The following is a 255,696-nucleotide window of genomic DNA, read 5'->3' as shown; positions in this document are numbered from 1 at the left end:
GTTTACTGTTGACTGTTTTCTCCACAGGTTGCAACTGGGAAAATAAGATTATGTTTGAGCTTATTTTGTGTGTCTATGAGTGAGAGAAGAGAGAGAGAGAGAGAGAGAGAGAGAGAGAGAGAGAGAGAGAGAGAGAGAGAGAGAGAGAGAGAGAGAGAGAGAGAGAGAGAGAGAGAGAGACAGACAGACAGACAGACAGACAGACACAGACACAGACACAGACACAGACACAGACACAGACGACAGACAGACAGACAGACAGACAGACAGACAGACAGACAGACAAAAACAAAGAATGTTTGGAATGCTGCTTACATTTGATTCACTGAAACAACACAGAAGCATGTAAAAAAAGTTACTTATTAATGGGTTAAACATAAAAAGTCACTATTTTTTTAAAATAAGGGATTATTTTTAGACATTTATTTTTTCCAAGAAAACCTGCTGTGTGGGAGGAAAAACCATTTGTTCAATATATAGAAAATGAAATCTTAGTTATTATGCATGTATTGGGTTGGACTTTCTTTTGTTATAATCATCAGGAAGAAAAGTGTTAATGGATATTCTAGCCCTTATCAGCATCTAGCCAACCTTGCCTGAAAAAAAAACCTAAGCAAGCATGGACTTGGTTAGTACTTGGATGGGGAACCATGAAGAAATACCGTGTTTCCCTGGAAATAAGACCCAACCAGAAAATAAGCTCTAGCATGATTTTTTCGGGATGCTTGTAATATAAGCCCCACTCTAAAAATAAGTCCCAGTTAAGATCATCAGCCAGAGGAGTGCATTAGCACCACATTTCTCCAAAAATAAGACCTACTGTAACTGGAAAATAAGCCCTAATGTACCTTTTGGAGTAAAATTAATATAAGACACAGACTTATTTTCAGGGAAACACAGTACTAAGGCTGAAGGCTAAATGGGAACATTGAAGACAAAATTTAGAAGATAAGTGCATGTTGCCTGTGTGCTGTTACCCACACTCCCCCCCCCCCAAAAAAACCTACAGACCTGTGCATGAATCACTGAGAAATTGAGTGCAGTTCACAGAGCCTTTCCTTATTTCAGGTGACATTCTGTTTCACAAACCTTTATAGTAAACCTTTACCAAAAATATGCCAGAAGCATAAATCACTTTTTGACAATCCCTGAATCTCCACCTTAAGATCCTTCTACTAGCTCACCCTATTCCAGGCGGTCCTCAAATTGCGACTACAATTGAGCCCAAAATTTGTGTTGCTAAATGAGACAATTTTGCCCCATTTTATGACCTTTCTTACCACATTTGTTACGTGAATCACTGTAGTTGTTAACAACATGCATGTTAAGTGAATCTGGCTTCCCCATTGACTTGGCTTGTCAGAAAGTCATAAAAGGCAATCCCATCACCCTGGGATACTGCAACCGTCATAAATATGAGTCAGTTGCCAAGCAACAGAATTTTGCTCACGTGACCATGGGGATCTTGCAATGGTCATAAGTGTAAAAAATGGTCATAAGTTACTTTTTTTCAGTGCTGTGGTAACTTCAAATGGACTGTTGTAAGTCAAGGACTACCTATATTTCATGGAAGAGAAATTAGACAAAAAACCTAAAACTCATAATAATGTAGAATTGAGGGTAGAGGATAAAATAACTGTAAAACTATATTCACTTTTAGTACCCACACACACACACACAAAGCTCAAAAAGCATAAGAAAAATTAGGAACTGAACATCTCCTACAATCTGATGTTTGTTTGTTTAAAATATTTAATCTAAATATTCTACATATTTATATAGCCACCATCTTATATCCAACTTTGGGGGTTCCCAATATATGCTCCCCAATTTTATGTCCTTATAACATAGAGATGCAGTAGGGTCTATGTTTTCCTTTACTGTTTTGATCCTGCCTTTTTAATGTTTCTTTTCACTCCATAGAAACATGATCTGATCCTTTCCTCCCTGTCAATCATTTTCCTCTCACGTTTCCTGGTCTGATATAAATGTTCAGGAATCCCTTTCTTCTTCTCAGTTCAGTCTTCCTGCCTGTTCACAGCTCTTTTTATATCCCCTCCCTTCAGCCAAATATCTATTTTGTCTCTTTCTAATCCACCTTACCTTTTTACGTTAACTTGCTATCTCTTAGGCCTCAGGCTCTACGTTTGCATTTCTAATATATTTTTCATGTCTTTTACATACTTCACTTGAATACCAGCAATAGATGCTGATTTTTTTTTTTTTATTGCTGGTGAAAATCCCAGAATTATTGCTTTCGCTTTTGCCCTTCTGCTTAGCACTGGAATTAATTAATAACATCTTACAAGAAATGCACAAGGTCTTGCAAGCAACAAAATATGAGAAATTATTAGTAGAGATGAAGGGAAGAACCTAATCTTTTTAAGTATATATCAGGAGTATGTAATCTTTGAACTTCCTCCATGGCTTTCTTCCTATTTACCAATGAAAACCATGTGGCTCAGTAAGAAGCAAATCTAACACACACACACAGAGACACACAGACACACACACACACACACACAAACAGGCTAAATGTAACTCCCTGCATCTTATTTGCATCTAAAACCTCTCCAGAGTAGGCAATATTCTTGAAGTCATTTTATGCATGTTGGGATATTTAAGAGGCAAAACAGGTATTTAAATCTTGAAAAATCCCCTAAAGATAGCTATTTTATGGGTGATTTATGGAGAAAAATGGATCTTTCATGTAACCTGCCCAAAATTTTAAAAAGCGTTAAAATATTAAGCCCAACTGATTCTATGTTACTGAAGATCTTAGCCATTTAGCTAGAAACTAATTAGTTCTTTTAACTAATGTTCAGTGATCAGCCTTTCCATTTTTCTCTCATCAATGTGTTTATGGCTTTCAGTGGTACTTTCAGTAAACTCTCTTTGGTTCTCATATACATCCAGGGGTGAGCTGCTACGAGTTCGCCTGGGTTCGGGAGAACCCATAGCTAACGTTATGGCTGGTTTGGAGAACCTCCAAATCCCACCCCTGGCTGACCCTGCCCACCGCACCCTGGCCCTCCCAGGAGTCTCCACCCGACCCATTTTGGATGCAAGGTAAGTGCAGGGCCCACCTGGAGGCATCAGGGTGGGGTAAAAACAGGCCTTCCAGAAAGTTCAGAGGGCCTCCGGAGCTCAGGAGAGGCAGTTTTTGCCTTCCCAGAGGCTTGAGGAAAGCCTTTGGAGCCTGGGGAAGGTGAAAATCCCACCCCCACGGCTATGGTGCAGGAGGTGACATGGCCACACCCACCATGGCCACACCCACCCAGCAACCGGGCAGAGAACACGTTACTGAAATTTTTGAAGCCCACCCCTGTATACATCACCAATTAGATTAACGACTAAATGATTCTCTGTGTTCTTATATAAGATGTTAGACTACAAATGTAAGATATCTCTTCTTTTTTTTGCATTGCCTTTTGCCCTAAGGTGTTTTTTTCTCCCTGCACTGTTGATCATGTTTTTCTGAAAGTGTATTCTTGTCATGTCTTCTCCCACCAGGTCTCTGCTAAAAGCAAGTCACAAAAAGATCACCTAATGTTTCTGAATATGTTATTTTGCTGAAATATTTAGGCAATATTTCTAATTTAACTTCTCTTATGTTTTAATGTAATTTCTCCTTGTTATGCAATTTCATATTGCATTTTCCTATTATAAATATTATTTGATTCACTCAGTCACCTTATGAGGAGATTGGCATGCAGTTCTGATCGGCGGGTAAATGTAACTGAAATAACTAGAATTCACAACAATTTATTATCTCTGCATCAAAGTTCTCAAATATATTTTTCAGTTGGAATGTGTTTCTTTTTTATTAATGAGGAAAATATTCATGTTTTGTACATCATATAAATATGATGAATAAATTTTTAAAACCCTGTATTTCTTGCTCTTACATTTATTGAAATAATGTAATAATCTCATTGTAAAAAGAAGATCAAGAAGTCCACTCTCTAATTTAGTGGCAGCCTAATATAGTGCTGTGAAGACATGGGCTGTATCATCACTATTGGAACTATTGATTCATTAGTTAAATAAAATTTAGAATGCCATGTTGAGAAGATAGTCACAAGATATTTAGCATTAGAAGAAATAGTCCCTAAATATTATATACAATCAAGAAATGCAAAATTCACTTCTGTGTTTTTGAACATTTCAATATCAGATACGTTTGTGTTGGATTCATTAAAAAAAAAACTTTCCAATTGCAGTGAGAAGGTTGCATCCTGAAAAAGCACCTTTGGGACAACTATGACCTGGATGACTGAGAATCTCTACAGACATTTAGCTATACAATTTGGGATGAACACCCTTTGAATGGTGAGGAAGTAGAAATGGAGGAAAAAATGCAGACTATGGGAGCACTATTCAGGTGACCCCGAGGACACAGATAAACCTCCAAGTCCTTCAATGTTCCTCTAAAAGGGAGCAAATGACCAGCTGTCTGCAAGGAATATAAATCCTTCCATTTCCCACTATCCTGTCAGACCTGAAGCAGCTTCTTGGATGAGAAGCGAAATGTCTTCAAAGGAAAAACAAGAAAGTCCACTTGCCTCCTAAAAAAGCACCTTTGGGACAACCATGACCTGAATGACTAAGAATCTCTACAGACTTTTGTTTCAGAATAGGTTTCATGTCTCCCCACATACATGTTATGCTCAAGGATGTTGTTCCACCATGACAAAAAGTGAAGTATTTTTGCATGTTTGGGCATGCATTGACAGGAGCAGAAGCAGCTTCTAAAATACAAGCTTCATAATTGCCTGTGCTATTGTTGTGCATGGAAATTAGGGGGATCTGTGTCAAAGATTTAATGGAAAAAGACAGCAAAATGGAGGATATGCAGAAAGCAAATTTGTTGGTTCTATGTAGTTACTCTGAAAGCAGGCAGTTCCAAGTATAGAGTACAAAAAAAGAATAAAAAGCAGATTTTTTTTCACGCAAAGACATATTCAAAATTGAGAGTGATGGAGTTGAAAGGATAAACATGTACTAGGAGAATTATGTCAATAAGAACACAGTGATATCAGGTAAAGCTTTGAAGGTGGGAGCAATGAAACTGTTAGGACCAGTAGTCTGGAAACCAGCACTGTCATTTAAAGAGGAGTGATGCATGCAAGGCAGCGAAAGAAATTGTTGTTACTTGTCAGACCAGGTAGTTATGAAAAGACCAAGTGAGACAACGGAAGATATCAGAGAGCATTGTAGGAAATTTATATGAGTCACATCACTGCTCACTGTAAATCAGCACTAACTAACTTGAAAAACAGTAGTCCTAATTGGAAAAATGTATAACAATATATATATATAATTTACATCATCTTGTTGGCCTTTTATTAATTTATCACCAAAACCTTGGTTGGTTCTCCCCCTCCCCAAAATTGGGATGGGGGAGAATCAACATTCCCACCAGTGGTGAGTTCCTAACCGTTTTACTACCAGTTCGCTGAGAGGGCATTTTGTGTGCGCACTGCTCCCTTCGCTCATTCATGCGTCCATCGTGCATTGCTGAGCATGCACAATTGACTGAAAACTGTTCTGCATGTGTAGAAACATGCTGGTGACGGCAAAAGAGACCAGGGAACTGGTTCAGGGGCATGGCAGGCCTGGGTTGCTGCCAGTTCCAGCGACACAGGCTGCCATACCACTACCAGTTTGGCTGAACCGACCACTGATTCCCACCAAAGCCTTCTGACAGTGAAAATTCACTACCTTCCTAAAAATGTCCAACAAAATATCAGCAAGTAAAAAGTGTTTTATTGTGAGAGTTGGGTTTTAGCCCAATGCTCACAATAAATAACAAAAAGATGTGACTCCTGCAGATCACATACAATAAAGGACATAATGAAGCGAGACATGTGTTACTGAATCTTTTGTCATATTGGCAAAGATACAGAGATTTTCCACACAAAGAATGTTATGTATCTTCCCTTCCATTAACGTAGAAGATAAAGTATTAAACCTAGGTAACATAAGTGCTCCTCTATATGTAGCAGAAGTAATCCTATAAAGACAGCTAGGAACACAGAAGGGCCATTAAAGAAGTCCTTGAGATAACGATGAAATTTTAGCCCTGTCATTCTATATATTCAAATCAAGGATTCTCTGATTAACTGCGGCATCGCTTTATCAATTCCAAGGGACTTTAGAAGCTGCAGGAAGAAAATTGCTGGGTATGATTTTTTTTCAAGAAGAAATGGACTAAAGTCAGTGGTTCATCTCAGAATATGACTCACCCAATATTTCAAGTGGCAGGTTTTCATTTGGACTGCTAAAGAAGGGCGTTTAAGTTTTGACTATAGAAGGGCACTCAGCATGAAATGGGAGAGTCAAAATAAGGTTCTGTTGAATTTAGACTGAATTTCAAAATATTAATAAGCACAAAACTGGATACTCAACAACAATAAGATTAGCATCTTAGTACTAAAGACTTTTAATAGCCACAGAGAGTGATGCATTCCTAGTGCACCTAGCAATAATTAATTAATTGTGGGGTCTAATAATTGTGCCGGAGTCTTTCAGATCTCTTGAATTTGATATGACCTGGAAGTAGAAGACTGAAAATAGATAACGAAATGTTTAAAAGTTTTTACTTGCTCTCTAGAAAAACTGTTAATTTCCACACTTTATGGCAATGTATCTCGATGAAACAGCTTTGTTTTAGAATAGTTTATTTCCAAGCCCTCAATTTGGTAACATTTGGCTAATATCAAAAGCCTACAATGGAAGCCAATTTGAATCACAGAAAAAATAGCAGGGTCATCAACATGAAGGAGTCCCAAAGATGCTTTTTGAAGAGGCAAGTGGACTTTCTGGTTTTTCTTTGAAGATGTTTCACTTCTCATCCAATAAATTTCTTCTTCAACATGAAGGTATAGTACATAGAAATTATTACATTATTTAGCAAGGAAGGATGATTTGAAGATGACCAGTGCAACTTTTAACATAAAAAAATAAATTAAAAAAGAGCCAGGAATAACTCTTGCTTGATTTGCTTTTGTTCAGAGATCAACATTATTAGGATGCCACTGCATTTCAGCTTCATGAAGCATTATAATTTAGCTGCAAAATCTTATAATCAGTAGAGGACGGGATTAATTTTTATCAAATTTGCTCACAAAGGATCAACCTAAAAGCCACATTTAGATTGGCAAAGATGACACAACATGTTCCTCAAAAATGACTAGAGTATTTTTCAACCAGATGATGTTGGGAAATGCCTTGATTAGAAATGAAGAAGCGTATTCTATACTGTCTTATTCTATGATTGAAATATCTTATTGACTCTGCTAAGCTATCAGTTTTGTATAGTATACAAAATGGTGTCTAGCTTGCTTACAGTCAGAGTTCTTCATTCATTAGTGACTCTTTCCATGACTGACCTGTTACTACTTCAGAGATCCTTAAGATGATTTTCCAAATAAAAAATGATGAAGTTGCAGGTGGTGATATTTCAACTGAGCTTTTGAAAATCTAACACCTAATGGTAATATTCTGTCCTGGCTTCTTTAATCACCATCACTGATAATCTATACGTATGCCAAACAAATAGAATTGTTCCATTGCCATCTCAATTTCCAAATAGAAGATAAAAGGTTACTTACTGCTCTAGCCTATTGAGTGTAATAAGCAGTCTACTTTGGTCCTTCTCATGACTTTTTGCCACTACATCTTCTTTTTTGTACATCAGTAGTCCCCAACATTTCCAGCTTTGCAGATTGGCAGTGGCAATGGTGGTAAGGGGAGGGAATAGTTTCATGCACGCGGCTTGCACAAATGGAGCTTCTAATGTTTGTTTGCATGATCTAGTTCCCAATGGGCTGCAGACCAGTTGGGGACCATAAACCAGTTACTATTTTTAAAACAAAAACAAAAAAAACACCTTGTGCTTCTTACATCATGGCTGCCAGATAAGTTAGCTTATAAATCATGTTTATTAGGCCTGTGTGAACCTATATTTGTTTCAACCAAAGCTTTGATGAAGTGTCCCTTTGATGGAGTTCCACAAACCAAACTAGCACGAATGTAGACCATTTCTGAGGTGTCTCAAGCAAATGGATCAACTGCTTGATGAGCATTTGATGGTCTTCTGCTTCTCCATGCACATGTGCAGAAGACATTCCCACATGAAACAGCCTGCCATTTCAGAGAAATAATTTTTCAAGAATTGAAAAAGACTCATGCAAAATTCCTGACTTTTCGGCATCAAGTTATCATTTTCAAATTGATTGCTCCAGGAGCTAGAGTCAGGAACTTTGTGAAGTAAAGTGTCATCATTTTACATAGCCCTGTTATCTACATATGTGACATTTTGACTTACAATTCAAGAAGAAAGGTAGTCAGATAATAACTTTGGATAATCAGTACCAAGCTCAAAAGAGTCAAAGGACTGGTGGTGCAGTGGTTAGCATGCAGTACTCTGGAGGCTACTTCTGCTGGCTGCCAGCTGTCTGCAACTTGCCAGTTCGAATTTCACCAGGCTCAAGATTGACTCAGCCTTCCATCCTTCTGAGGTGGGTAAAATGAGGACCCAAATTGTTGGGGGCAATATGCTGTCTCTGTAAAACTGCTTAGAAAGGGCTGTAAAGCACTTAAACTCTAAGTGCTATTGCTATTATGTTAACAGGGGAGTGGGAATCTTACAGAAAATTTAGACAAGAAGTATTCAACTCTACTCATCATGTTGCAGCAGATTGAGGTTTGCAATCTACTTACAAAAGACCAGGACTCGAGACCACGAAGGTGCGAGAGAAACAGGTTTATTTGATGCATCGAGTTCAGCATGTTCACACACCAAAATCTGAACTGCCTGGGCTCTGCCCAGGATGCTACTTTTATGCCATGTTCCACACTGTGCATTCTCAAGGCGTTTCCATACACGAGACAAGCGCGACAAGCATGAAGTTCATTTTGGAATGTTAGCTGTTTCACCTCTGTTCTATCTCTCACCCACGCCTGGCTTCCTGTGCCCCTCCTTTACAGGGTCTTGCCGCACTGTTAAGCACTATTTTTAATACTTATGAGGAAGTTGGAGAGAAAGTTCACTCAAGCTAAAAGTCAAAGTTGGAACTCCAGGGCACTAGAATGAAAAGCCAAGCTAATATAAGTTTATAAGGTCCATTCTATTAAGACCACCTAACCTGGCCAGCCACTGGTGTGTTTACCTGTGCACCCCCTCCTGCATCAATCAAAAGAAAAACAGGAGAAAAGAAAAAAGAATTGAAATGGGCAATTAAAAGAGGAAAGGTGATAGACAATGGCTGGCTGGCTCTGATTTAACAATGGAGAGATAAAATATTTAATTTTAGCATTACAGAAAAACAATAGGCAGAAATGGCAGAGCAATCTAGTGCACTCCATCACAAGATACACTAAGGAACTGACATATATCAGAAACATAGTTCTCTTATATGATGAATGAGAAATGAGAAGGCTGAGCCTTTATAGTAAATGAACTCAGCCAGTTTTAAGTTTCCTAAAGAGTTATACAACCACACAATAACAAGAATAAATGGATTGAATGGAGGAATTACTGATTGAAGGACAAGTGATGCGGGAACCTCAGAATGCAGTATTTTATATTACTGAACATCTGATTTTGGAAAGCGGTTGTGGTATAACAGAAACAGCTGAAAAGCAAGTTCTTTCTCCAGATAAATGGAGCTGAGGTTCACTGTTGAAGAAAGAGCATGAACACTTATGTACTAATTTGAGACAAAAAGATTTGAGAAGTACAAATTGTCTGTGAAAACTGGGAATCAAATTTGTGGCACTACAACTGTGCCAATAATCTTCAGGCTGCTTTTTTCAGCTCAGCTATATTATTTGAAACTTTTCGGTTTGATCTGATCATTTCATTGTCTTGTACTTCAAATTCCTCACAAGCTTGTCGTTTAAATTATTTACAGCTTTCCAATGTTCCTAAGACAGGCAATACCTAACAAAATCTTCTCTTTTTTTACTGTTTCATGCTCTACATCAAATGTCACAAATTCTTTAAATGCTAGAAAAATACTTTTGTTCTTTCAGTACTTTGCTTGCATACTAGCTATTAGTGGACTCACATTAAATTCCATCATCCATATAAATAATTTACAATACTATCAAAGTAATATCTATTGCCCTTTTCCCCAAATTCACTGCTTTGACTAGACCCCAAACGGCATGTCATTCAAGTTCTCCAATGCACATCTATCAACAGATGAACTTAGAAGATTTATGCTGTAAATATTTGATAAGACTAGCATAAAATTAAGAATTAAATGGTAAATAGCAATGAAATATTTTCATCTGTACTGTAACCAATTTGTATTAACTTTTAATTGTAGCTGAATGATTGGTTCCATAACAGAGGTGTATTCCTTCTGGTAGGGTACGGTACGCCAGGAAAGGTAGTGAAAATCTGTTGTACCAGATAGGATTGGTAGCAATGGTGGCCTGGCCATGCCCCCATACCAGCAAAAGAAAGAAACAGTCAAGGAAGGAAGAGGAGCAGAGGCCTCAGCTGCTGGAAGAAGCGCCCGGGCTTTGTTCTCTTTGAGAGCCACCTAGCTTGCCGTGGGGAGAAATCAGGGGGAGAGAGGGAGGAGAAAGCCGAGCTTCTGCTAGGGATGGCCTTCTTCTCCCTCTGTCCTCCTGATTTCTCCCCGGGCACGCTCACGGAGGAAGGAGGCAGGGATGCTAGCTGGCGCTCACTTCCCTTAACGCTCGCCACTGCTGGCTGCAGCCCCACATGCACTGCTTAGCTGGGTAGCTGGCTGGGAAAGTGGTGAGGGGGCAAGCGCCAGGCAGCATCCCTGCCTCCTTCCTCCAATAGCCATGGCAAGGCGGCCTCAGGTGCTATCCAGGGACAGCCCCTCAGAGGCATCGCTTCTTGGCCCGAAACAACGTGACGGCGAGGAAAGTGTCTCTGGTGGCTGCAGCAGCAGCAGAAGTGGCGGCAGGGGCTGAAACACAATCCTGGGCATTCAGTTCTGGCTCTCCCTTCCCCGAGCATGTACTGTTGCTTCTGGCACCACTTTTGGTGAATCTGGCTTGGTGGTGAGCTTTTGCCAATGCTGAGATCATCACTGGCAGCCACTCCTTGCCATTGCCGGGCGGCTGCAGGTGAAGAGTGACAAGGGGTTTTGCCAGTGTGAGAGAAATACTTCAAAGTCAGTGGATGTGGTGTGTGGCTAGTGTGCCTTGTTCCGAATTTCCCCAGGTGCAAAATGCTTTAAAAATAAAGTTTTAGTTTTTTGGGGGGGTTGTGTAAAGAGTTAGGGGTGCAAGGATCTTGTAACTTGACAGCATTAAGACGTGCACACTTCAAATGCCAGAGTTCCACAGCCAACATGATTGGAGGAGGAATTCTGGGAGTTGAAGTCCACAAGTCTTAAACCTATCAAGTTTGAACACCCCTGGGTTTTTTTCTAAAGGGTTAGGGGTGCAAGGGTCTTTGTACTTGACAGCTTTAAGATTTACATACTTCAAATACCACAGTTCTCAGCCAACATTTTGATTGCTAAGCAAGAGCATTGTTGAGTGAGTTTCACCACATTTTTACAAGTTGGTCACGCCCACTCGGTCACATGACCACCAAGCCACACCCACAAAATAAGCCATGCCAATAGAATAGGTAGTAAAAAAATTGAAACCCATCCCTGGTCCATAAGATAGGTCTGCAACCTCTTCTCTCAGAAACTCCCTGAGTTTGTATACCTGGGCCCAACACCTGCGCCTTGTGTTAGCATCTTAATGCTGCCATCACTTCCTCTTCCAAGGAGCACCTCAGCTGGTGTTCTCTTCCTGTTTTATGAGATCCGTGCTCACAATTTTTGTTCCCTTTCTGATGGTTACATCTGATGACTGCATCCCAGGGTAGGAAAAGGGTTAGGAAGCAGGTCTTTTCTCTGAATGGATTGGAAAGCTTGCAACAAAGGAACCATTCCCTACTCTGACTCTCCACTCCTCTCCTTCCTCCTTCCATAAGTAGCAGAAACAATGGAAAAGAGGAAAGAAGTAAGTCTTCTTGCTGTCAGTTCTCCAAATGCCAAAACTTTCCTCAATGGTCGGTTTTCTGTATTGAAGAGTCCTGTTTCCACGGTACAACTGCTTATCTCATAATTAGATGTAGTGTCCAGCAGGGCACCAGCACATAACTAGGCACTTGTTTTCAACCCCTCTCAAATGGCTTGGGCACTATGAGAAAATTGGTCAATAGGACTTCAATATTTTAATTATACATCAAATGGCACACCACTACACCATTGGAAATATATTTAAAATGTTCCCCAAATCAGGGGGGGATTGCTAGTTATAGCACACTAATTCTTCCAACTACCCATATTATATATTTCTGCTTATATATCCTAATTCATATTTTTTTATTTCACATTCATTATTCATTCCCCCTGTACCACATGAAAGAAAAGCATTGTGTGATAAGGAGAGGAATGGTTATATATTATTTATACTTGGCAGAATTGCCAGGTTGTCACAAAGCTACCTGTATATTACTAACAGTTACCAATACCAGCTTACCTGCTTATCTATCTATCTATCTATCTATCTATCTATCTATCTATCCATCCATCCATCCATCCATCCATCCATCCATCCATCCATCCATCCATTCATCTATCCTTCTGTTACTAAAGTGATGCTGATTTTATTGGTTATATGTCTTCTAAACAGTAATAGAGAAATAGGGGATAATGCTCAGCAGCTATTAGCCCTGATAGTGAAATGGATGTTCCAGAATCAGAGGCAATTGACTCCTAAATACCATCTCGTATAAAGTAAGAGATACTGCTGTATCCTCTTTTTATAACCTTCTAAATAATATCTGGCTAGACCCTATTAAAAAGAGAATGCAGGGCTAAATGAACCCTCAGCTTGATCCAGGAGGGCTTTTTAAAATTATTTATGCTGCTGTCAAAGCACACGCAGTTTCCATTTGCTAAATTACCTTATCTAACAGGACAAAACTGACATAATTATTGATTACTTCAGGAGCTGCAGTAAGAACTAAGACTTTACTGCAAAGAATATGTTTTTAAAACATCAGTGGATACAGATTCTTCCACAACTGAATAGTATAGTTAAGTATATTTCAATTTTTATTTAGTTAACAGATTCATACACCTACCCTTGCAACCAATGGAATTGTGAGTGGCTAACAAAGTTAAAGTCATAATGCAATTATGTAATCCAATTACTCAGACAAAGGGTCTAATTGCTAACTTCAGGGGTCATAACAGCCTAGCTGTAATGGCATGTGGAATGATCTTGAGAGACAGGAGGGAAAGCCACAGACAGGAGAACTAGCAGGTAAAAAATCTCTCTACCCACAGAAGGAGGGAAGGCATTTGAAATATTTCAAAAGGGACCCTCCCTTTTTTGCAGACAGTAAAAAGAAAGGAAGGGAGAAATAGTTCTAGTCCTGTAAGATCCTCTTAATGTATTGTAATCAAGATAGAACTAGTATAGGGGTGTCAAACTTAAGGCCCGGGGCTATTTCCGGCCCTCGGGGTGCTTAGATCTGGCCCACGGGGCTGCCCTGAAAACAGTGAAGGACCGGCCCGCGGTGCCTCTGGCAGCAAAAATGGAGCTGGGAGGGTGGGTGCTGGCAGATGGCTGCAGGAGGCGTTGCAACTGATAATAGGGCCCTGCATATGGCCCCCCCTCAGCTCCATTTTTGCTGGCAGGCTGCAGGATGCCATTGTGCCTGAAAATGGAGCTCAGGAGCCCATTTTCACTGGCAAAGCACTTGGGCAACCACAGGCACCCCCGACACAAGTGATGTCAAGATGGCCATCCCCAACCTGGCCACCCCCACCCCACCCCCATTGATGCAACCCTCAATGAAATCGAGTTTGACACCTCTGAACTAGTACTCCTGTTTATGTGTCTTAACTGAACTACCTTATAGGGCTAATACTTCTTAAAAGGTTCATCCATATAGTTTGTGTAAAATGTCTGCATTGATTTACAGCACTGTTTCACACCGTTAGCAACTTTAAGATGTATTCCCCAGTTTGCTGATTGGGGGGGATTACGGGAGTCGAAGTGCACACATCTTAAAGTTGTCAAGGTTGAAAAACACTGATTTAGAATCTCTGTACACTATTTGGCAACTATACTAATTGCTGTGAATAATGCTGCTAGTCTATATGAGGAAGACTGTAACACCTCTGCAATTAGAGTGGAGGATTAACATTGTCTCTTAGTCATATTTCATATCCTTCCTGTGAAACCTTTTGAGAATGTTTTCACACATTTTAATTCAGTCTAAGCAATTACATGCCATTCAAAGTAACAATTATTCTTACATTTCTCCCCTTTATATTCCTCAGTTCTGACTAGAAAACTTTAGACTGAAAGTTTCTTACAGCAGGAATTTGTCTTTTGTCTTGCAGCTCAGGTGAGTTTTAAACACATGTCTGGATGAAGACAGCTAATTCCTATTTCGGGATCTCAGTCATTCATCTTAAATTAAATACCTCACCAAACTGAAAAATATGTCTTCTGATAGATATTCCCTTCTATTTTAGTTATAAGATCATGCTGGATGCCGTAACTTTACCCTATTTGTTGATGTGTCCCTTACTACAATTTCTTTTTTTTTTAAATAAAATTTTTATTTTCAGACAAACATAAACACACAGCACATATAACATAAAAGCCTCTTCAACTACACAGAGTGTGTCAATTGGTTACAAGGTCTTTCTGTGCCCTTTCCATAGTCATCACTTGATTTTTATCAAAATTCACATATTGACAATCAAGATATCTTTATATACATTGTTAGTATACTTCCTCCTATTCTAAGTCATTCTATCATTTTAGCATTGATAACATTCTCTAATAATTTTCAATTCCATGTTTTTTCCCATTACTAGTATCATCAATCTATTATACATGTATACAAATTGTTATAATTATTAAACATCCATTAAGCTTAGCTATTATTACGTCCTTTCAACATAAGGCACATTAAATTTGAAGTAACTTTATATTATAACATTTTATTACATCATCCTGAAATCATCCAATGATATTACATCTTTATATTCTATTCTATATAGAATTGTTTATCTTTTATAAAAAGGCTTTTCAACATCATCTTCATGAACCTCACTTACAGTTTATATAAAATTTCATATTATCAATCTAGTATATGTAAATGCTTTGTTATCATTATTAATCTTTTATTTGATTATAGCAGTGATGTGTGGTGAGGATTACGGTTGGTGAGGCAAGAGCGTGGCAGCAGCGAGAACATCCCTGTTGCTACCGCACTCCCCCGCCTCGTTCCCCCGCCTCCTTCTCTTTTCTTCAACTCCTGCCAACTCCCTGCTTCCCCGCGTCTCCATCTGCATATGAATCGTGCTCGCATGAAGCGATCCCGCTGCTGACAAAGCCATAAAGAAGCCGGAAAACAGCCACCTCCATTCAGGGATCAGCCAGTTGCAGGAAAGACCCCCCCCATGCCCCCTCCCCATGAAACCCACTCAGGGCGCCCTCGGTGCCAATCAAGAGCCATCCCAATTAATTCCCCTTCACCTCCATAGCCCATTAAAGCCTCGGCTGGGCTGGCATTTCCCCCTGGGACGTCGCTCTCCACTTGGCAATGCCATCCTTTATTTTAAAAAAAAATAAGTGAAAAGAGGAAAACCGGTTGGAAGTGGGAGGTTTTTTTGGGGGGGGTTGGGAGGCAGAGAAGGGCGCCTCAAAAAGAAAAGCAGAGGTTGAATCATGCCGTGGCTGGCAGGGGCCCGATTCTTTGTTAGCGGCCATTAATGAAATGGCTTGCGGGGAGGGAACACCCGCAGCGGATGGGGACAGAGGAGGTGGGGGCAAGGCAGCAGCTGGCAAAGAAAGGGGAGAGGAGGAGGAGGAAAGGGAGAGGGGAGCAGGAGGGGGCTCCCAGTGGGGGGGAGAGGGCTGCCTCTCTCTTCTCAAACAAACTCTCTCTCAAATTGAGAGAGAGTTTGTTTGACTGAAGTGAAGAAACATACACACACAAACAAACAAATTACTCACAATAAAAAATTACAAATTAAATTACAATAATTTTGAATTCCCCTCCTCCCTCTGTCCGACCCACATACCTTTGTGTCACAGAGGATTTCAACTCTCCTCTTGTCTGCCCGCCATGATGAAAATGTAAAAAAATGTAAAAATAAAAAGGCAATTTAGGCAAGAGTTGCTGCTGCCAGATAGGAGGCAGACAACCAGGTGCCTCCTTTGCATAAGGAATTTTTCGCCTTCTAACCCTTGCTTAACTCTGAGCAAGGGTTAAAAGGCGGAAAATTCCCTATGCAAAGGAGGCCCATAGTTCTCTCGCCTCCCCCTGCAGTTAGCACTAAGCAGACTCAGAGTCATCCACTGTGACTCTGGAGTCTGGCAGCAACTACCTTAGCCTTTTTCCTTTTAATTTTTCTTTTCTTTTCCTCATGACACTGGTGAGCTCTGCCTCCCCTGCCTCCCCTGACTGCACATCCCTGGACTATAGCTATTATTACGTTGTACATAGCACTCAAAGTTTAACTATATTTAACTAAAATTTATTGTGACATCATTCTATCATTTTAGCATTGATAACATTCTGTAATAATTTTCAATTCCATGTTTTTTTCCATTATTAGTATCATCAATCTAATATACTTGTATAAAAATTGATATAATTATTAAACATCCATTAAGCCTAGCTATTATTACATCTTTTCAACATAAGGCATATTAAATTTAAAGTAAATTTATATTTTGACATTTTATTACATCATCCTGAAATCATCCAATGATATTACATCTTTATATTCTATTCTATATAAAATTGTTTATCTTTTATAAAAAGGCTTTTCAACATCATCTCCATAATCCTTACTTACAGTATTGTATAAAATTTCATATTATTAATCTAGTACTATATAAATGCTTTGTTATCATTATTAATCATTTATTTGGCTATAGCTATTATTATTATGTTGTACATAGCACTCAAAATTTAACTACATTTAACTAACATTTATTGTGACATTTCATTTCATCATCCTGTATCCTTCCAAAGATAGTGTAGTCCAATATCTCTTGCCATTTGTAAAGTCTGTATTGTAAGTGTTTTCTTGATAAGTCTTATGTGGACTTCTCTTAAGAAGTTGTTGTCCATTGCATGTCTTATAAGAATTTGAAACCCTTTATCTGCTCTTTTTATCAGATTGACTTTTGTTATCATTAGTGCTTCTGCCAAGATTACTCTCATTATTTCTGCCAAATTTTCTCTCCTTTCTTCATCTATTTTCTGACATCTAAAATAAAGTTCCAGTTCATCGATTTCTCCTTTCTGTATTTCACACTTGTCATTTCCCTCCACTCTCAGTTTTCTGTCAGTGTCAACAATTTTCTTATCACTTTCATATGTCTCTGTTATTTTTTCAGCTCTGTCCTCAAACTTCATCACTGTCCCCGTACTTTCTGTATTTTGATCTATAATTTAAAGTCTCTTTTCAATTTTCTCTGTAATTATTAAAACTTTTTGAATTTCTAAGAAAATTATTTGCAAAGTTAATGCCTTTTCTTCTTCACGTTGTGCCATTTTCCAGGTTATAAACACTGCCAAAATATCTGAGACTTTTTAGGTCAAACAAATTCAGTAAAGTTTTTCAAATCAAAGCTTTCTCTTTCCTTCAAAGGAACACCTGTATAAACAAAAGGCTCAGTTTTCCACTGAGCCTTTCAGTAAACAAAGCTTATAGCTTTCAGATATTGCCAAGTCTCTAGCCACTAGATGGCAGTGTTACCTCTTTTCCATCTGTTTCTGCCTCTCTCTGTAAACACCAAGTTCCGAGAGAGGTAAAAAAAAGTTTAAAAATTACGCTCCATCCAAGTCTTACGAGAGAAGACGCTATTAATCCACGAATACACAAAATAGAAAAAGTATAGAGGAAAAAGGAAAAAAAGAGACCAGTCCATCTTAAAGGTAAGAGGCATTTGTAAAAAGTCCATCCATAGAAAACAAAGTTAAGGTAGAAAAGATAACACGATAGTCTTAGACCAGGGTTAATTCGCCACTTATTTTCTTCTGCAATTTTATTTTAAATTCCAATTTGGGGGGGGGGTCCCTTCTCTAATAATTAAAAAAAATTCTCACCATTTTGACACCACTCCTGTACTGCTTCTGTTTCAGACGCTTGTCCCCACCTTCTGCAGCCATTTTGGCTGCTTCTCTTGTAGCTGGCAAAAAGAGCTTTCTCCTGGATCAATCATGGGCTTTGCAATGTCCCTGAGATCAGCAGGACATGCTCTTCTCTATCACTATTCCTTCAGAACAATTTAGGTCCCAAAGGACCGTCCAGGAACAGAGATATCGACAGCAATCTTGGAGCTCCAAGATTGCATGTTCTGTCATTGCGACAGCAAGACACCCCCCCCTTACTACAATTTCTTGATTCTCAATTGCCAGAATAGTTTATGAACTATATTAACATTCTTAAATAAAATTACAACTATGTATTTAAAAACAGAAACAAGCATTGATTGATATCTATTCAGGGAGGAAGGAGACCATTTGCAGCAGTTCTGAGGTTCATTTGCCTGTTTCTCTTACCTATTATAAGATAAATGTTTTTAGACATGACTCTTGGTTCCACAGGAGTAGTTTCTACAGTAGCTGTTTTTTTTAATTGGTTGCATCATGTTAATCCCAATTCTTATTAGAGACTTATATGCCACTCAGAGACAGAAGATTGGAGCAGCCTATAAATTAAGGAAGGGAGGAAGGAAGGGAGGGAGGGAGGAAGGAAGGAAGGAAGTTAAGCAAGCAAGCAACTGTCATTGCACATATATTAATGTGTTTAGAAATGGGTATACCAGTCAGTTCCTCAAGTATTTAGGACCGGGAAACAGTCATTGTTCAATATTTGAGCACCTGTTTTGCATGTAGTAGATCCCAGCTTAAAATTTTCATTGTTTCCATGTAGGGCTAGTAAAGACTTTTTCCTGAAATCATAGGAAGCACTGTTCTCTGTGGAGATAATAGCTAGTTAGATTGAGGTTGGCAATTTTCTGGCAGCTGAAGACTTATTTGTAGGAAGGATTATTATTATTTTAAACATACAGTATACAAGCCCTTACACTATATATAAGGTGTTATGATTTTCTAATACTCCATTATAGCTACTTCAACCCTATGGTTATACTTTTTAATCAAGATGAAAGAAATGAGGGCTGGAAGAAATATGACAGGAGTTTTAAGATGCTTTTGTTTGCAGAGTAAAACTAGATCAGTCAAAAGAAGGTAGTCTGAGAATTACTTTGCTGTACCTGTTCACAGAATTTACATGGTGGTTTTTTTAAAAGTGCAATATTTTTAAGCTAATGGAATATATGATACAAAAATCGCCCAATAATCCATAGAGCCTTTCAAAATAGAAATGGTACAACAGAAACCCCACTGACATAAGTAAAGGTGGAAAATCCATTGCTTCCAATCTCATCGGATAATAGCAAATTCTAAATGGGAATGCAGTCAATCACTAGCAGATAAAGATATCCCCTTAGGCAGCAGGCTTCCTTAATAAAGCACCATTGCAATTGAAACAAATTCATATCTTGACACATTCTACCATTAGAACTTCTGGTCCTCTGCTAAAGCTCAATTCTGTATGCTTGTGAAGAGAATTTTTTAAAAGGCCTAGCTATAAGAACCCAGAGTATTTTGAAGATTTCTTGGATACATCAAAACTTCTGGTATGAAAAGAGAAAGTTGTTTCCTGAGCCAAACAGGAAAGATTGTGCATATGCATGTGTGTCTATCTCTTTCTGTCTTCTTTAAGATGTGTAAAACACATGAAAGAAACTGAAGCTGGGGGCGATGGATGCAATAGCTTCAGGAAAAGAATATGGATGGTGTGCATTACAATTTCATAAACCAGGTTAACCCCGCAGGGATGAGAGAATCAAAACGAGCATATTCTGAATAAATATGATATGGAAATCATGTCATGATCAAGGCAGTGTAAATTTATCTTCGATGCCACCACATGGTTGGGTGTGAGACATCATCAGGAAAACCTTCCAAGCTCATAATAGAAGAGATTGGCAAGGCTCTTGACCTCAGAAACATGTGGCTTTCTCCAGAGAAGCCAAGGCGTGACATTTCCATTTATCCACATGTTGTTTTGAATACATCATTTCCAGATCCACAGGGGGGAAAAGCTAGATTTACTGTGTATCTCCCTAATTCCCTTAAGTATGTCACTTTTCTAAGAACAAGATATATGGTAGTGATTACAGATTTTTATTGAGATAGATCCCAATTCAGCAATCTGAAAGCAAATGATTTAGGTTGGACTTTCAATAATCTCTTTACTTGATCTGGGATTATATACACATTTTTTAAATTCAACATTTCATGCAACTCACAAACGAGCCATAAATTAGCAAAGAGATATAATGTGCTTTTTAAGACCACATCTTCCATCATTTACAGTAATCGTGGATCCTTCTGTGGGAATGCTAAACTTTGTCTTAGATAACTGGTTTAATCTATCTTAAAAAGACATTTGGATATTGTTATGTATTGTAGATGGTGGGGCAGCAATTCCTATATATGCAATCAGGTATGTTGTACTACATTAAATTTGCTTCTTATTATTATAGTCAGGCTTCTCATTTTCAAAAGTTAGGTAGCAGACAAGATAGTACTTAGTCCTGGGATTTTGACTGTTGAATATATTCCAGTGATGATAGGAAAATATTTTGCTTTAAAATAAGAATCTATCAAAATTCACCTTTTTCAAAATAATAGAATTGAACGTTAGATTGAAGAGATGTTATACAACTAACCAGAGCAGGTAAAAATTAAGAACAGTTTTGGATAGTAGACCAAAGAATATAAGTGAATTATACATTCTCTGCCTGCTCCTTTTATAATTTTTTTAAAAAAAACCAAAACAGATTGAACTAAATGACAAAGAAAAGAAGGCAAATTTAAATCCAGTTCTCTGGTAAAATGAGAGATTCAATTCCTGTAGACCAATAAGACATACATTTGGATAATGTATAGTGAAGGGTGTTCAGTGTGCTAGAGCTGCAATATACTATATGCCTAGAAATTTTGGACTCCGCATGGAAACAATGATATTATAGGGCACCAACTTTAACTTCTAGATTCATTGAAGGACTCTGTGTGAGCAGAATAAGAGCTGTTTCAAAACTTAATCTTAATGGCCATTTAGAATCTGGGATATAAACTCAATGGAACCTAAATGGAGAATCCAGTTTCACTTATGGTTGCCTTAATTATGAATATGTAGTTGTTCCAACAGCTGTATTTTTACATGCATTCGAGCAATTGGAAGTATGTTATTAAAATTCTATTTTCAGAGAGCTTGTAATAGACAACAAGAGAAGGATTTTAAGATGCTTCTTTGAGGGCTTCTAAGGAACATCTAACCAGTCACATTTGGAAATGGGATACTTTTGTGTATGTGTGAGAGTATGTGTGATCATGCACCTTTTAGTCAGGGTTTACTCCTTATGATTGTCTGAATGGGTCTCTGCAGTTTCTTTGGTAACATTTTGGAAGTGGTTTGCCATTACCACTTCTTAATGGTAGTGCTTCTTAAAGCTGGAAAGAATGACTAAGGCAGAACTAGAAATCATGTTCTCCCAATTCCTACCTCGTTGCCTTAACCACTACTCAAAACTGACTGTCTCTGGAAATGGGATGTTTGGATTCCCAGAACTTGTTTAATTGGCTGCCTGTATATAACATAAGCTTGGTTCATTACCTTTGGAGGCTTGAGGGGGGGGGAGGTGATAGCTTAGTGTTTTGGGCAAAGGCAACTTGTTTGTTTATTTATGATTCAAATTACTGGTTGAAAATAAGTTAGTTCAGCAACCATCTTAATTGTCTGCCACAATTAGTTCCTCCCCATTGGGCTACAATTCTACTATCTTGGCTCCTTTCTGGTGTTGGGATTCAAAAAAATTTGCTAGTGCTTTTGTGGGCATGGCTTGGTAGATGTGGCATGGCTTGGAGGGCATGGCAGGAGAAGGATACTGTAAAATATTCATTCCCTCCTCACTCCAGGGGAAAGTTACTGCAAAATCCCCATTCCCTCCCCATCAGCTGGGACTTGGGAGACAGAGAATAGATGGGGTTGAGGCCAGTTGGAGGTGGTATTTACTAGTTCTCCGAACTACCCAAAATTTCCGCTACCGGTTCTCCAGAACTGGTCAGAACCTGCTGAATATCACCTCTGGGCTACAATTCTAACATCAGCCCCATTTAATTCAGTCATTTATTTTTTTATTCATTTTTCACATTCTTGAACTGCCAATCTCCCTCCTTTAAAGGAAATGGCTTCTGGGGAGGGGGAGGCTTTTATGTAAAATATAAAACTGTTTTATAGAAAAAGTAGGAAATAAATTTTACATAGGTAAAGGGGTTTTCTCTAAACTAGTGTTTCTCAACCTTGGCCCCTTAAAGAGGTGTGGACTTTAACTCACATGCTGATTGGAGAATTCTGCAAGTTGAAGTCCACACCTCTTAAAGGAGCCAAGGTTGAGGAACACTGCTCTAAACATATCACTAAGGAAACATAAAATATAGTGTGTGTGTGAAATGTATATTTTTCCTCTCTAAATATTACAATTTTGAATGTTACTTTGCATTTTAAATCCCCTGACGTCTGTTCTGACAAGAAATAAAGGACGTGTTCAGTTATTTCATTTTTGTCAGTGGCTTTTTACTTATTGTTACTTATTGTACTTAATGTACTTTTTGATACATTTTCTAACTGTTGTGATTTATTTCTGGCTGTGTCAATTTGATGCATATTTATGCTAACTGTATCTTTATCTCATATATGCCATTTTACATAAACATATTTCCCTTGATTATTAGATTAACATTTGCTCCTAGGAAATAGTATAATATGCCAATAGTCAATCTTTGATGTGTTTTCTCTCTACAGTTTGTTATGAATGTTGAGAAAAAGAATCAAATATTTATCTATGAGTTGCTTTGTACTTTATACCACAATCTTTGCTTTAAATATTTTAAGTGTTGCTTTTAAATATTTTGCTTTAAATATGTAAAATATGATACCAGAGACTTACAAATGCCAGGGATTAATGAATATTCATATGTAAAACCTTAGGTGTCCACATTCAACAATGAATTAATGATGCAGGGATTGCAGGTTGATGTCTGCGATGGCCCCATTTTTAAATGTATTTTACTGATCTCCATTTGGTATAGGCTTCTAATCATATTACAAAATTTGAAAGCTCATGGGTGAATGTACAAAGCTGGTTGGTAAATCGGCCAAACATTATTCTCAGCTATAGTCACAGTGTGGTAAGTAACAAATGACTAACATTGAACGACGTGTTTTTGGATCATATAAGGAAACAGAAGTGTCTAATTTTATTAGAAATGAAATGTCTACCTCTTTTAGAGTTATGTGGTCAATGATAAAAATCCAGCAATTTCAGTTCTGCCGTTTTAGAGTTTTAATAGGAAGAGATTTTGTACCGACATAGGGAATGGCCTTGAAGAATAGCAGGAAGAACTGCTACCAAGGTAACAGTCAGATAAACAAGTTCTTCAGAAAAAAAACTTGAGAAAATATATCAGACAAGCCCGAATATGAATGTAGGCCAATATGGGCAAACAAATGGTTAAAAAAACACCGCCTCTCCACTCTAGAAGAGTTTAAATTGCCAGGACCACATATACCATGCTTCCCCAAAAATAAGATCTAACTAGAAAATAAGACCTAGCCTGATTTTTAGCATGTTCCTCGTATTAGTCCTATCCCCAAAATAAGCCCTAGTGAAGATTGTCATCACTAGGGGAGGAATGGGTGTGGCCAGCACATGAGGTGGCAAGCACACAAGTGTAGACAGTGTACAGCAACAGCCAAAGTCCGTGCAGCACAGGTGAGTCCCAGCTCTGAGGCCACTGGTTGGGACCTCCAAGCAGAGGCACTGGGGTAGGAGGGAGGGAGGTGATTCTGATGTGCAGCAGCAGCAAGCAAAGGCATTGGGGGAGGGTAGGCAATCTTGGCATAATATGTGGCCTTCTGCACTGTCACAACCACAGGCAAGTTGAGAGATGGTGGGATGGATTGACACCCAATTGCCTCCATTAAATCTGGTGTCAATCCATCCCACTGTCTCTCGGTTTGCCCATGGCTGTGACGGCACAGAAGCCCGCATGGTGCATCAGGGTTGTCTTCCTCCCATGCAACTGCCTGCTGCCAGTGCTGCTGCACACAAGGATCACCTGCACTACTCCCCCATGCCTCTGCCTGCTGCTGGTGCCACTGCATATAAGAATCACGTTCCTTCATTAAATTGGGTGTCAATACATCCCACCATCTCTCGGCTTGCATGTGTTGCCCATGTGTTGCCTGGAAATAATCCTAATGTGTATTTTGGACCCCCAAAAAGTATAGGTCTGGGTCTTATTTTCAGGGAAACATGAGTACTAGGGGTCTACAGGATAAATCATGTAAGGGAACTGGGTATGTTTAGCCCAACAAAGAAAAGAATTAGGGTTGATATGGTAACTGTCTTTCAGTACATGAAGGGATGCTACAGAGAGGATAGGATCAATTTATTCTCCAAAGCTCCTGAGGGTAGGACAAGAAGTGAAGTTCTACACTTTAAAGCATTTGAAAGCATTTCCTTCTGCTAAGGCTACTGGCATATCAACAGTATCATAGCAGAACATAATTAGTGCCACAGTATGATTCAAAGAGAGAGACACAATTATAGCATACCACATTATCTTCTGTACCCTGTCATAACACTGTGTAGAGTATTAATAGAGTCAATATTTTCTCCCCAACCAGCCATTGTTCTTCAAGGAATTGTAGATAAGGCAGGCTCGAAAAATCAGGGCTCACCTTAGAAAATCCAACCCATTGACGAGGTCCATTTTATTCTCCGAATTCATAGTAACATAAACCCAAAGTGGATTTTCCCCCAATGAGAATCTCCCATGTATTTTACCAGGAAATGTAGATAATGCAGGTTTGAAAAGAATCCATTGCCGTAGCTCAGTTTTCAGAGCATATGGATGCTTAGTGGGACCCTGACATTACAAACCGGTCTAATCTATATTTCCTTTTAAAATACATGGAAAAATCCCATTGGGGGGGGATTGAGTTAGGATTAGGTAAACATGAATTTGGATAGCGAAATGGACATCACCAATGATTCTCAGTGCATGGGTATGCTTAGAAGGGTGGTGACATGTCCATCCTGCTTTATATATACATTGCATGGGAAAATCCAATTGGGAGAAAAACCCAATTACGGTTAAAGTTAGGTCATCATGCAGTCAGAGTTAAAGTTAGGGTTAGGTCGCTATGAATTCAGATAGCAAACTCACCAAAGAACTTGCAGTGCATGGGTATGATTAGGAGGGCACTAACTTTTCAAGCTACACCTCATAGTAAAATACCTGGGAAAATACCATTGGTGGAAAAACCATCTAGGGTTAGGGATAGGGCAACATTCATTCAGAGAGCAAAATGGTCATCGCTAACAGATTCAGAGCACAGGGTTATACTTAGGAAGAGGCTGACTATTCGAGCCTCCTTTATATATGTTTCCTCTTAAAATACATGGGAAAATCCCACTGAAGGAAAATCTACTTAGGGTTAGGGTTGGTCACCATGCAGTTGGATAAAAATGGACATTTTTGCAGTGTATAGTGTATGCAGTGCTTAGGAGGACACTGACTTTTCCAGCCTGCCTTATCCACGTTTCCTGGTAAAATACATGGGAAAATCCCATTGGGTGAAAATCCTTTTAGGGTTAGGTCCAGTGGTGGAATTCAAATAATTTAACAACCAGTTGTTTGCTCTAATGATATCTTCCAACAACCAGATCACCAAACTGCTCAGAAAGTTAACAACCGGTTCTCCCGAAGAGGTGCGAACTGGCTGACTCACACCACTGGTTAGGTCACCATGCAGTCAGAGAGCAAAATGGACATCACCAATGGTTTTGCAGTGCATGGGTATGCTTTTGGGGGCACTGACTTTTCGAGCCGGACTTACCTGTGTTTCTGGGTAAAATACATGTGAAAATCCCATTGAGGGAACATCCACTTAGGATTAGGGTTTCCATGTATTTTACCAGTAAATGTAGATAAGTCAGGCTCAAAAAATCAGTGTCCTTCAAAGTATACCCATGGACTCCAAATCCATTGGTGATGTCAATTTTGCTATGTGAGGACAGTCAATTTTTCCCCAATAGGATTTTCATGTATTTTACCAGAAATGCAGATACGGCAAGGTCAAAAAGTCAGTGCCTTCCTAAGTATAGCTATGCAGACCAATTCTATTGGTGATGACAATTTTTCTATCTGACTCCATGGTGACCTAACCTTAACTGGATTTTTTCCCAATGGGATGTTTCCATGTATTTTACCAGGAAATGTAGATAAGGCAAGATCAAAAAGTCAGTGCCTCCCTAAGGATACCTATGCATGCTGATTGCATTGGCAATTTTGCTCTCCAAATTCATGGTGACCTGACCCAAACCCTACTGACTACATTGTGACCTAACTCTAAGTTGATTTTTGACTCATGGGATTTTCCGAGGTATTTTACCAGGAAACATAGATAAGGCTGGCTCGAAAAGTTATTCTAAGCATATCCATGCATTCTGAATCCATTGGAGATTTCCTTTTTGCTATATGACAGCATGGTGACCTAAGCCTAACCCTTAGTAGTTCCCCCCCCCCCAATGGAATTTTCCCATGCATTTTATCTGGAAACATAAATAAGGCAGGCTCAAAAAGTCAGCACTCTCTGAAGCGTACTCATAAGCTGTCAATCCATTGGCTATGTCCATTTTTTTTCTGAAATCATTGCAACCTAACTGTACTCAAAGGTGGATTTGCCTCCCAAATGGTATTTTGCCATGTATTTTATCACAAATTGTAGATAAGGCAGGCTCGAAAAGTCAGCACCCTCTTAAGAACACCCATGCTCTTCGAATCCATTGGCGATGTCAATTTTTCTATCCGCCTGCAGTTACCTAACACTAAAACTATTTATATTCTCCTCATATTGCTTTTTCCCATTTATTTTACAAGGAAATAGAGATAAGGCTGGCTCAAAAAGTTAGCCCCCTCCTAAGTATATCGATGTGGTCCAAATCCTATTTCATTGGTGATGTCCATTTTTGTATCTGAATTCATAGTGACCTAACCCTAGCCCTATCCAACTAAATAGTGAACTAACCCTAACCCTAACTGAGTTTTCATCCAATGAGATTTTCTCATATATTTTACCTAGAAAATTAGATAAGCCAGGCTCGAAAAGTCAGCACCCTCTTAAGCATACTCATGTACTCTGAATCCTTTGGCAATGTCCATTTTGCTCTCTAAATGAGAGTTGACTTGCCGACTGTGTCTTATCTATGTATCCTTGTAAAATGCATGGGAAAATCCCATTGGGGGAATATATTATGGTTAGGTTGTGGGTACCATGAATTTGGAAAATTCTATCGACAGATGATTTGGAGCGCATAGGAATGCTTAGGAGGATGCTGTCTTTTCGTCCCTGGCTTATCTCTATTTCTTGGTAAAATACATGGGAAAATCCATAGTGGGAAAATCCACTTAGGGTTGATTTTAGGTCACCATGAATTTGGAGAGCAAAATGGATATCACCAATGGATTTGGAGCACCTGGATGTTCTTAGGGAGGACCTGACTTTTAAGTCTGCCATCTATATTTCCTGGTGAAGTACATTGGAAAAACCTTCGATCCCTAAATACCACCCCCACTCAGCTTCTTGCTACAAGAAATTTTATCCTTGATTACTCAATGGATTGTAGGTTCTGTCCTCTGGCTTTTATCAATATTCATAATAATGTTTGATTCATTTTGCCACTCCTTGCCTCCCTCTCTTGATTAAAATAGTTTTGGTGTCTATCCTAGAAGAAAATCCCATGCATACTATCTTAATTAATCCAGAATGACCATTATTCTGTAGCTCTAAACTCGCAAATATCTATCAGGAACAGAACCATACTTCACCAAGATATATTTTATGTGGATAGTTATTTAGTCACATTAGTGCTTTCTAATGTTGATGTGCCACATAAATTCACTTTATTCTTTGAGGTCTTCCCTGCTGGTATTTCCTATTCTTAACAAGAATATCTGTAACTTTATTGCTTAGCAAGTTCTGCTATGAAGAGAGCTATTTTCTCTCATAAATAATAGCAGCCTAAAGACAGCTGAATCAATTCAAAACACTTTTGAGGAAATTTGTGGGGAATTCAAAGGTACAAGAATTGTGAGGATAGAAGTATAAATTAATTTGTTCAGTAATTGATGTGTCACTTATAAATGTGTTTTATTGGTCTATTCTTCCTGTGTTTTATTCATCTGAGTTTCACAACAAGCTCTTTGTTTAAATGGCATATTAATGTATGGATCTATTTCAATCCTGATCTGGAAAATACTTGAACCACAAAGAACATACATAGGTCCCTCAGATATCCATCCTTTTCTCTCTCTCAACCTTTCTGAATTGAAGTGTATCCAAAGCAGTGGTGGGATTCAGCCAGTTCACACCAGTTCAGGAGAACCGGTTGTTAACTTTTTGAGCGGTTTGATGAACTGGTTGTTGGAGAAATCATTAGTGCAGAGAACTGGTTGTTAAATTATTTGAATCCCACCACTGATACAAAGACTCATTTAACTGTTTCATTACAGTCTGGAGATTATGTAATTAAGCACACCTGCATAATCATGTGATTGTGGGTCTAGGGAACAGATAAAATCACCAGCCAATCAGCATTTGCCTTTCCCACAACAGTTGGGCACAGTGAGTGGTCAGCCATTTAATGTTGGTTTACTTACTAGTAATTTAATAAAAATGTATCCCTTCCTCAGGTCCATGTCTAAATAAATAACCCTTTCTTTATATAAAAAGAGAGAATAGAAATGCTAGCATTCCTCTGAGTTTCTGTATACCCATTGGGGCATCTTCCATTGCTTTCCAAGCACACCATATTTTCATGGCGAGAATATTGACTTTAAACTCTTTCCTAATCATGCGGGTACTTGGAAAGCAAATATGAACCAAAGGTTTTCTCCAATGATGGCATAGAGAAGCCTCAGAAGAACCAAACAGCAATACATTGACTTGAAATAACATTATACTATTCTAGATACATTATATATAGTGCGTAGGTCTATTTCAGAAGGCTCACATTTTCAAGAACTTGGTTATAACTTTACGTTATCAACAGGGGGTTCATCTCACCTCATTAACACAACCGCACTTTTCCCTGGAAGGCCTCATAAAAGCTGACTGGAAAGAAAAAAAGCCTGCTAAATCTGATGGTATTTACACAGTCCCTTCTGCTGCTTTCTTGCCAGTTGCTATTTATAGCATTTTTCTTATAAAAATAGTATAGTCTTGTGTTCTTAATATACACTAAAGGATTTCTTGAGAAATGAGGAATATTTAATTTTCATTAAAGAATGGAAACTGTATGTGTTCTCTCTTTCACTCTCCTCCCCTCTCTTTCTCCCTCCCTCTCTCCCTTTCCTTCCCTCTGTCTCCCTCTCCCCCTCTCCATCTCTCCCTCCCTCCCTCCCTCCTCCACCATGGAGACTTTGAAAAAATGTTGAATTTCATCTCTCAGCATCCCACACCCTTGCCCATGCTTAATAGCTCAGTTTCTTGAGATTTGTACATCTGAAAGTTCTCAAATCGCACAGATTTTATTATCTAATATCTCTCTTTCTCGTTCTTGGTTATAGTTCCATCTAATCCAAACAAATCAAATAAAGTAAAATATATATTTTGAAGATCTGAGATAAATAAAAATCCCTGCTACTAATTTTGCTAGTCCTTGATACAAAATCTGATATTTTTCCCATTATTATGTAGTATCAGTACTCAAGGTGCAATAGATAACAAGAACATCACAGAACATTTGAATGATTTATCTTCAAAACACTTAATTTGTACTATATATATATATATACTAGGATACAACAAACCGCATGCCTGTTGTTCAATAACCTACACTAAAATGTTCTCACATTTAAAATGTGGCACAAACTAGAAAAGCTGTGAAATTCAAGTGCAGAGTAAGACAGCTGGTCTGCTACTTTGGCAATTGAATAATGGCAGCTAAATGCATGCTTCTTTCTTTTTCAGTGTATCACTATATAAATATGTAGTTTCACTCCTTTCATGGGACAATAAGGATCTCATTTCTGATTATTAACATCAACAAATAAAAGACCATAAAAAATAAAGCACTTCTACTTACTGTAGTTCTTTCATAAATTACGGATTAATGATTAAAACTGGTATGTACATATTGCAGTCCTGTACACGGGTGTAATTTTGGACTGATACAGCAAGATACAATGTTCTGAATGCGGAATTATGATTTCATAATGACTTGAGAGAATCTTCAAGCTCACATATTCACCCAAATTTTTCCAGTAAGAAGAAGCAATGAACAGTATCTTCTTCTGTTTCTAAACAAATCATAGCTCTTTTGATTTGATCAGCTCTTCGCTGATGATGTAAAACTATTCAACACCACTAACAATGCTACCACCCTTCAAAAAGACCTTGACTAGGTGTCAGATTGGTCAAACAAGTGGCAACTTCAAATTTCAACCAACAAATGCTCTGTCTTACACATTGGTAAAAAAAAATCAGAACATAAAATACAAGCTAGATGGACATGATCTTGTAGATGACCAGCACTCTGTCAAGGAACTTGGAGTACCCATTTCTAAAGATCTAAATGCCAGAGCCCACAGTAACAACATTGCCAAAAAGGTATTAAGAGTTGCTAACCTAATCTTGCGTAGCTTCTTCTCTGGTAATATTGTATTACTAACTAGAGCATACAAAACATTTGCTAGACCAATTTTCGAATGCAGCTCATCTGTCTGTAACCCACACTGCATATCAGACATTAATACAATGGAGAGAGTCCAACGATATTTCACAAGAAGAATCCATTCCTCCATTCCTCTACCTGCAATAAAATACTTTATGTCACCAGACTTGAAATTTTGGGCTTTGACAATTTAAAACTACGCCTTCAGTCTGACCTAAGTGTAGTACATAAAATTATCTGCTACAATTTCCTACCAGTCAATGACTACTTCAGTTTCCACCGCAACAATACACGAGCAAACTTAAGGTAAACTGCTCCAAACTCGATTGCAGAAAATATGACTTCAGCAACAGAGTGGTCAATACCTGGAATGCACTACGTGGCTCTGTGGTTTCTTCCCCTAACCCCCAAAATTTAACCTTCAACTGTTTACTGTTGACTTCACTCCATTCCTAAGAGGTCTGTAAGAGGCGTGCATAAGCACACCAACGTGCCTACTGTCTCTGTCCTAATGTCCCTTTTTATTTGTATTCTTTTCATATATTCAAAATCATGTTTATACTTTTATCTGTTATATATATATAAATTCCCAAAGCCCCATTGGTTTTATTTATTTATTTTGTCAAGCATATATATACATGATTCACAGTAAGGGTAGTATAGATCTATACTAGTCTCCCTTTATTTATTTATCAGCACAAATATAACACAAACATATCAAAGGCAACAGTAAAAATATTGGGTTTCTGTCGTGATGGACTCTTGTGACGAGCCGATTGACAGATAATGGAAGCAGTTAGCTTCCTCCCATAATTGGGGCATACCAGAGGTTGTGACTTTAAATATATACCTTTCTCCCTGGCTCTGCTGATAACGGAGGACAGCCTGTGGCTTAGGGTGAACATCTCTGCCTAATATGCAATACAGCCCAGGTTCGATTCCCAGTAAGGGTATGGCTAGCTGATGAGAGCTAAATAGCTTGAAATAGATCTATGCTAGTCTCCCTTTATTTATTTATCAGCACAAATATAACACAAACATATCAAAGGCAACAGTAAAAATATTGGGTTTCTGTCGTGATGGACTCTTGTGACGAGCCGATTGACAGATAATGGAAGCTTCCTCCCATAATTGGGGCATACCAGGGGTTGTGACTTTATATATATATATATATATATATATATATATATATATATATATATATATATATATATATATATATATATATATATATATATATATATATATATATATATATATATATATATATATATATATATATATATATATATATATATATATATGTTATATTTATGCTGATAAATAAATAAAGGGAGACTAGTATAGATCTATTTCAAGCTATTTAGCTCTCATCAGCTAGCCATACCCAAGTTTGGGAATCGAACCTGTGCTCCATTGCCTCCCAGGCAGGGAGTTAACCATTTGAGCTACAGAGAACGACTCCTTTATCAGCCAGCCAGGGTGGGAGGTATATACTTAAAGTCACAACCCCTGGTATGCCCAAGTATGGGAGGAAGGTCACACTTCCACTCTCTGTCATTAGGCTCGTCACAAGAGACCATCCAGACAGAAACCCAATATTTTTTACTGTTGCCTTTTTTGTTACATTTGTTATATTTATGCTGATAAATAAATAAAGGGAGACTAGTATAGATCTATTTCAAGCTATTTAGCTCTCATCAGCTAGCCATACCCAAGTTTGGGAATCGAACCTGTGCTCCATTGCCTCCCAGGCAGGGAGTTAACCATTTGAGCTACAGAGAACGACTCCTTTATCAGCCAGCCAGGGTGGGAGGTATATACTTAAAGTCACAACCCCTGGTATGCCCAAGTATGGGAGGAAGGTCACACTTCCACTCTCTGTCATTAGGCTCGTCACAAGAGACCATCCAGACAGAAACCCAATATTTTTTACTGTTGCCTTTTTTGTTACATTTGTTATATTTATGCTGATAAATAAATAAAGGGAGACTAGTATAGATCTATTTCAAGCTATTTAGGGGTTGTGACTTTAAGTATGTGTTTTTTTTTAATTTGTGCTGATAAATAAATAAAGGGAGACTAGTATAGATCTATTTCAAGCTATTTGGCTAGCTGATGAGAGCTAAATAGCTTGAAATAGATCTATACTAGTCTCCCTTTATTTATTTATCAGCACAAATTAAACACACACACACACACACACACACACACACACACACACACACACACACACATATATATACTTAAAGTCACAACCCCTGGTATGCCCAAGTATGGGAGTATTAGCTCTCATCAGCTAGCCAAATAGCTTGAAATAGATCTATACTAGTCTCCCTTTATTTATTTATCAGCACAAATTAAAAAAAAACACAAATATAACAAAGGCAACAGTAAAAATATTGGGTTTCTGTCGTGATGGACTCTTGTGATGAGCCGATTGACAGATGATGGAAGCAGTTAGCTTCCTCCCATAATTGGGGCTTACCAGGGGTTGTAAAAATCATATATATATATATGTATGTATGTATGTATGTATGTATGTGTGTATGTGTGTATGTGTGTATGTGTATGTGTATGTGTATATATGTATATATGTATATATGTATATATGTATATATGTATATATGTATATATGTATATATGTATATATGTATATATGTATATATGTATATATGTATATATGTATATATGTATATATGTATATATGTATATATGTATATATGTATATATGTATATATGTATATATGTATATATGTATATATGTATATATGTATATATGTATATATGTATATATGTATATATGTATATATGTATATATGTATATATGTATATATGTATATATGTATATATGTATATATGTATATATGTATATATGTATATATGTATATATGTATATATGTATATATGTATATATGTATATATGTATATTCATATTCCCAAGCTATCATTAGGAAGAAAAGATTATATTCAAAACACAGTTCCCAATGCGGCGTCTCCTGTAGAAACAAATGATAACTCCTTGAATCTTCTTTGATCTTCCCCTTGAGACTCACTATGTCTCATTTTCATAGTGGGAAACCATAGCTTCCTGGGTAATATCTGAACTGAGTCAGTAGTAGACTAGAGATTAATAAAGAGATCAGAAGTTTCAAGGCTCAGAAAAAAAACTTGAATAATTTACTTACCAGAAGCCTGTTGAAGACCACACTGGCAGTAGATCAACCAAAGGATTTTGTCAAAGTGCTGTCTATAGAAAGCAGAAACAGCCGCTCACTACAAAGTGAAGACACCTGACTACTGTTTTTTATTGATCAAAACCATCAAACACTTTTCTGGTCTGCTAATTAAGAACAAGTTCATCCTTTTTAGAAAACTGAGTACTGATGACTGTCACTAGCAGGCTCCAGACGAGAAACATAATCTCACAAACCTTTAAAGTTGGTTTGGGGAATCAGTGGTTCTTTAGATGTTATGGAATCACAATTCCTGCATGCATAATAATAATAATAGTGCAAAATAAGGACAGTCTGCGAATTGGAAACTTCTTAGCCAAAATTCTGTTTCTGCGATGAACTCTGGATAGTCTTAGGGAAGTCCACATATCTCATTTAAACATCTGCAATATTGGGAATATGACAATATTCTAATTAATGTTACTGGGATAATGCATATTGCCTAACTATTATTTGTTTTAGCTTAGCTTTAACCTAGCCTGGTGCTCTTCAGTTGTGTTAAATTACAACCCCCATAAACCATAGGTGCCTAGCATTAGGCTAAGGAAGACCAGAATTAAAAAAAATGACTAGCAGAAACATTTGGGATTTCAAGACTATAGTATGACTGCATTGACAAAATGAGAGTCATGCGTTGCTTTATGCAGATGCTTTGATATATCAGCTTCTCATTTAAAAAATAAACAAAAATAAAATCAGGTGAAGTGGTGTTAGCCCTGCCAGATAGACTAAACTAAGAAATCAATGCCCTTAGGTCAGATCTACTTTTATTGTAAAAGTCAAGGGTGTCAAACTCATGTCATCACGGCAGTGTCACATGACATATCAGGACTTTGCCCCCACCCTCGCTAAACTGGGCATGGCCAGCATGTGACGTATCCGGCCCACGGGCTAGGAGTTTGACAGCCCTGAGCTACAGTATTATAACCTTGCCCACCTAAATGTGTTTCCCATCTTCCTCACTTTGTCCCAAATATGGGAGGGAGCATACTGCATATCCATACACATATATGCACACACACATATGATAGATAGATAGATAGATAGATAGATAGATAGATAGATAGATAGATAGATAGATAGATAGATAGATAGATAGATAGACAGACAGACAGACAGACAGACAGACAGACAGACAGACAGACAGACAGACAGACAGACAGACAGACAGACAGACAGACAGACAGACATATATCATAGTCCATTTTTAATACATATTGGGGAAAAAGTCTTGAGAATTAACAAGATTGATACAGTGACACTGTATGATACAGAATCTACTTGTTCTGCTCCAGATAACAGAAAGCCTCCTTCCAAAAGGTAACAAAGAAAACTGGTCATGGAGAGGATGTGTAGCATCCCAAACAATACTGTGGACCCTGGTCCAGCATCGCTTATATGCTGTGTTTTGGATAGAAGGAAGTGAACCTCCACTAATCTTTTCTGCCATCCTTATCACTCTGTACAGCCTTCCTGTTCAAAGCAGTAATGCTTTCAAACCACACAGTAATACAACACAACAGGATGCTTTCAATTGTCCCTCTATAGAAAGTGGCAAGAATAGGAGAAGGAAGATGTGCTCTTTTCATGTGATGCAGAAAATGCAGATGCTACTGTGCCTGCTTCACCAGTGTCTCATTTTTGAATGACCAAGCTAAGCTGCTTCATTAAATTAGTGACGGTTTATAGTTTATCTATTGATAGTGGCCTTTAAGATTTTTAATTTTTGCAGCCTAGATCTGGTAGTCCTAATTAGTTTCATTAATTTAAATGAGCTAAACCCACCACAGTTTATCAGGCGACCTAGGTATCTGTAACAAACCTAGAATAACAATAAAATGACAATACTCGCCATTCAGGCAAATCAAAACATTACTGTAACACACATTTTACTGCATCATAGAATCACAGTGTTAGAATAGAATAGAATAGAATAGAATTTTTTATTGTCATTGTACATATATACACAGTATATCTAGAAGACATCTAAACAATTTTTTTCTTAGTATAGCATATATTATTATAAAAAAAGATAGAACTGATCTTGGGGATATTGAATTAAGAAGGAAGGAAGGAAGGAAGGAAGGAAGGAAGGAAGGAAGGAAGGAAGGAAGGAAGGAAGGAAGGAAGGAAGGAAGGACAGAGTTTCAGAAATGATTACACACTTCTAAGAAAGGAAAATAACCTGGCCTTGATTTTGTTTAGTATAACGTGGAACAGAAAAAAACTTGGATAGGCTTTCAAGATTCTATTATTCTATTTTACTACAATAAAGACCATTTCTAAAATCCTTGCTGTGATGCTTCTTGACCTGACAACCTTGAAGGATTGACAATTAGACCATTCCTGACAAATGATTATCAGTCTCTGGGGAACTGAAGATGATAGGGGGCATCCTCGGCTGGCATTTATCCTAGCCACCTGCCCTCTAAAACAACAGAGACTAAAGCCGCACCATGTGAAGCCCTCAAATATTTGCAACATTTAAGAAAACTGAAATGCTATTATTCTTCATGGAGTCAACATCTGAAACTAAGCCAACATCATTTCTATATCAAAAAATTAAAGAATTTCATTACCCAAACAATATTTTTATTTTTGAAAAGGCAATTTTATCTATAAATAAAAAAACTGTTGAATATATTCTTCTTTGGCACATATTTAATAATATTCTAAAATGTTAGAGATTGTTCTTTGTCAATGTTGATAAAATGGTTTGAAGTTTGATGTTCTGTCATCTATCTATCATCTATCTATCATCTATCTATCATCTATCTATCAATCTATCTATCTATCTAATTTTCCCTTTTTTGTTTTTTGTGTGTGTTTTGCTAAGTTGGATGTTGGTTTTTGTTGATTTTCTTATATTCCTCGTTTTGTTTTGTTTTTCTGCTTTGTACTTCTTTCTGTAAAATATATGAAATAAATAAATACCCCTCAGATATTTGAAGACTGCTATTATATCTCTCCATAGCTAACTGTAGATTAAACATACCCAGATTCTTTAACTGTTCCTCATAGTGCTTCATTTTCAGAACATTTTGATAACCCTTCCTACTCACTTCAGTTTTTCAATGTCCTTTTTTGCAATTTGATTTTGATTTGATTTGATTTGATTATATTTATATGCCGCCCTTTTCCCCTGAAGGGGACTCAGCAATAACTAGTCACAGTATTATCAGTGTGGTAATTACAGTAACACTAGTTTCTCTGGTTTTAATTAAATGCACCCCAGCTCATGTTTTACTTGTGATTTGTGAGCATAACCAGATTTCTTTCTACTGCTAAGTTAGGTGTTCCCATCTATATTTATGTCTTTTATTTTTTTTCCCATCAAGATGCTGAACTTTGTATTTCCCCTCTTCAATTCCCTCTTATTCACTTCAGCCCAGTTCTCAAGCTTGTCTAGAAATTTCACCCTCCTTTAAAATGCCACCATCACCACTACCACCACCATCTTAGTTACCTCTTCCAAGCCATTTATAAAAATACTAGCTGACAACCTGGCATTGCCCAGGTATTTATTTATTCCAATCCTGTATTAGATAGGAAAAGGAATGAATTCTATGCATTGCGTCATATCAAAGTAATTTTATTTACAGGCGTTTAGAATAATCAAAGCCTTATTGAAAATGTCCGGACCAAACAAAATTTCTAATGTTGGATTTTGTCCCTTACCAGAGGGAGCCCCCTTGTGGAGTACTGTGAAGCTGTTACCATGGCAACTCCACTGCAATAGAAGCCATTTAAGCACAACAGGCTGTATCTTAACAGAAATTACACCCCAAGGGTATTAAGGGTGTCTTACACCCCCCCCCCCACACACACAGTATTTTTTCCCCAGAGTGTAAGTCATCTGTGTACCAAGTTTGGTTGAAATGGCTCAAGGCGTTCCAGAGTTATGCCTGAACATATACACACACGAGCATACATACAAACATGGCCATTTATAGGTAGGTAGGTAGGTAGGTAGGTAGGTAGAGATAGATAGATAGATAGATAGATAGATAGATAGATAGATAGATAGATAGATAGATAGATAGATAGATAGATAGATAGATAGATAGAATGGCAGAAGACATAGGATAGAGATTTAAGGAACTCCATATGATATTTGATGCTTGATAATCAAATAGAACCATTAACCATTGGGGGCATAGTCATTTAGCCAAATGTGATTCCACTCAGCAATCTAGATCCCATTTCACCTTTTATTATGGAGAATATAGTAAGAAAGATTCTGCCAAACATTTCTTGAGGTGCAGGTAAATATTGTATATCCATGGTGTCCTTAGATACCTGTGTCCCAATATATAGTGCAAGTACATACATTTTGTTTTTTGCAATATGATATTATAACACACTTTTTTTTGCCCTTCTACCATGGACAATTTAGGTGTGTAATCTGGTACAGTCACTTTGACATTGAAAGAAGCTATCAATGCTAATGGAAATATATCTCATAATTATTAGTCATTCAGAAAATGCCTTTTATCACTTTTCAAAATGTAATCACATTCTATGACAAACTTAGTTTTGGGAGAGAAAGAACAGTATACCCTACCATGACTTGTAAATAGCACAACATCCTTCAGTACATTTTAAGGCATAATAAAGTATGCCATGAAATTTGAAAACTAATGCAGGACAGAAAGATATTACATTTCTTTGTGGTGTTCCCCTGGAAATAGAGGCAGATAATTAGTCTACTGAGAATCAGATGTAATGAAGGAAGAGGATATATAACAACAAGCTATAATGACAGCAGTAATTGTGTAACAGGAACTCTATTCTGCTTTTCTCTGTATTATTGTGACTTCTTGATCCATCAAAAACACAGTATCCAGTACTGTAACTATTTATATCTTATTATTTCTAAAGTCCTTGTAGGCTTATATAGGCAAACTTGGTTTATTAAAATCATTCATCCTCACTTCTCTGGGGAAAGTTTCCAATTTGTTGGAGACTTTGTTAATTTTTATATCATTATTTTGAAAAGTTGGGAAGATATAGCAGCATGAAACCATTTCAAGTTGAAAACTATTTTAAAGATTAGACTGAGGAAAAGAAGGAAAAATTACTATTGTGCAAACTATCAGAAATTCCAAGACTGCAGTCCAAAAGAATAGCCCACATGACTGCTAAACATCCAGGAAGGCAGTGAAATGATGCCAACAAGTGACTTGACACAGCTGTGATATGCAGCTAGAATCCTTGGAAGTCTTCTTTATGGTCAACCCACCTCAACTTCTCTCTGCTCCTAAGATGTGCCCTAAGAATTCAGCATGTGAAATTCATTTTTTTAAAAAATAGGGACACTCAATTCTGGACTTCCCTTTTGATGATGGAAACCTTGATGAAATTAAATCATGCACAGATATGCCCTGTTACCAAATATAATCTGTGGCTTTATATATGTGGGGAAAATAATTCAGTGAGACCTGCCTCTTTATAAATCTGAATAAGATTGCTCTGTCACCTGGTATTCCTTGAAAGGTTCATGGGAATAAATAAATTTAAAGAAATCATTGCAAAACTCTTATTTCCTCTATAAAATGAGCTCTAATATAATCCAACTATCTGTGAGTAATCCATTCATATATCTCCTCAGAACAACTTGGTTCACATAATTGACCAGGTATACAATTAGTCAGGATGAAGTAGCTCTCTGTGGAAAAATCAGACAGGGATCAAAGAAGATAATATAGCTTTCGAGCATTTTCTTGTGTGCCAATAAAACAAATGCTTTGTACCTCTAACCTAATTTATTGCCCTTTGGCATGGTATTGGATTTTGGGTAATTAATACTGTAATGAAATCTCTCTCCTGATTTCTCAGAAGTCTTCTCACCCTTGTGAAAAAAACCCTGTTTAATCACCTTATCCTCGGAGTGCTTTAAAAGTTCATGAGTATATTTTTACTGTGTGTAGAGTAGTTTATTGTGAACATCCGAGAATGCTGTAGCCATCTCTATCATTTTCAAGCCTCTCTGGTTGCTCCTATTCTTTGATCAAACACAAACTTATTAAAGGATCATAAATCATACCATAAAAAACATAAAATCTTATAATTGGAAAGTACCACTTACTCTATCAAATCCAACCTGATGCATAGTCCACAGGAACCCAAAATTTAACATCTCACATAGATGGCTGCTGAGATTTGAAGGTGAATCTGTTGAAGCAGCTGAATCCATTTCTTTCCATGAAAGGAAAGTTGCCATTTCTGTGTTTCCATTGGTCAAATGAAATTTGTTCCAATATGAGGATTCCTTCATTATAAGGGCCAAGATGGTGCAGTGGTTAGAGTGCAATACTGCAGGCTACTCTGCTGATCACTGCCAGTTTTGCAGATCGAATCTCACCAGGTTCAAGGTTGACTCAGCCTTCCATCCTTCTGAGGTGAGTAAAATAAGGACCCAGATTGTCAGGGACAATATGCTGAGTCTGTAAACTGCTTAGAGAGCACTGTAAAGCATTGTGAAGTGGCATATAAGTCTAAGTGCTATTGCTATAGCTTTTCTCAGCATTTAATTGTATGAACTATCAATGGGCCCTTCTGGTTCCTGTCATTCCTTCTCTCTAAATCTATCTATTCCCTCTCCCCATACTTTATGGCAGGCTGCCATCAAAGCGAAGCAGGGATGAAGCAGTGTAAAGGCAGATCTGACAGCCAAGCAGTTTCATCGCTATTTGTTGGCCATGTAGACTGGATCTTAAGATGTCTTGTTAGAGTCAAGGCAGGTGCCAGTGTTTCTCAGGTCACAAATGGCCAACCTTCCATCTATAGCACCATTACATGCTGTGCTATGTAATGATTAATTCAAAAGAATCCACCAGTTTAAATCCCTGAAGACATAAAATTCACCTTTTATAACTAAAGTCTTTTGCTCGCAATACAGATCTTAAGCAAATAAACTATCTCTTTAAATCTTCTGCCAACAGGGCCTTAACGTCAGGCAATTTGATATTTCCTACCATATCCAGGCTGGAAATACTCCCATTATCTACTGAGATTTGGAAAGCCATAAGTTTACTACTGCTGGCCTAAACCACGTGGGGTTTTACTGGTTAAAAAAAGGTTTACTTTGGTTATCACCGCAATGAAATAAAGTATTTCAAGATAATCAAAAGCACATACTTCCCCCCCCCCCAAAAAAAGTTCCATGAGTTCATTCCTTCACCTATAACCCAACTTCAACTACCACTTTTACCTACAACTCAAGTTACCTACAGAATTGTATTTGCTTCATCACATCAGCCCCAGGGGTGGGCTGCTACAGGTTTGCCAAGGTTTGGGAGAACCCATAGCTAACCATATGGCTGGTTTGGAGTACTTCCAAATTCCACCCCTGACCGGCCCTGCCCACCCAACCCTGCCCCTCCAACTTCACCCCATCCCTCTCAGGAGACTCCCACGTGGCCTGTTTTGGATGTGAGGTAAGTGCAGGGCCCATGTGGAGGCTCAGGGAGGAGGGGAAACAGGGCTCCTGGAAGTTCCAGAAGGACAGAAATGGGCTTTTTCACCCTCCCAGAGGTTTGAGGAAAGCTCCTGGAGCCTGAGGGAGGCAAAAACTCCCCACCATCACCATAGTGCAGGAGGCTGACTAGGCCACACCCAACATGGCCACGCCCACCCAGCAACCAGGTAGATAATTCATTTGTGAAATTTTTGAAGCCCATCCCTGATCAATCCATCCCTCTCAGTCCAACAGGAAAGGTATGTTACATACTCTGTCAGTTAAAAAATTCTGACTGCTGGGGTCCAGGAAGACACATTCCTCCCCTATCCTTTGGAACATTCTTCCTCCAGCGTGAGATGGGTCTCCATACTCCTGGCCAGTGAGATGGGCCTCTATACACCTGGCCTTTTGAAAAATATCTAAAGTCATGGCTCTACATCTCACTTAAGGCTCACAAAAGGGCATACACCGTAGGGATGGTTCAAGCCTTGAAGACCTCCCCCACCTTTTAATTAACAATTAATGTTGAATTTTAACTAGCCTTGTCACTGTGTTAAATTTCTATATTGTTTTTGTTTCTAATATTTTATTGTACATTACTCAGAGATCCTCTCTGAGGAAGATGGGTGGTTTCTAAATTTGATAAAATAAATAAATAAACTTTATAACTCCTTCCATGTGGATTCCTATTTTTGGCTAGCAATAATTAACAATAATTCAGAACAAAAGCCAAACCTTGAGTCATATAATTCTAGGAGTTTTAATACAGTTAAAATATATTAGTACCAAATTAATTTTTAAAGCTCTCAATATGGAAAATGACCTCTTGGCGAAGAACTAACACTTGAAAGGTATTTAAGTCAAGATAACTACAAAAGTAGCCATTCTGCTTCATATGACGTCCTTTTCCCCCTAACCAAGACTTAGAAAATTCTCACATGAGAACAAAACCACCTTATGGAAAACTGGGTAGCATATGAATGGCTTCACACTCTCTGTAGGCTCTAAATGATAATTCATTAGACACACTTTTGGATAACCTTCTACAGCGATTGTTCATCATTTGTACAAATTTGCCTCATTGCAATTTTTATTTCCTCCCAACTTCTGCTTTTAGCCTTTGGATCTCGTATGCATTTGGAAAATTAAAGGCTGTTTTATGACTCTCTTTCTATTCCGTTGCTTCCCTATGGCAACTACAGAATTTCATTTGATTGCAAAAAAAAGGGGGGGGGAGAACAGAACCAGATTAAAAAGACACAAAATAAAAATTCTCTTTGAACCAGTGTGATGCAGTTAACTGCTTAATCCCCCGAACCCTTCAATTTATACTTTACACATTTTCTTTTTCTTCTTGAACAAGAGAGTTTTACATTCATTATCTCTTTACAGGCAGCTGTCCAGTATCACGCTCTCTCTCAGATTGCCTACAGTTTGGTTCTGAGACACTGGAAATTGGGAAAGTTAGTAGACTTTGCAAAAGAGAGAAAGACAGGATTTTTTTTTCTTCTATTTAATTAATACTGCAGCGTGGATATCAGTTGTTTAAATTTATTCTTATTTAATTGATTCTGCCCCCCCTCCCCCCGTTCTGGCAAACATTCCCAAAAGCTAACGAAATGTATAAAGGAAACAAAAACAAAAAGAATTAAAGAATTTAAAAGATCAATAAAATAGATTATCTTTAATAAAGATGTACAGTAATGTTAAGTGGGGAACTGACCTTCCCCTACTGATAAATGTGAAATACTGTAACTTTTTTCTCTCTTCTTCGCTGTCTTGTTTCCATCATACTGTTATATATGCAAATGTTCCCTGTTACCAGCTCTCTGATTGGCTGGTCATTTGACAGTTGCTTGACAGTTGCAGGGACGTTTTGAATCGCTGTCATCTCGCAATAAACATCTTACTCTCTGATTCCATGGCTCCTGCGTCTTTCCCTCAAAACACATATTTAAAACATACTACAGCTGCTTGCTGATTGGTTTTAATAATGTATGGCGTTTCTCAGTCATCTGGGTCATGGTTGTCCCAAAGGTCCTTTTTCAAAGGCAACTGAACCTGTGGTGGGATTCAATTTTTTTTACTACTAGTTCTGTGGGTGTTGCTTGGTGGGCTTGGCATGGCGGGAATGGCAGGGGAAGGAGACTGTAAAATCTTCCTTCCCTCCCCACTCCAGGGGAAGGTTACTGTAAAATCCACATTTCCTCCCAATCAGCTGGGATTTGGGAGGCAGAGAATACAATGGGGCAGAGCCAGTCAGAGGTGCTATTTATACTGCTTCTCCGAACTACTCAAAATGTCTGCTACCAGTTCTCCAGGACTGGTCAGAACCTGATGAATACCACATTTGAACTGAACTTTCTTTCGTTTTCCTTGAAGATGTTTCGCTTATCATCCAAGAAGCTGGATGTCAGAATTTCAGTCAGAACTGGAGAAGCTTCTTTGATGTTAAGTTAAATGTCTTCAAGGAAAAACAAAGAAATCTAGTTGCCTTTTGAAAAAGCACCTTTGGAGCTTAGTTTGAATCAAATTCCTCAGGAAGAGTTTAGGCACTAATGTTGTGAAAGAGAGGAGAACAGGAAAGGGAAATGGCAGAACCTCAAAATGTTGTTCAATGTCACCATTTATTCTTTTGTAGCCTTACATAACTTGTTTGAGAGCAATATAGTACTTGAGTAATGCAAGGAGACTTTAATAACTATGAAATTATTTTTCCACCCTCTTTGACTTCCTTGACCTGTCTGTAGTTCCTAAAGTCACTTTGAATTAGATTTTGCCTGCTTCTCACCTTGCTATGATATACTATTGGAAGACTGTGTTGAAATATTATATATTCATTCATTCATTTATTCAATCCATATACTGTCCATCTCAGCTGCTGGTGGTGACTTACAATCATTAAAACCAATAAAAACTTTAAACTAATAAATAATAATAATAATAAATTCAGCTTCAAAGATGGGAAGCGTTAGGTAAGCTCCCCTTTGGGAGAGTGAGTACGTTCAGCGAAGCATTGTGAGAGTTGTGTTGGAGAACACACAAACCAGCATACAGAGACACTGTAGTTTAAATAGGCTTTTACTTTCGTGGAAATAGAGGTATCAGAGGCCATCAAACAGTCCAAGTCATACATGGTTAAGACATCAGTCATCAATGTCTTTCAATTAAGGGATAATCCAAATAACATAATCCTGTATCATATAATCAGTTCAGTACTCAAAGTTTGCTAACAGTTGCAAAACTTTAAATAGTTCACGGCACTCAGACCAGATCAGCCCAACATCTAACAAACAGAGAGAGCTAAGAGTCATTCTGGCTCCCTCTTATGGCCAATTGAGGAAAACAGCAACCAATCACATTTTACAGTATGATTTAAAGAAACAGGTACAACATTGTTACATGATTTATATATTGCCAACTCAACTGTTAGAATTATATTCCTAACAGGAAGGAAGGGCGCAAGATGCACATGTGGGTGAGGTGATGTCTTATGCAGTCAATTATATCTGTCCTGAATCAGACAGAGATGATCTGGGAGAGGCCCATGGCTGCCATAGTGCCCATGAACTTCTGGTACACTTCCAAGAACAAACCCAAGGATGGCAGATTAAAGCTCCCAAGGACCATACGCCTGGGGAACTTCACTGTGAAGCCTGAGATGGCCAGCAGCAGCTTAGGCAGATAGGTTGCTACATAGCAGGGAGGCTTGTAGAGGAGCAATTGATCCCATGGCAGGGACAGGGTCTCACAAAAATATTTCTAAACTAAATAATAAAATTATAACATAACATTAAAATATTCATAAAGATATCCTTCCTCCTCCACATGTGGTTAGCTTGAAGAGAAACATGCCAAGTTTTGCAGACTCACTGTCTGTTTTTCTATGGCTTTATAAATTCCCCAAATTCTAGAACACCCAAGATCAATAATTTTGTGTCTTATGACACCATTTAATGACAAGCATCCATGTATACAACAGTGATCTTCGTACTGAAGAAACCTTCACAAATTATTTATGTATTCATTGATTTCTCTGTAACTCAAACACTACCTGTGCCGAGTTTGAGGCCAGTGCTTTCAGTAGTGACATCTTGTACACATAAACACTTGTCGCTAAACCACAGTATAGGTACTATGATGAGTTTATCAGTCTTTATAAAGGTCTAAATACACCCTATAAAAGCTTCAGAAACATTCAGTTTTGGATTCAGGTCAATTCCGATGAACCCTGGTTTGATTTTTACAACTTCTAAATCTTTGCAACTGAATCCAATTCTGGATTCAGTTGCACACAGCCAATGATATCCTATCATATAATTGTCAATATAATATTCTTTTTTTAAAAAAAGAATTATCCATTAATTTTGTTTTTATGATCTCAGGGATTACAAGTCTGTTCACTAGGCTATATTTTAAAGATCAACATCAGTGTAAAACAATGCTTTTTCTCTAATAGAATTAGCACATAGAATAATGAACATATGGCATGATTGCAGCTTTTAAAGGACTGTTCAGTGCATGGTGAGAAAGGACTGGTATGCATACCAAAATAGTCAGAAAACTGTTAAGGATCATAACACTTTACAATAATTTCAGAGTTTGTGTGATACTTCCCATTTTATTGCATGAATCTGATCTCTCTGCCTTCAGCAGGAAAGGTTTTACCCAAAACTATGTAGAAGTAATATTCCAATATAAGAGAGCACCAAGCTCAAGCCTCAGAGATCTCAGCACCAAGTTCCAAAAGCACCAATAAAACCAATAACAATTTTAAACTAATAAATAATGACATTAAATTAAACTTAAAATTGACAAAGGTGGGAAGGAGGGGTGCAACCCTAAGGACTCCACAGAAGTCTATATATTCTATATTAGCTGATAGCCCGGCATTGCCTGGATATTTATAAATGTCAAAGTGTTTTTCTCACAGGGAGCCATTGAGAAGGGCCTTTCTTCCCCCTGCCTACTCCCATGCCCATCATCCCTGCCCTCTCCCTTCCCACTCCCATGTGTTCCTCTTTCCGCCTTGTCTACGATCCTGGCATTTTGCCCCAAATCCATCAGGTGCTTCCCCATTGGTCCACTGGAGGACGAATGTCATAGTTGGCTTTCAAGAAGAAGCTGCAAAGGAATTCACATCACAAACAATTGCCATTTTAGGATGCCACACTTGCTCTCTTTAATAGCCTAGGCTCTCCCTTCTCCCTCTCCTGACATCACAAATAATTGCTACTCTAGGATGTTGTACTCACTCTCCTTAATGGCCAGGTGTTCCAGAATTTTGCTGGAACACACAGTCACAAACACCCCAGGGGTGTCTCCCCTCCTCTGTATTTGTTTCAAGAGGTTAAGTAAGCTGTGTACCAAGTTTGGTTGAAATTGCTCAAGGCGCTCCAGAGTTATGCTGAAACATAGATACATAGATACATAGATACATAGATACATAGATACATAGATACATAGATACATAGATACATACATACATACATACATACATACATACATACATACATACATACATATATACAGTGTATGTGTGTGTGTATATATGTATATATGTATATATGTATATGTATATGTGTGTGTATGTATGTATGTATGTATGTATGTATGTATGTATATGTATGTATGTGTATGTATGTGTATATATATATATATATATATATATATATATATATATACACATACATATTATATATGTATGTATGTATGTGTATGTATGTGTATATATATATATATACACACTTTATTTATCAGCACAAACACCACACATACACACACACACACACACACACACACACACACACACACACATATATATATATAATATTATATATATATATATCTATTAGATTATATTATATATATATAATAAAAATATAAGAATGACAATGACCAAATCAGAGTATAATGATGGTACAGTTGTTATTATTCCCCGCTGTCTATATGCCAGATTTAAGACATGGCTACTTATATACCTGTAGGAATGTGTTATTCTTTTCTATGTAAGTGCTGTTTTCTTTCATTATTGAAGAAAATGCAGAATGATTTCTTTGTATCTCAAGAATGAGATGAATGAAGTTATGGGAGTACAAAAAGAGCAGTTGTTCTTTACAATGCTACAAAAAATTACCTAATTTCCAAAGAGTTACTAGAAGATGTATGAGAGCCAAATCACATCATCAAATGCAGAATTCATGACAACTAAAATAGCAGAATGGAAGACAATGAACCATATATCAGGCAACAAAGGGATATAGTATGTCAGAGAGGATTTTATTCCCTGGACCATTCGTCCTTCAAAAGCTTCTTTTTGAACTTGTTTCCTTGAAACATTGGAAGAATATGTCTGGAATGTCAAATTAGATTGATAAGAGACTAAGAAATATGACTTGAAGAACAATAATGAGGGAAGGTTGAGTTAATCCCCTTCTTAGCTAATCAGCTTCTTATATCCAGCTGTTATTAACTGTAAGCTGATGCAGAGTCATTTAGATTTCTGTTACTATATTAGCTCTTTGCAGCATTGGATTGGAAGATAAAAAAACCCTTTGGAATTGTGCAAATATAGAATTAACTTTCTAATACTAACTCTCAGGTGTGTGAGCCACTAAAACATAAGATCCTCAATCCACTTTAAAAATGGCACTACATCTGCATTTTTGGCAAATTTGGTGCAGGAAATAGTTTTGAATTTTTAAGTTGGGAATAAAAATCCAGTGAGGTTTTAACAGGTTTAATGCAGGCTTCTGGTATTTAGTTTGTTAAGGGGTGGTAAAGTGGCAATTTATAACTATACAGTCGTCTCTCCATAGTCCCATGTTTCAATTAAATCTTAAGAAAATTATTTGCATAATCAGAAAAGAAATGAATTCTTCCATAGAGGATGGCCGGGTGGTGATGGGGGAAGCAATGACAGCAGGAGGTTTGAAAAATAATGCAGAGACACCTAAAAAGAAAAGGCAATAAAACAGCACCCTCTGTCACTTTGCAAGAGTCAAGTAAGCTCAAGAACTAGCAACAAAAGAAATTCTAAAGAAAAAAAAAGTACCTTTAGATAAGGACTGAGGAGTTGAATATCACCAAGCACCAATTTATGAAATGTCTCAGGAATTGTGGTAGGATCTTGATTAATGGTATCAAATTTCCCTAAAAAATCCAAAAGAATCACCCCTGTCCCATTTCTCTTTTGGAAGCCATAAATCATAACAATTAAAATATTTGAGCTGATCACACTGTCATCTAAGTTAGAAAGGAAAGCTTGGAAATTTATTTTACTAATGTTTGCCGCTGCAAGGTTAATACTTAAATCACATGAGCCATCGCACCATTTGGGTTCCTTTTTCTGTGAGATGTTTGCTTTTACTTTTGCCTTTGCTTATCCTGCTGAAGGAAAAGCAGAGAGGGACAGACACAATTCCGATATAATTCATTCCTGATGTTCCATTCCATTACTGATAAAGACATTGGAGCAGGGGTGGGCTTCAAAAATTTCAGTAACGGGTTCTCTGCCTAGTTGCTGGGTGGGCGTGGCCATGGTGGGCATGGCCTAGTTGGTCTCCTGCACCATAGCAGGGGGGGGGGGCTTTTCATCTTCCCCAGGCTCCAGAGGCTTTCCTCAAGCCTCTGGGAGGGTGAAAACTGCCTCCCCCAGACTCCAGAGGCCCTCCAGAGGCTGGAAACAGGCCCATTTCTCGCCTTCTGGAACTTCCATTTCCCCCCTCCCTGGGCCTACACACAGGCCCTGCACTTACCTTGCATCCAAAATGGGCCACATGGAGACTCTTGAGCAGGGTGGGTGGGGCCAGCCAGGAGGGGATTTGGAGATTCTTTGAACCAGCTATAACATTAGCTAAAGGTTCTCTCAGAACCTGGGAGCAGCCCACCCCTGTATTGGAAGAATTCCAGATGCTATGCTTCCCCTACCTAGTTTATTCAAAATAAAGAATACTTTGAACAAAGAATGGTTTGTGATAAACAAATGGACATATCTATGTTGTCTTCTTAGCAGCAATATGGAAATGATTTATGATTGCTTCTGAGATGGGATTTTTTTTCTTTAAATTCCCAAATACTGCCACCAATATTGATTTGGTTTTAATTAATTACGTTTGTTCATAATCATCCTAATGTTTTGCAGGGAAATAAATAAAAGGGCTTGAGACATTTGGAAAATATCTGGGCCATTAATGCTTAAAATTTTGTGGTTTAGATCCCCTTTATCAAATGCATGGAAGCAAGAGTCACCAATCATTTGGGGTTGACTGACCTCAGGCTCCAATATCTGAAATGTTTGGAATATATTCTAGGCACTTTGGAAGAATACATTAATATATTCATTTTTTGCCATTTTGGAAGCTTTATTGTTCTGCTTTTCTAATGTAGTTAATCTTTCTCTTTGTCTCTTTTTTTCAATTTTATAAAGTTGAATATCCCCAGAAAAGGGGCTTGATTAGATGTGAATAAACTCTGAGTTTTATAAATATACATATTGTTAATCTTAAAGGTACTGGAGAGGTGAACTATGCCCTCTCAACTTAAAAAGGAGAAGTCTGTGCAATCCATGACATTAGCTCCACTTGAAGGATGCTGTGAACATGTTATTCAGATCTCTTTAATAGCACAGTATGTGAGAGCCACCACCTTTCTTATTGCTAGAAATTGAATTGAACTTCAGAACTGAAAAGTATTATGTAAGGAGCCCAGACAGAATCTTACACTTAAAGCTGTAAAAGAGCAGAACTATAAACACATGATTAAAATGTTTTATGTTGAAGAATATGCAGGGAAAAAAATCTCATGCTCCCAATTTCCAGCATTCAAAGAGCTCATGTTTGTCTCTGAATATTATATATAATTTGGCACAAGCATGAGGGAAATAGTATTGTGTTCTTTATTATCCTTGCCTATACTAGAGATGGGGCTTGTGTTTTTACAGATATTAAATTGTGATTGTATGTCCCAACAAGCATGATAATGGTTACATCTATGGAGCAGCAACATCTGCAGGGTCATAATTTAGTGGCATTTGTAGCAGAGATGTTTATCTATTTATTTATCAAATGTATATGCCATCTTTTACACAAATGCAACTCTGAGCAGTGTACAGTAAAACCAACAAGTAAACTATTCTCCAAAACCCATTAAAACAATTAGACATAAATAGAAGTAAGAGTATCACAGAATTCATCAGAATCCTAAGCAATGCCTACCAATGAAGTCATTAATTTGAACATTATTGGTGTGGTGTGGATGTTATTCAGGGGTGGGTTGTTGTTGGTTTTGCTACTGGTTCGCAGCCTTCATGCATCAGGTATGTATGCTTGCTTTGCTCGCATGCGCGCATGCACTGTTCAATGTAAATTGTTCTTCACACATGTGTAGAATAATTTACAGTGAACTGCGCATGCGCAGTCACTAAAATCCAAAATGGTGGCAGCCCAGCAGTGGAGAGGGTACTGGTTCATGGGCATGGCAGGCCTGGGTTGCTGTCAGTTCTGCAATCCAGGCCTGAATTCCACTACCGGTTTGGCCAAACTGGGCTGAACGGGGAACAACCCACCTCTGATTATATCCATATAATCTTATATCGCAGTTTATGCTGATCTACCAACTGCATACATTCCATCTTTCGACCTCAGACGGGCTGCTCAGGTCCCTTCCCAGTGTCTAGAGGTTGTGCAGATCTGAGTGGGAAGGAACTAACTGCAGCTCAATCCTACCAGGATGCAGTGACTGCAGATATTATGGGTCTCTGGACCTAGGAATTTTCTGTCTATTATAGGATGGAATAACATTTTCTCATTCAAGGATCATGTATAACCCAAGGTCCTTTTGGACCCAGTGCTCTTACTTGAAGAGTAGGTGGCAATTGTGATTAAGTGGGTCTTTGCATAGGTCCATCTGGTGTACCTGTTTTGCTATTTCTTGGATTAGACAGCCCCTCAGACTCATTCCCTAGTCACCTGAAGCTTTGATTATTGCAATATGGTCTACATGGAATTGGCTTTGAAAATCACTCAGAAGATTCAAATGGTTCAAGATGCTAAGAAGCGCACTCTTTAGAATGCCCATGTGATTGCTTCATGAACTGTACTGGTTGCCAGTATGCTTCTGAATACAATTTATGGTGCTGGTCATCGCCTATACAGCCCCACATGGCATAGGGACAGATTATTTAAGGGATTATCTCATCTTCTCCTTTCAATATGATGCCTCCTGGAGTCCAAGAAATATGGCTTCCAGCCTTTTAGCATTCCATAAGGCTTTGAAGACTTAGTTAGTTAGTTAGTTAGTTAGTTTATTTTATTGCCATTGCACATGGTACAACGAAATTAAATGCCATCTTCATTCTACCCACTGCAGAAGGAACCTCTTCCGCTTGTTTCCAGCTAATACGGTCCTGAGCTTTCTTTTGCCAATTGAGCCCACGATACTTGCTGATGTCATAGATCCATCTTGCTTTAGGTCTCTTTCATGGACACTTTTTATCAAGTGGGATCCATTCTATGACTTCTTTGGTTCACCTGCCATCAGTTCTTCTTGCTATGTGACCAGCCCATTTCCATTTCAATTCTTGATAATATCATATACTTTCATTTGTTCTCTAATCCATGTGCAGGTCTTTCTATCTTTTTCTTGTGATGCCGAGTGTGTATCTTTCCATGGCTCTTTGCACCACTTGTAGCTTTTGTATCGATTGTGAGATTAGAAGCAGGGGAAATGTTTGGCTTAAAAATAAACCTAAAAAAGAGTCAGGATATGTTTAATAAATTCACTAAGGAAAGAAAAAATATTATATATGAAGAGGAACTAGATGTAGTAGACCATTACATATACTTTGGTCAATGGATTTCAATGGAACAGCATGTTAAATGTGGTTGGCAGGCATTCAGCAAGCTAATATGTTTATAATCACGTTTAATCAGTAATGTTATACTATTTATTATGGAGTTTATAATCCGTATTGAGAAGTGAGATGAGCCTATAAACTGCCAAATTCTGAGACTTTTTACCTGATTTAAGGATCAAAATGATCTTAGATTGTTTCTGGGATTTGGGTAAAGTTTCCCCTTGTGAAATATGTTGCATAAAAGCAAAAATTCAGGAATTAAGTGCTCTTTAAATTATTTATAAAATTCCCCTAATAATCCATCAGGGCTAGGAGATTTTCAGTTTTGAATACCATTAAAGACTTCAATCATTTCTAAAACAGAAAATGGATGTTCTTGAATTTTATATAATCTGAAGCCAATTTTGGGAATGTTAATCTACTAAAATATTGATTTATATTTATTTTTGAAAAAAAACCCAATTTTTAAAATATACCTTTAGTTTGACCACAATTTGATTCTCACTATTTTTAATTTAATAACATGTGTATCTATAGCTTCTTTGCCAGGATTCTAGAATGCTTTATTATCATGTTCATAATATCTTTGCTTGGCAAAAAAATATTCGGAGAGTAGATCTATCCACATCATCCAACTCTCCTTTTATTTAGCAGCTGTTTATAAATACTCTCTAATCCAGTTCTATTATAATTTTCAAATAAAACATTAGTTTTAAATAAAGCTTACTTGTCTTTGTGCTGATATTTTTAATCATAATGATTTATACACTCTCCTCTTAATACCTTCATAGCATCCCAACGTAATCTTATTGATGTTTCATTTGTATGATACTCTTGAAAAAAGTTTTTTCAAAGTTTGAATTAGTCTTTGCTTTGCTACTAAATTTTATACTATTACCAATTATACCAATTACCAATTATAAGTGAATGCTTTCTTAAATCACATGAGATTTAAATCATTTAACATAATTAAATCTTTTTCTTCTTAATAGAATCTTCCAGACCTCTAACATTTAAAGAAATAATTTTACATTGTTCTCCTATCATCCACGTTTTTAGAATGTCTCTATTTAATTTCTCTATGTAGTTAAGATAATCTTACAACTGAAAAGTTATTAAAAGCTTATTACTTACAAAATCTATAAAAAAAGTTGCCTGATATTATGGAAAGCGTGTATAAAATTAATATTTTTCCGCTGTCTTAATACACCCTCAGAAAATCACCTTTGTCCCTCCCTTCCTCCCATCCCCCACCTATGCAATTCCTCCATGTCCAGCCTCCTTCCCCATCTATCCAGTGGTGGGATTTAGCCAGTTTACACCTATTCAGGAGAACCAATTGTTAACTTTTTAAGCAGTTCGGAGAATGAGTTGTTGGAAGAAATCTCATTCCCATACAGCTTGTTTTTCACTCATTTCTGCCTTCCCCAGCCCCCAGGAGCACTCTATAAGCCTCCTAGAGGCTATGCACCATCATTTTGGTGAAGGAGGTGGGGTTTTGGGAGGCAAAAAATGCTGTATTAAGTGTATAAGATGCACCCAGATTTTCAGCCTCTTTTGAGGGAAAAAGGTGAATCTTATACTCTGAAAAATACAGTAAATATATTTTTTCAAAGAAAAAATACATCTTGAGTTGAGTGGAGTTGTAATTTAAAAAAGGAAACCTGAAAGGCATCACATTTTCTATCACAACTGTTCCCATTTATTATGACCCACAGAGACATATCTGTTTTACTAAGCCTTCTGTGCAAGAGAGTTGAAGGTATCAGATGGAACTATGTAAAAGTAACTGTTCCCCCATACTTGTCATGCTTTAGTTCTGCAAGTGTTTGACTCTAAAATGAATAAAAGCTGGGTGAATGCCAATTAACCAAGGTGAATAGATTCTATTTGCTCCTGAGCATGAATTCATACCCTGAAGGGTAATGCATCTGGAGGCTGGATTATTCATATTCATATTTTAACATTCAAACTTCTTTCCCTCATTGAGCTTAACTCAGTTAATCAGTATTGATTTCAGAAATGTTAAGCATGACTGACTTTATTCCAGTTAAGTTCTTACACACTGAGGAGGAATCAGGTTTTTGCATTTGGTGGAATAGGAAACACAATTTTTTCCTCTGTACCACAGGAGAGAATTAAATGTGCACACTCTATTATTATTATTTTCAGTTTTAATTTGGGGGGGGGGATTTTTACCAAAATACAAACATAAAACTTTCTTCTTTCTGAATGCTCGTATAGACATTGATAAAATACTTCAGAGAACACAGTCTTGATGTAATCATATCTATGAGTGATTGCTTTTTCTGCTGAGTTTTACTGATGTACACACATGCTTGTTCATTGGCAGAATGCCACAAGAAAAGCATCAGGACTAATAACTGAAAAGCAGGCCTGTTTTATCTCCATCTCAAGTTGCTTCAGTCATATTTCTGAGGATGATCAGCAAGTCAAGATTGAACAAATAGCATTTCTTCATTTATCAGAAGAATAGACCAAGTAGAGGCAGGTGATAGAATAATTAAATATACTATAAAATAGTAATAAACCTTTATGTAAAATATTCATAAAATATGATATTAAAACATATAAAAGGAGCATAAAATATTTAAAGCATAGTAAATGAATCATATAAAATGATTAATAAAATGATTGATGAAATGAAGCAATTGCAACACAATTAACTAAAATGTTTAAATTAAAATAAATGATAAATCAGAAACTAATCAAAGTATCATCAGTGGCACAAGGCATATTAAATCTAATAGGAAAATAATACATAAAATTTTAAATTTTGCTAGTCCTACTTAAGAATCCTATTCATTATTTTAAAAATAATAATAATAAAAGGACATATTTCCATTCCAATTGAAGGCTGGATATCTTTAATGTGGCTAGATCAGTCTGCATAGACTCTACCGTATTCTAGGAAGGTCCAATTCACATGGGGCAGAAGAGAAGACGCAATGAAGGTGCAATGAAAGAGGGAATAGTTCTCAAAGAAGCACCACAGCACCATACTCAAGTTCTCTGGTAGCAATTAGGGCAACGATGGAGTTGCTGAATGGAGTTATGGGTCTTTGCAAAGGGGTAAGGAATTAGAGTTAAGCAGAGAAATAAGAAAGGCATGCAAACCCTGCTTGCCAGCTGTACATCACAAAATCTGTGTGTTGTGGTGACTCAGTGGCTAAGATGCTGAGTTTGTCGATCAGAAAGGCCGGCAGTTTGGCAATTCGAATCCCTAGCACCACGTAATGGAGTGAGCACCCGTTACTTGTCCCAGCTTCTGCCAACCTAGCAGTTCAAAAGCATGCTAAAAATGCAAGTAGAAAAATAGGGACCACCTTTGGTGGGAAGGTAACAACAATCCGTGCGCCTTCAGCATTTAGTCGTGCTGGCCACATGGACCATGGAGACGTCTTCAGACAGTGCTGGCTCTTCGGCTTTGAAACGGAGATGAGCACCGCCCCCTAGAGTCAGGAACAACTAGCACATATGTGTGAGGGGGAACCTGTCCTAAAAGATCATTTTTCAGAACCCACATCCAGAGCTTGGAGAGGATATATAGCTAAGTTAAGGCAGACTTGGAATTAGGAAGTGGTGCAATGAGTAGAGGGTTTAAAGTCTCCGTAGAATCTGCACACTGTTAGTTCTTTTCCAACTTTACCAAGCTGAAATATCACAATACATGAGTGTTTCTTCCTCTTGTCTTGTATGTCACTGTGTTGCAAGCCTTAATATCTCACTCCTGCATGTCTGGTATTGTTCTGGCTTATTGAGTTCAGCAATGTGTAAAAATATTTGTTCTCTATACTATTCGGGTTTATTTATTTACCAGTTTTGTTTACCCAGGATGGAGAGATTATTCTATACAAAAATGTACATAACACATGTGGCCCTCCCGAAGCCATTAATCCAGCCCACACAGGACCACGAGGCTTCCCCCCTCCCCGCATCACCCTGCCCTCCCTTTGACCAACCGCAGGACTTACTTTTGCAAGCTCCACAGGCTGGAACTGAAAGGTAAGTCCAACAATTTTGGCCTGCAGACACATTTTGGAGGTGGTGGAGGTGAAAAACAGGGCGCACAGACACCCCAGGAGGCAAAAAAATGGGCCGTTTTTGCCTGATTTTGGTCTGCAGCGGGAGAGAAATACAGAAAGAGAGAGAGGAGAGAGAGAGAGGAGGGAGGGAGGGAGAGAGGGAGGGAGGCAGAGAGATATATCTCAAGCTCCTTGGGGCTGAGAAGAATTGATGCAAACTGAATTTCCTGGACTACTAGACTCCTAAACAACTGAAAAAATGATCTAGTAAAAAGAAAAGGCAACCAAAAGAGCAACATGCAAACAAAACCAAATAAAACAACCTCAGGAGCAAAACAAATTTCAGTTTAATTTGTGTGCATTGTTCAATGGACTGTTTAATTGGTCACTCCCACCTAGTCACATGATCTAATCATGCCCACCCAGTCACATGACCACCTAGACACACCCAGCCAGCTGGTCCATCCCCCTAATAGTCTAAGGGACTGTGAATTGGCCCCTTGTCTAAACAGTTTGAGAACCCCTGATTTACAGAAACTCGTAGCAAATCAGTTGTGGACCATTCTAGGTATTGGAGTTCGTTGATATCTCCTGACAAATGGGCTCAGGAATCAGGACTGTAGGCTGGGCACTGAGGGTGAGCAATACAGGACTACTGGGAGAAAAGTGGTTTACCAATTGCAAATAAATGAAGACTGGGGCTGGGGGGTGGGGAAGAATAATGATCTGTTATTACAAATCAAATCCACAAGAAGAGGATATCTGAAATGAATGCACCAGTTCGGGGGGCAAGGGGGAACCATCCAGACTCAAAAATAACAGAACAGAGACTAGCAGACCAGCTGTGATTTATAATACATTAAAAAAAAAAGGAATTCACAGAAGTTGAACTTGAAGAACTGCAAAGATATACCTAAGGCAAAGAATTTGAAGCCTTGCCAGAAATAGCTTAGATTGTAGAAGGAAACCAGAGGGAGTTGGTAGTAAAAATAATGAAAAATAATGACAACGAATCATGCCTTCAACCATACAGTGATGTTGACAGACTCTATTTACCGAGCAAAATAGGTGGGCGTGGAATGTTGCAACTACACCAGATATTTGAGGAAGAAAAAAAGGGCATTGGAATAATATCTGGAGGAGAATGAGGAAGATACACTGAAGCTAGTATGCCATGAAGGGAATATTGAGACCAAACTGCCTACAAATGAAGACTACAAAAGAGATACAGCAAGCCAAATTATTATGTGGTACATAACAAGAATAACAACAAAAAACAGCAGGGGAAGCAGATAATAACAAGACCTGGCAGTGGCTAAGAGCAGGAAAGTTGAAGAAAGAGTCAGAGGGGCTAATTATGGCTGCGCAAGACCAAGCCTTAAAAACAAATGCATACAAAGCCAGTATTGAGAAGACAGCAACTGAGCAAATGCTGCCTCTGCAAAGAAACTGAAATAACAGTGGACCACCTTGTTAGCTGCTACACCAAGATTCACAGACTGATTTACAAACAATGGCATGGCAAACAGCAGCAATGGTACATTGGAATGTCTGTAAGAAGCACCACTTTCCTTCAAGCAAGAACTGGTGAGGACCACAAAATAGCCAAAATGACATGAAAATGAAGAAGCTAAATGCTCTGGGCTTTGAAAATTCAAACAAAGAACAATGTGCCACATAGCACCCTAGATTTAACAATATTGATAAGAAAGACAAAAGAAAAGTCTGGATAGTAGCCATTGCAGTAGCTGGAGACAAGCAGAGTAAGGAGGGGGAAAAGAACTGGAGGAAATGACAAAATGCAATGACCTGAAAATAGTACAACTGTTAAAAAAAAGAAAGCAAGGATAAAACCAGTAGCAATAGGCACCATGGGTGCAATCCCAAAACATCTGGCGAACGACTTGAACATCATCACTATTGACAAAATCACCCTCAGCTTTATTTGGAAGAGCAAATATCCTGCCACTATACTTCCAACAGCACCAAACAATGGCATCTCCCTATCCGAGGGAGAGTGAGACTTGGATACAAATGAGATCAGAAGATTTGAAAGCAATGTCGTTTTGGATGGCAAGATGGGTGTCATATAAATTTAAATAGCACTTAAATAGATTTCTATACTGCTTCACAGTGCTTTATAGCTCTCTCTAAGCAGTGTACAGAGTCAGCCTATTGCTCCCAACAATCTGGGTTCTCATTTTACTGACCTCGGAAGGACGGAAGGCTGAGTCAACCTTGAGCCTGGTGAGATTCAAACAGCCAAATTGCCGGCAGCCGGCAGTCAGCAGAAGTATCTACAATACTGCGTTCTAACCACTGTACCACCCCAGCTCTTAAAGTTATAAAACATAATTGTGTACTGATCTACCATGCTATCAATATGAAATTACAGTATGTTATCATGATTTTTCACAATTCTGTGACCTTCAGTTAAAATAACAAATGAGGATCTAATGTTAAAACTTAAAAGTAAAGGTAAAGTTTCCCCTCGCACATATATGCTAGTCATTTCTGACTCTAGGGGGTGGTGCTCATCTCCGTTTCAAAGCTGAAGAGCTAGCGCTGTCCAAAGACATCTCCGTGGTCATTTGCCCTGCATGACTAAACGCCGAAGGCCCATGGGGAACGCTGTTACCTGTCCCTCCTTGGTTGAAGTGGTACTGAAATAGTCTTCATTCTTTAATGGTATGCATTTTGGACAAGGAGAAGGAAATGGATGTGGATGGTGAAGAGTCTGATCATCTCACCAAGTATATAGTAAGACAAGATGCCAAGGTCTTTGTAATCTTCTATCTCTATCTATATGTTATACAATGGAAATTTTGCTTGGAAATTATCAGCTGAGTGATGGCTGCTATCTCAATGGTAGCGGGGAAGATCAAAGATAAATGACAGAAAGCAAAGAAGAAGCAGTTACACACTGTATTTGCATACTCTATGGTCTTCTGCCTTTAGATATAATTCAAAATAAAGATTAAATAATACATAAAAATAAATTTGTGATGTATAACATTTGATACTCACAACATAATTTATTTAACATATACATATCCAACCATATAACATTTGGGAAAGCTAACTTAAGAATTATTTCTCTATGAATTTTTTTTCCTAGAAATTCATCATGTATATGATTAGCAAAACTTTCTTTACCAAATCCCCTTTTCCATATGTATATGATTATTTCAGAAGGGCATTCCTTGATCGTTACATCTGATTTCATCACCTGGTAGTCCCAAACTTGTTTACTATATATGAAACTAGAGAAAGATAAATTATTCAGCATTCATGGCTAATGTTTGAAATTGGCCAGTGGGGGTTCTTCATCCTGAATTTGTGATGTCTTGCATTATGCTCTACTGCAAACATATTAGATTATAACGGGACAAGGGTCCTATAGGGTGCAAATCCTCACCATGGCACAGTATATCAGTGCCTTGCCTAATTGCTATTCTCAGAAGAATGAACCCATTAATAAGCTAAGTTGAAATCAGATCTGCATGCTAATTAGGGAGCTGCCTCAGAGGATATTAATTAGGGGTGACCCTTTGAGGGCAACATCTATTTTTCTTCTGTATGTCCCTTTTAAGACGTGCTCACAATGAAAGCAGGATACGAAGAGCAGAGGATCAAAAAGAAAGGAACAGAGAATGGAAAGAGAGAGGGGGAAAGAGAGAACATTGCAATACTGAGCGTGTGTCTTTGAAGTTTTCAGAGAAAGATGTTTACACTGAGATTATGGAACAGGTTTTCTATTGGTTTCTCCACAGAGGCAGAGTATATTTTTTCTGCTTCTGCTGCAAAGACTCCCCTTGAATGATTTACCCACTTTCATATTGAAAAAGAATTGTGGAAAATTCTCCAAAATGCTTCACCTTTCTTTCAGAAATTTTAAAATTTACAATCAGGAAAGAAGATAAATAAGTAAAAGGAAGAGAGTGTATGTGTGAGAGAAATTATAAAAAGTGTTTGGAAAAGCCTAAAGCCTAGAAAACCTTATTCTCTATTAATGAGAAAAGAACATTTTTCTGTAAGCAGAGAACTGGATCCTGGTTACAACTAAAGTGAAGAGAGGGAGAGAGAAAGGGGGAGAGAGAGAGAGAGAGGGAGAGAGAGAGAAAGAGAGGGGGAGGGAGGGAGGGAGGGAGAAGGGAGACTGAAAGATCTCTTTGCTCATTGGCAGAAGTTACATTTGATTTCATTCAGGCCCACCCTTGGCACCATCACTGAGTATCATTGTTTAGGATGGCCTAGATGGGACAGTGGTATCCAATGTTCAAATTCCCATCCTATCATATTTTTTTTCTAAAGAAGTCAAAAATCAGCATTTTCCCATTGGAAGGATTCTGGCAATCAATTTCAAAATCTTATTTCAAATCCAGATGGACATTACTACTACTAGGTCAGTCCTGCAAACTAAAAGGAAGGTCCTCTTTTCTCTCCTATCTCCATTTCTTCTTTTCTTTTTCCTGTGCTTTTTCTCTTTCTCTTTCCCTTTCTTCCCCCCTCCCTCTCCCCTCTTTCCTGGTTTCCCTTCTTTGATCAAAATGAAATTACCGATTCACAGTATCCAAGCTTGGTCATTTAGGTACCATGGTTTTTTTAAAAAAAACCTTGCCTGATATCAACGGCTGCTTGATTTACAGAATCAGCATTTATAATCCTTTGATACTTTCATTTGCTAGGTTGAGGTGAGCATATGCCTGAGAAGCCTCCACTAACCTGTCCTGTCAAGCACCAGAATTTTTATCAGCTCTTAGCTGAATATTCTGAATTTCTGGGAAGCTTAGAGGTTTTTTGCGGCTCTTGTGCTTTGAAACGGAGATGAGCACCACCCCCTAGAGCAATGGGCCTCAACCTTCCTAATGCTGCGACCCTTTAATACAGTTCCTGATGTTAAAGCAGACGTAAAGTGAGATTTGGACATTAAGTGTGAAACCTACTGGGTCAGGCTGGACAGCCTCTTAGAGCCCCTTTACTTCTATATTAAAAGCCACATAGACAGAGTTGGAACTTGCAAAAGAAACAGGAAGCCAGTGCCTAACCACAAGATGTCTCTATGTCAAAAGTTTATGTCGAAAGCCTATGTCAAAAGTCCAAGGTTCAATTAAAGTTCGTTAATGACACGTACTCCATAAACAAAAGGAGAAGTAAGACCCCATCTCCTTATAAGGCTTTCTCCTCAAGATAACCACTAAGAAATGTGTTAAGTATTTCCGTGTTGCAATGCTTTTGAGAATGTATAAGAATGTGTGCTTCAATAATGAAGGTTGTTCAGAACTTGCAATGCTAAGCCATTTGCTAAATGCTAAATGCTAAACCTTTCCGAACCTGGCTGCCAAATAAACTTTTCTCGTATCCTGAGAAGTCTAAAGCCTGTTATGTTGTGGTGACCCCCAACCATAAAATTATTTTATGTTTTCCGTATTTTTTTCAAAAATATGTGTTTTCTGATGGTCTTAGGCAACCCCTGTGAAAGGGTCATTCAACCCCCAAAGGGATCCCGACCCACAGGTTGAGAACCACTGCCCTAGAGTCAGGAATGACTAGCAAAACTTTACCTTTACCTATGGTGAAGGGTTGACCAAGATTTCATCTGGTGGAGACTGACAAAGATCCTCAGGAATGTATTGGCAATATCAATTTGAAAAATTAGCTGGCAGATAATATCTGATCTGCTGAGGCACCAAGTTCTCCAGAAGTTGCCAAAACAGTTTGAACTACTGGGTCCTCTTTTTACCCACCTCTGAAGGATGGAAGGCTGAGTCAACTTTGAGCCTGGTGAGATTTGAACTGCCAAATTGCAGGCAGCTGGCAGTCAGCAGAATTACCCTGCAGTACTGCACTCAAACACTGCACCACCGCAGCTCCTATATAAGGAAGATATTCCAAGAGTTTGTGAAAGAAGATTTAGAAAAAACATCTAAAGGAAAGGATCAGACTGGTTGGAAGCTGCAAGTAGCTGTAAGCAAGTAACACAACAGCTTCTAAATGGAAACAAAAACAAAAACCAATTCCAGCAAAGGACTTCATCCTCCCTGAGCTCTTTTTTTTTCTATAACAAAGCAAACAATGAAAATGACTTTATTGTTTCAATAGGAGAAAAGGAGACAACCAATGTGCTGTGCAGAAGAAAATGTCCTTGGAGTTAAAAGCACTTTGCAGATTGCTAAGTGTTACTGTAAGAGCCTGAAGAAGAATGTTGAAGAAGAAGGAAGTGGCAAGAAGAAATGAACTCTGTAGAAATGATTAACCTACTTACGCATTAATATAATCCTGTTTACTAAAGAACCTGAAGATCATTGTGTGTGGGAGTAAATATGAGCCTTGTTTACATACACTGCCACAAAGATCATCATCATCTGTGTGTAAATAACTTCAGCTACCACTGAACAAATCTGGTACCCTTATTTAATATAATATGCACATAGGTGCACCCATATACGTGCCTCTGAATGAGGAGATAGTTAAAACTGGGCTAAAAGAAAACAAGCTGTATTATTGTCTATTAATAACAACGCCTGTCAAGGGGTGTGCAAAAGTGCACCAATGTGCCTATCTAACAAGTCCATTTATTCATATCCATTTCATGTATTCATAATCTTGCATATACTTATATCTATTATCCTATACATGCTTGTCAAAACAAATAAAAGAAAGATAGCAAGTAAATGAAGAGAGATCTCCATTAAACTACAAAACTCATCAAGATACCCAACAAACCAATTGCAATGTAATAATGATAGCATTGAAGAGTAATGAAAAGGCCATTTTCATCTTTTGTTTGGGAATGAAGAAACAATCTAGAAAGAGTGTGGCATAATCAAATATGATGTTTTAGGAGACCACATCCAGAATTTGCCCATTTTAGAACATGAACATTCCATAGGCCAAACCTTAAAATGAGGTTATTTAGTTTTATTTATCAACTTTGTAAGGCTGCCCATCTATTCAACAAAGCTCTGGGTGGCAAATATGCCATACAAACATCAGCAATAATAAAACCAAGCAAATGAACAAAAACCTTGGATAAGGCTGTCTCATTAAAAACACTTACACCATGCATCCACACTGGTATTCCCAAACTAAGAGCCTGGTCTCAGTGCCTAGAGGAAGAATCTGGTCTTCTTCCTCTGTAAAGTTGGGGTTATCCACATCTATTGGGGAAGGCTGCTCCATAAAGCAGATGCCATGACCCAAAAAAGCCAGCATCCTATAAGGTGACATTTTTTCATTGAGGGGACCTGGAGCATGCCTACGCTGCCAGATTTGGTGGAACGGGTAGAAACCATTGGGTATATGCAGTCCTACAAGTAACCTGGCTCCAGGCCATGCAGAGTTCTAAAGGTGACAACCAGAACTTTAAATTGCACCTGGAAGTCTACTGGGCTGTCAATGTAGCTCACTGGAAGTCAAAGCAGCTCACGCACACCATACTAGTATTATGTGACTATATCGTGGTGTATCCCATACTGCATGTCCCAACACATTCTAAACCAGCTGAAATTTCTGAAGCTTTTCAAAGGCAGCCCAGAGGTAGTATTCAGCAGGTTCTGACCAGTTCTGGAGAACTGGTAGTGGAACTTTTGAGTGGTTCGGAGAACCAATAAATACCACCTCTGACTGGCCCCACTCCCCCATCTATTCTCTGCCTCCCAAGTCCCAGCTGATCTGGAGGAAATGGGGATTTTGCAATAATCTTCTCCTGGAGTGGGGAGGGAATGAGATTTTACAGTATCCTTCCTCTGCCACACCCACCAAGCCACACCCACCAAGTCATGACATGGCCACCAAGCCACGCCCACCGAACCAGTAGTAAAAAAAATTGAATCCCACCGCTGGTGCAGCCCATATAGAACACATTGCAATCGTTTCATTGGGAACTGTGGAGAACTTCAAGGGAGTGATCTGTCCATGATAAGAGACAGGTAACAATTTTTCGCAAACACAAAATTATTACTGGCACAAGATAAAAAGTGGAGCCAACACATAATTCCCACAGTGAGTTGGGCCATCAGTAAGGTGGAGAAGTCCTTGGTTTCCATGATGCCTGTGTCACTTCTGCCCCTGTATCACGGGAGATCAGATCTTCCAGCATGAAATATTCCAGCTAGGGATTCCATCACCTACATGGTCACAGAGTCAGTTGAGTCAGGAAAGTTGCTGTTTAACAGGGAGAATGGTACATAAACATCAGTACCAACTGATCTTTACATTCAAACTTCATAAATATGGTGGGGCCATGACATCCACCTTTCAGTGGGACATTGCCCCAGGAGGCCTCCAGAGTCTTCTGGATAATGGCTGCTCTCCCACCTCTATTCTAGAATCTCTGCTGATGCCACATCTGATCCCCAGCCAAGTATATTTCAGAGAGGAGAGCAATACCTTTTAATCCCAACTAACTAAGTCTCAGTGATGCATGCCAACTTAGCCTGCTCATCCATAGTTATATCACGGATGAAAGAACCTTATTATAGATTGACCTGGCAGTCAGTAATAACAGAGCAAGACTCTCATATATTGCTTTACCCTCCACAACTTTCCCCATTCTCTCCCCCCAAGGAGAGAATGGCCCTGATTCCCTCCTAATATCTTTCCCCCAAACCTATCTAACACCAACATTTCCAGTCCCACCAGTCCAAACAGAGATCTTCTACAAATCTTCCCCATCAAAGCCATGACCCATAAAATGATGCATAAATTTGGATAATATTCTGTCCACATATTAAATTACTTCATTTGGGCAAAGGCTAAATATGCCATTTACCCTTAATCTATATTGAACTATATATCTAATAAAACAGTTATAGAACCATTTCATTGAATATAAAACATTTTCATGAGAAATAATCTATCAATTGAATTTAAGCCATATTTTAAAAAGGGAAATAAAGTTTTACATAATCATTAAAAACTAGCTTTTATTTTTTTTAGATAGCCATTCTAATTTCTCTACCTACATTTATATTAAACTTCTTATTGGCTCTTTCTCACAAGAAGTATAGAAAATTCTAACTTGGCTCCTAGCTTCTCCAGGTAATGCAGGAACAAATTCTGACAGCGATCTAAATTAGGATACCTGAGCTACAGAGATTGTTCACAGCAAGCCAGGGTTCTGTCAGGCTGTGATCCAAGCTTTCCCTCCCATTCTGCTTGAGAAAACCAATTGCCAGCTTGTCTGGTTAGAGCAGGAGGAAGATCTGACAGCACCCCGGCTTTGTAAACGCAAGCCATAAGGCTTGCATATGCAAGAGTTAAAGACTTGCTCAGAACTTGCTCCAGAGTGAGCATGGATGAGCCGTTTTCTGGCTTGTCCAAGCAAAGTGGAGAGAATTCTGACAGAAATGGGTTCTCAAGTTATTTGGCGAATGAACACAGACCTGGAGCCCTGCAAGACAATGCTCTGGGCTTTGATCTCTGCTTTGATTGGACAAGCTGACAGATGGCTTGTCGAGAATGAACAGGAACATGTTTTGATAAGGTTTCTGCTTCGTGGGTGCACAACGCTCTCCCAATTGCAACTCCCTTCAAATTTGCTAACAATCCCAGGAGGCTCATGATCTCTGCTTGAGAATCTCAGTCTTAAAAGATGTTGAAAGTGTGACAGTAGGTGGAAAGCATTTAAAGCTTTAAAACTTAAGCTAGTAATGTGGAGTGTGTCCAAAATCAAACATCCAAGGTGTCAGGGTGCCAAATAACATCCAAAATTAAATCAGACTCCAAGGCAAAGTATTGCTCTAAGTTCCAATTTTTTTAAGAGAGCCATGTTGGCACATCTGGGAAAACCTGAATCTGAGCTTCCTGGGTTTTCCTCACCCAGTTGAAAGTTCATGATCTTGGCCCCACACCCACAAGTCTATCACATGGTTCAGTCTTCCACTGCCATGCTAGCAGTTCCACCCATCCAGTTCCGGTCAGGTGCAGAGCTGTAGAGACAAAGGAGGACCTTGGATTCTAGAAAGGAATTTTATTTTGACAACATCACATTCTACTCCTTACTATTCCCCCTCCCAATTCCTCACTAATGTAACAGCATAGTAGAATAGAATATTAGTGTGGCAGGCCAAAGATCCCAAAAGGAACTGGCTGCAGGCTTGACACAAGGGTCTTGGCCAGTTCCACTATGAGTCCCTCCCACTGAATTACTGTTGCTGCTTGGTGCTTATTTTACAATACAGTAGTAAAGTACATATACAATATTTGCCCTTACATATGTCCCACAGCATTGTAGCATTTGGTTCTCACTGCTGCCTTGTTACTACTATTGGCTGCCTTAGTACACACTGGCATGTGCTTCCCAAGATCTCCCTATTTAGACATTTTGGGGTGAAGTCTATAATAAAACATTTCCTGCAATAATTCAAGCTGCTGACAGCAGTTCATGGACTAGTGTAAAATACCCGAGGGAGTACTTGCAGAAAGACATATCTAAGGAACAGCTTTACAACAGACACTCCTGGATCAGTAAAAAGGGATCTGTTGAATGAATCACTTCCTTTCTAATCCCAAAGGTGCTTTTTCAAGAGGCAACTGGACTTTCTGATTTTTCGTTGAAGACATTTCTGTTCTCACCCCAGAAGCTTCTTCAGCTCTGGCTGGATGGTGGGGAATGGGAGGATTTATATTTGCCTTCTTTTAGAGAGTCACTGAGGCCACCTGGAGGTTTATCTCTGTCATTAGGGTCACTGGAGTAGTGCAAATGGGTGTTGAGCCTTCTTGGAACTATTGAAACTGTTGCCTCAACAACTCTCTAAAAGAATGCAAATGACCAGCTATCTGCGAGGAGTATTAAATCCTCCCTTTCCCCACCATCCAGCCAGAGCTGAAGAAGCTTCTTGGGTGAGAAACGAAACTTCTTCAAAGAAAAACAAGATAGTCCAGTTGCCTCTTGAAAAAGCACCTTTGAGACCACCATGACCTGGATGACTGAGAATCTCCATAGATTTCCTTTCTAGTATATTTTCTACTTTGAGAAGGCAAGTTATATACCTTTGTACAATACAAAAACTGGTGTAACAATATTAATGTTGTAAGTTGCAATCACATAGCCCACGGGATGCTACAACTGTTTTAAATACGTGTGACTATGAGGATGTTGCCACAGTTGTAAGTGTGAGGACCTGTCATAAGCCACTTTTTTCAGCCCTGTTGTAACTTTGAATGGTTGCTAAAAATGGTTGTAAATTGAGTACTACGTATACCTCCAATCCAAAGACTGGGCACCAGCCTACCATTGTTTTCTAAGAAAGTTTAGGAAAAGATTCTGAGGCCTAGAGGCATTCTGGATAAGAAAAATGCTACCTTCTCCTGGAATGGAAAGCCCTCCAGACAATCACTCCTACACTGATGATCCTGTATATAGATTATTACAATATGTTATAATATGAGCTGAACTTGGGGACAACATGAAAATTTCAGCTGGTCCCCAATACATTGGCACAGGCATTAATGTTAATACTTCTGACTCAAACTATGCTTATTGCTAGTTAGCTTCTTATGCAATTTAAGGCATTGGATATGACCTATAACTGTTATGGCGAACCTCTGTCATTCATGCCACAGGTGGCATGCAGAGCCCTCTCTGCGGGCACACAAGCTGTCACCCCAGCTCAGCTCCACCATGCATGTGCGTGTGCCTCCTGCCAGCCAACTGGTTTTTGGGTCTCTGACACGCATGTGAGGGTGGGGCGCATGTGGGAGACACATGCACATGTGCAGGGGGATTGAACATGCACTGCATTATAGGTGCATGTACGGGGGTGCTTTCGGCATGCAGCTATGAAAAGGCTAGCCATCACTGACCTATGAGGGCTTTCATAAGGAATAGCACCAGTTCTCTGAGGAGCCAGCTCTCTCCAGTATTCTCTGCCCATCCTATTGGATCAGACTGAGCTGACATGCTTCCAGGCCTATCAATCAACAATGCCATCAGTGACACCTCAAGAGATGTGTATTGCTTGCCCCCTATCCTCCTTCAAAAAGGTCTCACATGGCTTTTATCCCAGGCCCTTCAGTTATGGTGGAGGCTACGTTGCTCATATGATTTTTCTCTACTGAATTGAATGGCTGCCTCTTCCAGAGATCTTTTGTTTCTTCTCTGCTTCATTTGTGGTTCTGGAATTGCAAACTAACAAGCAGTTTTGGTTTGCAATATGCAAGCTTCCGCTTTAAAAATAAATACAAATTTTTTGATGCTTGGTATATTTTGGGACTCCACAAATATAGCTTTAATGAGGATTTTGGAGGGATCAAGAAACAAGTCCTTGCTTAATGCAGGGACTTGCAATATAGATGCAACCATTGTTCCTGAAAGATGATAGCCCAGTCAGTCTTTAAGCCATAGGTTTCCCAGCTTTGAAATAAATTATTCCACTGTAAAAGATATTTTTACCTGTAGTACTGGAGAGAGATGGTTCCTCCGAGAACTGGTGTTATCCTACATGGAACACTTTATCCATCATATCCCATATCTTGAATTGCACAAGAAGCTAACTGGTAACCAGCATAGTTTGTGACTGCTCTATTTCAATTTGCACTGTTGCATGTGTGCCCTACTAACTGATCTTGAATACCTCATATCATTGTTTCCAAATTTATGAATGTTGATTAGAATCCAGACTAGTTCTGTAAGCTTGGAAGAATTAAAATGTCAATCATGGAATTTTGTCTGTATTAGTAACAGATGTGTGGGAAAGCCTAATCCATGTTAAGTGAACTTCAGTCAGTGCTTGGATCAATTGTTTCCCATATGGCTTAGAGAAGATAGTTCATTTCCTTTGTTTTCTTTTCCAACTATTGATACTAGTGAAGCACTGTCTTCACAGGTAACAGAACTATATTTTATTCAGAAGAATAATAGGCAGCCGGCCTTATATTATCAAACAATCAGAACAGCTTAATAACTAATTTGTATAAAACAGAAAACAAAATCTAATAGCTTAAGACAGAAACCATGTTAGTCTGTAACTGATTAACCCTCTGAACCAGTGGTGGGATTCAAATATTTTTACTACTGGTGGGTGTGGCTTGATGGGCATGGTGTGGCTTGGTGGGAATGGCAGGGGAAGGATACTGTAAAATCTCACCCTACTCCAGGGGAAGGTTACTGCAAAATCCACATTCCCTCTCTATCAGCTGGGACTCAGGAGACAGAGAATAGATGGGAGGGCAGTCAGAGGTGGCATTTACTTGTTCTTTGAACTACTCAAAATTTCCCCTACTGGTTCTCCAGAACTGGTCAAAACCTGAATACCACCTCTGCTCTGCACCTCTTAGCTAGCTTGTGTATAGGGAGAACAAATTGTTGACATTTACAATGATAGCAACCTACAACTACAGGAAATCTTTCCCTTACAACTGTAATTGAGCCCATTATTATGGTCATCGTAAGTTGAGCCATCAGGTGACTTGATTCAAAGTTGTAATCATTGTTGTGATGGTCGTTAAGTGAATGCAGCAGTCATTAAGCAAATCCATTTTACCCAATTGGTATTTTTACTGGAAGCTGGAAGAAAATGCCTGAAAATAGCAAAATAACCCACATGGATCACAATCAGAACCCTGCAAATGGCCTTAAAAGTGAACCAGTGACCAAGCACCCAAAATGTGATCACCTGACCAGAGATGTGTGCAGCCCTCATAACTCCAAAATTGGTTATAAGAAGCTCTGGAAAGGTTTGGCATAACTTTGAATAGCCATTAAGCAACCAGTCATAAGTTGAGGACTATCTGCATGAGCTGCTCAGAAAAGGTATGCCTGGTGTCTATTATGGTTGTTTCAATATATTTAGAATACATTATTATTATTATTATTATTATTATGCTTGGTTGTACAGTCAGCCAGATGTTTAGACTAGATTTGGCGTTAGGTCAACCAGTGAGTCCTCTCCATGGACCTGGGGGTGGGACAGTCAGCTGCTGTTCTTTGATGGTGTTAAAAGTATCATCTCAAGACGTAAACAGCATCCTAGTAAAGCTTCCTCTGGCAAGTTTGCTGATGATTTTGTCAACGCCAACAGTATTTAAGTGGTGTTCCAGATGTTTTGGAATTGTACCCAATATGCCTATTACTACTGGTATACTATCTTTGTTTTCTTTTGCAATTGTTCTTTTACTTCTATTTGCAGTTCTTTGTATTTTGCAATTTTCTCCTGTTCTTTTTCTTCTTTTCTGCTGTCTCCAGGTATTGCAATGTCCACAATAGACACTCCTTTTTTTTTGTCTTTCTTATCAACAAATGTTAAGTCCGGCATATTGTGTGGCAGATGCTTGTCTGTTTGAATTTTCAAGACCCAAAGCATTTCAGCTTCTTTATTTCTTGTATATTTGGGATCCCACTCATTCTTGCTGTATTTCTTCCAGATATGCCAATGTACCATTGTTGCTATTTTGTCATGCCCTTCCTTATAATGTGTGCAATCTTCTTGCAGCAACTAAATAGCTTTATTATTTCTTACATATATAATTAACTCAGGACAGTGAACATGCCTAATACTCCTATCTTCCCCACATCAGCAATCCTGTGAGGTAAGTTGGGATAGCAATAGCAGTTAGACTTATATACCGCTTCATAGGGCTTTCTGCCCTCTCTAAGCGGTTTACAGAGTCAGCATATTGCCCCCAACAATCCGGGTCCTCATTTTACCCACCTCGGAAGGATGGAAGGCTGAGTCAACCCTGAGCCGGTGAGATTTGAGCAGCCGAACTGCAGAACTGCAGTCAGCTGAAGTAGCCTGCAGTGCTGCATTTAACCACTGCGCCACCTCGGCTCCTACAAGGATGGAGACAGTGACTGGTCCAAAGTTATCCAGTCAGCTTTCAGGTATAAGGGAGGTCAAGAACTTATAGGGCCCTCATTCTAGGCCAGCACTTTAATCTACTCATCACCTATTGTATTTATAGGTAAAGGTACCCTTGCACATATGTGCTATTTGTTACCAACTCTAGGAGGCGGTGCTCATCTCTGTTTCAAAGCCGAAGAGCCAGTGCTGTCCAAAGACGTCTCCATGGTCATGTGCCCGGCATGACTAAACGCTGAAGGTGCGTGGAACGCTGTTACCTTCCCACCAAAGGTGGTTACTATTTCTTTTCTACTTGTATTTTTACATGCTTTCAAACTGCTAGGTTGGCAGAAGTTGGGACAAGTAACAGGAGCTCACTGTGTTACCCGGCGCTAGGGATTCGAACTGCCAAACTGCTGACCTTTCTGATCAATAAGCTCAGCATCTTAGTCACTGAGCCACCGTGTCCCTCTCTTAAATTGTATAAACTGTATTTATACTCTTGGTCATAAGAATGGGGAATCAGTCATTATGTAGATCTATCTTTTCTTAAATTATGCAACTGATCTTGAGCAATCCCTACCACCAAGACAGTGGTGGGATATGAACGGTAAGCCCTGGTACAGGCGTACCGGTGCCTGCTGGGAGCACCAGGTACCGTTCTGGTACAGTGCTCCAGAGGGCCCGCCCACTCGCCTGACCTTCTTAACCTGTATTTGAGCCGATCGTGGCTTTCGCGCATGCACACTGAGTATACAGCACCTGCACAACAGTCCGCTGAGCAGCTGGAGCATTGTGTGGGGGGGAGTACACATGTGCCTACTGCACGCATGCACGTGGTGAACACCCAGCCCCGTTGCAGCGTACCGGTTGCAACGGGATCCGGAACCCACCACTGCACCAACACCAGTTTTTCTTTCTATCTTTGCCTTAATTCCATGGCTACACAAATAGTCCTTAATGTATGACTGCCATACAATCTAACCCAAAATTTCTGTTGCTAAGTGAGAGAAATATTAAGTGAGTTTTGACCACATTTGTTAAGTGAATCACTGTAGTTGTTAAATTAGTAACATGGTTGTTAAGTGAATCTGACTTCCCCATTGACTTTGCTGGTCAGAAGGTCACAAAAGGTGATCACATGACCATGGGACACAGCAACCATGATAAATGTTTCCAAAGCCTCTGAATGTTGATCACGTGACCAGGGAGATGCTGCAACAGACATAACTGTGAAAACTGGTCATGTCACTTTTTTCAGTGCTGTTGTAACTTTGAGTAACAAACTGCTGTGAAGTTGAGGGCTACCTGTCATTAACACAAGAGTTCAGCAAAGAAATTTGCAAACTGAAAGATCAACTTAAAATATAGGTTTATGTGCACCATCACTAACTTAACGTCAGTTTGAACAATACAAATTACCTATATTACCTATGCTGCCAATTACCTCCAATAGACCGATCAGATCCCACAGATTAGGCCTCCTCCGAATTCCATCCGCCGGCCAATGCCGACTGGCGACTACCCGGAGGAGAGCCTTCTCTGTGGCTGCTCCAACCCTCTGGAACGAGCTCCCCATGGAGATTCGAACCCTCACCACCCTCCAGGCCTTCCGCAAAGCCCTTAAAACCTGGCTGTTCCGACAGGCCTGGGGCTAAAGAGCTTTTGCCCCCCTTCTCGAATGGTATGGTTGTTGTGTGTTTTTAAATTTTGTATTGTTATGTTCGTCTTTTTATCCCCCTGTCTGTACCCCCTTCCCTGACTGAATTGTGAGCCGCCCTGAGTCCCCTTCGGGGAAAAGGGCGGCATATAAATGTAATAAATCCAATCCAATCCAATCCAATTTTTCCTGTCCGAAGGATGGGAAAGAACACTTCTTTACAGAGGAAGAGGATTCCTATTTTCACTGTCTTATCGCTGTGGAGGTCACTATGCAACCTTTTCATCCTGTGTCATTTAGAAGAAATCTCCTTTGAGGTTGAGTCAGTTCCCCTCCCCGCACCACGATATATACTGAAGGGAAATAGAGGCTCTTCCCAGTTCCCATAACTCCAAAATTACATCAGCTAACCTACTGTATGTGTAATGTGATCCATGCACTCAGCACTTTTTGTCAGGAAAAAAGAATAAATATTTCCAGCAAATGCTCTTAGCAAGGGTTTGTTTGCCAAGTGATGTTACCTACTGACTTGCTTACCAGAACACATCTTTGTCTTTATAAGTCGGAAAGCCTTGAATATTAGTTTTGCAATATTTCACCCATCTGAAGATCAGTTTGGCTGCACGTGATGGTTATTTTTTTCTCTGGGCATGTGGGAATGGAAAATGCCTATTCATTGCAAACACACTACATGAATTGCCTTATAATTTGCTTTTAAAAAGGGGTGCATTTTCCCCCCCGTTCCTCCTCTCTTACCTCCAGCACAATGAAAGAGGTGGAAATGCGAGAGGTATGCTTCTTAATTTACCCACCCAAATAATTAACGTTTGTTCATAATTAGCTTGAAATAGGACTAGAGCTTTTTACTATTCAGAAAATTCTTCAGTCTGGGTCCACAATTGAATGTCAAGTCGGTAAATGTAATGGAAATATGTATATGTATGAAAGTTTTCTCACTGCCAATGCTCATGCTGTATATATATGCATATGTTTAATAATTTCATGAGTGCAGTATTGGATTTTTCTAATTGCATGATAATTTTCCTATTTTAAAATGCCATAAAAAGGCTGTGGCTGGTACTGTTTGATTTAAATCAACCTGACTGATGGTGAAAGCCACCTTTTCAGTTTGAAATTCATCCCTAGGAAAGCTATAGACTCATAGCACAACAATTTTGGGAAAGGGGTGACAGGTTTTGGGGTACCTTTGGTTTTTATAGAGGCTCAAAACACCCATTTTAACCATTGGTTAAACAAAAGAAAAAGGGAGGAGGTCATTGGAAAACCAAAAAATCCGGATTTTTGCAAGTGGTATATTCTGGAAATAATCTGGAGGCTGAAAATGAGTGTTGGGAAATTGCATGTGAGTTATAGATTGTCCATCCTGACTCAGATTAAGACTGGGGTTTGTTCAGTTGGATGTATTATACCATATAGAGAAAGCAAATTCACTTTATAGGAAAACAAATTCTAGTTAAATACTTTGTGGTAGGATAGAAATGTGAAAAGTAATTAAATAAAGTATCTAAATGGTACAGGATATTTAGTAGTGGAATCAGTTATTTTCATGGTAGTTACACTTTCTTGCATGTTTCTAAGCAGAAATTAAATAGCTGTCTATCAGGGACACTTTCATGTGGATGACACAATGACCTTTCTACATTTATGTTTCTATAATTCTTTGACTCCTCCCCCTCCCATTTACTATATAATATCAAACTGTCGGTATGGGTGATCCAGAAATTATTCTTTCCTTCCATTATGTTTTATTAATCAGTAACATTGTCACACAACCATATTGTATATAATCAGAAAAATCACTGCTATTCATTAGTAGTAGAATACATGCTTCCAAGGAAAAATCCCGCAGAGTCCCATATATTTCTAAGAATCATTGCAATATCCCACCTCAATATAAGCCACCTTCCTTCATTCCTATTTCAATTTGCTATGCCCTATTTTAGTAGCATCTCATGTTTTTGATCCAGTGCAAATACTAGAAATTTTGCTTCAGAAGGTATTGGCAAGGATAAATGATGCCATTTAAATGATGCCATTTAATTTTTGCAAAGCCAAAATGTAAGGTTGGGATATGGTGATAATACTCCTACTCTTAATTATTTCAGCAACAGGTATTTTGTATCACACAATGAATACTTAAGCGAAGTGCTTAGAAAGGTACTGAGATCATAAAGTGCCTTGCTTTGATATCTGCATTAGCAAAGTTAAGAAATGAAAGCAATTGAATGAACTTTGCTTGAGGGCAAAGTCAGTTTCAAGTAATTATCCCAGTCTAATCCTGTCATTTAAATTTATTTCAGACCCAGCTTTAATTGGGAGAAAACAACTGTTTATGGCAATGACAAAAGTCAGTATCTAGTCTGTGCAGTGGGCGGAGAGCTTTGTGGGCAGAAAAAGAAGGAAAAAAAGGTAACTTGGTATATAAAAAATGAGACCTAACTTCTGAATTGATGGAGCTAGTTCCCAAAGAGTGAAGCATGGGTCATCAAGTAGTCAATTTAAAAACATTTGGTAGATTGTGCCTCTTTCATCATTAAAAGAAAAATCAGCCATAAGGCAGGATTAATAGGTATATTGCTACAAAACTGTATGTGTGTATAGATGGGTGTGTGTGCAGAGGTGGTATTCAGCCAGTTCTGACAGGTTCTGGAGAACTGGCAGCAGAAATTTTGAGTAGTTCGGAGAACCGGCAAATAGGCTGGCCACGCCCACACTGCCTTCCAGCTGAATTTCTTTTGTTGCACTGAACAGGAGAAAGGAGCTAGAAAGCAGGTTAATGAGGTGGGGTGGGAATGGGGATTTTGGAGTATTATTTGTATTTTATTGGTCTTGTATGCCGCCCACTCCCGAAAGATTCCGGGCGGCTTCCAATAAACAAGGGAAGGGGATAAATAGACAAACAACAATTTAAAATACACAACATTCATAGTTACTGTGGGGCTGGCTATTTCAACAGCCCCCCAGCCTGCCGGAGCAGCCAGATCTTAGTGGCTTTGCGGAAGGCCGGGAGAGTAGTAAGGGTCCGGATCTCCACGGGGAGCTCATTCCAGAGGGCTGGAGCTGCAACAGAGAAGGCTCTCCCCCGGGAAATCGCCAGCCGACATTGGCTGGCAGATGGAATCCGGAGGAGGCCTAGTCTGTGCGATCTGATCGGTCTATGGGAGGTAATTGGCAGGAGGCGGTCTCTCAGGTACCCAGGTCCGATGCCATGTACATTTTACATTTACATTTACATTTATTAAGATTTATAGGCCGCCCTTTTCCCTGAGGGGACTCAGGGCGGCTTACAATCACAAGGGAAGGGGGTGCAGTATCAAAAGACAAAACAAAATGTGAACAAAGAAAAAAAATAAAACACAACTTTCGTTCAGCAATCAACACTCGGGCGGGTAACTTGAAAACCTATCCCCAGGCCTGCTGGGAGAGCCAGATCTTGAGGGCTGCGCGGAAGGTCTGGATGGTGGTGAGGGTACGAATCTCAACGGGGAGATCGTTCCACAGGGTCGGAGCTGCAACAGAAAAGGCTCTCCTCCGTGTAGTCGCCAGTCGACATTGACTGGCAGATGGAATTCGGAGGAGGCCCAGTCTGTGCGATCTAGTTGGTCGAAGGGAGGTAATCGGCAGGAGGCGGTCTCTCAAGTACCCAGATCCACTACCATGGAGTGCTTTAAAGGTGGTCATCAGTACCCTGAAGCGCACCTGGAGACCGACAGGTAGCCAGTGCAGCTCGCGGAGGATGGGTGTAACGTGGGCGAACCGCGGTGCACCCACTATCACTCGCGCGGCTGCATTCTGGATTAACTGTAGTCGCCGGATGCACTTCAAGGGCAACCCCATGTAGAGCCCATTGCAGTATTCCAGCCTAGAGATCACAAGGGCTCGAGTGACTGTTGCGAGAGCCTCCCGATCTAGGTAGGGCCGCAACTGGCGGACCAGGCGGACCTGGGCAAATGCCCCCCTGGTCACAGCTGACAGCTGGTAATCAAAAGTCAGCTGTGGGTCCAGGAGGACTCCTAAGTTGTGGACCCTATCTGAGGGGTATAAAATTTGACCCCCCAGCCTAAGTGTTGGTACATTAGCCAAATTGTTGGGAGGGAAACACAACAGCCACTCGGTCTTGTCCGGGTTGAGTACCAGTTTGTTAGCGCTCATCCAGTTCTTAACGGCCTCAAGACCCTGGTTCATCACGTCCACCGCTTCATTGAGTTGGCACGGGGCGGACAGATAGTTGCGTATCGTCCGCATATTGGTGGTATTTTATCCCGTGCCTCCGAATGATCTCGCCCAGCGGTTTCATGTATATGTTAAATAGTAGGGGGGATAAGACCGAACCCTGGGGCACCCCACATGTTAGGGGCCTCAGGGACGATCTCTGCCCCCCGACCAACACCGACTGCGACCTGTCCGAGAGGTAGGAGGAGAACCACTGCAGAACAGTGCCTCCCACTCCCACCTCCCGCAGTCGTCGCAGAAGGATACCATGGTCGATGGTATCGAAAGCCGCTGAGAGGTCAAGGAGAACCAGGATGGACGCATAGCCTCCATCTCTGGCCCTCCAGAGATCATCGGTCAATGCGACCAAAGCGGTTTCTGTGCTGTAGGGCTTTATAAGTAGTGACTAGTAGTGACTAGTAGTGACTAGCATCTTGAAGCGAGTCCGGAGACTAATGTGTAGCCAGTGCAGCTCGCAGAGGATAGGTGTAACGTGGGTGTACCTGAGTATCCTTCCTCTGCCACACCATGCCCACAAAGCCACGCCCACAGAACTGGTAGTAAAACAATTTGAATCTCACCAGTGTGTGTGTGTACACAAACTCCACACACACAAACATAGTCTGGAACAGTAGGTCTGAAGGCTTTGAAAAGGATATTCAGATTCCATAATATGTCTCTACCTACAAAAATTAGAATCATCCAGACAATAGTGTTCCTTGTGACATTATATAGTTGGCCTTTCAAGAAGCAGGATAAAAGAAATATTGACCATTTTGAAATTTAGCATTGGTGAAGATTCTTGAATATACCATGGTTAGCATATGACACAAGCAAATGGATACTGAATAAATTAACTTAAGAGTTCTCAGTCAAGGCTTAATATTTCAACTACATTATGGGAAGAAGAGCCCATAATGCTGCGGAAAATGAAGAGGATAACCAGTAGCAAGGTGGAAAGATCTGATGGCAACAGTAATGAATACACTATTAGACTTAAAAGGCCACGTTGAGGATAGATTATCATGGGAAGAGTCTATGTCATTATTAAGAGTCAATGCCAACTTGATGGAATTTAATTAAGCAATGTAATAGAAAAGGAAATCTAATTCCTAATTTATACCTCATCATTCCCTTTATCTCTTCATACGTCTATAATCTTTATACATCTATCTGCAAATTAAAGGACATGAAAATCCAAGAGAGGTACCTATGGGAGAAAGATAGAAGCCATTTGCCTGACTTGTCTTCCCCCCTTATGTCTCTCCCTTTGGTTTTTTATTATGAGATACAGATGTTGCAATGGAGAAAAGAAAAAAAGAAAATTAAATAAACATTTAGTCTCTGAATGCCTCACTTAAGAACTGGGGGTGGAAGCAAGAGACAGCATTCAAATCTTCCCCCAACACAACAATCTATATAGCAAGCATATCTTGTGCACCTATTTGAGCCATATCTTGTGCACCTATTTGAGCCAAGGTGGCGCAGTGGTTAAATGCAGCACTGCAGGCTGACTGCTAGATCAGCAGTTCAGCAGTTCAAATCTCACCGGCTCAGGGTTGACTCAGCCTTCCATCCTTCCGAGGTGGGTAAAATGAGGACCCAGATTGTTGTTGGGGGCAATATGCTGACTCTGTAAACCGCTTAGAGAGGCCTGAAAGGCCTATGAAGCGGTATATAAGTCTACTGTTATTGCTATTATTATTATTATTGCTATTGCTATTTGACCCTAAAAACTATCAGAAGCTTCTAAATTCCTTCAGGTACATGTCATTCCAAGCCTTCTTCAATAAAGGAACCGGCCTTTTTTTTTTTTTTTTTGTTCAATCATGTCTGATTCTTAAAGTATGCCTGGACAAATCCCTGCAATTTTCTTAGCAAGGATTTTTTTTTCCCGGAAATGGTTAGCCATTACCTCTTTCCTAGGAGGGAAGGAGAGTGACCAGTCACTAGACCAGTGATGGCTAACCTTTTCCCAACAAAGTGCACACGTGTGAATGTGCGCATGCACGCCCAAACTCCCAAAATGTAATACACATGTGTGGCCCTGTGCATGCACCCCGCCCCCACATGCACATGCATCCCCCACATCCACCCCGCCCATGCATGTTCGGCAGAGACCTGAAGACCAGCTGGCTACAGTACTGCCTAAAACAGTACTACAAGGCAGTCTTCTGCTTTCTAGTCTGATGCTTTAACCTCCATATCAACTGCCTCTCACCTTATTCATATCTCAAACCAATTCCGTTGTTAAGAGCTTGCACTCCCAATGTATTAATATACAAAGCAATTAGGTGTATGAGATGAATCATGCATTATCCCCGTTTCCACTTAAACACATGTTGTAAATGCCTGCATCAAATGGTGGACAGATTTAAAAGGGACATAGACAACTTCATAGCAGTGTTTTGCAAAATGCCACTGGAAAACAACAATTTTAAGATTATTGCCCCTATGCTCCCACCTCTCAAAGGCATCTCGCTGGTAATCCTGAGGAGCAGGACACTTTACTAAGTAGACTGTTGGACATTCTTATGATTTTGAAACTTGTCTGGAGCTAAACCATGCCAAGGTGGCTTCAGTTTTGTCCTAAAATTGTAGAAGTGAAATTGGATACACACGTTTGGTCTGTTCTAGACAACATGACATCATTGTGCTTTGTGGCTCATCCTTCCTAAATCATGAATATCTCTTGGCTTTCACCAAGCTTGAGCTAAACAAACCTTCTTATATATCGCCCAGCATTATCTCTGAAATACATTCACCTTGATATACCTGCCGAGATTTTGGTTTTCATGGCATTTCATAAACAACAGCACCCCCTAGTGTATTGTTGTTTGAGTACGTGTGCCATTATAGACTTGTGGGTCATAATGTTGACCAAGCAGTATCTCAAGGACATGACTTAGAAAACTCTGATTGCAGGAAAAGCTTCCGTATTTTTATTTGTAGGAAAATCTGAGAACCGAAAGCTTAGCACTTTTACAGTTGAGGGGGAAATTGTTTACTACTGTCAACACGTCCCTTCCTTTGGAGCTTCCCACAGTAATAAGTGTTTTGAAAGTTTTAATTTAAATTAGGTTTACAAGTAGCTAAATAAATGGGGAAATGAGATGCATATGCTGCATGTTAAGGGATCACAGACACGCAGCTTGATGGACTGGGATTTGAACTGTAGCCATGTCCCCAAAATTAAATTCAAAAGGCTGCTTTCAGACTCTGGTTGCAATTTACATCTGGTCGCTTAAGAGCATGACTGAACATCTCATGGTGAGAGTGACCTCTAGCGGGAATATCTAATATTTCTGTCCTTCATTTTAAATCAGAGAGCAAGGAAAAAATGACTTGCAAACTATGGAACATTTATCATCTATAACCCTGAGTCTGCTAGCTAGCACCAGCAGGCTTGCTATAGGAGCATGGAATTAGGACAAAGGCATGTGCTCAGTGACCATAAAAGAAAGCAGTGACCAGCAGAGTTTAAGGCATAATTTATGTCTGGGAGAACAAGCTATTGAATGTTATTCACACTTGGGAGGATGAAACCTTCCCAGCATAAGAAAATCATTTCCAACCCGTGTTCTAACAGATGTTCTGGTTTCCTAGTAGAGATGTGCTATGGGATACATTCGCAACTCATCACCTCCCATCATGGCTGGAGAGATCATTTGGTTCTGGTCTCATTTAATGGCTCTTTTTATTTTATTAGTTCCGACAGCAACAATTCCATATTGCTTTAATCCACTCAAGACTCCTGCACACATACGACTTGTTCTGGGCAGCCATGTTTTCTTTTATCTTAAAACTTCAACCTGCAGTTCCACTAGCACACAAAAGAGCTTGGTCCAGCGTTTCCAATAATTTCACATCACTTTTATATTGGAGGGATTAAAAGCCATAGTTTTTCAATGTCACCTTGCAATGCTTTGCATAAAACCTATTTGAAGCAAAATGCCCCCTCAAAAGTTCTGACAGGCCTTATCTCTACATTCAGGCTGGATTTAACTATAACACTAAATCCTAACGTGGACTATTAGTTTAATGAATTATACTAATTGTGGTTTAAAAAGAGTTTGAGAGTTTACTATGGCTTGTTCAATAAACCATGTTTTCTGCTCTGCAGTCTCAGGCATGAATAAATCTAAACAGAACTCTGTCTTCCATATATTTATCAGGAAAAAAGAAACAAAGACAATAAATATCATTTCCTTCCTCTATTTCTGTCCTTTTTTTTTTCTCAGAGAAATCAAAGAAATTTACTAGTAAGATAAGAGAATTCTCAACTTCTTATTTACTATATCTTTTAAAATGTTCAGCTCCCCTACCCACCAGCAGTTTCCATGAGAGATTTGGGAAGAATGTTTACCTACATTTTCAGAGGGAAAAAGGAGGAATAAAAAAAAACCCTCTCTGACACCATTACATGCATCCTGCACTCTCCCAAAAGCTTTTGGGGAAAGGAGGGAGGGACACCAGGAGTCCTGCCAACCAGGGTGGGATCCTACCAGTTTAACAACCGGTTTTCTGAGTGCGTGCTTTGCACGTGGGCACAATTTACATAAAACTCACCTTCTACATTACTGCAGGCGAGGAAAACAGCTGAGGCGCAGCAATTCACTCTGCCACACCGATCAGCTGGGATACGGAAAAGGAAATATAGGTGAGTATAGCGGGCGGGCGAGCCCACTTCAAAGTTGGAGCAAACTGGTTCGCTCCCAGCTGATAGTCAGAGCTACCGGTTCACCCAAACCGGTCTGAACCAGTAGAATCGTACCCCTGCTGCCATCCCAGAATATTTTTTCTTGGTTCTGAATTCATTCATAAGGTCCTTCTCTTAAATCCAATAAAGCCCAAAATGGGATGAAAAGTGGATTACCTTTAAAGGAAATGCTACATTCACCCTTCAAAGGATGACTTCTTTGTATACACTCTAATGGACAAAATCCATAGGAGCTTGCAGCATGGGCTTTTTCCAGCATTGCTCCTATCAAAAGCTCCCTCTCTGCAAGGGGAACATAAATAGAAATTATTCTTGAGTCATATTGAGGAATATGTCACCAGGGTAGACTGGAAATTGTCTTACAGCATCCTTCTTTCCTCTGTCTTCCTTAAAGGAGCTGTTTGCTCTGATCTTATTCAGTCAGGCTTACTTTCCTGATGGCATGGGAGCTGTGATAAAATTATTCATCTTTTTAAGCTGCCTCATCTTAAAGCCAGTCTCTGGATTGGTGTTTGTCAACTTTAGCAACTTTAAGATATGTGGAATCCAACTCCCAGAATTCCTCAGGCTTTTAATCCAAAAGTGTAAATGCGCATCAGTTATCTTTCTTTCTTTGCAAGATTTAGCAAGGCATAACCAATCAATTGACAGAGACAATTCTGCAGTTCTGGGGGTTTCCAGCAGATGTCAGTCCACCAGTGTTTGAACAAAAAGAACTTATTGACTGTATCCAGAGGGCAAATCTCAATGACACCTTGTGGTTTTAAGGACACAGAAATATTTCCCAATGAATCAAAGAATGTCCACTACATACAAAGAGGCATGCTGAATATGGGAATTTGATAGGAGGAAACTGTTCATTTATCATGACTACAGAACTGTGTTAGGTAACTAAGACAAATAAATGGTTCTTGTTCACAAGCAAATTCTTAGCCAATTTTTTTTAGTTGTAAGGCTGTTTCTTTCCAGCTGTGTGTGAACTTACTTTTCAAACCAAATCAACAATGTAGAATGTGATTTTAGTTCTATAACCAAATCAAAAGTGTAGCAAACCCTAAACAGAAATATCCCCCAACTTTCCAGCTCCACGGACTAGCAGCTGTAGCAGTGGCAGTGATGGTGGTGTTGATGGGCACAATCTAACTCCTGCATGCACAAATGAAGTTTGTATACTTGTATATCACTTGTGCAGCCTGGTTCCTAATGGACCACAGACTGGGATGAGTCTGTGGCCTGGGGTTGAGGATTCTACTATGGAGTTCATATATTATGTCTATCTATAACTTAATGTTAAATATGTCTGAGGTAGTATCTTAATATCCAGCATTAATTTACAACAAATGAAATCAAAGAAAAAGTGTAGGCACTGTTCCACTATTGAATGATAAATTCATCTGAATGTTCTTCCCCAGAGCATGAAGCCAACTCCTTGTCCTGACAAAAAACCCTTTTATTAATTGACTGTGAATTCTGCCCATTCACATCCAGCAAAGTCTTTCACAGGAGGATTTACAGTCACAGACTTTATCTGGCTTGCAGCTGCCAGGCTGATATCTGCAAAACCTGGCAAGAAATCTTGGAGGGTCATGAACCAATTAATTGAACTAATTGTCTCCTGAAAACTCCACTCCCCTTTTGCTCCTCTTCCTCTGTGAGGGGCCATTCATCATCCCCCTGTGCCCTTACTCTCAAGTCGATCCCTGTTCTTTAGCTGTTCCCTTCGTCTGGCAACTGTGCATACGCACACTGGAAACAGGCTCGTTGTTCGTCTGCCTCACTGATGTCTGACTCTGAAGGCAGCTGATAACTGGCATGCGGTTTTGCCCCCCTCTGCCTCTAACATAGCGCCCTCATCAGAGCCTTCCTTGAACTCCAGGATTGGCCCATATTCCTCCCCAACCTCCTCACTGTCCGAATTTGCTGCCAATTTCGCAGGCGCTGTTGGGCCACAACACCAAATTGCTTCTACATTTTAGTTCAATGGCCCTATATGCTAATTAAATGCATGGAGGAAACATTTAGATAATAGACAACTGATCATTACTTTCTTTTATGTTTTCCAAAATGTTTGAAAATTCTTATCATACTGTATCTTAGGTTCAGTCAACCTGGCTTGGTTTTCAACAAATCTATTCTTCCTCTACGATGAAAATGTTCATTGTTGTTACTTGTGCACCTTTAGAATTGTATATATTCTTGAGATGCTCTGTATTCTTGAGTTTACAAATCCCACTTTTTTCCTTGTGCCAATGCAACATCTCAGAATTTTTCGTTAGCAGATGAGCTGTTCTAGGGTGTGGCACATCAAGTGAAGCTTATCATGCCTGGAGATAATGACTAAATGTATGTTCTGCTTTGACAATACATATTCCTAGACCAGGGGTCAAACTGGCAGCCCACAGGCCGGATGCATCACGCACAGCCCACACCCACCCCAGCTTCGCGAAGGGAAAAAAATGACATGATATGTCACATGATGGCAATGTGACGTGATGAGTTTGACACCCATGTCCTAGGTCAGTGTGATCGGGGAAACCCATTGAGAAAACAATGGACTATGGGATGAAAAAAAAAACCAATCAAGTTTCAGCTTTGATAAGATTTTTTTAATGACCATCATTTGCTTGGGATTGCTTATATTAAACTGATAAAGAAATTCATTCAATAAGATTTGTCATAACTCCACAAAGAGAGCAATTACCTTGACATACAAGTAGTCTTTGTTTAACAACTACAGTGTTGAACAAGAGGTACTTACAACTAGTCCTCAAAGTTCCAGATATCCCAGCATCCCCACAATAATGTGATTGCAATCTGGGTGCTTAGCAACTGGCTTTCATTTACAATGGTTGCAGCTGTCAGAGTCATGTGATCACCATTTAAAATCTTCTTGCTGGCTTCCTTCAGGAAAAATCAATGGGGAAGCCAGCAGACAAAGGTCACAAATCACTCCGGGAGAGCTCCCACTTCCCCTTGCCTGGCAGCAGTGACCTCTGGCCCTGCTGGGCTCCCACTGCTACCCATACATCCCACCCAGCCGCCGCCACTTACCTGCTTGCCAGCCTACTTGCAAATCCCTGGGACTTCCTTAATAACCTGAAATCCTCACTTTAAGGACAGCAATGGGGAATGTCAGGATTGCCATCTCTAAACAAAACAGTCACATTATGTCACTTTGCTGCCATATGACTTGGCGATGTCCATTCCAATCCCCATTACAATTGTTACACCAGACAATCTGTATAAGCTATGTAGTGATAGCATGGACAAAATGTCTCTCTCTCTCTCTCTCTCTCTCTCTCTCTCTCTCTCTCTCTCTCTCTCTCTCTCTCTCTCTCTCTCTCTCTCTCTCTCTCTCTCTCTCTCTCTCACTCACTTACACACACACACAGGCACACACACACAGAATAATTGGCAACCTGACCTGAAGAACTTGGGATCTGGATTTCTGTAAATAATTGTCCAAGGTATTCTTAAAGAATATTTGATACTTTTCAGGATTCCGGCTTATTCTCTGTCTCTTCAGAGACTGGGTATAGAAAGAATTGCTGGAAACGGCAGGTAAATACATCTCAGATAAATATGCAGTGAAATTTCCTAGCAGAAAGTGATGCTTGTCAGTGGAATAGACAGCCTCAGGAAATGAACTCAGCTTCACTTGAGACATTTAAATCACCGTGTTATTGCATTCTGCATTTAGGTTCTATGCAGAACAAGGAATCATTTCCCACTCAGAATTTTATGACTATGTCAATTTGTGAGTTCAAAGAAAACAGGATTAAGCAACTACTTAGGTAGAACCTATCCTGTCTTCCACCTGCATGCATGCCAAAGTTGTATGATGCACATAAGCACAAAGACTTTTTCACATCTATCCATAAACTCCTAAATGTGGGTTGATTTAAACGTTTGATAGTGACTGGCTGAAGTTGAAGATCTTTTTAAAATATAGTTCCAAGTCACAGATTAGATATACCATCTGCTCTACCAAGGCTCCTTTTGCCTTGGAGACTCAGCTGGGAATAAGAGGTCTTTTGTCTACATTATTTCACCTGCGATTTGCTTCCCTCCCCTTTCCTTTCCAAGGGGAAAGCAATTCAGGGAGAGAATGCTATTGTGCCAGCAAGGTGGGCAGGAATGCATTCACGTTTTTCAAAAACCAGATTTAAGTGATGCTAAATTTGGGGCAAGTCCCTTGGACTGCAAGGCAAATAAACTGGTCAGTCCTAGAGATCAACCCTGACTGCTCTTTAGAAGGCCAGATCCTGAAGATGAAACTCAAATACTTTGGCCACCTAATGAGAAGGAAGGGCTCACCTGAGAAGAGCCTAATGCTGGGAAAGATTGGGGGCAAAAGAAGGGGACAGCAGAGAATGGGGTGGCTGGATGGAATCACTGAAGCAGTCGGTGTGAGCTTAAATGGGGATGATAGAGGACAGGAAGGCCTGGAGGAACATTGTCCATGGGGTCACGATGGATCGGACATGACTTCGCGACTAACAACAAATTTGGGGCTTCCAAGTGGTGACACTTCCACTAGTGTCCTACAAATGTTCAATAGCATTACCTTAAATGAACCACTTTGCCTTACAGATCTCTTTCTATGGTTGGGATTGCTGTGTGTTATCATCAGCAACAGGAAAACGGTTTACCTTGGCTGTCCTGGGATTGGGGGTGGGGGATAGGTTTAAAGGCTCTGCTATTTTACTACACAGAGAAGTGATGATGATGACCACGAGTCATAGGACTAAAATCTTTCTTCATCCCAGGACTCATTTGTATCCCTGTTAGAATTAGAAATGGAGAATCAATTACCTTATCTTCAGGGACTGTAAGGAGATCGTATCTTCCAATAACCCTGTTCAAAATCGGTGTCCACATTGTGACATTCAACAAAAAAAACCAAACAATTATGTTCTGCAAATAGAGTGAAAACTTAGGAAAAATGAATGGTTTTTATCCTGATTCCTTATGGAAAACAAACATTCTACATAAATATTTCTACTCCCTTCCTTAACAGATCATACTGTTTTAATTCCAATTATGTACTGGGAAATCAGTATGCTCTTCCGAGTTGGCACACTGGAGTGAAAATAAAGTAATTGGAAGCTCCACAAGGTTGGTACACTGTGATTGCCAACAAATTGTGCTTACCCAATCGCAGTGCTGAAAGTATTATTTAAATTTAACAGTGGGGACATTTATTCTACCTGTTTAGAGGTTCAATTCTGCTTTATAAAAGTTCTATGTTCACATTCAAATTTGCATTCAGTTTGCATTTCCTGGACAGTGGTCCATCAGCTGTTCCATAATGCAATTAGCAACAAGGGGCTAATTTTACATAAACATTACTTCAGTCCATTTCTTAGTTGTATATAAAAATTGCTTCAGCCCAATTTTAATCTTAATTTAAGCCTCTGAGGAAACAACAAGATAGTCTCTTTTCAATGCAACTTGTATTCTCCCCCTTTTTCTAATTCCATGAAAAAAATCCAATTTTTCACCACCACCACCCAAAAAATATTTTTTATCAGACGTTCTGTATAGGGTTGTTTTTACTCATACCAGTTCAAATCTGGGATTCACATAACTAAGGAATACCCAGACTGCAAGTAATTCTTTTGTGTAAAGATAAATGCATAAATGTCCATACAAAAGATGTGAAAACACTATGGGACAACAACACTCCCCCCAACCCCAGCTGCCTGATTTCATCTTGATTGTAATAGCTTATAGCACTGGTTACAAAATTCAACTTCCTGACAATGGTGCGTAAATGTGCTGCATTTGAAAAAAGAGCAATATGATGATAGCTTTTCGATGCTCTAAATATCTGCTCCTTTTTGGTGGCTTTCCATTTCTACTTGTCCTTGTGACTGACAATAATTCTTTGGCAGGTTCTGGCAGAGTATCCCCCCCCCCTAATTTCAAATTTGATTCTTTTAATCAAAGATGGTCTAGCTGGAAGCTAGGGCTTCGTGTTACACAAAGTATGCATTTTAAAACAGATGTAGAATTATTAGGATGATGATATGTGGCCTACACAGTGCCACATGGAGTGGGATAAAGATACAAAGCGAGAAGGATCGTGTAACATAGGTGGGCGGGTCGAGGATTTTTATTTAGTTTGTGGTGTCAGGACTGTGGTTCTTTAAAAAAAACTTAACTATTTTAGAACTTAAATTACAGTTTTCTTGTTTCCCTCTCAGAATGGGAAAGCGCAGTGCCCATTTTCAGCAACTGTGGTCAGAGAAAGGCCTTGCAAACAAAGGCTGATATGATCCTTGTACCTTAAGTATTTTTATATATATATTAAAATGTATACACACAACACACACACACACACATATACATACACACACATACATAACATAGAAAAGCAAATAAATAACCAAATTCAGACACAACCATTTCCTCTTTTATATGAATAAAAGTTTTATTGTTTTTTAGACAATTAGAAAGAAGAAAGAAAGAGGAGAGTGAACAGTAGAACCAGGAAGAGCTTTCTGAGCACTAGTTATAGGCTGCTGTAAGCAGCATCTCTTGAAAATGCCTCTTGTGTTTCCTGTTGTTAGAAAAGCGGAGAGGGAGAAACCGTGTTTAGGGGGGAAAGGGGGGGGTGTTGCGCACTACCTTAAAAAAAAAAAGCCATTCTTCTTTCTTCTAAGCTATCCCCACTCCAGCAATGCCATCACGCAACTTCCAAATAATAAAAAAGGAGAAACCGGCAGTGAATAGGGGAGGAGAGATACTGCTCCCTAGGAAACATGTATAAGTACAGCAGCCATCTGTCTTCCTGGTGTGCTCTGAGGCTGACGGAGGCAAATCCATTAGCAGTATTTTGGGGTGGGTGGAGGAGAAGGAAAGTAAGAGGGAAGGAGAGGTGTTTTTTTTTTAAAACAAGCAAAAAAAGGCACGGCTAAGCTTTAAACCTAATTCAACCTAGAGGACTCTCTTCGTGATGGCATCTTATAGATGGTATATATGGCCTATGCAGAGAGCTCTCCCTAATGGCCTTAACGCCCATTTGGAAAGGGGGTGGGGGGAAGTGAAATTAGAGTTGAAGCAGAATGGGAGGTGAAAGAGCAGTTGAGATTCTCTAGGAACCTCATTTCCAGTGCAGTTTGGAAGGGAGCCAGTGGAAGAAGGCCTACCTAATTCCAGGCTTTGATCAGAAGGATATATTTTGTCAGTGCAGAGAAGGAAATCCTGTTAGGAACTCCCAAAGGAAGTTTATTTAAGACCAGTGTGTCAGTGATCAATGAGGCAGGTGCGGACAGCGGGACTCAAGAGACGCGTCCCTGGCTGTGCCTCCTCGAGGTATTCAGAAATGTATTCCCTTCCCACCTGATCCCAAGCTCCGTGTGAAACATGGAGGACTTTCTTTCCTTCCGAATTCTCCGTTGTTGTTAGTCAATTAAGGCTAATGAAATTACAAGAGTGACAAATGTCACCATGGGGCTACTATTTAGAGCAGACCACACGTCAACAAAAGAGAAAGGAGGGGCAATGTAGCCACAATCCATCTTTCTGCTGCTCTTAGATTTCTTGCTTTATTCCTCCCTCTATTCCTTTTTTCCTTCCCTCCCTAATATAATAAGTCCAAGATATCCTGTAGAGGAAGGGCTAAAATGAATGCTTTGAATGTGTGAATGGTCAAACTTATCAACCTGACCATGCAGGCCAGCCCCACACAGCCATATATGGGGACATGCCATGCAGATGCCAAAAGCTTTGGAAATCTAGCTCTTTTGAGAAATGCCAGCCACACATCCTAGAAAATACACAGCCAGTTCGGTTAAGCAACGGAGGCTTTAGCTTTCAACCCCACACCATGCCCTCCCCAAATCCCTCCTTTCAACAACAGCCAAACAACAGCAACAACAGCAGCAGCAGGCCAATCAGATGCCAAGCAGCCCTTCAGGGAACAAGGCCAAAATGACCAGAGTTGCCATGGAAGTGGCAAGGGATGTGAGAAGCATCCAGAAAACTAGTGCAAGGGGAGAGAAAAATTCAATTTGGAGAATGACAGGAAGCAGGAGAAGGGAGGAAGATAGAAATAAAGAACTCCTGAAAACTAATTAAATAAAATATAACTCTCAAGTCAATTGCCCTCCCTCCCACTTCTTTTGCCCCAGCTTATTTTTTTCCCCTCTGCTTTTTTACTCTGAGATCAGTAGTCACAGGCAGAATGTCACCAGTTCCTCCTCAACATCATCTGTTTCGAGCCAAGCAGCAATGGGCTAACCCCAGGGCAGCTGAGCTGCTCTACTGACCTCTGGACTTCATAAATTCCATAATAGAAATGTCGTATAGCAGACCTTAGAAAGCAAGTATGGTCTCCTTCCCTTGATGCCTGAAATGGCCTCCTTTTGATCTTGGCACATACAGCCATAGCTGAGGAGCCCCTGAGATCATGAGGATGGGGTAATAAAGGAGGGATCATCACATCAGTTGGGTTCAGTTGACTGGGGTAAGGGAAGAACACAGATCTTCCCCACCATCTGAGGGAGGAAGAGGAGAGTCTCTTATTGGGCCCATCTTCACTCCCACTTACTGTAACAAATTCGCAGAACCCACAACCCTTTTTTTACACCAAAGAACCCGCTCGGCTCTGTGCTGGTACCATTACAGGCACAGCACCTATCCTCTCCAGCGTCGCTTGGCTTACGGCGTAGGACCATGTGTGTTGGGGCCGTGGCTTCCGACTCACAGATCCATTACTCCTGGCCATCTCCTGTGGAGATGGAGCTGTATTGGTTGTCACTACCAATGTCTTCGGTGGAGGAGGTGCTGGGTGGCCTCCATTAGCATATATAGAACGGGCATTGGTGCTTCCAGAACGAGAGAAGGCCTGCCGTGCATCATTGTTGAGGTGAGTGAAGGAGTCTGTAGCATGGTTGGCTTTGGGGTCATTCCAGTATCGGCTGTTGTAAGTATTGGAGGAGGTGAGAGTGTCATTTTCAGATGAGGAAGCATCACCGTGGAAGGCTTTTGTGGACGAAGAACATTTGGGTGGCAAATCATCCTCCCTAAGAAAAAGAAAGACATAGCTACAATTCCCTTCACACCATTTCCTCAATATCCACCCTTTTCTAAGAAAACAAGAACACTTCCTCGCTTACTGACAAGCACACATGAAATAATTAACACTGAACAGCAACAACAACAACAACACCCAATCAGTTCACTTCACATCTTAATTCCTGCTCAAATATACAAGCACGGACACCACAAATTTAAGTTTTCTAATTTTTCGTGCCATATCATGGTTTCATTCTGTCAAGGTTGATATGCAGTGATAATGGACAAAAAGGCAGAAATTAGCCATGGTTACTATTTTTTATGTTACTGCCATTAACTAGAATTAAAAGGAATTATTTTCTCTTGAGGAATGTATTGCTTGTTTTGACTGTCATGACTAATTAACAAACTATACTTCTCTTACCAGGAATATTGCATGTAACCCTCTTGCTAACTTGTCAGAAAAGATGATGGATGAGACTTGCACTGCACTTATGCCTACTCCATTAATAACTGGCACTGCATCACCACACCATTACTAGCATTATAGGAATTAGGAATGAGAACCTTGTATGCTAACATCTAATTTGGATTCATTACACTCAATTGAGAAGTTACTGTAATGTCTTTCTCTTGAAACCTGGAGACAATTTTGCTTGGAAGAAAGGGAAGAAATTTGGAAGGGCAGACAAAGTATTTTCCAAGGCCAAACCTTATCTCATTGGGAATCTCCTCCTCCTCTTCCTCCTTGTGTTTGTTTTTCCAATAAAAGAGTGTAACAGCCACCAAGACAATGCAGACAATAAGCACAACTGCCCCTGTTGCTGCAGCTCCGGCAATCAGACCAATATTCCGAGGATTAGCTGTGTGGGACATGGAACACATGCAAAATCTGAGTAGAAAGAACACATGAGCATGTTCAAAGAACCACAGCAGGCAGCAGGAAAGACCAGCTGTATTCCTAAGAGTAACCAAAAATTACTTACAAAAAAGCATCCATGAATGAAAAGTTCAGTGTAAGAAATCTGGCGCAGGATGAGTATGTGCTGGAAGTTGTCTTACATATTCTTGTAACTTGCGATATAACACTAGAGGTTATTAACATCTTCCCAACCTTTTGTCACACTAGAAATGTTTCCATATGCACATTTTGGAGTGGATTCTGGCATTTATCCAAACAAGAGAGCTTTTAGCAAAGTGAAATTATTCCATGCAATCTGCACATAGCCAAAACAGCTTTAAACCCATTATGAATGTCTGAAGTCCTGGGACAAGGTGATATGGCAAATTATTAATTATACAGAGAATCTAACGTAGGATTGCTGTGTCTATGTGTTTGTGTGAATTTTATTTTTTGCTCTCTTTTTTTAGAAAAGCAAACAACTTCACAAGCTTTGCTTCTTAAAGTGATAGAGAGTTAAAAAGCATAAATGCTCTGTATATCCACTCAGATAGCCTTAACTTCTTTTGTGTTCAACTGAATGACTGAATTTTGGGATACTTCCATGTATTTGACTATATTTGAGTTCAGCCATGGTAATGAGCATCCTTTCTGTTGCCAATATAGAATAGAGACAAAGTGTTATATGAACATCTTCACACCAAGGCTCTCCTTGGACTCTTATTTCTATCACAATTCTTGTTCTAACAAGTCAGATGCAATGAGGCACAGTGTGAATGAGGCTACCATAACTTCAATAGTTATTCAGTGATTACTGACAGACATCTCTCCTTCAGTTGTGATGCATTCAACAGGCATGAAAGGATCTTTCCTCTGCTGAAAACAGCCATATCTATTGACTATGACAATGCAAGTATTTATTTTGTTTCCTAGAACAAAATGTGTCAGTTTCTTTAAAACAATGCAGAAAAAAAGCATTTGATTTTGAAACAATGAAATGAGTTAAAACAGACATAGTTTTAGTAAGCTAAAATTTCCCCGAGTGCTTTTACCTTCCCCAAGGCCTCCAAAATACAGGAACGAGAATTTACACTTTCTACCGTGCTGGAGTTATAATTTAGCATCCCAATAATATTGCCTTGGTGGTACAGTTATTATGTTTCTTTTTCTAAAATAACAGCTCTAAGATGCAATTTGGACTAGAGATGTGTGCAGAAAATAGACCTTCCTTGAAAAACTAAATCACTTATAGCTATTTGTAGAAAAAAAATAAAATTGTACAAGAAAATTATCATTCAGCCACATAATAGTTCATTTGTTCTAAATGTCTGGTGCAGTGAGAGAAAACCTTTCTCTAATGCTGACCTTCCTGTAAGAAAGGTCAGAGATGATCAGAACCAGCAAGATTAGGGATGTTAAAGAAATTTCCCACAGAATTTCTGTGAATTGGTAGAATCTACAAAAATAAGCTTTGCAGTAATATAAGCAGCAGGAGCGGACAGCAGAATCCAGTAGCATCCATCACTTAGGCGAAACTGGAAAAAAACAATAACCCCAAACAAGAACTTATATTTGGGGAAGTCTATGCAAAAGAGTGCATAAATACATGTTTTTAATGAACATAAGAGACATTCGTATTAAAAATCATATTACAGAAATGTAAGTTCATATATGAGAGATACAGTACATACTAGAGAAAGTTTATTTATACATGTTACCATCAGTGTAAGATATTAGTCATTTTATAGAATGTCTGGGTCAGTGATGGCTAACCTTTTTGTTGTCACGTGCCAAAAGCACTTGCTCATGTACTCGACAGCACCCATAATGCAATACGCCACACACCCCGTACCCCGTTTTGGACCTAGTAGGCCTCTCTGCAGCCTCCTGGGAGAAAAAACGAGTTATGGGGGTGCACCATATCCCTTGCACCCCATTTTAGGCCTCTACTAGGCCTCACTTCAGCCTCCTGAGAGCAAAAACGGTCCACTGGGAGGGGGGGGGGATATGCCGCACCTCCCTACACCCCCTTTTGGGCCTAGTAGTCCTCCCTATAGCAAAAATGGGACATGGGGGGGTGCCCATCCCCTTCCCCCATGCATGCATGGTCTCCAACGCATGCATGGTTGTCTCCCGCATGTGCCCCACTCCTGTGCATGCGCGGCAGAAACCCGAAAATCAACTGGATGGCGGGAGGTGTGCGTGCATGCATAGTGGGGCTGAGCTGGGGTGATGGCTTGCGTGCCCACAGAGAAGGCTCTGAGTGCTACCTGTGGCATACGTGCCATAGGTTCACCATCACGGAAATTTAGGAAATCTATAGAATCTCAAAAATTGTAAAATGGGAAATACTTAATATTTCACACATTTACTAGACATTCTATGCAATGCCAAAAAGCAAACTGGAAAAGTATCAAATACTGCCGCTGAAATGCCATTCTAGCCTGCAACAAGTAGGTCAATATTGGACTTTTTCACATGTTTTTTTACGGTAAGAAAATCCTTTATTTTTTCATTTACTTTTGATTTTCATATATGTCTTCTCAATAAAGAGTTAGGGATAGGGTTAACTCTAATCCTAAACCTTTTCATGACTCTCTTTTCATACTTTGCCTGAATAGTTCCTATACTTCTGCATAATGCATAGGTCAGGGGGGGTCAAACTCAAGGCCTGTAGGCCGAATCCAGCCCATTGGGTTCTTAGATCTGGCTTGCGGGACTGCTCTGGAAACAGCTAAGGACCGGCCCACCGTGCCTCTGCCAGCAAAAACAAAGCTTGGGAGCCCGTTTTCACTGGCAAAGCACTCGGGCCTCCACAGGAGCCCCTGAGATGATTGGTGTTGAGCTGGCGACACTAACCCTGACTATGCCCGTGGCACAACAAAACCGCGCTCGTCAAAATAGCGGTGATAAAACCGCGTCGCTAAAGCTGCGACATCATCACCGCGACGTCATCACCGCTGCGACAACAGCGCGATGACAGAAGGGCGCTTTAAAACAGTGCGGCGGCATAAAGCCGATTTAAATTAAGGTAAGGGTTAGGATTAGGTTTAGGGGTTTGGTTTAGGGTTAGGGTTAGGTTTAGGGTTAGGGTTAGGTTTAGGGTTAGGTTTAGGGTTAGGGTTAGGGTTAGGTTAGGGTTAGGGTTAGGTTTAGGGTTAGGTTTAGGGTTAAGTTTAGGGTTAGGTTTAGGGTTAGGTTAAGGGTTAGGTTTAGGGTGCTGAGTGCTTCGGAAGGCGCGGATTTGCCCTCCGCGGTTATGTCATCGCGGTAGGGTCACCTTTTTCCTTAGCGCTTCAGACAGTGCGGATTTGCCCTCCGCACTTATGTCAGCGCGGATAAGGGCTTCGCGGTTTTGTGGGTGAACCACTATGCCCACCCTGGCTCTCTGAGGTCAAACACCACCCTGATGCTGTCTTCAATGAAAGCATATTAAAATAACAGAGATTTCATACTTCACCTAAAATCATCGTGCATTTTATAGTTTTCCTAAGCATTCTATACAATGCCAGCTTTTCACACACTGCTGGTAACATAAATAAGGTTTGATGGATTTTTTTAAGTATAAAAAAGCAATGGAAAGGATTATTACCTGAAATTCTTCAACAGTAATATAGACAGAGTTACAAAGCTGCACAGATTCCAATACAAGACAACAAGCTCTGAATACTAAATCTAACTCACGTGTAATCACTTGAACTTCAAGAGAACAGGTGCTGCTTCCAATGACATTGGATGCCATACATTGGTAACGTCCTGATGACAAAGAGCTAATATTGCGCAGAAGAAGAGTACCCTGAACTAGATCTAGACAGGAAAGACCAAAAACAAAATAAATAAAATCTTACCAATTAAAGTGCAATTTATATAAGGGAGAAGAACCATTTTACCCAAATTTTGAAAATGCAAATCCAACAAAAGTTGTTAATGTTATAATGTTATAAAAAGTTATAATGTAAGGCTCTTAAAAGACAGATTACAAAATAACCTTCAGATGAAAGCATCTTTTACAAATGAGACTAGTGTTTAAGAAGCTTATAGCGGTCATTTTCTTCTGAAAAATTGTTATTATAATTTGAAAACCTAAGACCAAAGGAACACAGTAAGAAAACCTTTTTTAAAAAGCTATCACCAATCTATCACTCTAACAAGTGATCACTCTGACAATGTTTGAATGAGTCAGCTTTTCTTCTTCTTTTTCTTGTTTTGACTTGTCTTTGCATTGTTTTTCTTTTCTTTTGTTTTTCTTCTTCCAGTATAGAAAACATTTCAGCCCGTGAAACAAGATTCACCAATGAATTTATGAAAACCAATCACAGATCACATTATGCAATACCTTTTTTCCATCTAATCAAGCCTCCCCAGCAAATACACTCTGATTCCAACTTCCAGAAAAATATCAGATTTTAGAAGGCTATTCTAAATTTTTATAATAAATATTAAGTTTTGCAAATCAATAAATACATGAATATTAAGTAAATTTTGAGGTGCAAAATAAACATATTTGTTATACTGTATGAAATATTTAGTAGGAGGAAAGTGACATAGCTTTTAAAATGCTTCAGGCAATCTGTCTCTCAATCTGGGACCGTAGGAAGTTTTAGTTAATGTTTCCAGGAAGATTATTTTCACTCCAATCCTTGCTACAACCCTCTTGATCTAATCCTGAGTTTTAAGTGCTTAGCGAAACATGCCAATCAATTTTATATGTACTATACATATAATGTACTACGAAGAAATCTTTAGAAAAAAATAATGAACCTAGGCTATTAACTTTGGTTCCTGGAAAAACAAGTTTCCCATGTAGGGAGCACTACTGACATATCAATAAGATTACCACCATTGCCATCACTGTGACGGATATTTCCCATGCTTTATTGACCCAAAGTCTATGTACACAATCAGTTCCACTATAGTAGAATAGCTATTTGTGATTTTGAGCCAAAGATACTATAATTGGAAGTAACTGTTTGCTAAGACTTTGCTAAAATCTTTTTGTGGTGGTTGTTGTGGCTACAAATCACTGAAGACACAGTCTAGCAAAAAATCAGTTTATCTTTATTTGTATTAATTTCCTATATTTGTTTTGTATATTTTTAGAGTTTTTTCCAAGGATGCTTTCTAAGATGTGATGAATCACTGCATAATCAATGAAAAAAATGCGGCATAATTTTAAAAATTAAAGCTAAAAAGAAAAACTAAATTCCAAGTGTATTGTTAAGCACTGCTGCCTTTATACTTAATAACCAATAGCCCGCAATCAATGCTACCAATGGTTGGCTAATCACCCAACTTGGTGATACAATTCTTGGTTCTCCAAGAAGCATTTAAGAGAAGCTTATGATTGCATGTTTCAACCTTCAGTCTGACTTCTGATCTATCTTTTTATATGAACATTAGCAAACGTAATCAACTTTATCTTTCCCCAAAGTATGTTTTGTTCAACAAAATATTATTTCTTTCCCATTGAAACAATATTAGTTTCAAACTGACATTTTCCCCCTTCTTTTAGTCAGAAAAAGGGGCGCAGGAAATGTTGCTGATTAATCTGACAGAAGCTGGGGATTTTGTTCAATCTGGAATGTACTCAACAGTGTTCCAAAAGAACAGACACATGGGTGTTAACATTCAAACACAGAGCCTCCAAATTCATCTGAAAGGGGTGGGGGGAGAAGACTTTGTAAAGTTATTTCGGAACTGATAGAGGAGAACAGGAGAAGCTCTGGGTAGAAATATATCTCAACTGAGTATTGGGATCAATAATCAAAATTATGTTCCTGCAATCTATTTTCCTGAACTTTCAGATAGCTCTCCTATGTTTCTGGCTTTATTTTCACTTGATTTGTTCAAAAGCTACCTATTTACAATCTACCATTACTGTTCTAAGTACAAAATCTGATAAGATTTATTCTCGGCAAAACACTTTGAAAAGTCTGTCTACTATCATTACTCACTTTTCATCAGCTGCTGAAATATAGCCATATGTCTATCTGTCTGCATCTAATAAGACTTTTGGAATAAAGTGACTATCTGCATTTTTTACTGATACATTTTTTTTAAAAAAAAGTTTTATGTTGCAAATACTTAGATCAGGGGTGTCAAACTTGCATCGTCACAGCGGTGTTGCGTGATGTATAAGGACTTTTTCCCCCTTCGCTAAACCAGCATGTGACATATCTGGCCTGGGGCAACGAGTTTGACACCCCTGACTTAGATGTTTTGAACATTCATTTTTTTAAAAAAACCAAGTACTGTACCCTTGAAACAATCAAATATAAACTAATTTAAAAGAACAATGCAATTGAATTATTACAATAATCTTTTATGACTGCTGTGAACATGATTCTTTTTGATTAAAAAAAACCTGAAACAAGCAGAAGAGCATGCATCTATTCTTTGATATTTCCATCTTGAATTCTCCTCTTTAAAGTTTTATTTTTATTTTTTAGCATTTATTTCATGTGAGGGCAGACAGCACTGCCAAAACTCTGAAATCCTTTGTGATATCACATAACCTGTTGTTATGGGGTACATGATGTTTCACAGTCACCTTAGCTATGTGAACCTGATTGCCTGGTATTACTATTCCTGTAAAATATATTACAAGGAAAAACAATTAAGGATGGTACTATTATGTTTTATAGTATATTTTATCATAATATTTGACCCATTGGATTTCTGGCCAATTTGCCAAAATAACTAGCTACCATTACTTCAAAGTAATGTGTGCTATTTTATTTCATACATAAAAATATTTAAACTAATTAGAATTCCACTAGAGGGCACCCAATGCTTTTCAGGCTTGGTTGTCTTTATCACCCAAAACAGATTTTTCCCTTCTCTTGCTTGTTACTTTTAATGAGTTTTTACATTCAGATTATCAGCATTAATTGATAATATCAGCATTAATTGACAACATTAATTGCTTGCCTGTCTTCCATAACATGCTTGGTTCAGGTGCTTTGCCGATGTAACTGAAGCAGACGTTTGGGGCAAAATGCAAAACTTACGACCACATGACAACCAAAATAAATTAAGAAAAATTAGTCAGGTGTCCAGAAAGAAAGAAAGAAAGAAAGAAAGAAAGAAAGAAGAAAGAAAGAAAGAAAGAAAGAAAGAAAGAAAGAAAGAAAGAAAGAAAGAAAGAAAGAAAGAAAGAAAGAAAGAATGGTCACCTTGGATGGATGTTGGAGGCAGCTTGGGAGCATTATCCAGCCTTTCCCACTTGTAAGTTGGCCGAGGGATGCCTTCTTCTGAATTACAACTCAGTGTGATGTCACTACCAATATTCAAAGAACCCTGAATTCTGCAGTCAGGGGCAGATGGAGGAACTGTTACAATAGAAGATGGCATGGATTATTTACAGTAATTTTTCTTTTAACATTTTTGTCATCTTTACAAATATAGACACATTTTTTTTTTAAAAGAGAGGATACAGATGCTCAAGACTGATAAGGAAGCAACACAGGGAAGGTAACTTGCTGAGACCTGCTATAGGTAGTCCTTGACTTATGACCACAAATGCTATTTTAGTCGCAAGCCATGGTGGTTATAAGTTGAGGCACCATGTGACCTGACTCAATTTTATTACCTTTTTTAAAACTGTCATTAAAGTGAACTACATGGTTGTTTATCAAATTACACATACAGTTCGAAGCCTTTTTATACAATGGATACTTTTGCCATTTTTTTGCCTGAAAATAGCAAAAAAAAATATCACCAAATGCCCAAAATGCAATCATGTAATTGTAGGGTTGGTTGGCAGTCGTAACTCTGAGAATATATCTTATGTCACTTTTTCTCAAGTACATAATAACTTTCAACCTGTTAATCTTTGGCAACTGAGCTCAGTCATAATTGTAGGCTTAATTATGGCCATTTTTATTACTGTCCACACAGGGAAGAACAACATCTGTAGTCCCTCTCAATTATCACAATAAAGATGCGATTAAAATACTTTACTTTAAAGCTAAATTTCTTTATATTGATAAGGTTATGAGATTTATTTTTACAATCAATGTAGAGAAAGATAGTACAACCAGGAATAAAGTATGTACCAAATTCTTAAAAGCACCAAATATTAATATGGTCAAGCAAGTGCTAAAAATAAACTATACAGAGTTTAAAGGTAGTTTTAACACTAGCAAAAACTTTTGAAAATGTGCCACAATAAATCAAAAGTAGAGAGAATTCTTTGCCTTCTGTAAGTGGTTCTATCATATACTTCTGGCTCCTATTAACAGTCCTCCTGTATCTTCTACTATCTAAAGCTAACTGGAATATCTCATAACCCACTTCTGTTCCACTTATACCAGAACTACAAAAGTTATCTTTTAAGGGAAAAAGTTGAAAGGGTTTTCTATCTCAATTTCCCCCATTAGAAATCAGGAAACTCGACTATTTTACAATGCATTCAGAAGGTATTCAGACCTCCTTAGTTTTGTCAATTTTGTTTACAGACATTTCTAAAATCCTGTTGTCAGTTTACAAAATTGAAAAAAGCAGCCTGAATATTTCCTGAATGCCCTGTATATTAAATATAGACATGTTGGGTAAGGATGCTATTCTGACATTCTGGTCCCTGAATGAATCCAAAGTATCCATATACACTTATATTATGCAACAAAGGATTAAGTGATACATAATACTAATATCTGATATGGTAGGTGTTGTTGGGGTGTGGGTTTTTGTAACAAAGTGTGCGTGTATATGTTTGAACTATTTCTTCCTTTCTGCAGTGTCAACAAAATTACTACACTTTCATCTAAACAAGCTATGAATTTAAAAGGCATTTTAAGAAAAACAAATTCATTTTTTTTTAAAAAAGAACAACATATTGGCAACAAATTTAAATGACAATCTGCAGGTATTGATTTTGGCAAGGAGATACCCTGTTTTCCCAAAAATAAGACCTCCCTAGATAATAAGCCCAAGTGGGCTTTTGAGCGCATGCGTTAAAATAAGCCCCCCCCTGAAAAGATTGCAACACAAAGCAGCCATGAGGTGACTACGCTCACTGCTTCCTGCACTTCAAAAATAATAAGACTTCCCCAAAAATAAGTCCAAGTGCTTATTTTTTTTGGGGGGGGGGTGTCAAAAGAAAATAAGACCCTGTCTTATTTTCGGGGAAACATGGTGGCCGATGAGTACAGATAATTGTCAATTTATGACATCAATTGAGCCCAAAATTTCTGTTGCTAAGCAAGATAATTCTTAACTGAGTTTTGCTCCATTTTACGACCTTTTTCCCCTCAGTTGTTAAAGGAATCACTGCAGTTGTTTAAAGTTAGTAAAATGATTGTTGAGTGAATCTGGCTTCACTTAACAATGAAGTGAAATGACTTTGCATGTCAGGTCACAAAAGGTGACTCTGGGACACTGCAACTGTCATAAATATGAATCGGTTGCCAAGCATATAAATTTTGATCACATGACCATGGGGGATGCTGCAATGGTCGTAAGTGAGAAAAACAGTCATAATTCACTTTTTAGTGCTGTTGTAACTTTGAATGGTCACTAAATGAATTGTTGTAAGTTGAGAATTATATGTATGGAAACCAGGCAGTTAGATGGGATACTAAGTGACTGAAGGGCCTTCCCTATTATTCAACTATTATTCAACTAAAGTGATAGCCACTCCTGAGTCATTTTGTACAACTAGTCCTCAACTTACGACCGCAACTGAGCCCCAAATTTATGTTGTTAAGTAAGAAATTTGTTAAGTGAGTTTTGCCATATTTTACGACTTTTCTGGCCACGATTGTTAAGCGAATCATTGGAGTTGTTAAATTAGCAACATGGTTGTTAAGTGAATCTGGCTTCCCCATTGACTTTGCTTGTCAGAAAGTTACAAAAAAGGATCACATGACCCCAGGACGCTTCAACTATCATAAATATGAGTCAGTTGTCAAGCGTCCGAATGTAAATCACATGACCAGGGGTATGCTGTCATGGACATTAGTGTGAAAAATGGCCATAACTCATTTTTTTCAATGCCATTGTAACTTTAAACAGTCACGAAATGAACTGCTGTAAGTCGAGGACTACCTGTATTTCTACTGCCATTCTTTTCTGCCTTTATTCTTCCAGTTACCCATCTCTGCTAATTTGTATTGCTCTGATTTGGGAGTGGGCCTTTTGTAGTAGGCAGTGATAGGTTTAACGAACTGGTTTTATTGTACTCCCTCTTCAACATCTCACCAACCAGCAGGTTAAGCATCTGCCAAGCATGAGAGCAGAAACTAGGTGTGTTGTGGCCTGTTGGACACCGGCTGCTCCAGCAGCCAAATCAGATGAGGAGGCAGCATGGGAGTCAGGGCATCAATGCAACCTGATTCCTCCGAGGGGAAAGAGGGAAAAAAGTTGTCAGAGAGACGGTTATTGATTGAACTACAGAGGATTTGTTGTGTTTAGGGAGCTGGGTCAGAACAAGGTGGACCTAAGTACAATATTCTGTTATCTCCAGTTGCTTTGTATGCCTCCTTTCCTATACTCTGTCATAATTGTAATGAAATATTTACATCCTATCCTTGTTTACTGACTACATTCTGCCCAACAACATGGCTAAGTGAAATGGTCAATAAGCACATATACACAGAGAGAGAGAGAGAATGAGAGAGAGAGGGGGGGGAGGGGGAGAGAGGGAGAGGGAGAGAGAGAAAGAGAGAGAGAGAGAGAGAGAGAGAGAGAGAGAGAGAGAGAGAGAGAGAGAGAGAGAGAGAGAGAGAGAGAGAGAGAGAGAGAGAGAGAGAGAGAGAGAGAGAGAGAGAGAGAGAAGTTTCAAAGGACACTGTCTGATACTCTCCCCACTCCATTTTTGCTCCCTCACGGGACAATGGTTAAAGAAACTATCTCTTCCTGCTTTTTTCCTCAGGCAACACTTCTCTAAAAAGTGCTTACTGTGTTAACAAGCTCAGCTCTGTGATCTTAATTAGTTTATTAGGACCCTCTGGCAGTCTTTAGGCACCTGGAATTTGCTGATAATTGCATATATTGGGCAGAAATTTTTTTTTATTAACTCATATTTGTGAATGGTCCCTAACCAAGGTAGTCACTAAATGAGGAGTGGCTTTAATGAAAACAAAAATATGCAGAGAGTTGAGTTGCTAATGGCAGTTTTGGAGCGAGACCAATTTTAATTCTAACCCCTTCCCATTGTTTTACTGTTGCATTATTTCATATATGAAATATATTTCAGATATGATTGCTTATTTCTACCCTATGACTATCATTAGGTATTGTACTTTATGATTCTTGGCGAATGTATCTTGTCTTTTTATGTACAATGAGAACATATGCACCAAAGACAAATTCCTTGTGTGTCCAATCACACTTGGCAAATAAAGAATTCTATTCTATTCATGAATGAAGCTGGGAAGAATCATAGAGTTAAAGCAAATTATAGTTATCTAGCACTCTTGTGCAAAACTGATGGACCACTGACATGCCAGCAGTTCTTGCTCCAGAAGCTTGCTTACAATTAAAATTAAAAAGAAAGTTGTACATCAGTTCACCTCCATATTTTAAATCTATCATCCATTTTACAAAGATCATACCCAAGACATTGAGCCCAATGACTCCAATATTCCGTCCTCCTCGGTCTGGTAGATTATTCACCAAACACTGGTACGTTCCCGTATCTGAGAGCTTGGTATTGTTGATGAAGATGGAGGCACTGGTGGTTGGCATTGTTTTTGCAAACCCCACTCGCCCATGAAACTGGGCTGCACCATCAATAATCTGACCACCCTGGTAAAGAATAACCTGAAAAAGACAAAACATCATATCATGCAAACTAAAAGTTAGAGCAGTGTTTCTCAACCTTGGCAACTTGAAGATGTCTGGACTTCAACTCCCAGAATTCCCCAGCCATGCGAATGCTGGCTGGGGAATTCTGGGAGTTGAAGTCCAGACATCTTCAAGTTGCCAAGGTTGAGAAATACTGGGTTAGAGTAAGAAAGTACTCATTATGCTCTGATTACAATATCTCACCTGTATAATGTGATTTAAAAATACTTCAGTGTCTAGCATAAACCTGGTTTTTGGATCCTTGTTTTACGCACTGTTTCTTTTATTTCTGGTATGGAGACGTTTTCATGCTGATTTCTTTTACTTTATTTATGGTCAAAAATCACTTTTTTTTTTACAAAAATGCATAAAGAAAATTGAATAAAATAATCAAAAAGTGCGCACACCGTTATATAGATGTAATTGGGGAAATATAAATGCAAAATCGGTGTTTGTGTACACAGCACAAAAAGATAAAAGTAGCAGCCAATCTCACAAGAAATAAACAAAATCAAACTTTTTGTAATAAAAGTACATATCATGCATAAAAATAACTTTTTATAGCTTTGTATATTAAAATAGAAATGTGTAATATCAAAAATTATAAAACTAGTCAATTCAACAAAATATTATAAGTTAGTAAAAAGGGAAAATGAAACTCCTGGCAAATTGGTCAAGCTGAAACATCCATAGGGACCACTGGATGGCAGTGGTTGGTTTCAACTTAAGAAAGTTTCTGTAAAAGTTTAAAATGGATTCCAAATCACAAAATAATTTAAAGAAAAAATTATTTACTATTGGACAGAGATAAGCATCAAATTACTGAGTTTGTATGAAGAACTAAGACAAAACTTAACCCAGAAAAATAAGTATCAAAGTTCTTGTGCCCATTCCTTCCTAGACTCATTACCTATTTCTAAAGAAATAGAATTCACTTGAAATCAGATCTTCCTTCTGATTGAATTCCATGGATTTCAATTTTTCGCCTTGAAATTCCAAACTTAAATTTGCGGTGCTAAGGAATCAGTGTTTACAAAGCAAAAAAAGTATTTCTTTTTCCTTAAGATATTGATTGATCATATGAGCCAACGTGACAGCAAGTGACCATCTACATGCATGAAGAATACAGGGCAACAATTTAAGAGTCTGCTGTTATGGGAAATACAGGCTAACATTCTCCAAAATTATATATGAAGAAGCCAGGGGTGTTTTCCGGCTTCTGTTACTGCTGGTTCACTCTGGGACACGCTTTGGGTGCGCACAAGGTTGATGTGCATTGCACGCGTGCTTGATGTGCATTGTGTGCACATGCACAGTAATAAAAAAATTAAGATGGCAGGGCCTACGGCACCGCTGACAGAACCAATTCAGGGGCGTGGCCAGCCAAGTTACTATCTACTTAGCCGCACCAGTCCGAACCGGTAGGAACCCACCTTTGGAGGAAGCTGTATAAAAGCGTAAGAAGTTTGTTAGTTTTTTAAAAAAGTTTCAATTTGATGAAAGCTTTTTTCATGAATCTAGAAACTGTTACCTAACTGAAGAAAAGAACCCTCAATGAAATGTAAGGTACTATGTTCACAAGATACCTGGTATGACACACGAGTAGAAAACAAATAGCAATAAACTTTGCGGAAATTGATTCTGAAAAGAAATTCTTATGTTTATCTGTAATAGCAGTGTGTGTTTTGGAAAAAAAAGAATAATTCAGAAAACAAACTTATTTGCTATTAATAATGGAAGTGATCCAGAGCTCTTTGCTGTAGTTAACTGAAACTTTGTAGGCATGGTGCTAATTTTTAAAAGAATGTCATCCTCTGTCTGTAGCCATTACAGTACAGGCAAAGGTTACAGAAGGCCCTGTAGTTTATACAGCAGGACTGGGATTCCTGCAGTCATCCTTTCTGTGACTTCACCACCTACCTAGTGATGTCACCTGCAGCCCTTCAGCTGCTTGAGGGAGCAAGTTGTGACTCCTGACCCTGGAAAAATTGCCCTCCCCTGCTGTAAAGGCTGCTCCAGCATGGCTTCAATGGAAACAAACAAGAAACAGGGTTTTATTTGGAATTCCTTCAGTTTCCCACCAGTAGCATGCACGATAGCACCTGCCTGAAGTTACAGACAGGAGAAAACTGGTTAGGTTTTTGGGGAAAAAAAGATATAAATAAGAATAATAATCTCCATGATTCCACATCAACTGTGGAATAAAATGAAAGGTGAATGAATCAGTAAACTGATTAAAAGTTTCAACAATAAAAAGGTAATGAAATAACTACCTAATTTTCTAGCTGTAATATTTTTTTGCTACTTATAATATGATGATCCAGTTACCATGTCAGAGGAGTAATAAATCACTCTGTATTTTTTTTCCTCACAAAGAGCTCTACTATGTACCATATGTTTGAAATCATAAGACCAGTGATCAGGCGCTGAGCTCCAAATATGGATTTCTGCAACGTTCTGTATTCCCTCAAACTGGAGAAATCATGGAGCCTGTAGATCTGCCGTAACCCTCATTTGTATGTTTTCATTTTAAAAATATCCTGAAATAAAGCCGGCAAAAAATAAAGCTAAAATAAAGACCCCCAAGATTCAGATAAAAGCTTAAGGAAATGAAAGATTGAGAATTCCTCTTATTCATCTGATATACTGTAGAGATAAGCTGTGTAGCCTTTTCCACAGTTGAAAAATTTCAGTCTGATTAGGAGAAATGTGGCAGATATAACCCTAAACAAGAAAGAAAGACAAAAAGGAGCTCATCCGTTTTTCAAATCGGACTTAGTACCTGTTCAGGTTGGTTGGCATTGGAAAGAGGCGTGACCATCCAGATGACATTAAGGTTAGTGAGTGCAGCACTAGTGGTGAAAGTACAGGGCAGGATCGCTGTCTGACCCCGAGCAACTTCAACACTCCTGGTATTCATGAAAACCTCCAAGGGGCTCACTAGACCTAAAAAAAGAGAGATCAAGATAATACATTCTATTTCCATTTTACAATTATGTACTAATATAGTAACAAATTGGATAATCAACTTTCTGTCTTCCTGGCACACACACACAAATGTTCTTCTCTTGCACTTGCAACCACCCAGCTGCCTCCTTGCCTTACCCTCCAAGACTTTCTCTACTGCCATGAGGAATCCAAAGAAACAGTAGTTAACATTTTTACCCCAGTGCACAGTAGGCAGATGGAAAATGTAAGGAAAAACAAATGACTTTGCTATATTCAATGATGGCAGACCTTTTTGTCCTTGTGCAATGCACGTGGAAGACACCCCCACGCACCCTACAAATGTGCTTGGGACCTCCCCGCGCATGCGCACACAACTCCCCTTCCCGTTTTGGACCTAGCAGGCCACCTTGAAGCCTCCAGGGCCCACAAATGGGCTGGGGCATGTCACATGTGACCTCCCCACCCCCACGCATGCATCTCCTGCATGCGCTGCAGAGACCTGAAAATTGGCTGGCCGGCGGGAGGTACGTGCACATGCGTGGTGGAGCTGAGCTGGGGCAATGACTCGCTTGCCCGCAGAGAGGACTCTGCATGCCACCTGTGGCACGCGTGCTATAGGTTCACCATCTTGGCTATATGTGTATACCTACAGGCCACCCAACCAACTGGAGCAAATAGATGAACTCTTTGCTAATCAGTTAGGTGAGGTGTGGAGGAAACAGCACTGTAGTAATGAGGAACTTTACTACCATGACATCAACTAGGAAGCAAACTCTTCAGTGAGTGGGAGATCAAACATGTTTCTTGCCGGACAACTTTATTATACAAAAGGTAGAGGAAGGAACGGACAGCTATCCTTAGTAACTGGGATGAAATGGCTGAGGGGGTAAAACTATAGAAACTTTGGGGGAGAGCAACCATGTCAGAGTTGAATTCACCATAATACAACCAAGCAACTGAACTAAGTCTGATTAGTATTTTAGGCTTAGCTTCAACAAGCTAAGAGAGAGACTAGGAAGGATTCCATGGGTAGCAATCTTAAAAGGAAAAACAGTTCAAGATGCTTGGGAAACCCTAAAAAATGAGATAATGAAGGCACAAGGAAAAATAATACTTAAGAAAGAAAAAAAAACAAGACACCAAACAAGATCAGCATGGTTGCTCTCCGACAATATGAGGAAGAAAAAGGTCAAATATAAAAAATGGAAAGAGGGATACATAATTAAAACATATCAACAAATAGCCTGAATCTGTAAGGATGGAGTCAGGAAAGCTAGGGCCCAAAGTGAGCTAAGACTGGCAAGTAATGCCAAAAATAATAATAATAAAAGTTCCTTTCAATATGTAAGGAACAAGAAGAAAGTCAACGAAATGATAGATGAGCAATATAACTAATGGGAACAAAAGGCAAAAAGGTGATGGACAGGGATAAAGCGAACTGCTTAGATTCTTCTTTGCATCTGTTTCTAAGTAAAAAGAAGAAAAAGCCCAATCTATCAAAAGCAGCAACAAGGGAGACTTAAAAGATATACAAATCAAAATAGGCAAGGAATTAGTAAGAGAATCCCTTACGAAATGCAAATCACCTGAGCCAGATGGTTTACATCCCAGGGTTCTGAAAGAGTGGGCAAACATAATCTCAGAGTCACTGAATGTAATCTTTCAAAGCTTCTGTACCACATGGGAACTACTAGAAGACTGGAAAAGATCTGATATTGTTCCTATCTACAAAAAGGAGCAAACCGGAACCCGGAAATTATAGGCCAGTCAGCTTGATATCAATATCTGGGGAAATCTTGAAAAAAATATTCAAGAGGTGAATTTGTGAGGATCTAGAAATGAACAAGGCGATTACTAGAAGCCAGTATATTTTGTTAAAAACAGATCATGTCAGACAAATCTTATTGCCTTCTAGCTAAAGTGACCAAATTAGTGGGTCAGGGAAATGCTGTGGACATAGTACGCTTGGACTTCAGTAAGGCATTTGACAAAATAGACCACAGCCTATTTCTGGATAAGGTAGAACAATATGGAACAGACAGTACCCTTACAAAACGGATTTGCAGTTGGCTGACCAACCGCACCAAGTATGTAATCCTCAATAGAGCTACATCTATTTGGAGGAAAGCATGCAGCTGGGCCCAGTACTTTCCATAAATGATCTAAAGAGCAAATAGGGGAACTCATCACATTTGCAGATGATACCTAACTGGAAGGAATTACCACTAGCACTTTAGAAGATACATTCAAGATTCGTAAGAATCTCCACAGACTTGAACATTGGGCCTATCCAATAAGATGAGAGACTTGAGAGACCGCCTACTGCCAATTACCTCCACTAGACCGATACGATCGCATAGATTAGACCTCCTCCGAATTCCATCATCCAGCCAGTGTAGACTGGCAACTACCCGGAGGAGGGCCTTCTCGGTGGCTGCTCCGACCCTCTGGAACGAACTCCCCGTGGAGATTCAGACCCTCACCACTCTCCAGTCCTTCCGCGCTGCCCTAAAGATCTGGCTGTCCCGGCTGGCCTGGGGTTAAGACCCTAACCCCACTCGAATTGTGTGACTGTTGTGTTTTTAAATGATGTAGTGTCTTTATGTTGTAAAATGTTTGTCCTTCCCCCCCCCCTTTTTGAATTGTGAGCCGCCCTGAGTCCCCCCAGGGAAAAGGGCGGCATACAAATAAAGGGAAAATGAAAAAATGAAAAAAAAATGAAAAGATGCAGTTCAATGGTGAGAAAAGTTAAGGTCCAGCATTTGGGCAGGAAAAACCAAATGCATAGGTAGAGAATAGATGGTACCTGACTCAAAAATAGTAACTGTGAGAAAGATCTAAGTGTTCTAGTGCAGTGTTTTTCAACCTTGGCAACTTGAAGATGCCTGGACTTCAACTCCCAGAATTCCCCAGCCAGCGAATGCTGGCTGGGGAATTCTGGGAGTTGAAGTCCAGGCATCTTCAAGTTGCCAAGGTTGAGAAACACTGTTCTAGTGGACCACCACAGCAATGAGCAGTGATGCAACAGTTTGCTGCTGCAGCTGCCAAAAGAGCCAATGCATCCTAGGCTGCATCTACAGAAGAATAGCATCTGGAGCACAAGAAGTGATAGTACCGCTTTATAGTGCACTATATAGCTTGGAATACTGCATTCAGTTCTGGTAACCAGAATATAAAAAAGATGCTGAGACTCTAGAAAGTGTGCAGATAAGAACAACAAAGATGATAAGGGGCCTGGAGGCTAAATAGTAAAATGAACGAGGGAGCTAGGTATGTCTAGCCTTTCAAAGATAAGGATTAGAGGTGACATGATAGCTTTCTTCCAATACCTGAGGGGCTGTCACAGAGAAGAGGGGATTGGTGTATTCTCCAAAGCAACACAGGGCAGGACAAGAAATAATGGGTGGAAGTTTGTTAAAGAGAGATCCAACCTTAAACTAAGGAGAAATTTCCTGACACTGATAACAATTAATCAATGGAATAGCTTGCCTTCTGGAGTTGTAGGTGCTTCATTGCTGGAGGTTTTCAAGAATAAACTAAATATAACAATTTGACTAGGATGATATAAATTATCCTGCCTTGAGCAGGGGACTGGACTAGAAGCTCTCCAAGTTTCTGTGTTCTGTAATGAAAGTCCTAGACCCTTACAGGGTGATAAATAGCAAAGGCACCCAAACAGCTTTTGACACATGATTTGGGAAGGAGAACGGCAGCATATGCTAGGCTAAGTTCATATGTTTATAGATTGGAATAGGATAGATTCCTATAATTAAACTAACATAGCAAATACAGATAGTAGCATGAAAAGCCAAAGTAAAGTGGGAAAAATTGACTGTTTAAAGAAGCCACACGTCAGGGGCTCAAACTCAATTTCATTGAGGGCTGTAACAGGGTTGGGTTTGATCTTGGGAGGGAGGGTGGGGTTGCCAATAGCATCTGTATTGAGGGCATCTGTGATGGCCAAGTGCTACGGCAGACCCTACCGTCCTCTCATTATAATATCTCTCTCCTTCCTTCCTTCCTTCCTTCCTTCCTTCCTTCCTTCCTTCCTTCCTTCCCTCCCTCCCTCCCTCCCTCCCTCCCTCCCTCCCTCTTCATTCTCCTTTCTTTTTCCTTCCCCTATTTCCTTCTTTTTCCTTCCTTCCTCTCTTCCCATCTTTCCTTCTTTTTCTTTGTCTTTCCTCTTTCCCTTTCTCCTTTCCTGTCCCTTCTTGCATGCTCAAATGCAAAAGCGGAAACATTTCTCCTTTTGTTTTGTTTTACTTTTAGTTTTTTTTATAGCCCTCTGCCAGTGAAAATGGAGGTCATGGGGGCTGCACATGGCATTTTCACTGCCAGAGGGCTGCAGGAGGCTGTTGTGGCCAAAAACAGAGCCCGGCAGAGGCACCGCAGGTTGGTCCTTTGCTGTTTCCAGGGCAGCCCCACGGGCCAGATCTAAGTACCCCATGGGCCGCATCCAGCCCCTGAGCCTTGAGTTTGACACCCCTGCCATATGTTATCTTACATGTGCTAATCATACGCACCATACAAGTTCCCACCTGTGAGAGATTGAGATTGTCTTAGCAACATTTTGGCGAGGTCTCATAATCTTTCCTACATATTTACATATATATTTAACGTATTCTGTCCTGCACAATGCAAAACTCTTGAAATATCTACAGTATAGTCTAAAAACCTGAAAGCCATAAATACAAAAAATAAACAAACAACAACTCTGTAACACCATAAAAACAAAAAAACAAAATGAAATTGGTAACACGCTATTATGTAACTTAGAATTGTTTACAAAAACTGCAGCTATAGAATCCTAAAGACACCCAGAACAAACATGGACCAACATGAATATTTATTCCATAAATAACTAAACAACCAACCAATAATTTGTTTGCAATGATACTGCTTTTAAGTTGCAGCTTTGGGTGTGAAAGTGAAGTTTCACATGTTTGAATGCTTTTTCCTTTAAAATAAATTCCTGCCTAAACAAAACTAGCATTTTATGGCAGATCTTCAGTTCAGAGGCTAGATAATTATTCTGTTACACAAAAAGTATATTTATTGACTTCCAAAGCAAAGCAAATGCACCTAATCACTTGTTTAATAAAGGAAAACCCATATATTCCTGCACATTAAGGGCAAATCTCAGTTGCTATGGAATGTCTGGGAGGAGGGTAGGTTTAAATGAAATCTCCATTGCAGTTAATTTCTTTCTCCTTTGGCCTTGCTCACAGTATATAGCTTGGTTTATTGGAAAAAGAATCTAAATCGTACTATACTTTATTTACACTTAGTCTGTTGCTTAGCTGTGATTTGGATATATGCAATTTCATTTGTAGAGGATTGATTTTGGCATGATTTTGCAATCCTGATGACCTTAATTAATTCTAAAGGCCTCCCTCATATCCCAAAAGAGCCTTGACTGAGGAAAACTTTTTATAATCATGTTTGCTCTTTCTCTCTCACTCTTACAGCCATAAGTAAAGCCAAGTGCTGGTTTTCCCATGATAACAGAAAGCAGTTTGGAAGGATGACCTTACCACAGTTTATGCAAGACTCTCACTCCCACCCCCTTTTTTTTAACTTTCCCTCCTGGATTTTGAAGCAGCTGAATTAGCTGTGCTCCAGCTGCAAAAGAATCATCCCACACCCAGATGTGATTAGGGTTGCATTATGAGAAAACACTCATTGGAAAATGAGATGAGAACTGGGCTGATCAAAGGCACTAAGGACAGAGCCAACTTGGAGAATGCCAGAACCAGTTTAGAGAGGGTGACTGGAGGTGAAATATGACAGGAGCTGTTTCAGAAGACAAGTGGCTGAGAACTGTGAACAGATCAAAGAGACAAAAACAGCTGTGAACACCAACAGGCACACTTGCTTATACGGCAACGGCAACACCAACAGCCGGCTAGTGCTGGTAGTAAACCTAACCCAACCCAGGAACTAAGAGATGTCAAAATGCCAGCAGAAGTTCAGGTCAAAGCATCTCAGAGTGTGATTGAAATGGGGTGATATGCATAAAAAGCAGGTAGAGCTCATTTGCGTCATCATTATCATCTTGACTTTTCTTGCCCATACTCTTAATCTAAGCCCTGAGAGGCAATAGTATACTGGATCCCAAAGCCTCATAAATGACAGTCAGCAATCAAGGGAATCTAATCTGGGATGGCTAAATGTTGGCTATAACTCAGTCTATGGAGAAAAGAAAACCATCTCTGGCATTCCATAGTTGGGAGAGTGGCTGAGGATGGAGTGCCATAAGGCCTGATAATCGTTAGCACTGTTTGGGCAATTCAACCTTGATTGTAAAAGAAAAAAGGGGAGGGGCAGGACAAGAAGTTTATAGAAAACCATCAAAAACTACAGACATGGTAAGAATCTCATGCAATAAGAGAGAGGGAGAGAAGGGGGGAGGGAGAGAGTGAGAGTGAGTGAGAGATCCAAAAGAAGCGGTTACCTTCCATTTTTTGGAAATTATTTTTGTATAATAAAACTTCACTGGCAACAGAAGGACAAAAAAGTTACTTTTGTCTATAAGATTCCCAAAAAAGAAAATCCAATTGCAAACACTTATTATCTCAATCAAGTTCATTTGATATATCTTCCCCAATCTTTCTATTACATACACAAAACATATTGAAACACGCTTCCAGTCCCACTTCTCACATATTCACATTTATTGCCCTTATATATTTATGCCCAGAAACAATTCCCTCATCATCCTTGCATTTGTATTGTAATGAAACAGAAACAATCATTTCCATGTTCTGTCCAGTGAAAGTAGTTTAAGGAAGCATGTTTAGAACAGGATCAGCAAGCTTTGTGCGACTATGACATAAGGTATGAATAGCATTTATGACTTATGGTAAGCCCCACAGATGACCTCTAGGGGCCAAAGAGCATGGTTACGTGTAGATTAAAAATATTAGTAATAATACTTGTAATAAAAATAATATCAAAACTGAATAAGACTATACTTGCTCTCAGTGGGTTGACTCTATGTTGTTTTTCCACAAAAGCATCAAATCTTGTATCATCCTGGGCACCACTTCTTTGTAAAATTCAGTCTTGGAAACAGACCAGCTTTCTGTATGCACACTCAGAATTCTACTCACTTATATTAGCAACAGGGGAGCAATTTTGTAATGAGCCAAGACGGCTAGCTGCTAACAGCCTAACCGAAGTGGAATACTTTTTGTGCAACCCTCCAGAGTTTTTGGTTTTTTTTTTACATTCTGGCCTTGATGTATTGGGAAGCAATGTTAATAAACCATGCTTTGATTCAATTTCTTCTTTGCATAGATTCATAAAACTTATACTATTTTATAGCCATTTCCTATATACAGCTTTAGTATTATATGCACGTTTTAGTTGGATTTCTCAATGGCTTTATTAAGTATGGAATTCTTGTTACAATGCCAATTTGCTGCCTGCTAGTAATTAAATGCCAATATGATTCGTTCCTTGAACAAAGACTAGAAACTCAAATATGTCTAATGCTGCTTCCTTATCATCTCCTTCCTTCCACAGTAAAACACAGGGTTAGCTTCTCACAATAACAATCAGAGCCTTGACAATTCTAGTATATCAAAGTTGCTATGCTGTTTTTCAAAGAATACAGTCTGTCATGTTTTCAGAGCATGAAGGATACCCAGGTTTCCCTTCTCTTATTCCCTTATCAAATTTAAAATATTTCTCTTTATGGGATTTCCTATTAATGTATACCCATGGTCAAACTGTCTTTGATCAATGTTTTATTTAAGACCCACGTAAACATGGGGCCCTTGTTCCTGGCTTATCTGCTGCAAGAAACCAGTAATTTATTGTAATCTACTAGTTTTGGAAAATATAGTAATTGTTTGGATCGTTTTCAGTTGTTGGCATTTTTAGAGTGCGTTTTTCATCATACTTGGAACTTGGAAATATTCCCATAGATTTTTCTAAAGTACTTATAAATGAAGCCAAAAATAAGAACAAAATAAAAGCTAATAAAAATTACTGACATTCTTTGACATATATGCTGAAATGCTATGGACTGGTTTCAGATGAATGAAGATTAAATTACTGAATTTAGTCAAATTGTTCCGACTAAAAGTTTGCGAAAAATTATGTCAGAGGCAGGATGAATTTCCACTAATCCATTCCCTCCGATTTCTGCATTAGCTTGCAAAAATTTTAAATTTACTATTAGTTTTATAGCCATCTCTAGTGTGGTACTCCCACATTGGGACCCCAGGCCAACTGGCAGAGCCAGGTCTTACGAAGACAGGAGGTTGGGGGCAGGATCTTCCAGAAGGCCAGCACTACAGTAGAGAAGCCTCTTCTTCTGGATCACACCAGTTGGAGTTCCTTGACCGACAGGATCTGCAGCAGGCCTATCCTCCAAGCATGAGTAGGGCAGGCTTGCCGTAGAGGGATGAGACAGCTCTTCAAGTTACTTGGATCCATACTATGGGGGATTTTAAAGGTGATAACCAATCCCTTGACCTGCACCTGGAAGCAAACCGGCAACCAGTGCAGTTTGTGGAGCAGCAGTGTAACATGGGCCATTGTAAGGCCCCCAAAGGCTGCTCATGCTGTACTATTCTGTACTAGTTGAAACTTCCAAATGCACTTCAGGGGTAGCCCCATGTAGAGGGCACTGCAATCATCCAGATTGCAGAGAAATAACTGGGGCTTGAGCGACTGAGCGCAGGGAATCCTGATGCAGGAAAGGCGTGCACAACTTGAAGCTGTGCAAAGGGTCTCCTAGCTGTGACGGCCATCTGCTCTTTGAGCAGGAGTCGTGAGTCCAGGACAGATTAGATTAGTTCTGACTCATCCTTTCTGATATTAACTTCTGCAGCTAGAGAAAAACAGGGCAAGTGATTTCAGTAGCAGAAATGGACCGTGTTTCTATTAAAAAATGGGACTTGAGGCAGCTTAAAAAAATAAGAATAAAATAATGTAGTGATAAATAAAGAATTAAAATTAAATTAAAAGGAATTAAAAAGACAAATAAAATGATTAAATACAAGAAAGAGAGAATGAAAACACACCTCACAGTGCAGGCAGCTTACACACCTAAACTCTTTGTAGAAAAAAAATAAAGGGTCTTGCTTGTGGCAGTACTAGTATAATAAAAGGTGGGCTGACCTAATCTCTCTTGGCAGGAACTCCTTAAGCACAAGTGCAGTTACCAAGGAGAGTTTCTATTTCGCTTGAAATGTGTCTATGAATGTGGCAGGAGAGATAGATGCTTCAATTCATCTTAAACCCGGGCAAGATTACATTCTTCTCCCATCGCCCATGTATTCCTTCAAGTTTTCATTACATTGGCATTACTATGCTATGCTACTCAACATGCTTATTTCTCATTGGGCAGGTACTTCTCCGTTAAGTATATTTAAAATGTTTTTGTTTTTTTTTGCATTTGCAAAGCTTGAGATTCCCCCAAGCCTAGTAATACTTTCCTTTCGTTTCTCGGTGACCCTATTTTCACTATATATTTTCCATTTAAAATACCTTTGTTCAGGTATTGATTTAGTACAGAAGCAAAAAAAGCTAACATAAGCATCTTTAGAACTGGGAAAGGGAATCTAACAAGACAACAGAAAATAAAGTATGCTGTTTTCTTTATGTCTCATAGTAAATGCCTACGTGCCAGGCAACATTCTAAATAAGCAGACAGACATAACTATTGTGGCCCAGAGGTTCTTAGGTATCAGCAACCACTATACTAACAATTGTATTGGCAGACACATTCATTACCCGTACATCTGTACTATTTCCCACCTGACCCTGATAGAGCTGATAGTGTTATGTCTGGGCCTGGCAGAAATAAAACAGAACTGCCAGATTATCAAAGCCCCTTTGATTCATGCTGAGCTCTGGCCTCCCTGTTGCCTTTGTGAGCAATGATAAGACAGCGTAGCTCTTCTCTCCCGCAGCAGAATGGAGTCTCTCTACTGTCGCTGGGAGGAGAGTTGGCCACTGTTCCCAGAGATAACTGAAAGTATATCTACCTTCCACTCCGTGCCAAGTTCACTGATACAGAAGAGGAGAAACTCAGTGTGTGAGGTGATAAGTACAGCTTAAAATAGTTGGAGTAATAAATTAGGTTTCTTGGAGCTTGCTCTGATCTTTTAGAAAGGTTACTTTGCTCTTTTTATTTGGTTGTTGTTGAAGGAACAATTGTTTGCTTAAATGGAATACAGTGAATGCGGATATCAGTTAGGCCATTCATGACATAGCATGTCCATTAATAAGAGGCTGTGGAAATAGTCCTGACATCTTTCTGTGCTTCCTCTTCTCATTAGCACTTGCCTACATGTATGAAAGTTTAGCATACATAAACCTTTAACTGTAGAGCCTCTGTAATTTTCTATAGCATTGTGTTTCTAAAAGATCAAAGAAGATTATTATCACATTATAGAATATGGTCTCTCAGACAAAAATAAGTGCAGTTCCAATTCAGGGGAGAAACAACAGGAGATGAAACATATAGAGGAGGAATATAGTAGGCGGGGGAAGGGAGGGAGAGACCCCATTTCCCTTAATGCTTGCCTCTCAAAATTGCTCCTATCTGGAGTTGTAAATGAATGGCAGCAACAGAACAACAAAATATGCATTTCTCACTAATGCCCAGTTAACCTCTGAAAATTTGACTTCCCCTTAAAAATGATATAAGGAAAACTAGGTAACAGAAAATGCTAACAATGTATAGTTATATTTTACTCTGTGCCATCGAGTTAGTTTTTGACTCTAGTTGGCCACATATATTATCTTAAGAGAGTCAACTTTACCATAACAAAACCCAGGGTTTAATTATATGTACAATTATTTTTGAATACATGTGTATACTCTTGCTCTTTATATCCTTTCCTTTTTGTTGCCACCTTCATTCTCTGGTTACCTGCCATCTCAATCCAAGGCAGGGAAATTGTATATTTAGGAAGATGTTGCATTCACTTTAGTGCAGAAAACCAATAAACTAATAGCTTGGCTCTGGGAAGTAGCACTTCCATAAAATCTAGAGAACTTTAGATTCCTGTAGCCCAGGATGAAAAAGAATGTTTTAAAAATAAACCCATATATCTAGAAGAAAACCAAGTATGCAAGTTTGATAAAAAATAAATTACTTGTCCAATTAATTTAAGATTTCTTGTTACAGGACCCAAGATTTCTGTTTTTGTTCTATATCCCTATCTTCTTTTCCTAATGCTTGCATTTTGAAGAACAAAATGCAATTCTGAAGTTGTTTTATACTATTAGCAAGTCTATAAATATAAAAACAAAGTGCATTGATAGGAATAAAAATAACATCTAGATTGATGTTAACTTGCATAATGCTAATCAAACCTCATTAATTTCAGTGACATACATGAATCTCTCCTCTCCACTGTATATGCCCAATTGGTTATACTATGGGAGAGTTAATGTTGTTCTTTTAATGCATCTAAAATTCAAGTCCAGGGAGTGAGCATTTTTTTTCTAAAGAGTTAAGACCTTGAGATCTCTGCACTTTCATTTGATTGCAGAGGAATTTTGTAACAACTGTACCGATAAGGCTCAGTGATTTTTTTTCATGCTTTGATGACTAAAGAAAGGCTGCTAAGTAAACCAAGGAACACTTTCCAAAATCACAGTACATTCTCTCACTGCTCCTTCTGCTTAATGAAGAATTTAGCTGTAATTCAAATGTACAATTCATGTTGCTATTTGTGATTGCAGACAATGGCAGGCCATCCAATTCTGAATTGTTAGCAAAACAAGCCAAAGTTTCTGGCTTACATGTAATGCTGAACAACAAACAAATAATCAGATTGAGTTTATCTAGAATGGGAGAGATTGAGCTAATCTTTTTCATTTTGGCCATGTAACCTACTTGGCCAAGCATATTTATTAATGACTTCTGCATGGCTAAAACCTATTATTGAATATCCCATCCCATCATTCCTCATTACCACCCATTAACTGGGAGTTTACCAACCTTGGCCCTGTTTACCCATTCTGGCTACTATATAGAATAATTTAAGAGAAAGAGAGAAAGACAAAAGACAAAACAAAAAGTTCCTCTTCAATAACTACTCAAACTGCTATTTGTTCCTCCTGTTCCGTCACTCAGATTATAAGAAGCGAGCAAAAGCACTCATTAGCAAAAGAAGCCATTTTATTTTGTTTGTTTGTTTGTATACTGCTTTTATTATTTTTACAAATAACTCAAGGCAATGAACATATCCAACATGCCTCCCACCTCTTATTTTCCCCATAACAACAACCCTATGAGGAGACTGGGCTGAGAGAGGCACATAAGTTACACAGCCACCCATGATCAAATAGAGCAGCTGCATTAAAGTCCATGTTTTATTACTACAGTTTCAAGTTCTAATACATCTTGCATATTTGTACCATAGTTTGCAATGAATGCAAACTTTCTAAGTTTAAGGCTTTATTAAAGAATGTGTTCCTAGTTGCACTCATATCAGGCTATGCAAATATTTAAAGGGCAGCACATGATATGGTGTAGCATCCAACAGGAACATTTTAAAACAGCTGTATTTGGGTACCTGGGTACCACTACTGACAAAAGATGTAATTTCTCTAAGATGTTCCCAACAGTTGATACAAGTTTCCACATGTACTCTGAATCACATTTCACCATTCAAATCTGGATCTCTGTACTTCCTTAAACTATGTGACTAATTTTTATAATAACTGCATTTTCTCTGGACAAAGATATGTTCAAAAACAAATTATCCTATTTATTTCAAAGAATTTCTTAGATGCCCTGAAAGTTTTGTAATACCAACAGAGAAATTTATACATTATGCTTTGTAACTGTATCAGAGGTGGGTTCCTTCTGGTTCGGCCGAACCGGTAGTAACTTGGCGGCCTGGGTTGCTGAAACCAGCAGCAATCCATGCCTGCCACACCCTCAAACTGGTTCTCTTGGCGGCGCCATAGGCGCCACCATCTTGTTTTTGGCTTCAACATATGCGCAGAAGCATCGTTTTAGTACTGGGCATGTGCACACAAGCATATCAAGCGCGTACTAAGTGTCCCTGACCAAACCGGCAGTAGCAGCAGCTGGAACCCACCCCTAAACTGTACGCACTCTTGATAGGCAGCTGCAACTACCATAACTATGGGACCAATGTGCCTGAATGATGCACATCTGGCATGCTTCAGAGCTTACATTGTAGCATCTATGCTTATATCTTATGGGTATTTTTTAAAAGTGTAATGGGTAATGTTTTAAAATGCTTTTGGACACAATACCTTCTCTCCAATCTATTTCTTCTAGATGCAGTTTGTACAATTTTTAGTCAGAACATCCTTTGAAAGACAGATCCAGTTCGGACAACTTGCACACTTCAAATATTGACGTTTCAATCTCCACAATGATCCAGAGTGGTCCAAATAAAACTTAAAGCTCTAGAATAATCAGAAATCTCAAACAAGCCAAATGAGGGATTCTTTTGCTACTGTAACAAGTTCTTTTTTTAATATTAAATTGTGCTGCTTAGACACATTTTGATTCCAGTTACCTTAATAGTTTAATAGCAGAACTGGGTCACTGAATACAGATGATATAATGTACTGAGTTAAATATTGGAGGGAACTGTAGATTCAGATACAGCTATGAAATTTATTTGCTAGTCCTGTCATGCTGAATGATTAAAACTTTCTTCTGCATGAGGAGAACAAAAAAAGATGACAATTCAGAAGCACAACTAGAGTAGAATTTATAGAAAACACTTAAAGCCTTCTACCCAGGTAGATATATCTATTGTGTTTGCCTTCACTGCTTTATATGTGTGTGTGTGTGTGTGTGTGTGTGTGTGTGTGTGTGTGTGTGTGTGTATTGTATTTGTGCTGATAAATAAACAAAAAGGCAATAGTAAAAATATTGGGTTTCTGTCTGGATGGTCTCTTGTGACGAGCTGATGGACAGAGAATGGAAGTAGTGAACTTCCTCCCATATTTGGGCATATATATATGCTTATTTTCATTTTTAAAAAAACACCACTTGAATAAACCTCTCACCCTCTTTTACTCAAAGTTCCCCAAATAACTGCAGGCAACTGATAACAATGGCAAGAACAATTACATCCAGCGACTGTTTCCAGCAATTTGTTTTCCTCTCAGTGCTCATTAATTTTGATTAAAGAATTTGCAAGGTGCACTTCAGCACAGCATCAGTGTCATCTTCCTTCCATTTCACAGTGTAAAGAGCTGAGGCCAGCTGTGATATATTATAATATAAGTGGAATCATCTACGCAGGGCCACATGCACGCTAAAAGTGTTTCTCTTAATGAGAACCAAACTGCCTTCCAGCGAAGCCCCAGAAAATAATTTAGAGAGGCTGCAAAATCTCAAGTTAAACCAGTGACATAAAGCACAAAGGGTAGATGTCTAATTAGCATTCCTCCCAGGGAGCTAAAGGCAGTAGTAATGCAAAACCGCTACCACTGTTATCACTTACTTTTTCCTTCACCCACCCCTGCTGCCAGTTTCTCTGTTCAGATTCATCAAGCTGAGCCAAGTCAGCAAAGATGCACTGTGTTGTGGATTGGTGCCAAGTACAGTCAGCAGCACAGCAGCCAAAGCGCAACACAGCCACAGCAGCCTGCATTCCTTTGCTAACACAGCAATGCAGATGCTCTGGGGAACTGTGAACTGCTGGTAATCTCTGCAGAAGGATGAATCTGCTTGCTCCAGAACCCAGGATCTGAGCTGGAAGCAGGGGAATTGAAACAGGTCAGGGAGACTCTGCCAAGAGGCTTGCTCCTATTTTATGTTTGCCGATCCATAAAAAATACATTAATGGCCCAGCAGCCTCGTAAATGATTTATAGTCAGATGTGTAAATTTCCTTCTCCTTGCTGAAAAATGGGGTGATAAACTGCCTAATAAAGAAAACTACTTAAGGCGAAACATGATCAATAATAGATCACGATAGAGAAGGGGGAAAAAATTCCCAAGAGGTACAATGGACAGATGGTCCATGGGGAATAGATGAGCCAATGAAGGTTTCTGTGCATGTGCATGTGCATGTGCTAAAAACAAAACAAAAAGACAATGACAAGATGGAGTGGGGAAATGGGCTAAGAAAAAACTCTGTTATCCATAGTATATAATGTGTTTAAGAGACAGCAGAAGAGATTATTACATTGTACAACTTTAGGAAAGCCACAGGTTCTGAGACTATTAAAAATGTTTAGATTACTCACAGATCCTATAAATAGCAACATTTAAATAAAAAAAAATCTATCTTCTATCTATCATCTATCTATCTATCTATCTATCTATCTATCTATCTATCTATCTATCTTCTATCTATCGGGGAGGGGCCTTTTTGTCTCAGAACAAATATATTAGGGTAATCTTTTTTGAAAACCTTTAGAGAAACTGGAGAGACACGGTGGCTCAGTGGCTAAGATGCTGAGCTTGTCGATCAGAAGGTCAGCAGTTCAGCGGTTCAAAAATTATCCTTGTGTCTAATTGTTCTGGTGTGCAGTGTTTCCATTGTCAAAAATTAACTGATCACTGTATTTGGAAATATTATAGTGCATAATTTTCCACTTTTATGTGCAATTTATAACATCATAGACTATTCTGATATGCGAACTGTGGAAATTTTCTGCCTTATGTGAATGAATATGAGTTACTTTCTTCCAAATTATTGAAACTAAATATTAATATTTAGTTCTGAAAAGTTTCAGTTCAATGTTTTATCTTTCAAAAGTATTTCAGAATTTTATTTTGTAACAAGTTTATTTTTACTTTAATTTCAATACATGCACATCTATTCAGACATAGGATCCATTCAACAGGGCGTCCTAAATTGCATGCCAGTATCTATAAAACAGTGGTTCATAAAGAGTCTCCTTAGGGGTTCAGAATATGTGTGGCAATCTCCAGAAATGGTGACAGCATCAAATGCAGTCTCAGGGTTGCCATACCTGGTGGGGAGGAACCCCTGGCTTGGAAGGTGGGTGGTGGGGTGCATACAGCGTCACGGAGCCCATCGGCAGACATCAGAGGTGGTGGGTGGCACAAGCATGACAGAGCCAACAACCAACTGACAAACAGCTGATTCTGTCAGCTGATGATCAGCTGATCATGGATGCCTGCAGGCCAGCCGACAATCAACTGATCATGGAGGCCTGCGGGTCAGCCGATGATCAGCTGATTGTGGATGCCTGCAGGCCGGCCAAAGAACAGCTGATCAGGCTGGCTGCCTGGTCAGCTGCTCCAGCGGCGGAAAGGTGGGGCTCCAGCCTTAAGTTACAATAACTTATGTTATAGTTAGATAATTTTACAGCTAAGATTAAGTGTTTTATAAGGATGCCCTTTTGATAGCTTTTTCAGCAACTTCTCTCATGTGAAACTATATTATACACAAGACTGGAAGACATAGCAAAGATAGAATATGGTAAAACAAAATGGTTTCAAATATGCAAAGCAGTGGGACAAAATTAGTATCTATAGTGCTTTTTCTTTGTCACCTGTCGAATAGATATTGACACAGGCTGAATTAGAAGATGGGTGTAATTTTAAATCTGAAAAAAGAAACATCAATAACTTGCACTATGTTATTTACATTACTCTGATGATTAAAATGCAAATAGTTGGCAAACTCCAGTAATGAAAATCAAGGAACACAGTAAAATGTGATTAAGGTTAAACATTATTTCAAATTTTATAGTACATAAAATGTAGTGGCAGCTACGCATGGCAATCCCAGCTGTAGGTGAACATTTATTCCTGTGTATCCATAATATGCATAGTCTAACTTGTTCTGTTAAGAATAAAGTATATAATGAGCTAATACTTGGCTAACGCTAACTGAAAAGTGGATTATTTATTTGTCATTTTGTCTTTGGAAAACATTTTCTTATGTTTTTCTCAGTGGTATTTCTGATAATCTACTTAGGTTAACTTGCTAAGTAATTAAGAAAAAATGAAACGGAGTAAGCTTTTATGATTCAAAATGCATGCAAAATGATGAAGAGGCATCATCCTGTTTTTAAGCAACAGCTTGAGATATGCATTTTAAAATCCCCCCCCCCCAAAAAAAAAGAAAAGGGGACATTCTGGCTGAATTGTGGTAAAATTAATTAAGCACTGATTCTTCCAAAAGCCTCCAAAGAAAGTGGCACAGAACTTGTAACCTGAATTTAACAAAACATTGCTACGGTCAAAAGAATGGGCAGTGAATCAGAGCCAAAACTAGGGACAATGAATTGGGCAAGAGAAATGCTTCAGAAGAATGGCATGAAAACAAGGCACTCTCTATGCTTTCTGAGAACAAGCCTGTTTTCTTTAATAGGGTGAAGGGATGAAACCACACTCACTTGTAGCTCATTGGTGTCATAAGACCACTAAAACAGCCAAAGCAACTATAAATATGCTTTCATGCCATTCTTTCATAATCATTGTAGGAATAGCAAAGATTTTTGACTCCTGTTGTTGAGTGCCAGTTGATGGACAACAAGGTTTCTTTATTTGAGACATTATAAATGAGGAGCAGGCCAACCTGGCATGTATTACCAAGCCCTGGCTAGCTTTGGGGAGGTTGCCCCAAAGGGTGAAATCAACTTACCTTCACCACCGGTTCGCAAATGTGAGCGTGCACACCTCCATGCATGCACAGGACCTTACCCGCATGTGCAGAGCAAAAACGGAAGGTGATGACGTCTGGGAAGGTAAGTGGAGTCTCCCGCTGCCATCGCTACTGGTTTGCCCGAACCAGATAGAACCAGCTAAATTGCACCACTGGGTTGCCCTCTTTGGAATATGCCCAGCCAGGTTTAAGGTATGGCATCAGCCAAGACCTTGGCCCCTGGGTTCTCCCCTGAGTAAATGGTAGTCATCTGGGAATCTCTGGTAGCCATTGGGGTGCTGTTCTACAAGTTGCCAGTTGTGAAACTATTCTTGAATTAGGCTCAAGGGAGCAAATGGGATTGTTGTTTTTGTAGCCTCCCTGCTGTGTGGCAACATCCCTAGCTGAGTGCTGGAAGCCATCTCAGAATTGGCAGTGGAGTTTCCCAGATTTATGGCTCTGAGAGACTTCAACTTGCTGTCTCTGGTGAGGATTTCCGAAGTGGCCTGGGAGATCTTGGCCTCCATAATGGCCATGGGCAACTCCCAGGTCATTCTTAGCTTGACTCACCCTGACTTTTTCTTATCAGAGTGGTGGCAACATGATCTTAGAGAACAGCTTTCTCCAGTTTCCATGTCATGATCAGTTCACACTGGTGACTTTGAGATTCTCTTGCACTACCCGTCCTCTGCAGGGAGGAGGCTCAACTCTTTTACTTGGTCTGTCCCCAGTGACTGATGCAACTTGGTTTCTAAGAGAACTGGGGAAAATACCTGCCAATCTGTAACACAGTCATACAGAGGTTGCCTGGCAGCAGCTGCCTGGAATAGGGAAACAGCCAGAATCTTAAACAGGATTGTGCCCATGAAGCCTTTCCTGGCCTATCACAATTATTACTCCCCATGGTTCACAGAGGGGGTGAGGGAGCTGAAAAGCATTAAAAGATGCCTAGATGCTGTAGAAAAACAAAGAATGAACTTGATTGGACAGAACGTTGCTCTTAAGGTATGCTTTGTTGCATTAAGGCCAGTGAGGCATTATCTGTTTTTAGTGAATCCCCAGAATGCTGCCCAGTGGTCCTATTTAGTGTCACCCAGAAATTCATTAGAAAGAGTGGCCTGGAGATCCATCTTCATGGCATGCAGGGGAACTTTCCAGGCTTCTGGAGGATAAAATCATTTGGATTTGATCACAGATGGATACCAACCACGGTGCAAGTCTTGTGGAGATGCCCGGAGATCAAGTTTAGCTGGAAATGGTGTGCTTCTGTTGGACTTGTGGAAGCAGACAGTGTCCCATGGAATGCAAATGCCACCCCCTGCAAATTAAATCCATGCTTTTCCCCACTGGTTAAGGACACCCAAGACGTGTATTGTGGATGAGTCCAAGTGATGGTGGATTCAACCTTGTTGGAGGGGGTGTTTTTGGCAACTTTTAGAGAGGCACTGCTGTGCTCTCTATTCAAGTAGCCATCACTAGATGTTGCCATTCTGGACAACTATCAACTCATGAAGCTTTCCCGATCTGTTTGTGAATTGCCATAGGCAGGGGGATGGGGAATTGAGCCTTGCAGCTGTATCTAGAAATTTGCACCTCAGTCAAAACAAAGCACATTCCAGCTGGCAAACGTCAAGGCCATCTCCATGGAGATCCACAATGGCTGGAGGGAGTGACTTGTATAACCGGCACAATTGCTTCCTTAGGGAATGTGAACAGATTTTAATTCTAACATTTTAATTTTTATATACTGTTTTTATATTTTGACACTTTATTATACATGGCCTAGAGGCCATCTTTGAAGAAGATGAGCTGTTCAGGTATTCAAAAAATAAATAAATAAAATAAACAACAGAAAAGTAGGTGAACAGAACCGAAGTAATAGTAAACAAAAAGATCTGGCAATTTTCTCCTAGTCAGTTCTAGTTAAGAATTCAAATTTATTGAAATCCTCTATGTGTTGCTCTTTTATTTTTTTGTCTTGTAGATGTTACTGATAGAGATACAAACAAATTGGTTTATTTTGATCACTAGAAAATTAAACCATCAGCACTGAAAAATCACAAATGCTCTTGTACACGACAGGTGTAAACTGTTACTTCAGAAATCACATGCACTTATAAGATCTCTCCATTCCCAATATGAAGTGGTATATAAGCCTAAGTGAATAAAAGAAGAAACTCAACCGATGTGTGCATTGTGCTATGTGTTTAATGCCTGCTGAAATGAATGAAAAAATTTATAATGGAAAATTTCACTGATATTCAAATACTGTATCTTAGAAAAATCTGGATTGTGATGAGTGACTATTGTGAATGAAATAAGGAAGTATGTCTGCAGCATTATTAGCAATTTCTGTCAATAGGGGAGAGGGGGCCGAGGGAGAATCATTCAAATATCAGACTGGTAGAAGATGGGTATAGACACTTTACACAAAGATGAAATAACCTCTGTCAGGAAAAAGTTCTATAGAGAAGAATCTGAAATCTCTTTTCCCAGAAAAAATATATAAAGATCAGGCAAACAAGGGCAGCAAATAATTAAAGCGCTTCTATTATAATAACATCAGCAAGAAAAAAGCGTTTTCCCCCATCTGGATATAAATATTTGCTTATACCACTTCATGCTTGAACTATCTTCTACATTCTTCTCTTTGTATTTGTGTTACAAGTGTAAATATAGAGCTTCTGCTTCAATTTCATTTATGCGCAGCCCCTGCCCAGAAACCATATTTAATGTTTATAGATGCAAGCTCTTTGGCAGACAATTTCCAGCTTAAAAGTGGCTGGAAATAAACAAACAAGCATAATGCAGACCACTTACTGCATCAAGAGAATGGTCTAAAAGTATGTACCACCAACAAGTTAACTTACGCATATAGAAGGATTAAAAATAGTTGCCATAAATTGTGGCAAAAATCCACTCAGACTACACAGAAGACTGAAATTAGGTATCAGAACTAGAAATGCTAAAATGAAACCTAGTATTTATATTTATTTTTTCCACTCTGCAGGATGCCAAAATGATTATATAGCCTGACATAAAAATTATAGTATGCAGAATTATACCTTTTAAAAGCTGAAATGAAATGTAACTTTCCCTTGAGGATGAATGTGGCAACTGCACATTGCAAAATACCACAGCAAACTGAAACTGAGAACAAAGAGCTGAAATAAATCAAAAGCAAAGAAAGCATATATAACTTTCACTACTGTCCATTTGGATTTAATCTTTCTCAAATGTCACTTTTACTGCAGCAATTTCTATTTTTACAGGAGATTAAATTGCAGTTACTAGAAATTGCATTTATGTCTGAAACTGTCAATCTTTAATTATATAATTTTGGTCTGAAATGCCATTATATTTTGACAAGGTTCCTTTGTTTGCATTAGTGATTGATTTTATTGACTGAAAGACAAGACCAAAAGATCCCAAACAAATATATGCATGTTCATGCACGCAAGGCAATAAGAACTCTATTCTAAACAATTTTGACCATTTCAATCCAAATAGTACCCAAATCTGACTCAACTGACTTAGAATTCTGAGAGTTGTGATCCAATGTGACCATGAGATTAAAGCAGATCACTGGAATTAAATACTTCAATCCAGAAAACTTTCCTTGACCCTTTAAGTTTCAGTTTCTGCATAGTGAGTTAACAAAAAGAGTGGACCAGTTTAAATGGATTAGGGAATTGTCGATAGGCAAGGAGGTACATATTTTTTTCTATCAATGTGATAGAAAGATGGATACAACAAGTCCGGAGCTTATGGGTGTTGATTAATATGACAATTATCTACCTATCCTTAAACTAAAACATTTGAACCAGTCACCAGAATGAATAAAATGCAATAGAGAGAAATTCCCTGAAGATGGGTTCCAGCAGGAGTCTGAAAGCTCAGAAGAGTAAATCTCTAGTTCTGGTGACCCAGATTCGATCTTTCACAACATTATCCCGGGACACATATATGTGCCTTGATTTGTAATAATTGTTCTCATTCAACTTAATAAAGGAAATGTTTTTCATTTAAAAAAAAAAAAGAATTGCAGATGAATTCTTAATAATACAAAGTAATGTTCTTGTACTTAGCTTAGTTCTGAAGTTACCATGTGTGAATGTGTTTTTTATTTAGTTACAATCTCATCATAAATTTGAATGACTCCTGGATTCCCACACTTGAGTTAAATCTCAGATAGGATACCAAAGAAACTTCTTCCATTAGACTTTTAATGGCATTACTAAGAATTGTGTCCTTGAAAATATTGCAGAATTTCTTCTTCCTCTGCATTGAGAAATCTTCCATCTTTTTCTCTGCCAAATTCAATGAAGTTTTGAAATATCATTTTCAGCTTAGCTTCACTGCCAATATTTCTAATCCTTTAAAGTTCAGTTTATCATTTAGGACAACTCCAGAACATTAATTTCCAGGAGAGAAAAGAAGGAAGTTTTCTCCTTCTCTTTCCTCCTTGGCAGTGGTGTATTAACCATTACCCAGACTAAGCATGTGCTTAGGGCACCAGGCCCAAAGGAGGCACCACAAAGTTGAGAAAGAATGAACTAACCAATGAAGATTTATACAGTATGTACAAAGGAGGGGCACCGAGATTTGTTAGTGCTTAGGGCACCAGTGAGCCTTAATCCGCCACTGCTCCTTGGTATTTGTCAGAAAACCATCAAAACATTTTGCTCTACTGCAACGCTAGTGATGTTTGATAGTTTGTACATCGGAGAAAGAAATGGAAATAATTTGGTCAGTGACTGTAGCACTGCTATGGTGTTTTCAAACTTTTGCATTATATTGAAAGCAGTTTGGGAATACTTTAATAGGTAAGATCGTTTTTCTTCAATAAGAGGTTTTTCTTCTGAGACAGTGAGCAAGCTATCAGGTACTTGTTGCAATGCTATGTTAGACATGCAAGTGTCTGGATAAAAATTGCTTCTGCACATGTGCAGAAGCAAAAAACAAGACGGCAGGGCCTATGGGGCTGCCGATAGAACCAGTTCAGGAGCGTGGCAAGCCGAGTTACTACCTACTTGGCCGAACCGATCCGAACCGGTAGGAACCTACTTCTGATATGTATGCTGAAGAAAGACAAGTAACTAAAGATATCCTTCTTCCTGCTTAACGTCCAAGTAATTTTGTTCCAAAATTCAAATCTCTGCCCCCTCTTCCAAATTTATGGATTCAGCTTTGCCTTTCTACACATCTAATGCCAAGAAACCTGTGATGTGTCTAAGCAGAGGAGCTTTAGAATGCTGGGCTACTGGGAAGGCACAAGCTTTGGGGAAGGTTATTAGTGGCTCATTACTCCTTCCTGGGCTAAAGCCAAGGTGCAGGAGTTTGCAAAATTACTGAACTCAGCATTTCTCTTCTGCTGGAATGACATCTACAAATAAGCTGCCCCTCTGTGCTTGATACCTGTAGCTTTCTGCAGTGAAACCAAGGAAAAAAATAACAGCCAGCTACAGCATACTAGTACATATAAAATTTCATAATGATTAATGCTAGTAAAAATAATAAGGTGTTTTTGCTATATGATGGTGAAAAGGAGAGGTAGGATGATGTTTCTTATCACCTCAGTTGCTTTTTAAGCAAGTTTTCTTTGTTCCATTTTTCCAGCACTATTAAGTGTTAATGGTTATAGATTTTTAAAAACAGTATAAAATAATTGAATGACAAAAACAGATACATCTACAAATGTTGTATTACTACTTTCCTTCCTTGCTTTTTTTTAGGAGAATGGGATAACACTGTATTCTTCTTGCCAACAGTAGCATAAAGATAGTGACATCTGTACGTCTCACTTGGAGAAAAAGAGAAATCAAGAATTTGTCCATACTTGCCGAGATTGACCAAAGAATACAAGTATAAAGGAGGAGCAAGAAGCTAGCCAAGGAGCTCAGTAGCTCATGAGGATATTAGGACACTGGACTGACAATTGGCAAGCTCTTGTTCAAGATCTGGTTGCTGCCATGGGATGGGGTAAGCTCCCGTCACAGACTTCAGCACCTGCCAACCCAGTTCAAATGTGGGTGACCTCGTGTTGATAGATGGGTACCACTTTAGTAGGCAATTTATTGGGGACATGAAAGAAACCCAGCAGGCAACAGTGATCTCACTGTTCAATCATTTCAACCCAGAAGCCCATCGGTGTTCCCAACATGAATGTTGTAGTAGGAAGTTAGCCTTTTGTACTGTGAGGTCACATCAACTTCTGTACCTATACAACTTCTGCAGGCTTGGCTTGGACTGGCTCTAAAATTGCCTACCAGTGTTTTAGCCAAATTTAATAGAGATGTAAACAAAACATTCACCAGCTTTACTTATAACACACTTATGAAGTGGTCTGGCATTATTATTGGGCCAATCTTATTTGAGTCAGTCACTCTTAGCCCAACCCACTTTTCAGGGTTGTTATTGGGAAAATAGGAGTAGGAAGGAGTATTGTGTATGTTTGCTGCCTTGAGTTAATTATTAAAGTAATAAAGGTGGAATAAAAATCTAATAAATAAAAAATAATAAGTAATTCTTATCACAACCAATTTTGTTGTATTTATTTTGTACAATGACAATAAAGACTATAATATATCACAAAAATAAGCCTGCGTTTTATTTATTCCAATCCATGAAAGGTAAATAAGGAATATCAACATGATTTATTATACTATGATTTATATGTATATTATAACTATTTGTGTTATACTTTCCTCTTAAATGCTTGTTTCACTGCCACATAAAAGTGACTAATAAAGACAATAGGTTTTATTTACCAGATTGATAATGCAATCCTATATGTGCCTATTGAAAACAGTTTGCAATAGGACTAAAAGGCTGCATAGGAAATTTAAGCAACATCTCCTATTAATTGCTGTAAGTTATTGTCTTTCAGCAGATATTCCAGTTTCAGAATATAGGTTTTGTAGCATATATTTTTGCTGGTTATCAATGAGAAAAGATGCTGGTTATCTGTAAAGCATACGAACAATATAAATCACTTTTATTAAACCTCTACTGTTTAACAGTATAACATATGCTAAGCTCTTATACTCTACAAAGTATAATAAAAAATGTTGTTCTTATTATGGTTAACTAAAGTCAGAAGACCATATGCCCATCTAGTACAGTCCCTAGACTAGAAAAGATAAAAATCTGCCCAATGTGTGAATTTGAGTTTTTATATCCTGTAGAATAATATCATGAAATTATCCCAAAAGCTTGGAAGATGTAAAAATATTTCACCACGGTAACATAAAAACTGTTTACAACAGTAAAATAATAGGCTTCAAAGTAATTCGTAAGGAAACATCTTAAAACAGCCGTTATCAGCTGGCATGAGTCACAGGTCAAACACAACAAAGAACAACAAAACAAAAATTGTGTGAGCAGTCAAAATATGGAACATAAATATGCATGCATGAAATAGAGCAGGGAAGAAATGACACAGAGATGAGCCAAAAACATGGGTATAAAAATACCAGGCAGATAATGAGGCACAAAGCCAAATGACAAGTCCTACGCCAAAATAAATTTTATTTTGTTAAAGAGACCAACAGGCCTGAGTGGATCTCTAAGTACACAACTTGTGATTCCTTTACAGCTGCCTTAAATAGAACCCACAGAAAACAAGACTTGGCTCTTGATGCTGTTACCAAAGGGGCAAGCAAGCAAGCCTAGAATTGCAGTTTAGTAACCCAGTTCTAAGAATTACCAAGTTACTATGCTTGAATTCTAAGTCACGAAAGAGACTCTGATTTTATACTACAATACATCTGTAGATTTAGAAGAGATGAGGATCTAGTTTTCTATACCATTTGCCTGAAATTCTTCAGAACTTTAAATATAAACATCCTAAATACACATTAAATTTCATTTTAGATCCAGGCTTAATATTTCACTTGTTAATTTGCCTTTAATCTTCTTGTTTCTCATTACCCACTGATTTTCATAGTTGGGAAAAGAGAATACGAAGGGCAAAGGGTAGGAACAGAAGGTAGGAATGACAGGGAAGCATAGTAAGGGCAGATAGTATTGTTGACAGCATCTGATCCGCCAGATTAATGTATTTCTAAGAAGATTAACCAAATCCCAAATGCTCTGTGACAGGTCTCTCCTGTAAGCTTCTTGCTCTATCATGTAAACAAAGGCTCCCTATTAAATATATTTCCCTGAACAAAAACCCACCACAGATAGCAGGTCAACATTTTCATCATTTCTCTATACTAATAGAAAAACCAACATGAAAAAGTCATAGAAGGCAGAAAAACACAGAGGGAGCTCCGAATATATTAAAAATCATTTTTTCATTCATTTCCTCTTTTGCTTATTTCTGCTTTAGGTCTATTTAGGTCTGTACGTCTGTGGAAAGGGAGGCCAAATGGGCACGTAAAATCAGAATCACCTTAGTAGCATCGGTAAGAAGACTGGCCCTATATGGACACAGCCATGAATGACCTCATCAGGCTTTAGTTGTACAAAACATCCTCCACAACAGCAGCTACGACCCTGTTGCAAATGAGGGGAAATACCGATAAGAAGAATCCATCAAAACTAATGAAACCTGATTCCACAAAAAATAAAGAAATCACAGCCCTGCTGAGCCTTCCAGACCCTTCAATGAACTTTTCTCTCAGAATATAATTAATTATATTGTAATTAAAATTACATTATATAAATTTTCTCTCTTTACAACAGACTTGGTTAACTAAAAAAAGGACTCAATATTAAATTTTGGCAGTCGGTGGTTCTTATTAGTAGAACTTTTTGTGCATAAATCTACTCAGATATGTTGTTGAGCATTACGGTACTCATTTTCATCCATTTAAATAGAGGTTACCAATACAGATCTCAATAACTCATGGTTTTTTTGTACCAAGTTAACATTATGAACCTGGGGCACCTATTTATTTATCTTTATAATAGCTTCATACCAACTCCTGTTCATACAAAAATATACAAATGTTTTTCCCCCAAGTGGGACTATTAAGGCTCTAGGAAAGTGACTAAGCTCAATGATATTTTCAAATCTTTAGGGAAAGGTGTACAAGTACTGATTAATGGCTGAGAATCTTTATTGATCCTAAAAAGACTTATGTAATAATACACATATGTCTTTAAGCTGCCACAAGACACTGTTGTTTTTGCTATAACTATTTCACTTATTTTTAGAACTGCAAAATTACGGTATGTATGGCTGGCTGCTATACCTTCATGTGTTTTTGTGTGTGTGTGGGAACCCACTGAAATGATGTTGATTGACAACCCAAACTCCATTCCACGGAAAATTACTTTTTTCTTTCAATGATGGGTGTCCTTTAACACTATTTTCCCAGGTAAGATCTAAAGTAGAAGTGCTCTTTGAGTATTCTATTTTTTTAAAAAAAAGTGTAGGGGAGGAGTGTTTCATTTATATGATAAAGCATGATCTAAACATGAGTTTTGAACAATAATTTACACGTTCAGAAGTCTATATTACACCAGTAGAATTTCTCTGTATATCTTTATATTGGGTTAAGAGATCAGGTTTTTTTTCATTTCATAATACTTTAAATTCTGAACAAGAATTAGTTAGAAACAAGTCTTGTGATAAATCTTATTTTGAGGAAATAGCCTCAAATGAAAACGATGCCATTCCTACCATCAGATAAATTAGATAAAGTTAACCTTTTTAAAAAATAAGGACACAGTGTTTAAAACAGCCCAAATGGAAAATCCCAAGTATATGAATTTAAAGTCAAGCTACCTGCAATGTAAAGACAAAAAAACACAAAGCAGATAATGGAAAATGCTGTTACCTTCCCACCAGAGGTGGGTCCTAATTTTTTTATTTGCATTTTTACACTGCTAGGTCAGCAGAAGCTGGGACAAGAAACAAGAGCTCACTCCGTTACGCAGTGCTAGGGATCGAACCACCAAACTTTCTGATCGACAAACTTAGTGTTTTAGCCACTGAGCTACCGCATCCCCAATATAATAATATTAATATAAGCTACTGAGCCACTCAGCCATCCAGAGCCAGGATAAGGTTTATTCTTAAGATGTGATACAAGAACAGTCAGGCTTTGTAAAGACATAACAAAGTCTTCTGTGCGCCTTTGGCGTTTAATCATGCTGGCCCCCGGACCACGGAGAGCTCTTCGGACAGCACTGGCTCTTTGTCTTTGAAACAGAGATGAGCACCGCCCCCTAGAGTCGGGGACAACTAGCACATATGTGCGAGGGGAACCTTTACCTTTACTAGACATTTACAAATATATTGTAATGATTTTGTTTTGTTGTAGAGTGTTCCTCTTTACAATGGATATCTGGAATAAAAATTTAATGTTTTCAAAGAACTCTATTAAAAATGAAATATAGGGGGGTCAGCTAAAGTATTCTACATAGAGTTAGTTAATATTTCAAAGGGCAGATTCAACAGGGAAAAGGAAATCCTGAGCTGATATTGCCCAAGCGTACAATTTTGTTATTTGGGGACAGAGAAATGCCAGACACAATGCAGATGGGTTAATACATTAAGAAGACAAAAAAGGAAATATGGATGAATTAAAGAGAAATGAATTGTTTTATTTAAAAGTATTTTAAGTTTCTGAATGTTAATTTACCATTCGATCCAGTTAAGAATAAATATAATACCCTGGATGTTGTTTAGGTTGTCTTAACTCACATTAGGCTTTTGAACATCTGACAATATTATGCATATATTTAGATTACACCATATTTCTGAAAAAAAACTCTGAAGACATGACTCTCTGAATAGACTCCTTAAATTCTTGTAAATCTCAATGAAAAAACATGGTATACTGTTCAAAACAGAACTGCAATAAACAATAGCATTAATAACAGCACATGCATCATTTATTGATGGGTTTTATTCTTATTAGTACAGGTAGTCCTCCACTTACAGTAGTTGTTTAATGACCTTTCAAAGTATAACGGCCCTGAAAAAAATGAGTTATGGCCATTTTTCACATTTATGACACCATAGTCACGTGATCAAAATTCAGATACTTGGCAGCTCATACAGTATATATGGTGGTCATGTGATCACTTTTTGCATCCTTCTGACAAGCAAAGTCAATGGGGAAGCCAGATTCATTTAACAACTGTGGCAAGAAAGGTCGTAAAATGAGATAAAATTCACTTACAAATGTCTTGCTTAACAGCCGAAATTTTAGACTCAATTGTGGTCATAAGTTGAAGACTATCTGTATCTCAACAGATTCATGAAAATTTAGTCGTTAAGTCATGGGGGGGGTTGCAATTATCTATGAACTATATTATTATAAACACCTCATCATGTTTTGTTATATTTTTTCTTTAATCAACTTATTAAGTTTCAAAGAGAAATACAATACAAAATAAAAAAATAAAAAATTGTGATAATTTTTTTAAAATATATATTTCCAGCTTTTTAGTAAATATAAATATACAGTATAATAGAACCTCTAATTCTAAATTAAAACAAAGGCACAAAAACTTCATATAAAAATGCAGATTAAACAATCAAAACAGCATTAGAATTATTTCAAAGGTGGTTTCCAAGTAGAAACAAAGCTAGTTAGGCATTTGTCTTTAATCAAAGTAGTCAGTTTTACCATCTCTGTCACTTCCATTAATTTAACAATCTACTGTTCAGTTGTTGGGAATTTGTGTTTCTTTCCACCTCTGTGAATTTTAGTCATACTTCTTTATTTATGACATGTCTTTTACTATTAAACACCATAGACTGCAACCTATTACTGAACACAATTATGGAACAATATTTGTTCTTATGAAAGCATTCATCAATAAAAGAGGAGACAAAAGATTGTTAACAAATTTCCTGTTTTTTGTGGGGTTTTTTTTGTATGATTCCCCAGCCACATTCAAAAGCAGATGGGATGGGGGAAATAGGAACAATACAGGTAGTCCTCAACTTATGACCAGTACGTTAATAGCTGTTCATAATGACAAGAGACCTTGCAAATGTACTTACAACCAGGTTTCAAAGTTGCAAAGTTTGGAGTCCTCCAGTGGTTACATGACTGTATTTTGGATGCTTGGAAACCAGCCTCCATTTGCAGCATTTCATTTACATGATTGCAATTTATATTGTTTTTGCAGAAAATAGGGAGTTTATGTCCAATTTTCAGCAAAAACACCTCATAGAAAATAATGGATTTGCTTAAAGACCATGATGTTTGCTTAAGGACTATGGATTCACTGAATGACCATGGTGATTTACTTAATGAAAATTGGGACAGTCACATAAAGATTTGCTTTACAACTATCATGACTTAGGGCCATAATAGGTAGGAGATTCATTACGGTTTTAGGTCAAGCACTGCCTGTAGTTACTCTTCTGTTCATGAAACATTCTGTTCGTGGAAAGCAAAACTAGTATTGAAGGCGTTTAATACAAAAATAGAAACTTATAATAGTTATAGGTATTTTATGTCGCTGTTTCAATGTTTTCCGATATAAAACTACCTTCCAACTCTGTTAAATGCTTGAATGCTTCTGCTAGGAATGATCTACCAATTGCCAGAAACAGAGAGAAGGGTGTTTCTTCTAATTTATGGCTCTAGCCTCTACACTGAATGTGTCAGCCCTACTTATACAGTACATGAATACACACATTAACTTCAAATGCCATTTTTCTTAATGTTTTAATTTAAAGTTATTAGTATTTGATTATCCTCACCATCACTCCCTTCTGCCACCTCTTTCATTGACAAAAAGGCTTCTTACAACTTGCAGTTGCCCTGTGGAATTCCCCATCCTGCCAAAAGTAATTTGCATTTTTCAGATCCTCTTGATAATCTCATAGCTATTAACACACCGTGAGAACAAATTATAATGGTCATAAACATCATTATTCATTTTTTAATTTTAAGACAGCTCTTAAGAAGCCTCTTGGGGCAATGCTCCCATGGGCTAGGCATTTTATAGATATTATGACCCCAAGAGAAACATTTCTACTTTCTCAGCCTGTTTGCTCATAGTAGTGCTATATATTTATCATCTACAACCAAGGCATGAAATACTATTATGTTTGCTACTGGTTCAGAACCGGGAGCGTGCGCAGCACTTCTCTGTATGCAAAGAACTTCTGCGCATGCAGAGTGCCCATAATGCCATCTGGGTGGGTGGGTGGATGCAGTCTCCCGCTGCCACTACCAATTTGTCCGAATTGGGGCAAACCAGCAGAATACCACCTCTGCTACAACCTATGAACAGAAGACCATCCTACTGAGATTCAGATTTTGTCTTTTCTTCAGCTCAGAAGTGGCTTGCATTCTGTACACATAGTCCTCAAGAAACGACAGGCCACTTAATGATCATTCAATGTTATGGCAGAGACCCCAAAACTACCTGTGATTCTGTTCCAAAGTTATGAAAGCTGCAGTGCCCCTGCAATCATTCACTCTTACAATACCCCTGTCTTCTGCCGTCCTGCTCCAATTGGATGCCACAGTACTTGGGTGTCCTCCCCATGCCAGTCATTACTTGAGCCAGTTCATTTAATGCTGTCCTGAATTTCCAACCTAATGGGCAGCCTCCCTAATGCTTGTAAATTAAGGACTACGTGTACTTTTAAACTTTCAAAAAGCCATGTATTCTTGAAGAATCAAAACATTTCATTTAAAAGAAAATTTGACCTTTTGGAAGTCAGTCCCTAGTCTTTAAAGATTACACACATGCACAAGTTGGACTATATGCTTATTGTTAGAATAAATATTTGGACTGATTAAATTATGTAAGCACACTTTTTTTTAAAAAAAATGATCAGTTATATTTCAAGAATCAGTAGACAACCTGTAGCCCCAGTCTGAAAGTTATTTCAACCTTAAAAAGATTGGCATAATTTCCAGACATTTTGAAGCAGGAAATATTTTAAAACTCAATGTAAATCATCATACTTTAAAATGTTTTCCCAGTACACATGGACACCACTTTTCCAGGGCTTTTGTGATCCCCCCAATTCAATTTGGCCAAGCTTTGTAATCAATCTTGCAAAAAGCCTGCATATATAGGTGGTCTTTGACTTACGACCAGAATTAAGGCCAGAATTCATGTTGCTAAGTGAGGAATTTGTTGTGAGTTTTGCCCCATTTTACGACTTTTCTTACCGCATGTGTTAAGTGAATCACTGCAGTTGTTAAATTAGTAACATGGCTGTTAAGTGAATCTGACTTACCCACTGACTTTGCTTGTCAGAAGGTCTCAAAAGGTGACCACATGAGCCCAGGGACTACAACCATCATAAATGTGAGTCAGTTGTCAAGCATCTGAATCTAAATCTCATCCCCAAGGGGGTGCTGCAACGATCATACATGTGAAAAATGGTCATAAGTCACTTTCTGCAGGGCTGTTATAGCTTCGAATGGTCATTAAACAAACAGTTGTAAATCATGGACTGCCTGTAGTTTTATGCCTAGTCCAATATGCTAATGATTTTCTTGTCATTGCCCCATCCCTTCCTGCTGGCTTAGATGCCTCCTTAAGGAATGACTAAGCTTCATTCAGTCTACTCATTCCTTTAAGGTAGACTGAAACAATTAGGAGTCATCAAGTCCTTAAACTCATTTTATTTAAATGCAGTCTAATTCATTATACTTTTAGTAAATATGTCTAAATAAATATTCAAAAGTGACTTATCTTTTTTTTTTTTTTTCCGTTTCTAGCTTTCATAGTGGCATGTTATCTGTTGCTTTGACAAATCTGATCTTGGAAATGTCCTTATCTTTTCATGAACTTGTCTTAGTTTGTCTTAACATTCCTAAATTCTCTAGTGTTTTCACTTCTTTGCAATCAAATGTACCCTCAGTAACCTTAATAGTTGGCATTACTGTTGGCTTATTAATACTCACCATTAACCCACCTTCTATTTTCATTTCATAGCAGACTCTAAAAGTTTTTTTATTTTGTTTTCTGCTTTGTTTCTGTTTTCAAAAAAAAATGTGTTGTCTTCATATCTCAGTTTAGTGTTTTGACCTCCAATTTTGATTCCTGTTCTCATATTTTATAGTCCTGTCATTTATATATTTGCTGAATAATTTAAACAGATATGTGGACAATAGGCATCCTTGTCTGACCCCTTTCTCTATCCTGAACCACTTTTGTTTTTCTAAATTTAGTTGTTAAAATAGCTTCTTGTTCTTTGTAAAGATTCCTTGGAAAAACAATCAAATGTTCTATTATACCCTTTATATTTAGATGCTTCACATATAAAACATGAGTTACAGAATCAAAAGTCTTGCTTTATCCAATGAAGAAAACATAAACAACCTCCTAGTATTTTAGTGCTTTATTCATTATCCATCTTAGGGACGCGGTAGCTCAGTGGCTAAGACGCTCAGCTTGTCGATCAGAAAAGTCAGCAGTTCGGTGGTTTGAATCCCAAGTGCCGTGTAACGAGTGAGGTCTCATTACTTGTCCCAGCATCTGTCAACCTAGCAGTTTGAAAGCATGTTAAAAATGTGAGTAGAAAAATAGGAACCACCTTTGGTGCGAAGGTAACAGCGTTCCGTGTGTTCTGCGTTTAGTCATGCCGGCCACATAACTATGGAGACATCTTCAGACAGCACTGGCTCTTTGGCTTTGAAATGGAGATGAGAATTGGGAACAACCAGCACATATGTGCAAGCAGAACCTTTACCTAATCCATCTTATGTCTAATCATAAGTAACTGGCTTTTCTAAAATCTACCTATTCATTTGTCATTTCACTGTATGTATCTCTATTGTTTCTTGTAAGATTTTACACCAAATTTACTTTCATGGGGAATTAGGATTAGCATTTAATGCAGGCTTTTGTATCTTCCTTCTTGGCAATGAGCATTGGCAACTTGGATAAAATGAACTAACTCTCCCCAATACTTTTCATATGGATTGTTTTCTTTAAAAATATTTTGTACATTACTTTGTAAGTAAATTAAATTGTAGTATTTTCTCCCTAATGCTAGGCTTTAACAAAAGTAAACTAAATGGTTAAACATTGCTAAAAATTAATTACTTTCACTTACCTACTATAAATATCAATTTTTGTTTATATCAGTAAATTGTTTTGCTGTTATAAAAACACTAATATTAATGTCATCAAAATTCAAAATGTATGTGGAATCATAGATGGGCATTGGATTGCAAAAAATAAATCCCTGAATCTTCTCACTTTTCCTGTACATGCAGATAAATTGTGAGTTATACTAATCTATTCCTTACTTATGTATGGACTTCTAGTGGACTTTATTCTAATACAGGGAGTTGGTAGACAGTAGTGGAAGAGTAATTGCTTCATATTACCTTAAAATTAGAATCAGAAGAAATGCATCATCAGAAACAAGATGCTAACCCAAAGTTCCAAGCAGAATTTTCGGTAAAATCTTTTTTTTAAAAAATCATTGCTAAGCAAGTTTTTTCTTTTTTCTTTTGCTTAATTGCTAAACAGTGCTAATCTCTGGAATATGCTAATACTGTAAAAATGTGTCATGTAACCTTTAATTTGACTCTCCAAACAGATTTGGAGAAAGTAGGAAAGAGATAGCATTTGGCCTCCAGATCTAATCATCTGGAACATAGGTAGGAGGAAACTAAAATTCTCCCTTAGCAATTATTTGGCAATTATTTTCAAATCTCTCCAAAGATAGCCGGCTACTTATAGACTTTCTTTTATAATTAAAATGCTTCCCCACAATGAAGACATATATAAAGACGTATGTATGTATGTATGTATGTATGTATGTATGTATGTATGTATGTATGTATGTAGTGTTTATTTATCAGCACAAATACAACACACACACACACACACACACACACACACACACACACACACACACACACACACACATATATATATATATATATATATATATATATATATATATATATATATATATATATGAATTTTGAAATAAGATTCTATAAAATATGTTGGCCCTCTTAAATTAAGAAAATATTATGAAAGCTAATAATGAAACAAAGAAAAATCTAGACAATTATATTCAGAGCATCTAAAAAAGAAAATGGTTATCTCTTCTGAAATTAACATTTTGACCTTTTCCATCTGAGCATGTGTATATGAATCCATTTCAATTTTTAATGTGTACATTGAAAAATGTAGGTTTTTCAGTTCATCTCTAATTTCCAATTTACACATTTAGAAACTTATAGTAATTCCCTCCATTGCTCACAAAATCAAGTCAAATCTGACTAGATGTTGTTACATGTTCTCATATTCCATGTCAGGCTGAATTAATTCAGAGAAAGTAAATTCTTTCAAAATAATGTTTATGCTCTCAAGCTTAGCCACTAAGCTATTAATGAGGAAAAATACAGAAAAGCAGAGCATGTATGAGTTTACCCACAGAAGAGAAACATTTTTTCCCAAAAGGTCTAAGGCAAAAAGAAATCCAAAAAAACTATTCTCTTCTAGTTGAAAATTCCTGCTGAAATTACCAGTTTGTGTTGGTATGCTAAGTGAATCAATTGTTCACTATGGGGCATTTTTTTGCCAGAAAATGGAAGTAAACCCTGTTTTCTAAAAAAAAAATGTAAATCAGTTATATGAACATGGGATGCTGCAAACAGTTGTAAATGTGGGCCAGTTGCCAAATGCCCAAAATACATGGGCAATGTACAATGACAAGCAAACATCAGAACTTCGAATCTGGGTTATCAAAATCTGTTGTAACTTCAGTCACTAAGCAAGCAGCTATAAATTGTAAGATGACTATTTATATTCCATTCAAATTACCAGTCATCAGTGTCAAACGCAAAAGCTTCTATGGGTAGCACTGGCATCTGGTCGCATGATCAATAAGCCCTCTGCTAACTTCATAGACACTAGTGAGATAGTCTGTGACCAATTAAGAAGGAGGGTTACAATATAAATCATATATCAGCTTTATAAATCATCTAAAGCCCATATACATAAAGTAACAGAAAAGGTGGCCAAAACCACAGTGATTGCAAAACCATCTATGCATACAGTGTACTGTGGGGTCCTTGGTGCTCTCTGAGCCTGGTTGTTTTCTTGCAGACATTTCACTACCAAACTAGGGAACATCATCACTGCTAATAAAGTGTGGGGTTTGTTCTCATTTTATATATTAGTGGCTTGCCCTGCCAGATGGTATGATTATTGTCTAATGTTAATCTTAGTGTTATTCTCTGATCATCTGGGTGTTGATTGCTAGTGAGGAAGTATTTTGGGCTTTTTGTTTCCTTTTTGGCTTTTTGATTGTCTCTTTTGAATATGTAGATGTTGTTTATCTCTATGTGCCCATTTAAATCTTTTGTTATTATTACCTGTTTGCATTTTAGCATTTAATAATTAAGTACCTTCACAATTTAAGAACTATTATAGCTTGTTCTCGCTTACATGCAACTGACAGATAGGACGGCAAATTATGATTTTAACATACATTTTATTTGTTATTGTTTTTTTTAATTTTATAATGTTTAACTAGATACCCCTTGACTATTTTAATTGTACTAGCCTTTCACTACAATAAACATTTGCTGTCTATGTGCCTGTTGATGGCTGAATTGTCTCAATTCCAGGCTTCATGGAATTTCTAGCTTTTTTGGACTTGCCTTAGTCTCCACCAGGGGTATCAAACTTAAGGCCCGGGACCCGGATCCAGCCTGTGGGGTGTTTAGAGGTGGCCCGCAGGCAGCCCTCCCAAGCTCTGTTTTCACTAGCAGAGGGTTGCAGGACACCATTGCAGCTGAAAGAAGAGCTCAGGCTGGCAGAGGATTGCAGGAAGCAATCATAGCTGAAAGGGAACTTGGGAGCCCATTTTCACTGGCAGAGCACTTGAGCCACTACAAGCACCACCGACACAAATGACATTGAGCTGGCCACACCCACCCTGGCCCCCCAAGGTCAAACATAAACCTGTTGTGGCCCTTAATGAAATCAAGTTTGACACCCCTGGTCTACACTGAAACCTATAAACTGCAGATACACTAAATGACAGTGAATCAGAGATAATGAAATCTTCCTCTGGTGCTGCACATCTAACTTTTGCCCTCCCAAAAAAGATTCATTTTACCGTGGTTTATCTCAAAATATACAGAGTGCAAGTTGTACCACTTCTGTGACAATGCATGACTATTGAGTTGTGATGGCACAATGGTTAGAATGCAGTACTGCAGGCTCCTTCTACTCCCTGCCAGCTGCCTGCAGTTTGGCAGTTCGACTCTCACTGCTCAAGGTTGACTCAGCCTTCCATCCTTCTGAAGTTGGTAAAATGAGGACCAAGGTTGTTGGGGGCAATGTGCTCTGTAAACCACTTAGAGAGGGCTCTAAAGCACTGTGAAGCAGTATATAAGTCTAAGTGCTATTGCTATTTTTGTTCTTAATAAAACTTTTCTGGAAAGAAAAATAGTGGTCAGTGTAGTAATAAAATATAGAAGGGTTACAGATAGAGGACAAAATTGCTTCAATTATTAATGAAATTGTATGAAGCAAATACAGCCACTGTGATGTAAACCTGACATTTAGAACCATCTCTAAAGCCAAATTAGATGCTGTGACTGTGCAAGGCTTTGGATCTCAAAGATAGGTATGCTTTGGACCACAGAAAAAAGTAGTGATTATCTTTCTTTTTTTCAAAATAATTTGAATCTTGAACAAAATACATTTTTAGAAGCAAAACTCTAAAAATAAAACTAGAGACTATCCAGGTTTTGAAATATTTTTTTAACCATTGAAGGTTGTCCTCTAAGCACAAGTCAGTATTCTTGCATTGTGCACCACACAAATGGCAATTTGGTAACTTCTTTGGTTATCCTGGAAAGAACGTCCGATGGCAATCTACAAATAAATGCCTTTATATTTTAAGCAGTCTCTTTCGTAAATCTTTCAAAAATATATTCCAACTGCTCTCTAGGATTGTCATTTTTATTGCCTTTTTAATTTTTAAAGCCTTATACAATTCTCTCTTTACATTTCATGGCAAATAATTCTTGAGAAGCAACCGTAAGGAGAAACAGTTTGGGTGATTTTGCATTGCTCTCTTTTAACCAGAGAGGATAATATAATTGATCTACTGATCTGCTCCTTATAAAAGTGTGAAACATCAGCTCTTCTTTTTTGTGTACACACACATACACAAACACACACACACACACACATGAATTATCCTAAAAATACAAGTTTCAGGTATAGTTATAAAAGAAGAGACATGGCGATCTCTGGAACTTAAAATATATTTCCCGCTTAGCTTTTTGTTAGCTTCTGCTAACATCCTCAGAGTGTAAAAACTACTATTGATGAGATATCTGCCTTTATACATCAATTTGGCCATTGTGTGCATGATGGGCCCATCCACCCACCTCCCACCTGTAATTAGCTTTGTCTTTTTTATTTCAGACATGTTAAGCGATGGATCAATTTCCTCCCCTATCGAGCACAGCCTAGGCTGTTCATCCCCAGGGAATAATGCTGAGCTGTCCAATATTGTTTTCACAGCATTCTCTCCGGCTCCCTCCCACATATCCCCGCTGTATACACATACACACAGGCATATATACAGTATATATGATTGATGTTCTATTAGATATGAAGGCTACAAATAAAACCTAAGTGGCATAAATTTTTTAAGCATTATCAGATTTTTCCAACTTTTTACCGAGACTGATATGGAACCCTTCAGGATAATAGAAACTCATGCAATTTCACCTTCAAATAATAACTGGTCAATGTTGATGGAAAATTTTTGATTGTCTGTGATCAGAATGTAATTGTATGTACGTTGTCTGCTACACTATGCACTGTACCACCAACTGTAAGACATCTTTGAAAAAAAGAGAAAGATATAAGACAAATACATTTGTCAGATAACTGCTAAGTCACTATATTATTAAAAATTGATAAGTGAATTATGAGTTATCTTCATGTTTAAATTATAATACAAGATGGGCTGATATACATTATCAGATTATAATATTTACACTGAAGGTCTGAAATGGCTTATACCAGTGTTTTTCAAATTTGACAATTAAGTTGTGTGAATTTCAACTCTCAGACTTCTCTAGGTGGCATGTTCACTCCATACATCTTAAAGTTGCCAAATTGGAAAACGCTGGTCTGTATAAGTACTTTCGGATGAGCTATGGTTTTCAACAGATAAATGAATGCATTTTATTTATCTATCCTCTTTTATAACATTCAGAAAGAGTCCCATGTTCCATAACAATTACAGAAAGTTATTAATGTGGATAATATTTGACATCTTCTCATGGGACACGATAATACTGAATTAATTCACAGTTCCATATTTCTCTCAGATCTTAGGATGGGAAGTTATTGCACTGCATATAACTATTATTAATCAGGCTTTCACTGCACTTTTTGATTCAGAATGTGCTCAGTTTACATGTAAAGGGATCTATTTATCCAGAGCCTGAAGGGTAATAGGAAACCGAAAGGCCAACACTATGTATATAGAAAAAATATATCAAGGTCATATACAGGATTTAAATCAAGATTTTGTGTTTCTTTTCCTTTAAAATACATTTCTGTGCAGATGTTTATAGCGGGAAATTCACCCTGAAATATTCAAAAAAGGATATCCCTCCCCCCTCCTTCTGGAAGTCTTTCCAAAGATTCAGTAAATTATGCAAAGGATAAACTGAATTCTAAAAGATGACCTTTCTATTCTGTCCTGGTTTCATTTTCCTATTACAGGAATATTGGTTTCCATTATGGGGTGACTCTTTGTACAGATCAAATCATAATTTTTCACATTTCATCAGGCAATTACATGTTTGTCCCAAAAGAGTTTTGATCCAACATATATTTCGGACAAAATAGTTAATGTGGATGTTTCTCCTTCCTTTGTAGCAGACTGATCATTACGAGATAACAAGAGACATAAATAATAAGCTTATCTTCTGTGAGATAGTAGAGTGGTTAGGTGATTTACCTGCAAAGGGGCCTTTGGATCGCCTGAGAAGATGGTTCTTTTTAATTTGTTGGAAATTATTTTAATACTCTGTTGGTGTGCCTAGAATACTCCAGTGTTCTTGGGCAGGTCCATTCTCCCCTCCCTCCAAACAAGTATAGACAATTTGGCCATCTTACCACATTTGCTAGTAAAGGTAAAGGTTCCCCTGCACATGTGTGCTAGTCGTTCCCAACTCTACGGGGCCGGTGCTCATCTCCATTTCTAAGCCAAAGAGTCAGCGCTGTCCAAAGATGTCTCCGTCAACATGTGGCCAGCATGACTAAACACCAAAGACGCATGGAGCACTGTTACCTTCCCACCAAAGTGGTCCCTATTTTTCTACTTGCATTTTTATGTGTTTTTGAACTGCCAGGTTGGCAGAAGATGGGACAAGTGATGGGAACTCACTCTGTTACATGGTGCTAGGGATTCAAACCACTGAACTGCCAACCTTCTGATTAACAAACTCAGCATCTTAGCCACTGAGCCCTAATATAATAATATTAATATAATAATAGTCAAATTATTAAAAAAACATCATTCAATACTTATCAGCAAAGATCTATTACCAGAAATATTAACTTACATATTTTAATCTTAATCAAAAAATTCAATTTTATAATCCAAACTCATCATTTTCTCTAAGAGACAAAACAGAATAAACCTCTCCCTACCTATAAACAAATATTTAAAGTCGCCTCATACAATCCAGGTCAAAAATAAATCCTATTAACAGTCATTAGAAGCCACAATTTATATATATATTAACCCTTATCACTTCTTTACATTTTTTTAAAAGCTTAATATTTAGTCCCATCCAATAGTGTCCCACAAGTTGATTTCTTGTCTCCTTCCTGGAACAGCTTGATCAGTTCCTCTTTGTCTCTGTTCAGAGAATATTTCCTTGGTTCCACACATTGCTTTTGTAAATCCAAAGTAAAAAGGCCTTTCAAGTCACCCTTCTGATTTATTATTTGTATGTCCCCTTTAATTATTAAAACATCAACTGGTTTCATTTGTAAATCCATTTTGACATAGTTTTCATACTTCTGCTGAAAAAGATGGGGAGTGGTTCTCTTGTTGAAGTAGCCAGCAATGTTATTAATTCTATTTGATAGTAATTTATAAGGAAGACTTAAGTCTAATATTGGAAGTGTTCATTTGGGATTCTGTTTGAATGGCATTGACATATAATCTATTAATTATTCTCTTTTAATTGTTCGCCTCCATACATTTATTTTTATTGTAATGGCTTGGGCCTAAGGTAAACAGGGGAGGGAGAACAAGTAATTCTCAGATTGCAAGAGCAACTGGAAACAGAATTTCCATCCTTAAATGATGCAGTTGCAAAGCACAATATCATCTGACCACATTGGTTAGCAATAGCAATCCTGGTAGCCCCAGTTGTCAGTGTAATCCCAGGGCCACACAGATCATTAAACAGCAAGAAATGGGTCTCCCAGGCAAGCAGTCCAATTGGTGTGCAAGGGGTGCTGCAAAGGATATATGGGTCTTGTGGGGTATGCAGAAGTCTCAGACAGTGCCATGAGCAAGTAAGAGGGAATAGGTGAGCACACGAATACTGTGAGGGGTGCTACTGGCAGCTGCTACAGTGTGCAAGTGGGCAGAAAAGCAGCACGAGGAAGGAGAACTTCCAACTTTCTGATAGCTTCCTCTTTGACTGCTTGTGGCAGGCAGCAGTGAATGTCAACAATTACAACCATGTGATTGCAGCTCATTGTGATATTATAATTGCAAGCTAGGCACCAAGCACACAGAAAATAATTTAACCGTGGAACACTGCCAGAACCCCAAAGCCTAATTGTAAGTCCTCCTAATTCAGCATTGTTGTAACTTTGAACAGTCACTGAATGAGTGAGTGGTCACAAACCTAAGAATACACCAAATGGCACTTTAAAGTGAGATGAAAAATTTACAATCTTTTTTTTTAATGAGCCAAGTTTTCAAATTTGTTTTCCAAAGCAGTTTCCAAAAGCAGAGGTCTTGCAATGGAATGTGTGGATGATCTTGGGGAAGAGATGACTGCCTAGGAAACAATCAGACAAGAGAGGAAGGAGCCCCATTGGCCTATCAGTCATAGGAAGGCATTTAGGAAGTGTGTGCCATAGTTGATGGTTAAAAGTAGTGACTGGAAGTTTGTATCTTCAAACTTGCAAACTTCTGTTAATGTAGCCTTAGAAATGAAGTAGATTTAGCTCTAGTTGTGTTTCCTGTCTGGTTTACCTGATAGGGTTGATTTGCTTATTCTGTTTCTTCTTAAAATTTCTCCAGGGATAAACAATTCTTTCTTTTGAAAGAAATAAAGAAGATAGAAAGGTGTTCTAAACGTTCTTTCAAGATATATCTAAAGACCAATTAACATTTTTTTAAAAAAATGTATACATAGTATTGGTTTTAGCATCTAAGTAAAATTAAAATCAATCTGTAAGGTGTTTCCTATTGTCAGAATAAAGATGCAAGAGCTAACCTAGCTATATTGCCTACAGAGTTGATGCACTCTTTCATTTTTCTTAGGTAAATGGCCAGCACATTTTATGATGGAGTGGGTGGTAGTGATGCATACTATTGAAACACCTATTGATCTTGTTAGTTCAATTACATATTGACTTCTGTGTGATGCTGAACAACTCTTCTAGTATAGAAAGTAATTCAAATTTACAAGCAAGTTTTTTTATAGAATATATGTTTACTGCATTTCAGCCTTTTTATCTATGTGGTTTTTCAGAAGGCACCCCGCTGCCTCCCAGCTGATCTTCTTTTGTTGTCCTGAACAGGAGAAAGGAGCTGGAAATCAGGTTAGTGGGGTGGGATGGGAATGAGGATTTTGCAATATCCTTTCCCTGCAACAGCCACAAAGTCATGCCATGGTCACAGAACCGGTAATAAAAGTCCCACCACTAAGGTGTGTGTGTATGTGTGTGTGTATACATACATACATACATACATATATGTATAGATCTATTTCAAGCTATTTAGCTCTCATCAGCTAGCCATACCCTTACTGGGATTGGAACCTGTGCTGTATTGCATCTTAGGCAGATGTGTTAACCATTAAGCCACAGAGTTCCTCTTCTTATCCTACATACATACACACATACATGCACATATACACACATACTCTGTGTGTGTGTGTGTGTGTGTGTGTGTGTAGTTTTTATACACACATGTATAAATATATAGTATATGTACAGTATATAGTATACAGTATATACACATATATATGTACTATATTCATATAATCTGGAGGCTGATAATAGACAGGCACTGTGGTATTCATAGTAGTATCAATGATGCTCAAATGCATCAAATAAAAAAAAAGTCTTGAAATGGACCAAATCATATGAGATAAAGGAAAATTTGTGTGACTTCCATTTAATCATTTGTCCTCTCATTTTGATTACTTTTTTTAACAAAAAAAGTTGGTTCTATTTATTTATTTGGTAGCCTTGAGTGAAATCATAAAATGATGAGTGCCACCAGAAACAGTTGCTAATCTACAACATATCCAGTATGGGAGCTTAAACTTGGTTTGTTCCTATCTACATTTTTCTTTAAAGTATTTTGTGCAGAAATTTATGGAGTTTATCATTTTTGGCCACCATTGAAAATATAAAATTCCTACCAGAAAATAACATCTGGCAAATGACTGGGACATCTTTTGTAAAAAGTATATTCTTCAACTATAGGAATCTTCGTTAGTTAACTCTAAGTGCTCAGTCACTTTATTTATATCAAGTTATATCACCTATAGATAAAGCAACTGTTCTGAAAAAAATACATTTAAATTTTTATATATTTAGATACACATGCTTGTCAGAGTCAGCATTTTTATATAGTCATTCCCCATTCTGTCACAAAGAAACTTCTGATCCTATGTTTGTCATGCAGTTTTTATGATTATGTATATTACATTACCCATACCAGGTAGCAAACACAGCTCCTCATTTCTCCTTGGCACTATACTTAACTGTTTAGTAGTGGCTTGGATACATATTACAGTAAAAAAAAAATCTAATTTAGAAACCAGTCCAAAACAGTGAAGATTACTGCTCGTGATTCTCAGATATTGAAGTTACCTCTATATTAAAATGCAGCTTATAAATTGGGAACTGAAATAGTATTTTGATCTTATATTGTTCCACTTTCTCATTTTAATAAGTTTCCTACTTGCTATTACATGAAATACATTTTTTTTTAAATTTTCCACATCACAGACTCATGAGCTAGCTCTGAGCTTTAAATCAAAATTATTTATTACTTTGTTTTGGGTTTTAATGCAGCTTTTGTAATACAAAATGAGAATGACAGCGGGCTTAGAGAGAGAAGTAGGAACTTCCTAGTTGCAGTGTTTTCCAAAAAAGAAATCACATTCAATACAATATATTACAATGTAATATAAAATGTACTTGTGTTGTCAATTATTTCAAAATACTAAAACCTACTAAAAAAAAACCTACCCTTCAATTCTTTTATATAGGACTACATATGGTCTTACCATATCTATAGCAGATGAGAAAGAGGATAAATATTTTCAGCTAGAGTTCTATACTTTAATCCTACCTTGTACTACTAAGAGATTATGGTACTACTATTATAAATAAACAGGGGGGGGGACTAGTCATGCTGAAACTACTGTACTGAAAAAAGGGGGGAAATTACCTTGTCTTAACTTCTGTTCTAATAGTATCGGCACCCTTTTTCTTTAACTCCAGAAAGAAGTTGGAGATTCACTTCTTACCTTATGGTCAACAAACAACCAAAGCTTCATAATACAGATTATCTACATCACTGATGCAAACTGAGTCACAACTGCCATGTCCTGCTTTGGTAGAACGAAGTGTACAATATCACTATATGGGATAGTGCCATCCAAGCTGCCAATTTGGGGGGGGGATACTCAGCAGAATTTGTGTTTCCCTTCCAGGTTTCACCAGTTCAGTTTTTTAATACAACTGCTATGTATGTGCTCTTTTTTTAGAAAGTCCTGTCCTAAAACAAGGGCTTTATATAGCCACTTCCAGTTTTAATGCTCTATGATTTAAAACAGTAGCCTCCAACCTTTTTGGCACCAGGGACCGGTTCTGTGGAGAAAGGTTTTTCCATGGACAGGAAGCGGCATGGTTTTGCGTGCTGCCTGCATTCCACAGATGTGGCTTTGATGGTTTGCACGGCTTGGTTGCTAGCATGCAACGGATGGGGGTTGGGGACCCCTGATTTAAAATATAAATTCAAGCAATTGTATCAATATGCCAAAAATTAGGGAAAAGAATGATTTCAAAAATGATTCCTAAAATACATCCCCTCCCCTCTCCAAATCATTAGTGTTAATTCACTACAATTTTGTATCCAGACTTTTCCATTGTATTACTTCATATCATCTTTGGTTTTTATATACGGGGAAAATCTTTTCTTTCTTCCGCAATTTCTATCATATTGTTAAGAGATTGAAGTTTATGGAAGCTGAAGGAAAGTTGTGAAAAAAAATCTGAATCAGAAAAGATTTTAATTCGGAACAGTGAGCATGTGGTGGTGTTAATCTGGATAGGGATTGTGTGGAAAAAAAACATGTAAGAGCACACCATGTAATTATAATTAAATGCATTTTGATATTAAATGACAAGGTTACTAGGGTAGTTTAGAGTGAGAGGGCACTTTAGATTTATTCAAGAAATGAGTAGAATCTTTTGTGTTTTGTGAAAATTATTTCATTATTCCAGTTCAATCCAAAGGTGCAAAAGAATTCTTACAAAAAGAAGGTTGAAACAGGATAGAAAAAGAAAACTTATATCTAATTCCAAATTTCTGAAAGGAAGATACCTATTGATACAATAGACAGATTTTCTGCTTTAGTGTTTTTGATCTATACAGGCATTTGAAGACTTGAAAAAATGGATTTTTCCTTTGTTTACCACAAGGTCTTGTTTCTTACAATAATTGAAAATATTTTAAAAAAAACATTTTAGAAAGAATAAAAATTCAAAAAATATTTCAGAACTATGTTAATGGCAAGACAAGCTATCATTTGTCTTAAACTTATTTTTCCTAACTTGTAGTAAACTTTTAGAAATTTTACATCCCTGCTACAAAAATTATGATAAATGCACTGCTTGGTAAAGATACACTTTTGCTAAAAAAAAAAATACAGCTAAATGTGTTTGGTAATTTTTAGTTATTAAATTTAATATTCCAAAGTCCCTTCAATTTTTTCCACCTAAAAACCATATTGTGGGATAGTATGACCTAAAATCAGAAATGATATTGTTGGACATAAATATCAATATTTTATACAGTTTATAAGGCGCTGAAGCAATTTGTAGTAGTACAACATTGTTTGCAATAATAATAATACAACTAACAGTAAACAATGATAATCCAACAATTTGCAGTGAACAAATATGTAAGGTAAAGGTTCCCCTTGCACATATGTGCTAGTTGTTCCTGACTCTAGGAGTGGCGCTCATCTCCATTTCAAACCGAAGAGCCACCACTGTCCGAAGACGTCTCCATGGTCATGTGGCCAGCATGGCTAAATATTGAAAGTGCATGGAACGCTGTTACCTTCCCACCAAAGGTGGTTCCTATTTTTCTATTTGCATTTTATGTGCTTTCAAACTGCTAGATTTGTAGAAGTAAGAACAAATATGTAAGATGCTCTAAAACAACAAACTGAGATGTAGGGACTTGCTATCCCTACAAGCATAATGACCGAGTTTCAAAACTGGAGCTAGCCTTTGAAAAGTCAGTTTTGGAATCTGCAGCAATCAGTTTGTATAAGGAGCCAGGGAATATAAAGGGTTATTTTCACTCTAAGCAACACATATTTTTCAATTAATGGTCTTGTAATTGACATTGACTTTAATTGACGGATAACAGGCTTATGATGACCGTTCCCAGCTCTGTTCCCTATCCATCTGCCCTGAGGTCAGGAACAAAGTAAATTCCATTATCTGGAACCTATTCCCCCATTTGCATCAATCTCCTTTCTGAACCACGGAGAGGTCATTGTAGACAAGAAAACTATGGAAGTGAAAATTTACATTTCGAAACAAAAGAAACAAATTACATTCCCGGACTGCTGCCACTAGAAGAACTCAACCTCTGCATAGTATAAAATTACCAGAACATTATTTAAAAGGGAATCATCTGAAGTTCTAGCAAACCTTAGAGGAGATATAAATGAGGCAACTCAGTCAGCAATCCAGTATACAACCTTGGGTGCACAGAGTAAATCCCATGGGGCTTAATTGATTTGTTTGTTGCAATTGCATACAATTACACAATAAAGCATCTTTCAAAACATTTTCTAGTACCTGATGAATTTAATGTGTGAAATTAAACTGATCTGCAAAATACCATTTCAAAAGTGTTATTCTCTCTCTTAAAAGAATATAATTCCTTGTTTTATTCTTGAAAATGTAAGAATTTATATTCTAATTCAGACTAGGCTATCTAGGCCAGCATTGCCAACATCTACTAGCAGCAATTTCAGTAAATATTCCTTCCTAAAACTACCAGAGTTCCCAAGAATTCAGTTTAGGTTTTTCTCTATTAAAATGATATCTGTATTATTCTATGATGAATAATTTTGATTTTTCCAAAAAAAACAGACATTTCTCCAACTTTATTTTTTCTTTGTTCTGAAGTCAAGTTATGTCTTTTAATTTTGGTTTTCAGGTTTTTGGCTGCAAGCTGAAACAGTAGGAATGGTTTCAGTATCAGGCAATTATTTCCTTATGATCATCATTACCTAAGCTTAGATGTACCAGGGCATGATGTAGGGAAATTATCACTTCTTCGACAAGGAGAATATTGGTAAATATTACTGTTTCTGCAGAGAATAAAAAAGAAAATTCTTATACATTCCCATAAATCACTAATAATTAATACATTAACTATGCAGATTTAATATTGTGACAATAGTTGTTTTATAGAATGGTAAGACAGAAGCTGAGAACAGCAAAATACATTTCTACTGGAATGATCTGAGCGGAATAGAAAGTCACTGAAAGATCACATCCCACAGTATCATAATCAGCAGCCACAATACTACTGATTGCAAGTTACAAGATGCTTTCTATTCCTTTCAGTTCTTTTGATCTATAAAAAGAAGATAAGCATTTCACTTTCCATAGCACTGTCATTTCCTCAAGGGTTTGATGGACATTTTCTCAAGTACTGCCCAACTTGATAAGCAGACAATATTCCAATCATGAGGATACACAGAAAAGAATTAGGGAATGCTTTGTTGATTTTCAGGATCTAAACATAGTAATAGAAAAATATTTTTTACTTCCCAGATTGCCTGTTAATGGCCCAGAATAGTTGGTAGATATTTCCCTAATAGAATTCCAATGAGAAGGAAATAGTAAAGGTACTCAGTATGTTGAATGGCATCAAATTTTCAAAAATATTTTCCTTTGCTCCTCTCACTCACACCACTGGATTATGAGAAAGGATGACATGATTGTGTACATACTGTCCTCTCTTTCTCTTTCTCTCTCAGGGAGAGAGGAAAGAGGAGGAAGAGGAGGAGAGGGAGGGGAGAGAGAGAGAATGATACATATACAGCCTTGTAAATAAAGTACATATTATTAAATTAATTCCTTTATGAATTATAACAGTTTATCTCTTGCCTTTTCTCAGGAACCCAAAGTACCATAGATATATATATACCATTCCCTCCATCAATTTCCCACCACACAATCTGTGAGGTATATGGGGCTGACTCTTTGGTATGAAGTCACCCAAATAACTTTCATGACGAAGGGGAAACTTTATTTAGCTGTCCCTGTCCGAATGTCTTAGTCCCTGTGAAATACTGAGAGCTTTCAAAAGGAAGCAAATTTTCATTCTGCCTTTTGTGGAATATGTAACCACAACTATACCATGTTTCTAAAGCACCTTAATCTATTAATGGAATTACTGCACAATTCAGTAAGGATACAGTTAATCAAGAGCATCTGCTGCATAAATCCTATTCAAGTCCATAAATATTTATGTTCCCAAATAATTTATTAATCTTTCAAAAAACAGAATTGTGACATTTTATACTGCAAAAGATATTTAATTCATGCTTTTTCATAAAAAGGAGCAAAAGGTGTTTTAGTCTTTTGTTTATACAGGTAGTTCTCGACTTACAACAGTTTTCATTTAGTCACCGTTCAAAGTTACAGCACTGAAAAATGTGACTTATGTCTGTTTTTCAGGAACTATCTTTGCAGTATCCCCATGATCATGTGATCAAAATTCAGATGCTTGGCAACTGACTCATAATTATGTTGGTTGCAGTGTTCAAAGATTATGTGATCACTTCTTGAGATCTTCTGACAAGCAAAATCAATGAGGAAGCCAGATTCGCTTAACAAAGGGGTTACTAACTTATGAACTGCAGTGATTCACTTAACTGTGGCAACAAAGGTCATAAACTGGGGGGGAAAACTCGCTTAACAAATGTCTCACTTAACAACATAAATTTTGGGCCTAATTGTGGTTATTAAGTTGAGGACTACCTGTAGTAGGATAGTGTTTTCTAAATATGGTTTTCTTGCAATTGAATGTTGAGCTACAGAATGATTTTATATTTATTAATTAATATTATTTTAGGGACCCATTTGAACTTTTTGTTGAAACCTGGATTGGAAAAGGCATTACTTATTGAATTTGCTTATAGCTAAGCAGTTGAGTTATGAGATGAAGACTTTTGTATTTGTTAATTAAGAAGAGGTAAAAGAAAGGGAAACTTGTGATGAGGTGGAAAGTCTTTCTTAGGGTTTTTTCCTTCCTGGTTTTCTTTCTCATTCATTTTCTTATCTTTTACTCTATTTGTATTTTTCTCCTTTTTTAGTTTACATTATCTTCTATTATCATAATTTAAAATTTTAATAAAACGATTAAAAAATAAAGGTGCAAAAAGTGGCTTAGGTTTACAATTTTTTCAAATAATATTTTAATAAGAAAGAAAAGCAGTCCTTAGTCCTTAGAGAATATCATAATTAAACTAATATAGCAAAAGTCTAGAAAAAACATGAAATGAACACAAAATCTATTTTAGTCTAAAATAATTTACTAAGTTCATGTCCCTTCTACTTGCATCAATAAATATTCATGCTACGTATAATCGCTATTGCAATTAAGGACATCACCAGTAATCAAGCCATTTACCAATAGATTTCTTATAACTGTTGGCTATAAAAGTTGGTCTCTTTGTATTATAGTCACAAACCATAATACTAGCAGAGCTCAGTGGCTTGAACAATGGAGTATGGCATGCATACTAAGACAAGGAAAGCACACTTAAAAATGAAACAGGAAACAAAAATAAATCTACTAAGATCTAAAGGGTTGCTAACATTAAGAATTGAGCAAAACAAAGAAGCCATGGTTCTGCTTTAATGTAGCAGTCAGGAAAACAAAAACAAAATGCATCCATTATAAATGTGCTCCATAAAAGTGCTTTTAAGGAGTTATTTTAAAGTGGTATAGCCGATACAAGTCTGTCACAGACTGGCATCTTTCATTTGAGCGGTCAAATATCTGGAAAAGAAACATATGACATTGTGATGTGACATTGTATTCAGCACTTCCATTCCTTCACTCCATTCTACTCTACCCCATTTCACTGGCGCCACTAGCAGGGGACCTAAAAAATGTAATTATTATGGGTTTCCATTGAGGTAATAGTGGTTTACAACTCAGCATTAATTTTTATTAATTACACTATGTTGATGTGATCTCTCCCTCAACATCCATAGGCATCCATAAGGAGGGATAATGATCAAATGTGCACTGTATTATTAGAATATATTCTCCACCACTTGCATATTTTCTTACATCATCATTTAGCACATTCCAAAGACCCTTCTGAATTCTGTCAAGGAAGATGCCCTCCAAATTTCTGATTATGCACACAAGGGGCACTGAAAAGCATTGTTTCCTATCTCTTCTTCTTCAAAACATGCACGGGATCAACTTGCAAAATTGCTGATTAAGACATCACATAACTATGGATCATCGCTACTCCAAAAAAATGGTCCTGAGAGTTATTCTTTGTTTGGATTTTTTCAGATTAGCTGATCTTATTTGAAAAGAAATGTCATTATATCGCTAATCATCTATCATTTATCTAATTAATTTATAGGGCACCCAATTCATTGTGACTCTCCGTGGTATCCAAGATAAAAGCAATCCAACGCAATGCAAACAAAGAGGTGGCAACCAAAAGATTATCGTACAAAATACATTAAGAAAAAAGCCAGACCTTCAAGGCCCATTTAAAGGACAGCAAAATCAGAGCAACTTGAACCTCTCAGGGATAATATTCCAGAGGACAGGTACCATGAATGTAAAGGCACTTAATAGTTCCCACCATCAATTGTCAATATATGTTTTAAAAGGGGGCTTAGAATATATACAGTGCGTAAGGCAATTATTCTAATACCAAATATTCTTATTCACCAATATGTAGATAAGGAAATAAAAGCAGATATTTTTTTTTTAAAACACTTGATTTTAAGAGCAACTAATTGTTGCTCAGTGACTGCAATATAGTTTAGTTATCATTATGTCATGCTCAAAATCCACATGTAGACAATAACAGGGACTGCTAACTTTGGGAATGAAGAACTTAAAACAATGTGGTCCTTTTAAATATTCAGAGATTGCTTATCCTGGGAAACCAACATTCCAAGTAAAAGCCTGATCCTATGGCGGTTTAACCCTCTGACCTAATGAAATAGAGAGTGTCCTAGTTGTTCTCTAGAAAAGAGCATTATCCAAGTATATAATAATTTAGGAGTACGGTGATATTGATATATTGCGAACAACTTGCTTTCTTCCCTCCCCCTCAAGTAACATCAGATCCAGAAGCAGTTGCTTTGGTTCTTAAGCACTGTTTGGGTGATGTGCAATGAAGTATGCTAAAGGTTAACAGTATGAAATTGATAGCATGTCACGTAGAAGTGGTGGTGACCAGAAAACTTTCCATGAACGGACAACTCTCTATAGATAATGTTTATCCTTCTGCATTCAATCAAGTCTCTATAGCCAGGGGACAATCCTTGAGATTATTTTACTTCTGGATGGAAGACTGCATTTTATACTCTCTTTCTGCTGCACATTTTCTGGCAGAGAAAAAAAAAACCTAACAGCAAAGCTATGATAGTGATCAAGTCATTGGAACTACCAAATTAAATTCTTCTTATGCCTACACAAGATAGTCATAGAACTATGTCCAAATGTTTCACTGAGGCACAATCTAGCAGGTTATCTAATGTGAATTTGGGATGATTTGCAATTCTGAATTTATTGTTCCAAACAATTTTGCCTTCTGAGCCATAAACCATGGATCTGTCCATTTTCAGTGATAAATGTCACTGATTTCAAGGCATGGCCTGGATGTACTGTACCAAATTTTTATCAGTTTAAAAAAAAAAATGTAAAAATGAAAATAGTCAAAAAGTAGGGGAGATAAAACGGAAAAGGAAAAAGGGAAAAAAGAAAGAAAGATGTTGACTTACGATTCTTTTTAGTGAGTAGAATAAAATAAAAACATACAATCTCAACTTCGTATTTTTATATAATAGTATATACTAGCCATTTCTATAACAACAAATCTATCTAATAAGCAAAACCCAAAGTCAAAGTTTCATTTATTTTTCCTCTTCAAATTTCAACTTCCCCTGCACCACACCATAATTTGAAAATTTGGTGTTCTCAAGCAAAATTTTGCCAGAATATTAGTCATGGTGGCGCAGTGGTTAGAATGCAATACTGCAAACTATTTCTGCTGACTGCCAGCTGCTGGCTGCCAGAAGTTTGGCAGTTTGAATCTCAATGGCTCAAGGTTGACTCAACCTTCCATCCTTCCAAGTTTGGTAAAATGAGGATTCAGATTGTTGGGGAAAATATGCTGACACTATAAACCACTAAGAGAGGGCTGTAAAGCACTATAAAGCTATATACCTCTTTACAGTGCTTTACAAGTCTAAGTGCTGTTGCTATTCCTGGATGAAATCACCAGAACTCCATACAGTAACAATCAATAAAAATAAATTGTAAAACGAATTATTTTAGAATCCTCTAAAACAATTCCTGTGACAAAGAAGTTCCCTGAGAATGAGCTACAACATGAATACCAAAGCACAGAAGACAAAACCCAATGACTGACCAAGATTGGATTCTACAACACTATCCTGGGACATTTGTGAATTATTTTAATTTGATTAGGGTAGATTTTGACATCATCAGAATTATTATCCTTTAAGCACCATGTTGCCCAAATCCCTAAAGTATGCCTCTTCATCCATTAGCCATGCTGTGCTATTACAGCAGTTTTTTTTAAAAAAAAATCCTCTCAGATCACACTCATTTACTGATGTTTCCATCAGCCCATGACCTTGCAATTCATCATCTTTTAGAATTCCCTTTTAAGTAAAATCCACAGCTTTTCTTAATTTGTATGAAAAGGTAAATTTTCCATATTTGAAAGTATTTCTATCGGATTCTGTTATCAATAAATTTTAGTTGTTGCTATAAAAAGTAGATTATCAACAGTTTTACTTTAATCACTGCATAGACATTCTCAGATGCCACCAATGGTCCTCCCTTGTTGGACTCTCTAAGCCACTGCCCAGTCTACCATTCAGCAAAAGCAGAATAACAGAACAGAAAGTCATTTTCATTGGCCTTTTAAGGCCATCTGTTCCCAGACTCTAGGGAGACTCCAAACAGCAGCAGCTGGTCAGCCATAGTGCAGGAGGGAGAGTTAGACGAAGGGTGGGGGGGGGGCTCATCTATTGCCCTACTTTATAATGCTATTTGCATCTTACTATTTTTAGCCATCTTTTCTATTGAAGAAAATGTTACATGCTTTGCAGTAATAGATTATTATTGCAAAGGGCTTCATTTATTTGTGAGAGGAAAGCAAAAATAATCAGCCATGCATTTACATCATTTTTGTCTCTGAGCTGCTAATTTTATGGGAGCGGCTGTTTAGAAAATCATATGCATCAACATTTCCTATGGCATAGCCTTTTAAAAATGCACAAATTCACCTCCTTGCAATTATTTTTTTAAATAACCCTGACTATGGAAGATTCTAGCCTGGTCTCCTACTTCTCTCCCTCCCCCCACTTAATTTATTCCTGGTCAGGACATTTTATCTTTTTTAAAAATATATTTTATTTTCAAAAAAAGGAAGCATTCAGAAACAGGTTTTCTCAGGTACAGTGTGAAGGCTCACCACGTTTCTGGGAGAAGGAGAAGTAAGCAGAACTAACCATTAGTACAACTCCCCCCCCCCAAATGCCACAATTATATAATTCCTGTAAATGTGTCAGAGGATGCCAAATAATAACCAGTGAAACCAATTAAGAATACTGGTGCCATTGAAATGGGGACAGCAGGAGTGTCCACAGGATGCTGCTGCTTTTGTCAGACTGACCAAGTGTAAGCCGTACCATGCAATATTGTGTCACACCCAGAAAAGAAATGTAACTTTTGTAAAGACATTCTTTATTCCTCACGTGGATATCACTGAGAGACAGTTTACAGATAGCCCTCAACTTGCAATCACAATTGGGACAAGAATTTCCACCGCTAAGCAAGGCAATTTTTGGAGTCATGCCTGATTTTACAATCTTTTTTGCCATGGTTGTTAAGCTAATCACTGCAGTTGTTAAGTGAATCATGCAATTGTTAAGCAAATCCTCTCATTTTTTCTGCTTATCAGCCATTAGCTGGGAAGGTTGCAAATGGCAATCACACCATCCTGGAACACTGCAACTATTGTAAAAGTATACTAGAGCCACAGTGGCACAGTGGTTAGAATAATGCAGGCTACTTCTGCTGATTGCTGGCTGCCTGTAATTTGGTAATTTGAGCGTCACCAGGTTTAAGGTTGAATCAGCCTTCCACCCTTGGTAAAATGAGGACCCAGATTGTTTGGGCTATATGCTGACTTTGTAAACCGCTTAGAGAGGGCTGTAAAGCACTGTGAAGCAGTATATAAGTCTAAATGCTATTGCTAATGCTATACTGTCTGACGAGCATCCAGATTATGACTGTGGGTATGCTGCAACGGTTGTATGTGCGGGGAACAGCCGTAGGTCACGTTTTTCAGTGCCACTGTTACTTCAAAGAGTTGTTAAACGAATGGTTTTAAATTGAGGAGTACATGCAATTCTTTCTCCAAGGGGATGTGAATCTCCAGATGATTCTTTTCCCACATATACTAAGCTATATGCACAAGCAGGAATGGACCGCCAAATAAAAATAGCCTCACTTGCCATTGTCAGAGTCAAACTGTCTTCAAAATGCTAAAGATGCAGCCTCAGTGAAAGGGGGTAATCCAATACTATTCCTCAGAATAGATACTTCCCCACTGCTGTTGGCTTTGGTAACTGGATCCTTGTGAGACTGAGGATGGAGACACCCAACCTTTCCTGTCTTTAAAAGAAGAACATCTCAAGATCTCAGCGCTCTGCCTAAGAACCAACTGCTCAAGGAACATTTTCTCTGTCATGTAATGGATGCCATAAAACTTCACAGCAGGTGTGAACCCAAGTAGTAATCAAGACCCACATTTTGACATGATATTTATATACAACTAGAAAGACTTGCAAAAGCAGGTCTGACAGAATGGGAGTAATTGAATGACCAGTTGACAAGGATAAGATACTGCAATGAAAAAGATACTGCATGGGAAAAAGTGTTACGTGTTTGTTTGTGTGTGTGTCTGTATATATAGTATTATGACATAACTTCTTGATTACAGTAGTTGGGACTGTTACTGTAGATTTACTGTAAAGCAAAGCCTGATATTTTACAAAACAATGTTAGCACATTTTGATACTAGGATAGAATTTATGGTAAATTTACAGATAACCCTGGCTGCTCTTTAGAAGGCCAGATTCTGAAGATGAAACTCAAATACTTTGGCCACTGAATGAGAAGAAAGGACTCACTGAACAGCCTAATGGTGGGAAAGATTGAGGGCAAAAGAAGAAGGGGACGACAGAGAATGAAGTAGCTAGATAGAGTCACTGAAGCAGTAGGCATGAGCTTAAATGGACTACAGGGGATGGTAGAGGACAGAAGGCCTGGAGGAACATTGTCTATGGGGTCAACAAAGGGTCGGACACAACTTCGCGACTAACAACAACAACAGATAACTTGTTGTCTGATGGTTTTAAAATGTTGTAAATGGTTATGTAATAACAGTTACGTGAGGATTTACTGAACTTGGTAACAAGATGAAACCTGAATGATTGGGATAAAATGCTATTGTTGTTTAGACAATGGGCTTCCATTGTATTCAGTTTGTATCCTAATAATTAAAACAGTTTTAATGGGAAATAAAAACACTCACAGAGAAGTTTAAAGATTGAAAGAATGCTGGAGTGAATGCACCCTTTTTTAAGAACAAGCAGCTAGATTGAACGCTGCTTCATTTTAAAATCATCCTAGGTAGACAAGTCATTTCTGGTTCAGATCAGACGAGAATAAATCACAGGGTGATTTTTGTGTAACGCTCTTGGCATGCTGTAGTCTGCTTTGGTAATTAAGTTAAAAAGCAAAACTAGACGTTAGAACTTTCTTTTTACTGGACTAAAACAACCAGATAAATCAAACTGGCCCACTTCAAGGAGTGAAAAGGAAATCTTTCAATTTTATCAACCAAAAAACCGAGGAAGCCTGGATTAATGCTACATGCATCTACTTTGCATGTAGGGTTATACTGCATGGCTACTTAAATCTGTCAAATTAGCAGCTCTGTCAAATTCCAATGCATTGTTTCTAAATCTGCAGAACAATTATATCTACCAATCAGTCACCTAGCAGAAACATTAATCAAAGTTGTATGCAATGAGAGCTTCTTGAACCTTTCAACCCATTAGAACTAACAAGCTAACAGTGCTGCTTTTTAAAAATCTGTTCATGTTGCTGACATAAGAGGTTAATAATAGCAAATAAGGGAAACTGCTTTATATCAAATCAGATGTTGCCCCAATGGCTTATTCAGTCTGGTATAGGCACTTCAGGATCTCAGGCAGAAGGATTCTCAAAGCAAAGTGGACAAGTGGAAGCTATAAACCTTCCCAGATGTGTCCCCAGAGTGTGGATAAAAAAAGTCAAGATTGTGGCTATGTTGGTACAAATGAAATTCTGCCTTTTTAAAATTGAAATATGCAAAGAAAACAGGCGGAGCATCAAATATACAAATCAGAGATATTTCATGGGAAGAGTACTCCACTCTTCTGCTCACTCCTCTGCACACAACAGAATCCCTTATGCCACCAGGCTTGAAATTTTGGGCTTGCAGAACCTGGAACTACGCCGCCCACAGTCTGACCTAAGCATAGTACACAAAGTTGTCTGCTACAACGTCCTACTGTCAACGACTACTTCAGCTTCAACCTCAATAATACGCTTGCAAACAATAGATACATACTCAAGGTAAACCGTTCCAAACCCGATTGCAGAAAATACAGCTTCAGCAACAGAGTGGTCAATGTCTGGAATGCTCTACCTGACTCTGTTGTTACATCCTCAAAACCCCCACAGCATTATCCTCAAACTGTCTACTGTGGACCTCACCCCATTCCTAAGAGGTCTGTAAGGGGGCGTGCAGAAGCGCACCAGGGTGCCTACCGTCCCTGTCCTACTGTCCCCATTTATTTGTACTCATTTCCTTTGTTCATGTCCATGTTTATACTTATATCTGTTCTCTTGTGTATGTTTGACAAACCAAATAAATGAAAATAAAAATAAATAAATGAAAATAAAATAAATAAATTATACCATCATGGTTGCCATCTTGAATTTCCTTTACCTGTCCTGGGAGGACACTTCTGAATGTGCCATTCGTAATCTGGCATTTTAACTACAACACAACACAGAAAACAGAAAATCCTTTCTCGAACAGGCCTGTAAATATGCTGTTAATATAAATACTTCCCTTCATGGTGTTGAGAACCTGAAGAACTGTGGAACAATTTACCTTCAGAAGTTGTGGGTATTCCATCACTGGAAGTTTTCAAAAAGAACATGGACAATCATTTATCTGAAATAGTATAGGATCTCCTGTTCAAACAGGGGGTTGGATTAGAAGGTCTCCCTTCCAACTCTATTGAATTCTATGTTCTAAGTCCACCAACTAGCAATGTGAGAGAAAATAAAGTACCCACTCTTAAGCAGATCACTGCCTATAAAAGATTTGATTGTGGTGTTTTAGCTCAAATTGGAACAGAAAAGTAGAACAGAAATTGTTGAATGTTAAATTAAATAAAAATACTTTAAAGTAGTGGAAAGAAGCCACAAGCTGCATGACTTTCATTCATAAGGCACTGCATCTTATTGAATTCCAGTTAATTAAAATAACAGGAAACAAGAGATTCCTTTCCAAGATAATACATTCAAAAGTAATAGACAATAGACAAGGAGATAAGTGATAATACAATCATGTTGTTAAATAGATTAATAACGATACAATGAAAGACTGACATATACATGAATTGAATAATTTAGAATATTTTGTTTTAAAATGAAGGATAAGGATAATAATGAATCTATGTACATTTGATAGAGGATTGGTGATATAATGCATAACCCTAAGTAGTGTATATTATAAAAATATCTTGTTGATAAATAATTTTAATAAGGAAGTAATCAAAAATTGGTATATATATGAAGTGAGTATTTAGAATACTTTGTTGAAAAATGAAGGAATAACATTTTTGTTTGAATGTATGATGTACAAGGACAACAATGAACATAAGCATATTCGATGGATGATTGGCGGGATTATACATAATTGAAAATAGTGATATATAAACATAAAGTTCTTTTACACTGTAAAAATATCCAGAATGAGATAAGTGATTACATAAAGGTATATTATTAAATAAATAAACAATCAAGAATGCAAGGTAATTAGTTTGTTGAAAAGAAAGAAATATCAATCGTAATTGAATATATGTTGTACAATGAGTGACGTATCTAGTATATTAGACAAAAAATCTGTGATTGTATATGTAATTGAAAATATGGATGCAAAAACGCTTCTAACCAAACGACATGCTGTATGTAATGGAGAATTTTTTTTACGTTGATTTTTATGTTTAAAAATAAAAAAAGATATTGAAAAAAAGTAATAGACAATAGATTTACAATTAGTCGCTTAGCGACCATTTGCTTTGTGGACCACCCAAAAGGTAATTACAACCAGGTTCCGGAGTTTTGATAGCTAGGCATTCCCCTCTCCCCATGATCATATGTCTGCACTTCAGGTGCTTGGCAAGTAGCTCATATTTATAGCTATGTGCAATGTCCTACAGTCATGTGACTGCAATTTAAAATGTTTTTTTACAAAACCAAGCATCTAATTGATCTAAGTAATGAAGACCCACAGGTATTTTACTTAACCACCATGGCATTTGCTGAACGATAGCAGTGGCTGCTTTATGATCATGGTATTGTATTCATTAACAACCACCACAAAAATTGGTTATAACAATGGGCAGGGGTGGGATTGAAAATTTTAGCAACCAGTTCTCTGCCCAGTTGCTGTGTGGCCATGGCAATGGGATGTGTGGCCTACTTGGCCTCCTGCACTATGGCAGATGGGATAGGTATTTTCACCCTCTCCAGGCTCTGGAGGCTTTCCTCGAGCCTCTGGGAGGGTAAAAACAGCCTCCCCGAGGCTCCAGAGGCCCTCCGGAGGACAAAAACAGGCCCGATTCTGGACTTCCTGAACTTCCAGGAAATCCATTTTTTTTCCTCCTCAGGCTCTCTGGAGGCTGAAAATGGCCTCTCCCGGGCTTCAGAGGCCAGAAATGGGCCCATTTTCAGACTTCTAGGAGGCCTGTTTTTCACTCTCCCAGAGCCTCCGTGTGGGCCTTGCACTTATTTGGCATGATGAATGGGCTTCATGGAGACTCCTGGGAGGAGTGGGGTGGGCCAGCCAGTCCTTCCAACTACTAGTTCGATGAACCAGATGTAAAATTAGCATCCGGTTTGCCTGAACCCGTCCGAACCAGCTGAATACCACCCCTGACAATGGATTTAGTCACATGGTGACCTAATTATAGCCTTCATGACTTATTATCATAACAGGCATGTTCCATTACAGTTGGAAGTCAAGAACTATCTGTAGCATTGTCCTGGAGCTCTGACTTATCAGCTTCCTACAGCTTTTTACTGATAAAGTAGTATTACATTAAAGTCTTTTTAGGTCAACCATTATCTTTAATTTTGGAGGATCTGCTAAGGACTGTACACCAATGAGTAAAAATGAAATACAATTAAATATTATTGATTAGAACCAAATTTTTAAAAACATGTGCCACTAAATTAAATACATTTAATACAATTACTCACAATATAATCAATAATTTCCTCCTCCTGTCACACTGAAGACTTTTACTTGACATAAACTTGGGGAACGTGCATATATAAGGTACATATCTAGATTCTGGTGCATATCTGTATTCTAGATTCTATCTATCTGTACAAGTCTTCTGGATCTCAGGTTTTACATTCCCATTGGTGTTACACAGTACATATAGCAAAATATCCTTTTAGTAAATCTTGAATTAAAATGATTTTTCATTAATGCATCAACCATTAATTGTTTCAATGAACAGAACTTTAGGAGAACCAATTTCATTGTATTTAAGTACAATGAAAATAAAGATTATACTTATACTTATAATACTTATACTTAAGCTATTGTTTTTATTAGCATCACAGGAAAAGGCCATTGATTTGCAATACAAATTGCTGAGAAGGCTATCCGAAACAATAGTGACTAAAGTAGCATGTTTGATATGCTCGAGACAATAGCAAAGTATTATTAATATACTAATATAACTATCATAGCAATAGCATTTATTCACCACTTCTTAGTGCTTTTGCAGCCCTCTCTAAGCGGTTTACAGAGTCAGCATATTACCCCCAACAATCTGGGTCCATATTTTACACACCTCGGAAGGATGGAAGGCTGAGTCAAGCTTATGCTAATTAAAATACTATATTTTGTATAAATGAGTCTCATATTTCATTGTTCATATTGTTCATACAAAGTCTATGTCCATAGGCAATTTACTTAAGTGGCAAGGATAGTCAAATGTTTCAATACAGGTAGTCCTCGTCTTATGACCAATTGCTTAGTGACTACCGTATTTTCACCCATATAACCCGCCCACGCAAATAACCCGCACACGCAAATAACCCGCACACGCAAATAACCCGCGGGTTTTCCGGATCGTGTAAAATATCTTCCGTATACCCCGCCCACGCATATAACCCGCGGCGAGTAAGAGAGAAGGGAAACAGCTGAGATGGGGGGGAAGAAACGGAGAAACAAGCCTGCGCAAGCTGGGGAAGAGGAAAGGAACGGAGGAGAAGGAAACAGCTGAGATCGGGGTGGGGGAAGAAAGGGAGAAACAAGCCTGCGCAAGCTGGGGAAGAGGAAAGGAACGGAGGAGAAGGAAACAGCTGAGATCGGGGTGGGGGAAGAAACGGAGAAACAAGCCTGCGCAAGCTGGGGAAGAGGAAAGGAACGGAGGAGAAGGAAACAGCTGAGATCGGGGTGGGGGAAGAAACGGAGAAACAAGCCTGCGCAAGCTGTGGAAGAGGAAAGGAACGGAGGAGAAGGAAACAGCTGAGATCGGGGTGGGGGAAGAAATGGAGAAACAAGCCTGTGCAAGCCTCCGATCGTGTAAAATATCTTCCGTATACCCCGCCCATGCATATAACCCGCAGGGGGGCGCTGTGCATGTAAAAACCGCATATAACCCGCGGGTTATATGGGTGAAAATACGGTATTTGAAGTTACAATGGACTCCCCAGGGGTATTTATGACCTGATTCCAAAGTTGTAATGGATGACTCCACCCATGATAATTAAATGTGACCCCATTTACAGTTGTTTGCAGCATCCCAGTCACATGACTATATTTTGCAATATTTTTTGTCAAAAAACAGCATTTACTTCTTGTTTTTGACAAAACTGGTCCATAGCAAACAATGACTTCACTTGATAAACACAGCATCGACTTAACAGCAATTGCAAAACATATCGTAAAAATGGATTGTTCATGTGGGTGACACACTTTATGACTATCACAACTAGGTATATATGGATTTTAAATTCAGCTTTTTTGTAAACTGCTTGTGAAATTGGTGGTACAAAAATGCAAAAGCTATTAGGAAGTGTTTCATTCAGCTCTTTGGAGATAAACTGTTTTATAAAACTAGGGTATATACCCCAAAACATTCAACTTCGATTCATCCCCATTTTCCTTGATCTCACTAGCATTCTTAGGATGAATGAATCAGACAAGCTAATCCCACTGAGATACTGCAAATACCAGATGTTTAAATTGTACTTGGAAACCTATGGAATCCAATGTAGCACTGGCATGAGTAGCTCTATCCACAAAGTTGCTGCTATATAGCCTAGCAGTATTGTTTGGCTGAAAGCAGGATGCTTCAGATGCCTACGTTGATGGATTATGCTTCAAAGGAGACCATCCACAGTACAACACAGAACAAAAACAACACAGTATACAAAAAATGCTTATTCTGCCTCCTTTGTGTCTGTTGAGTCCAGCTATTTAAGAATTGAGGAAAAGTTTCTTGCTGTTTTGTTACTAAAACTCCTATTGACATCTCATCAACATATTGGCACAGGCCCTATTAGTAACATAGACATTACCTGCCTTTTTTCTTTTTTTGAAAAACTGCAGAATCCTTCATGTGATGGGATAAAGGATATCATGTACTTGATAAAAGAAGAAAGGTTATTGTTCAAACATCCCTTAAAAAAAAACTGGGGTAGCATCAACTGCTTTATTAGCAATATAGAGCAAATGGTATCTGCAGGCAAGACCAGATGGCATTGTTCCCTGGGGTGCGAGGAAGATGACTCTGCAATTGCATCAAGGGAGTGCACTGTGGCATAAAGCCCAAGCCACAGTAATGGAGGCAGATGGTATGCCAATGGGATACCTGTATCCCCTGTGCTAACAGTCTTTCTTTAAAGGATTTTTTTTTAAAAAAATCTTACACTCAATACCTAAAGTAACCTATTTTTAGATCAGGCCTTGTTTATTCATTCTAATTTCCATTATTCTTTTCCACTTCAGTTTATTTCTTGGACATAAATATATACATATTGGTACAGAGAGAGAGAGAGAGAAGGGGAAAGAGAGAGAGGGGGAGGAGGAGAATGAGAGGGAGAGAGGGACCACTCACTGTGGTAGCACAGAAGCACAGATCACATTTCACAGTTTGATGCATGTGCTCATCCAAGTGATGAGTGAGGAGAGACATTTCTTCCTCACCCTATTTAGAAGATGGCCTTCTGGCGCCTTTCAAGAAATTCATATTTAAATAATGTTTTAATGAATTCAAAATACTACGCATGCATTATTATCAATTATTTTTACAGGAGCTATTTTCCCCACCTTGCAAACTGATGGGGAAAGCAAGAGTTTTAGTGACCTGCACAGTATAAGGCAGCAAAGTCCTGGTCACAATTAGAAATCGTACACAAAGATCATGGTGTATTTCAGTAAAAGTAAAATGGTGCAATCTGCCAAAATGGACTTGGCTGCAGCTCAGCATTAGCCTCGATGTGTGTATCATTCTCTAACTAAACAGTCACAAAAAAAAATTGTTATGTCCCCATTGTGTATATTTATATGGCAATTAAGTACAAAATGAACAGTAATAAACTGCTTTTAATTTTTTAAAAAGTATATATTAAGGAAACCTCCTTTAAAAAACTGATTGGAAAAGTATGTAAGTAAATAAATAAAATAATAAAATGTAAAATTAGCATAATAATAATACGGTACAAATAATACAAAATCATATTTTCAGATCTTGTTGATATGTGTTACAATAATCTTTATGAACAGACTGAGGTATGAATGCTTCAACCTTAGATAGACACAGAACACATGTTAGATTCATGCATGGATTAGAACACACATACTCTTGCAAAGGTATCACAATGTGGAAACAACAAAGAGATGAAATTATCATACAGTGGCAGTGAAGCAAAATAGACTGGCCTTGGGAATAAAGTAGAATGAAGTTTTAAGAATTACTCCCTACATAAGTGCAAGCTGGGCTCTTATGGGCTCTCACCGGTATTCTTAATGTCTCTAGGCTTTGACCAAGCAAAGCAAGTAGTAATCAATAGAATGAAGGACATGGAGTTCCAAGAAGAACTAAATAGGTTGTTTCTCCACAGTAGGGACAGAATTAAACAGGGAGTGTGGGAATCAGCAAGATATCTAAATGACCTGATCTTCCCAAAACAAAGAATAGCTTTCTTCAAAGCAAGATTTAACATTCTTCGTTAGCACTCTTCCGGGGCAGGTATAAAAGGACACCAATAGCAGAACAGGTTTGTATATGTGGTAAATGAGAAGTTGAAGATATCTCACATGTTCTATTACACTGTGAGATATACAGAGTTTGTAGGTCTGCATATATTCTCCCCTTATTAGAGAGATTGCCAGGAAGGGCAGACAATTTTTATGTAGGCTTTCTCCTCCAGGACACAAACCCTGCTACCACGTATGCAGTGACAAAATTCTGTGTTGCTGCAATGTCCACAAGAAAAAAAATTGGTTACAGAAGTATACTTGTCATCTTGTACCAATTACTTGGACATATCTCTAACAATTTCTGGACCATTGTATTTACTCCCATACTTATCGGCTTTTCACCCATGTAAACCAGGGAGTGACCTGAACAATTTGAGAACATGTATGTTATTATCCACTTTTAACGTCAATACTTTTTAATTATATTTTAATGTCAGTACTTTTTAATATATTGTAAAAAGTAATGTGTATTGCTGGTCTTTGACCGTAATAAAGATTTATACTATACTCCCTACATGAACTCACCTTCATCTCACTGAAAATAACTAAATGAGTACTCATCTCAACAATTATATCTATATAAGTGGGGCATGTATCATTCGGGTTTAAAGAAAATATTTATACATCATATATCATAAAAATTATGCTTTAATATTGACTTTCAAAATATGGCAAGACATTTTTCCCAGGCCAAAGATAAATATAGCAATGTGTGCTTTTGATAATAAGAAACACAATAACTATATTATTTTATATATTTAGCTGCTTTTTCCACTAATTTTATATTATTGTATTTAAAGTATTGCTAATATATTTTATTAACAGTTTATATTGTATGTAAGGATTTTAAATAAAAATGCATCCACTAATATACAAGATAAATGTTAAGGAGAATTTTCCATCGCTTGGTTTTATTAACTGATTTCTGATTCCTTTTCCAGGTGAGAAATCATTGTCTTTTAACTAGATGAACATATGAACATTTGGTTGAAATTTTGTGCCGATCTTTTTATTGGTACAATGTGATGCATTGATGCAAACATTTGTTGAATTACCTTATAGTAAGAACATTATCAAATATAAATAAACATTATCTGTAGTATCATATTGGAAACAATATGAAATTGGGTTCTTATTTCATATTAAATAATACATATTAAATAAGTTTCACTCAGGTCTTATTCCAATTTTCCTTGAACTGTGTAATAAATGAAAAATCCTCTGATCATCTATTGGCAACTTCTAATGCAGTCATATTATATGAAAACAACCTCCAAAATATATGTTTAAAATTTTCATCCCAAATTATGAATTTGAAAAAAATCTTGTCTTTTTCTAGAAATGAAGAAACAGGAAAAGGAATACTGTGGATTTCATATTTTTATAGTACCATCTCACTAATTCTCAAGACTAGTGCCTGATTGTCTCTTGCAGATCTATTGCAGTTCTTAAGCGTTTATTGAGTAATTCAAAGCATCTAAATAAGGACACTTTTGTAAAAATTTAACAGAGGATAAAGTCAAGAAATATTGTATTTGGTAAGTGGATCTCTTGCCTTAAATCTAGATCAGCCAATTAATCTACTTGCAGATATGCAAGCTAAATGCTAGAGATAATTCTTACTATTTAGCTGTTAACTGATTTCTGATTTATTTCCAAGATTAAAAAGGACAGTCCTGTTAATTAAAGTAAAATAGCTAAAATAGCTGAAATAAAATATCCTCAGGTTTTAACCTAGATTTTGATATAGCTATTTACAAAGTAGACAGCAAATTTTACATAGATCTGCCAAAACCAGGCTCAGAACTTTTATTTTAAAAAAAAAACATTTTAGCTTGGAGAGTTCAGCATGTCCTAGAAATCTATTAAAACTTTCCTAATAAAAATACAATCAGCAATATATCAGATGGAAATGCGGCCTCCTCCTCTTTGTTATGGAGGGTATGTATCAATTCTGTCATGTTTGTCGCTAGCTTTAAAAACCAATCGTAATGTTTTGGCATCATAAGAAATGTATTTAAGGGTAGCTCATAATAAAATAGAATTCAAGTGGGAGAAAATGAAATAAAAGCATATAAAAAGTAGTGAGAAAAATCTCACATCAAAAATGTAAGTATGAAAACTTGGCCCTGTAGTGTATGCCAAATAATACATAGTAACTATAAGCAATGTTCCCTCTAATTTTTTTTCAGTGTGCGAGGAAAAGTATAGTGTTTGAGAGGCACATTTTCATGCCTGAGCACCTGATGCAGATGGAGAGTAAAATTGTGATACGTTTTTCCCTCAGGAACTTGCATATTTCTTCTGTGGAACAAGAAGTGCTCCTAAAACAAAAGGCTCCTTTTATTATTATTATATTAAGATTATCATGGCATAAAATAGAAAATAAAGTTAGTAAAGAAATAGGAAAGGGAAAGAAAGGGAAAGGAGAAGGATGGAATAAAGGGGAAAAGAAAAACAAGGAAAAGGAAAGGAAGATAGAAGAAAGATAGAAAAGGAAAGGAAAGGAGTGTAGTGGAATGGTAGGGCTTAAAAATCAAGTCTCAAATCCCCTTTGGCTCAGGCAGTCCAATTCCACCTGCTTCCCTCTCTCCGCAAAGCAAAGGGATTGCAGAAAGGCTGCGAAGCCCAGAATGGAGCTTCAGACAACGCAATGCCTGAGAAACATGGGATGTGCAGAGAAATGCAGGCTACAACCAACGAATCCCATTTTCCCAGGAACCAACGAAGCCCTAGAGGACCAATGGAAATTCTTCCTTCTGCAGTGTCATCGGTCTCTGGGCAGAGTCTTCCTTGACTTCACCCACTGGAGGAGAGAGTTTGGTGCAGAGAGAGAGGAGGGAGGGGAATATTTTCAGTCTTTAAAAATAACTACGGGGCAGTTGGAAATTGCTGCACAGTGTTTTCTTGTCATGTGCACGGCCACGCAGCCGCACAGCTTAGAGGAAACATTGCCTATCAGCACTCCTTTAGTAATAAGGAACAGTAAGACCTCAGGCTCTCCCAACTCTTAATCTAGGCATACTACAATTTCATATGACAGTGATTTGTTATCTATGGTCTACATCAGGCTGGACAACTAATGGCCCCAAAGCCACATTCATTCCAGTAATGAATCTGCATCCATCTACACCATAGGATAGTGTTGACAAAATTCAGCAGCATCAACAGAGGGAAGGAGGGAGGGAGGGAAGGAAGGAGGGAGGGAGGGGAAATAGAAGAAGGTCCCTAGTTGGCAAATTGTTTTAGTTTTCACTGTTAATCCTCTTTCCATAATCCCAAACTCTTAATTCCAAAATGTACCTAATTTACCCTTGAATATTGGCAGTACTAGTCTGGACCATCTAGGACGGTTGGAAGGTTTAGTCTGGAAGCTGGAACATTTTGCTGCCTGGAGGTTTCTCATTGCTGTTCCTATCCTCAGAAAGACAGAAAAGCATTGAAAAGGGGACAATTTGCTCCTCCCAATTTCTGTAATGACATTTGCAAACTTTTAGTGATCAAAAGAAACTGCAACTCTTTAACATTTCCAGAAAAAAATGTTCATCAACTATTGAATGTTGCAGAGGATACCTATCTTACATTATTTGATAAAATTACTGTATTTCTCCGAAAAGAAGACCGGGTCTTATTTTCTTTTGACTACCCAAAAAAATGACTAGGACTTCTTTTCGGGGGTGTCTTAATTCCATGTCCCCCCCACTTACCTAACGGTGTGATGGTCGCAGCTGGCCATCCCACTATCCACAAAAGAGCTACTTCAATGGTGCCACTCAGGCTATCACCTCCAGACCAATATAAATGACAGGATTGTTGTGAGGAAAACAGGAGGGAGAAGGAATATTAGGTATGTTCACTATCTTGAGTTAGTTATAAAAAAGTAAATGAGGTACATAAATAAATTAAAAAGTGATTAAATAAAAATTAGTAAAAAATTGAAAAAATAAAAAATGAAGTGTGAGAATAGCACCTACCTTTACAGAAAAAGAAAAGAATAATAAGCTTAAGTTAATAACTTGCAAAGGAACAAAAACTACTTTCCACTCATGCATTTCACAATATGCATTTTACAGTACTTGGTGGATGCAGCATCCAGAAATCTAGTAATTAAATATAAAGAATAATAGTGGTAGAATTAAAGAGTTTGGAGGAGGGCCTGATTGACTTGAATTTGGAATGAACCCCACACCCCAGAATCTTTTTTTTTCCAGTTTCCCCTTGCAATGTATGAATTTGAAATAGAGAATAATGTTGCAAAATAAAAGGTATAATATTTCTTATTTTGTATTTAAATTATTTTTTTCAGGCTACACACATATATTTCAGTAAATTGTTGTATTTCTTGTTGATATAGTCTGAGATTATACTAATTTGTGATTTCATTTAAAATTTAATTTCAGAAATTTTCTCCATTGTGCTATGTATATCTTTCAGTACTTTAGGGTTTTTTGCATGTCCATCACATGAGGTAAAAGGTTCCTTCTGTTTCACTGCATTAGGCAGGCGTATTCTATGTATAATGCAAAGCATTTCTAGGATCAAAGATTTGCTATTTGTTAAAAGTATATGTCTAACTGATCAGATAGAATAATGAGACTCTGGATCAAGCTACATCTAAAGTAGAAAATTTGGGTGTCTACTTTCATTGATATACGGTATGCTGCATATAAATCCAGTTGAAAGTCTTACTTTTGTCATAAAAGAAGCAGAAAAATAATTATAGTCACTTTTAGTGAGCCACGCAGTGGTTAGAGTGCAGGCTACTTCTGCTGATCACCGGCTGCCTAGTTTAACAGATCGAATCTCACCATGCTCAAGGTTGACCTATCCTTCCATCCTTCTGAGTTGGATAAAATGAGGACCCAGATTGTTGAGGGCAAATGCTGACTCTGTAAACCGCATAGAGAGGGCTCTAAAGCACTGCAAAACGGTATATAAGTCTAAGTGTTATTGCTATAGTCACTTTTACTTTACAGAAAGGGTGTTATTGCAAGCACATCAGAACAAAGTCTCTAACTGTTGGGCTCCTGGAACAGGAAAAGATACCCCATGTGAAAGAATAGAGCAAAGTGTACCCACCATATCTTACAGCAGTTACACAATTCTAAAAATTGTAATTCTAAAAACTACACAGGCTTTTAAATAGCTAGTACATATACTGGGAATCTATCACTATTTGCCAGAATTAGAGAAAGAAAACAAGGGAATAGAATAATAGTATATGGGAGGGGGGATAATTAATACATTACATATACTATATGATTTCTAAAATCTGCTTAAACAAATATGTCAGATGTTTATATATTAAGTGTATAATATTATTAAATAGTAATTGCCTCTCCATAAAGTGTTCTTAACCAGCCATGAAATAAAAGGGACCATCACATTTAAACTGCAGTATTAAATGAAGCATCAAACTTTTATTCAACAATCCAAAATTCCTTATGAAACTATTTGAGAGTATAAGTACTGGACAGAGATTTTACAAGGGTTAAACATATCATATAATCCAAGAAAGAAATGCAGGCCACAATAGAGAACAGTGCAATTCAATGTTATTGATTTAATGTAGAGTGAATTGACTGACAAGGCTGCACTAGAATGAATTAGTCCCTAAGGATATTGTACAATTCAATTGCCCAAAGTTTCCCACTAGGCACAATCTAAATTGTCCACAATTTAGAAGCCAAAGAGGGAGTATAAATTTTATTGCAATGACATAAATTACCATCTCATTGCAATAAAAAAGGAAGTGTGGTTATGGAAGCAAAACTGAATCCTTTCTGGCAGTTTTGATGAGGGAACAAGATTATCCTGAAGTCAGTTGATCAAAGAATCCTCCTTAAAAACTTGAAATTTGAGGGTATCGTGACTGTTCATTAAACCTTCCCTTTCTTATCTCAGGTTTCAAGCTGTTTTCGCAATGACAGTATTCAAAAACTCAAGCCAATTCCTTTGCAATCTTATAAATCTGAGATTATTAAAACAGATCTTGGCTGCAAACAGTATCGTAAATTTTTTGGAACAATGTATGAACATAACTAAAGTTATTGGTATGTCAGCCACAATCTTAGCTAGGATTATATATGAGGTGTAGAAACAGGAATAATCAGAAGATGGCAGCAAAAAGAGATATATCTCTTTTCTGCCTTCTAATGGCAATGTAAAGGTTTGTGACATGGTTATGGTAGTCCTATCTTAATTTGCATCCATCATAATTTGATCAATTTCTTTCTGGTCTTTGACCTTAAAGTCTCTTACAATATTTATGTCCATTACTCATCGTATCAGCACATAGTATATTGTTTTCCATGAAACGTCTAATCTGCCCTCAAGCTTTTGCAAACTGTATACAATGAACATTTGCTGAGTAGTATATTTTATGGAACTTCACTTTATCAACCACATCACCATCTTCTTTCATCAACTAAGGCTCAATACTGTGAACTATAGGACTTTCTAATCCTATTTCACAGATTATCCCCTTACACATTCCTATAAATACTTTATATACTCACCACAAGCCATTAAGATAGCAGAATGTCACTGAAATGAGTAAGAATTTCACAGAGTATATGAATGCAATTTGATTGTAGTTGGTTAAACAAACAAATCAACTGTAGAGTAACTAATGAACTGAAAAAGTTAATTTATGATAATCAACTTCTGGATGACACCATAATAGGGAATACTACATATAGAGAATTTGTTGGAGAAATATTAGGAATAAATACAATAAAATATTCACCTACATTAAACTTTCATATTCATTACTGCAGACTAATAATTGTTCTGAACATCCCCAAACTATAAGTAAAACATTTATTTACATTGGTGGGGAAAAGTCACTTGAGTTATTTTGTCTGTTGTCCAGCAAATCATGTTTATCCATGAAATCATTATTTTTATTTAGGGATTGGATGGCATAAATATTTAATAAATAAGCAATAGCAAAAATTTTAGTTTTAGCTTTTCTATTCCCATCATACTGAACCTTAAATTCATTGTTAAAAGAGTTTAACCCTGAGTTCCAGTTTCCCTTTAGGCACAAAAACCAATTGGATGGCTCTCAGCCAGCCATTTTCTTTTAATTGCATCACATCATAGAGTTGTTGTAAGGAAAATAGGACGACGTATTATATACACAGTTTCCAGTTGTATAAAACAAAGACAAGGAGTACAAGTGAAACTCGAAAAATTAGAATATTGTGCAAAAGTTCATTTATTTCAGTAATGCAACTTAAAAGATTGCATTAAAACTAATATATGAGATAAGACTCATTACATACAAAGCAAGATAGTTCAAGCCATGATTTGTCATAATTGTGATGATTATGGCTTACAGCTCATGAATTTTTCACTTTTTTTCAATTTTTTGAGTTTCACCTGAAAATCTATTAAATAAATAAATCTATGTTGGAGCTAAGCTAGAGCACAGAATGTCACACTGATCTGCAGAAATCACAATCCTGGTGTAAATGTCACACTGGAAAGGTTACACATTACATGTCACAAAGCAGAAAATTACTCTTTTTGTAATTTTCACATTGAGGCATTCAAAAGCTACTGTACCTGAAATTGCCAGGAGTTCAAAACAAATTAGTATACAGTTTTCCCTGATACTGCAAGGAACAAGGTATGCTAAAGGATCCCACAGAGGATACTTTAATAAATTCAATAAAATTATATTGTTAAAAAAAGAATCAATCGAAGGTCTATATATTTTCTGAATTTTATTATATGGGTAAAAATAGAAATTCAGATATATCCAGTTGCTTATCACATTAACATGTTATCATCACCCAGCTAGCAAATTTATGAGGATATCTGCAAATTCAACAATTTAGTGGAGAAATTATTGGCATAAGATTCCCCTTAAAAAGCAGTTTAGATAGTCACAGAATGCTTCCCATTGTACTTTGATCTAGCAGCAATTATTTGCATATTTGCACTTTATTTTATGTTTTGTTAATCAGATATAAACCTAAGAATCAACTTAAAGATGCTTTTTGTTCTAAAAGATCAAACAATTGATCTCTTTGTCATGTCTCACTGTGAACACAGCCTCAAAGCTACTGATCTATTTTACATTTTTTTTTCTAATCCATTAGTTACCTTTGAGAATCTTAAAATAATGTTATAGATATATATATAGATATATGGATGATGTAGCAATATGTTCAAGCCACTATGTAACTATATATGCATGATCTTTAACCTTTCATAATCCTTGGAAGATGCCCCAGAGATCTCAAAAAATATAATCCAATAATAACTTTTAATATGACAGAAGGGGAAAGTTATTAAATTAATGACTGCAGAGTAATCATAGCAACCTCATTTGCCCCCCAGCATGACATTCAAAAGTCAGTGTCATCTCCAGTCCAGAAAAAGTTGTACAGTATATTCTTGGTCCAAACTGTATTATCTCAATATGTTCTTTTAATTTATATAATATTACATAAAAAGAGAACGTAGTTGCAAAAGAAACTAAAATAAGGATGTTAAGAAAAAAGAGATTATAGCTTCTTCTAGATTATTTCATACCTTTCTATTTTTGCAAATTATCTTTGCTTCCATTATAACTGCCATTGTACCTTCTGTTGTGCTTTTAAATTGTTTGTATTGTCTGATTGTCTTTGTCTTACTTTTTGTAATTTCCCCTCCCTTGGCTTTGTTCAGCTGCCCTGAGTCCCTTCGGGGAATAGGGCGGCCTACAAATTGAATAAACTCCAAACTCCAAACTTTTGATGTCATCATTCCATACAATATACCATATATTTTCCACTACTCATCTATCAACATCATTTCAAGAGAAAATTAAAATTTAATTACAATGGGACAGTGTTTTTTTAAAAAAATATTTTTGTTACAGAAGTATTTTCAAATTAACCCATAGTAAAAAGATTTCAGCCTTTGGCATGCATACATAGTACATTCAAATATCTCAAATATATTCTCTCTGTGTGTATGTCCTTCCCTCTCCCCCACCTTCTCTCTCCCTCTCCCTCTCTGTAGGTGTGTGTGTGGAGAGAGATGGGGAGGGAGAGAGACAGACAGACAGACAGACAGACAGACCAGACAGACGGAGACTGAGACTTACTGTCAATACTAAAGGAAATCATTATGGCTTTCTTACCAGAAATATTTCTATTCCAAGGTTAGAATGTATGATGCATGATGAAATGATCCAAACCAGGTCCTCTCTTACATCTTTTTCACCTCTCTAAAATGCCAAATTAGAATTGGATAGTAATCCAAAGCAAGAAACCACTATTTTTACATATACTATTGCAATTCTCTATATCTCAAGTTTCTATGAGATTAAACTTTTGCAATTTTTAAGGAGAACACACATCTGTCAATTAAGTCATTTGACACAAAGGCTCCATTTTTATGTATGTTTAAGGATCTGAATTTACCATGGTAACTCTGTCTTATAATTTGTTATAATACATTTATAATAATGCATTCATTATAGGAATTCCTTATTGCCTTTTTACAAGAGCTTTACATAGGAAACATATTCCCAAATAATACCAAATTGGGGAAGGGTAATTATAATAGGAAATGATCAGCAAGTAATTTAACATGCAGTAATACAAATAATACATAAACCCTACTGAATTGTTTCAGTTAAACATACACTTCTCTCCCCATCTGGATCCTTTAATAATTGCTTTCTGTTCACTGAATCTTCTAGTCATTAGGGACAAAATGTTGCATAAAGCAGAATACAGTTAATTTGCCCAAATTACACATATGTTTTAGGATTAGGTTTCTATGACAAAATGTTCTGATATGTTGACCCAGGAAGCTCTTCTCCCTTTGATACCAACAGTAACTCTCTCATATCCTCCTACTATATATCCATATATATGGATTGACATTTAAAGCAGATAAAGGGATGACATTAGTTACATTTTTCTACTAGAGATATCTCTATAGGAAGGGATTGGAGAGGTAGGAAATGCTACTGCAAGTAGGGAATGTTTTTGTTTTAAGCTACAAACAAAAGGGCCCACTTGGTAGATTTTGTTGGAATATTCTGAGCAGGTTGAACTCTAAACAGAACGTTAGAGTTCATGTGTGCACTATTTTGTTGAAGAAACACTTAAAACACCATTATAGGCATTTCTTATTTAGCTACCCTAATTGGGAGTAGCAAAATGGTACTAGACCAAAGAAGTCGCCAAGCGAAACACAAATGTGCTTACAATCTTTCAGCTTTCCTTTGTTTAACAGCCTGTGATAGTCATAAAAGGCAAGGACTGGTTGCAAAGTTACTTTTTTTAATCACTAACATAACTGTGAACAGTTGCTAAATAAACCGGTTGCTAAATGAGGACTACATCTCTTTTGTTTCTCTAAAAAATATTTAAAACACCCTTGGGAAGTTTCTCTGTACATGGTTAGCAGACCGAAATTTGGAATCCATGGAAGCCTCAGATGCCAGACAATTACTCTGAACTCAAGGAACTTCTCATTACTACATTTAATCCAGAAATTAAATATTTTAAAAATGAGGGACATGGCCAAGTTTCATGAGATTGCCAAATCTCAAAATTCACCAAGAATGTCCAAAATCTTGTAAAATGCCTGAGATTTCAGGTAGTCCTCATTTAACAACCATTCGTCCAGAAACAATTACAATAGTGATGAACAAGCAGTACTTATGACCAGTCTTGAAAGTTAAAGATATCCCAGCCTGCAGTCACAAAATTGTGATCTGGGCAGTGGGCAACCAGCTTGTACTTTTGCAACCTTCCCTGCCAGCTTCCTACAAATAAATTCAATGTGAAAGCTGACAGGGAAGGTTTCAAGTTGCTCCAGTAAGTCACTTGCACGATTCTCCACCCAGCAGTAGCCACTTCTGGCCTCACTGTGCTTGTGCCATGCTTCATGGGCTACTTGCAAACCTTCCCTGGCCCATCAGTAGCCATCCCAGCTCTACCACACCTTACTGCCTGACTGTTTCTTAGCTATCTGGCATTCACTTAAGAACCAAAAATCCCTGTTTAACAGTGGCAACTGGGAATGCCAGGTTTGCTGTCACCAAGCAACTAAATTGGTCAATGACATCATGCTTTATGATCACACTGCTTAGTGATGAAAAATTTGGTCCCAATTACTGTCATTAGCTAAGAACTACTGGATCCATAATATCCTGAGACTGAATGATCTAAATGACTTGGGAAGGGAGCATTGTAAGAAATTATACAATATCATCTAGAAAGGTTAACGTTCCCTGATCCAGAAGCTAAGAAATGCATTCTTCAGCTTCAGAGTAGTTCCCCCCACCCACTTAAAACAGTAGAGTACGTACCAGGCCTATGTTAAGCGCTGTCATACTTTCTTTCTTACCTCTATGTCATTATGCTAAGGTCTTTCTTGAATTCATAGTTTTTATGAAATTTGTTTTCACCCATGTTTTGAAATCATGATATGAGCAACTCGCCTCTCAGGGGAAAACATAGGATGAGGGAGCATTATGATATACTTTTGAGCTCAAAAGAGAAAATACATGTGAATCAAATAAATAAAAGAAACTCAATAGAGCAGGGGTGTCAAACTCAAGATCCAGCCTGTGGGATGCTTAGATTTGGCCCACAGGGCTGCCTTGGAAACAGCGAAGGACTGGCTAGTGGTGCCTCAGCCAACGGAACGGAGCTGGGGACGGCACATGTCTCTCCCAAACTCTGTTTTTGCTGGCAGAGGATTGCAGAAGGCCATCACAGCCAAAAACAGAGCTCGGAAGCCCGTTTTTACTGGCAGAGCGCTCGGGCCACCACAGATGCTCCTGACCTGAGTGACATCCGGGCCGGCCATGCCCACTCTGACCACACAATTGTTTTAAAAAGACAAACTCTTAAGATCTACAGTAATAATAAAATAAATAGGATTCATATCCTCAGTAATCTCTACAGCAATTATTTAGGAAGAGACAGCCACTGGAGATGAGTATACATTTTTTTTAATGAATAAATTTGCACAATCTATTTACTTTAAGAATAAACTACACGATGACCAATTCACTAATCAAGAGCTTCATAAAAAGTTGCAAATCAAGAATAAACTATTACGTCCTTCATGCGACTTCAAAGTCATGTTTATTATCTGCACTGTAGAAAAAAGAGGAATAAGTCTGCTTGCCAACTATCTTGTTCTAAAACTTTCCCTTCTTATTTTGCACAGCATTCAGCCAAAGTACAATCCTTGTATGAAAAGGCTCTCAGTCCCCAACATTGCCAGTTTGAGCAGAAAAGTTTGAAGATATTCTACTCAAATGTGCTTTTAACAAAGAAACTAAAAGAAACCGATAAACAGAATCCAGATCACTGGTATCTTTTTTGTATACAAGAAGGATTGAGTAAACAACTGGTCAAAAAGAAGAAAGCATTGAAAGAAAATACTTTTTTTTTCTTTTTAAGGAAATTTAAGAGAACATTTAAGTGACTAGACAAATGCAAAAAGGATTACATAAACATGAAGAAGTATGGCAGAAGCTTGTTTCTACATTTTTTTTACCAATTTTGTTCTGAAAATTACTTTGATATTGGGCACTGCACTAGACTTCACATTGACTATAAAATGTTATTTTTACAAAACTTCACTATGTACATTTTATATCACATTCATGGTTTCAAAACCTTCCATCATTCATTGAAAACTTTACCTATATAAATCTCAGTTGGATGGAATCTGTTTCCCCTCATCTGCTCAATTTTTTTATAATAAACTGACTTCTATTGCAGCAGAAGGAATTGAGAAAATCAGAAAAATTACAAATGATTTTTCATGTATAATGTACTTCGCTTGGCATTTCTCAATAAATAAATAAATAAATTCTAGATCTTATTAACATTTTTTTAAAAAAAACCTATCCCAAAAGTGAAAATTGAACTGTTCTCTCTCTAAAAAACAACGTCGCAAATTCATAATTATTTTAAAATGAACATGCTTGTGGGAATGATAGGTATTATTCCATTTAATAGACAAACTCTTTCTGCACCAACATACATATACACACCAATAACCCCACACTCTCACAAACACCATTACTTATTTATTTACAAAGGTTTTTATGATGCCTCAATCATTATGACACTAAACGGCCAAGAACCATGAAAATACAAAAATATCGTACAAGCATACAGTATCCATGCAGCTACAAAATAAGAATCTAATATCTCTAACAATATCATTAATTAATCAATCAGCACATCAATTCAGTATTTATTTTATCAAGTAGACTTAATTTGTATCATATTCATTTAATCAAAGTTGCAGATGTAAGTTTTGTTCAAGCTGAATATTTTTAAAGATACAATTGTTAAAATGTTGGGAATATGGTTAAAAACTGATAAATTAACAAATTGTTTAGAAAAAGAAAACAAAAATATTCTCTTAATTTTTAAAAGAAACCAATGTGCTGAGAATCACATATAAAACATTTGGTCATTTGCATTTGTTTTCATTTGACCAACTACTCAAACTTGATATGCTAAAGCAATAGCAATTGGGTAATTTTTGAGTGAGACTGATATTCAACAATTACAAGAGTGTGTGTTTTGGAAACAGAATTGTAACTTTAAGAAATATTAGAGACCATTTATTTGCTGAAAAAGATCCCCAACCTGGATGGACTTTCTGTTGAATTGTATAAATCTTTTTATATAATAATTTAATCATTAGAAGTCAGTAATAAAACATTTAAATCCAGTAAATTCCTTTTATCTTTTTATGAAGGTTATATAACATTGATTTTAAAACTGGGTAAATATCTAAATACTACATCATTAATTAATACAGATAGTAATTTATTAACTGCTTTGTTAGCTAGGCATTTGCAGGGAGTGTTACCATACATAATTCATCTCAGTTCAAATTTGTTAAAAGTAGAACAGCTTGAATAATTTATGTTTATTAATAGATATTTTGGCTATAACTCAAGATACATTCAATTTTTCTGCACTAATATCTTTAGATGCTGGAAAACCTTTTGAAATAGTTCAGATTAATTTTATAAAGCAAATTATTTATAAATATGGATTCCTGCTCTACAGTAAATGCATTGCAATTTACTATTTGCAACTAAAAGCAACAGTAATAACCAATCAATTAAGAACTGAAGTAAAGCAGATTATAAACAACAACTAAGACCCATGCTACTTCTATAACAAAAATTATAAAAGGCTACACTATTTTCACTGTTGGGAGAGTCCAACCGGGAATTCAAGGGCTGGAGCTCCCCAACTGCGTCCTTTTAGGGCGACTGAGTTTTTTAAACTTGCCTATAAAGGGAACAGGTGGTGTAGCTACACAAACTTTGAACTCGGTCATTGGGCAACAGGCTGGACCCATGTTTGGATTCTCTGAGCAGCACCTGGGAGAAAATTTGAATTGCGCTGACAGATTCATAGTATAAATTATGTTTACATGCTGATGACACTTTGCTAATATTGGCTAATTAACTTCATAGTCTAACTTGATACTGTTTGTCCAACAATATAGTAAATATTTGGGTTATAAAATTGTTTTGGAAAAATATAATTTACTTTCTTTGTGTGCAATAGATTTATGAATAAAAGAGGTTGGTTTATGTAATCTGTACAGATTTTTTCAGAGGGTTGAAAATAATTCATCAAAATATTTCATTCCAATATTAAAGGACACTCAAAGAATGTATCAAAAAAGCATAATTGTAGATTTTCTTTATTGGAATGAAAAAAACTTAGGGTATGTTAACCCATATGGTTTGGTCTATTATTGATTTTTTTTTATGAAGTAATACGGTAACATTTATACAAAAATTAATGGGACAGGTAGCCCTCAACCTGTACAGTTGATTTAGTAATGGTTCAAAGTTACAACTGTGCTGAAAAAAAGGGACATATGACCGTTTTCATACTTACAACACTGCAGCATCCACGTAGATCAAAATTCAGATGCTTGGCAACTGGTTCATAATTATGACAGTTGTAGTGTCCTGGGGTCATGTGATCTCCTTTTGTGACCTTCTCACCAGCAAAGTCCACTGGGAAACCAGATTCACTTAACAACCATGCCACTAAATTAACAATTACAGTGATTCACTTAACAACTGTGACAAGAAAGGCTATAAAAATGGGGCAACATTCACTTAATAAATGTTTCACTTAGCAACAGAAATGTTGGGCTCAATTGTGGTCGTAAGTAAATGACTACCTGTAATTGTTTTCTAATATGGTGAATCTTGATATTAAAGGTGCAGATTCTATTTTGAATTGAATCCCAACTTTATGGAATCTAACAATTTTGCAGAAAACCAAAATGGTAGATATGAAGGGACTCAAAAGCAAGATAAACTTATAAAGATGAGAGTAAACAAGCTAACATGTTGAAAAAGAATACTGAACTAAATATGCACATCAAATGTATGATTTTTAGGATTCATGTCATGTAAGTAGAGACATAGGCATTTACAGTTCACAAACCTCATGAATACATAAACACAGCACAGGACATAACTCATAAGCAGTTTTAAAATAAGCACACAAAAAACAAAAAATCCTATAAAGTATTTGTAGAAGATGTGCTGCCAGGCCACTTGGCAGGACTGGGAGAAAGGATGACCTTGTCCATAAAGAGAAGGAGAAGGACAGTCCTCCACATAAAGCACGTAAAATTCAGAACTTGAATTTGGCTTTTAAGTCTTGCTTTGAGAGTTGAGAGAGATTTGCTAGAATTACGCAATCTTTGAAGCAAAAGGCATTACCTGTTTCTGATGCTTAGAATGTAATAAGGGAGAAAAAATTATAATAAAATAATTAGTTTGGACTAAAAAGGACCATGTTCCAACACCTGCTCAATTGTGAAATTTGCTAGTTCATTCATATGTCAGGTTCTAACCCAACTCAGGAAACTTCTCAATTTGCATTCTGGTTTTTTGTAGCCCTTAAGTGTTTCCGCAACTGAATACCAGTCAATTTTGAAAACATTGTCATAATTATTTCAAGTATTTTGTCTTGCACATATCATTGAGGATCCTTTAAGACAATATTGACTCTTGGTGTCTGCCTAGACAAGTTCATGGGATTTTCTTGGAAACCTTCTCTCCCGCCCCCTCCCAAAAAAGCATTTGGTATTCTTGTCTTCCTAGGATTAGGAGCGTGTATATGATTGGCCCAAGAACACCCAGCTGGCTTCATATCTGACAGGATGAATTTATGGTCTCCCAGTTTCTACTCTTTAAGCATTACACCAAATTACACCCTAATAAAAATATTATTTATTTAAAAATAGCATTTAAAAATACATATTCTAAAGTATCCTGAATATAAGACAGAAAAATTGTAGTTTATTTGGCAAGAGAAAACATTCGCATTAATGTCATTTGTTATATATTAACTTCCACCGATAGAACTAAATAGCATACGATGCAGAAAAATTGTCATCTTGTTTCCCTGTCTTCTCACTTTTACTCCAAAATTCTACAGACTTCAGATTTGATCAGAATTACAAAACTGAGTTTTCAGGCAGAAGAAGTTTCCAGGATAAAACTTTCTGCCCTGAGGCTACTAATCCTGAGGCTATTAATCCAAGAGTGAAAAAAATACATATTTATAAATTTTTCAGCAGTTTCAATAAACTAGGATTCTACCTGCAAAGTAACACAGTATTTTAAATTTTACCTTGGCAAAGCAATCTCATGTCGTGAAATATTAGCAAGGTTTTACATTTATTAGTGATGCAGGATGAAAAGACAGATTATATGTAATGGGTGAGTGTGGCATAAAATAAGGTTATTACATAGGAAAAGACAACTCATATATCCTACAGTATAGGTATATTATGAATGAAGGCTTCTAGGAAAGGAATGAACCTTCAATGGATAGGAAAAGTGTGAATTGATAGTCACAATGAACAAACGGAATCCAAACCATTGTGTGGAGTCAAATTATCTCTTTGGATTAGTGTGGAAGAGCACATTTAAAAAGCTGTTGTTGCCCTATACCCTGCGAATGTGTTTATAACAGAAATATAGTACTTCATCCAGCCATATCAGGTAAAGATTGGCAAATCTAATTCAATGTGGCTCATAACCTAAAAAATACATTCATTTTTTAAAGTAATGTTGAGAAAAATAAATCTAAAAAAATTGCCAAATAATCCCCCAACTTATTAATTTTTTTCCCTCATTCAAGTTCATTCATTCATTCATTCATTCATTCATTCATTCATTCATTCACTGATTTGCTTACATTGTGTCTGTTGGAAAACAATATTCAAAATATTGTTAAAAACAAAACAAAACCATAAATACAGTGAAACATAAAAAAGATAAGAACCATAGGTGGATTGCTCCCGGTTCGGCCAAACCAGTAGTAGCAGCAGGGGGAGGCAGAAGAGTTGCGTGCAGGCAAGCAGGAGCAAACCGGTAGTAAAAAAAATTGGAAACTTATCACTGATAAGAACTGAATTATATTTATATATTTAAATTATTCTATCCTGATTTTTAAGGTAACAATCCTCTCAAAATGTTTTTCAAAGAATATAAATAAATGGCAAGAAAATATAATTTTAAAAAACTAGAATATTTCTAGGCTATTGATGCAAATGTATCTGGGGGACAGGGGAGGAAGGGACTGGGATAATCCATCTGAAATAGAGGTTGGTAATGGCTTTTAAGTATGTACATGTGAATACATAATGCATATTACAGAGGCAAACAAACAAGCTAAAAATGTGTTCCAGACACTTACCCAAAATATGTGTCAAAATATCCAGTCACTTTCTCTACAAAAACTGTGGAACAAGTAATTATTCTGATTATTTACAGGGTCAGTAGACTGGAATAACGCATGATGCTATTCCATGTGTTGTCCAGAAATAAATATCATTTTGGATTCCCCAAGAGTTTTCTATTATGCCAGTTGTTTGGCAAGTTTTGCGTAAACAATGATGAAATGAAGATATTAGCAGGATTTCAATTATTGTAAGCAGATTCTTTGGCATATAGATTTCATTTCATGAAATATAATGTAACAAGGAGGTTGAAACCCCCTGACACAACTTATTAAAAGAAGTCCCATCAAAGAGACTTGAGTAGACTTCAGTGACAGATATTAATCCACATTCTTATCAATTTCTTAACAGCATAGTTCTGCATTACCCACTGAGATTTGAACACCTGCTAAAGACATTAATTATATCACTTCATTTGTTAAGAAGCTGTTTCTAGAGAAAAGGGGAACAGATCAGTCTTCACGTCCCATTTTATCTTATTTTACTATCCTTCAGAATCAGTCTCCTTTGAAATCTAACCTAGAGCGTGCATACTGAATGCACGATTAGCACAAAGTTTGGAAGGTGAGTGGTATAGTGGTTAAAGTGCTAGGTTAGAATTCTGGGAAACTGGGAAAGTGAATTCTACTCCTTTCCTAGGCACAAAAAGTGGCTAGGTGATTATGGGCTATCACTTTCTCACAGAAACAATCCACACAAGAGGCATGTTTTGGGAAAATATAAGGAGTAAGCATTACTTATAGCACTCTTGAGTGTAGAAAAAAAAGATGGGATCTAAATCTAATGAATAAATAAATAGAATAACATTGAGTTACTTACGGTACTAATTTAGTATCACTTATTTTACAGAGAGGATAAACATACCCTGGACTAAGTTTCTTGGAAGAATACAAAATATTTTTATTTAAACTAAGAACATAAACAAGTTTTGGATAGACTAGCTTGCTATTTTAAAATATTTTATCCTACAAAAATCAAAAGCAGGAAAGCAAAACTATTAAGTTGACCTTATTCATTTATTAAACAATATTTATAACCCACCCAAACCCAAATGGATTTTGAGACAAGTACAAAAAATTCAAAAAAATACAGTAAAAACTACATGCCGATAACAAAAATCACAGTACTTAAATTCAATTATGCTAAAGGTGAACTGCCTGCTGAAACCCTACTAATTCCAAAATATTTGTACAGAGATTGATACCTGTAGCTGCAGGGAGAAATTATTCCATAAAATGGGGGCCATAACTAAGAATGCGTTTTGAAAAGGTCAAGCTACAACAGGCTCTCTCTAAATTGCCAGATCAGGTGGGCTGACTTCAATTTGTCAAGACCATGAATGATACTTCCTGCTGCTGGTAACAACTACATCTCTGAATTGGCCCTATAAGCCTAATTAGTAAGCAATGCAGCAACTCTTGAGTTTTACTATTGTCAGCTCAATAAAGTCAAGTCAGTAAACTGATACACAAGGTGTCAGGCCTGCAGTTATATACCTTTTAGGATTTTTGGCCTGCCACACTCTCTATTATTTTCCTATGCTGTTTCATTAGTGTGGTAGTTGGGAGGGGGGAATAGAAAGGAGTAGAATTGTGGAATGTGGTGTTGTCATTCTTTTCTAGAAGCCCAAGGTCATCTTTTGTATCCGCACCTCTGCATCTGACCGGAACTAGATAGGTGGAAATCCCAGCATGGCTTAAGAAGATTAGACCATGTGATGGATTTATGAGTGTGGGGATAAGATCATGAACTTTCAACTGGGTGAAATCCCAGGATGTTTTCAGAATTGGGATTTTACACAGATGTGCCAACATGTCTGTCTTATTCAATTGGAACTTTAAGGATAGCTCTGCCTTACACTCTGATTTAATTCTGCATGATATTTGGAACGCTGACACAAGGACTACTTGAACTCCACATTATTACTGGAGGATATAATGATAAATTTTTTAAATGTCTCTGCCCCCCCTTATACCATACAAAATCATGGGGAGGTTATCTGGAATTTTTCACATTTCTCTTCTTCCTAAAGCTGTTTATATTTTCTTAACTGTTCTTGCATTTCTTCTTCAAGATTATCTCTATACTCCTCTATAGCTTTGGGGAGGGAGATTTTCTTTAGCCCTTTCTGTCCCTCACCCTGGAAATATGAGGTACTAGTGCTTTTTCTAATTACTTAGCATCTTCAGGGCATTTTCAGAATGATATATGAAATTGAAAGTCTTCAAAAACTTTTACAAACTTGTTTTGCACTGCAGCAATTCACTACAATTCCTTTGGTTGCTCGCTTCATGCTGTTTTGTTGCTGCTAATTTGTTCTACCAGCCTTGGTGGATTTTTTTTTTCATTTCCAGTCATGATAAAGTAACCTTCAAATAAGGCAGCTTGACAGCACAAGTCAAAACATCAGATTTGTCTCCTCTGGTTTAATTTTAAGCCAACTTTTAACTCTTAATGGCAGCAACAAGAGACCTGCTCTGATGAGCACTCTTAATTTGAAGCATCCCTCATTCGACTCATCTCATTTTTGGCTTTCAACATTCTTATACTCCAAGAACATGAATCTTTCCAAACAGATTCAGATACGAGGATTGAAGGTCTCATATCAGTTCTTTGGAGCTCTGAAATCCGCATAGGATTGTCCCATTCCCACAGCTTGTTATCAGTATTCCACTGATGGCATTTAAGCAGTCAGTCACTGTCAGATTTTTCTGTACGCTTAACAGTTGTTTTTTCTTCACAAGACAAAATCTTGCTGTACAATTCTATAAACAAATCCATGAATTAACCTAAATTAAAACTGAGTGCCAAGTTAAAGAGAAAAAAAACTTTATAGTTATCACTTAGTCCCAGATCTGCTCTCAGTACACCTTTACTTCTTTCCTTTATTTTTAAGCATGAATAGAATAGAATAGAATCCTTTATTGGCCAAGTGCGATAGGACACACAAGGAATTGGAATTTAAATTGGAATGTAGAAATCCTGCTATTTTATTCCTAAGAAGCTGAAATATCATTCTAAAATATATTTAAAAAATCCCATTGGGTGAAGAATAATGTAGGAATGAAAGAACAATTTGCTCTCTATTGCTTTGATTGTAGCATATCATGATGATACCATAAAAGAAGAGTACAAGAAGGAAAAGAACTGCGTGTCAAAAGAGATTGGAAGAGGGATGTAGGAAAGAGGTACATGTACAAATATATAGGAATGAAAAGAAAAGGCACAGAGACTAGTGAGGAGGGAATAATGCCTAAAAGGAAAAGGCAGGCATTAGTAAACTGGCCAATATGGAAGCCAGCAAACAAGGCTTACCTTCTAGCAAGGATATGAAGGGCAAGAAGCAATAGAGCCACCAACCCAGTCTTACGGTGGACATAGGTCAGACTGTGCACCAACTGGTTCCCATTGCCAACTAGTGGATGTTTTGATGTTTGGTTAAAAAATGGTCAGGGGGAGCATAAGAGATAAACAATTTAGGCTGCAGTGTGGGATTGCCCAGGTTTTAACTGACCATAATATAAAAGCTCTGTGCCACTGTTTCTATTTGCACTTTTTAAAAATTAATGGTTTAAGATTCATATCTTTAAAAAGACTTTTACAATCACAAGAGCAATAGTATATATGCAACTTTGGAGTTCTACAAAACCCATTTATGCGGTAATTCTGCCTAACTGCAAGCAAGGTGTTCTAATTGGACTAGGAGTGAGTGAACCAATATGTAAAAAGCAGATGGCCTGTAGTTAAAGCTGATTGAGAGGAATCTATTTGCTTTAACTGCACTAAATTTGAGACTTACTTCTTCCAGCAACTTTTTTTTAATCTACACATTTACATTTCAGTGTTCTTTGTTAATTCACACAAGATTTCCCCTTTTCTCTTCATTAAATTGTAGCTAAGAGTCCCTAAAGTCGTATTCATTAAGTAGATGCTTTATGTAACTAACTCTTGTAGGAGATAAAGACTACAAATCTAGGAAAATGAAGCTATACCGCTTTTGTGACAAATTGTTACAGTGATTACTTGGCCTTTAAATGTAAAGTTCAGACCAGCAAGCAGTTTTTTGCTGGAATCTGCAAATTATTTTCACACCTTTGAAGGCCAGGGCTGCAGGTAAGGAATGTCACACTATTTCCAAGTGTTAATTAGAGACAATTATATAACCCAACTGACCTGCCCTGGCATACAAATGCCTTGATTCCCTTGACTTTTAAGGCACCAATTTTATGTCCATATTTAGGAAAGATACAAAAAAATCCATATTATGCAAAACACAGCCTTCTATCAAAACATATTCTGCTGCTCTATTGTTCGAATAAAACAAAGATAGTAATAGTTGTCAATTAATGTAACGTGTGTGTGTAAAGATTGCTAGGATCCTTCAACTGAGATTAAATTTGGCTGTTTTTAAAATCAGGTTTTACATTTTTGATATTCAAACTGAATTGCATTTTACTTTATCAAAACTGACAAAAGAATTTTTATGTATTTCCAAGGAACCAGCTTAGATTGGATAGATGGATGAATGGATGGATGAACATATAGAGACTATTTCCACTACCAATATTCATTGCAGTTGAAATTCTTTGGCGTTGGAAACTGGGTTTTTAATGAGATTTTTCATCAAGCAATATCAGTATCAAGAGAAATGGTGTCCCACCATAAGACCAGATATCACATAAAAGATTCTTGTAAACAAGAGAGGGATCTCCTACATGCTAATAATTATCTAACAATCCCCAATCACTACAGTACAATATAATAAATGGAGTACTAAAAATGCATTTATCACAAAAGGATGAAGTATAAATAGCTCTGCAGATACTGCAAAGAGTGCCAGTTCTTATGAATTTGATGAAGCATTCCCTCCATTGGGAGTGGGGATTGTTTCTATTTTTCTTCCCCACCCATTTTTGCTAGCCTGGCCGATAAGAGGAGGCTTTGATGAAATAATATCTGGGGAGTTATCTCCTATTATAAGGGGTCAGGAAATATTAGGCATTTCCTGTCTTTAGTAGACAAGACTGCCCATTTGCATGATTGTGTGCTGCCGAAGAAACCAGTAAGGGATATTTTACTCGACAGAAATACTTTCAATTGAATGTGATGAGATAATAATTATGTATTACTATTTTCTCTATTTTCATAATTTAAAATAATTGAATGGATTGTGATCTGGACAGCTGTTATGCAATAATAAACTTGTGCGCAGTTTGAAGAAATCTTCACTTCCAGGTTTCTTCCGAGGTGTGACACAGCTGATTCGCTCTGCAATCTGCTTGGATGCACGAATCAGCTGAGAAGATAAAGGTAGGAAAATAGAACGGGCAGGCGAGTGGGCCCTTCTGATCATCGGGGTGAACCGATTTTCTCCCAGCTAATCGTTGGAGCTACTGGTTCACCCAAATCAGTCCGAACCGGTAGAATCCCACCCCTGGGTTAGTTATATAGTAATTCCTGGATGGACAGAAAACTGTTATTATTCTAATGAGATAAAAAAGAAATCAATCTACAGGTAAGTTCATGTTTAAAAAGGAAGTTTCAGAGAGCTTTCTCCTCCAAAACTCTTTCTAATGTAATTCTTTAAATAAATTAGCAACTTTAGCAAAAATGTAGAAAACGTAGCTGTGATAGAAATATTCTATTTTCTGGAAGGTCTTTTCTTATTGCTGGAGCTTTAGATATTCTCAAAGAAAAATGGCTATTCTCTTCTCTCCCACAGGGGACAACCTTGGGGATTAACTAACAGTTGTTTGCTAATGACAGAAGACTATAAGGCAGACAGGATGCCAGTGCTGTTTATTACTTTGGGGAGAGAGAAAGAGTGCTATGAATAACAGGTTTCAGGCACTATACAGTGATTTGCATGTAGTCATTAGCCCCATCCTTTCATCAAGGCCAACAAATAAGTCATTCATTTAACATTCATGTTGCAAGTTAAATTGAGTAAGAATGCTAATATTTCTACATATGTGACTGAAGGTTTACACTACACTTAGCTCAGTTCAGGAATTTATGGGGAACATTTCCTGACACAGTCATTTAGAAGAAGCAGAATGCAGCTTCTTAAAATTCCCATTCTTTATCCCTATCTAGTGAATTCTAAGAGCTACCGATCATTAAACCAGAGTAAGATGACAACTATAGTGTGCAATCCATAATCATGACTATTAAGAGAATCACTGTGGACAAAAAGCAATATGCAGGCAGAATCAAATTAAAGCAGGTTGTATCATTTATTCACTTTTCTACCCAATGCCCTGTCTATAAGCAAGTTAAACTTTCAAATTTTTTCTTGGACAAGATGGTCAATTTACAAGACACCCAGAAGTCATATCCTTGGCACGTGCAAACTATCACCTGATAAAATGTCAAATGTTAGAGTTTATTTCCAATATATATATATGAGTTTAGGTTGCTCTACTGACACAAGCTGATAAATCCAATGAGAAGATTTAGGATGCTTTTTTCAATCCTGACTAGGCCAATCTAATTGCAGCATTTCACATTCACATTTCTCAGGTAATTAATACAGTAGATCCTAAATGCTGGTATTCCTGTACTAAAATCAATAGAGCCATGATGGTGAACTTATGGCACTTCTGCCAGAGGTGACATGCAGCGCCCTCTCTGATGGCATGTGCCTCCCACCAGTCAGCTGGTTTTCGGGTCTCTACCATGCATGCATGAGGGGGGGACAGGGAGTCAAGCACACATGTGTGGGGAAAGGGGGGCTCACATTGCATTTTGGGGGTGAGGCACCAGTGGGGGAGGGGGTCACACACGCTTTGGGCACGGATCAGAAAAGGTTAGCCATCACTGCCATAGAGTTTATGGAGTGTTTCCAAAGGCTGAAATGTAAAGATATACGTAACTACAATATAGTGCAGATCTAATAGTGTTTCCAACTGGTCATAATGGCAAGATTGTCATAAAATCAAATCAACAATCAAGAAAGAGTGGAAAAATATTTATCAGATCTTCTATGGCTTCATAAATTGAGCCTAAGGCAACTTTCTTGCAGAAATTCATTAGCCCCAAACAGCACCCAGGTTCTTTTCCATTGTGGATAATTTTTGCAATCAGAAACACTTACATTTGTTTTGAGATTCATGTTTTTTCAAGTTCTTGTACAATTACCCATATGGCAAAGGTCCTGGTATCTGAAGGACCACTTGTTTCCAATTGTTTCTGTCTTCCCAGAACTTTCCAGGAGAGTCAGCGCATCCCCAGGTCCCCTTTATTAAGCGCTGTCAATTTGTGTGACCAAAAGGTGCTACAGCCTCCACCGTCTGGAACAACATCCTTCCACAAATAAGGATGCCATCCTCTCTCTTTCCTAGGGTTCTAAAAAGATTTGAACGTGGTTTTGGTCCCAGAACTAAGGAAGTATTATTGTTTGTCAAGGACTATTTTCTTGTTTGACTTTGTTGCCTGTATTTCAGCCTGGGTTGTCCATTTGTTTTAAAGGGGGGGGGGTTCTAATTTTATAGGCCAACCAGTAGTCTGTTGGAGTTGGGCAGCTTATAGATTTAATAATAGCAATAAAAAATGTAGCTCCTTCTTGGCTTGATTTATAAGAGCCTTCAAAGTTTTTGTCTTGTCAATGATATCTGAGATTACTACGTTTCCCCCCGCTTTTTACAGCGAATTTCCCTGCCCTTAAGGTGGTAATAAGCTCTTTGTTAATAAACATCTTGGATTTGGCTGGTTTCAACAACTAACAGCTGTGTCCCATATTCCATATTTAGCAAATCTGGTGGCAAAGGCAATGGTGCAGCAGTTATAAGAGCTTAGATGAAGCAGATTATCTTGGTCCTTTTCAGTTTGGATTCTGCCCTGGACTTGGCATGAAAACAGCCTTGGTTGCTCTGATGGATGATATTTAGCAGAATAGAGAGGAATGCAACTCTGGTGATACTCTTTGCTTTTGATACTAATGGCACTGATACCCTGTGGTGCTTGAGCAAACCAGGGTTTGTATTCTCTCCTATTTTTCTGGTTGAAAGTGATACACTATATTCCACTTAACCCCTGTGAATCATTCTATGGGTGCCTCTAATATTCTATTTTCTATTCTATGCTCTTTATTGGGAATTATTGGGAATATGTTGATGATGATGCTTTCCAGAAAATTTCTGAATATCTTGATGCGTCTCAGTTTTTTCAAGAAGGACAAGCTGGATGTGAGAGATCTGCAACTGAAACTCAGAACAAGGTGAAATTGTTTTTAATATATTAATAATTATGAGTATTCTCTTCTTCAATTCTTAAGGATGGATATCAATGTCAGATCTTTCAATTCAGAAGCACATCTTCCAAGACAATCTGTTCTTAATGATAAAGTTCCAGAAATTAGTGACAGCCTATAAGCAGCTATGAAAATATATTCTTAATATACAGTCAAAGTTCTTGGTTTTAAATCCCAAATCTCAGGGCTAGTTGTAACATGTTATCAGATGATTTCCCCTTTTTCCACATGCTGTGTTTCCTTTTCTCTCACACACATACGTGCTTAATACAGGTGAGCCTCAACCTACGACCACAATTGAGCCCAAAATTTATGTTGCTAAGTGAGAAATATGTTGAGTGAGTTTTGCTCTATTTTACAACTTTTCTTGCCACATTTGTTAAGTGAATCACTGCAGTTGTTAAATTAATAAAATGGTTGTTAAGTGAATCTGACTTCTCCATTGACTTTGCTTGTCAGACCACAAAATGGGATCACATGACCCCAGCACACTGCAACCGTCATAAATGTGAGTCAGTTGTCAAGCATTCAAATGTAAACCATATAATCAGAGGAATACTGCAGTGGACATAAGTATGAAACACGACAGTCATAAGTCACTTTTTTCAGTGACATTGCAACTTTAAACGATCACTAAGTGAACTGTTGTAAGTCGAGGACCTGTATCTTTCCTTCAGGAACATAATTTAGAGGTATATGTTATATTCGCAGGAACCAAACAGTCCAATGATTTCTTTCTTGGTGCTCACCAAACTCTTCTTCCACTTTTTGGAAAAGTTTCTTCACACAACAGGAAGTTCCAAAACAAAGTCCTTGATTCACGACCAGTCATTTAGCGACCATTCAAAGTTACAATGGACAACCTCACCACTACCCGGTATTTATTACTTGGTTCCAAAGTTCTGAAAGCTGTCTTTCAACTCACGGGTCAGGTGACTGCATTTTGAGCACTTCACAACTGGCCTAAACTTATGGCCATCTGCAACGTCTCACTATTAAGTGACCACAAGTTATGTTTTTGCTGGAGTTTATTTCCTGTTTCCAGAAAAAGCACCCCATAGCGAACAATGAGTTTGCTTTATGTCTACGGCGTTTAATTTATGATTACAGTGTTTCCTTTACGACGATGACATTTGCTTTACGACCACAAAAAAAGGCATAAAATCAAGTCTCGTTCTGGGTGGCTTGTTTTATGACTATCATGACTTATAACTATAAGTGGCAGGTACCACTATGGTCACAAATCAAGAACTACCTGTATAGCCTCAGAATTTTGCACAGACCTCATAGGATGTCTTGGAAAATAAAAATGGCAAGTGATTGCATCCACTATTATGTTTGGGTTTTTTATGATTTTTATTGAAACTTTTTTAAAAAAAGATAAAAAGTGATACTAATTAAATATAAAATAAGGAAGAAAAAAACAGAATCCAAAAAAGTGCAAGAAAAGAAAAAAAGAATGAAAAATTGAAAGAAAAAAGATAAAGAAATAGCTTCTACCATTCTTTACAGCAGTTATAAGCACAATTATATATTTTTTCTTTCCCTCTCTAGCTACCTCATAATGCTCGTCTTTGTATAATATACCATCCTTTTCCTCAAAAAAAAAAAAAAAACATAATTAAACTGGGATTGGAACAAGTAATTTGGGTGGCTAGAATGGGTATTGGTTCTCACCTGATACGCCCGTTCTCCAAGCAATGGAGACAGCAGGCAGGATGGGTTGTCTCTGTCCACTGACCAATCGGACTGAGTCTACAGTTGTGACATCACTGGTACCACTGGTGGCTCCTCCCAGCTTTAACGAAGGTAGATCTGTAGACTGACGCATGGTGTTAATCACAAGAATCGATAACATACTCACGTTCTCCTCCAGAACGCCCTGAGTTATTTATAAGTCCAAATCAGTAAAAAAAGTCCCAGAAGAAGTCAGCTAAAAGGTGGGGCTGTCTGCTGTCTGCACCCCCCGGAGAACAGGCATATCAGATGAGAATGAACGCCCATTCTCCCCAGTTGGTGGACGCAGCATCCAGGATGGGACATACCAAAGCTTGTCCATAATCTTAAGGGTGGGAAGATGACTGGCTTAAGATGATTGCTCAGACCTGACCTGTTGGAGCACCCTCCTGCCAAAAGCGGCATCTGCTAACGCATATCTGTCTAGTATAATGGTTTACAAATAAAGATGGTGAGGACCACGTAGCCGCCTTGCAGATTTCCTCGATGGAAGCTTGTATAGACCATGTTGCCGAGCTAGCCGTGCTGCGAGTTGAATGCGCTGTCACGTGCTGAGGGAGAGGTAGTCTAAGAGCTCCATATGCCTTCAAGATGCAGGACCTGATCCAATGTCCAATAGACCTAGAAGTGACTTTGGCACCCATGTTAGTTTATGAAAAGAAACAAACAAGGTCTCCAAACGCCGGAAGGAAGCAGTTCTTGAGATGTAGATGCAGAGTGCGTGGCACATGTCCAGCTTGTGCTATTTGTGTTCAAGTCTATGCGCAGGGGAAGGACAAAAGTTAGGGAGGACGATCTCTCCTGGGCCCTGTGAAATCAACTGTTTACCTTAAGGATGAAAGCTGGGTCAAGACGGAGCACCACCCTGTCCTCATGGAAAATGCAGAGGTCTTATCTAGTGGACAGGGCTGCAATTTCAGAGATGTGGCGCGCAGAGGTAATTGCCACCAAAAAGGAGACCTTGAGAGACAGGTACCTCATACAGACTGGGCATAGAGGCTCAAAGGGGGATTTAGTGAGAGCAACCAGAACTCTGCCCAGGTCCGAGGTGGGGAACCTGTGCACAGTGGGAGGACTGAGGTTGGCCGCCTCCCAGAGAAATTGAGTCACTAGTGGGTGGTGAGAAAGAGTCTTGAAATATGGTAATATAAGAACCACAGCTAGCGCAGTCACTTGCCTTTTTAGGGTGTTGAAGAAAAGTCTAGAGTCCAGCCATTGCTGAAGGAAGTCCAGGATTGCTGGAACCGATGCAGAAGATGGGACAACATCATGAGTGTCATACCAAGAGTGGAAGGTCCTCCAGGTGGAGTCATCGATATGATTGGTTGAGACACGCCTGGAGGTTTGGAGTGTCTGAATGACCCTTGGAGAGAGGTTCACCGCAGCTAGGGCTGTCTGCTCAATCTCCAAATGGTCAATTGTATCCAGATAGATGAGCAAGCCTTGTGTCAGGGTAGCTTTGTGCAGGGGGATCCGCATGGAGGGGTAGCAGAAGAAAAGCCATTTGCAATTCACAAGAAGAGCAGAAGCTAAACCTTTAGACAAGCCAATTAGAATTGTATAGAATTAAATTTGGGGGGGGGGGAGGCCTAATTAGCTAAATAATTTGGAGAACTAATTTATGCATCCAGTCCTGATCGGACTGAGTCTAAAGCTGGGAGGATCCACCAGTGGTACCAGTGATGTCACAACTGTAGACTCAGTCTGATTGGTCAATGGACAGAGAACCCATCCTGGCTGTTTTCTCCACCAACTGGGGAGAATGTCATAACTGGCCACTGCTGAACATGGTAGCTGTTTGGTAACAGACAAGTATTTTGTGACAGCATCCATAACTTACTCTCAACCAGGGAGAAGGACCCAAAAGGTTGAAATGATGGACTTGGCTCTGCGACTGACCTCCCCCTTTCTCTTACACATGTTGTGTGCATACAAGAGGCTTCATGGCATGGTTGCAGCTATCATTTCTGGTTTTTTAGTCCCTCTTGCTTTCCAAGTTCCAAATATACTAACTGGTACCAAAAAGCTACTTTCTCCAATTCAGATGTAAAAGGACATCACTACTCTTCAATCACCTATAGTTTGTCCATCACAATACCAGGGACCATCTCCTGACGAAATAAGCCAGCTGTATGCCTGATAAAAAAAGCTAGCAGGAAAAAAAATACTACCTGAAGAACAGATGTTGTGAGACAGATAGTTCAAATATATTTTTCTCTCTCTTGTTAAGAGGGGGGAAAAAACACCAGGAATACTCTGCAGTTTTGTATATAACCTGAGGCCAGACTATAATTTTAGAGAACGAATCCCGGTAGCTTTGGATGGCTTGCTGATTAGGCACTTAATCTGCATACCTACAGTCTATTCAATGAATGACCCTTGAGCACCTCTCAAACATGATACTTCTCTTTTATCTTTTCACTAAGTTGCTAGGGTACAACTCTAAGAAAGGTAGATTTTACGTTGTGACAATGTTATATTGTGAACGCTTACTTGTTTGAACTAGAGTGTATGGAAGAAAGAAAGGGACGTACAGAGTAAGAAATACTGCTGAAAAGCAGCATAACAAAGCGTGAGAAACAACAACAAAAAAAGGAGAAGAAGCAAAGTAAATAAATCACACACACTGTAGCATGTAACTATACAAAAGCAAAGGGCAATGCTAAGATTTTTTTAAAAAACGAAAAACTAGCTGCAAGTTTTTTTTTTAAAGCCCCGTGATAAGTTGTAAAACTTTAAGAGTTGGAAGGGTTAGAATTTTGAAGTACTTCACAAATTAGTTGAGTCTGTTTAACAGAAGTGAACTCTCCCTTCCCCTTGAATGCCAACACCCCTGCCTACACCATGCATACAGAAGAACACTGAATAAAATGCATTGATAAAGACAGATGACATCAAGACTGGCTGAACATTCAGTCCATGAACAGTGGCCTCCTTGTCTTCTGGCCTGAACTGCACAGGGAAAGTGCTGGCTCAAAGCCTGCTATTCATATGGAAATCAAAGTCCAATGAGGAGAAAAAAAATAAACACATTTTCTTAGATGGATTGCTAGATTTTAAATTGAGATACGTGAGATTTCAGAGGAACTGAACAGAGGAATCAGGTTATAATGTGGTTTTTTTTTCTTTTGGCTAGCTCTTTTTCACTGAAGTTAATTTCTGCAATAATCTGATTATCACAAAACTTCATGCTTCTTTAATTTTTCCAAGGCACTTTTCATTTTTAAAAATATCACAGATGGTAGAAGATCCTAAAGATAAAAATTGTTAATTTCCTCCTGTTTTCTTCAATACGGATAGTATAATTCTAAGTGCGTTTTCTGAAATATATGGTTCCAGGTAGGCTTCTTTTGAAAATTAATTTAGAATTCCAGTATAGATTTATATTCCCACAGTTTGGAACCACTAACTGTATCTCATGATACTATATTTCCAGGAGCATCATGTTATGGTACCCACATTTCAATTTTTTCCTTGCCATCTCAACAGCCGAGGTGGCGCAGTGGTTAAATGCAGCACTGCAGGCTACTTCAGCTGACTGCAGTTCTGCAGCTCGGCTGTTCAAATCTCACCAGCTCAGGGTTGACTCAGCCTTCCATCCTTCCGAGGTGGGTAAAATGAGGACCCGGATTGTTGTTGGGGGCAATATGCTGACTCTGTAAACCACTTAGAGAGGGCTGAAAGCCCTGTGAAGCGGTATATAAGTCTAACTGCTATTGCTTTTGCTATTGCTATCTCATTCTATTCACTAACTGAACAATTAAACCAGGCTCAGTCTCAAACCTAGCTCTGAATCTGAGTGGGGTTCCATATTTTCTGACCCACTGAGCACTTTTAGAAATTTGAAAACTTATCAAAGATACATTTACAAGATACCTATCACTGACTGCATGGCAAATTGGAAGACAAACAATTGTTCATCACAATACTATTCCATCTAAACTATTGCAGTCAATGTTTATTAATTCAAGATGCTATTAACATCTACACTCTGATTCCAAATAGTAGCTTGATGATGTAAGAGGGTCTGGTTGCATAAAAATGATGAGCTTGTAATTGCGAAAATGCATAAACTTTTACTGAAATTTCAAACAGAAGAACATGTACATACAAAGATGCAAAATTTGGCAATATCTACAATGGAGGAACGGCTGGTAAAGATGACAGGATTTTCTGAGATGGTCAAACTGACTTGTTTGATCCTAGAAAAGACATATTTATGTATTGCTAAGTGGAAACCTCTTATGGATTTTTTTTTTTTGCATAAAACACAAAACAAACTAAGTTTATAGAGAGGAGAGAATTATAATATAAATTTAGAGAAGGAGGTAAATCAACTGTTGTACTTATAACTGCTGTAAAGAAGAACAAAATACACTTCTTTATATCTTTTTCTATTTTTCTTTTTTTTTTTGCACTTTAGCTTCCTCTTTTATTTCTTCCTTTTTATTTCTTCCTCTTGTTTCAGTTTGCATTACTTTTGACTCTTATTTTTATAACTTTCAGTAAATTTATATTTAAAAACTAACAAAAGGGTCTGCTTACATGCAATGAGGCCTGAACCAGAATAACGCCTAACAATATGCCATGCATCATGTTTGCAAGAACACCCTTGCACAACATCATGAGACAGCTCTATGCCTGTTTTACATTAAAATAATAAAAAAACTATTTTGTGATAGATTTTTGAAAGGTGAGCATATAATCAGCAAAAAAAAAAGAGAGGTAAAATTAACCCCACCTTTCATTTGCTCATACGCAACTAGACTTTAATTTGGGAAAGATGGATGGAGTGTTTAATGTGGATAAACAACCCTTTCTTTCTGTGATTCTGTGGAGACTGCAAACAGATTCAGGAATACAGATATACATATATACGTGTGCGCGCACACACACACACACTATGGGTCTTTCTTTTCCTCAAAAACCCTGATTTGTGTCTCTACAGCAGATTGCTTGATCCAGCTCATTCTTGAATGTATTTTTTCTTCGGCCAGTCTCTCTCATCACATTAAACTTGGTCCCACTCCTTTCTGAAGAGTTATCCTGCTTAGAGTCCCAAACCCCTTGTATAATTTCTCTCTAATATTTTACTCAATTGAAAAGAATAAAAAGTTTGCTGTATTTATTGGAATGTTTAATTATGTTTATGTTCCTTTAGAGCGAGGTAGCCCTAATTATTTGTGGGTTCTGCTCCATTAACCATGGATAGAAACCACAAATAATGAGACCTTAAGTCTATGCAAAAAGTGAGCATAGATAGAGTTTACAGCATCTATCCTCTTTTCACCATGAATATTCCTCCTTTTCCTCCTATAACAATTCGGGGAAAATACCGTATATCTGGTCATCCTCTGCCTCGCTATGTCAGAGTGGAGCCCGCCAAGTCAGCCCAATCTCAAGTTCATGATGGTTCCTTTACTCTGAGCAGCTCTTTCAAAGTGTCGCAGAATGGATGACTTGATGTTCAGCTAGACTCTAGTGCTGTCCTACACTCCCTGATTGCTTATTTGTACCGTATGACTATCATTAAGTGTTGTTTCTTATGATTTTTGACAAATGTATCTTGTTTTTTTTATGTATACTGAGAGCATATGCACCAAAAACAAATTCCTTGTGTGTCCAATCACACTTGGCTAATAAAGAATTATATTATATTGTATTATATTTGTGGCTCTAACACTGTGGATAGTCTACTGAGAACACAAGAGGGACCTGCACTGAAAGGAGGGCAAGGCTAGGCTACACAAAGTCAAGACGCCAGGCAACTTTTCCCATTATCATCACCAAGCAAGTTACCCCAAAGAAGTCAACTGCCTCAAGGAAGCCACATGGAGGTTAGTGACCAGACTGATCTAATAATGACAAGCAAGAAGAGGAAGCAACTACTGGTATATTGTATAGACTTCCTTACTGTGATTCTTAAAAACATATTTAAAGGTAAAGGTTTCCTTCACACTCTAGGGGGTGGTGCTCATCTCTGTTTCAAAGCCGAAGAGCCAGTGCTGTCTGAAGACGTCTCCATGGTCATGTGACTGGCATGACTAGGCGCTGAAGGAGCATGGAACGCTGTTACATTCCCATCAAAGGTGGTTCCTATTTTTCTACTTGCATTTTTACATGCTTTTGAACTGCTAGGTTGGCAAAAGCTGGGACAAGTAATGGGAGCTCACTCCGTACATGGCACTAGGGATTCGAATCGCAAAAGTGCCAACCTTTCTGATTGACAAACTCAGTGTCTTAGCCACTGAGCCACTCCATCATTTACACATATTTACACATATGTAAACTAATCCTAAGATTATAGATATGTAACATTTTTACATATAACAAGGTGTTATCCAAAATTGAACACAATAAAATGATAGATAAAACAACACTCCAGAAGATAGGTTCAAAATCTAAAGAATCTTGACAGATTTCTAACAAAATGAAATTCAATGGTGAGAAAAGTAAGGTTTTACACATAGGCAAGAAAAACCAAATGCACAAGTATACAATAGCTGGTACCTGGTTGAATAGCAGTAGCTACAAGAGGGATCTTGGAGTCCTAGCAGACAAACACTTAATTATGAGCCAGTAGTGTGCTGCAGCTGCCAAAAAGGCCAACACAGTCCTAGGGTGCTTTAACAGAAGGATAGGATAAAGAAATGTTGTACCAGTTTATAATGCCTTGGTAAAACCACACTTGGAATACTGAATACAGTTTTGATTGTCACAATATAAGAAAGATGTTGAAGGAAGCTATTGGTCTGAGCTCCAAACTTGACAATTTTGTTGCAAATGTTTCATCACCATTCGAGGAAACATTGTCAGTGCTCTTTGAATTGAATTGAATTTCAATTTCAATTCAAAGCGCACTGAAGATTGTTCTTCTAAGGAATAAATAGTACATTTGCTTCGAACATTTCTTACTCACATGAAGGAAATTGACAGTAGGTTAAACTGTGCTAGATATCCAAGAAAAGTTATTTTCATTTTTATATTCATGACAATTAGAAGCTTTTAAGACAAACTTCAAAATGAAAAGGAAAACAAAATGCCCCCCCAATTGATCCACAAAATTAGGCCTGCCATTTGAAATGCAAGATGTGCACAACCAGCAGATAACAGATGGAGCAAGAGTTCTGGTAGCTCCCTCTTGCCATCTGGAGATCATCTGGATTGTTGCAGCCCAAAGAAAATAAGCCTAAACAAAATGTTTAAGGAAGCATATATGCAAAAATGTTTCTTGCTGAAGAATTAAAAGACAGAAGAGGTGATGAGATACCTTTTCTACTTTAATTATTCATTTGAGAAAGGAAATCTTTGGCAAGCATAAGCTGGTTTCTTGAACCGTATGCACAAATTACTGAAAGTGCATAAAATATGAGAGACAAAATAGAACTGCCCTATCAAGTATCTCATATCACTTTGTAAAAGGCAGTTGCATCTATGGCATAAACATCTGTCACAGTACACTTGTATTATACACTGGCTTTCTTGCCAGTCAGAACTGAGTGCTAACAGAGTGCTTGCTTGCTTTCATAAAAACCAACGCACAAAGAGATTCATGAACAAAGACCTCCTGGTGACATACAGCACTATGATATATATCTTGCTTTAAATGAACAAGCTGCTTAACTAAATCGGATAGACAACTCTGTCAGTGAGTAACATGGTCATTAAGCAACAACCATGTTCATGACTCGAAATTTTCTTCTCCATTGATTCTGTTTGTCAGAAGCCAGTTGTGAAGCAGGCAAATGCTGATCATGTGACCACAAGAGGCTTAGAGAGTCATAAATGCTTACCAGTTGCGGAGCACTCATGTTTTGATAACTTGACCATGGGAATGCCTCCATGGTCATTAAGGGTGAGAACTGTCATAACGTTAGTTTTTCAGCACTGTTTTAACTTTGGACAATTGCTAAACAGGGCATTTTTCAAACAAGGATTACCTGCAGTAGTAAACTCTGGATTAGTCTCTACTATATAGCACCACCTCCTGGAATAGCTTCTGACTGAAAAAATAACATGTACCTACTAGGGAACATTATGTGAGTCTTGCTGAGATAGTGTAAAAATCTAAATGAACTACGTTTTGATTGTTGTGACCTTTACTGTTTCTTCATTTTGTGATGTATACCATCTGGACAATATGTTGAATAAAGCCTTCATCTGCTGCATGCCACACTTTATCTATCAAAGAGAGAGAACACAGCAGAGGGGACAGGAAATGTGAACAAGACCGAGATCAGTGAGAACCACAGATCCAATTCCTGTATGCAAGGAACTTCTAATTGCACTTATTGGAACTGTCCTAGCATGAACTAACACCACCCCCTTGAGTAATTTAAATGTATCTTAAAAAGACAGTTCTATATTTAGGAAGTTAAGATAATCGGGGTGGAAGACCCATCTGTCTGACATTTGCTCCAGCTGAGGATGCAGAAATCTGTGTATTATTTCTATCCCTTGCTTCTTTTTTATTGTACTGTTTGATTGTTGAGAGATGGCTCTATCTAAAGTAGAATAGAGATACAAAGGCAAGATTGAAACTCTCTCATAGGATTTTTATCATTTACTCAGGATTTTAAAACGCAGTTGCACAAAATGTACTTTTAAGACTGCTGTGCTTATTTGTAGTGTATTGGATTGAAAAAAAGCAAAAGCAAGCCTAGATTACTTAACATACCCATTTTCTGATAAGGGAAGACTTCATATTTCTGTTCTTTTTGATAAATTAGGTTTTCTTGGCAGATGACCAGATTATATGAAAGTGCTTGCTCTTAAAAAAGAAATAGGATTGAAAGGGCCAGATAGGCCATCAAATCCAATGTCTTGCTTTACTGGAAGGATCAAAACTAAAGCATCCCAGCAGATGGCTGTTGAATATAACTAGGGAAAGGGGGACCACTTAGTTGTTCATCTCATTGCCAAATTAGTCTTCCTCCTAAGAAATTTCTTTCCCACCCTAAGATTTTGTTGAATCCCAAGTAAGTCCTCGGACTTACGAATGACAACTCGGCAACAGCCAGGCGCGCCTTAGCCAATCAGGCGCGACCTGCAAGTTGCCGGGCTGTCATACGGACGGCTATTGGTTCTCCTGTCTGCCGGTAGGCGGCCAGGGGGTGGGCAAGACCTGTGAACGGTAGGCCTAACTGGGTGGAAGAGGGAAACTCGGGGCCGGATTGAGAGGTGCCGCCACCCCCCCGGATGTTCCAGCTCAACCCGACATGCAGAGGCCGGCCCCCGACGCCTCGCAACCGGCCCCGGCCCCGCAACAGTTTGCTCGCATCGCGCCTCCGCTGGCCTTCCCAGATTCAGGCCATCCTGCCCGGGCCGCCGGGTCGCTTCCCCCCCCGGACCAGCCTCCTGCAGCCTCTCAATCCAGCCCTGAGTTTCCCTCTTCCGCCCAGTTAGGCCTACCGTTCACAGGCCTTGCCCACACCCTGGCCGCCTACTGGCCTGTTCAAAATACACCGCCACTCCTGGCCGCGCCCCCTCTGCCCGGCCTACCTCTTCCTTGGGTGCCGCCTCCTCCACTAGGCCGCAGTGGTGACGTCACCCGGAGCTCCACTCCCCGCAGGGAGGAGCTCTCACGGGGACGTCCTTACCCTCCAGCGCCGCCTCTCCAACTGTGGCGTTCTGGGCGTGTCCACCATCCCCCCTCCTACCTGCACGACTACGCATGCGCCATTACTGACGCATGCACCCTCGCTGGGGGGGAAGGAGTGTTGAATCCCGAGTAAGTCCTCGGACTTACGAATGACAGCTCAGCAACAGCCAGGTGCGCCTTAGCCAATCAGGCGCGACCTGCAAGTTGCCGGGCTGTCATACGCGCAGCTATTGGTCCTCCTGTCTGACAGCTCTATATAAAAAGCTGTCAGACAGAGGAAGGGTGCCGGTCTACTCCTGTTGTTTGTTCTTGCCTGTAATAAACTTGTTATACTTACGGTTACCTCAGACGCTTCCCGCCTGGTTCTTTCCGGGGATTTAACAGATTTAGTTACAGAATCTTAGCTATAATTAATCCAGTTTAAATATGTAATAATTATATTGCTCCAGTGTTAACTTATCAGAATATACTGTAAATAACAAACATGAAGGACATGAGACCATAGCTTAAAAAGACTCAGAAGCTAGCAGCATATTTAAAAGGGGACATTTCAAAACTCTGCAAAACTAGATAAGTAGCATATGGCTACTTGATTTTTTTTAAGAAGTTAAATAGTTTTCACCAAACAGGGACCAATAGCATTAATGAAACATATCTTTCATCTAAATATTTTATATGTTCAGAAAATGATGTCCCTCAAATACTCTTTAGAGACTGATCCTGCAATAAATTCTTGTCATAAACATAAGTGATGGTATCTTGCAAAGTACTACACTTTGATATAAAAGGTGATAAACAAACTGCGCACCACTTTAGTTAAAAAGTCTATGAAATTGCTTTTGTTGTAACAATGGAGGCAGTTATATGAACCAGGTTGCATAAACTATTTGACACATTAAAAAAAATTGAAGAAATTGGCAGTTGGTCTTACCTGAACTGCTATTTTCAGGGCTGGGACAGGAGGCTCCAGTAGAGGTATTAACATGCCCAATTGGCTTCGAGACTGGGATGAAGCTGAAGCCACGCCTCTGTGCTCCACCCTTGACTTCCAGTTTGATCGAAGCAAGCTCCCGTGAGACCTGAAAACAAGGCACAAAGGAAAACTCCCCCCACCCCAACTAGACTAACTAACCTAGGGTGGGAACTGGAACCTCCTGTCCCAGCCCCGAAAATAGCAGTTCAGGTAAGACCAACTGCCATTTTCCAGAGCGAGGGACATGAAGCTCCAGTAGAGGGACCTACCAAAGCTAAGTCCCATGGGCGGGAAAACTACTGATCTGCAATGACCTGCTGTAGCACCCTGCGCCCGAACGCCGCATCAGCCAATGCAAAAACATGCAAATGTAATGCCGAATAAATGACAATGGTGAAGCCCACGTTGCTGCTCTGCAAATGTTGTCTATTGGATCCTGCGAAGCCCAAGCTGCCAAGATGGCAGCGCTCCTCGTCGAATGTGCCGTAATACCGGCTGACACAGGAAATTTCTGGGCCTCATATGCCAGGGCAATAGTTAAGCCGACTAATAGTGGAAGACATAAACCTTTTACCCAGCGATGAAGGTTGGAAAGACAAAAATAGTGCATCTGACCTCCAGAAGAACGCCGTTCGCTTCAAATATATATGCAGGACCCGATGAACATCCATCCGGTGCCACTGTGTTCATGTTCCCTAACCGGATCCGGACAGAAGTCCGGAAATACAAGTTCCTGGGAACAATGGAAAATAGAATTTACCTTTGGCATAAAAACCGGATCTAACCACAACACCACCCTGTTGCTGTGGAACATGCACAAATCCTCCCTGGAGGAAAGTGCCCCCAACTCTGACACTCGTCGAGCCGACATGATAGCCACTAAAAACATCATCTTAAGGGTTAGGAGCTTCAGGCTAACCATCCTCAACAGCTCAAAGGATTCAGCCATAAGGGCCCGCAACATAGTAGGGAGGTTCCATGTAGGGAACCTTTGGACCACTGGAGGTCGCAAGTTGGAGACCCTCCTAAGAAACCTCTTAACAATGGGTAATTGGGTGAGGGAAACAGAACCCTCGCCTGGAAGAACTGTAGCAAGCATAGCAAGCTACAGCACGATGCCCAGGGAAAGCCCCTTATCCAACCCATCCTGGACAAAGTCCAGGACCTGTGGAACGGAGGCACTGGTGGGCACTACCTGGGTGGCCTGATACCAGGCCATGAAGGAAGCCCAAGTGGAGTCATAGATCCTCGTAGTGGATTGTCTGTGTGAGGCCTCTATGGTCCTGATCACTTGTAGTGACAGGTGAACCTCCCTCAGATGCTCCCGCTCAATCTCCACAGGGCTAGTTGTAGCCAGTGTGGCTCTGGGTGTACTAGACTCCCCTGGCGCAGCTCTATCTCTCCCTCCCGAATCCACCATGGAGGCCGGACTGACAAATGCCCTTCGCGGCAAACCAGGCCCTTCACGCCAATGTGGTGCCACCAGGATCAGCTCTGCCTGTTCCCTGACTAGCTTCTGAACTACCCTGGGAATGAGGGGGAGGGGAAGAAAAGCATACAACAGCCCATCTGGCCACCTCGTGCAAAGGGCGTTGACCCCCTCCATTCCCCGAGTTGGGAACCGAGAAAAAAAACAGAGAAGCTGACCGTTGGGTGGAGTGGTGAAGAGGTTCACCAACGGTCATCCGAACCTCTGGCAGACACTCCGAAACAGATCCAGGGAGAGGCTCAATTCTCTGTTGTCCACTGTCTCTCGACTCAACCAGTCGGCTTGATGGTTGTCGAACCCCGTGATGTGCTCCGCCCAGATAGACCGCAGGTGCCTCTCTGCCCAATTGCCCAGCGACATCACCTCAGCGTGCAGTGCCTTGGAATGTGTGCCACCCTGCCGATTGATGTGTGCCTTGGCTGCCACATTGTCAGTGAGAACAAGGATGTGACAACCCTCAACGGGGGTTCGAAAGTGTTAAAGAGCCAGATGGATTGCCCTGAGCTCCAACCAGTTGATGTTGTGTTGGAGCTCCTGCCAAGACCATCAATCCTGCTCCAAGTGAGACTCCAGGGTCGCCCCCCAGCCGAACAGACTGGCGTCCATGGTGAGGAGAAGGCACTCCTGGTCCCTGAAGTCGCACCCCTGGAGCAAGGCCTCAACCCTGGCCGGCGAGCTGCTGGTGTTGGCTCTCTGGAACGGCAGGAGTCACCACTGCAACGTCCTGGCGTGCAGTTTTGCCCACGGCACTACCTCGATGCAGGATATGAGCTTCCCCAACAAGCTGGAGAGAAGGGCTATGGAAACATAACAGTCCCTATGGACCTGCTTAACCATTTTAACCAAACTGGACCTACAGTCTGGGGAGAGAAAAACCTTTCCTGAACGGGAATCTATAACTGCCCCCAAGTGGAGGATTCTAGTAGACAGTGAAAGAGAACTCTTTTCAAAGTTTACAGAAAACCCTAAACTTTGTAGTGTGTCTATAATTTGCAAAAGGGCCGCCCTCGCCTGAGCAATGCAACCTAATGGGAAACCCTCTCAAGTACTCTACCACTACCGCCAGCACCTTGGTGAAAGACCTGGGTGCAGAAGACAACCCAAATGGCAGGGCCCTATATTGGTAATGGTGCCCCAGGAAGAAGAACTGGAGGAAGCGCCTGTGATCCGAGAGAATGGGGATATGGAGATAAGCCTCCATAAGATCTACAAAAGTCATGTAATCCCCCTCCCGAATACCTGCCAGAGTGGGCTTACGGGAGGCCATCTTGAATTTGCAGTAAACCAAATACTGCTTCAGCAGCTTCAAGTCGAAGAGCTCTACAACTCCCCGAAGACTTGGCTACAAGAAACAGATTTGAATAGAACCCCTGACCCGCCGGGTCCATCGGGACCGGTTCCACTGCAGTGATGTCAAGCAGATGTTTGATAGCCTGACACATCAATCTGTGTTTTTCTATGCGATGGGCCAAGGAAAATGAGCGGAAGAAATTAGGAGGAATGGAAAGGAACTCTAAACGAAGGCCATGGGTGACTGTACTGAGTACCCAGGCATCTGTTGAAATTTCCACCCAGGCCTCGGAGAAGAGAGCCAGGCAACCACCAATGGGTGGGGTTGGGACCAACCTATTTGCCCCAGCGGTAAGGGCGACCACCTCCCCTTCGAAAGGGATGCTTACTCTGTTGTTGAAAACAAGGCCTGTCCCTATTGTAGCCACGCTCGGGCTGCTTCTCTGACCTGGGGGAAGAGTACCTGCTCTGCTGAGCTTCCTGTTCCTGAGGCCAGTACGAGGGCTTGTGGTAGAATGGAGTAGACTTTTGTTCCGCCTTCTTCACCAAGGTGGGTAGGACTTTTTTCTTATTCTTGTCTTAGCAATAGCAATAGCAGTTAGACTTATATACCGCTTCATAGGGCTTTCAGCCCTCTCTAAGCAGTCAGATTTACAGAGTCAGCATATTGCCCCCAACAATCCGGATCCTCATTTTACCCACCTCAGAAGGATGGAAGGCTGAGACAACCCTGAGCCGGTGAGATTTGAACAGCCGAACTGCAGAACTGTAGTCAGCTGAAGTAGCCTGCAGTGCTGCATTTAACCACTGTGCCACCTCGGCTCCCACAAGGAGCAGGTCAAGAGCAGCTCTGAACAGGGAGCCCCCCCATGTAGTCGGCCGACACCAGCTGTCACTTTGACTTGTTGTCCGCTTGCCAACTCCGAAGACAAAGAAAGCGACAAAAGGTGACGGACGACGCCATAGCCCTGGAAGCAAACTTCATGGCATTCAATGTGGCATCCACCGAAAACTGAGCCACCGCCACTAACTTGTTTAGGTCCTGGTGCAGCCGCATATCTCCCATGGGAATGCACTCCTGGATCTTCATCCACAAGATAGCCGTGCTATTGAAGAACGAAGCCGATGCCCAAGCCTTGATGGCTCAGGCCGCAGACTGGAACATCTTCCTGAGTGTCATCTCCGCCTTTCTGTCATCTGCCTTCAGGTTGTCAGCCACATCCTTTGCCACCAGAAAAGCAGGAGACAACAATGCAACCACAGGTCGGTCCAAGTGGGTAGCTGCAAGGCTTGGGAAAGATCTGGCTCTATGTTATAAAAACGCCTTTCATTACTGCCAGGGTTAGGGAAAACTGCAGGCTTCTCTCATTGTTTCTTCACCATTTCCAGGAAGAGGTGAAGAGCAGGAATTTCCTCCTTAACAGCCTTGGGCTCAGAGAAAACTGGACCCCGAGGCTTCTTTGCTACAGACCCCTCTGTGGCTCCTTTCTTAACCCCATTTTGGCTGCTTCCTTATTCCCCTCCCCCTGTTCTACCTGTGCAGTGGCACGCGCCTTGCGCAGAAGAGATCAGAATAAATTTGGGGGGAAAGGCCAATAAAGGCTGGAGATTCTGGTTTAGTATCCTCCTTGTACTCAGACAGGTCAGGATCCCTTTGGGCCTTCTCCCCTGATACTGAACCTTCACTAACCAGAGAAAGGGAGATGGGGCGGCTCACTAGAGCAGAGGGAGGGCGTGCCTGAGAGGAGCTGGTCCTAGGAGTCTTGCCTTGATCCGCTACCTGGGCCTTAGCTGCCTGCTGCTGGATGCCAGCTGCAATGCCAGAGGAGATAGCCTTTTCAATAAGGCTCTGCAACCCCCTAGGAAGATTATCCAAATTCAGGGAATCCCAGCAGGAATTCCCAGGATCCTGAGCAGCCTCAGCCTGGGGAGCCAGAATAGGCCTAAGCAAGGCCTGATCCCTTATGGGATCCTCATGAATACAGGAATCTTCCAGATCCATTTCCTGGTCCTCCAGGGAAAGGGGTGGTGATGAGGAAACCTCCCCAAAGAACCTTCCTAGGGAATCCGGAGAGCCTGGGGGGGCAGGATGAAACTCTCCCCCCAAGGAGGAACTAGAGCGAGGGGGAGAAGCACTAAGCCTACCCTGTTGGGCCCTCAACTTCTCTGCTCTAGAAAATGTTTTGGAAATGGCTTTATGCCTCTTGAGTTCATCCCTCTGGGTGGCATATGAGGTGCGAGAGGCAGCAGCCACTTTTTGAGCCTTGGCAGAGGCAGTGGGCCGCTGCCTGGAAGATGGGCCCTCCCCAGGGGAACATGGGGGTGAAGGGGACCTTCCCGCCTCCTCCGCCATCTTTGCCACGTGGGAATAGTACTCACCCTCCTTGCGAAGCCTCCAAATCTCCCTCTTCAGCTGCACAGGAATTGGAGAGAACAAGCCAGGGCAAAGAGAAGGCTGCTTCCTCCCCATCTAGGCAGCCCCTATGTCAACACCGAGCATGGTGTGGTATAGGGGCTGCCGCCGAGGCTTGTTTTAGCTCCGGACACCCACACGCCTTCCCGCAGCTCCGCGACTCCAAAAAAACCTTTCCAGCGCTCAGGAGCCGCTGCAGCTTGAATCCAGCTGCCGAAGCCTTCAGCCAGCGTAACTGAGCGACGGGAAACTGTGGGGCTGGAAATCCCGAACCCGCAAGCCTCCCGATTGCCCAGGGGTCGGGAACTGGTGCCATGTGCTCAGTGGAGTCCAAAATGGCCACCACAATGCCGACCGAGCCCCCAGCAATTCAAAACAATCTCCCTGGTGGCTAGGAAGGAAACCACACAGAGGTACTTACTGGCGCGAGCAGGGAGATATTTTCCAGAGGCAAGGAGGCAAGGAGGGTCCAGTAGAAGTAAAATTCGCAGGAGAAAAATTAAATAGGTCTCGTTTTTTGGCCGGATTGAGATGAAACTGGAAGTCAAGGGTGGAGTACAGAGGTGTGGCTTCAGCTTCATCCCAGTCTCGTGGCCAATTGGGCGTGTTAATACCTTTACTGTAGCCTCCTGTCCCTCACTCCGGAAAATGTACTCATGAGAAAACCAAACCTGCAAAATGTAAGCCATCTGTTGAAAATCATTTCACAGATATGAGGCTTATGAGCACTGAGCATTGGAAGAGGAGTCTACAAGTACTAATCTGGTTGCAGAATGCATTTATTGAACAATTAAATATACCAATGCACCCTATTCTACGGTCAGTAGCCAAAAACTCTTGTCTATGATGAGTAAACTACAAATATGGCATAGTCCCTTACATTGCCACTTTTTACCATTTTACCATAGGTTTTGTTTCAAATATTATATGAATTTACAGAGTAAAATTTCTATAAATGAAACCAAGCAACTTTCTAGTCCATGCAACTATTACAATTTTCTCTATTCTTATACTAAAGCAAGCCTGCAGCATTCAGAATGAATCAACACAAATAAAATAGCTGATAGTTTTAGTCAGAGTAAATATTTCTAATTTAACCTCCCTCCCTGACTGGGATTTTGCTTCTTTTATTCTTATTCCCAGATTGTGAAATTCATCAACCCAATTCTGAAATTCTCAGTTCAGATAGAGTTTAATTGAGCTATATTAGCCCTCTAACAAGATTACTGTCTGTCCCCAGTCTTATCTCTGTGTATTTGCAGCTATTTAGAAGCTCCTAATGGCTGTGAGAAGCCTAATTTGAAAATTGATGGATTGGAACTACTATTCTATACTGAAGAGAAAGTTCTATCCATTTTAGCCCAGATTTACATACAACAAAAAATCAAAATATAATCAGCATCTTCCTGTCAAATGTTTAAAAAAACATTGGGGGAAAAACCTAAATTGATTATTATTAGTGTCATAAAATCTTGAGTCAGCCCAGAAATTCAACATTAAAACTTAAGTAATTCAGGAATAATATCCTTGACATCCTCAATACAGCTTTCAGTCCACCTTAGGCAAAGAAATAGCAAATAGAATGCCAAAATCACAGGACTTAAAATATCTGTGTTCAATCAAGATCCAGAAATTCCAGCCACAGAGAAAATAACATACTTTAAAGTCCAAAGGTTACAGGGCACCTGCTAAAAGTTATTTCTTACAAAAAAGAGAAACTTAATTTTTTTAAAAATATTTGAAGCATTAGTTCTTAAAGAATCTTTTTACAAATAAAAAGTTTTTATTTTTGCAATCTTTTGCAAAAATCTTGTACATTAAAAACATATCAAACATATTCCTGTTCAAAAATATATCATATTACTCTATAATTTGGTTTATAACAATAATACAGTAAATGACATTCAGACATCATATATAGTATGCTTATAAATAATGTCCACATTTATCTTTTAAATGAATGCTGATTTGCAGTCACTAATAACCTACTGTGGCAATTTCTGGAAAAAAATAATAATTAGGAAACACAAAGTCATCAAATGTTACAATGTTCTAGAATGTCAATAAATGATTGACATTATTATTCCCATAGCAATAATAAACCCATTTGCAAGAGTTCATAAGAAATATGCAAATACGTATATAAATAAATATAAATACATGTATTTATATAAAATTAACATTGGAAAGAAAAGTTGAAGAGAACACCTAAACCAACATGCCACTCAATTACAGACTGAAGCTTAAAAGACTTCTGTACCTTTTTCATCACCCTAAACCAAACAAATTACATTACTGCTTAACACAATCATGACATGAGCTTCTTGTCTTCTATCAATGCCATTCAATATCAGGTTTCTAGTTATGGCAAATTCATATTAACTTTCATACTTCTACTACTCATATAAGTTTAACAGAGGAGAAAGGCGTGGAAATCAATAATATATTTTAATGGTCAGCCATCCAGATAGCATTTAACAAAAAATAATTAATTGTCTTTTCTTTACAGTATTCTAGATAACATATATAATTCTGGAATAAAACACAAATGCAAACTCCAACATATACATACAGTCTGACCAGAAAGTAGAGAGATGTGTCACCACTAACTAAAACCCATATATGTATTTCATATCAATTTATATTCTGCCCCTCTTGGGCAGAAAACATACTATATTCCCTACAATATCTCTCAATCTCTATTAACCTGGCGCAAAAAGCAGAAACAAAATTCATTTTATATATTAGGATCTGACAATCAGAACTGCATTAAAATTGGAATCTCATGGGTTAAAAGGATTAAAGTTGATCCCTTGCCACTAAGAATAAAGAATTCTATCCTCATTTTGTTCAGTAAAAAAAGCCATTCTATCATGCTTATTGGTCATAGGACAAAATCCTTCATAGTAAATAGGATAGATATATAATTAAATGGCACTACTAGATGATTATATTATTCAGAAGACTCGTGTTATGTTTAAACCTCCCTTGCATATCTATAGAAAACTCATATACTTTTAATTGTGTAGAAATATGGGGCTGGAAGAGACACAAAAGTAATCTAATCTAATCCTCAACAGATTTAGCACACCCAAACTAACAGCAGCAAATTAATCCACTCAGCGGAAGATTGCATCTCTGATTTAATTATATTAGAGTAGCTCATAAAATAGAACAGGATTTAAGTGGCCACAAGAGATGGAAATTCAGTATCTCCAAGAAACCAAAATTCACTACTTCAGAAACAGCACAATGAAGTTTCTCTGTCCTATCAGTTCCAAAATGATTTCACAAAATTTACAATAATATTTCCTTGCAATGACAATGGATAGTGTCTGTAATAGTATACTATTACATGTATAGAAATTTTGGTCAATTTAAAAATACATCAATTATACACAGATCCTATATATATATATATACATTTTTCTTAAAAGATACAGAACATTTTATATTACAGTATTAGCAGTTGCAAATCCTTTCAGCTTATTAGATTTATCATGTGTTAATGACAAACATATCCAGTTGAAGTAAATACAAAATAAAGATAATATGATGTTAGAAGTAGTTAAAATATCTTATGCCAAAAAAGATGACAACTAACAAAAAGTTCCCTAAGAATAATAATAGTGGCAAGGAGGGAACTAAAACAGAACTCAAAGCAACTGAAAAAGAAGACCCCTCCCCCAAGATAAGTAGGTATTGCTGAATAAAAAGATAATGATAGAGATAGAAGCATGGTATGAAAGCTAGAATTTGAAGAAAAAACATTCTCCTACTTAAAAACAAGGATCATGCAGATATGAGGAAAAGTACAAAATTCTGAATTCAACATCCCTGAGAATACCCTCCCTTGTTATTTATTTCCTTTCTGTGGCACAACCAATATCAGTATCACAAGAAATTAAGCATTAAGCTAAATCAACAAAAAATGGATCTTGCCAATGTGGTAATTTACTATGTCATTTGGCACTGCTATGTATTCTTTATGGGATTCAAATGAACGATTATCCCCTCCATCTCATTGAAAAAATGTTTACCAAGCTTAACCTATCCAACCTACAGACCTAACTTCCAAAAATTATTCTTCAGGAGCTTTTACATATATCAGGTTGCCGATATACCAAGCCAGAAGGGAGAAGTAGAAGCTCCAACCCTGGGTATTCCGTTACAGGTATACCAAAGCAAGCATATTTTATGATCAAAGAATCAGAGAATTAGAAAGGATCCTTAAGATTGTATAACCCAGAGGTGTCAAACACGCGGCCTGTGGCCGGATGCGAGACACACTAGCCACTCCTATCCTGGTCTAGCAATGGGGGGGGGATTGTAATTCATCACATGACGACAATGTGACACTGCAGGTTTGATACCCCTGGTATAATCCAACTTCATGCCCATAGTCAGTAAATTCAGTAAAATCAGAAGTAAATTGTGTTTGCAATATTCAAATCCAAAAAGGAAAAAAAATGAAAACAAATAATTAAATAAATAAATTGGTTTTTGTTGAATTTCTCTACTCCTGAACTATACAACTTTTATAACAATAAAATGGGATCAGGCACAATAATAAAAAATATAAAGTATGATAAAACAATATCAAGTCTAAGTGTATCAATTATTGGCATCATCAACATGGGTAGCCTTAACTACCAAAGACTCTAGGGAACAGCTCAGTTTTTACTGCTCCGTGGAGGATTGTTAAAATCTGTGTTAGTCTAGCTGGTTAGTAGGAAGAAAGAGCAAATTCCACTATTTCATAAAGTGAGGACTATAACTTACACTGTTCATAGGCCCTCACTGATCTCACTTTCTCATGTCTAGGATAACTTCGTGATAACTGAAAAACAAAAAATGTTTCTTTCTGGACAAAGATGTGGACACAGAGGTATCAGGTAGAGCTTTAAAGGTCATAAATAACATTCTAGATTTTATACAGAAAGGGCAGAGCTAAGATGCCAATGGAACAGCAGTTTCTCCGCTGAGCAACTTATGATATAATGTTATATGGTCTATGACTTTACCCAGAAACCTCTTTGCAACAAGTAAAGTACTTGTTGTATTGGCATAACATGGCTCTCATGTACCAACAGTGTAGCAACTGTATTTTATACCAACTGTAGTGTCTGAGCAGTCCTTACAAATACAATGCATATTGCAGTAGTTTATACTGGTGGTGATAACAGAATACATCATTACTACTTGTTCTTCTACCAGAAGTTGATACAACTAATGCATCAGTTGTAGAAAGGATGCCTTGACCATAGCTTCCACCTGCCTGAGTCCAGGAGACCCAAGACCAACTTGCTCTTCTGGGGGAAATGTTATCCAATCCCAAATTATATGATTAAATACAGAAAATTATATATGACTTTGTGGCAAACAGCAACTCTGTCTTCTCACACTTAGCTCAAGTCTCTTTCTCACTAGGATCTGAACACTATACTGGTTAATCTCTTATTATCTCAATTTGGGGAGAGCCACTCAAGCACCATCCCCATTCCCAAACACATATAGACATATGGAATGAAAAGTTGAGGGTTCCATCCAGGTGGTGGTGCGAGGTCACTACTGCTCTTCAATGGTTGCATTACAGCTTCTAATTCAGACCCCACACTCCAGACTGAACACCCAAAAGAGAACTCTCTGTACTTTCTACTCACCCAATATTTTCATCTATCACTCAAGTGGGGAGTGTTAATGTTGGCGATGCTCTTGACAGATATAGTCAGTATCATATTTGGAATATCTTTGATAGTAAACTATAATGTCTCAAATACTTCTTTGTTCACATGTCTATTCTCTGTACTCTCCTCCCTTCTACAGTATTAAAAAACTAAGCACAAGTCTCTGTTTCTATTCAAACCAAGCTCCAACATTCCAGGCCTCATCAACAGCCTGTAAGTCTACATTTCTCAACATTTCTATATCCTCCATTCAATTGGTTCCCCTCCTCCTCATGCCTACCTCTTGCTGCTGACCTACTGCTATCAGATCATTCTTTTCTTAGTAGCACTCCAAACGTTCCACAGCTACAACTTCCAAGCCACCAACTTTTACCCTTCACTTTCATTTTCTTATTTAGCAGTTCATTTTAATCCTCAATCTCAGCGACTGCTTTCTAATCTGGCCTCAGCAAAGAAGTACAATTTTGCACTCTGCATCTTCTGCCATAACCCATGCCTTCAAATTAATCATTAAAAAACTCTACAGGGCGGGGCATAACCTTTTCCTAGGGGGTCAGAGCAACACTTGTAATAACAACACAAATAATTCATACACCATTCGAAAGCCCATCAAAAACTGAGTTTATTGACACGATTTAATAGTCAGTATGACCACCATTAGCCCTTCGAACAGCATTCAAATGAGGTGGATAAGAACACAACAAATCTTCAAACAGTTCCGTTCGATTTTCCAGATTTTTCAACACAGTTTCCAAATTCATTCTCAAAGTTTCAACCGAATATCGATTTTGACCTTGCTCCTGAATCATCAGAGCTTCCACTTCATCCTTAATTATGGCCCCAATGTTCTCTGCCGGATTGAGATCTGGCGAATTTCCCGGCCAGACGTCATTGCCCCAAAATTCGACATTGTTTTCCTTTAACAATTGCTGAGTCGCATTTGCACGCATGCAAGGAGCTTTGTCATGAAGAAAGACAGCCTCACCAACCACCAAGACATTGTCTGGATCACTGAGAAATGGAATGACATTCTCCAATAAAATTTTCTCACGGAAATAACTGCCATCCCAGGATTCCCCTTTATCCTTCAAAACCCAATGCAGTTTCTTGGCTGTGAAAATGACGAAAATCCCGATGCAAGTCGGATTGCGAACGATTTGTCGATATCGTTCATGTTTGGCGATGTCGTCGACGTCTTTAGCCCAAATTCGATCGTTCTGGAAATTCGGTTTTCGAATGGCATAAACGAAGAATTCGTCAGATGGCGCCAAATGAAGAAAATCTTCCTCGGTCCATTCAGACAACCAATCGCACAACCAAAGCCGATCTTGAACGTGTGTTTGAGTTTTCAATGGTTTGCAAATGACGTGGAATGGCTTCAAACCTTCTCGTTCTCGATATCGGCCGATTGTCCTTTGATCAACTCGTTTTCCACGAATTTGAAGGATTTCTTGGGCCACTTTTCGGTTTCCTTTTCGTTGTTTGCGACTGCCAGTTGCAATGATGGCTTTGCTTTCTTGGGACAGTTGCAGAGGACGCCCTTCTCCAAATTTTGTGAAACATTCTTGGGCTGTTTTGTTCCAATTATCAGTAACCCAATCCGGATGACGTTTCAATTTGTTTGCAATCCATTTTCGATTGATAAACATCGCTCCAGCATCGCGAGCCTCTCGAAAGGCAATGCATTTTATTCTGTCAATGATCCTTTGTTCTTCCGAATCGAATTTTCCAGCCATTCTTAAAGCAAATTTAACATTTAATAGCTCATTCAATTCAGTTTTTTATGGGCTTTAAAATGAGGTGTCGCGGAAGTTGTAAACTGCTGTCGATCTTGCTGTGACCCCCTAGGAAAAGGTTATGCCCCGCCCTGTACATTTAAAAATGCAAACTAAAGATATTATATAAAGTTCTGCTATGTAACCATCTTTTTGTTGCAATGGGAGTAGAGATAGTTCCAGGGAAAGTGAGACAGTTGACTCAAGTTATAGCATCCAGTTGTCATCCTAAATCTCCAAAATTAGCCTGCTGATCATTCAAATTATAAGGGATGCCAGCCACCATTAGCCTTGAAAAATGTTTTAACAGTCCATACAAATTTTATATTTATTCTCTGTTTCAGGTAGAGAAATATCCAGCAGCCAAGAATAAAATTTCTGCCTACGCAGAGTTTTGGAACTTTATCATTTTTACTTTGGTTGGAAGACTCAGAAGATCTGCTATAGCCTACTAGTCATGACACAGCCAAAATAAATGCCAGAATTCTGCATTTTAAAAAATATGCATCAATGATCAATAGAAAGAATAACACTATTATGTAGAAATATTTTATTAGATGGGAGATAAAATCAACAATCTTCCAAACATCGCCCTGAAAATGAGAAGGGGAATCATTTACATTCATTTTTATTAATTTATTCAACCAAAATAATCCTTCAAAAGTTCAAAAAATGAATAAAAATAAGATAATCAATAAAATAGAAAGGATAAGGATTCAAAAATAAATCTAGTCAGATTTTAAACTCTAATGAAAATCCAACTGAATTAAAAAGAATATTAAACTAAGGATTTATTTCTTCTTAACTTATAATTCCTTTAGATAGAGTGAGTAGATCAGCCTCAACAATTGGGAATCCTCTCCGATTGCTATTATGTGGCTGCTACAGCTCCTTTGTTAATTGAAAACTGAAAATCCCAATTCAAACATTTCCAGAGGTAGTCAGGTAGGGAAGGCAGATAAAATCCAGGTTATTCAGGTATTTGTCCTTCTCTGTAATTGAATTCCTCGCACTGGAGATGAAAATTTCACATGTGTGGTGCAGATTATTTACAAACATGTTTCTCCCCCTTAATTATTTAGGCAGAGAATATATGCTTCTACCTGTTCATCAGTTCAAAAGCAGATTTCAAGAGATGTGAAAGAATGCTAGGCTTCAGGCCTAGCCATTTAACATCCTTCACTTGGAGGGAAGGGAAGAGTCCTAAACGGAATAAAATGAAGAACTATGAAGAACTTCAAGGTGACTCTCCTTCCAAGTTTGAGTCCTCGTTGGATCCTTTCCTAATGGCTAAGGTGGTATTAACTGACTATCAGGCAGCTATGTGTGTTCATTTGAACACAAGCTAGGAGTTACCCCCTATTTCTATTATTCAGCAAACTCAGCTTGTTTTCTAATCTACACACATTTTCCTTTACATTGTCATTCAACACAAGTAGGTTAGTAAACCAGAAGGGACTGAACAGCCCTATATGAGGCAAATATAGTTTCAAATGCCTTCCTGGGGCTGGGGTTCTCCACAAATATATTCGTCTGCCTAGAGCTATCCAAGGTCCTGCAATTCAAGCTAGATATTACACATTCGCTAAATCAAAACTATTCTGGAATCCCTCATAATAACCAAAATCATTTTTGGGGGGGGGTGAAGTCATGTTATTAGCAATAGACAGTATGCACTTATTGAAATTGATAGAATATCATTCACATGGCATATGTATATTAGCCTTTACTCATTTTATTTTATTTATTACAGTACTTATTTCATATGTTCACGTGTACACAATTTACTCTTTATTGTTATGTTATGATGTTTATTGTTTGCTTTAAGAACTTAGTATAACATAGACTTCCATCTTATACAGTTGAATTTGCCATATATATTGTGCAAATAATGTGCTGTGAAAGATATCATAGATTAGATAGATAGATAGATAGATAGATAGATAGATAGATAGATAGATAGATAGATAGATAGATAGATAGATAATCAGTCTTAACTAAAGACTTTTGCCCCTGATGAAAGGACTATTTCATTTTATATATCAAATATGTATGTCTCTAAAATGGCATTTTATGTTTCCAGTAATGTTGAAAATTTGAGGGAAAAGGGAGTATGTGAACAGAAATAATCACAGACGACTATTGCAATATTTCTTATGAGACCTAAACTTATTTTAGTGCTCATATACATCACTGTTATGAAACAACTATAATGTCCCAAAGATGCTTTCCAAAAAGCAACTGGACTTTCTTGTTTTTTTTCCTTAAAAATGTTTCACTTCCCATCTAAGAAGCTTCTTCAGTTCTGATAGTCAGGCAGTTTCTTGGATGAGAAGCCAAATATTTTCAAGAAAAAAACTAAGAAAGTCCAGTTGTCTTTTAAAAAGCTCCTTTGAGTCAACCATGACTAGCATGATTGAGAATCTCCATTTGTCTTCATTGAGACAAATATAACATTTTACTTACATCATAAATTTTAATTTGCATTCCAAATCATTGTATTTTTTATTCAAAAGAAGCAACTTTCAAAATACACACACATACATATAGCATATCGGGCAGCAAGTAAAGTAACATGTTAAATGTTAATCAAAAGGAAGAGGATGTCAATTCCTTTTATATTGTACTGCAATGTCACAAATAAATGTACATTGGAAGAAAAATGGATGAAATGTTGGCTTACTGCAGTCCATATCATGAGCTAGAAGTGTACCACAGCTTCCACAAGAACCACTGCAGTATCCATTTCTATTTGCCACAACACAAAAATAATGCTCAGAAAGACAGCAGAAAAGATAGTAGGGGGTTTGGGAGCTAAACTTGACAAATAACAGTTAAAGAAAATTATGTATAGCCCAGTGGTGGGTTCCAGATCCCAGTGCAACAGGTACAGTGCAACAGAGCCCGGCATCCATCACATGAACGTGTGCAGTATGTGCGCACACACACGCAGCGTGCACATGCATCCTTACCTCCTGCAATGCCTGCGCGAAGCTCCAATTGACTGCTGGAGTCACACAGGCACCGTACGCCCCATTCGCATGCGCAGAAGTGACGAAGAGCTCAAATACAGGTACGGAGGGCGGGTGGGCAGGCCCTCTGGAACACTGTACCAAAATGGCACTCAGTGCTCCCGGCAGGCCCTGGTATGCCCGTACCAGGGCGTACTGTCTGCAACCCACCACTGATAAAGAAATAAAAAAAGCTAAGGGAAACATAATAGCAGCCTTCCACAATACATGAAGGAACATCACAAGGCATAGGGTATGGACTTATTGTCCATAAAATCCAAAGGTAACACAAGAACCAGTGGCTTAAAACTTCACCCAGAGTAATCCAAATTTGAAATGACAAATTTTCTGAGTGTGAGGGTTATTAAACACCAGAACAGACTGCCTTCTGAAGTTGTGGGTGTTCATCACTGGAATTTTTCAGAAAAATATTGAATAGTCATTGGTCCAAGATGGTCTGACAATTCCTGCACTGAGCAGGCACTTGAACTGTAAGACCTCCAAAGTCTCTTCCAGCCGTATGATTCTAAAATTCTGTATTTAATCTCTATTCTAATATATGATAAATTGGGTACTTAAGATTATACTGACCTCTTCCTTTTCTTCTGTTTCCCTAAAGCAAATGTGTGTGATCTCGCTGACCACCACATTATGAGGAAAAAGCTGATGCTTACTTGTAATTCTATATATGCACACAGATGAATTCTTGGAATAAAAAGCCTCCTTTTGCACCAGTAGAGGAGGGTGCTACTGCTTTCTTTTAAATCTGTAAATATATCAAATTTGAGTAAGCAAGTGCTGAAAGACCTAAGTTTACATTTCCCTTGTAGATGATAAATGCAAACCAAATCAGTTCCATGTGCTTATTTTAGAATAAAGACATGAAATCCTCTTACACTACAAATTCTATGTAGTCTTCATTATAAGTTTCAGACACACTGATAGAGTAAACCAATCCCATATTTATTGCCATTCAGCAGGTAGAAATCAAGGCTGAATCTTACAATAGGTGTTGTTACTAGCAGCAGTATTTATAATTAACACAGCTAATTTGGCTGTGGCTTTATAAAGCCAATAATTATGTCTGATTAAATTGCAGCCTACTGAGATCAAATGAACAATCACTTTATAGTGGAGTACCAACTTCCCTGTGAAGTGTGAAATGCCTACATATCTGGGACTTCTAGTTTGTGCAATTAGTTGGCCATAAAAACTAAACTCATTGCTCTGTACTTGTAGAAATTACACATCAAGGAAACTAAACCTGGCACAAGTGTCATGAAATGACAGTTTTTATCAATTTAAAACTGAGCCATTTTGTAGACAATATTTTAGCATTAGAGATACTCCTACTTTAGATAATTTTAGATGTAAAAGAAGATCCATGTATGTAGATACCTATGAAATTATGAACCATGTGACTGTGGGAAACGAAAATATAGCCTATTGATCTATTAGAATCAATAAGGCTTAAGTGGAAAAAGCAGACCCTAAAAAGCTATATGAACCAAAGTTTTAGATAGAAAGATTTCAAAATGTATCAGAACTATTTGTAATCCTGCTGAGCCATTGTTAACTGTAAGATGTGATTTTATAAAGTACGTAGTTTTATAAATATATTTGGACACGGAAGGATGAAACCGTGAGAAACAGGGAACTGAAAGTAGTAGATGGATAGAGGTTTGAGATATACCCGTATTTATGAAAAAACTAATGGTCAGCAAGAAAAAAATGAGGAAATGGGTTATGAAATGTAACAAGTAAATTTCCATATGTGGGGGGCTGTTAGAAAAAGGGTATAAAAGATTGAGTTCCAAAACAGATCTGGGCCACTGGCCTATAGCTGTCTTTCCTGGACCAGTTATGTCAGTAGATCTCATTGCAATGGGTTATTAATGTAAGTTGTGTTAAGATGATTGTCTTATGTTCCAGATTATTATTGAAATAAACCTCTGAATCTCAAAGTAAGAATTAGTGATTTGTGTTGTTGTCTTTTGTTTCTTTCATTGAACTTTTCCACAACATGACTGACAATCTTTTCATATATGATCAAATCTAAAATGGAACTAGGACACTTCATCCACTTAACAACACAAATGGAAATACTTCTGTATACTTGGCAACAATACCTAAAAACTGACACTTGGTTATCAGCTTCCCATTTTATGTTACCCATATACCTTAATCTATTTTTTTCCTAACTCCACATTTTAACCACCACCACCACCCCAATTTAATCATATCCAGTTTTCAGAGACTGCCTGGGCAAGTCCCTACAGTTTTCATGGCAAGATTTCAGAAGTGGTTGCCATTGTCTCCTTCCTAGAACTGAGTGAGAGATTGGCCCAAAGTCATCCAGCTGCCTGTGCATAAGGCAGGACTAAAACTCATGGACTCCCAGTTCTAGCCTGATGACTTAAGCACTACTTCAAACACGTTCTTGATATTTTTTTTAAGTCACATTTGCAAATAAGGGTTATTACATAGGTCCAAAACAACCAAAGGTAGCTGTTTTTAAAAAGGAGAGGAATAAAATATGACAAAATGTGAACAACATATAGCGGTAGAGATAAATATAATAACCAACTTCTAATACAAGAAAGTTGGAGAATATACAGGTAGTCAACTTATGACAATTGAGCCTAAAGTTTCTGTTGTTAAGTGAGACATGTAAGTTTCTTGCTATACATGTTAAATGAATCACTGCAGTTGTTAAGTTAGTAAGACAGTTGTTAAGTGAATCTGGCTTCCCCATTGACTTTGCTTGGGAAAAGGTTGCAAAAGGTGATTACATGACCTTGGATACACTGCAACTATCAAAATATAAGTCAGTTGCCAAGCATCTGAATTTTAATCACATGATTGTGGAGATGCTGCAAAGGTTGTAAATTTGAGCATACGCCACATTTTTCAGTGCTGTTGTAACTTTGAGCAGTCCCTAAATCAACTGTTGTAAGCCAAAGACTACCTGTATTCTCCAAACTGAAAATAAATAATAAATAATCAAGCATTATGCCGAAAAGAATTTGAAAGCCGATGTAATCAAAATATTACACAAACAATATTTTTTATTCATAAATTTAATTCAGGCTTCTCATGATAGCAGCATATAAGTAATAAGGATGAATGTGTGTTCTTGTATTGCAAATAGAACTCTTAAAGAACAAATTTATACTGAAATAAAACTGGCTAACAGAAATGATACCTTTTCTTAGGAAACTTAAGCCAATTTTTTTCAGTGAGATCAATAAATACATTTCAGTAATTAGTTACATCCATCAATGATAATTTTTAACAGACTCAACAATTGTACTGGGAACCCATTCAGTCATAGAAACCCAGTAGATTAAAATTAGAGCTGGACTATTATAGGATGATCTATTTTATGGGGAAAAAATATACACAAACATGACAAAATGCTCTGCCTTATTTCAACTTCTGTAAAATGAATTAAAAGATTCATAGCAGAGTCCAATCCAGAAAACCAGTTCAGAAAGAGAACAAACAGCAACTATTCTTACTGTAAAGTTTATACCAACTCGGAAGGGAGCATTAAGTTAAGATGGCATCAAACAACAGGACAACCCCCCAGCGTACTGGCTTTGCTCTATTTGAGGCTAGCAAAAGCCTTCTTTCTACTGCAGTCACTTGGCAAGCACACACTTGGCTGACTCAGCAAGCATCCAGCACATCTTGTCAATTACATCAAGATACTGCTGATGCTAGAAGGACCATTTCAACTAAAGTTGCAGTTAAAAAACATGGTTTACAGAAGAAGAAGAAGAAGAAAACCCGCTCTCTTGTCTATACAGGTTATTAGCCAAATGAAGGCTCAAACACACTGCAAAAAGTTGTTTGCGTTCATCACCACTTGAAACCTCCAGGATTAAATGTATATAAAGAGATTTTAGTCTGGCAATCAGTCAGGTTCTATGGAAGCTATAAATGCCTTCTTGAAAAAATGGTTTTCTAAAGAAGGAACCTACAGCAAATGACAAAATACTAGAGAATCCAGAAGAAAATAGATGCTGCATGTACACGAGAAGATTATGCATGTTATCATCCAGAAGAAAAAGACAAACCACTTGCACCCTAGACAACAGCATGGAGACAGGAAAAGCTTACTGTGTATATAAAAAAGGCAGGGGAACACCGTTTCAAGAGCAAAGAAAGGGATTAGCACCAGGATTTGTGCCAGACAAACAATCAAGCAGCAACAACAGCCTAATCAAAGAACTACCAAGGAAAAACAATATTCCTACTAACAGTGACAGAGCAAGTTTCTGTATATAAACAGAGAGCAAGCCCCACTCCCTTCTAGCACTAAAAATATTATCTAGATCAGAGGCGATATTAAGCCGGTTCTGACCAGTTCTGGAGAACCGGTAGCAGAAATTTTGAGTAGTTGGAGAACTGGTAAATATCACTTCTATCTGGCCTCACACCCATCTATTCTCTGCCTCCCGAGTCCCAGCTGATTAGGAGGAAATGGGGATTTTGCAGTAACCTTCCCCTGGAGTGGGGAGGGAATGTGGATTTTACAGTGTCCTTCCCCTGCCACACCCACCAAGCCATGCCCACCAAGCCACGCCCACAGAACCAGTAGTAAAAAAAGTTTTGAATTCCACTACTAATCTAGGTAATGTTATCTAATATGTTATCTAGATAACTAGATAATTTCTTCAGGAAAACAACCAAGCTCGGAGAGCACCAAAGATTCCACAGTTCAATCCTGAGCTACATATATTCTCTTCCATTGGTTCTGTCTGTCTAAACTATCTAAATGATCTTAACTATGTATCCATTTATCAATCTGGTTTAAAGAGCCCATTAATTTTCTTTTGCTTTGGTACAGGCTACATGGTCACAAGTTACCAAAATTAATTAATTCTATAGCAACTGAACTATTATCAACAGCTTAACTATAATGATAATGATGAACAGAAGGTTAAAAAATGAAGTAGTTAAGGATAAACATTTCCTCTTCTATCACAACATTATGCATGTAAACACACCAACTGCAGCCCTTCTATCTATTAATGCCCTTGACAGATAATCTTTCCCTCATGAGCACTTTAGTTAAAACATTTATACTGTAAGCTTTTCCAAAGCCATAAAAAAGCCTCTCATAAACATTTCTGTCTCTATAGAAACTTTAATCCTAAAGTATCCCTAAATACTAGTAAAACATATCTGAAGGTTCAGTATTAGTTTTACAAAACCTAGTACATAAAACAAAGAGAGGGAGAAAGGTATGGAGATTATTCAGAATCCAGCTTTAGAAAATAATGGGGTAGTAGTTTAAAAATATATAATTATTTAATGCATGACTGAATAAATTCCACAAGATAGCACTATGAGGGACAAACTAATTACAAGTGTAAGTTGTTTTTCCCTCATTTCAAACACATATGCATACATACTGCAACTATGAAAGCTAATATATGAAGCAATATATGGGATGCACATCATTCTTTTACCATTATTTTACTGTTTTAAAATCACCCCAATCTCATTCTTCTGCTGGAAAATAATCTATACATTATGCTAGAAAAGAAATGCAGTGTGAAAAACAATTTTTGATGTAAACTACTGCAAACGAAAGAATTAATCTTTCCCCCATTAGATTCTGCTTCACACTGCAACTTTTAAAACTGAATTTTCTAAAAAAATACATGAGGAAACTGAACATCACGCATAGCCTTGGCTGAATAAATAGCATTTGATAAAAGTCACTTTTATATGAGATTGGCAGATAACCATTTAAGATAAATAAAAGTAAATTTAAAAAATTATTTTACCACTGACCTAAAGTTCTATACACTTCTATGAAGTAAATTTAAGTTACTTTAATTATGAAAATACTTAAAGGTTTCAGTGTCCATTTCAAATGATAGATATACTGTGTTCTAGATGTATTTTTAATATTAAAGAGTACTACTTTCTTCAATAAAGTACATAGACTAATCCAAAATACATAAATGATTTTCAAAAACATATCTGATCGCCAAATGAAGAAGTATCAATGATCATGAGCAGAAGTAATTTTAATTTTTCTTTAAAAACATACTAGAAATAAACTTGTGAGGCATTTTCTAACTCTCGCCTATATATATATATATATTTTAATGAATATTTTTAACCTATTTTTTATAGTGGTTGGAATCACTGGGAACGATAATCCAAACACATTTGGAAGCCATGAGGTAAAGAACAGCTGTTTGAAAGCGGTTTGGTCTGAAAAAACCATTACGTTCAAATAAATTTACACCAGTGTATATAAAACACATTAAACAATTCTGAAATAAATGAAATAATCCCCTCATTTTGTTTCTGTTCACAGACTTTTTGAAAAATGTTGTTTGAGATCTCTAGGGCTTCTTCCAGTTAATAAAGTACTAAAAGATTAAGATGCCAAAAAACTGAAGTTTTTTTTCTTGAAAAATGTATTCAAATGTTTCTTTATATCCACTATTACATCATAAATATTATTCTGAAAATCACTTTTAATCTATTTAATATAATTAAATTCTGACTGTTATTCCCTTTTAATATATGCCCGGCTAACCAGAACAGGATGATTATACAAATGTTTAAACACAAATAGAGTAAATATTAACAAATCCTTTCTCTAGTATCATAATCTAAGAAGAATAGGAATGTTAGCAAATACTGCACTTCACTTTTATAAGCAATTTGGGACTTTTAGTTCATTAAACCTATTTGGCAAGACCTGATACAATAATTATGGTTTCAAATTTATTCAAAATTATATAAACAGACTAGCATTCAAATATCGCTGTTACACAATCTTTACTGCATAATAATAAAGTTTGTACAGTTCAAGTTTTTAATCATTCTATGTCTGACGTAAATGAGTTTTCATATTTTGATGGCTATGGGAAAGAACTTTGCACATTTATTAACTTTCTCTTAGATGCAGGCAGGGAATTAATGTAAGCATCAATATGTTTCAACCAGTGGGAAAGTATTTTTATCTCTGATGAGCGGCCACACTTTTTAAATACCGGTACTTGCTATCTACATTTTTCCTGGATGCAACTCTTACTTTGGCAAGAGAGTGTATAAATACAAAAATAAGAAAGTAGTGCATATGGAAAATTAACTCAAAACCGGAGAAAAATGTAGATCCTTTCTTATTACCATTTGATTCTGACTATCACCTGGAAATAATACAGGATAAGATCACTGATAAATTTGTAGCTGATGACCTTCTGATTGAGATCTACCTTATCACCGTATTATGTTTGTGATCTGGAACCAATTAGCAGAGTTATTTCACTCCTAATGACACATCCTGGAGTAACACAAAATAGAATCCTACTTTCCCTTGTCAATCCACTCCTAAATTTTAAACAGGCATTTTAATCCCTGGCTTTGACACTGGAAGATTAGAGTCCACTGGGAAATCTTAGGGCATCATTGTAGAGTGACAGTTCAACTGAGTGATTATATAACTATCATGATATTTACCTGCAACATGGGCAAACAAAGGTTTGTATAGGTTAGCAGTGGGCTACCTGATCTTTGCCTTATACTATACCAAAACTGTAAACAAAATACACAGTAAGCTTGCATGCTACTGTGAATCTAAGCATGGTGTAAATCTTAATAAGTTCAATATGATTTTCTTGGAGTTCTGCTTAGAGATGCAGCCTTATCTGAAGTCATCTACCAAATGTGGCTATAAACTTGATTTTAAATTATTTATCTATAAGTGGCTCCCCATTGATTCTTGTGAAATTTACTTCCAAATAATATTAAATTTAGAATTGCAGTTAATAATATTAAATTTAGAATTGCAGTTAATAATATTAAATTTAGAAATGCAGTTAATGAAATAAATGATATTTATTCATAAAATGAAATCTCTACAAAAGGTATAAAACATGCATGTTTAAATATTACATATTTTGCATAATGAAAAATAAATATGCATTTTGATATGTTTAAATAGTTCCTCTCTTAGGACTGAGGCAAGTTACTTTTGTTAACTTAAAAAGGGAGAAGATAATTGGAACATACATAAAATGTCAGTAATTATATCAAATAGGACCAGTTTGATATAGTGGTTAAGGTTAGAAACCAAGAGTCCCATCCTAGATATGAAGCTACCATAACTAGGTGACCTTGGGCCACTCTCTCTTAGCCCCAGTAAGCAGGGAATAGCAAACCACCTCTGAAATCTTGCCAAGAAAACTGAAAGAACTATTCCAGGAGTCAATGCTAATTTGAAGGTACCAACATGTGGCTGTGCAAAACACTACTCAACATTAAAGCTGCATGATACCTTTTAAAGGAATTTTGATAGTTGCTTAGACGTCCCCATTTTATTATTCTCCTGTAATAGGAAATATCACAACCTGAACTGCAGGAGAATAGAGAGGGGAGATTTCTGGGCCTTCTGTTGTGGCCATCGTTGCATCCTGGCTGCTAATAGTTATGAAACAGTATCTAAGATCAACATGTTCCCCAATCCTGGGAGAGCACCAGGTAATAAGTGTGCAACAGGCATAATATTTTAATAAGAAATTTCTGGCATTGCATCTCAAGTTGTGTTTTAAGAAACCTGCATATCTTGTAACCAGTCTTCCTTCTCAAATCACCAAAATAGCAATGGAAAATAAAGATTATTCAAAAGCACAGAAGAGACAACAAAGGACTCGGCGCCCGTCCTGTTCCTAAAAAGGAGAACACTGCAATTCTGCACTGCCTCCCTTTATGGAAATGTTGATCTAACAAAGCGAAGGATCCAGGCAACATGAAGACTGATTACATCAAATGTGTATAGTAATGACAATTTGAAGAAATATAACAGCTTTACTGCAAAGCTTTTGGCACATGTTTAATTTTTCTCTTCCATGCAATCTCGTTGACATACTGCAGGAATAATGTTGACGTATGCAGAAGCATTTGCATAGAAACATACTTTACTGCTTCCAACCATTCAAGACAAAACTCACTATGGACTACTATCGGGGGGGGGGGGGATCTGTGTAGCATCCCATTTAAGCGAACTACTAAAATAATATGCAGTCAAAAAAGTTTACAGAAAAGATGTTTGACATTCTACAATTTTCTCAGAATATAACACTGCTGTTCTTTTTCCCAGATGTAAAGGAAAGGAAATAAAACATTTGAAGGAATAGTGATACAAAGAAGAATGAAAAAAAAAACCATAACATCTCTTTCTGATAATTAAGCTACTGTACATATTTACAGCATTTCTTCTCAATTGCTATTATTTTATTCATTTTTTCTTCCCACTGAAAAATTAGTAGCTAGTTTAAAAAAATGTTTTAAATTATTCCTTTCAAGCTTTCTTTTCCCACCTCACCTTTTATATTAAAAGGTATTTTAAAAATGGAAAGCTGGCATGATGTAAAGCAAAATGCTAGCCTCAGGCATGCTCTTCATTTCTGAGAATGCATCAAATATCTAAAACATTCATTCAAGCTTCCTGAATTCAAGAAAGGAGCAGTGGAAAGAAACATGCATGCCTGGCTCTTTAAGCAAAAAATTCCACTAGATTGGGACTACCACAGAGGAGGCCTCTTTCTAACCACCTGCCAATTTTAATTTTTTTAGTGGCAATTCGGTAAATAGTCTCTAAAGAACATCTTTAAACACATATGCAGCACATTTTTGTGATCTTAGCTATCCACCCAGCATGTCAGATCAACATTTTCACTTAATTTGTAGGGTTTGAGGGGAAGAGATAGAATTAAGTTTTGTACTTATAACCACAAAAATATTTCCCTGAAAATGAGACAGGGTCTTTTTTTTTGACACACGCACACACCCAAAATAAGCACTTGGCCTTATTTTCAGGGAGGTCTTATTATATTTTTGAGGTGCATGAGGTGGCGAGCGTGGTTACTTCATGGTTGCTGCTGCGTTGAAAAACATTTGGGGAGGGTTTATTTTTGGGGGTGGTCTTATTTTAGTGCATGTGCTCAAAAGCCGGATTGGGCTTATTATCCAGGAAGAACTTATTTTCAGGGAAACAGGGTAAAGTACATGTTTTAAAAATGTATAAACTGCCTTGCTCCAAAGGCTCTAGACCATGTATAAAATAAACAACACAATACAAATTTAGATACAAAAAGATATAGAATAATAATTTTGTTAAGCCTCTGAAAAGCAGGGGCTTAATATACACCTTCAAACTCTCCTCCCAACACTTTATTAAATTTATTTGCCAGCCTTTTCACTGCCACTTTATCTAGACCGCAAGCAATATCACTGAAAAATAGTGTTTCCTTCATTATGCCCTCCTTTTATTGTAGAGGAAATAGATCTTATTTGTGTGTAAAAGCTGAAAAGTTGAAATTTGTTCATAAAGTATTTTTTACAATAAATTTGAAATGAAATACTGAAGGGAAGAGTGCCCTTGCCCCATTTTAAGGCAAGATCCTTGACATGCCACATAAAACCCGGTTTAATACTCAAGATGACAGAAAATATTCATCTCTACTGGAATATAAATGTATTCAAATACCCTAGATACTAATCATATAAAACTTCAAAGTCTATGTAATATTTTGAATTGAGACCACAATCACATTAACAACTGTAGTTGATGATAGATCCGAGTGCTAAAACCTACCATGGTCAGAATCAACTTTATCATATAAAAGTCCCATCATCTGGCTGACATTCAATCAAGGTCTATTACTGCATATCACTGCATATTTACATCTTCAGAATGTAATGAATCATATTAATTTCATTATAATTGGTCATACTACAACAATAACAACACCACAGAATTGCCTTCTACTTTTACATAGCTTCCCACAAACTTAGATACACTCAGAAAGGTTGCTGCAAGATATATAAACACATCTAATGTCATATGTGATTTTATGCTATATGCTTTTTTAATTCCAAGTATTCGTCATGAAAAATAAACCCTGTGAGGTCAAACCAAACAAAAGTAATCACCGAAACAAAAAGACCATTGGCTTACCTGAAGGGTCCTTTTCTGTGTATTGTATTGTATTGTATTTGGTTTATTTGTATGCCGCCCTTCTCCAGGAGGGACTCAGTGCACCGCGGGAGAGTCCAAGCAATGTGTTAATTCAGTCTGGTTGCCCTGGGACTGAGGAAACACGCCTCCTGGTGTAGCTACTCCCCAGAATTTTGAGAAGGTCTAGAACCGTGAAGGTTGGAAGCGTGAAGTGTCAGAGAAATAGTCAGGTCAAGTTGACACGACGGTCACGAATCCCTGGACGGATCAGTCAGGGCAGGTTGGACTCTCCCACGATGCACAGAAAAGGACCCTCCAGGTAAACCAATGGTCTTTTTCCTGTGCACCACTTGGAGAGTCCAAGCAACAGGACAAACCCAAGTTATGGTCCATCTGGGCGGGCAGAAGGATAGTCCCGGGATTCAGTCCTGGGCACAACCGCCTGGAGCACCCTCCTGCCAAAGGAGGCCTCAGCCGAGGCATACACGTCCAACTTATAGTTCTTGACAAAGGGCGATGGCGAAGACCAAGTGATCGCCCTGCAGATGTCGTCAATTGAGGCCTGTGTGGCCCAGGCCACCAAGGTGGCCATGCTCCTCGTAGAGTGGGCAGTAATGTGTCGACGCAGCGCTCTGGACTGGTTCTCGTAGGCAGCAGCGATGCACGCCCTCAGCCATCTGCCTACCGTGGAAGATGTCACCTTTTTGCCCAAGGAGCCAGGCTGGAATGAAATGAAGAGAGCCTCTGACTTGCGGAAGTCCGCAGTGCAACTGATGTCGATCCGCAGGGCCCACTTGATGTCCAACTTGTGCCAGGTGTGCTCACTAGGATGAGAGGTATGTGGACAAAAGTTAGGCAGGATGATTTCCTACGCCAAGTTAATACTTGGAACCAAGTATTAACTTTCGGGATGAAAGTCGGATCTAGGCGCAAGACAACCCTGTCAGGGTGGATAACACACAGGTCCTGTCAGATGGACAGGGCTGCCAGCTCCGAAATGTGTCTCACGGATGTTATGGCAATGAGGAAAGCCGTCTTCAAGGTAAGATGGCGAAGAGATGAGGTACGAATAGGCTCAAAAGGTGGAGAAGTGAGAGCCTGTAGAACCACTGACAGCTGCCATGTGGGATAATGGTGGACTGTAGGAGGACGTAAGTTGGAAGCGCCATTGAGAAAAGAGCGCACCCTGGGAATCCTGTTGAGGGGCAGATTTGGATCACCGAACGAAACAGTGGACAAGGCCGCCACCTGTCGACGGAGTGTGTTCGGGGCAAGGTCCTTCTCGAGTCCCCCTTGTAGGAAATACAAAACACGGGACACGGGAGCAGTGACCGGGTCAAGTTGCAAGTCGTCATATCACTTGGCAAAGGTAGCCCAGGAAGAGTCATAGATTCTGGTAGTTGAAGGCCGTCTAGCAGCCTGAATGGTACGTAGCACCTCCTCCAACAAGCCCTCGTCCCTCAGGAGGTCCCCGTCAAGTGCCAGATGGCCAGGTGGAGTCACCGGGGTTCTGGATGGATGATGCCCCCCTGGCTGAGGGAGACCTGATCTGGAGGGATCCTCCATGGAGGGGACACTGACAGGCTGACAAGATCGGCGAACCACTACCTCTGGGGCCAGTGAGGGGCCACAAGGACAACCTCTGCCCTTTCTGCAATGACTTTGTTGAATACTTGTGGAAGGAGAGGGAGAGGGAGAGGGAGAGGAAGAAAAGCATATAGCAGGCACTGGGGCCAGCTGCAACGGAGAGCATCCATCCCCTCTGACCCTGGAGAACGAAAGCAGGAGAAGCACTGGAGGTGTGTGTTGTTCCTGGTGACAAAGAGGTTGACTATTGGGGTGCCGAACCTGTGAGACAGCTGGCAGAACAGAGCCGGATCCAATCGCCACTCTGCGGGGTCTATGGTGATCCTGCTCAGCCAGTCCGCCTGGGTGTTGTCCACTCCCAAGATGTAGTCGGAACGGATGGACACTAGATGTCGTTCTGCCCAGCGGCCCAGGGTGTCCGCTTCCGCCATAAGTTTTTTGGACCTGGTGCCACCCTGGCAGTTGATGTGCACCTTGGTGGCCACATTGTCTGTCATCAGGAGCACGTGGTGATGTCGGTTGGACTGGTGGAAATGTTGGAGGGCCAGCCTCGCAGCCCGCAGCTCCAAGAAGTTGATGCTGCAGGCTGCCTCTGCTGGGGACCACTTGCCTTGAACCACGAGATGTCCCATGTGTGCTCCCCAGCCGGCGAGACTGGCATCTGTCATGATGACCAACCTGGTGGGCTCTTTGACCAGATGACCTTTGAGAAGAGCTGATGACTTCCACCACCAGAGGGACCTTTTCACCTTCGGAAGGACGCATACCATCATGGGTGAGTTGCTCCTGCTGGCTCTCTGGTGGGACAGGAGAAGCCATTGCAGTGCCCTGGAATGGAGTCGGGCCAGGGAACGATCGAGATGCATGAGATCATTTTTCCCAACAGCTGTGACAGGAGGACCACCGGTACCTGCTTTGCCTGCAACACCTTGTGGGTCATGGACACTAGGCCATCTAACCTGTCTTGGGAAAGGAAAACCCTGCACGACAAGGTATCCATCACCACGCCCAGGTGAGTGGTTGGAGTGAGGTGACTTTTCTCCAGGTTTAGGGAGAACCCGTGACCCCTGAGAGCCCTCATTGTGATGCGGAGGTGCTGCAAGGCTTGCTGCCTGAACGACGACTGGATGAGGATGTCGTCCAGGTAGCATTGGAGCCGTATGGGCCTGAGCTGAGCCGCAACTACCGCCAGGACCTTTGTGAAGGTCCTGGGCGCCGATGACAGGCCGAATGGGAGGGCCCTGTATTGATAGTGTCGGCCAGCATAAAATAAACGCAGAAACCTTCTGTGTTGAGGGTGGATGTGGATGTGGAGATAAGGCTCCTTTAGGTCGATAGATGTGAGTAAGTCTCCCTGGCGGATCCCCGCCAGGATAGACTGGAGGGATAGCATCTTGAACCTCTGATAAGTGATGTGCCTGTTGTGATTCTTGAGATCCAAGATGGCCCTCCACCCCACCCACCCACCCCCAGTTCTTGGGTACCAGGAAAAGGATGGAGTAAAATCCCTTTCCTTCCTGGTCGAGGGGAACCTGCTCTATTGTGTTTATCTCCAAAAGATGGAGGACTTCCTGGTTCATGAGCTCCTTCTTGAGGGAATTTTAAAAAAAGTAGGAAGGAAAATAAGAATTGAAGGAAAAAGTTATTTATATAGGAGAGTCCAAGCCAAAAGGATTAATTCAGCTGGAACTCACAGAAAACAATCCTGAACGGGCAGACTGAGGAAAAATTGTGGGGAGTAGCTACACCAGGAAGCGTGGCCAAGGAAAAAGTTTCCTCAGTCCCAGGGCAACCAGACTGAATTAACCCGTTGCTTGGACTCTTCAAGCAGTGCACAGGAAAACTGACGAGCCAATAGTGCTTAGCCCTCCAGAATCTGGTACCCTAGCATAAGTAATGTTTTCTCCTTAAAACAATTCTAAATAGGAGAATTCTGACAAAGGAACAAGCTGTACAGCATGCAATAGTAGATGTGATGGCTATATTTTAGAGAGAAATACTTTTTACCAGAGAGCTTAAAATGAAAAGAGCATGAAGTTTTGGTTCTGAATGGCAAGTATGACAGTCATTTGTAACAACCTGTCATGGCTCAACACATTCCTGACCTATGCCAAGCTTCATTCCTGAGGTAGAATTCTTACTTACCGGCTTATATCCAAGTAAACATTCTGAGTTCTTTGAAAACTCGAAATCAAGTAACCATATAAATTGCTTTCATGTAATAATGCCAGCAGAAAATTAAAGCAGAACTACTATTCAGAAGATTGAATAGACCTTAAAAACAAAGGAAAGCTAGCATATTGCTCTGAACAACTCCAAATATGTTGTGTATGCAATTCTCCTTGAAAGAAACTGTTTACAAGCACTCTTGCATACTGTATTTTTTAAAGTATAATAGAAGCATCCTACCAAATATATGAGTCACCACAAAAGGAGTAGCTAAATATCCCCTAAGGGGTACCATGGGGAATACTGTATATTTTGCCATAAAATATAAAATGTTCTCTAGTGACTAAGACTTGGTCCAAGGAGCCAAGAATATGCCATCTATTCATTCCAGCGCAAACCGGAACTGCTGAGTGCCTCTACTTTCTGCTGTGCAATATGGATGCAAACTATTTTAGCTCTCCTTCAAGAGACCTTGGAAATGGCATCCCAAGTCATAATGTTTTGAAGTTTCTTACTCTATACAACTAAAGGAATAAGGACACAATGAAATTAAGTTTCTTGCCACTAATTGAAGGAGTGTTACAGTAAATTACCTCACAAGGGCAACAGACTGGATCAGCTAACACATGACAATCGATTTCAAAGTTAAGCAGAGAATTCCATATGTGATTCTGAGGGGAAATAAAAAAAAAGGGGGGGGGGGTATTTTAAATTCTAGCTCTATAAGTACCAACATTACGAACCAGATGTTGACTGAGTAGATGCTGATGATCAATTGGCAACAGATTAGTTTTAATATAGTTTTAACGTGTGCCTGGTCACATATTTTTGCAAAATAAGCAGTAGTTATTACTCAAGATAGCATACAAAATCCTATCCATTGTCATCCTTCTTTTAAGGCAATGCCTGAGTTACCTAGAGTTAGCATTCTTTTCACTTAGTTTCAAAATGGAGAAACTAAAATAATTATAAAGAAAGTTTATAAAGTGTATTCGTGTTTGCTCTGTTTTTTTCAATATATGCATCTCTGGAAAAGGAAAATACCAAAAAAGGCATATAATATTACACATTTGTAGTAGTATATATTTGTTAAAAGCTGAGTGGATTCCTATATTCTATTCCAACTATGTCCATTTGTCCAAATTATTGCTACTTTAAAAAAACAGCAAATATAGGTAGTAGAGAAAGCTGGATCAGATAAACATAGCACAATGTCATTCTGAATGTAATGGTTTATAATTAGAAAATCTTAGAGAAAGAAAACCCCTGAGATTATGCAATTATTTTTCCACTAACATAGGCACCAAATGACTTATATAGACAAAAGGAAATATGCATCTGTTCTGCTGCGCTGTAAAGAATAATGGTCAAGAAAGCTTTGATAAAACAGATTATTCCCCTCCCCCTTTTAAAATGATGATAATGTTTTCCTAGAGTTAGCAGTGATGACATGGATATTTCCATATATTTTTGGAAGGGAACAAAAATGACAATTATTTTATCACTCTCTTTCTCAGAAATATATGTCTTAATTTTTCAGCTTAGGCTATAGCGCTGAACTTTCATGGTGGTCTCCTAACTTAAGTTTTAACCAGATCTGATCCTGTTCAGCATTTTTAAGATTAACCAATATCATCTAGGTCCTGCTACCTGCTGCAATGTCCATTTAAAGCAGAATATATGGCTCTCCTCCTGTGGCTTAATGGCTAAGAGGTCTGCCTACGATGTAATATAGCACAGGCTCGAATCCCAGGAAGGGTATGGCTAGCTGATGAGAGCTAAATAGCTTGAAATAGATCTATACTAGTCTCCCTTTATTTATCAGCAAAAATACAACATACATACATACATACATACATACATACATACATACATACATACATACATACGTCACAACCCCTGGTATGCCCCAATTATGGGAGGAAGCTAACTGCTTCCATTCTCTGTCCATCGGCTCGTCACAAGAGACCATCCAGACAGAAAGCCCAATATTTTACTGTTGCCTTTGTTACATTTGTGTTACATTTGTGTTACATTTGTGTTACATTTGTGTTACATTTGTGTTACATTTGTGTTACATTTGTTACATTTGTGTTACATTTGTGTTACATTTGTGTTACATTTGTGTTACATTTGTGTTACATTTGTGTTACATTTGTGTTACATTTGTGCAACAGTAAAATTTGTGTATTTATCAGCACAAATACTACACATACACACACACACACACACACGCACACATCAGTATTGCAGGTACTGTATCCTGGCCATCATACTGTTCAGTTGACTCGCTTTCCAAGCTTGTTGATCTGATCTCTGGAATAATGCTGGGATCTTCTCAAATTCTGATGTTGTGTCTCCTCAGCTTACTTATCTTGCCCTGTTTGGCAAAGCTTTAAAGTTCATGACTCCCAAATAATCTCTGGTCTAACTCATACAGGCAATCATACAGAGATCATGTCTGTCTCAGAGTGATTGACCTGTGACTCTAACATGGATGGTATTACATCTTGTCCAATGCTGTGGTCAGATTTACTCCTTGGTACAATTAAGCTTAACTACCACCTGGGACCTCTGAAGAGTAAGGACCCATTAATACAATTTGCCCCAGGAATCTGAGGAATCCACAGGACTTCTGAACAATCCTTGATGAATATCCCAAACATTTGTCAGGATGTTTCAGTGACCTTGCTCTCTGAATAAGTGCTTTCTGTTCCTGATATTAAAGCACATGTTGATTTTCTGAGAAGTTCCAGAACACAAATCTCTAAAAACAAGCTTGGTATAGCAGGGGAAAGTCCAAAGGTGAATTTATCAAGCATGGCAAAAGCTCAAGTTCAAACCTACATCAGCATGATAAGAGAAGCAAAGTATCATTATATATCCTCCCTTATTGCATTGGCAGACTGTCAACCAGCTGCCTTGCTTAGGGTAATAAATCCCCTCTTAGGAAGGGATGTCCAGGAAGATCTTGTGTTTGGCAGCTATAATTGTTTTGTTTACCATTTTGCCAAGAAAATTGCCCCAGTCTTGCTCAGTCCTGAATAGAGTTTATAGTGCAGTATTATCTGTCTGGTTATCTGGGATTCTTTTTTGTCTGGGGACTTGAGGAAACGGGACAGGTAAATATCTCATATCCCTGGTATCTCACAATGTGAGAGGCTGTGGTAAGAATTAAAAAGCAGGTACATTACCATCTTATTTTATAAACAACCACTCAGTCCAGATGGCAAGAAATGTGGAAAGAAGCATTTGAAGAAGGCTACAATACACCGCTCCTGAAGAGAGTTTCTCTAGAGCCGTAGGTATTTCATACATATTACTTAGATCTTCCCCCCTTAGGTTGCTGAGTACATGGTAGGGATTCAGCTGCAGAACACATACCTCTTGGCTCATTTAAATATCTCTTCAACTCTTGACACCAAGGTATCATCCTGGATTACCTCAGGAATTGGAGACTGGGGCACAATGTTCCATTTCTACTTCAGTAGGTAATCCCAACCAAGAACAGTTTGGAGATCAGCCTATAGTCACTTTCTTCAGGAGTTCCATAAAGTTAGTCTTCTCTCTCTTTTAACACTAGACAACCCATGATCACTTGTCATCATTTCAGAGATATTGCCCTACCAGAGTCCTCAACGCCTTCAACAATGGCAGAGCTTCTAATATATTTGAAAAAATCATGGAGATACTCAGAGATGCATCTGCCTTGAAAGCAGCCCATCATGTTGAACTGTACAGCACAATCAAACATACGAGCTGACCATAGGAAATGTTTTATGATAATTTGCTTTATGGTAATTTTTGTCATAAAATATTTTACACAATTTGCCAAACTTCAATTCCACATGGGCCCCAGATTTTGAAGCATTCTGTAATTTAGCCCATTTGAGGCAACTTAGTTGAAAATGTTTTGCCTCAAGATTACATACCGTATATACTCAAGTATAAGCCGAGTTTTTCAGCCCACTTTTTGGGCTGAAAAAAGCCACCTCGGCTTATACTTGAGTCAATGAAAAATTTGCCCGAAATGGAGGAGAAAAAGGGGCGGGGCCATGCCGCTGGGTGACGCTCGTGAATGGCCCGGCACCCCTGTGAGTTTCCCCTCCCTCTGTGTCAGTTTGCTGCGCAGCGCACACCGCACCATCCCCCCTCCTCACGTTCTAATGTAATGCAGGGCTGTCTTACGATTCCCCTTCCTCCCCCTCCTGCCGCTCTGCAACGATGTCCCACCTCCTGCTTGTTATGGCAAGCAGTCACATAGCGATGTCCCACCTCCTCTGGTACAGTGATCCAATGATAGGAATCACTGTGCCGTGTGTCATAGGAGGCGGGACATCGCTCCCGCGGCTGCACGGGACATCATTACCGGTAGCTACTGCATTTCCCACCCTAGGCTTATACTCGAGTCAATAACTTTTCCAGTTTTTTGTGGTAAAATTAGGTGCCTCGGCTTATATTCGGGTCGGCCTATACTCGAGTATATACGGTAATTTTTCCCAGTTCAAGTTTACAAACACAAGAGTTTTAGTAGCATACTAGATAACTCATGTCCTGACTGATCATTCTTTCAAAGATATTTATCGTATTTCACAATGCCTTCAACAATAACAGAACTAATGTGCTAGCCTCTATGGAAAAGTTGGGATACATTCAGAGATGAATCTGCCTTGAAAAATAGCCCATGTTGAATTGTACACCATGATTGAAAGTAAATACAGTAAATGTTTTATGATTGCTAGAAAAATGCCTTTTCTATGGCACCACTGTCCTTATGGAACACCTTTCCCTCTGAAATTTGGCAGGCCTCTACCTTCCTATCATTCCATAAAGATTTTCCCCCAAATACTGGCCTTTTCCCCAAGTGCTGGGATAAGATGAGCTGACTGCACATCAGAAGCTTGACTTGGTGCCAGTTTTTGATTTTTATATATTTGGTTTTAATAGTTTTTATATGGTTTCTATGTATTTTAACTTTTGATTGTGAGCCAATCAGACTTTCTACAAAGTGGGCTGCTATATAAATGTTTTACATAAATACATTTTGCATTGTGGCATAAACTGCTTTATTGTAATGTTTGTATCATAAAATGCTTTATAAAATTTGCCAAATTTCAATTTCACAGGAATCATGGGTCCAGATTTTGGATACTTTCTGCAAGTTATTCCATTTGAGATAACTTGGCTCAAAAATTGTTGTCCTATAAGCACCATTTTGCTCAGTTAAAGGTTACAGGAACAAGAGTTTTAATCGTATGTAGATTTATATGAAACCACTGGAAGAGGTCATCCAACAGTCCAAGTTCTGGTACTTTCAATGTGCTAATGGTAATCAGTAGTATCTGCTGCTGCTACTCCTCTACACCCCCATGTACCTAGAGAGATGCTTTCAACATATGGTCCCCTATAACCTAAGATTAGATGAGATGAAAGAGACTGTAATTCAATTCTAGTTCCTGTTCATTCATTGTGGGTTTTGGTAACTTCTTGAATGGGTATTAATGCCCTTGAAGGTGCAAGTCTATATTTTGGTCCTGCTCAATTCATAGCTGTTGATAAACAGGTGGAAGCTATGGCCCATAAGTCCTTTGCTTAGCTCTGGTTGATGCTCAGGCACGGTCCTTCATGGAACTCAAAGACCTGCCTACAGTAACTGAGAACCATCACAGAATTACCTTGTTTCCCGAAAATAAGATAAGACCTCCCCGAATAATAAGCCCAATCAGGCTTTTGAGCACATGCGCTAAAATAAGCCCTCCCCCAAAAATAAGTTCTCCCTGAAAATATTGCAACACAGCAGCAGCCATGAGCTGACCATGCTCGCAGCCTCCTGCACCTCAAAAATAATAAGACCTCTCCAAAAATAAGGACAAGTGCTTATTTTGGGTGTCAAAAGAAAATAAGACCCTCTTATTTTTGGGAAAACACAGTATATACTAATCAATTCTAAGTCCAGTGGTTGTAACTGACACTATATACATCCCTGCACTGGTTACTTATTTGTTTCTGGATGGAACCTAAAGGGCTAGTTTTGACTTATAAGCCCTACATTGCTGGCCATTCAGGTACTTCAACTACCATTGAAATCCACCACCACCAAGAATTAAGACAAGCTACCACCTCAGATAAGCTATTGATGGTTTCCCCAATTATCTAAAGTAAGGCCTACAATCACAAAATACAGTACTTCTGCCCTGAAACACATTTCAGAAGCAGGGTTGTTCCTTCAATGTGGCTTTCCATAAGGTAATAAAGTCAGAAAGGTCTTTTGGAAATAATTATGAACAATATACAACTGAATGCTATCCATAAGTATATTTTGTATGTTTGCTGTGTCTTTGAGATATTGCTAATTCTTGGTGACTGCCAAGAAAGGTCCTGTGGTTTTCCTGTGGCAAGATTTCAAAAGTGGTTTGCCACTGACAGTTTCCTAGGGCTAAGCGAAAGTGAGTAGCCGGAGGTGACCCTACTGGGTTTGTGTCTAAGACAGGGCTGACAAATTCCCCCACAGACCAGATGCATCATGCGCTGGCCATGCCCATGCCGTTTAGGAAAGGGGGGAAAGTCCCTATACGTCACATGACGCCACCATGACGACGTGAGTTTGACACCCCTGGTCTAAGGCAAGACTAGAACTCACTTTCCCTTTTTCTAGCCTGATGTCTTAACTATACCAAACTGGCTGTGATAATAAATATACTACTATACTGTCTAATGTTGTTATAGTTTTAACTTGATTTTGATATTATGATGGTTTTGTTGTTATAAGCCACAATATATTGTCACTAATAATTTGGTGGTGGCATGTAACTGCTTGATGAAAGATAGTTAAATTTAATTTAAAGTATATTAAATTAAAATTTAGAAGCTACAGCTGGTTCAAAGTACAGCAGTGCTAGTAACTTACACGCATGCCTTGGGGTTTATTTGTTAATACCATTAAATGCCCAAAACAATGGGCAGATTAAACCATCAAAACAAAGAAATCATAATAAAAAAAAGTTTAAAAGGAGGTGAAGATAAAAGATTAAAAATTGCAAGAATACAGGCCCCATAGAAATGAACAAAGAGGTCATTCTCCCCGCCAATGGCCTGGATCAAGAGCCACATCTTTACAGCTCTTCTAAACGGCAGCAGCATAGGGCTATCCAGATCTCAGGAGAAACCTCACTCAGAGAGCAGGTTCTGCTACAGGTACATTCTGGGGTCCCAAAACATGACATTGTTTAATTGAAGGAACCTGGAACATGACAAGCCTGCAAGATTAAAACAATCAGACATATACTATAGAAATCAAGAGATAATCAAACTCTTAGGCCAGCGGCCCCCAACCTTTTGGGCACCAGGGACTGGTTCTGTGGAGAAATCTTTTTCTGTGGATCAGAGGGAGTGTGGTTTCGCGTGCTGCCTGAATCCTGCTGATGAAGGTTTCCGTTGTTAGCACAGCCCAGTTTCTGGCATTTGGTGGACCTATGCTGGTCCACAGACTGGGGCCATGGACCCTTGCCCTAGGCCAGTTATAGCTAACCTTTTTGTTGTCACGTGCCAAAAGCGCTCATGCGCCTGCACCCATAATGCAATGCCCACCCAACCCATCCACAACCCACCCCATGTGCATGTGTGCATGACCCCCCATGCTCCCCCGCCCCCATGCATGTGCACGTATGACCCCCCGTGCCCCATTTTGGGCCTAGTATGCCTCCTTACAGCCTCCTGGGAGCAAAAACAGGCCACAGAGGGCACGCACTGCACCACCACCACCCGCACGCATGTCCGTGATCCGTGTGCATGTGCGCATGTCTCTCATATGCACCCCACCCTCCACACATGGGCGGCAGAGACCTGAAAACCAGCTGGCTGACGGGAGGTGCGCAGGCATGCGTGTTAGAACTGAGCTGGGGTGACAGCTCGTGTGGCCGCAGAGAGGGCTCTGCCATAGGTTCACAATCACGGCCCTAGATAAAGCCACTTCTGTACAAGCTAAACTGATTTTCAACTAGACATCTGGGTGAATATAAGCTATTAGATATATTCAATAAAACTCTTCATGTGAAGCACATGACTAAGATATTTGAAGGTTCCCAGCACCAATTTCTCCTGCCCTCCTAATAAAGATTGGTTCCAGATCCCATATGTTAAAATGTGCCATCTAGCAGGATCTAGAAAGTGTTCCTTCTCTGTTTCAGTGCCTCTCCCATGGCAGTAGGATGGCTGAATTTTGGAAATACTGGCTTTTAGAATTATCCTGAAGACCCAGTTCTTCCCTTCAGCATTGGGCCAAAATGATGTGTGAATCATGAATATGTTAATATGTATATTAAACTATTTTTACCTTTGTGCCATGTGTACATGTATCTGTGCTTTATTTTTGTTCCCACCTCTGGATTTATTATTTGTATGCATTGCTATTTTAAAAGTTTTAGCCATTCAGTCTTGTTTATGAATGAATGGTCATCTGAACTAAGTGAACATATTTCTTAAAGTAAAGGCAAATATCACTAATCCACTTTCTAAATTCTAACATATAATGTGGCCCAATATACTCACAAACTTAAGCATGTATTAAAAGCCACAATGATATCAACATGACACTATGCACATCGTGAGATCATGATGTAAAAACTGCAGATTACATACTTGTGTCAGATACAGAAATGAAATAAACAGATAATGTGTCATAACACAAAGTGTCTTCCCCTCACTTATCCCCACATGTGGATACCTGCTTTTACTAATGCTTCTCTTGTCATTCAGTTCCTATTCTACAGCAAAGGAGCTCTAAATCATAGCAGTCTGTACATGTTGTAACATGGGGAAGAAGCAGCTTGCTGTACTTTTCATTCTACAAGAAGGAAGAAAATTATGTTTCACACTGCTCAAGGCTCAGCATGATCCATTCCTCGTTTTCATACAACAAATAGGCAGTGTATCATGCTCACAGAAGGAACAGTTTAGGCCACCGAGTCAAAACCTCTGCTCATTGCAGAACCCAAATTAAAACATCTCAAATAAAAAGCTTTAAAGCCTTCACTTGAACACATAAATACAGAGGGACAATCACCTCTCTGAATCACTTTTGAATTTCTCTGTTGAGAAAGGGTTTATTTCCCCACTAACATTCAGTCAGAATCTGTCTTCCTGTAATTTACACCATTATTCCTACACTTTGGAATGAGAAAAAATGGATCTTAATTTTCTTTTATGGGACACATTTTTAGACATTTAAAGAATGACCTATCCCTCTTCAATATTTTCAGAGCTAAAGGTGCGCATACCCATAATCCAATACGTGCAGAAGCAACCCCCCCCTGCTCTCCTCCCACTCCCCTACATGCGTGCGCCCCTCCCCACGCGTTTTGGGCCTAGGCCTCCCTGAAGCCTCCTCGGAACAAAAATGGGACGTGGGGAACGGCACCACCCCGTGTTACCCTCGCCCCCACGCATGCACACGACCACCCACTCCCACGCATGCATACGCAGCAGAGACCCAAAAATCAGCTGGCGAGTGGGAGGCAGTGGAGCTGAGCTGGTTAGGGTTAGAGAGTGTGCCATAGGTTCACCATCCCGGCACTACTCCTTCAATCTCTCTTCTAGACCTCTAGTAATTCTAAATTTTCTTCTCAGAACCTGATCCAATACGATGCCCAAAACATATTACTCGAGGAATGGTATGACCAAAGCAGAATAAAGTGGAGCTGCTTACACTTACATGAATACAGCCTAAAATTCCATCCACAGTTCATCTATCTTACAATATCCTAATTATCTTGTCATTTTGTCAAACTGAGTAGCAGTTATAACTATATGAGGTAAACTTTTTTCCATGACTGTCATGGGTCAAGGTCCAGGATAGGTTTTCTTTAATGAATAATTCAACTTCACTCTAGTCTCATCATTCCCATATTTACAGTACTTTTCACTTTAAGTATAGTCTTATTATAAATGGTAAATTGAACACCTACCATTTTCTGTAATCTCAATGTTGAGATCCAAAATCCAGTACTATGAAGGCCTCATTTGCTTCATTGAACAATCATTGCTCTTGCTATTCCAGCATTCCAATGTCTTGCATACAATTTTTGCCATTTTAGTTACACATCCCTTTACAGTACAATATTAGCAAAAGTTTATGTTACATTATGTTTGTGAGTATCATGTAATGTGGGCATAACTTGGCACATGTCATTACAAACCTCCTTTTTTGAAAGATACATGCCAATACTTAAATAGTCAAAGCACACTTCTTTTATTTCCATTGAAAAGCTCAACAGTCGTAAGAAAATCTGAAAAAATATTTCTGGTGGAAGAGAGGATCATATTTACATATTTCTAATATTTACATAATATTCCTGTTATTAAAAAATCCTAGCCCTACAACAGTGTAACACAAATAATCATTCCCTGGCTGAAATGGTTAATGCTGTGATATGTTTTATGGAGTGATATGGCTCACATATTCTTCCTATCACACAAAAATTCTGGCACAATATTCTTGGTTTCCATTAAAACAGAATTCCTCAGTACAGGTAGTCCTTATTTTACAACAATTCATTTAGTGACTGTTCAAAGTTACAAAGAAATAAGTTACAATGAAAAAAATGACTTAGGACTGTTTTCACATTTATGATCACTGCAACATCCCCAGTCACATGATCAAAATTCAGACGCTTCGCAACTGACTCATATTTGTGACAGTTGCAATGTCCCAGTCATGTAATCATTTTTTGTGACCTTCTCTCAATCAAAGTCAATGTGGAAGCCAGATTCACTTACTAACTTAAGTTATACTAACTTAACAAATACAGTAATTGATTTAACTTGGCAAGAAAGGCCATAAAATGGGAGGAAAAAATCACGTAATAGCTGTCTCACTAAACAACATAGATTTTGGGCCCAACTGTGTTCGTAAGTCAAGGACTACCCATACAGCTGCAGCAATTCTAACCTGGCTTACTTTTGTGTTAATCGTCAGGCCTGGATGCTCTGGTTTAATGCAAACTAAACTCTGCATTCAAGCCAGCACTGCTATGGGCAAGCCTCCTGCTCCAAAGACAAATATGTTTCAAATAACATACTTTACATACTTTGGACTGGTTATCCAAAGCTAATTTTTTACGGCCTATAGAACTGATATGGATGTCCTACATCAACTCCCTTTGAGCTACACACTAATTGAAAACAAATCTTGAACTAAATGATACCTGCTTGACTGAGGGAGCAAAGGATGCTTCAAGAAGCAGTGACTTGCCAATGAGAAGGAAAAATGTGGACATGCTTGGTATACAGACTAGGAATACTGGCTACAAGATTGATCTCTAATTTTTCAAAGCACTTAAGAAAATCCTAGCAAAAACAGAGAGAATGTTACAGGCACAGAAGAAGGTGCACTGGCAAATGTACAAAACAAATTGCCTCACAGCTGGCAGAGTCCTGCATCTGGATCCTAATTGCAGGGCCCACATTCTTTCCAGCCTCAAGCGTCGCTAATGTCAACACCACCATGAATACACCACATGCTAGGATAACTAAATCACATGACAAAAAGAGAGAATAAAAGATGTATTTTCTCTAAACATTCACTGTGACCTTTAAGAATTATCAAGATGAACCATAAGCAATTAATAGACATAATTATCTTCATTTAGACATTTAATGTGGCTTCCAGGCATTTTCAAGTTTTTGTAAACTGAGCTTTCATCCTAAACACATTACTTACACTCAAATCTCAATGGTTTAAATTAATGGGTGGCAAAAGTCCTTGGAGTTTAGTTTTTACTCTTCTACAAAGGCATTCCATGTAGCTGTACTGTCTGTCCTATGGACATATGAGAATACTAAAATAAAGCAATACATTTTTTATCTCAGTGGCTTCAAATCCATTGTCTTTGAATAATAATAGAACAGTCAATACTGAATTAACTGATTATAAGCTTTCCCTCAGCTGACCACCCATTCTTGAGCTGCTGATTCCTGTCCCAACTCTACTGCTTCTGTTCCCAGTCACCACCAGTCATGTGACTTCCCTCCAAGGTTAAAAGTAACAAAGCTTAATGTATTTTATACACATTGAAGATGCCCTTGAACAGTGTCAGAAACTAAGGGAAAGATACTATATAAAACGATCTCATTCATGGAGAAAAACTGAGATGAAAATATCATAAGGACACAACAGAAAAACAATATTTCCAGAATGCATTTGGGCCACTAGATGCCTGTACTAAAATCTATAATTTTTTTTAAAAATGAGCAAGGAGTATGCAGAAATAATTTATTCCATTAAATATATTTTTCAAATATGTCCACAAGATTTGGTCATAGCAAAATGGAAACAATGAGCACAAAAGCTGTACGAAAAGGTAAGTTATGAAATAAAATCTGGCTTCAATTTTAGGAATGTGGGAATATTATAATTTCTCATCGTCTTTACCAGACTTACTTCTGCAACACAGAGAAGATTTGACTGCTAGTTTTACTAAATAACTAGCAATTGTTTTTCTGATAAAGTTCTCCAGCATCGTACATCTTGCACACTTTCAAGAGAAACTCTACAAGGCCGGAGTAGAAAGTTTTACAAACTTTATTACTTTAAGCTAGGGCAATAGAACTGAGATGTAGGATTAACAAAACATAATAATGGCATGTTTAAGAATAGATGTCGTTTAACTGAGAAAAAGAATCTTGGGATATGGAAATGAGTGTTTTATAAACTTAAATACAAATATCATGTATTATGGGTTTGAAAAATTATATTCAAGTTCTAAAAATGAAAAATAATAAATGCTATCCACACCTGCTAGAAATACTATCTCTATCAACTTTTATACTCCTGCATTTAGAGGGGGGAGTGAATAGAGAGCCAAATACAGTAAAGCATTTCTAGTTCTCTAACATCACTTTTGGATAGATTGTTCCTTAAAAGGTCACATAGTAGATTCACTTATTTTCCCCCTCCTGTGCAGAGAGAAACTGGTTGTACCATAACTCTGGTGCACGTTGCTTTTTTCCCCCTTGGGAATAGAGTGTTAAAACATAAGATCTGGTTATTCTGCGAAATAATGAAGGCGGCTGGCATCTAGTGATATTTGGGTAAGACGAAACAACCCACCCGGACCCTCCTCCTTCAACTTTACAGCAACTTCCTCAGTCAGCAAAAGAAGAAAATTATTCGGAAAAGTGTCATATTCTATACTGCGGTTAGCTGCTGTTCAGCCGACCCCAGAGCAGCAGCCTAGCGCGCTCCTTGGCGCTAAAGTTGAGAGTTCGAATCCAGCGCAGGGAACAAAACTGCCGAAGACAAAGATGTGCGTCTTGTGCCTCCCAGGTTTCTGCCACTTTTCCGGAGCCCACCCAGCACCCCCTGGTCTCCCCCCCCCACACTTCCTCAGGTTTCCCTTACCTTGCAGAGACAGCAGCGTAGCCAACGGGGCCACCCAAAGTGCCCAGCTCGATGAACCCTTGCAAGTCATGCCGGGCGCGGAGAGGAGTTGTGTGGGCAGCCGCGGCGGCGCGTCGTTCTGGCCGCCGAAGTCCTACCGAAGCCACCCCTGCTTGAGGGGCGCCAGGTGTTATCTCCGCAACTCGGACAGGCAAGAGCTCCGAGCCGGGGCGGCTCCCGCTGCAGCAGCGAGCCGCTCCGGCTCCTCCCGCTGCAGCAGCTGCTGCTGTCCCGGGACCAACCGCTCGCACTGCTTGCTCCCCGGGAGGCTCTGGCGCTCCGGAGCCCGGCAGCCCGGGGCCGCAAGCCAGACTGCGAGCCGGCTCGAGAGCGCAGCCTGGCGGCTCCCCGAGCTGCTACTGCAATCGGGGAGGAAGAAGAGCCGCCGCCTTCCTTTGGCCACAGCACGCGCGCTCGCCCCCGTCCCCGCCAGTCTGGCTCGGGCTACCCCGGGGTGGGGTTCAATAACCGGGGGGGGGGATTGCGCCGCTTTCCCTCTTGACGCAGCGGGAGACAACGGGCTTTTCCCACGCGCCTCCGAAACGGCGGGCTACTTAATTCCCTGCACCTTTTGGCATTCAAAGTTCACGCGCGTTCCCTGCCCAAACCGGCATCTCTTCTTCCCGCTTCTGCTGTTGCCACTGCCGCCCCAACGCTGCTCACTGGCGGCCCGATCAACTATACGCAAAAAGAAGAGAGGAGAGGGCTGTTCCCCGCTCCTGTCTTTCTCCTCAGGTCATCTGAGTTAAAAGAAACCGCCGAAGTTGCAACAGTCCTCCTTGGTTTGCATAAAGCCCTCCTGGAAGAGTGACCCGGGATTACAACCCAGGATCCTTGGCTACGATGAACTTCTGACATCACGCGCAGGCTTGAAAGGTGGACCCGCATTCTCCTTGGTGACATCGCGCACCGGCCCGCTAGGGGCGTGCCGCGGGTTCCAAGTAGTGGCGAAGTCTTGGCCGAAGCGGTGAAGATTGCTTTGGATGCTATATGGAGAAAAGGTGGGAGATGGAAAGACCTCAGATTACGATGCTAGGTTTCTTCTTTAATGTAACGTTGGAGGCCATCATTCTTGCACACATTTTACCCTTCGGAGAGATTCATGGAGATGTACCTTCTTGTGGAGTTAATACGGTGAAAGGAAATCCATAAATCCTTGTTCCAGGTGTGGTCAGAAATGCAAAAGAGAAAAGGAAGTGCAAGTCATGCATACTTGCATTCTGCTTGCTTACAGCTACTATTTAAAGTCTTGTGATTGAATAGGGTGTCTAGTGTAGCGATGCAACCTGAAACTACAACTAGGCAAGCCATAATGTGAAGGGAGGAGGGGGGAATATGCCAAGACACTCAATCACAATTTCCCTGCAGCTCCTTAAGTAGCTCCATCTTTTCTCAGCATATTCTTCAGAGCTACAATAAAATTCCAACAAAAAATACATTTCATTTATGGAATTGCCAACCAGGGCTGTGTGCATGTTCATGTGTGCACTAGATAACATTTGCCTTCAAATCTGTACCTGCTCGGCCTTAATAACTAAAAATGCCATTACTCTTTTTCCCACAACAACCCTCTGAGGTGGATTGGGCTGAGAGAGACTAGTCCAAACTCAGCCTTCTGTTTTCTAGCTCAGCACTGTAGGAAGTTAGCACCCACCCCTCTCCTAGAAGAATGAAATATCCTAGGAAATATTGAAAAGACAGAATATATTTCCCTGGATAAGAAATGGAGAAACATGTTTTTAGGCAGGAAACAGACTCACTCTTAATAGCCTCACCTTTCTCAATGGGCCATTAGGGGCCCTGAGCTAGTTTACTCTGCAGAACAATGATAGGATTAGCTTGCTACAGAAACTCACCATGTGACATCTGGGAACTCAAACCAACTTAGACTCAAAACACAGCCTAGAGCAGTGGTAAGTCAACCTGGTCCCTACCGCCCACTAGTGGGCGTTCCAGCTTTCATGGTGGGCAGTAGAGGTTTGCTGTAACTCTGCTTTATAAATTTTATAAAGTAAAGTTACTTCCCTACTTTATAAATCACCATTGCTGTGGAACTGGTGGGTAGTTAGAAAATTTTTACTACTAACAGAGATATAAAAGTGGGTGGTAGGTATAAAAAGGTTGACTACCCCTGACCTAGAGAGTTGCCCCTGCATGGCCCCATGGGAGTCTGACAACCAATCAGAATACATTTCTTACACAGGAACAGGAAACAGAGGTGAGGCCAAATGGAGAGTATAAAGCCAGGAACTTTCAGCATCTTGCTCCCTCTTCTTTAGCCAACATCTGGAAGCATGTAATCACCTTTTCCCCCAGGACCTCAAGCCATGTGGTCCTGTCCACCATTAAACCATATTTCCAAGCAGCCTCCATGTTTTCAGTGTCTTTTTCCCCACTTGGAGCTGAACCCAGGAGGACATTTCTTCTAACAGCACCTTAGCCATTATACCAAACTAGTTCTTTTATTTTATTTACTTATAAACCATAATTCTGGCTTCAGTTATGTATGAACCAAGTGTGAGCAAAACTAGTGGATGGTTCGCATGTTAACCAAACATACTATTAAAAAAATACAGGATGGCTTATGCATGTAAACACAGCTTTAAAGTCGTCATGGGTACAATGGCTTTATCCCTTCAAGTTTTGTCATGTAAATTCTATCAGATGTGTTAAGAGTAAATTTTGACATCAGATTTTTTTTCCCATGAAAGTGCTCTGTATGATATGGATCCCATCAACCAGAATTTCTCACAGACATTTGACACTGTTTATTGTGATAACAGTACAAGTGAGAGCTGAGGCTGGGTAATCTCATAAGAAAAGGTGAAGCATTATTTGTTCTTTTTTTAGAATATATAAATCCAGCAAATTGTAGCTTATTTGAACATGGTTTTACTACAGATGCTTGTCAGACCTCCAGCTGAATATGTCTAAAGGCTGATTTAGAGTTGTCCACAACCGCCTGTTAGCTGTGCCTCATAC

The 255,696-nt window shown here is 38.5% G+C and overlaps 1 protein-coding gene and 1 non-coding gene across 4 annotated transcripts; one reads left to right on the top strand and one right to left on the bottom strand.

The window, feature by feature from the left end:
- Nucleotides 1–88,323: 88,323 nt before the first annotated feature.
- On the bottom strand, nt 88,324–253,001 carry IGSF11 (immunoglobulin superfamily member 11). Of its 3 annotated transcripts, none has more exons than XM_014062811.2 (7): nt 252,676–253,001; nt 106,408–106,571; nt 103,394–103,601; nt 99,014–99,169; nt 95,523–95,645; nt 91,650–91,800; nt 88,324–90,945 (listed from the first exon to the last, which is right to left on the bottom strand). In XM_014062811.2, the coding sequence occupies exons 1-7, from the start codon at nt 252,743–252,745 to the stop codon at nt 90,504–90,506; spliced, it is 1,314 nt and encodes a 437-aa protein (XP_013918286.1). In that variant the 5' UTR covers nt 252,746–253,001; the 3' UTR covers nt 88,324–90,503. The 3 variants fall into 3 exon arrangements, with proteins under 3 accessions (XP_013918286.1, XP_087577444.1, XP_087577445.1); XM_087721318.1 differs by lacking the exon at nt 252,676–253,001 and adding an exon at nt 179,656–179,675; XM_087721319.1 differs by lacking the exons at nt 106,408–106,571; nt 252,676–253,001 and adding an exon at nt 103,830–104,870.
- LOC148044341 (small nucleolar RNA SNORA5) lies at nt 182,074–182,178 on the top strand. Its single transcript, XR_015697607.1, has one exon. It is a non-coding gene; the product is annotated as a small nucleolar RNA SNORA5 (small nucleolar RNA).
- Nucleotides 253,002–255,696: the final 2,695 nt, after the last annotated feature.

This window comes from Thamnophis sirtalis, unplaced genomic scaffold (assembly GCF_051295495.1).
Source record: "Thamnophis sirtalis isolate CommonGarterSnake01/CBP01778 unplaced genomic scaffold, rThaSir2_p1.2 scaffold_8, whole genome shotgun sequence".
Lineage (NCBI taxonomy): Eukaryota > Metazoa > Chordata > Lepidosauria > Squamata > Natricidae > Thamnophis > Thamnophis sirtalis.
The sequence above is the reverse complement of the archived record's forward strand: the minus strand, read 5'-3'. Positions and strand labels throughout refer to the sequence as shown.

Excerpts from the sequence above, each read along its gene's own strand:
- IGSF11 (XM_014062811.2), bottom strand. The coding sequence starts at position 252,745 with ATGACTTGCAAGGGTTCATCGAGCTGGGCACTTTGGGTGGCCCCGTTG. Across the intron at positions 106,572-252,675 it reads TACGCTGCTGTCTCTGCAAG|GTCTAGTGAGCCCCTTGGAG; the intron begins GTAAGGGAAACC and ends CTCTTTTTTTAG. Across the intron at positions 99,170-103,393 it reads CATTGGGCTCAATGTCTTGG|TTCCTCCATCTGCCCCTGAC; the intron begins GTATGATCTTTG and ends CTATTGTAACAG.